The sequence below is a fragment of the Schistocerca serialis genome, chromosome 2 (genome assembly GCF_023864345.2).
Source record: "Schistocerca serialis cubense isolate TAMUIC-IGC-003099 chromosome 2, iqSchSeri2.2, whole genome shotgun sequence".
Lineage (NCBI taxonomy): Eukaryota > Metazoa > Arthropoda > Insecta > Orthoptera > Acrididae > Schistocerca > Schistocerca serialis.
In genome coordinates, this window is record NC_064639.1 from 297,561,029 (window position 1) to 297,849,386 (window position 288,358).

At 41.0% G+C, this 288,358-nt stretch overlaps 1 protein-coding gene and 3 non-coding genes across 4 annotated transcripts; 2 read left to right on the forward strand and 2 right to left on the reverse strand.

Moving 5' to 3' along the window:
• Positions 1–16,072: 16,072 nt before the first annotated feature.
• LOC126457065 (ATP-dependent RNA helicase DDX54) lies at positions 16,073–145,314 on the forward strand. The gene is made up of 14 exons (XM_050093064.1): positions 16,073–16,225; positions 42,591–42,798; positions 63,749–63,916; positions 72,306–72,514; positions 74,121–74,267; positions 74,492–74,660; positions 74,780–74,990; positions 94,191–94,387; positions 101,141–101,341; positions 116,574–116,703; positions 117,202–117,400; positions 120,452–120,590; positions 144,791–144,950; positions 145,055–145,314. Exons 1-14 carry the CDS (start codon positions 16,194–16,196, stop codon positions 145,219–145,221), a joined length of 2,337 nt encoding a protein of 778 aa, XP_049949021.1. The 5' UTR covers positions 16,073–16,193; the 3' UTR covers positions 145,222–145,314.
• On the reverse strand, positions 37,137–37,211 carry Trnav-uac (transfer RNA valine (anticodon UAC)). Its single transcript has one exon. It is a non-coding gene; the product is annotated as a tRNA-Val (tRNA).
• Positions 145,315–166,902: 21,588 nt separating the features above from the next.
• Trnas-uga (transfer RNA serine (anticodon UGA)) lies at positions 166,903–166,977 on the forward strand. The gene has a single exon. It is a non-coding gene; the product is annotated as a tRNA-Ser (tRNA).
• Positions 166,978–238,121: 71,144 nt separating this feature from the next.
• On the reverse strand, positions 238,122–238,205 carry Trnas-gga (transfer RNA serine (anticodon GGA)). Its single transcript is given in 2 exon segments — positions 238,122–238,156; positions 238,166–238,205. It is a non-coding gene; the product is annotated as a tRNA-Ser (tRNA).
• Positions 238,206–288,358: the final 50,153 nt, after the last annotated feature.

The window sequence follows — 288,358 nt, forward strand, 5'->3', positions numbered from 1 at the left end:
TTAGTTCGTGGACAGTAGATGCATTTGCGTAGTATTTCCGCTTACGTTATATTTAGGTTAATTGCACATTACATCTCTATTTTTGTTGCACCTTCAGCGTCTGTCGCGCATGCGTAAAGGCAGTGTCTCCTCTCCTTCTACTGATGTCAGCGCGTATTGGTGAGCGTGAATTGTTGAGCCATAAGCTAACTTTGTTTATACTTTCGCTTTGGATGAAGTGATGTGTTACTTCTTATTGCTGATAATGTTTATGCCTACGTGTACAAATCAAGGAATTACTTATATTTATTCACATTACTTTATCCTAAAATACACTCCAGAAGAAAAATTAGACTTAGAACTATATACACTATATACAATTGTCTTGTAATAGAAAAAATGTCGCCTAACTTCATCACTCTATAAAGGCTTTTATATCTTTGTGACAGTATAGACCCTAGTCTCTTCCTGTTTTCTTATGGGCTAATTTGTACGTCCTGGGTTGGTAAAAATGGTTCAAATGGCTCCCAGCACTATGCGACTTATCTTCTGAGGTCATCAGTCTCCTAGAACTTAGAACTCATTAAATCTAACTAACCTAAGGACATCACACACATCCATGCCTGAGCAGGATTCGAACCTGCGACCGTAGCGGTCGCTCGGTTCCAGACTGTAGTGCCTAGAACTGCAAGGCCACTCCAGCCGGCCCCTGGGTTGGTAACTTCAAAATTACATATTGTCCTGAATAGAGTAATTGCCACTTCTTATTTAGTTTGTCAAATTTTGTCGATTTAGGGTGCGTCCGGAAGAGGAGTCCTTGCCCTTCAAAGAATTTTGTAACACGTTTCAGTTTCTTGTTAGGGGAAGGTGGGGGAATTACACGCATGTGGGTAAACCCACGCAGGCTGATTTACGCAGTTTGAATGGCGCAAGCTGTTCCCAGTTGGTGCTACACCCTGCCGGCAGGAGTAACAAATACTGTGAAGCTTACGCCAGCCATTTTCCAGTGGCATTGTTGGAGCAGTGAAGTATTGTTTATTTTCGGCGTGTCTCATGTAATTTTGGTCAACTGTATTTTGCAAGGTAAGTGCTACTATAAGTTGCTTTAATGTAATTCTTGCACATCAACTACTAACCCTAGATGAAACCTTTAATTTAAATGTAGATTTGTCCCGCTATTTGAATTAGGTGCCGAGTTATGCTTAGGTCAGTCATCGAACTTACAGTGGGGTGATGCCATGCAGGTGTTGTTGTGCGTGGTATTCCCCCTTGCAGGTTATATTTTCGATACTAACGAGGTTTTTTTTTATTTCAGATGGGTAGATATTATAAAAGAAAAACCCAGAAAGCAAAATGGACGCAAGAGGAACTTTGTAAGGCTCTTGATGCCATCAATTCTGGAAGAAAAATAAGAGAAGTATCAAGAGCTTTCAGGATTCATGAAGCTACTCTGCGAACAAGAATGAACGTTAAAAATACCGAGGGTCCAAAACTTGGAAGATACCCAACATTTTCGACAGAACAGGAAAATGAGATTGTGGATCATGTTATTACAATGTCCAAGCTGTTCTATCGCATTACATGCATCCAGCTGCGAAGGATTGTATTTGATTATGCAGAGGCTAACAACACTGCAAACAATTTTGACAAGTCATGTAGGTTAGCTGGAAAGCATTGGCTGACTCTATTTTTAAAAAGAAACCCAAGTATTACCATGAGAAAACCTGAAGCAATTAGCATTTAACAGAATACAGGCATTTAATGAAGAAGAGGTTAATGCATATTTTAAAAACTTAGAACATGTCTTTGAAAAATATAAATTTAAAGAGGGGCGAGTGTTCAACGTCGATGAAAGGGGCATGAATACTGTACAAAAGTCCGAGAGAATTTTGGCTCCTAAAGGTGTTAAACAAGTAGGTGGGGCCACGTCTTGGGAAAGGGGGAAAAACGTGACTGTGTAATGTTGTTTCGGTGTTGCTGGTACCTACATCCCCCCTATGTTTATCCTCCCCGGGAAGAGGATGTCAAATCTCTTAAGTAAAGATGGATCAGTTGGAGCAATATATGGTTGTTCCGTCAGTGGCTGGTCCAATGAGTCATTATTTTTCAAATGAATCGAACATTTTCAGAACAATGTAAAATCAACTATTGATTACCCTGCGTTGCTGATTTGAGATAATCACAGCAGCCACATTTCACTTGAAATTTTTGAATTTTGTAAAAAAACACTCTATTGTCATGGTAACCATACCTCCACACACTTCTCACAAGCTTCAACCAATGGATGTTACATTCTTTTCTTCTTTGAAATCAGCCTTCAATCATGAATGTGACATGTATATGAAGTCAAAGGTGTATCAAAAAATTACACCATATGAGTTAGGAGAACTTTTTAATAAGGCATATATTAAGGTCGCTATCATGGACAAAGGGCAGTCAGGGTTTAAGGCAGGTGGGATTTGCTCTTTCAATCCAAACAAATTTCAGCATGACGACTTACAACAATGTGAGATCTTCAGAAATGTTGTCCTTGAAGATGAAGACGTTCCGAATGCAACAAATGGAAATGAAGTGGTTGCATCTACAAACGAGCCACATATCTGCAAAAGGAGTCAAGAACAGATTCCTGGATCTCCAGCAGAAGATATTCCACTTCTAGTAGGCCTAGAAGAGGTCACAACATCAACTAAGAGGGCATGTGTTAAGCACGTTAGTGCATTTGACATATCTCTTGTTCCTAAACAAAAACAACTTCTTCCTAAGACGAAACAAGCCAACGGAAAGCCTAAGGGAAAGTCAGTGCTCCTTACAGGAACTCCAGAGAAGAATAAACTGCTAACAAAGTTATCAATAAAGAAACAAAAAGAAGCCATGAAAAAGAAAGCTGAAGGAAACAAGAAAAGAAATATTAAGAATAAAGCAGATAAGAGCAGGAATCTGCAACTTAAAAAAGTCTCGAAGAAGAAACAGACATTATATAAGAAGGGAGACCACCAAGAAACTGAAAGTAGCAGCGTGGATGACCTACTAAATGTGTGTGTCTTATAAATTCGTCGATATAATCTTCAGGAATACACACACCATTGATCAGATTTTTCATTTTTCCTATGAAGCAAAACGCCCTTGTACTCCTGATACCATTTACTTACCTTTCCACCTTCATCTTACTTAAGGTTTTGCATTACTTTACTCCATCTGCGATCTTGCTGTCGAATAATTTTCATCTGCTTACAAAACTTATTGTAATCAGACTGTTGTGTTGTCCCTTGCATTAATAACGTTTTGGTTTCTGCATCTTGCTCTGTTAATTCACTAAATTCCTCTAAACCTAGTGGTAGCCTAGACAAGGCATCTGCAATAATGTTCTGACTTCCCTTGGTATAAATGATATCAAAACTGAACTCTTGTAAATATAGACATTACCTAGATAATCTACAGTGCAATAGCTTACATGTTAAATGAGAGTGACTGGTGTCACAGTACACTTTGGTATTCTTGGCCAATAAAAAAAATTAAACTTATAAATGCACATGTTACTGCTAAATTTTCCAATTCTGACACAGAGTAAGGTGGTTCAAATGGCTCTAAACACCATGGATCTTAACATCTGAGGGCATCAGATGACTTAGACTTAGAACTACATAAACCTAACTAACCAAAAGACATCACACACATCCATATCCAAGGTCGGATTCGAACCTGCAACCGTAGCACCTAGAACCGATCGGCCACAACGGCCAGAACAGAGTAATACCTTTCTGCTTCTGATTACGTGTGACTAGCAAAACTAACGACTTCGGGTACTTCCTTACCTTCTTCATCTCGCATCTGAAATAAACATGCCCCAAGCCCTTGGGATGAGGCATCTGTGCATAGACAAAAATCGTTGGACATGTTAGGGTGGCTAAGAATGTTTGCATTTACCAATGCCTGCTTAATGTTATTAAAATCTTCTTGACACTTATCATCCCATAACCAAAGCCTATTTTTTCGTAACAAGTTGAGCAATGCATCACTGTTCATCAGTTGTTGTGGTACAAATTTACGGAAAAATAAAGCTAGTTCTAAAAAGGCTTCCAGTTTTTTTTTATTTCTTGGAGCTGGACAATTGCGTATGGCATCACGTTTTTTCGGATCAAGTAATATATCTTGTTCTGACACAATATGACATAAAAATTTGACTTGTTCCTTACCAAAACTAGACATTTTTAAGTTTGCTCTTACTCCGTAATTTGCAAATCGTTGAAGCACCAGTTCAATGAGCCTGATATGTTCTAATCAAGTAGTTGTGGTTATTAGCAGATCGTCTACATAGGCAGTGACTTTGATAAGCAATTCTGGTCCTAAAACCTTGTCCAATGCAGATATAAACATTCCTATGCTAATGTTCAGTCCAAAAGGTGGAACACAAAATTCGTAACTTCTGCCCCCACAAACAAATGCAGTATATTTTCGACTTTCTTCGTGGAGCTTTATTTGCCAGTAGGACATTTTGAGATGGAGTATACTGTAATATTTTGTACTGTAAAACTTTAGAAGCTGTTCATCCAAATTGTCTGGTCTTACACATACTCGTACTATAATCTTATTGATTCCTCTAGCACCGAGGACTAGTGTTACAGAGCCATCTGGTTTGCTTACTAGTAATATTGGACTACTACAGGGTGAAAATGAAGGTTGTGTAATCCTTCATTTAATCATACGCTTGAACTCTTCCTTGACTGCCTCTCGTTTTGCCCATGGAATATATGACATTACACAAAATGTTTCATGTGGAAAGACTTCAAATTTACATTCATAGCCTTTGATAACTCCTGGCTCCGTACTTAAATAAAAAGTTAGAAAGTTCTTGTCTTTGCATATCATTTAGTACCTGTGATTCACTTAGTTTACCGCTAAAATTTCCAATTCTGACACAGAGTAAGGTGGTTCAAATGGCTCTAAACACTATGGGACTTAACATCTGAGGTCATCAGTCCCCTCGATTTAGAACTACTTAAACCTAACTAACCTCAGTGTTCGCTTCTTGTTCAGTATCAAATTTGTTTGTGAAATACACAGCTGGAAAGGAATATTGTACTACGACATTTGACTCTGGTTTGTTTTTGTTAATTTCATCAGGTGTTTTGACTAAATCAATAGAAAAATCTGATCTTGTACATAAAAATGGTATTTACCATTACCTATGTCAATCTGTGTTTTGTACGTTCTAAACGTGTCCATGCCAATAAGACAATTAACAGTAAGTTTTTCAACTCCAAGAAAGTTGCACTTAACTGTGAAATGTTCAATTTGCACTTGAATAAGTGCTTGATGCTTAACCAATTTAGTCTTACTGCCTGCAGCAGTTTCAGCCTTGCAGTTTTGTACATGAAATGTTGGGAACTTACCTCTCTTCTTCAGTTCACAAAAGAATGCATTTGACATCAGGTTGGTAGTTGAACCTGTATCTAAAATTAATTGTGTGTCAGTGTTAAATATTTTCATCTTAATGATTGCTTGTACTTGTTCTTCCTTGACTTTATCTACTACATTTAGCTCATGCAGATCCAAATCATTCTTGATGTCACCTCGTTTGTCAAATCATATGAAACATGTTTGTAGTTCAGCCTCGCCCCCACCCCACGAGGGATCAATAGCCTGGAGCCTTACTACGACCAGTTGGAGTTTTCAGACAGCGCAGTGTGATTTAGTTCATTACCTGGAGAAATTTCAGTGAGTTGCACTGTGTGTGTACTTCACCAATTTCTGTCGATAGCTGCTGTGCAGTTATTTTGGTGCCCAAAATTTGGATGCGGTACAGTGTAAGGCATGGCATTGTTGCTGCGCGTCGGCCACTGCTGCGGCCGACTGTATCTGTTTATGTTTGGCATACGGCCTTGTGAAGGTGAATCGTAATTCGCTCGTGCATTGTAATTACCACTGTAAGTTTGGAAATTTCTTTTAAATCGTTTGTTTTTTTCCGTTCCTGTTACCGTACTCATTACCTCTAGGTATGTAACTTTGCTGTTGTGTGTACCAACCTTGTTGTGTGTTTAAATCACATTTTACTGACTGATTTACGTAATCATGTTGTTGTTGTGCCTGATTTTCTGTTGCTGTATGGGGTACAGGTCATTCCTCATAGATTAAGTCGATAGAAGCGAGCACTGACTGAAAATATTCAGTGTCGTGATCTAGCGTTGTTACTAATTTTTCTCTAACGTGCGATGGTAAACGACTTTTCAAAGTTTTAACACGTCTGCCTGCGTTATTGGGTTCGTCCAGTTGCGTGTCTGGTTCAGGTTTTCAAAGTAACCACGCAGACTACCGTATTTGCTTTTGAATGTTGAGGGGTTGAAAACCTTGCATCTGAGTCTTTCTTGCACTGCCTCAGACCAGTATTTGTCGAGGAAACCTCGTTCAAATTGGATATAAGTGCTGCAACGTTCGGCCACTTCGATTGCCCGTACGAGCACATCACCTTGCGTATATTCCACGACAAATATGATTTTCTGTGCTTCCGTCCATTTGCGTGGAAATACATGACGAAAAGCACTGATAAATACAACGGGATTCATTCTTTTATCTTCGGTAGTGAATGTAGGAAACTGTCGATGTCTCAGCAAACCTTCGTCTGCAAAAAATGGTTGATAAACTCGTGGCATTTTCTATCGTATTTATGTAGTTAATATAGTAACTAGTAATTCCAGCTGGTAATTGTTTAGGTATTGGTGTTGTGGGTATGTTTACATTTTGCAATCAACAACTTTCACTGGTACGTGCTGTGGGACTTGTTATAATTTGTGAATAAATACCAACAGGTTGTGCTTTGTTCACTGTAGCCTGTGTATTATTTGCCTTCATATTTCCAGATCCGGTAATGTTTTCTTCTAAAAGATTGCGGATCATATTTTCCGCCGCTTGTAGGTTAATGTTTACCTTGTTCACGATTTCATTTTCCTTTTACTGAATAGCCTTATTTACTACATCCGTGTATAACTTGCAATCAGTTACTAGCTTCTCTGCGATGGTGTGACCCTTGTCCAGCGTACTTGCTTCAGCTTGACTAATGATGTCACTCAGATTTTCATTAATCTTCTCCCTCTCCTTCTTGGCACATGATGAGTCAACTTCTAAGGTTGCTACCCTTAAAGTAAGCTCCCCTACAGCTAGACGTACACTTTCATATTCTTTATTTACTTTGTTAACGACAGTGGTTACCTTTTTTACGGTCGAAACCAACTGGTTTTGTGTAGCTTCAATGTTTGTGTTTGATTCTGCAGTTTTCTTTATCTGTTGTTCTATGAGATCGTGAAGGTCGTTAAAAGAATCTACCTTGTGTTTTAACTCCGCAATGTTACCGTTAACTTCAGGAGTACTTTAGCTTTACCTGAGTTTTCATATCACTCAATTTTTCGTCTATACCAGCGCGAAAATTTTTGGCTAAGTCATCGAATTTTTGTGAGACCATGTCTTGTAAGTCCCTGAATACTTGTTTTTGTTCTTGCTTCATTGCATTTAGATCTTGTGTAACAATGGTTTGTTGTTGTTTTACCATGTTCATGTCTTGTGTCAAATTACTGTTATTTGTTGTTTTGCTGCTGTCTTACGAAGTTCATATCTTGCGTAACAGTGTTTTGCTGCTGTTTTTTTATCATCTAAATTCGCATTTGTGTTAGATAGTAGCTGCCATAGCAGTGCTGCAGTTGCACTACTGTGGCTGCTGTCAGCTGTACTTCCCAAGTTAAATGTTGGTGCTGTGACCAAGTGGTGTTTGTAACATGTTGTCAGCATTCATATTTTGATCACTCTCCGATGTTTCATTCATGAGCGGCATGTCGCTCTGGGAGAGGCATGACATCGTCTCGTCAGTCGTAAACATTGTGTCGTCAAGGTCATTCTGTGGTGGAGCGTCACCACAGTCTAACATAACAGTCGCGACACTCACTGCTGTGAAAGTTCTTGCCGTTTGACAGATGGAGCGAAACTAGCGCTCCAAGCGGCAGGTAAGGTGAACGTCAGACGCGTCGTAAGCATAATGTTTGTTTGCGTCCATTTCTTACGTAATTTCCGAATTATTCGAGTTATTTTCTTGCCTCCAAGAGTTGTGTAGTATCAGAAGGCATATATGTTTCTAAAAATGATTCTAGAATAAGCGCAAGTATGGACAAAAACCATGAATAGAGTGGCAAGCTACAACACATTCGTGAAGAAACACTTGTGACATTGGACAGAATTGCAGCTAACCATGTTGATATCAAAAGAATATAAACGCACAGATTCACATGTAAGAAGCACAGATATGTACCTCTACATGCAAAAGCGATCGACAGCTCGTTTAACGTTCTGTAGGCCTACTGTGTTTGTCATTGTCGCCTGTCGCCACAAGTACGACCTTCATCTTTATATTATTCTAAGTGGGACAAGCAACTGCCAAATAGTGGGAGAAATATACTGAAAACATTATAATGAGCTGATTACATTACATTTCACGAAAAACCAAATATTTGAATAATTTTCAAACAACCTGTCTGTAGGCATTTTCCTTGTCCCATAATAGTTTCGCTCGAAGTCTAGCGATCTGCACATTCTGACACTTCACACGCTTTTGTAAGACAGGAACAGCTGCACTTAATCTAACTACTTCACCGTCAAAGCAGGTCTGTGTTGATGATTCACACGAATCTGGCACTGATACATTTAGAGTGGAACTGGCTGCTTCTGAGTCATAGGACTGTTTTACAGCTTTAGATTGACTGTCGAATCTTTTTGGCAGTTTCCTCTTCATCGTCAGCTGAGGTGGCTTATTTGGAATGTCAAACTGTGTGGGTACTGCATTCCACACGAGTTTGTTATTGTCTGCGTTCATGAGCTGGTTTTGTTCGAAATGTAGCGAACAAAACCTAATATTATTATACAGGTAAACTGGGTCTTTCTTCATAAGGTCTTCTCGTCTGCTATTGACTAGCCATTTTCTGCTCCTAAAACGAAACAGTCACAATTTATACACATACAGTTTGCAAGTGAATCCTGACGATACAGTTTAGTAACATGATGGTATTTACCTCTGAGGATCCTTAGGAAACCTAAAAAAGACAGCTGCGGTGTCTTCTTCCTGTTGCTGCTGCAATTTATTGTGCTACAAACGCTTCCGATGGTAAAAACTATTGTATAAATCAAAATAAACAATCACTATTCGCTTTCACGATCGCGCTGAACTCACAGTTCAACCTACAGGCCGCTTGGGGCGCTGCTGGCGCTGAAGGCAACAAAATCGAGGCGAAGTGTCGCGACTGTTATGTTAGACTGTGGCGTCACTATGATTTGTTGCTCCTGCGACATTCATCTCTGATCTACTTAAACTTTCTGCAGTAGTTATGCATGGCGCCTGAACTTTCATTGTTCGATCTCACATTCTATGCCATCTTGGCTGATTGCGTTTCCGCTGTTGTCATCAACAATAGTCATATATTTATCGGCCATGTTATATTAATTTGTAAGAAATAAAAGTTTCACAAAATGTTAAAAATTTCCTACAGTAATTATTACTCTTGATAAATGCAAATTACGAAATGTCTAAGCCTGTTTTTTCGTCTACTATGATGCTCAAACTATTGTGTCACTATTCTTTGTTTTGTTGACAATGCGAATCACATTGAAAAATTTCTGTAAATTTTTCGCCAATGAAATTCAAGGAAGGAGATAATGAGGAAAAGGTTTCTATCTACATCAAAAGAGGCGCTACCAAGCGTAACCATGCAAGCAACTTGCGTAGCGGTCCTATCTTTACGTGACTTGCGTCCAATTCTTATTCATTTCAAAATTTTTCTCCTCAATTTTTGCCTTTTTGTAATACTTGTTTCCCTTTGTGATTCTTGCAAACAGAAAATACAGATAATTAATTTTTATAATTCATAACAATGTCATAGAAATTTCTAACTATAGCAATAGTTAACAACACTATTAACGGCCTGTGCCCAGAAGTCCTGCCACAGGTCGCCAATTGTAACATATTTTGAAAATGTAAATGGTAAATATAACTATACCGAATATGAAAAATGTAATTGCTTGCGTAAATATCTGTCTTGTGCTTAACTTTGTTTCGTTTAACGATCGGACTTCGGTGGAATGCTTGAAGCTGCAGGCAGTGAAGGACTCCTTCAGCACTGGCACTTCTCGTAATTACAAAACAATTCACTTCACTTACTTAAATAAAAATGCTTAATACTGCTCTTTAACCCTGTATTATTCACTCATACAATAGAATACATCACTATCACAGTATGCCGCCCTGCTACATACTCGAAAGTCTGATTCTCTCTCTCAAAAACAAAAAAGAACTGTACATAAAACTGAATGATAAAATGTTTTCTTCTGTCTGCGTCTTACCGCACATTCCAAATTAAAGTCTTTGCTAATGTGTCTGTTCGATCGGTATTTCTTTTTTGCTTTGCTGTTAAATAAATATTAAGTTAGCGCCATCCAGGGGGCTCTTTCGTCATGTTCCTTTACAGCTGTTATAAAACGCTTGGGATTTTATACAAATTTGACATGAAAAGTTAACAGAACTTTTTAGCCAATTGAGTAAAGTTATTGTGTAATACCGATAGCTCAGCATCTTACAAAAATCTCTTCGGCGTCCTTGCGAGTCTTACACTTACATGTCAATATATTTACTCCTTATAGTATTTGTAGTTAATAACAGGGTTAATTTTACTACATTCAGTAAATGAACTTGCAAAATACTGGAAGTAAAAATTAAAAAATACAAAGTAAAAAATTATTTTATTAGCCTCTCCTTCTATAAATAATTATAATTAAGCATAATGTTTCAACTCATGGATGCATATGCTGGTTAACACCAAGATTCATATTAAACAGAATTTTAATGTTACAGTTATATGTAAGGGTGACAGTACTCTATGTAACATTATGAAATCCTTCGAATGAAGTATGAAAGAAAAACAATACTTTAATAAAAAAAACTATTTGTAGCTTCCAAAACCATTAGTCCCTTCCTCTGGGAAGATGGATATGTTTTGCAAGATTGTGAATGAGGGGAAGATCACTTAGACCATCCATGTAGAACATTTGTGTGATGCAATCGTGAGTACTGTTCCAGTGTTTGAGATCCCCAACAGGTCAGATTAAACCAACACACTGAAATGACTCAGAGTCAGGGTGCTAGATAGGTTACCAGTAGATTCAAACAATGTGCAAGTATTATGAAGCTGCTTGGAAAACTCATGTGAATCCCTGGAGGGAAGACAATGTTCTTTTTGTAGAACACTATTGAGAAAATTTAGAAGATGTGAGAGACCAGGGCTCATATGGAGGCATGTAGATAGTCTTTCTTCTTTCACTCCATTTGTGAGAAGAACAGGAAAGAAAATGATTTGTAGTGATACAAGGTACCCTGCACCATGCACCATTTGATTGCTTGAGTAGTACATATTTATTTTTATTTATATCCGTTACAGCCATCTATGGGCTAGGTTTACACAACTTCCCTCACTTTCGAAAGTTCTCTTCCTTCCTCTTTCGCCAGTACTCCTTCATCCATTGGCTCACTCATGCTCGTTCTTCTGCTGAGAATACTCTGTTCTTCCTTGTTTTCTCCTCGAAGAATTCCTTCACCTCCGCAACCTTTTTCATAAAGATCTGCCTGTTCACCATTTCTTTTGCCGTGATCTCGCGTTTTTCTAGGCCCCAGAGCACTTCTTTCACCCATGGATTTTGTGTCTTCCTGTTCTCCTGGAAGAGTAGAATCTTGTTCTTGAATTGCTGCCTTTTCATTGTTGTTTAGAGTCAAAATCTCTCCTAGGTACTTGAACCTCTGAACTCTTATGATGTGTCCATACTTGGTCCTCATTGTACAGACTGGATCAGTGGGATTTATGTTCATATATTGTGTATTCTCAAAAGATATTTGCAGTCCTGTCTTCACTGCTGTTTCCTTGAGGACTTTAATCTGTTTAGTTGCAATTTGCAGATTCTCTGCAAAAAAACACTATATAGTCTGCAAATGCGAGGCATTCAAATGTAAGCCCAGACTGTTTGCGGCCTAGCCTGATTCCATTTGGAAAGCTGAACTGACTCACTTTTTTCGTCATTCCCTGATACCTTTTTCCAAAACACAGTTGAACAAGATCGGAGAGAGACTGTCTCCTTGTACTATGCACACATATTAAAATTCAGAAAAAAACTGTGACTGCGTACTACATTAAAAAATGTTTGTTGAAAATAACCAAAAGCTTCGTGATTTATTTCAAATGTTTGTTCCACATTTATCTGTACCTGATACACTCTGACAATCAGTGACTTGCATCTATAACAGGCTTACAATTTGGAGATCTCAGTATTGCTTAAATCTGTTAATTACCCCTCATACAGCTCTTTTTATCAAAAGATCACATGAAAAACTGTATTTTTCAGAAGGTACATATAGGAAGATTTGATTGGCATATGGCTGTTTGTTTACAGAACAACGGTCAAAATTTAAGCATATCAGTAACACCGATTGGGCAAGAGCACATATCTATCTGGGCTGGAGTACTATATTGGATATCCCCCCCCCCAACACACACAGTTGTGAAACTCGGAGAATGAGAAATGAAGGTTGTGGTAACAGACGGCATGTGGATTTGCCCAATATTTTGTTTGCAGGATATTTAAATAAGCGTTCCCATATTTAACGCATTTTTCATAACAAAAAATAAAACTACTAGGGCATACCTAAAAACATATATTAAAAATGAACAAACATAACCTAACGTCCGGTTCCCGCATACTTTAGATGTGCGTTTACATACAAATTTAAGACATTTCTTTAAGTATTAACAGAAGAATTTAGGTTGTTTTCATTACACACACATTTAGCAGTGCCGCATCTACTCGGGGGAATTAGAGGTTTTAAGTTCTATCTATTATTTCCTTTCAAAACACGTAAAGTATTATTGCGCATACACGATCTCATGCTTAATTTTTCAGGTATACAGGTTTTGATTTTTAACATTAGTTTAACTGCTTTACGTTACTATGTTAGTAGTACATACGTATATTAGTGTTCCACATAATGTTAGTGACTCTTGTGATCTGAAGTTAATAGAATATTTCTGTTATTGCCTAGATAGATTTTGTAAAGATATTGTAAATAACCATGAGTGAGACGTGTTTGAGCTGCCGTAGGAAAATCAGTTCTGGGGTTCTGTGCAGCTGTTGTGGCAGATGGTTACATTGGGGTCCATGTAGTGGAATGGGAATCGGGAAGTAAATGGGTCTCTTCCATGGTATTGCAGATTATGTTCGAGGGATAGGAAAATAGTGGAACAGGAAGGGAAGATAGAGCCCTTCAGGCTGAACTGGATAGTGCTAGGGAGGAACTGATAAGGTTAAGGGGGGAGAAGGGTGAAGACAGGTGAGAAGTGGCGGCAAGGAACAGGGGCCACAGAAAGAGAACAGTATCTGACAGTTTCATCATTGGCACAAACAATAGATTTGCCTTGCTACCTCAGTCAACTAAGGAAGAGGCTCAAGTAGACGTAAGTGTAGTCAGCCCTCAACAGACTCCCACTTGCAAACCAACTGTTGTAAAGAGAGTAGAAAGTAGGAGGAAAGTTCTAAGTTCTGTTGTTAGGCAGTAGCGATGGAAGAGGTGTGGGCCAGATCTTGTAGGAAAAATTGGGTGGCAGGTACCAGGTCACAAGTATTTTCAAGCCTAGTGCATGTCTTAGCCAAGTGATAGTGGATGTGGATTCATTGTGCAAGGGTTTTACAAAGCTGGATCATATTGTGGTAGTGGGTGGAGTGGGGAACAGTACTGATAGGGATCAGGGCTACAATATTGGTGTGACCTGGTAAAAATAGCACCTGCAACAAACCATACAAATGTTGGCTTGGTTCCCGCTTTCATGCCATATGATCGGCCACAATTGCACAGATCTGTCAGGAGGGTCAATATGGAGCTACAGGAGCTGCTTTGAGTGGCTGCTTTGTCAGGCATAGGTTTGATTCCTGTTGATGGTATTGGTAGGTGGGACTTCACAAACATGGCCTCTATCTCAATAGGAAAGGGAAGGGTAAACTGGCTGGGATGATAGCAAAATCTTTAAGGGAGTACTCTTTTAGGCTAAGATCAAAGTCCAGTCATCCTACATTGATTGAAATTAAGCTAATGAGAAGTTCAGACAGGCAGGTACTAGAGAATTTAAAATATCACAAGAGTCTCATAACAGTACATTGAAAAATAATGTTAATATATTGCATCAGAATGTCATAGAAAATAAAAAAAACAAGGTAGATGAGCTTATTGTTTGTTTAGAAGATTTAGAAACTGAGGGTGGAATAAATGTACTAAGCTTATCTGAACATCATATAGTCACAAGTACAGAAATGGTAAATGTAGGTGGATATAAGCCTTCAGCATATGTAAGTAGAGTCACTATGGAGAGAGGACGAGTTGCCATATATATTAAAATCTATCACAATGTGAAAAATTTGGAAACAAAAAGATTTTGCATAGAGAAAAATATAGAGGGATGTGTGTGTGAGCTTAACCTAAATAATGGCAATTTTATAATTGTAGCCATGTATAGGTCCACATTTGGAAATATTCAACTTTTTTGAAAAACTTGGGTTCTGGATTATTTGTTGTGCTATCTGTCAGACAGTGAAAGCAAATTATTGTTTGTGAGGATTTCAATGTAGATTTTCTGAAAGAGTCTGATTGGAAGCTTGACCTCGAAGTATTACCTGGTTCTTTCAATTTGACATCAGTTATTGATTTTCCTACACGGGTGGTACAGGAAAGCAGCACACTGATAGATAATGTTTTTGTAGACACAGATAAATTTAATGAAATAAAACCTTTTGTTGTTAAGAATGGTCTGTCTGATCTTGATGCACAACTAGCTGCAGTATATGATATAGCTCCATAGAGTAATGCAAAACAGTCCTCCAAAATAGTGTGTTCAATTAACGATTTAACAGTTCAAAATTTTAGGGAAAGCTTGCAACAGTTGGACTGGGATGAGGTGTACAGGGAACATGACGCTAATTTATAATTTAACCTATTTCATGATACCTTAATGAGTATATTTGAATACAGTTTCACTAAGAAAACAGTGAATTTTAATTGGTTCAAATGGTTCTGAGCACTATGCGACTTAACTTCTGAGGTCATCAGTCGCCTAGAACTTAGAACTAATTAAACCTAACTAACCTAAGGACATCACACACATCTATGCCCGAGGCAGGATTCGAACCTGCGACCATAGCGGTCACGCGGTTCCAGACTGAAGCGCCTATAACCGCACGGCCACACTGGCCGGCTGAATTTTAATTGTAAGAAACCATGTACAAAGTCTTGGCTTAGTAAGGGGATAAAAATATCTTGTAAACAGAAAAGGGAAATGTATATTATAGCTAGGAGGAGTAATGGTCCCAAAACAGTGAAACATTATAAAAACTACTGCATTGTATTAAGAAAAGTTATTAAAAAGTCCAGAAGTATGTGCATTATATCTGAGATTAGCACATCTGATAATAAAATTAAAACAATTTGGAATATTGTTAAAAGGGAAAAAAGTCATCCGCGAACACAGAAGGCTGTATTTCTATCAAACACAATGAAAATTTGTTAACAAGAAATCAGATGTAGGAAACATTTTTAATAATCATTTTTAATTGTTGTAGAGAAAACAGGATCCAGCTATTCATTAGAAAATGCAAGGCACTGTATGGAAGACGCAGTACCTATGCAATTGGATAAAACTGAAATTCAACCCACCTCTCCAACTGAAATTAGAAAAATAATATATTCACTCAAAAGTAAAAGCTCACATGGAATTGATGGCATTTCCAACAGAGTACTAACGGAAGCTTCTTTCAAACCATCTGGATTAACTTGACGTTCCAAAACGATAGCTGAAGGCAAGTTTACAAACGCTGCGGCCAACAGGTGACGACGTCACTTATGTCAACAGAGCTGCTTACTGGTCACCGGACAACGCTGTCACGCTTTCGGCCTTTCTGATGACGCCATGAAGTGCTCCCTTGGGTTCCGCGAGACGCACGTGGTCCACGAGCCGCTTGTGCCATAAATGTCTGTGACAATTAACATCCTTGGTTACAATGAATGTTGTTCGAACTTCTTTGACTTTGTAGTGCGACGTATAAACAAAACAAAATAACACATGTTGCTTGCTGTTAAGTTGCAGTGATCGTGGGTGTGGATGAGTAAAGAAGAAATCCGTGGACTGGAAAAGTGAGTTATAGTGCCCCGGTAACCTGTACGTTTTAGTTTTGAGAGTGCATTTATTGTACACCAAATCAAGCCTGGTGTAACGTTACATCGTTTAGTAATTTGGATAGCATTTTGCTGGATTGTTTGTATTTTATATGTCGTTATGATGATCGATAAATGACGTTGCCAGCGGAAACTTTTTTTTTTACTTATTTGTTTGTTTACAAGTGTTTGTATGTAGTAGCAGGTCAGAAAAACTAAACATCCCAATTACACCCTAAAGACTACCCATATTTTTTATCTTGTGTAGTTTACTTTGAGCCAAGATAAATTAATTTACACTCCAAAATATTGTAGTAGCAGATACTGACTAGGATTTGTCCTTATGCTTACTAGCATTTATTGTGAAGGTATATGCTCCACAGCACTGGGACTTACTGTTTACTCTCTGAAGTGATGCCTTGTGTGTACATGTTTGGTTCGACTCTTGCATCCACTACCTTCGATAAGTCAGTTTCTGCCTTGTTGTCAAATAGTAGATTGAGACGATACTTTTTGGGGTTCGGATCTGTTTCACTTTGAAGCCATTGAGCCTGCCGAGTTCTTGTACTGTATACGTAACTTCGTTACCACACAAACGCTTTCGTTTCTTCTCAGTTATTGTGATATTTTGATATCAGTAGTCGATCAGTGACGATGCAGCAGCTGAAAAACACACAGCAAGACGTGTCTCCATTTTGTGAATCGAAAAAGAACATATAGTAAAATTATAAATAAATAAAATTCTTTTCTTCGAAAATAAGTAAAGACTGATAGATATAATTCTTTATTCTAGTGGCCTGGATATATTTTGTATCATGTTGAAAGTAAACTGGCATTCTAGGGATCAGAGCATCGAATGTCAGATCTGTTAATAGGGCAGGTAGGTTAGAAAATTTAAGAAGGGAAATGGATAGGTTAAAGTTAGATATAGTGGGAACTAGTGAAGTTCCATGGCAGGAGGAACAAGACTTCTGGTCAGGTGTATACAGGGTTATAAATGCAAAATCAAATAGGGGCAATGCAGGAGTAGGTTTAATAGTGAATAAAAAAAATAGGAGTGTGAATAAGCTACTATGCACAGGATAGTGAACGCATTATTGTAGCCAAGAGAGACACGAAGCCCACACCTACCACATTAGTACAAGTTTATATTCCAAGTTGCTCCAAAAATGGCGAAGAGATGGAAGAAATGTATGATGAGATAAAAGAAATTACACGCGTAGTGAAGGGAGACGAAAATTTAATAGTCATGGGGGACTGGAATTCGACAGTAGGAAAAGGAAGAGAAGGATAAGTAGTAGGTGATTTTGGAATGAGGGTACGGAATGAAAGAGGAACCCACCTGGTAGAACTTTGCACAGAGCATAACTTAATCATGGCTAACACTTGGTTTAAAAATCATGGAAGAAGGTTATAAACGTGGAAGAGGCCTGGAGACACTGGAAGGTTTCAGATAGATTATATAATGGTAAGGCAGATTTAGGAACCAGGTATTAAATTGTAAGACATTTCCAGGCACAGATGTGGACTCTGACCACAATCTGTTGGTTATGAACTGTAGATTAAAACTGAAGAAACTGCAAAAAGGTGGGAATTTAAGGAGATGGGACCTGGATAAACTGAAAGAATCAGAGGTTGTAGAGAGTTTCAGAGAGAGCATAAGGGAATGATTGACAAGAGCTGGGGAAAGAAAAACAGTAGAATAAGAATGGGTAGATTTAAGATATGAAATAGTGAAGGCATCAGAGTGTCAAGTAGGTAAAAAGATGAGGGCTAGTAGAAACCCTTGGGCAAAAGGAGAGATACTGAATTTAATTGATGAAGGAAGAAAAATGTAGTGAATGAAGCAGGTGAAAAGGAATACAAATGCCTCAAAAATGAGATAGACAGGAAGTCCAAAATGGCTAAGCAGGGATGGCTACAGGAAAATTAAAGGGGACCTTTGGTGAAATTAAGAGCTCAGATGGAAAACCAGTCCTAAGCAAAGAAGGGAAAACTGAAATGTGGAAGGAGTATGTATAGGGTCTATACAAGGGCAATGTTCTTGAGGGAAATATTATGGAAATGGAAGAGTACATAGATGAAGATGAAATGGGAGGTACGATAGCCTTGGGAGAGTCAGTCATGACAGACTCTGCCATATATTAGACTATGCAATCTGTTGAGCACAATGTATGAGACAGGCGAAATACCGTCATACTTTAAGAAGAATGTAGTAATTTCAATCCCAAAGGAAGCAGGTGTTGACAAGTGTGAAAATTAACGAACTATCAGTTTAATAAGTCAAGGCTGCAAAATACTAACACAAATTATTTACAGATGAATGGAAAAACTGGTAGAAGCCGACCTTGGGGATGATGAGTTTGGATTTCGTAGAAATGTTGGAACATACAAGGCAATACTGATCCTATGACTTAGCTTAGAAGGTAGATTAAGGAAAGGCAAACCTACATTTCTAGCATTTGTAGACTTAGGACTGTCCCAACAAAACTGATAAATCTGGTCAGCCTACATATATTACATTGAATTTGTAGATAAGGCTTCTCTTAATTGTTTCTGACAGTTCCAGGATATTACTGCTCCTTAAGATTTAAACAGGTATCCAGTTGTCAATTTTCTGTCCTCAGAAAGCCCATTTTGCTTTACAGTTACCCATTATCATGAGGTCCTCTGCTTTAGAGAGTAGTAGTTTCATATTCTTAGTACCTTTCAGATGTCTAAAGATACTTTTGACTACCTGCTTGTGAAATAACACTGGATTATTACAAAAAGATGCTGACAATTCCTGCTGACTTAGCTAGGTTTGGACTTATTCCTTATTGAACGTACATGAATATTCCTGTTGCTTCATGATAAGGTATGTTCTTCACAGCTTCTTTCTTGTTCTGTTTTTGGACTCATATCATGAGTGATCACAAAAGTCCAGTGGTGTAGATTAAGGGTTACACACTTATATGTTGAATCTGTTAGGAATGCGCTCCACAAAGTATCTCAGACTAGCCACAACCAACATTATTTGTTGCTAGTAATGTGCATTTATAAACAGATAGTAGCTTTACCAAGAACTCTCAGCTTGAATTTTTCTCGTTGTTTGTTTTCGAATACAGCTTTCTCTGTTGGAGTGTTAATGAAAATCAGCATATCATCCATATAAACAACTACTGTTAGTATCACTGGAACTTGCTTTTTTATAGGCACATGAGTCAACTCTTGATCTTATGAAGTTTATGTTCAAGAGTGTAGGGCTACTGTCTAATTTCAATTTCCAGAACTGGCCACCGTGCTTTAACCTGTATAATGCCTTTTTTTAATCTTGTAACTAGATCTATTTCGGGAACTTTTACAAAGATCGCTAAATGTAAGTTGTCTTGCAAGAAAGCTGTGGCAACATCTAGATGATCAGTGTTAAGACCATGTTTAACAAACCTAGAAAATAAATACCTAAAAATCAGTACATATGTTTCATTGTAGTCCTGGTCTTGTTTGTGATCACATCCTTTTCTTACTAGGTGTGCTTCATAATGTACAATGTAGCCTTTTGGTTCTTCCTTTGTTTTGAAGATCCATACAGCATTTATTGGTTTTTTGTCTGAAGGTAAACTGGCTGGTTCCCATGTGTGTTTGTCTTTCTGCACTTTTCTTGTATTGCTCATTGCCAGTTTTCTGCATTTTCTGATATTATTGCTTTTTCAGTGAGAAAGATTGAGATTTAGACTTTAGATTGACAGATCATGAAACCATGCGGTTTCTTTGGGTTTGAAATTCTTTCTATTGACTCCTGTTACTGTGATTGTTCATTATCATTAATTGCATTTTATGAACTTGATTCCTCATTGCAGCTAGTACTTTTTGAACCACTGCTTGTTGTGATAGTTTCAGGCTCAGAATCAATTTCTTCTAGTTCATTATTTCATTCTGCTTCTGTTACATGAACAGAACAAACATTCCACTTGGTTCCTATGTCTCAGTTACTTCTTTATAGCTACTGTTTACAAGTACCTTCATTAAAAATAATGTCTGTCATATTTATGATTCTTTGGCTATTTGGTTCAATAACCCTGATGTACCCTACCAAGATATGATCAGTACTCTTTCTGTTCCAATTTCGTTGGCTGGCTCCTGGAATGTAAACATAGGTATTACTATCCAATAATCTCACTTGTTTTCCTTGTCAGTTCAACACCATTCAACATGACCCACACAGATTTCTTTCACACTTGCATTCAGTGATACAGATAAGAGATGAAAACTACCAGTTTGCAGAAGTGTATGACAACTGTGAAGGAAGTTATAGGTCTACCGAGCTACGAAATTTTATGAAATTTATATGTGTCTTTTTAATATAAATTACTATAATTTTGGTTCTAATGCATATTCAGCAGTGATATGTATATCATTGAAAAGCTAATGAATAGAGCTTTACATTGAATTGCAACAAAGGTGGTTCCTAAGAATTTTCACATGCAAGGTGATTGATGTTTGACTTTCAATATGTCGGACCATACAATTCACAATATAAAAAAATTGTATTGCTCCAGTACATTACTATAAACACGGTAGATATCAAGATACAACACCAAAGACAATAGATCCAAAAAAATTATTACACTTAAAAAAGTTCAGTAAGCAATTATGTATCCAGTTTCACAGTCCTTCGTATTATATTTCGCTAAATGCTATTATTTGTAGATAATCACTTGGGGGTCAAGGCATTTCTGTTAATTATTACTTTTATTATTAATTGTTGTTATGAATATTGTTCCTGAACTGTTTGTCTTGTGTTCCATTTTACATCCTCGCCAGATGAATGCCATACAAGCCGAAATTTGTGTAAAATTTCTTGCAACTAGCTATGATCTTGAGATGATTGTTAGACCCAATTCAGAAACATGCTGGAACTGACTCTTGAATGGCACAGTCAGATAGTTGCTTAAAAGAAAAATTTCATGCAGATGTGTGAGAAATATACAGAGAGACTGATGGACTGGGCAGTGCTTACCTTAGCTCAGTACAGCCTACGTCACACAAAACCGAAGAACTGATTAATGTCACACAGTGATTAGCACACTGTATCCACATTCAGGTGGACGACGTTTCAAACTGGCCATCCTGATTTAGATTTTCCATGATTTCCCTAAATCCCTTCAGGCAAAAGCTGGGATGGTTCCTTTGAAAGGGCATGGCTGGTTTCCTTCCGTAATCTGAGCTTGTGCTCCATCCCTGATGACCTTGTTGTCGATGGGACGTTAAACTCAAATCTCTTTCTCCTCCTCCTCCTCCCTACCCCCCTAAACTAACAAAATAAATAAATAAAACCTAGATGTTAGAAACTTGCTCCTACATTAGAGAGGAGGCAGGGATGAAAGGAAAAGTGGACGCAGGTTGCTCAGAACCATGGTTATGAGGTGACAAGAAGAAGGTGAGCAAAGATGGAGTAAAGGGTGTCAAAAAGAAGTTGAACATAGCACATCATGTGTATGCCAACTTCCAAGCAAAGAAGATAGATTGAGTAGTGAAGAGGTATATGAGCAGTGAATAAGGTGAATGATACTAAGTAAGAAGAGAAATATAATATAATAAAAAATTAAAGAGATGTTTAAAAGGAGTAAAGGGCCAAAGGAGAGACCAGAGCCAAAGTTAACATAGGTTGAGCCCATGATGTATTGGAGTGCAAGTTCCCTGTGCAGTTTTGAGGGACTGGTGTTGAGTGGAAGAATCCAAATGACTTGTATGGTGTAGCAGGTGCCTAGTACTCTAGAATTAAGGTGGAGGGCCTGCTGCACCACTGGGTATTGGACACCCTCCAGGCAGGCAGTTTATCAGTGTCCATTCGTGCTCTCAGCCAGTCTGGTGGTTGCCGTATCAATGTAGAAGGCTGTGCAGTGAACACATGTCAGCTGACAAATGCAGTATGTTGTTTCACACGTGACCCTGCCTTGGTGGTTGTACATTTTATCGTTGGTGATGCTGGAGTAAGTGGTTTGGGGGGGGGGGGGGGGATGCATGGGGCAGGTTTTGCAGCAGGGTCAGTTTACAGGGATAGGGGAGGTTGGTATGTGAATGTTCAGGGATTTTACAAGGATGTTGTTGAGGGTAGGAGGACGATGAAAGGCCACTGTAGGTGGTGTGGGGAGGATATTGTGGAGGCATGATCTCATTTCAGGGCTCCACTTGATAAAACTGCAGCCCTGGTGGAGTAATCTGTTGAGGCATTCAAGGCCAGAATAATGTTGGGTAACAAATAGGGTGCTTCTGTGTTGCCTGGAGGTAGGAATAGTGTTGTTGGAAGGGAAGGAATGGACTACTTGGGAGATAGTACCATTTGGCCTTGAATGCCTCAATGGATTACTACACCAGGGCTACGACTTTTTCAAGTAGAGTTCTGAAATTAGCTCATTCCTCCGCAGTATCCTCCACACACTGCCCAGAGGGCTTTTCATCGTCCTAACCTCCACGTCATCTTTGTCAAACCCTTTGACATTACCAAACTACCTTCCCATACCTTAAAGTTTGTACCCATATAACCAACCCTGCTGCTAAATCTGCCCCATTCATCTGCTCACAACAACCTACTCCACCCCCATCATTGGCAAAATGTACATCATTCAAGACAGGGCCACAAGTGAAACAACATTTTTCATTTATCAGCTGACATGTTTTCAATGCATGGCCTTCTATATTGGTTCGACAACCGTCATACTGGCTGAGTGCATGAATGAGCACAGACAAACCTTCCACGCATGGGATGCCCAATATCCAGTGGTGGAGCGTGTCCTCTAGCATAATTCTAAAGATCTAGGTGCCTGCTACACCATCCTAGCCATTTGGATGCTCCCACCCACCACCAGTTCCTCAGAACTGCGCAGATAGGAACTTGCACTCCAACACAACATTGTATCCTGCCAACCTGCTGTATTCAACCTACGTTAACCTCAGGTCCAGTCTCAACTTTGGTGCTTTACTCATGCATTTATTTTTACACATAATTTTTTTACTTTGCTAAGTTTTATTTATTTTTTTCATTAGTTTTGTATGGCTGTCCGCTATACTGTGTTAAGGTAAGTATTGGCCAGCCTATCGGTCTCTTTTTATGTTTTTCACAGAGCAATATTTGGCATTCTTGTCAAGTTTGATTATTGCGTACTCAAACAAATGTCAAGAACAGCAACTAATTGCAGTCATTATTATTATTACGATTAATCGGTGAACGTTTCTTACTGTGAACAGCCAATCAGAGATACTTTTATTTCAGCCAATCATTATTAATTAGTTTCATGAAAGTGGCTTGTTTACTCAAACTGCAGAGTATGTGTTCCGTGAAGTAGTATGTAGAAATAGATTGTAAAAAGTGAATTACAAGTCGAGATTGCATTATTACAACCCATAAGGAGGGTAATTTCCAAAATTACTTGTGAATGACATGTACTGAGCACATGAATGTCATAGCGTCAGACACTGATTTTGTTTAAATCTTTGACAACAAAAATGACAAAAAGATGTACCATAGAAACAGTCAGTTATCTGATTAACCTTACTTGTGATCCAGATCTTCATCGTCAACAATTCCGCAATTTGTGTACGCAGCTGGGAGCAATCCTGTTTTGACATAGACAAGGTACACTCCAGCTGTATTGTTTACCAAGCTTGACACACATCTCCCCATGATTGTCCACACAATTCCTAAAATCGTGATCTGGGAATAAATGAAGTGTAAACCACTTTTCACAGTATACAGTCTCAGAATTACCTCAGGCTAGGCAGAAGTAGTGAAAGTTGACACGGCACTGGCTTCACTCATCTCTAGAATGCTGCTGACAAGGTTCACCACTGTGACATTCTGTAGTCAACAAAGCTGTAAACAAAGTTGATATCTCGTGCCATGACAGATGCACACTCGATATATGTTGTTCGCTAGTGATCCTGGAAATTACCAAGAAGGTCATGCAGAGTGTCCAGTGGATGGTAAACAAGTGTCCTGAAACATTGATTGGCAGAAAAATTTGCGGCAAATGTAGTAACAAAGCATCACAAAACTCATCAACCTCTTGAGGTGTAGCCTGAGCTCTGCCAGGCACTTCCACAGAAGATGTTAGTGAATATCAAATAGCATCTGATGTGGCACTGGAGTCTATAAACACACTGTACAATCACATTAGTGTGAGCACCTGTCAAAAGCTTGAATAACCACCTTTTGCAGTGCAGATTACTGCGAGACATGTAGGAAGAACGTCAGTGAGATTCTGGGAGGTACTAATGGGGATGTGGAGCCATGCTGACTCCAGTGCTGTGACCTGCTGCACTATGTTTTTTGTTTGAGGATCCATGAAGCAAACAGCGCGATCAAGGTGGTCCCATAAATTCTCTATTAGGTTTAAATTGGGTGAATTTGGTGCACAGGGGAGTATGGTAAACTCATTTTGGTACTCTTTGAACTACGCATGTACACTTGAGCTGTGTGTGGCATTTCATTGTCCTCTTGGGTAGGTTCCATCAGGCTGAGGGTAAGTGCACTGCATGTAAGGATAGTCATGGTCCCCAAGGATAGATACATACTTGTGTTGACCCCTTGTGGCTTCTATAATGACAAGATCACCCAGGCAATGCCACGAAAATGGCCCCCAGGCCATGACACTCCCTCCCTCAAAATGGGCCTTTCCCACAGTTGTTGCAGGGTGTTTGCCGAGTGTCCGATGAAGTGTAAAATGTGTCATCTGAAAAGGCCACTTGTTGCTGCTAAGTGGATGTCCAGTTGCGGTGTTAGCATGCAAATTCCAGCCTTTGTTGGTGATTAACAGCAATTCGCATGAACTAGGTTGCATGAACCAGGTGTCTGCAGCAAAGGCCCATATGCAGCAGTGTTCTCTGAATGGTCGTTGAGGTGTCACTGTATGTAGCACCTTGGTTCATCTAGGCGGTCATTTGCTCAACAGTTGCACATCGATTCACCCCTGTCACCTACGGCTCATGGTGCGCCACAGTTGCCTCAATACTGGGTTTGGATAGTGTCTTTTTTCCATGTGTTGTATACTTTAACCACAGCAGTACGTGAACAGTTTACAAACTTAGCCGTTTCGGAAGTGCTTCCACCCTTGGCCCAGAATCCAATAATCATGCACAAATTGCACGATTTCCGGATTATAACAGCTGCCCTGTTTTCTGCGTCCCCCCAGACACTTTTTGTATACCCTCCATTGCTAGTGCTGTCACCTATTGTCTGTGAGTGGTTATTGCATGTCAACATCGAACATAGGTGGTGGACACATTAATGTGACTGGGCCATGTAGTAGCTGCTAAAACTACAGAGCAAGAACCAACTCATTTCCCAACTTATTTGTTAAGGAAACTACAATAAACCACCAACCATAACACACTCTTCAAAACCAACAAAACAATAAGGATCCCTTCTGTGGATCAAGCAAAAAACAACTAATCCCTTCAATCAGAGTTCCCTTCAACCCAATACCCGTACAACTGTTCCATGTCGAATTCGCTTAGCAGCTGGTAGCTAGCGTGACATGACGGAAGCGACATATCGTAATCGTTGTGGAAGAGAGGACGGTCGAGGTGGCACGCCACAGAACCGGCTGATCTTCTCCACACTCAGCAAGTCGAGAACTACCCACTGAGCAGCCGGGCGCCGGCTTATCTAGCCCAGGGTGGAAGGATATTTCGGGGACTATTTGCACACGCGTGACTGCCAGGTAATAGTTTGTTGCGCCCTCTTCCTCTGCTGTCGGCTGATGCCCTCTGATGGACAGTGGCCACATCTACGTCTTTGTTGTCAACTGTGGTACTTGCTGGTAAACACTCTTGCGTTCACCAGCCTTTGCAACTGGCCCGGCAACCCACATTGCTGGTCTGCCTGTGGTGTTGCCGCTGCAGTAGGCGTCTGTGGTGACTGCAGCAGTAGCCTTCAGTGTTGTTTTTGTTGTCGCTATTGATTACTGCAACCTACCTCCTTTCATCCTTTTGAACATGTTTACTGTATTCATCTCTGGGCCTCGCTCTACAGTTTTTGACCCCTCCCCCCCACCCCACACACACACACAACTTCCCTCTTCCGCTGCGAGTCTGAGGGTAAGAATAGGCCTGAGGTATTCCTGCCTGTCGTAAGAGCCGACTAAAAGGAGTTTCATATGTTTCAACCTTTATGTGATGGTCCCCTGTAAGGTTTGACCTCCATTCTTCAAAATTTTCCCGAAGAGTGAGCCAATTGGGGAAGGGCGCCTTACATGGTGCATTGTGTCCATTGTGCATTGAGATCTTTAGCCCACTTTTTTGTCGTCGGATTGCAGTCCCACCCATTCTTCATCTCTTGGGTGTGGACATCTTCCTGGGTGTGTTTTCCACCACGCACTATACAGTGTCGCTTTCTGCATCGACAATGACCATGGACATATTTGCGCGTGATATTGAGCGCAATAGCCAGTCCATTGTGGTGGGACGGCCACGTAACCTGTTGGCTGTATCCCCCTGACCACACAGGGATGGCTCTGCTGATGCATGTACCAAAGGGTAGATGCCCATCCCCCTGGGGCATCGGGACTCCCGGCAATGGCCTTTGCTGCAGATGGGTGGTGCCCGTGAGGAGGGCTCTCGGTTGGAGTGGGTGGCATCAGGGCCCGTGACACATGATGATCATCTCTTGCTGGTGGTGAAACACCAGCAGTCTCTAAGTGTTCACGAGCTCAATTCAGTATGCAAAAGTATGACCCCAAATCATTCCTCTCCCTGGCAACACCCTGGGAGGAATGTCAGGCTAAGGATGGCAGCTGACCTTATTCACCCTGGTACCCTGTGTGTTCGAGAGCTGATGGGGAATCTTTCATGACGATGAAGCCTCAGTTTTTTGTTGAGCATTCAGAGGACAAGTTTGGGGAGGTGGGGGGCTTTTACAAAATGAGATGTAGGTCGGTCTTGATCAAAACAGCATCCTCTGCCCTGCCATGGGCGTTACTCGCTTGTGACAAGCTGGGGGATGTATCTGTAACCATCACACCTCTTAACAGCTTAAATATGGTCCATGGTATCATATTTCACAGGGACCTTCTTTTGCAGTCTGACGATGAGCTGCGCTCCATTTTAGAGCGGTGAGGTGTACATTTTGTCCGGCGTGTTCACTGGGGTCCGAGGGATAATCAGGTTGCCACTGGTGCCTTCATCTTGGCCTTCGAGAGTGATACTTTGCCTGAGAATGTCGAGGTGATGGTCTACCGCTGTGATGTGAAGACCTATATCCCTCCCCTGATGCGGTACTTTAACTGCTGGAGGTTTGGCTATATGTCTTTCCACTGTACTTCCAGCATCACATGTCGAAATTTTGGATGCCCATCACATCCCAATACTCCATGTGCCCCGCCTCCCATCTGTGTCAACTGCGGAGAGCACCATTCGCCTTGTTTGCCAGACTGGAGGATTCTCCAGAAAGAAAGGAAAATCGTGGAGTACAAGACCCTGGACCGACTGACCTACACTGAGGCTAAGAGAAAATTTGAACGCCTGCATCCTGTGCGTATGACGTCACCTTATGCCACCGTTACAACAGTTCTGGCACTATCAGCTCTGTCAACCCCATTCACCTCTCAGAGATGGAAGACTACACCTGCCCCCTTGTTGGGGGGGGGGGGGCATTTCCCTCCCTATTGCTCCTGCAGCACCTACTTCTAGAGCAACCCCCCCCCCCCCCCCCCAATCATCGGGGACGTCTGTCCCCACTTCTAAGCCGGAGAAGCATAAGTCTTCTTCGGCTTCTCTCGCTAGGAAGGGGTCCCTTGGGTCACTCCCTTCCCAGGTTTCTGCTAGTGGGAAAGATGACACCTGCCAGTGGCTAAAGAGCGCAAAAACAGCTGGTCATAGGGCTTCACGCTCATCCTCAGTCCCAGAGACTGAGTCAGTGAAGTCCTCCCAGCCAGGGAAACCCAAGGAGCAGCGAGAGATACCAGGGAAATTGTGGTGGCACCCACACCATGGCTATCTACAAGCTCTGCGTTTGAGGATGGGTTGGAGATTTTGGCGTCTGCTGAGGACCTAGATTTCTCCAGACCCTCAGACATAATGGTTGTAGACTGCTCAGGCAATAAGTCGGTGGCAGCAGTCAACTCTGAGGCGTAAACTACCTCATTGAGTGTTCCATGCCTTCCCAGTCTCACGATGACTTCTTCCTCCAGCAGAATTGTGGCAGTTTTTTCCACTGCCTGGCTGAGCTACGGCAACTGTTAAGCTTCACACAGCTTCAGATAGCAGGTGTAACAGCTATCTGCTTTGTCCTCCAGGAAACCTGGTTACTGGCAATGCGGACTCCTGCCCTCCGCAGCTATAAGGGATATTACAGGAACCGTAGCGACTATAATCGAGTGTCAGGTGGAGTTTACGTTTATGTCCTAAACGCAGTCTGTAGTGAACCTGTGCCCCTTCAGACCCCTCTTGAAGCTGTGGCTGTCAGAATAAGGACGATTCAGGAAATAACTGTCTGCAATGTATATCTTCCACCAGATGGTGCACTACCCCTGAATGTATTAGCTGCACTAATTGATCAACTCCCTAAACCTTTCCTACTTTTGGGAGACTTTAATGCCAATAGCCCCTCGTGTGGTTGCACTGTGCTTACTGGCAGAGGCAGAGATGTCGAAACTTTACTGTCTCAGTTCGACCTCTGCGCCTCTTAAGTACTGGGACTGCCACACATTTCACTGTGGCTCATGGTAGTTACTCAGCTACTGATTTATCAGTTTGTAGCCCAGGACTTCTCCCATCTATCCACTGGAGAGCACATGATGACCTGTGTGGTAGTGACCACTTTCCCATCTTCCTGTCACTGCCCCAGCATCAGGCCCACGGACGCCTGCCCAAACAGGCATTAAACAAGACGGACTGGGAAACTTTCACGTCTGCCGTCACCTTTGAATCTCCCCCACACGGTAACATCAATGTGATGGTTGAGCAGATGACTACAACAATTGTTCCTGTGGCAGAAAATGCGATCCCTCGCTCTTTAGGATGCGAGGCGTAAGGCAGTCCCTTGGTGGTCACCGGAAGTTGCTAAAGCAATTAAGGAGCATCGGCGAGCTCTACAGCGGCATAAGCAGCACCCTTCCCTGGATCACTCATAACCTTTAAACCAGGGCCGGCCAAACGCTGCACAGTGTGCAGACGTGCGGAAGTGCTGCACGTGTGCGACAGCGACATCTGTTATTAGACATGTGTCCTAAATGAACGGCGGCGGCTCCATTTCCCTGTTTATGTGGTACAAGCAAGAGCGCAACATACCCAGTCTCGTTTACCCCTGGTAACCGTAACCTTAACAGAGAAGTACTGAGAAATGGTAGGTACTATGAAAAAGCAAAGGATGGGAGATCTATGTTCTCAGTCGTTTAAAAATGACTGGGAACTGCAATTCTTTTTTGTAGCCGTTGGTGAAAACTCACAGTGTTTGCTATGCTGCCGAATAATAGGCGGCCAGCGTAAGTTTTCAATTGAAAGACACTACAATACGTATCACAAAGATGAGTGTAGTGTATTCAAGAGTGAAGAACAGCAAGCAAAATTAAATGTCCTTAAGAAAATGGATGAGACACATCAACTCGAATATCATTTCTCATGACCAGTGATAAACGTGTTTGGATTTATTCCTTTCATAATTAAAAATTATTGTTTACTAACTGTGCATTAGTGCCTCATTCTGCTCCATGTTGCATTATTATCAGGAAAGTTGGTCATTAAACCGATTGTTCCAATGTATAGTCGGTTATTATGCAGATTTCAGACGGAGATGATGAAAGATGTAGCAATAATGGTATTGAAATAACAGGTGATCATCGAGAGGTCTGTGGTTATCATTTTGTTCAGAAATCAGTGAGACAGAAATTATGTGGGTGTAACCGAGGGCACCGAGAATTAGTTATAGGAAACTTTGCATTAGTTTAATGTTATTTGAAATCATGAATAAGGTTCGTTGGAAGTCGATAAGTGCTCTCTTTCTTAAATACTAGATCAAAAACATTACTTGTATTTACGTGCCGTCAGTCAAGCTGCCTTAATAAAAACCCATGGTTGTTAACTGTATTACTTGTCTTACTGGGTTAAACTGTTAACATAAAAGTAGACGTCTCAATGAATAGACTGTGACAGTATTTTAAATGTTTAATACGTGAAATACCTTCCCATGGTTGGCTTGCAAGCTGTGGAAAGAGCACTAGAATGCGCCGGTACAGAGTATCCCAGCAAGTGGATAAAGCGACATCTGTGCGTAGAAACATGCACTACATGAACGCTGACGGCTGCGGCGTGCACGCTGTGACCTGGAAGTTGCACATGTGCAGGAGCACCGCACGCGTGCAGAATTTCTGGCCGGCCCTGCTTTAAACGGTTCCGTGCCTGCATTCATCAACTTATCAAACAACGGAAGCAGGAGTGTTGGGAGAGAGACGTCACCTTCCCAAGTCTGGGGAAAGATCAAACGTCTTTTCGGGTACCAGATCCCAACAGGTGTTACTGACGCAAATGTGATTGCTGAGCACTTTGCTCGAGCCTGTGTGACGGAGAATTACCCCTAGTCTTTTGCACTCTCAAACGGCGGCTGGAAGGGAACGTCCTCTCATTCACTACATGCCACAGTGAATCCTATAACACCCCATTTACAGAGTGCGAGCTCCTCAGTGCCCTTGCACATTGCCCCAACACAGCTCCTGAGCCAGATTGGATCCACAGCCAGATGATTAAATGTCTCTCATCTGACTACAAGCAACATCTCCATGTCATCTTCAAGTGGATCAGGTGCGATTCGCAATGGCAGGAGAGCACCATCATTCCGGTGCTCAAACCCGGTAAGAACCCTCTTGATGTGGATAGCTATCAGCCCATCAGCCTCACCAACATTCTTTGTAAGGTGCTGGAATGTATGATATGTCGGCAGTTGGCTTGGGTCCTTGAGCCACATGGCCTACTGGCTCCATGTCAGGGCGGCTTCCACCAGGGTCACTCTACCACTTATAATCTTGTGTCCCTTGAGTCTGCCATCCAAACAGCCTTTTCCAGGTGGCAACACCTGGTTGCTGTCTTTTCTTACTTACGTAACGCCTACAACATGACCTGGTGACATCATATACTTGCCACATTGTAAGAGTGTGGTCTCCGGGACCTGCTCCCAATTTTTAAACAAAACTTCCTGTCGCTCCTACTTTCCTTGTCCAAGTTGATGCCTCCCGTAGTTCCATCCATATCCAGGAGAATGGTGTCCTGCAGGGCTCTGTATTGAGTGTCTCTCTATTTTTAGTTGCCATTAACGATCTAGCAGCAGCTGTCAGGCCCTCTGTCTCACCTTCTCTGTAGGTAGATGACTTCTGCATTTCGTACTGATGCTCCAGTACTGGTGTTGCTGAGCGTCGCCTACAGGGAGCCATCCACAAGGCGCAGTCATTGGCTCTAGCCCACGGCTTCCAGTTTTCAGCCGCAAAGTCGTGTGTCATGCACTGCTGTCAGCATTGTAACGTTCATCCGGACCCAGAACTTTACCTTCATGACTATGCATTCACTGTAGTGGAGACATACCAATTCTTAGGACTGGTTTTTGACGCTCGACTGACTTGGCTTCCTCATCCTCGTCAGCTTGAGCAGAAGTGCTGGCAGCACCTCAATGCCTCCGTTGCCTGAGCAACACCATTTGGGGTGCAGATCGCTCTATGCTGCTGTGGCTCTACAGAGCCCTTGTCCAATCCTGAATTGACTGTGGGAGTGTGGTTTATGGAGGCTGGGGTCCCTCCATTGCAGATCAGATGTGCACAACTGCTCGCCAGTTACGCAGCTCACATTCGCAGTTCTCCTGAGCATCCGAATTACCGTCTCCTTTTACTGCCCGCAGCAGTCCATCTCCCGCATCGGTTGCCCAGGTCAGGGTTAACGATTGCAGTTCGCGTGCGGTCCCTTCTCTCCGAACTGGAGTCCTTCCCTTTACCACCTCTACTTCCAGTCCATTTGCGTACACCTCCATGGTGTACGCCTTGGCCGCAACTTCGTCTGGACCTTTCATGTGGCCCTGAGGACTCCATTAACCCTGCGGTCCTCCACTGTCACTTCATCTCGATTCTTGACGTGTTCCAGGGCTCTGAAGTGGTTTACACCGACGGATCGATGGCTGATGGTCGCATTGGCTTTGCCTACGTTCACGGCAGCCACATTGAACAGCATTCCTCACCCGATAGCTGCAGTGTATTCATTGCAGAGCTGGTGCCATTTCTCGTGCACTTCAGTATATCTGTCCGTGCCCTGGGGAGTCTTTTCTTTTATGTACGGACTCCTTGAGCAGCCTGAAAACTATTGACCTGTGCTGCTCTCGTCATCCTTTGGTAGCGTCCATCCAGGAGTCCATCTATGCCCCGGGAACAGTCCAGTCGTTCAGTGGTGTTCGTCTGGTCACCTGGTCACGTCAGAATCCCAGGAAATGAACTTGCTGACAGACTGGCCAAACAGGCTACATGGAAACCACTTCTGGAGATCAGCATCCCTGCAACTGACCTGCATTCATTATTACGTTGCAAGGTTTTTCAGCTTTAGGAGACGGAATGGGAAACTCACGGTACGCACAACAAACTGCAGGCCATTGAGGGGACAACGAATGTTTGGAAGTCCTCGATGAGGGCCTCTCGCAGGGACTCCGTGGCTCTCTGCCAGCTCCCCATTGTCCGTGCCTGGGCGACCCACGGCTACCTCATGTGCCGTGAAGACCCACCTCAGTGTCAGTGCGGCACCCGGTTGACAGTGGCCCATATTCTTCTGCTCTGTCCTTCTTCGGCTGTCCTGCGGCTTCATCTTTGGTTGCCGGACTCGTTACCATTGATTTTAGCAGACAACACCTCATTGGCTGATTTGGTTTTACATTGTATCCATGAGGGTGGATTTTATCATTCGATCTGAGGTTTAGCACGTGTCCTTTGTCCCTCTTGTGTCCTTCACCCTAGTGCTTTTAGCGTGGAGGTTTTAATGTGTTGCATGGTGGCTGGCTTTTCCTTTTTATTTTCATGGTCGGCCAACCACAGTAATATGCTTCCTTGTTTTACTCTCTTCTAACTGTTTCTTGCAAATCTCTGTTGTTTTCTTATCCTCTTTCGTTCCTTTTGGTGTTCATTGCCTTTCCTTCATTCTTGTGGTCTTTCATTTCTTCCCATTCTGTGTTATATGTCTCGTCTGTTTTATTCTCACAGTTGTGGCATTGTTTTATTAGGAACAAGGGACCGATGACCTCGTAATTTGGTCCATTTCCCCCTCTTTTAAACCAAGCAACCAACCAACAACTTCCCTCCGATACCAAATTGGTGATCCCTTGGTGTCTTAGAATGTGCTCTATCGATCAGTCCCGCCTGTTAGTCAAGTTGCACCACAAATTTCCTTTCTTCCCAGTTCTGTTCAACACCTCCTCATTAGTTACATGATCTACCCATCTAATCTTCGGCATTCTTCTGTAGCACCACATTTTAAAAACTTCTCTTCTTATTTGAACTGTTACTTATCCCTGTTTCACTTCCACACAAGACTACAACACAGACAAATACATTCAGAAAAAAACTTAATAACATTTAAATCAATATTTGGTGTTAACACATTACTCTCCATCGGAAATGCATTTCTTGCCATTGCCAGTCTTCATTTTGTATCCACTCTACCTCAGCCATCATCAGTTATTTTACTGCACAAATAGCAAAGATCATCCACTACTTTCAGTGTCTCATTTCCTAATCTGATTCCCTAGCACCACCTAATTTAATTTGAACACATTCCATTACCCTTGTTTTGTTTTTGATGCTGTTCATCTTATATGATCCTTTCAAGACACTCTCCATTGTGTTCAACTACTCTTCCTAATCATTTTCTGTCTTTGACAGAATTATAATGTCTTTGCAAAACTCCTTTTTTGCAGAAGGGAAGAAAATGTAGTAGATTAGAGCGACACAATGTCTCTCATACTCTTGATACAAAAATATTTTTAAGACCTCATAGCCAGACACTTGCATGCGGTCTTTTGCCTCATTGTTGAAACAGCCCATGTGGAAAATTAGTGTTGGCATCCATATCTTGGCAGCTGATATGGCCACCACCAACTGTAGGTGTAAATGCATCTACAAGCCTGCATCACTAGTCCAACAGCCAAGCCCTCTCACCACGAGAGAAATGGTGGCAGAACCTAACTATTAAGGTAGCTTCCATACTGCAGTGGAATGTGAATGACTTCAGGACACAGTTGGAGGAACAGCATGTGTTAAATCAGGGTAGATCAATGTGTATCTGAATGCATGTTGTCTTTTCCTCCGAAAGAACAGGTACCATGCAGATCCAGCAGCTGCGAAATACTATATGTAAATTGAAGGGGAAATGACTGCCATCAGCTGCAGCAGGACATAAAGCAGAATGAGTGGCGACAAGCGAAAATGTGTACCAGACTGTACACATTTTCACTCGTCACCACTAATTCTGCTTAATGTCCCACTGCAGCTGATAGCTGTCATCCCCCTTCAATTTACAATGTGTATCTGTTTTAAAGAGACACATTTGAAATTTTCTGACATCCCTGAGCTACAAGGTTACATCCTCCACAAAAAAAAACCTTAGTGGAGAGAGAGCTAAAGAGGGCATGGCTATTTTTTATAAACAACTCCTACCACTCCTTGCTTCTCCCTCAAAACCTTCCTGTAAGCAGTTACTGTATTGAAGCAAGTGCATCATCAGTTGATGATATGTTCAGTCCACCTGCCACCAAGCGAGATTCTAGACAAAGCTAGGCTCTCTGTGATCTACTTATTCAGCTCCAGAACCCCTTCATTCTGTGTGGTGATTTTAATGTTCATTATGTGCTTTGTGGCTCTGCAACCATCTGCCCTAGGGTAGATGTCCTCATGTACATGTTTCTTGAACATGGGGAGGAGCACAATTTTTTTATATGCTCTCCACCCCCCCCCCCCCCCTCTCTCTCTCTCTCTCTCTCTCTCTCTCTCTCTCTCTCTCTCTCTCTCTCTCTCTCTCTCTCTCTCTCTCTCTTTCTTTCACTTGCATACACCCACACACACTCTTCTTTCTGCTCACTGGGAAGTAATCGATGACTTGTATTCATGTGACCACTTTCCAGTCTCGATTCACCTACTAGACAAATGATGTCCAAACAACAGCTGCCATGATGGATGCTTTGATTGACAGACTGGACAATTTACAGCCAACCTGCTGTGTTTGAACACTTTTACAGCATCCAGTAACAGGTGGATCACATTATTCAAGTGAGGAGTAACTCTCTGTAGTGTCGGCAAACTGGAGAGAATCTCGCAGCCTTTCAGTTAGTGAGGGTGAAATTTCACCAAATTCTTATGAAGAGCAAGAAGAGATGTATGGGAGGCCACTCGAAGGATTTCCAATGGAGACTTTGCCACCACCGCTAGTCAGGATTCAGGTTTTGGCATTGCAGTGTGGCTACTGAGGTAGGCATTTAGGAGACTTCAGTTCCGCCAGTGATGATGAATACAACTGCCCCTTCTCCATGGGGGAGCTGAATTTTGTTTTGGCTGCAGTTTGTGATACATCACCTGGCTGTGAAAGTGTCCATTATAGTATGTTTGGCACCTCAAAGGGTGGAGCCAAGAAATTTCCTCACCCATTTTAATCTCACTTTTTGTCAGATCACTTTCCTGACTCTTTGCAAGAGGCTGTTTTAACTGTACTTTTACACTGAAGCATCAAAGAAACTGGTGTAGGCATGCATATTCAAATAAAGAGATATGTAAACAGGCAGAATACGGCGCTGTGGTTGGCAACACCTACATAAGACAAGTGTCTGGTGCAGTTGTTAGATTGGTTACTGGTGCTACAGTGGCAGGTTATCAAGATTTAAGTGAGTTTGAACGTATTGTTATAGTTGGCGCATGAGCGGGAGACACAGCATCTCCGAGGTACCGATGAAATGGGGGATTTTCCTGTATGACCATTTCACGAGTGTACTGTGAATATAAGGAATCAGGTAAAACATTTAATCTCTGACATCACTGTGACGAGAAAAAGATCCTGCCAGAACGCAACCAATGATGACTGAAGAGAATTGTTCAACAAGACAGAAGTGCAACTCTTCCTCAGATTGCTGCAGATTTCAGTGCTGGGCAATCAACAAGTGTCAGCGTGCGAACCATTCAATGAAACATCATCAATATGGGTTTTCAAAGCTGAAGGTCCACTTGTGTACCTTGATGACTGCATGACACAAAGCTTTACGCCTCACCTGGGCCCATCAACACCAACATTCGGCTGTTGATAACTGGAAACATGTTGCCTGGTCAGACGAGTCTCGTTTCATATTGTATGTAGTGGACGGACATGTGCGTATATGGAGACAACTTCATGAATCCGTGACCCTGCATGTCAGTAGGGGATTGTTGAAGCTGTTGGAGGCTCTGTAATGGTGTGGGGCGTGTGCAGCTGGAGTGATATGGGCCCCCTGATACATCTAGATATGACTCTTGACAGATGACATGTACTTACGCTTCCTGTCTGGTTATCTGCATCCATTCATGTCCTTTATGCATTCTGATACACTTGGGCAATTCCAGCAGGACAATGCGACATCCCACACATCCAGAATTGCTACAGAGTGGCTCCAGGAACACTCTTCTGAGTTTAAACTCTTCTGCTGGCTACCAAACTCCCCGGACGAGTACATTATTGAGCATATCTGGAATACATTGCAACATGCTGTTCAGAAGATATCTTCACCCCCTCGTACTTGTACGGATTTATTGACAGCCCTGCAGGATTCGTGGTGTCAATTCCCTCTGTCACTGCTTCAGACATTGAAATAACAATGAAATCCAGACCATTAGCTGCTTACAAGTGTTGGTAAATATCAACAGGGACAGATGAAAATGTGTGCCCTGACCGGGACTTGAACCCGGCATCTCCTGCTTGTATGGCAGATGCTCTATCCAACTGAGCCATCGAGGACACGGAGGATAGTGTGACAGCAGGGACTTATCTGTGGCATGCTCCCTGTGAGACGCACATTTCCAACTTACTATCCACACACTACATTTGTAGTTCCCCCGACCACTACACTCATTACTCGCGGCAGTCAATCTACAGATTGAGTAATGTGAGTGCATCCGCACTGAAGAAGATCATTGGCTGATAAGCCTCATCTATATGAAGGTGGTATCTGTTCTTTTGGACATGTAATTTCATTCTTCGAGGGCTGTAATTTTATTCTTCGAGGGCTGCAAGGTCAACAATGGTATATGTTCTTTTGGGTATGTCCGAAAGAACAGATACCATCTTCATATATTCATACTTCAGTCGAATCCATGCCACATCGTGTTGTGGCACTTCTGCGTGCTCACGGGGTCCTACACAATATAAGACAGGTGTACCATTTTCTGTGACTCTTCAGTGTAAAACTTGGGAAGGTCCGAACATGACCACGTGGGTATCATACTCTTAGTATTGCCGTCTTTAGTTGTGTACAAAAGACCTTGAAGGATGCTCAACCACTGTATTGTCTGGGTCTTGGAATCCAGAGAGCTTCATAGTTGCTTTCAGTGTGCATTTAGGAGGTGTCGCTTCACCTTTGATAATCTGGTCCTCCTAGAAGCAGCTGTAAAACAGGCTGTCCTGCACCAGCATCCCCTCTTGAGTATATTTTTTGGCACTGAGAAGGCCTACATTATTACTTGGTGGCATATTATTGCAGCTCCATGAATGGGGATTTCAAGAATATCTTCCCATCTGTAAGCAGTCCTTCCTCTCACCCCACTGTTATTTATTTGTTGATGACTTCTCTCTCTTTCATTCCTCTTCAAGCCTTGCAACAACAGCTCGTGAGTTGCAACTGAGTCTTCGACTCAATTGGATGGATGGACAGGGAAAGAGGGGGTTTTGAATTCTCAACCGAGGAGTATTTTTAATTGTTTTCATTCTGTTTTAAACTTTCCTGAGTTGAGGATGAGAGACACTATTCTTAGTTTTAGAGATGTGATGAGATTTCTGGCCTCACATTTGACTCAATACTTACATGGTTGCCAAACCTTAGGGACCTCATAAGGTGCACCTAGTATTTTAAAGTGTCTTAGCTACAATTCATGGGGAGCAGTCTGGACTTATCTGCTCCTGCTGTACAAGGCTTTTGTGTGATCTCTGCTTGTTTATGGGTGCACAGCGTATGGATATGCACGAACATCTTATTTAAAGTGGCTGGTTGTGGTGCACCATGAAGGACTTAGGCTGACCACTGTGGCTTTTTGAACTAACCCCATACTGAGCTGCTATGTTGACGCAGGTCGAGCTGCTGCTTCACATCAGGTGATGACTTCTCATGGTGGAACAGGCCTACAAAACCCTGTCCACGCCCTAGACACTTGCATACCATACTGTTACTTGGCTACCAATGAAAAAGCTCTTTGATACTTGACATCTAGCAACTAGGCCATATAGGATACACAAGAAGGATTGTGCTTTAGAGATGGGTGTGGCTGGTTTCAAGTTATATACTGAGGTTGGAGGAGATCTACAGAGGCCCAGAATTCTTTTAGACTTAACAAAATTTCCATGTCTGTTTTGTACCATTTTACATTGGCATAATGGTTTTACTGTTGTGTACACAGATGACTTACAACAAGCAGACTCCCTTGGCTATTCAGTTGTATTCCCCAACAGTGCCTTCACGATTTGTCTTCTCCATATCTATACACTGTGTTTTCTGCAGAACTCCATGTGATCCTGAAGGCATCGGAGCAGATGAGGTGTCTCCAGGGCAAACAATTTCTCACCTACCCTGATTCCCATAGTGCCTTACAGTGATTGCAGCACATGTACCCAGCAGAGAAATTGGTACAGCTCATTTCTGACCAACTGTATTGCCTACACCAGTGGGGGAAGACGGTGTCATTCTGTTGAGTACCAGGGAACATGGAAATTTGGGGAAATGACCAGCTCGACAAAGCCGACAAGGACCATAATATTATAGAATGTGCCATTCCCTGCTGGCTGTCTTTCCCGTGGTGGGATGCAGATGTTTGCAGTTACGAGAGGAGGAGTGGTTGAGTGATGGAAAAAAATCTATGGATGGTGAAGCCAACAATCTGGCTACGGCAATCCTCATGCTGGTTGCTCCAGCGAGATGAAGTGGCTCTGATCTTCCTCTGCATTTGATGCCGTCCCCTAGGACATGGCTTTTTATTCAAGCAAGAGGACACCCCTGTCTGTGAAGCCTGTGGTGTGCAAGTCAGTGTGTGCCACATTTTAACTGAGTGCATTGTACTTGATGACAAGTGAGCAGAACTCTTAAAATTGTATGACATGTCTGGGCTCTAGCCTAAGCTTTCAGTCTGGAGATTTTAGTGTGTTGCAAAGTGACTGGCTCATCCCCTTTTATTTCAGTGATCAGCCAATCAGTTTATTGATTTTACACTCTTCCTTGACACTAGTCTCATTACATTTTAGTACAGGTACTGAAGATCCGCTGTCCTGTGCCCAAGAAACCTTAACATCATCACAATATTTTGTTTTTAAACTGTAATCAGTATTCTTGTTCATCAACACATCTTCCATATCAGACTTTTGTCTGAGCTTTGCTTGAGCTTCTGTTTTTCAGAATCTTCAAGCCCATCCACCATGACTTAAAATGGTCCACTATGCTACTTTCCCAAAATATTTCTCCTCCAGTTTTCTCATGGCTGTTATCAGGAAGGAGTGTCTGTGCAGGATATAAAGTTCAGCTTTGTGGTTCTTGTTTACCTGTTAGTCTTTAGCCTTTCTTACAAGTGAAGAATCAGCTGGGTAAGCACCAAAAAATCTGCACAGGCCTACATCCTGAAAAGTACTACAGGTGATAGCACTATAGCTTCTAACCAACTGCCCCAAGTGGTAGTGAGGGAAGGTGGGAAAGAAACTCCTGTGATTTGTAGATATTTTAGATTTTGGCAAGAGCTTTTTTCAAGATTTCTATAATGCAAGATACAAATTTATTTTGGTAGAGTATTCCTCACAAACTCCATGAATAGTGTCTATAATGCAGGTCACTTGTTTTAAGTTGCAGATCAGAAAATGCAAATAACATATAAGCAGCTTTGTCTGTAAGAACTTATCATACTTAAATCATATTTTACTCATTCAGGCCCCAACACAAAAGATGAATTGTTAAATCTTTGCATAATGATGGCATTGTAGGTTTTCTCAAGAAATCAAAGTAATTACAATGTGGAGTTCCACTGTTTTCCATTCAAGAGTTGCATTGAAATATTCAGGACATATCCATTCTGCCTGTCTGTCGATAGTTTCATCTAGACTTGTCTTTTGTCTGATATATATGGATATATAGTAAATGCGTGCCTTTTTTTCAAGTACTCTCATTGCTAATAGTATTTTCAGAATACTTTTCCTGGTACAGTTTTATAATGAGATTGTTAACTTTGGAAAGAGGAATAATACACGCTGGAAATGTCACCACTGTGTTGTAAAAAAAAAAAAAAAAAAAAAAAAAAAAAAAAAAAAAAATCATTTCTACCCTTTGAAGAAGTTAAGTGTCACCAGTAAATGTTGTCCTACTCTACTGTTGGCACAGTGTAGTCCTTATTGTTGGCATGCTTTGCCACATACTGTTGAACATAATTTCATTTGTGCTTTTCATCAGTTTTGGTTGAGACATTACAGATGCTGCATGTTACAACAGATTTGTTATACTAGATACCATCACTAAGAAACTATTTCAATGTGTCATACATTTTATTAGCACTAATTTTGGATTTCTGCATCTTGGATGCAACGAACAAGGATGATTAAACAAGCAGAAAAGCACCATGAGTTGCACAAGCTACTCTTGCCACTGTGAGAGAGATAGCTTACTGACCCTCAAACTGCTTTTACCTGTAGAGTGGTCACTACACACGCACACTCTTAAAATTAGTGTAGCGGTCTTTATTAGAACTGATCTACTTACATCTTTTACTCTGCCAGGAACTTTTGAAATTTATTAATGTAAACAGTAAAGATAGGTTGTTTCACTCGGTGTTTTAGTGTTGCAGCAGTTGTCACTTGCAGACCAATTCCATTTTAATTTTAGCTTATTGTGTACAATGGTGCAACAATAGTGTCTTGCATTACTAAATTACATTTCTTTCTTGATTGTCAGTAGAGTGTCAAAACATTTCCACAGACAGCATTATGCCATCTTTTCTACTTCTGTTGGGTCATCAGCCAATGTGAAACTATATGTTTTCCAACAGAAATAAAGCACTTGGAAGAAAAATACATCCTCAGGTATCTTTTCTCTCTTTCTGGGAATTAACATGAGTTAGAAGAGGAGAGGTCAATAAGGGGATAGCATATATATGCTTTTAGGATTACAAATGCTAAAGAGGGCTTCCAGTGTGGCTGAAGATTCTCAGTAGATATATGGAGCTAAGGAGTTGTAATCTTAATCACATGAGAAATTTTTCAGAGTTCTAGGGGCTTGGTGTAACTTTCTTTGAAGAAATATCACCAAGAAGAAAGGCTCTCAGTTTGAAAGCAACTGTAAGGGATAAGTGTACTTCTTACAGTATTCTGCCAAGTAAGGATCGCTAAAGCGTGAAAGCCAGTGGAATATCACTGGTATTTGCAATCCATTATCAATGATTAAAAATATTTATTTCAGTTAGATAACCCAGATTTTCAGAATAATTCTGCATAACAGCCCACTAGAGCTCCACTACTTCTCAGAAACTGAAATTCTGGGCAAGCTTTTGAATACAAATCTTCCATTAGAAGCTCTTTCAGGCCAAAATAGGACAGACAAAATGTGCTGTGCAAGAGTTAAGAGTGTAGAAGGGAGGAGGACATTGCTGCAAATGGTGCAGATGCTGAAAAATATGTGACAAAATCACATTTTGGGAGTATTTATATGTTTTTTTTGTGTAATAACTCATACACAAGCTTTAAAAAAAAATAATAAAAAAAAAATTAAGGTGCAAAATTAACAGAGGTGCCCTAATATCCAAGATATCTGTTAGTCTCATGGCACACAATATTTTTTCCACAGTGTATGAGATATTTGATGGATGTAAGGGTAATCAGTCTTATCATTTATATCTTTATATTTATAGTTTTTTCCTGTTTTATTCCTTGTTCACTTTATTTAACAATTAGTCTTTCTCATGTTTCCTTTTACACGCTGCATGCCTCTGATTAAATGAGAAATGCCACTTCGCTGGTTTCGGAGTACAGCTATGTGTTATTCAGACAATACCCATTTCAGTTATCTTTTTCTTGTTCTGTTTGTACACAGTTCCGAAGTTCTCAGTATTATTAGAGTTGAGTCTCTATATTGCTATAATGTATATGCTTTCTTTTGCAGGTATACAAACAGCAATATGGCTACTGATGTTCTGGGATTTGTTGATCCTGAAGCAGCTAATACTGATGATGAAAGTGAAGCAACATTTAAAAAAAAGGGAGGAGGGTCCAAAAAGTCAGGAGGCTTCCAGTCCATGGGATTGTCGTACACAGTTTTAAAAGGAATAAAAAAACGAGGATACAAGATTCCGACACCAATTCAGAGAAAGGTTGCGTTGCACTCAATAATACATCATTGACACAAGATTAATTATATCACCAATAGTAACATTAATGTTTGCAGGCATTGTGTGCCGAAGGACTAATGGTTATTTTTAATGTCTGCTACAAATTGCTATAAGTAATTTATTATATTATTGATCCCTTTATGATAGACATTTGAGCAAGTTGAGCAGTTAAATTTTGTTTCATAATAGAAAATAAACATCAGGAGGAAGGAGTGAGGGGCAGATGCAGGAGTCCTCCATTGTGGTTTCTGAGCAAGGTCCTAGAGATGATAATTTGTCATTGCCTTCCTATGGCTTATGAAGTGACAGGTGCATTTCTGTATCATATATTGAAGAGTACATGTTACTGTGTGATGTTGTGTTTGTGCTGTTGAGAATGAAAGGGAGAGGTGCAAGCACATAACTTGGAATGTAATTTTCACAGATATAACTTTTTTTTTTGCATGTTAACACTGACAATGGAAATTAATTTGAGTTTGCCTTAATTTTATCAACATGCAATCTTTATTTCCAGAACTTGTGATTCGTCAGTGCTAAGTTACTACAAAACTACACCAAACATTTTAGGTGCAAATTGTGTTATATGATTTTTGGTAAATAGTACTATGATATTGGCCTGAACATTTATTTTATAGTAATCTGATAATTTTGTCCATAATAACAAAAAGCATCTTTGAAATCTACGTGCTTGTTGTATAATTTTATGATAAAAGATGATGTTTTTTATGGATGATGTTTCAATTATTGTTTCAAGCAGTTTGTATTGGTGCTGCAAATGGACTTCTGTGGCATGTCCTTCTTAGGCAGTAGTTTATAATACTGATTCATTATTTTTTATGTCCCTCTAATAGATTGTGTTCCAATCAAACCACTGTACACAAACCATTGCCAAACGATCAAATTTTAAATTTGTTCTTGCACACTCTGTGACATAAAGCTTACAACAGAGGAAAGAGCAGTGTTAGTAATCCAGAGTCTCCACATTTTTGTAAAAATGTATGTGTTTGTACTATAATGGGCCACGGTGCGGTTGGGAAGTCTTACAGAAATATCTGATCAGCATTGCAAACGGAGAGGAAGAAAAAAAAAAAAATGTTGTGGAAATTATGGGTGATCTCATTGACGTAACCACATAGATGCTTTGGCAAAGGTGAAAAATGATGATGACAAGCAAAAAAAAAAAAAGGCCAGTAACCTCCATGTTTGGTGTTTTGCCACTCATCAGCTTTGTGCATCAAAACATATGATTCAGCATCGACAACCAGTCTTTTTCAAGTTGATGGAAAGCTGCAAGATCAGTAACAAAAATGGGGTTTACATTTTAATGGCTCCTACAGAAGCTTTTAGGTTTTGTACTGAAAACGTGACAGTAAGTGGTACATCTTTCCAAAGCTCCTGAAAAAAACTTAGAACCCTGAACATAACAGGTAGCAATGAACTGCCTGATGATGTCTGCTGTATCCTATTTGATTTCTTGATCACCACCTTTCCACATAGAAGCACCAATGGAATGATTATTTTGAAGTTGAGTTAACTAGAGGCCTTCTGGAGACCAGGAGGACATGCTAGATGAGCGACAAATGTATTTGCATAGTCAAAATAAACCTCTTTCGAAGTTAATTCCAGTTATGTCATGGGAGAGAAGAAATCTATGTGAAGTACATTTATTTCTTGTGCTTATGTTTGCACAAGCCTAGCTTCTGTCATAAGAATCAATGAAAGCACCTTATCATGATTTATTATAGAGGACTGCAGCACCATTCCCCCTTTCAATTATTGAACAAATGAAAGGATGACTGAGATAGTGTTTGGTGTATCTGGGATTGTAAAACAGTTAAGATTCTTAGCCGCCAGGAAGTCATCTGGCCCAGAAGGTATCCCCGTAAGATTTTGCGTTGACTATGCTACAAATATAGCACCATTCTTATCCGTCATCTATCAGAGATCATTGGAACGGTGTAAAGTTCCATGGGAATGGAAGAAGGCCCAGGTCATAGCAATCTATAAAAAGGATAGAAAATTGGATGCACATAATTACCGACCAATTTCACTAACATCGATTTGTTGTAGAATAATGGAACATATTTTGTGTTCAGGCATAATGACCTTTCTAGACTCTGAGAAGCTCATCTGCAGAAACCAGCACGGTTTTAGGAAACAGTGGTCATGCGAGACACAGCTGGCCCTCTTTGTGCATGATAAACAACAGGCTCTAGATACCGGCTCCCAGGTCGATGCCATATTTATCGACTTTTGAAAGCTTTTCGACTCAGTTCCGCACTGTCTCTTGCTACAAAAAGTGCACACTTATGGTCTATCTGATGACATATGCAGTTGGATAGAAAGTTTTCTAACAGACAGGGAGCAGTATGTCGTCTTAAACGGGGTGACTTCAACAGAAACAAGCATAACTTCAGGTGTGCCCCAGGGCAGCGTAATAGGTCCTCTGCTTTTTACAATTTACATAAACAGTCAGGTTGATGGTATTGACAGCGGTCTTAGACTGTTTGCCGATGATGCTGTAGTCTACAGGAAAGTAGTATCACATGAAAGTTGTGAACAAATCAATGAGGATTTGCAGAAAATAAATGCGTGGTGTAAAGACTGGCAACTATCTCTCAATATTAGTAAGTGTAACCTACTGTGTATAACAAGGCGAAAGTGCCCCATTAATGTACGAGTACAAAATAAATGCCCAATCTTTGGAAGCGGTAACATCCGTCAAGTATCTGGTTGTGACTATTCGAAATGATCTCAAATGGAATGATCAGATTACAAAAGTAACGGGTAAGGTGAACTCTATATTGCGGTTTATTGGTAGAATCCTGAAACGATGCAGTCCTTCAACAAAGGAAATAGCTTACAATACGTTAGTTCGTCCAGTCTTGGAGTATTGTTCGTCTGTATGGGACTCTTAGCAGTTGGGTCTGATTCAAGAGATTGAGAAGGTCCAAAGAAGAGCTGTAAGATTCTTGACTGGTACATTTAGCCATCATGAGAGTGTTACAAATCTCATAGAAAGCTTGAAGTGGGACACACTTGCAGATAGACGGTTCGCTAAACAGAAGGGGCTGCTCACTAAATTCTGAAATCCGATCTTCACCGAGGATGTAGAGCATATATTATTACCACCAACTTTCAGATCGCACAATAATCACGATTCAAAGATAAGGGAAGTAAGAGCTTGTATTAAGGCGTTCAGACGTTGTTTTTCCCTCGCACGATCCGCGAGTGGAACAGAGGGGAGGAAATATGACTTTGGCCCGAATTGTGCCCTCCGCCAAACACCACTTGGTGGCTAGTGTAGTATATATGTAGATGTAGATTTTCTAAACATGAATCAAATGAAAAATTATCAGAATATTGCTCTAGAACTCCATAAGGCAACAATAAAAAAATTTTACAATGATTTCTAGTACTTAGTTCTTGAAACTGTGGCTCTGTCATTTGATGACAATGTTCCAAGCACGTTTAAGCAAAATGTAGTGAAAGTCATGCAAACAGACCAAAGTGACAAAGATGAAGAAATTAAAGGGATATAATGTGCTTCAAGCAGATTTTTCTTCCTTTGCGTATGTTGATTTCTCAACTTCTGTAACTCTTGGATCAAAAACTTTCATCAGGAGATTTTATTTCGGCACCAACTTCCTCAAGAAAGACCTGCCAACGTGTAAGGATGACCTTGGCTAAAAAAGTGGAATTGAAAATAATTTAGGAAACAGTTGTTGTGTGCAAAAGAAGTATCAAGCACATCCACAATTTCAGTAGCATTTTAACAAAAAATTAAACTGAGTCATAAGTTATTTTCAGAAATGTTTTATATCCTGAGTTGATCAACGAAATTATATCCTGAGTTGATTATCGAAATGCCCATACAATTCTCGTAGTGTTTCCTATCTTATTACATAAATACAGCTGTTACTTTGACCAATTTCAGGCTGTATGGAACTTCTTTCCTTGTACAGCATTTTTTTTTTTTTTTTTTTTTTTTTTTTTAATGAAGAAAAGAAACCTAGATTTCATGTGATAACTCATATTAAATCAGTTTGGTGTTTATATTGCCACTTCCTGTTGTCTTCCGGTTTTTTATTTTTTGTAGCACATCCTATTATGGTTAATTTCTATTCTGTCTGCACACGTTTTTCTAAGTTTGCTTGGGTTTTGTGCCACCAATTTGTAAATCTACATCAACATCCATACTCCGCAAGCCACCCGACGGTGTGTGGCGGAGGGTACCTTGAGTACCTCTATTGGTTCTCCCTTCTATTCCAGTCTTGTATTGTTCGTGGAAAGGAGGATTGTCGGTATGCCTCTGTGTGGGCTCTAACCTCTCTGATTTTATCCTCATGGTCTCTTCGCGAGATATACATAGGAGGGAGCAATATACTGCTTGACTCTTCGGCGAAGGTATGTTCTCGAAACTTCAACAAAAGCCCATACCGAGCTACTGAGCGTCTCTCCTGTAGTCTTCCACTGGAGTTTATCTATCATCTCCGTAATGCTTTTGCGATTACTAAATGATCCTGTAACGAAGTGCGCTGCTCTACATCTACATCTACATCTACATTGATACTCCGCAAGCCACCCAACGGTGTGTGGCGGAGGGCACTTTACGTGCCACTGTCATTACCTCCCTTTCCTGTTCCAGTCGCGTATGGTTCGCGGGAAGAACGACTGTCTGAAAGCCTCCGTGCGTGCTCTAATCTCTCTAATTTTACATTCGTGATCTCCTCGGGAGGTATAAGTAGGGGGAAGCAATATATTCGATGCCTCATCCAGAAACGCACCCTCTTGAAACCTGGCGAGCAAGTTACACCGCGATGCAGAGCGCCTCTCTTGCAGAGTCTGCCACTTGAGTTTATTAAACATCTCCGTAACGCTATCACGGTTACCAAATAACCCGGTAACGAAACGCGCCGCTCTTCTTTGGATCTTCTCTATCTCTTCCGTCAACCCGGTCTGGTACGGATCCCACACTGATGAGCAATACTCAAGTATAGGTCGAACGAGTGTTTTGTAAGCCACCTCCTTTGTTGATGGACTACATTTTCTAAGCACTCTCCCAATGAATCTCAACCTGGTACCCGCCTTACCAACAATTAATTTTATATGATCATTCCACTTCAAATCATTCCGCACGCATACTCCCAGATATTTTACAGACGTAACTGCTACCAGTGTTTGTTCCGCTATCATATAATCATACAATAAAGGATCTTTCTCTCCGTTGGATCTTCTCAATCTCTTCTATCAATCCTATCTGGTACGGATCCCACACTGCTGAGCAGTATTCAAGCAGTGGGCGATCAAGTGTACTGTAACCTACTTCCTTTGTTTTCGGATTGCATTTCCTTAGGATTCTTCCAATGAATCTCAGTCTGGCATCTGCTTTACCGACGATCAACTTTATATGATCATTCCATTTTAAATCACTCCTAATGCGTACTCCCAGATAATTTATGGAATTAAATGCTTCCAGTTGCTGACCTGCTATATTGTAGCTAAATGATAAGGGATCTTTCTTTCTTTGTATTCGCAGCACACATTACACTTGTCTACATTGAGATTCAATTGCCATTCCCTGCACCATGCGTCAATTCGCTGCAGATCCTCCTGCATTTCAATACAATTTTCCATTGTTAAAACCTCTCGATATACCACAGCATCATCCACAAAAAGCCTCAGTGAACTTTCAATGTCATCCACAAGGTCATTTATGTAGATTGTGAATAGCAACAGTCCTACAACACTCCCCTGCGGCACACCTGAAATCACTCTTACTTCGGAAGACTTCTCTCCATTGAGAATGACATGCTGCGTTCTGTTATCTGGAAACTCTTCAATCCAATCACACAATTGGTCTGATAGTCCATATGCTCTTACTTTGTTCATTAAACGACTGTGGGGAACTGTATTGAACGCCTTGCGGAAGTCAAGGAACACGGCATCTACCTGGGAACCCGCGTCTATGGTCCTCTGAGTCTCGTGGATGAATAGTGCAAGCTGGGTTTCACACGATCATCTTTTTCGAAACCCATGCTGATTTCTACAGAGTAGATTTCTAGTCTCCAGAAAAGTCATTATACTCGAACATAATACGTGTTCCAAAATTCTACAACTGATAGACGTTAGAGATATAGGTCTATAGTTCTGCACACCTGTTCGACGTCCCTTCTTGAAAACGGGGATGACCCGTGCCCTTTTACAATCCTTTGGAATGCTACGCTCTTATATAGAGACGTACGGTACACCGCTGCAAGAAGGGGGGGCAAGTTCCTTTTCAATTTTAATTGTTTCTCTATCCCTCTGTTGTATACTTCGATATCTACCATTTTGTCATCTGTGTGACAATCTAGAGAAGGAAGTACAGTGCAGTCTTCCTCTGTGAAACAGCTTTGGAGAAAGACATTTAGTACTTCGGCCTTTAGTCTGTCGTCCTCTGTTTCAGTACCATTTTGGTCACAGAGTGTCTGGACATTTTGTTTTGATCCACCTACTGCTTTGACATAAGACCAAAATTTCTTAGGATTTTCTGCCAAGTCAGTACATAGAACTTTACTTTCGAATTTATTGAACACCTCTTGCATAGCCCTACTCACACTACATTTCTCTTCGCGTAATTTTTGTTTGTCTGCAAGGCTTTGGCTATGTTTATGTTTGCTGTGAAGTACCCTTTGCTTCCGCAGCAATATGTCAAAATAAGACACTCAGTCAGTGGTAGAAAGCTATGCTGGTAACCATGTATGCCTGTGCATAACAGATCAAAAAATGAAGACTATAATTTCTGAAATATGAAGTCTAATCAATCAGAGGGGATAAGGGTACAAGAAGTTATTGGATTTGATAATTTTCACCATAAAAACAAAAAGCATAGGTAGAAAGTTGGATGAAATGGTGTAATTAAACACAACTTTGATGGGAAAAGGATACATCTAACAATTTGGGTAAGTGAAGAAAACCCAAATAACTGCAAATAATATGGCTACCAGTCCAGTAGGAGAACACTTTGATAAACTAATCAGTTTTGGGAATTATATTTGTACATAAGTTTACTGAACTCCATGTAATTTGTGAGACATAAATAATGGACAATTTTATTAATGATAAAAAAAAGTCACTGTGACACAAAATACTTAAATTCGATGTAAAAAAAGAGTAAGTAACAGTGCTGAAGTATGTGCTTCCATGGTAGCAATAGATAAATTAAGTGCATTGCATCACAGTAACATTTACTTATATTCAAACTCTGACTAATAGCACAAATCAATATTGTTCACATTACTTCTATGTACACAATCAAGAACGCATACGTAACTAAAAGTAATATAATGACATTCCCAAGTAGACAAAGTACGTATCGTAAAACTGAATCAAACGTGGGGTAAATTAAATAAAATATGCCAGTTTGAAGTAGCTTATTCATTTCTTAAAAGCAATATTAGATGTTGAATATTCCGTTGCCTGATCAGAAGTGTAGTAAAGACTAATGTTTATTCAAACTTTCTGACTAAACTGAATGGCATATCCCATAACATAACCAACCAATACATGCTATGTGATATTTACTAAAAAGGAAGTTTTGGTACTCAAATGAGGAGGATACCCTAATCAGCATGACATATCATGGCATATTAGTGCAGTAATGCTGTAAATTATACACTGGATATGCCTTTTACCTGCTGAAGTTCCTACATTGCTCCTTTTTATGGTGACTAGTGGTCCTATAGGGACGGGCATCCATGTTTTTCTGTTGGCTCCTGAACTACACGGCCTTTTTAGTATGATGTGAACAGTCACTGGATTTGATTTTTGACAAGGAAACTTCCCTTAACAGCCCTAGCTCAAAACAACACCACAGGTTTTCCACGTGAGTGAATGAACTGCAGTGAGTGAGGCCGTGCAGTGATTAAGGGGCTCCGGAACGCCCTATACTTGCAATGTTAAAATAACGCTTATAAATTACATCTTTCCTCACAAAGTATTTGAGGTAGGAAGTTGAACTTTTTACAGATTATTTATTGGAATATGGGCTACAACTTAACACAGGGATTTTACAAAATTTTAGTTCAGTTATTAAAGATGATTTTTTTTCAATTGTAATGAAAATTCACAACATTTTTTTGCAATTTTTTATTTATATATTCAAAAATATACAGTTTTTTGGAAAAAGGCTGTGTTAAATTATGCAGAAGGTACTGTGTAACATTTACTGAAAGTTTGAAACAAATATGTTTGGAAGATCCTTAGAAAACATGTAATTAGTATGAGAAAATAAAAGTTTTGGGAATCGAGCGATAAAGATTGGATTAACTTTTTAGTGCATTCCAGGTCCATAGGATGGATTATCTTCATCCTCTGCAAACTCCTCCTCCAGCTTCCTCTTGTTCCTCCTCCTGTTTACTCTTGCTTGTATTTCTAGACTCTTTACAGCCCTGTTTGCAGCTCGAAGGCGTTCCTTGTCTAAAGCAAGCATCGCTCGTACCATGTTAGAACATATCTTCATTCCCATATTTCTAAATACCTTGCACCTTACAATGTTGCCATCATTGAAAGTCGCAACAGCATCATACTCACCAAAGTGAAGTGTTTCTATTCCAACAAATACAGTCTTGGGGATTCTCGACCATATAACACTATTTACACTTTCATTGGGGTTTTGAGTTTTTCCGTGAATACACTTTTTCAACAATTCAGGTGCTGCTAAGTCTCTGAAAATAGGTTTTATCACCTCCATTATTGCATGAGGCAGACTATGCTTATGAGTGTACACTTCACCAGTTAGCAATCCTTTGTTATATTTACACCAACTGTCTTCTTCTTTGGGACACAAGCTATGTTGGGGATTTTCATCGGTTGAAGAAGTATGAAAAAAAAAAAAGAGCCCAAACAGCCTTCTTCATTTCGTCAACACTTTGTGTATTTTGCCTAATAGCCATTCCATAATAGTTCTGTATTTTGTCAATTACACTGTCAGTTAACCTTCCCTTCCCATCCAACCCTTTACCATCACTGAGTTTTTGTTTTTTGTACGGAGCTTTCAGTCGCCGAAGTCTTGTTCCCATTCGCTTCTGTACGTGTCCAATACACTCAAATTTCTGCACTACTACATCATCACCATAGGGCTTCAGTCCTTGAACATGTTTGAAACTTTTAGAGTCACCGTCACCAAGGTAATTAACATATCGCACTTTATCACACACCTCAGAACGCTGGAATATACTGGCAACACCAGCCACTTCCATTCCTCCACTACTGCCACTATAGTTAGCTTTGCAATTATTTTCATGTGTACCTTTATATTTTTGTGGACATCTACAATACTTTGATATTACTGCTACATCTAAAACTTTCCCTGTATGCATACTGGTGGCAGATACTACACCATGAAGAGATGTGTGTCCCCGTTTATGTCAGGTACCATCAAACGCTGCAGTCAAATCTCTGTTACCATTATTTTCCATTACTGCCTCTTCCACAGCGTTCTTCATAGATTCTATACAGACATCTTCTCCTTTAGACCCTATTAATTTATTATAGGTTGTAAACTTGGTTGGGGGATTTGGAAGATTCATGATGCCACAGAAAATTGCACCTGCAGTAGCACCCTTACCAACTGAACGCAAGGAATAAACAAATCTAATGTTGTGTTTGTAGATTTTGCTACCATTTTCTTCAGTTGCAGTTACTGCAACACTGTTCCAAAAGGTGGTCATGTATGAACACTTATCACATTTCAGTTGTATTTCACTAGCAAGTCCTACGTGTTTTATTATGGAGAGTTCGAGACCAACTTCACTACAATGAATACATCTTACACAGTTTGAAAAAATTCCTTTGAGAACCGACATATCAAATATTTCATTCACATCCGATTCGCCCATAAAACATTCATAGTTTTCACTCATTGAACCAAGCTTCTTCTGTGAAGTATTTTCTTTCCCACTTTGACTGCTATGGGCAGGTGTACTTGAGAGGTTAGGTTCACTCACTTGGTTATCGTCTTTATTGTTTACAGTAATAACACATACCTTTGGCTTTCCAACATTTCTCCTTTTCTTAAAAGCCTTCAGAGGATTTCTAATAACTTTACTTTTACTCATTATTATACTTCAACAAAACAGAGACTCAAGAAACAGAATTAATTACGAATATTTTCGAGATAACGACAGAGTAAATAAACATGAAACAATCGACAATCACACCAGCGATATATATTGAACCATCACAGATTAGCCACAACACATACTTTATCTCACATCACTAAAATGTACCTGATGAACACGGACGTTAATAATAACACCATTTGACAGCAGTTTAACAGTGCCACAGTGGGTCACGCCCATGTAGAACACATTTCAAAAAAAATTTAAAAATAGTTGTAGTCTTCGGAATTGAATAAATTATATATCTATTAAAAGGTAATAGTCTGCAGATTCAGAAAACACAAAAAAGTAAAAATTGAACTTTTCATGATTTTGAGCCTTTCCGGAGCCCCTTAAGGTACTGAGCTTGCATTCAGCAGGACGACTGGTCAACTCCCTGTCCGATCATTTGTATTTAAGTTTTTCTTGGCACCTCCAGATTCTTTAAGGATGTGAGATTGTTAATGTTCCCAACTATTTAAAAATCCATATATGAGATGCAAACGCCAAATATTTCCTTATTGCTGGCTTCCTTGCAGTGAACAGTTTCTTCCTTAGGAAGGAGTTGCACTGGGGTATGGTGCCATAAGACATTACTACCTGAAAACAGGAAAAATAAGTCAGATTTTTTACATTCCAATTGTACAGTTTTTTGCTAAATTTTGTTACAAGGGTGTGAGTATGTTAGATATATTTATTGCGTACACACCACTGTTGATTTCCAGCATAGCTTACCATTGTTTTGATTGTCTCATCCCATCTACATCATACTCCACAAGCCACCTGATGCTGTGTGGTGGAGGGTACTTTCCGTACCACTGTCTGATCCCTCCAATCCTGTTCCACTCACGAATAGTGCATGGGAAGACTGATTGTCAGTAAGCCTCTGTATTGGCTCTAATTTCTCGAATTTTCTCCTCATGGTCAATACGCAAGATATGTGGGGGGGGGGGGGGGGGGGAGGGTGTAATGTTGTCGGACTCCTCCTGAAAAGTGTTCTGTTAGAATGAATTGTTGGTGAGAATTACTTTATTTACCTGACTATATGATGATCCCCTTTTTCTAAGTGGCTCCTCGAGAAATTTTTAACATATTCTGACTAATCAAAATTAAAAACTGTATATCAATAAAAAAGTGTCTGCCTAGAAAAGTTAATGTTACACCTATTCAAAATTTATGCCACTTATTGGTTGTTAACATTTTGATAATACTTAATTGTTATCTTCAGTTCCTTTTTCAGCCTACTGTCTAAGTCAGTCTTTTATGCTATCACTATTTTTCTCACTACCACTACCACCACTGGTACCATCATCTTCATTTGTAAGCCTGCTGCCATTTCTTCCATCTTGACACTCCTTCCATATCATCTTTTGAGCCTTCTATAGTATTCGATATGTAGCACTTTTCGAAACTTTTTGTAATCGAGTTCACTGTATATTCTGCCTCAGTCAGTAAGGATCTACTGGCTAAGCATATATATTGATGAGTTCTTTAACTTGAAGAAGCCACTTACTGTAAAGCTGTTGCAGGTGAGGTTTAAAAGATCTGTTCACAACAGCATCCATTACTGAAAGTTCTGAGGTAATGCTGCCAGGAATTATTATCAAGCCTTTGTTTCTCTTTGCTAACTTCCTGGTTGAGGGTCCCCTGAAAAACACCAGCACAAATAATTTCTTGTATTCTGTTCCAAACAAACTTCAACCAGTGTAGCATCAGGTTATTTGTCATCCACCCCTTTTCTTGGCATCTAAAGATAAGACCTGCAGGCAGTTTTTCTTTCTCTATTATTTTCCTATAAAGAATCACACGTGGGAGAGATCCCAACTGTAGGCACACCCAGCATTACCTTTATTCTGGTGTTCTCATTGCCAGAACTTCTTATAAGAACACTTTAAAATGCTCTTCATATCGACAGTAACATTTAACGACATTCAAAGTAAGCAGGCTTCTGATTGGTGTCGCCCATGTGGCCTAGCAAATAGTTGAGCTGTTTCCTTAGATTGATTATGTAACACTGATAAAAAACTAGTTTTTCGTCAAATATCATGTTAAGTCTCTGAGATATGTTGTTCTGTTTATCTCCATTGCTTGCATTCAGATGATTTCTTGAGTAATCAGGAAGCCATTATAGTGTTTTCTCTAGAACATACAGAATAATCTGCTGTTCCAGTTCATGAAATCTTCCTTGCTTTGGTCCACTGAAAGTTTGACATGTAGAACTGGCTTTCTTTAATTTATTCTTTATCTGATGCCACCTACAAACATTTGCTTCTGTGGTGATGCAAAATTTCCTTCCTGCCGCACAGTTATTCGTGGCCTCTGCTTCATGAATAACTGTTAACTTCTATTCACATTGTCTGTGCAAACCAGATATGAACCACAAAATTGGAGATCCTTGTTTCTCAACAGAAGTCAGGGCTGTATTTATATCTATTATCGATTGCTACAATTTACAGTTCTTACAGCACTGACAATATGAGCAAACTGAATGACAGTGTTTTGGTGTCCTCTTGGCTCCCAGCGGCTGAATCGACGGAACTTTTACCCCTTCAGATTAACACTGTAGCCACCGCTGCAAGCCTGTAGAACAGTAGCAGCTTTAACACCATTGTTGAAGCCCATGTTTCATTTGTTGTGTCACATTTCAAGTGTTCTTTGTGGACATAATTTTGTCTCTTATAGAAACGTATTCTATTGTTGAGTATTTGTTCAATTTTAAAGTAAAGTCAGTTCAGTTTTGACTACAAACGTATCAAGGGTGGTCCGTCGGGTAGACCGTTCACCTGGTGCAAGTCTTTCGATTTGATGCCACTTCAGTGTCAGATGAGATTATCTCAAAAACTATACATCAGTTAAAAATAGTGGGTAAGACAAGTTCGTAAGCTCAAAGGGGGACATCAAATGATACTACACGTGACCTCCAGCCCACGCCCCCTTGGGTGGGGTAGGGGGCAACTTTTATATCTTAAATGGAAACACCCATTTTTTATTGCAGATTCAGATTCTCCATAAAAAAGTAATGAAGTTTTGTCTAATGAAGTTTTGTCTGGAACATGTTTTCAAACCATTGACAGATGGCTCTGAAATTGAGGAAAAAGTAAAATTGGGAAAGAACCCTGATTTATTTAGAATTATCTGAGACAGACTCATCAAATTGATAAAAAATGTGCACCAATTCTTTCGTTACACCAAATTAAGCTATTTTTGAACAAAATGTACTGTATCCTACTTTTAGCGTTACCCAGGAACGACATGGACATAGTAGAATGATGTTCCCATGGGGTGCTTCATTAGTGTGAGTCCCCTTGCCTCTCACAATTTGGGGTGCTTAATTAATGAAATTAGCCACGAAGAAATTGTTCAAAATTATCCCCATTTGCTTCAATGCATAAAGTCAATTGTCTGCAAAAGTTGTCCACAGTTTTGAGCAGCACATCCCATGGTATGGCTGCACACGCTCTTTGAATGGATTGCCCCATATAGTTTCTGATTGTGGGCTGTCTTTCATAAACAGTATTTTTTAAATAACTGCGCAAGAAAAAATCCGGAGATGTTAGTAGGTCTGGTGAACGTGGAGGCCACTGAATTGGTTCACTGCGTCGTATCCATCGACCAGGGTACCGTAATTTTAAAACGTTCCGCACATTTTTAGCATAATGGGGAGCTGCTCCATCCTGTTGGAACCACATTTGTTGCCTAGTTTCTAAATCAACATCTTCCATTAGCTCTAACAAATCATCGTGGAGAAGTTGTAAATAAGATTCCCCAGTAAAATTTTGGTCAAAAAACACAGTCCTATCAAGTAACCGTTTAAAATTCCACACAATTTGTGTTGATTGTCAATGGATCTATGCCCGTGTGGATTGACAGGGGACTAATAATGATGATCATGACGATTTAATTCGCCATTGTTTTTAATGTGGCTTCATCAGTGAACATAACATATCTAAAAAAAATTATTGTCACCTCTTATCATTTCCAAGGCCCATTCGCAGAAATGCACGTGTATTTGCTTATCTATCGGCATTAATGCCTGTGTCAGTGTGATATGATACACATGATATTTATGTGCCTTCAGAATCCCCAAAACAGTTGATTTCGGTATTCTAGTTTGTCTCTGAATCGCATGACTACTAATTTCGGGATCCAGTTAAACGCAGGCGAGAACAGTAAGGGTACGAGCGTCACTTTCATTGTAATCGCGAGGATGAGGTGGACGTTGCATGTATCCATTTCGAGCTCGTTGAGTGCAATTTTAAATAATGTTTTCTCTTGGATGTCCTTTGTTTGGGAAACGATCCGCATACAACTGCCCAGCTGCAGCGTAATTGTGGCATTCACCTAAAATTAAGATCATATCAACAGTCTCTGTAGGAGGATAGTGAGCCATGTTTCGCTAAAGAATAATTTACTTTAGTCAGTTGATGTTTACAGTACGCAATCTGAAAGTGAAGTGACGTCTGATCGCATTGCACCAACTTTTATACTGAGCCATAGTTCACAGTTTGGCCACGGTAGCACCACAGTCCAGTGATTAATGCAATTGTGAAGAGTTTACTAATGATATTTTAATATTACTCCACCTCTGTCCATCGAAAGCTTGTACAAATATAGCTTAGTTTGGCGTAATGAAAGAATTGGTGCACATTTTGTATTAATTTGATGTGTCCTTTTCGGACCATTCTAAATAAATCGGAGTTCTTCCCCAATTTTAATTTTTCTCGATTTCAGCGCCATCTGTCAATGGTTTAAAAAAATGTTTCAGACAATACTTGATTACTTTTTTATGGAGAATCTGAATCTTCAATAAAAAATGGGGGCTACCATTTAAGATTTAAAAGTTGCCCCCACCCCACCCAAGGGGGCGTGGGCTTGGGGTCACGTATAGTATCATTTGATGTCCCCCTTTGAGCTTACGAACTTGTCTTACCCACTATTTTTACCCAATGTATAGTTTTCAAGATAATCTCATCCGAAACTTCCAATGGACCATCCTGTATAATCATGCTAGATGTTCATAAAATGTCAAGATGCATAGTGAACATTCCCATGATTGACACCACCGTCCTCCTCACATTTGTCCTTTGTCGTCCTAGTGCTCAGCCAAGCTGGTATCATGTTCCCCCTCCAACCCTTCTGAATTCTTCAAATTAAATTTGAGCATTACTTCAATTGCCAGTTTACTCAGTGTAAAAACATAGATCTCAGCAGCAATAGTTTAACCTGCAAATGCAAGATGACCCTGTATGTTTTGAATGATGAATTTCAGATAAAACCACATCTTATAGTTGGTTAAATATGATACTTAAGTTCAGTTCGCGAAATATGCAACTTCTTCTAAAGTCATTCATTGAGTCATTCATTCATTGTGTACTGTAGGTCCCCACATGAAAAGGAAGCTTCAAGGATTTGGAACGTATCAAGATATACATAAAAAATGTGAAGCTGCATTCAGGAACTGTGTTGATAATTAACTATCATCAGATTTCTGTAAACAATGTTTGAGTATCCACGGTAAATTTAACAATATAAAATTAAGAGAAATGCCAAAACTTAGAAAGATCTACTGTATCCTCAGGTGCTGCTGTTTATTGTCATATTACCATTTATAATTTTTCTTTACATCAGATGAGAATTTGTTGAAGCCTTTTGCACCAGAATAAAGAACCCCATTTCTTTACATCGGATGAGAATTTGTTGAAGCCCTTTGCACCAGAATAAAGAACCCCATTGTCTCAAGGCTGTACGTGGAAATTATTTTTCTGTCTTGTTCTTCTAAATCACCGTTCACCAGAAACTAGCTTCTGTTATTACCAGCAAATACCATTAAGGAGCTAACATACTGAGAAATGAGTACATAATAAGTACAAAGTTTCTGAAAAGGCCTCTACAAGTCGTTTCATTATATTTTGGCTGAATAGTTGTATTACTCCAGAAGATAATTTCATAAAATGGGCAGTGAAAGGCTCCAAAATAAGATAGCACCATGGCTATCTTCAATTTACTGCAGTGCGAGTTATTCTAAGTGCAAAACATGCCAATCTGCACTGCTTGATTAGATTTTGTTTTATTTGTTGACTTCATTTTTCTTGTTATCCAGCTGGAGCAAAGAAATTTTACACACTGTTTCCATTTGGACCTATTGTATAAAACAGTTGATTTTAGACTAGCACAAAAATGACCGTAAATAAACTTGAATCTGGAAACTTTCTTTGTATAGACATTAATATCAAATTGTTTTGCCTTGAACTAGGGTCAGATTAGACGCAAAATTTCAGTTTTCAAGTATAGTTCAGTTGTAGTTGTCAGGTTACAACCAAGTAACACAATAAAATAACAGACTTAGTTTAGAGCAAGTACACACTGAAAAGAAGTAACTAATGAAGAAGTTGTTGTTAATACTCCCACACTTCTGGAGATTGAAACAGTGTTTTTGATCTATAAATTTAGGTGAAGCAGAACATTGGTGATGTCAGTAATGAATGCAGATAGCAGTTGCTCTCACAAGAATTCTTGGGAGGCAGTTCATAAGTAATGTAAAAAGAGTTTAGAAAGGCATTTCGTAGACACTTAGCAGATTAGTAGAGAGAGAAATTCGAACTACCTTATTTACTCGGATCTAAGCCGCACTCGAATCTAAGCCGCACCTGAAAAATGAGACTCGAAATCAAGGAAAAAAAAAGTTTCCCGAATCTAAGCCGCACCTGAAATTTGAGACTCGAAATTCAAGGGGAGAGAAAAGTTTTAGGTCGCACCTCCAAATCGAAACAAAGTTCGTCTAGTTGTAATATGAGACACATTTTAGGTCGAGTGAATGACGATACAGCTGCAGTAGTTTGGTTCGAGTCGTAAGCTTAGCAGTTATGGTTTACCAGGTAGCCATTGCTACGCGGCACGCGCTCCGTCCGTATTTATACGGATATCCTTCCTTTTTCATGTGTTTCGTCTGGTTTGAATTGATTGCTTATTTTTCTTTGATCTGATAAGTGCCGTTCTCTTTATTATAGGTGTTTACGTCACTCCAAGCTGAAAATGCATTACTGCACTGTGTCATGCATTGTTTGTCGCATTCTGATAGTGCATGTTCACGGCCTGTCGCCGCTCGCGGCGTGGCTTGCTTTTGTGCGCGCTGCCGCCGCTTGCAAATAAAAAATAGAGAGGAGTCGTCTCATTAGCGAAACATTTGTTGTTACTTACACTTCTACTTTCTTTGATAATGATCAACAAAAACCAAATAACAGACTGCGTATGATAGATGATGTTCTGAACGAAATTTTAGCGAAAATTTTTCTCCGTTCCAAAATCTTTGCAGGCGCCCTTTTAGTTCATTACATTATGCACAGAAAAGAGACATCTTAGATTTAAAAATCTAGTCAGTTGCCGTGCTTCATTTCTGACTGTATCACTATCAGGCATAAGAATAATACGAATATAAACATGACATGATATGTATATTCTTCCCCGTTTGCTGTTGTCTCACTCTAGTTTCGTAGTTTATTAGGCAGACAGGATTTAAATGAGATAGTAGCAAACACGAAACAATACATGGCAAAATGTTTATATTCATATTAATCTTATGGTGAAGAGAATACTACATGTGATTCACAATTCATAAAAGCTCCTATTAGCAACCATCTCTTCTCACAGGTAGGAAAAAATTCAGAACGTAGAGTTGGCCATATTGACAAACATCCAAACAGTCTTGCCAGTCGGATTTTCGTAGTACATTGAAATGCTGCTACATTCGAAGATCAACAATACAGAATTTGTATTTACTTTGTTGGATAATGTACCAAAATGCAGTGGTCGAAACTCTGGGCGGAGGAAAAAGGCTCGTCTTCCACTTTTTTTTTTAATTTATTTACTGACGCAGAGATTTTGGTGCCAGTATGTATCTTTGTGCCTACAAAGCATGCCTGTGTGGCGCTACATATATTCGACGGCAGAAGTTAGTTGTGGCGGCACCCACCAACATTTTTCAGAACTCCCGCTTGCTTTGCACTCGATTCTAAGCCGCAGGCGGTTTTTTGGATTACAAAAACCGGAAAAAAAGTGCGGCTTAGATTCGAGTAAATACAGTATTTGCAGTGAACAGTTAAGTGCATGGAGATACACACCAGTCAGTAGTGATTGAACATCTCTTACATAAAATTCTAACACAGTTCATATTACATTTTTAACTGCTGAACAAAGGCTTAAACTGCTATGGCAACTGGACACGTATTGATGAGCAAAAATAGTAAGCAGATAAAAGTCAATTAGTCAATTTATAGGCCTATTGTTAAATGAAATTGTGTGTTAGTGACTAAATGTAAACTTGCTGGTCTGTAATTTAAAAGGTCTGGGGTTCAGTCCCATTCAGTTTTAGTTTTTTAATTTTTTGCACTTACCTCTACTTTTGTCTCTACCATTGTTTGTTAATGTGCAAACTGCCAAGTTGCACCATGGATCAGAGCGCACATTAAACTGTAGGGCTCTGCACATTAGGATGGTGCGTCTGTTTAGATGTCTCAGGACGGTAAGGCTATACTACCCTTAAAATGGCAATGTCCTGTATAACAATGTGCTAAGAAGACAGTGCAAATGTATACTTCTGCCACCCTCTGTGTCATCCGTTGTGTTGAACGATGTCTTAAAACATGCAAACTGTTGTTACTTTTGTCAATATAGAAAGCATCCCAAATCCATCGCCAGTGATCTGTAAATATTCATCATGCTCAGACAACTTCTGAAACCCTGAAGTGGTGCCACATTTGTCTACAGCTTGTGTTCTCCATCAATCGGTTGTGCCACATTTCAGCCTACAGCTAGTGGCCATGAATTATCAGTTGCCGAATGATGTTTTCCCTACGATTGCCTGGAAATGGCACTTGCTTTTTTCCTAGTGTTCCAGGCCACTGTAGTGGGCAGCATTTGTGTTCAAGAGCATTAAGCACTGTGAATTACACTGTGCCATGCAATATTTTCTTGCAGTGGAGAAGTTTGTTGAAGACCTTCGAGAAATCCCTTCTCCTTGTTTTTCTTCATTTTTACAATGCAAAATTTTAGTAATAAGTACTGCATATCTATGACTTAGAATTACATCTGAGTTCAAAGCATGATAATCATTTTGGCAGCTGATTCAGTGATGTTGCCTAGTGTGTGTTGTGTTAATTAACTCTGAACCTCATAAATTTGATCCAAGTTAGTGTTGTGAATTTGTGACGTGGGTGCATTTTCTGAAATAAGATAAAGATTGATCTCCAGTCAACAACATTTAATCAATCGACCCATAGTGTATGACCTTTTAAATCTATTTAAATATAACAACAAAAATAATCAATATAATGTAACTGGATAGAAAAAAATCAGCTCTGCACTGAATGATAAGGAAAGAGTAAGTAAGTCTCCACTGACGTACGGTTCTGCGTGACTTATCCGAAATAAACCCCTTTTCCTAAACCTCTCCAGTCCTTTTCCTTCACCCTGCTACCTTCCCCTTCAGCCCTTCTGCTGGAAGGAGCCACTGGGTCCAAAAGCTTGCATGAATGTAACGTCCTTTTACGTGCGCGTTCTGCCGCTTGGTAAGTAGATTTTTTTCTAAGTCTATTTAAAGTTATTAACAAGTTGATTTTGTTCTTTAAGACAGCATAATATGAGTCTTTGAGATTAAGACTCACATCGTATGCTGTGAAGCATTTACAAATCTGTTCATTATCATTTTGCACTATTACCAGTTTCGCTGAGTTTGTGGCTGTGATTAGTATACTTGTCAGCAGCCAACATTACAGTTTTTGAACAGTCCTCCAACTTTTCTGGGAGGTTATTTATGTAGATTTACTATAGGAGTGCACCCAGTCCAAATCCTTTGGGATTCTATACTCTGCCTTCCCCCATTCTGTCACAATTTTTGTCTAGTAATTCAGTTTGTCAGTGTGGGCCTCTCTCCTATTTTATGAAGGGAACACTCCATCCATTCCAGAGGGACACCATCCGTACGATGGCTTTGTAGTTTCCCTTGTAAAAATTAATATTTTACACAAGTAAAGGCCTTCTTGATGTTCAAAATATGTTAACAGAAAAATCAGAAATTGTGACACAGAAGAAACTATCAAATGTTTGTGACAACCAAGATTATAAATGTAATTCTTGTTCATTTCACTTGCATCAATATAAGCTGTGCTATTAGGCTCTAACCTAACCAAAAGCTTGCACTTTGTAATATATCCAGGAAAAACATCAAATATTTGTGTCAACAGTGAAGGAGAGAACGATTTCAATTTCAGTACTAGAAATTCATTTCGTCTTTCCTTGCTTCTCATTGGTTATGTGAAACTATCATCTCACTGGCTGTGTGGAACTGACGTGTTACCAATGTATGAGCAGTAGAGAAACGTTGCTGTGGCTAGCACTGACCCTGATCTAGACTTCAGTCGAGGTTTCTCTTTCTAGCACTTGGATGCTTTAATCTTACATTTCATCAAATTTTATTTATTACATTGAGAGAACTCAAATGAATGGAGAACTTATATAGGAATAACTTTAGTAGCAATTGTATAGGGGAGCTTATAAAATGTTGCACTCATAGAAATGGTAAAGGGAGAATTTTTTTCTTGTTGGGATTTGATGCTGTCATCAGTAAGCAGTCAGAGTTGGATGTTGTGTTAAACATGATGTTTATTGTATCAGTGCCTTTGTATGTTTTGTTCAGATATGACTAGCTCCTTTATGCCCTATGGTATACGAACTTTGTTGCTGTGTAGAATATAAATTTTATGACTATGTTGCACTTACAAATCTTCCACTTGCAGACAATACCATTGGTTCTAGAAGGTAGAGATGTCGTTGCAATGGCTAGAACAGGTAGCGGTAAAACAGCTTGTTTCCTTATACCATTGTTTGAGAAACTCAAAATGAGAACTGCAAAGACTGGGGCGAGAGCTTTAATTCTTTCTCCAACACGAGAATTGGCTCTGCAGGTATGTATATGTTTCTTATGTAACTTGTTATCTTAGTCTCTATAAGTCATTTTAATAAACTTTCAAACATTGCATCTATATCCATACTTTGCAAACCACTGGGAAGTGCATCAGGGGCTACCAGTTATTAGGGCTCATCGCTTACAGGTGGTACTTGAAACTTCGTATGCACGCTTTCATGGGATATTTTGCTTTTATCACAAAGTGTCTACCAGTTAAGTTTTTTCCCCGTGACCCAGAGCACAAGCACACCTGTTGATGTTGGTGCTGCCCTTCTTTTTATACAAGTAAAAACTCCTATTAGTCCTATTTGGTATGAATCCCACCCACTTGCGCAATATTCTAGGATGAGTCACATGAGTGTTCTGTAAGCAATCTCCATGTTTGTCTATTTAATCCTATAATTGGCAGAGTAATCTTGCATCTGCAAAGAGGATAATAGTTCCATTTATCACTTCTCCCTGTGGCAGATGATATCGCTAACGACAGATAAATATGATTCTTTTAGCGAAAGCATAAAGTTATTCCATGTTGTGAGGGCCATGTAGTTGGAAATAGATTGGAACTCAGTGTGGAGCTACAGCTGGAATGTTTGGATGGTGGCAATTCTTCCATGGCAGGTGGAGGGGACTGATGAAGCTGGCTAGTGTAAATATAACAATTTTTTACATTTTTAAGTTGTTATGCGTAGTACACACTTCTTACATTTAACACTGAACCCTTAAACTTATTTGTTTTATGGATGTTAGGCTTTTTGTATTGACTGTACATTATTCAGTTTCTGCACCTGTTGTACAATTTATGAGAAGATTTCTTGATGTGTGCTTTTGTACTGTACATGCTGTCTGATGATTCAAATTCTTTTGTAATAATTTATTACTGTGGCATTTAATGTATTACACCTGTATGGTTTCTCTTTAGTTCCAACTTCATGTAAAAGTTAATCGATACATCGCTTTAGTTTTTTCGTAGTGATTAAATTCTATGACATTCAGTTATTTTATTCTCTGTGTGACTTAACACCATCTTGCATCTGTAATGTTACCAATGCATAGAAAATTTGTCACTTGACGTCGTAGATATGACAATCTAATTTTCAGTGACTTGTGTGCTCACTTTTGTGAACTTTTCTATGTAATTTATTGCAAGTATGAGTAGAAATTGCTTATTATGGATGGAAAAAAATTGTTAATTACCATTATTTCTTGTTCTCACTACAGCTGTCTTCTGATGATGATGTACCAAAACACAAAATAATGCATAAATTAATTTGCAACCAAGACATTTCAAAAATTATATCCTGTGCCAAATCTCAATGGCCGCTTGCCTCAAATACGGAAGAATTTCTCAGTCAAGTGATGAAAATCTGTAAATAAGCCTCCTTGACCTCAAGTTTTTCGAAGTAACCAGTGCCAGCCAATTTTGACATCAGTCTTTCCGGTTTAAGAATCAGATAAGAATCCATGATGTATTGTGCATTGACTGTTGCTTTGAAGTCTCCACAGATTCCGAATGTACCATGCAGTTTCTGTACTACCATGATTAGTGTACCTCACTGGCTACTGGTTATGGATTTTATGATACCATTTTGTTCCAGGTGGTCAAGTTCCTGTTTGACTTTTCCCTTTTTACACAGCAGCAGTGTTGCCTGCTTTATAAAATTTAAGCACTGCATATAGCTTCAGTGTGATGTGTGGCTTGTAATTCTTAATGCTACCTGAAGAAAAAAAAAATAATTACAATTTTGCATCAGTTTTTGTAGTGTTTCTGTTGGAATGTCAGTCTGGATCTGATTCACTCCTTATTAAATTATGACACTTACAGTATTAAAAAGATCAGATCCCAGCAAATTTGTTGCTTACTAAGAACTGACAACTAAGAATCTTGCCTGTTCGGTAAATCTCCTGTATGGTTGCATGTACCTTAACCTTTTACTGGAATCTGCTGGCTGCTGTAACTAAATAGTGAACTCTGAAATTATATTAATTTTAACAATCCTGATCTGTGGTGTGAGCCTGTGTCGACTTTTTTAACTCTAAGTGTTATAGTTAAAAACTTTGCCATTCACTGAAAAGATTGTATTATGTTAAGTTCTGTCCATGAAAGTTTGTTGATTTGATTGTGTTCATTGTCAGGTAGCAATTTTTCTGGAAAACCTGGAATTCTTAGGGAATTAAATTTTACCTGGGAAAATTGTGGATATCTTGAGGAATTTCAGGGATTTCATAACATCTCAGGGAATTCTTTGTTTTTAACATTAAAATTTAATTTCAATTGAGTTTTATGAATCACAAATTTTAAAATACTTAATATTTCAAAGTGTGTTAATTAAACTAATATTATCCTATGAAAATTATCGATGTTTAAAAACTGCGGTTAAACTACTACGTATGGTTAGCGTAACTCAGCTGAGAGGAAAGGAAAGTCATTATTGTTCTTTCTCAGGCTTTTTTTTTTTTCCCCCCCCTCTCTCTCTCTCCACAGTTGAATAGTGATCCTGGTTGTGAACATCACTCAAATTTTTCTATGTAATCACTTTTATGCTCCTGAGTGTTTGATTTCATTGCTTTATATGCTTCTTATTGCAGACTTCTGCTGTGTGCCCTGTCTTGCGACAATAGTTGCTTTGAGAGTTTCAAAAGAAACAATTTTCTTACTTTTGGTTAACTCCACAATATGCACAAGATTTTAATTTTGCATTACTAGATCTGTTTATGGACACTTGTGTTTGTATGTCTGTTTTCTGCATATGGCTGCGCTTATCGTGGACAGTGACGATTGTTGATGCATTGTAAACATATCAGCATTGTCACACTGTATTGTGACAACTGATACTTGCATTTGTTTGTGTACCACAATTATTGGCAGATCATCTTGCAGAGATGGGTTTGTTAGCTAAGCAAATCTTTCTTTAATTTATTGTCTAGTGCATGACTTTTTACATTGATTACTTTAACACTGGAATTTACACTCGCTTTTGGTCCTGTAAGTGAGCTATCCACTATTTGTAGGCTTGATTCTGTTTCTTGAAACATTGAAAAAATTTGTGTCTGCCTGTGGCAACATGCACCCGCGACTTGAAATAATTTCAATTTCATTTTTAATTTCAGAATAGGGTAGAGTCACTGGGCCAGTCCCAGGAAATAATTTCTGAATTAATTTATGAACCTCAGGTCCAGAATTGACAATAAGAAAAGCTTGGCCTTCTGCCTCACCTGATGATTGGTGTGAGACAAGATGTTGTTCCATTCTTGATATGTAATATTGCCAGCCCTCTAGTTTCCAGCCTTAAAGGGTGGTGGAAGCTTAATTAGTCATTGACCAGTTCCCTTATTCTCTTCCAATGTGGCCAGATGTGCCAATAGGATTGTCTGCATGGCTGAGTTGCTGTACTGATATGATGGTTGGCTGCAATACATCTTGAGGTTGTGCCAAGTCTGAAAAATACCACTTGGAACAATATAAAATTCTTCAAGTGAATTGAGTTAGATTGTCAGTTTAGATATTTTCAAAACAAGTGTCAAAGAGCCATGTAATGAAAATGTTGTGGCACAATGAATTCAGTGAAGCACTTGCCAAATGCATTAGAAACCAGTTTGTTCCTTTGAAACACCTAAATTTTACCACAATGCCATCATCAATGAAAGGATTTAACTTGGGTTTGTACAACCTTGTCTCCAATCATGATGTGTTTATCCGACATCACAAATAGCAGGAAGTGAACTTCGAGTTACAAGTACTGAGTTGCTGTGCAAGGTGGCTGACCTGCACACTATGCAACTTTATGTAAATACAGAGCTCTAAAACATACAAAAGTTGTGCAATACAAAATGAGAACAGTAATAAACATTTCTGAAGTTTATATACAAAAGGTAACGCTCAGGTTTGACAGATGTACGGCTTCATATTCAAAGTCTAATAGGCTGATTACCCTAACACATTAAGAATGACTTGTTGTTGTTGTTGTTGTCTTCAGTCCTGAGACTGGTTTGATGCAGCTCTCCATACTACTCTATCCTGTGCAAGCTTCTTCACCTCCCAGTACCTACTGCAATGTAAATTCTTCTGAATCTGCTTACTGTATTCATCTCTTGGTCTCCCTCTACGATTTTTACCCTCCACGCTCCCCTCCAGTACTAAACTGGTGAACCCTCAGTGCCTCAGAACTTGTCCTACCAACCGATCCCTTCTTCTAGTCAAGTTATGCCACAAACTCCTCCTATCCCCAATTCTATTCAATACCTCCTCATTAGTTATGTGATCTACCCATCTAATCTTCAGCATTCTTCTGTAGCACCACATTTCGAAAGCTTCTATTTTCTTCCTGTCCAAACTATTTATCGTCCACGTTTCACTTCCATACATGGCTACACTCCATACAAATACTTTCAGAAACGATTTCCTGACACTTAAATCTATATTTGAGGTTAACAAATTTCTCTTCTTCAGAAACGCTTTTCTTGCCATTGCCAGTCTACATTTTATATCCTCTCTACTTCGACCATCATCAGTTATTTTGCTCCCCAAATAGCAAAACTCCTTTACTACTTTAAGTGTCTCATTTCCTAATCTTAATTCCCTCAGCATCACCCAACTAAATTCGACTACATTCCATTATCCTCGTTTTGCTTTTGTTGATGTCCATCTTATATCCTCCTTTCAAGACACTGTCCATTCCGTTCAACTGCTCTTCCAAGTCCTTTGCTGTCTCTGACAGAATTACAATGTCATTGGCAAACCTCAAAGTTTTTATTTCTTCTCCATGAATTTTAATACCTTCTCTGAATTTTTCTTTTGTTTCCTTTACTGCTTGCTCAATATACAGATTGAATAACATCGGGGAGAGGCTACAACCCTGTCTCACTCCCTTCTCAACCACTGCTTCCCTTTCATGTCCCTCGACTCTTATAACTACCATCTGGTTCCTGTACAAATTGTAAATGGCCTTTCGCTCCCTGTATTTTACCCCTGCCACCTTCAGAATTTGAAAGAGAGAATTCCAGTCAACATTGTCAAGTGCAAAATGACTAAGCAGGGATGGCTAGAGGACAAATGTAAGGACGTAGAGGCTTATCTCACTAGGGGTAAGATAGATACTGCCTACAGGAAAATTAAAGAGACCTTTGGAGAAAAGAAAACCACTTGTATGAATATCAAGAGCTCTACAAAGTCTACAAGTCTACAAATGCTAGAAACATAGGTTTCACCTGTGTCATACATCTTGCTCACCAGATGGTAGAGTTTTGTCAGGACTGGCTCTCCCAAGGCTATCAGTAGTTCTAATGGAATGTTGTCTACTCCTGGGTCCTTGTTTCGACTCAGGTCTTTCAGTGCTCTGTCAAACTCTTCACGCAGTATCATATCTCCCATTTCATCTTCATCTACATCCCCTTCCATTTCCATAATATTGTCCTCAAGTACATTGCCCTTGTATAGACCCTCTATATACTCCTTCCACCGTTCTGCTTTCCCTTCTTTGCTTAGAACTGGGTTTCCATCAGAGCTCTTGATATTCATACAAGTGGTTTTCTTTTCTCCAAAGGTCTCTTTAATTTTCCTGTAGGCAGTATCTATCTTACCCCTAGTGAGATAAGCCTCTACATCCTTACATTTGTCCTCTAGCCATCCCTGCTTAGTCATTTTGCACTTCCTGTCGATCTCATTTTTGAGATGTTTGTATTCCTTTTTGCCTGCTTCATTTACTGCATTTTTATATTTTCTCCTTTCATCAATTAAATTCAATATTTCTTCTGTTACCCAAGGATTTCTACTGGCCCTAATCTTTTTACCTACTTGATCCTCTGCTGCCTTCACTACTTCATCCCTCAAAGCTACTCCTTCTTCTTCTACTGTATTTATTTCCCCCATCCCTGTCGATTGTTCCTTTATGCTCTTCCTGAAGAATAACTATCTGATCTAAAATGTTTAAGTGGTCTGCGTATTTAAGAGTACTGCGTTGTCTTTGATGTATTGTAACAGTTGTGATACTAAATGTAACACTTCTGTCTCTAAATGTAACTGGGTTTTCTCTTTTGATGCTGTCAATTGTCAGGATGAGCATTCTAAAGCATTCTGTCAGGGTGAAAATATTAAATAAATTAACTTTTCTCTCTTAACAACATGTGGGCAGGGTGAGTTCTTCCTTGGCTCGGGTATGAGGTAGAATGAAACAGCATTTTTACATAAGAGAACTTTTATTGAAAGTTTCGTACAACTGTATCTTACTGGATGTTCTGGTTCGGAGAACGGCAGCTGTGTCGTTTGCGTAGCCTTCTGCTGCTGCGGCGGCGGCGGCGTCTGATTACGCGTAGCGGTGTGTATCTCGTGTCGCCGTCTCGCCCAGCTGACCGGAGACGCGCAGCGCGGGGTGGCCCGTTTAATTATTGTGAGCGAAGTCGTGCATCGGATGGTGATACCTTGGATGTGGCGTCCCAGTGTTTCTCTTCTCTAAGTGGCCGCGTGTGTTGTGCGTCGGCCAGCGGAGCAGCGCGGCGGGGGAAGGCCAGTGTCCCGGACTCGAACCACGGACTCCCGCTTGCCAGTCTTCGGCTGTCAGGTCTTCATCCCATCTCACAGGTGACTGCTGATGTGAGGCCGTCTCCTTCCCGTCCTCACGAGTCACCCGGGTACGTAAAGATCAGTGTTCAAATACCTTTTAACTTCTGTCTTCTGGCGCCGAGGCTGGTGCTTGCTATTCCATTACAGCGGCGGACTTGGTGCGTCTGTGCATGATGCAGTCTCCTCTTGCATGACGGTCTTCAGCACTGAAACTAACTGAAAACAACTGCTACGCTTCTTCACTTCTTCGTCTCTCGTCTCCGTCTCCGTCTTCGCCTTCGTCTCCATCTGTCGGGCCCACTGCGTCTCGCGTATTTATTTACTTCAGTTTACTGGAGGTGAACGACTTCACGGTCATTGCCTCTTCTGTCACGTTGAAAAGCTTCTTGAAGAATCTTCTTAATGTCGGTCATTGGCTCTTGGAATGTAGGCGAGGGCCTTTGATCACACGTTACGACTGAGAAACACGTGAGCTGGTCCTTGCCTCTTCTGTCACGTTGAAAAGCTTCTCGAAGAATCTTCTTAACGCCGGTCATTGGCTCTTGGGATGTAGGCGAGGGCCTTTGCTCACATGCGACAACTGAGAAACACGTGAGCCGGTCGGGCGATGCCCTGACCGCTGAATTGACAGCGCCCGCTTATGTGGAACTTGCTGACTTCACAGTCATTGTCTCTTCTGTTCTGCTGTTCTTCCCCTCTGAATGCCAGTATGTAACTCTCTAAACTAAACCAAGTTTTTCATTTATATTCTAATTTCTACTTCACTTTGATTTCACTAATTTATTTACTTAAGTACCACTCAACAGTGTATATTCACTGGACATTTGTTGTTGAACAGCCCGATGAATACTTGTTAGCAGTGGGTAGCTACTTGTTACCTGTGGCTAGCTACTATGGTGGCAGTTAGGATAGCATCAGCTGATGTGGATTGGAACTTTAAGAACTGTAGTTACTCTGGTGTGAACTCAGCATGAACTGTGCTGATTGTGAACTAGATATGATCTGAAACTGAACTTTCTGTGAACATGATGAGAGTAGCCATGCAAAGAGGAAAACAATTCCAGTTATCAGCGCCCTTGTAGCAGCTGACTTAGCTAGTGGTGGATGAATCTGAAGGTCCTACAGTCTTTTAGAGGAAGCATAAATTTGTTCCAAATTTCTATGCGGAAATAGATTGGAACTCAGTGCAGTGCCGTGGCTGGACTGTCTGGATTGTGGTGTCATCTTGTGCAAGTTGCTTGGTACTTGCGGCTAAGTGTACAGTAATCAGACAGTAAGTACTTACCTGGGGCAAAGAGTTTTAAGAGTTCAAACACTGTGTCAAATTTGAAATATTAAGTGTATGTTGCTACTGAACGTTATTGTTTCCATGTTTTCAGTGCATATTTTTATCTATTTGCGTGCAGTAGCGTCAAGATTTCTTGGAAGAATGTGATTTGATGACCCATCTGGTCTTTAGTTGCACACACACTGTCAGGTTGCATACCATCACACTCCAGAAGTAGCTGTAAAATATAGTTGCTGAAATTACAGTTGTCGTGGAGAAGCATAAGGAACTTGGGAAAAAATGTTAATAGTTATTATTGTTGTAGAAACATTGAAATAGTAGTTGTCAGTCTGATATTTGTGAACAGATATCAGACTGACAACTACTATTTCAGTGTTTCTACAACAATAATAACTATTAACGTTTTTTCCAAGTTCCTTATGCTTCTCCACGACAACTGTAATTTCGATTTAGAGACTCTCCAAAATTTTGAAAGTACAACAACATAGTTGCTACAGTAATTTGTTTGAAACCCAGTCTCATCCTTGTTAACCTTGCTTTCAGACCCTGAAATTCATTAAAGAACTTGGCCGTTTCACTGGTCTGCAGGCAGCTGTTATTTTAGGTGGTGACTCAATGGAAAGTCAATTTAGTGCAATTCATGGTAACCCTGATATAATAGTCGCTACTCCTGGGCGACTGCTGCATATTTGTGTTGAAATGGAACTGAAATTAAACAGTGTCGAGTATGTTGTGTTTGATGAAGCTGACAGGTAATGTGTTATTAATGAACACTAATTTTTTGTTTTGTGGTAGTTATTGCATTTTTTAAATCTCATGTAGTGAAATGGTGAGGAACAGGGGTGGAAAACAAAACTTTATTAGTCATCATGTAGTCTCTCCCTCCCCCTCAACAGCAGCATGGTTGCAATCTCCATCCAGCCACCATGCTTTAGCGTGTATGTGATTTCTATGTATGGTTAAGGTGAATGTTGAGGTAGTTCGTATGAAAACCATACAGATGATTTCCTTCCACATTCTTGCTCTGTCTGAGCTTGTACTTTGTCTCTAATCGACATTGAATGGACATGAAACCATGATGTTCCATTTCCTTTTTTTTCTCTTGGCACAATTCACATAATGTTCTCTATTTATGAAGCAAGAGAGATAGAAAAATTATGGCAGACTTATTCATTTCTGAATTTATTTTGTTTGCTTTCAATAAAATCCTTTTGGGTATGTGACCACATCTGTTGTGATCAACTACCATTTCAGCTGCCGTGTGCAACAGCTGAAACATTAGTAGTTTATCACATATGACATGGTCACACACCCAGAAGGTCTTAACAGAAATGGACTAGGGCTGCAATTGTTAACACTCGTGTATTATTTTGCTTATACATAGAAATGCAATACATTTGTTATGGCATTTAAATCACACTGAAAAGCAGCTGATGCTCTAAATTTAGCACATTCACAGCTGTAAACAGAAATCAGTTTTTATAACATAAGTGAACTGTGTGATTATTTTTCAAACCTTATTTCGTTATTCCAGAGGACGACAGTTCAATTCCGCGTCCGGCCACCTTAATTTAGGTTTTCCTTGATTTCCCTAAATCGCCCCAGGCAAATGCTGGGATGGTTCCTTTCAAAGGGCACGGCTGACTTTGTTCCCCATCCTCCTCTAATCTGATGAGAACGATGACCTCACTGTCTGGTCTACTCCCCCAAAACAACCCAGCCCTTCCATGACTGGCAGGCATAACCTAATTTCATCAACTTAATAAATGTAAAAACATATTGGATAGTTGTTTGTGTGTGTTTTATGGAATAAGCAGTAATTCTAGCAGTAGAGTAATGATAATAAAAGTAAACACAAAATGTGATACACAGTTACATTTAAAAAATCTAGATGTAATTGTTGTGCTGTTTTTATCTAGGTTCCATTTATTCATTCTTCTATAATGCTTAGACATTGAATCTCTAACTTTGACAGTCCATCAGTTACTGCCAGAGGAATATGGAAGAGTATACAATGTTTGTGGCTAGTTTTTTGTCAGTTTTGAATTGTCATTTTTTGTGCATGCTTGCAATGGCATTTAAAGCAAATACAAGATTTTTGACGAGGTGCATTAATCAGCAACCAACTTGCACCACATTGTTTATTTTTATAGTAGTGCCACTATGGACTTGCATAAATTAATAAGAATGTTGCTAATCTGAAAGCTGAACCAGTTCTTCATGGAAGTAAATTTTTCATGTAGTATAATAGCAAACTACATTATTTAAAAATGATTTACTATTACTTCTCCCATTTACTACTTCTTCCATGCCTTTTTTTGCCTGAATAACCAGTAAATCTTGTCTGTTTAACTGAAGATTATTTGAAATGGGATTTGGCGAGCAACTCAGAGAAATTGTGAATCGCCTTCCAGAGTCTCGTCAGACGCTTCTGTTCTCAGCGACTCTTCCAAAAGTGCTAGTTGAGTTTGCTAAAGCTGGTCTTTCAGACCCAGTTCTCTTACGGTATGTGCAAGTAAACGTATGTATGACAACTTGTATATTTTAATTTGCTGCCTTTTATTCCAATTCTACTCAGTAATATACGTTTCCAAAAATTACATTTATTTGTAGACTGAAAAAAACTGAACACTAGAATACTTTGTGTGTATGTGAAACTTTAAAATTGATGTAAATGTGAAATGTTGACCATTGTTATTTATTGGTACTGTATTCCCTTTGTGAAACAGATTAGATGTTGAATCTAAGTTACCGGATAGTCTGACGCTTGAATTTATTTGTTGTCGTTCAGATGACAAATCTGCAGCCTTGCTTTGCCTGCTGAAGCACGTAATTAAATTAGAATCACAAACTGTACTATTTGCTGCAACAAAACACCATGTGGAATATTTACATATGGTAAGTTATGCCAGTGTTAAGGTACACTACAAACGAATCTTGTAAATAAGCATACACAGTACTGAATTTGTGACCATGTTGAAAAAACTGAAGTGATGCTGGTTTATGTATATTTACAGTTACTTGATAAGGCAGGAATATCAAACACTTACATATACTCCAATCTTGATCCATCTGCTCGGAAGATAAATGCAGCAAAATTTCAGTGTGGTAAAGTATCAGTCCTTATTGTGACTGATGTAGCTGCAAGAGGCATTGACATACCACAGTTGGACAATGTAATCAATTACAACTTCCCAGCAAAATCAAAATTGTTCATCCATAGAGTGGGTAAGGCACTTAGTGTTAACATTCTTTTTGATACTATAAGTTTTTCTCGGTATGTTAAAATACTAAAATATCAAGTTTGTGTCAGTAATCAATCCAGTGCTATTAAGAAATACATTTTGAAGTGTCAATCTGCACAGATAATTCAAGCAATAAGCAAAAAAGTTGAGAGGTCAAGTAGTCGATTTTTACAAGTACATTCGTAGGAAGTGGAACTAGTGGCAAGGCTCTTATACTTGTGTTCTTTTATGGGGTGGGTATGCATGTGTACACACTGGTACATACTGCCAGGGAAGACTCTTGCACCAGTGCTGACTGTAGGTCATACACGTCTAATCTGCAACATGTATGGCAAATGTCTTGATTACAGGAGAAAAATCCACCTGTGCTGGGATTTAGATGAGATTCTTAGTATGATATGTTTCATAGATCTTTTGCTGGAGTGCAGGACCCCAATGCACTGAAATATGGAAATGACTTTGGCGTCTTAAATGAATACAGTTTTGTTATTGTGGCTCAGAATTATTGACTCACTATAATTGTACAAAACATTTGCTACCACAAGGGTCATTCAGTAATTAAACAGAAAAATAGATTCACATTAAAAATGGTTTATTAAATCAGTACTGCTTAGTATCTGTTTTTCCATCCACGACCAACTTCTATGAACTTAGCTCATCATCTTGAGTGTCGTCTTAGCCTCTCAGTCTCTCAGTGAAGAATTCCTTGCCTTAATCATGAATCTAGTTTTGTATTTCGTTCTTTTGCTCTTCATTGTCATTAAACTTGATGCTACGCAAAGTTCTTTTCATTGGACCAAACAGGTAAAAATCCAAACGGGCAAGGTCAGAATTGTAAGATGGATGAGCTAGGAGCTCCCAACCCACTTTTTGAAGTTACCTGCATCATTTGTGCGGTAGTAGGTCTGGTATTGTCCGGAAGAAGCAGCATACCTTTCCTTTGCTATCTCACATGTTTCCTTTTAAGTGCGGGCTTGACTTTGTTCGCAGTCATGCGTGATTGGTATAAGCTGTTGACAGTGTGTTGTTCCTCCAAAGAATCATAGGAAATTGGATCATAGACACTCCTAAAGACAGTTAACATGATCTTACCAGCTGATGATTGTGTTTTCAATCTCTTATGGAAAGCTTATCCATTGTGTTTCCACTGAATGTTTTCGTGCTTACATAAACTTAACTAATGAAATTATGTATCCAAGTTTCATTGTGTGTTACAATCCTGTTCAAAAAAGCGTCCCCTTTGGACTTGAAACGATTTTTGAGCTTGGTGCAAAAGCCCAAGTCTAATGGTAGTTTGTTTTGAATGGGGGAATGAGTTGTGCCAACACCTACTTGACATTTTCCAGCAATTTGTTCAACGGTAAGTCATAGGTTATCTTCAATAAATGAACAATATTGGTCTGCAACACCAAAGTTGAAAGTGCTGCTGGATGCCTAGAGCGACTCTCATTGCTATGTTTTTACTGCTACTTTTAAACGTTGACAATATTATGAAAAGAATAGATTGCTACTAACCATATATTGGAGATGTGGAGTCGCAGACAGGCACAACAAAAAGACTTTAAAGAAGTATAAGCTTTTGGCCAAAAGACCTTCTTCTGAAGTAGACAGAGTGCGTGTGCACACACATGTCCACGACTGCCAGTCAGAGACAGTGCTCGTGTGTGTGTGTGTGTGTGTGTGTGTGTGTGTGTGTGTGTGTGTGTGTTGTCTACTTCAGAAGAATGCCTTTTGGCCAGAAGTGTGCTTGTTTAGCAGTCTTTTTGTTGTGCTTGTCTGTGACTCAGCATCTCCACTATATGGGGGATAGTGATCAGTCCTTTTCATAACGACAATGTTTGATCCTGGATTTTGCATTGTTTACTTTAAAACTTTATGTTCACATTTTAAAATTGATATGCTCATTGCAACCACTTGTTCATCCAAGAAATTTCTGATGGTTGAACTCCTTCCAAAAGTGAAAATATGATTTCGGAACACTGTTCTTCAAAAGCATGCGTGGAAGAGGCATTGCTTCGTAAATAAGAACTTGGACACTATCTTTACCTAACCGTTAACTGGGCAAATGACTTAACATTCTTTGCAAGGTTGCCAATTAAGATTTATAAAAGTTTCCATTCCCTGTCAAGTTTGTGATTGAAATTGTTCGTTTTGCTAATTATATATTTTGTACATTTTATATTTTTTGACAAGTCCTTAATGCTACTGCAATTTTGTTGTCCAGCAACTCGCACTTAACATAGCAAACACTGTCTGAGATAAATCACGTGCAGTCAAGTGTTGTATAAATTAATTGCATCATATCGGTGTTTCAACTTCCTCTAAGAAAAGGCTAGATGTGGCTGTCTTTCTTTGCATAAAAATGAACAAATTCATGCCCTAAAATCCATTCCAAGAAGGTGCAGCATTTTTTGTGCAAATGGAGTAAACCTCAATTATCTATAGATATGTCGCAGTAGTGAGTGAATGGAGAGAATCTGTGGAAGTTCTCAAGTTTGAATCCCATATCTACATGTTTACTCAACAAGCCATTGTATGTTGCATAGCAGATGGTACTTCATGCCAATATTAGTGCAATTTTGTCCTGTTCAATTCACATATGAATCGGATAATATTGTCTTTTCTTATGAACCGTACAGCACATATGTGATGGAGGTAACAGGATTGTTTTGTAGACTTTCTGAAATGCTGGTTTTGTGAGAAAAATTGTCACTTCTCATTCAAAGATTTCCGCTTAAGTTTTCTAAGTGTCTCGTTACATTGCAGCATGGGTTTTACAGAACTGTAATTGCTGCAGTGTTCAGTCCAAATAATCTTTTCTGCAGCTCCCCATGCTAGTCTGTTCTTTGCAGACACTATTAGTTGATATCTGCTGTCATGCCTACTAGGTAAGGACTCTAAATACTGGACAAGTACTCAGAATTTAGAGTGGAGTGCAGCTACGGAGGCTGTACAAGGTCCGATGCGCAGAAACGTGTGGGTGTGTGCCAAGTGACTCACAGCCAGTCGTGCCTCAGGACATTTTGTCTACATTTCTTGTGCATCATGCTGTATTCATAAAGTTTAGTGGTGTTTTCCGTCATAGTGTTCTGTACTTGGTGATTATTTTGCCGTCATAATGTTAATTATGAGTGATGGTAAGCAATCATGCCAAGTGCTGCCTAAAGCAAGAGGAATAGTGTTTTGTGTCTTTACTTTAAAAGACAGTCTTCTGCTGAAGGCACACAAGCCCAAGACATGTGTCACTCGGTTGCCAAATTCCAGGAGCAACTAGCTGAAATGTGCGGTACTGGATTGTGAAGACCATTCAGAGGATATCCAGTGAAGTTACGGCATCTATGCAAGCCTATGGCTCACCTGTTTTGATGTCATCAGGCAAGCAACGCAACCGAAAAAAAGAAGTGGGTAAGCTAGTAGATATTGCAAAACACTTTTTGCGGCCCATAGTATTCAGCATGTATGCTAAAGGGGAATATCTAACAGCAGAAAAATTAGCTTCGCACATTAAGGAAGCTGAAATTTTTAATGGAAGCGAATGGACCATATTGAGGATACAGAAAGACATAGGGTTCAGATATCAGAAAATGAATGACAGGAGGAAATTACTAATCAGTGCAGGAGATCAGACAATTTAGCATGTCTCAGATTTATTATGTAGATGATACTTCCGTCAGTCAAAAGCATGCTAGGGCTGTCTGCTGGAAGATAAGCAATTGGGACGTTGGATAAAAAGTTCCAGTTGGTGCAGATTATAGAATTACAGTTCTTCACCTGGGAACAGCAGAAACTGAATGTTGATTTTTAAGGCATCAGAGTCTAAGAATTCTCAAGATTACCATTCTGAAATGATGCAAAGTTCTTGAAACTGTGGTTTAAAGAACAATTGTTGCCGTATATCCCTGCATGTTCGGTTATTGTCATGGATATTGCAAGCATATACTCAGTGCAAGTGAATGAAGCTCCAGCCATGCATTCAGTATTGTGTGGATATCATCTAATGGAATACTTTAAGTTTTGTCACATACCATAGCAGAATTGCTGGTTCTTGTCAGTGCCCACAAGCCTGCATACAGACTTTATGGGATAGACAAAATTGCAAAGCAGTGTTGACACCGTATTGTTAGATTGACCCCATATTATTGTTATTACTGTCCAGTCATGCTGGTATGGGTTTACATGAACACACGTATTATGGAAAAGAACAATATGTTTAAAACAGCAGATGTTGAGAGACTTAAACACGAGGTAATAGACAGAATTTAAACATCCACTTGGGCAGCTGTGTAAGACACACAGAGAAACTTCAGAATGAAGATTACCACAGACAAATTGGCAGGGACAGTATTATGGAACCTTCTGTTATAAATCTTGCTCAAAGATAGTCATCTACATCTGTACTCTGCAAATCATCATGAGGTACATGACAGAGGGTACGTCCCATTGCACCAGTCATTAGAGTTTCTTCCCCCTTCATTTCGAATGGAGTGCAGAAGAATGATTAAATGTCTCTCTGCATGCAGTTATTATTCTAGTCTTGTTCTCATGATTCCCATTTGAGATATATGTAGGAGGTTGTAGTATATGCCTAGAGTCATCATTGAAAGCCGGTTCGTGAAACTTGAATAGACTTTCTGAGGATAGTTTATGTCTATCTTCGAGAGTCTTCCAGTTCTGTTATTTCAGTATCTCTGAGACTCTCTCGCACGGATTAAACAAACCCGTGACCATTCAAGCTGCCCTACACTCTACATGTTCAATATCCCCTGTTAGTCCTATTTGGTATGTGTCCCACACACTTGAGCAATATTGTAGGATGGGTCACACGTGTGATTTGTAAGCAATCTTCTTTGTAGACTGATTGCACTTCCCCAGTATTCCACCAATGAACCAAAGCCTACCGCCTGCTTTACCCTTGACTGAACCTATGTGGTCATTCCATTTCATATTCCTACAAAATGTTACAACCAGGTATTTGTATGAGTTGGTTGATTCCAGCAGTGACTCATTGATATTATAGTCATAGGATACTATGTTTTTTCATTTTGTGAAGTGCAAAATTTGACATTTCTGAACATTTAAAGCAAGTTGCTAATCTCTGCAGCACTTTGAGAGCTTATCAAGATCTGACTGAATATTTATGCAGCTTCTTTCAGATAATACTTCATTATAGACAACTGCATCATCTGCAAAGAGCCTTACATTACTATTAATATTGTCTGCAAGGTAATTAATATAAAACATGAACAGCAAGGGACCCAACCCACTTCTCTGGGGTACACTCGAAGTTACTTCTACATCTGACGATATCTCTCCATCCAAGATAACATGCTGCGTCCTCCCTGCCAAAAAGTCCTCAGTCTAGCCACAAATTTCACTTGATACCCCTTATGATTGCGCTCTTGACAGTAAGCGTAAGTGTGGTACTTAGTCAAGTGCTTTTCTGAAATCAAGAAATACTGCATCTACCTGATTGCCTTGATCCAAAGCTTTCAGTATGTCTTGTAAGAAAAGTGCGATTTAGGTTTCACATGATCGATGTTTCCGGAATACATGCTGGATGGCATTGAGGAAGTCATTCTGTTACCTCGTTATGTTTGAGCTCAGAAAATGTTCCAAGATTCTACAACAAATCGATGTAAAGGATACTGGACTGTAGTTTTGTTTATCACTTCTATCCTTCTTGTAGATGGGTATGACTTGTGCTATTTTTCCATGCACTGGGCACGGTTTTTTGTTAGAGGGTTTTACAATAGACGATATTTAGAAGAGGGGCTAATTCAGCCACAAGTTCATTATAGAATCCGATAGGAGTTTCATCAGACCCTGGAGCTTTGTTCAGGTGTAATGATTTAAACTGTTTCTCAACACCACTGACACTAATATTTGTTTCATTCATCTTTTCAGTGTTACAGTTATTAAATTGGGCAGTTGTCCTGGGTTTTCCTTTGTAAAGGAACATTTGAAAATGAATTAAGCATTTCAGCTTTTGCTTTGCTGTCCTCAATTTCAGTTCCTGTCTCATTTCCTAGGGACTGGATGCTAACAGCCTTTACATACAACCAGAATTTCTTTGAGTTCTGTGAAAGATTATTTGAAAATATTCAGCTATGGCAGTCATTGAAGGCATCATGTTGCTCTCTTGGCAGCCAAATGTTTCATTCAGCATCTCTCTGTTTGTGGCCCTATGCTTTATTTTACACCCGTTACATGGTAATCTTTGTTTCTTTAGAAATTTTTTTATAGTGACCGTAGACCATGGAGGTTCCCTCCCATTACAGATTGTTCTACTGGGTAAATATCTATCCAGGGCATCATCAACTATTCTTTTAAACTTGGGCCATAGTTCCCTATATGCTCCTGACCTGTGCTGAAAGTTTCAAGTTCCTCATTGAGGTATGACACTACTGATATTTGTTCTAGTTTACCGAACGTTTGTATCTTTTCAGTTGGCCTTTGTACTTTTCTAATCATTGTTGTCACAACTGCGTCATGGTCACTGATACTAATTTTGATGTGGACATCCTCAAAAGAGGTCAGGTCTATTTGTTGCCATTAGATCCAATATATTTCTATCCTGAGTGGGGTTCTGAGCTATCTGTACTAGGTAGTTTTCAGAGAAGGCATTTAGTAATGTTTCACAGGTTGTCTTATGACACCCACCACTAACAAAATAGTTATTTTCCCAATTAATTGTTGGATGATTGAAGTCGCCACTAATGATTACAATATGACTGGAAAACTTATGTACAAATGAACTGAGGTTTTCTGTAAAGTTTTCGGTTACATCAGGAGGTCAATCTGGTGGGCAATAGAAGGATCAATTATTTTATGCCCACCCATGATACTGTAGGCACCCTGGTGGTCCCGGTCGCCTACGGTGGACTGGATGGCCGAGTGGTGACCTCTCCAGTTGTCAGGATGCTAGGAAATGGCTGTAGAAGTGTCAGAAACACCAAAGAAACATTATTAAGTCGTAACAACTTTTTTCCTGCCGAGTACAATGTGGCTTGGTGATATCAACGACCCTCCCCGAGTCCTCGCTGATTCGTAGCGATGACACCAGATCCGGGCTGCACCAGTCTTGCTAGTGCAGCGCCACATGCTGTGGCATAGCGGAGGAATGCCCTTACTTCGGCCACGCGTGGCTGACGGCGCCCGGCTCGGCGGCGGACAGCAAGCAGCTGTGCGTGATGGCTCCAGGTTGGAGTCCTGGTTCTGTTGGCACGAGAAGCGTTCTCGTAGTGCGGAGTGTACTCTATCCCACCCCGTCTTCTTCCCTTCTGCTCCTCCTGGTGGCTTGTCCGCGGTGGACGGGCGGAACAGGCTGCAGTCCCCCAGCGTCATCGGCTCACCCGGTTGTGACGGCGGATTCACAGGGCCTAGGCCCCGCACGGTCTCGACGACGGCTCTCTGATGTGGTCAGCATTGGTGGCGAGCGAGTCTGCCGCTATGTCTGCTAATCCTGGGTTGATGATTGACAGCGGCAGCAGAGAGGACCAGAGCTGGTACTGTCCCCTCACGTCTGCTGCTGGATGGGCCGCCCTTACTGCAACATCTCCTTAATAAAGATTAACATCTCTATCACCGAGCTGAGCACTACGCAGCGACCCAATACACATCTAACTGCAAGTCTTAACTGCGAGTGCGAGTGTGAGTGCCTTGTTGCTATCAAAGCTGGCATATTTAAAGGAAGCACGAGCGACGTCCTGACGTCATGGTCGTTTGTAATGACCGCATTCGTTCCACTTATACTGCTGATTCATCTGTCGTACTCGCCCCTTAGGTGTTCTTGCGACAGAGTTACGTGTTGTTGCAGCAGACTTACGCGAAGTTGTGAAATGCAGTACAGCTGATGCTATACCTCTGTCATGCACTCTAAAAAAGTCCGTCCAACACAAACCCGTGTGTTAAGCAGTTCTCTCTCGCCTGTTGTGCGTGACCAGGCCATTGCCCCTGCGTGACGACACATTCCGATATATGCGCAATCCTCTGGCTCTCGGCATAGACAACAAAACTTTGACAATATTCCATGTTTCCAACTCTTTACTATTCCGCGACACTACACATCCCCCATCCTTTAAGAAAATTCGTCCTGAATTTTATGATTCTGGACTTACTGGTTGTGCACGCCATACTTCCTTACACTCTACAGGTATCTTACAACTACTCCTTCAACACTGTCAAACTTTTCTTATCCGCTAATAATCTGTTTACACTTAATACTGATTCCAATCTTGTCATTGGTTATCTATTTATATTACGTTCCACTAATCCCGATCCATCCCATAGGTATTTGATGTACGGTTGTTATTTCAGGACGAGACATATTTTTCCGTATACAAAAGTAAGTTGCACAAACAAACACTAGAACCAAGATTATGCTAGTCGTTGACACACCAAATATAATTGTGTTTTGCTTACGTTTCTCCCGATATTGCTGCATGTGCTGCAGTAGTTGATTAACTGAGATCTGCTCTTTTTCTGTGATAATCAGGCTATTTAAAGATTGTAGCAATGTGGGATCCAAGGACTCGTTAATAAACGTTAGGTTCTGGCGAGGCAATATATGTGGTGGTTCCTCTGGATAATACAAGATAGGGTGTGTCACGTTAATCATTGTTGTACCTGTGAAAGTAGCTGGTAGGTGAAAATGCTTCCCCATTATTTCACATTAGTGCCATTAATCAATAACACACTGCCCTGCAATTCAAGCTTTGATATATCTATCAGTGTACCATTTCTGTAACAAGTGGCCACTACGGTCTATAGTTCGAACACAGTGTAAATCCAATGTTCCCCAACTTTCTGAAATTTCGGTCTCGGAAGTAGCACCTTCTTTTCGCATTCTAAGGTTCCCATATTCCCCAAGAACAACTGCACCTCACACGAATGATTGTGGGTTGCCACCTCCTTTGCTGGACAAATAAAAACACTTTCCCTGAAACAGTCTGTCAAATCTTCTGTAGACATTACCACATGAGCACTCCTGCATCTTGACACTAACAACAATTCCCGAGTTTGCACTTGCACCCCCTTCCCAACTTTCTGCAACAGTGTAGCAGTACCAGACTGACCAAAAGTTTCCCGGGCCACAACCTGGCATGGCACCTGAAGGAATAGGAAGCCATGTCAATCGCTCCCTTCCTTACCACGTCTAAAACACACAAATGACAAGTAAAAACTACACATACCCTATTACCTAATAACAATAAATACATGTTCCTCCCCGAGGACACTTAATCTACTTATCCCTAGACCTAAGTGCGTAAGGAACATTCCTCTGCTGTTCTTTTAGCTTCGGTACCCTCACACCCTTTGTTACTGCTGGAGGAATCTGCGGTAACGCATCCACTGCACCCTTAAACGGCTTAATCCTACTTACATGAACTACTGACGACTTGGTTGGTAACCGAAACCTCACGTTCACTGGAGACACTATTTCATTTACCTGATACGGTCCAGAATATTTCGTCAGAAACTTCTTCGTTTTACCCTTTGGAACATAAGGATTAGCCAACAATACCCATTGACCAATTCTGTATCGCAGCAGTTTACCTGTTCTTTGCCCAATAGTCTCTTGTTTCTCCAAAGCTTTAGTATCAGCACGCTGTACCCTTTGCCAAATCTCTCTCAATATCTTGGCGAAATTCTTCACTGACTCATCCTGTGAACCTACCTGAGGTTTGGGCACATCAAATGGTGATGGCATTTTCCGACCATAAATTACCTCATACGGAGAGAGCCCCGTTCCTGTATGAACTTTCGCGTTATATGCGCTTGTCAACAGATTTAAATACACGTCCCAATCCGTGTGTTCTGAATTTACATAATGACTAATCATCTTAACTAACACCAAGCGAGGTGGCGCAGTGGTTAGCACACTGGACTCGCATTCAGGAGGACAACGGTTCAATCCCGTCTCCAGCCATCCTGATTTAGGTTTTCCGTGATTTCCCTAAATCGTTTCACGCAAATGCCAGGATGGTTCCTTTGAAAGGGCACGCCGATTTCCTTCCCAATCCTTCCCTAACCCAAGCTTGCGCTCCGTCTCTAATGACCTCGTTGTCGACAGGACGTTAAACAATAACCACCGCCACCACCACCACCACCACCACCATCACCATCTTAACTAACATCCTATGAACCTGTTCTGTTCGTCCATTCGACTGAGGATGAAATGGGCTTGTCCACAATTTCTTAACTTTCAATAAACGGCATAACTGCTTCATCAGCTCCGATAAAATTACTACCCTGATCTGTAATTGTAGTATCAGGCACACCATACTTCAGCAACCAGTTATTTACTAAGGCTTGCGCAACAGTGCTTGCCTTCTGATCTGGAATAGCTACCATTACCAGGTATTGGGAAAAATGATCTAATATTGTTAATACGTATCGGTTACCCACTTGGGTCTTGTTAAAAGCCCCGATTACGTCTAATCCTATGAAAGCGAGCGGACGATCCGCTTCAGGTAGTCTCTGTAACTGAATTTTCTGATGACTTACATCTGCTCTCTGTGCACACGGTATACAATTTTGCACATACTGCTCTACATCATTGCGACATATCTTCCACCAAAACCTTTCAGCTACCCATCTATCAGTCGTTCTTTTACCACCATGATCCGACAACACATGGTCGTGCGCTAGTTTCAACACTTTTTCTCTCAGCGACTCCGGTACTAAGACGCGTAGTCCGCACTTCATCTTCCTGCAAAGCAACCCATCCTGCATTTCAAACTGCGATTGCGTTCGGAACAATTGACACTCTCTGTCTGTGGCTTGTGCCTTTATCCACTCCTTCTCACTTACGCCCACAACTTGTACAGCTGCTATTTTTCTACTAAGCGCATCTGCATTCATATGTTTTACCCCTGGTTTGTGAATTACCTCGTAGTCAAATTCACTTAGTTTCAGTGCCCATCTCGTTAAACGACTCGAAGAATCTTTCAACCCCAACAACCACTTCAATGCTGCGTGATCTGTAATCACCTTGAACTCACGCCCATATAAATAACAGCGAAAATACGAGATACTGTAAATCACTGCTAACATTTCTTTCTCTGTAGTTCAATAATTCTTCTCTGCCTTATTTAGTTGCCTGGAAGCATAAGCCACTGGATGTTCCTGTCCATTAACCCTCTGAGAAAGAATACAACCTACAGCAATATTACTAGCATCACAAGATAGTATGAACTCTTGTTCGAAATCAGGAAGTATCAACACTGGGTCTGATGTTAGTATCTGTTTGAGCTTCTCGAATGCCTCCTGACACTGTGCTGTCCATTTCAGCGAACCCCTTTACGTATCGTCTGTAGTAATTACATAAACCAACATATTGCTAAACTTGTTTAGTGGTCTGTGGTACTGGAAAATCACGCACAGCCGACGTTAGACGAGGATTAGTTCTTACACCATCCTGACTGATAATATGCCCAAGATAAGTCACTTGCATCTGAGCAAAGTGACATTTCTCGGCATTAAGCATAAGATTTGCCGCTCTTAGCCTACTAAATACTTTGTTCAATCGCTCCACATGCTCTTATATATTACGCGTAAAAGTAACAATATCATCGAGGTATACCATAGCAGTCTTCGGTTTCAGTCCCTGAAGCACACCATCTAACAGACGCTAGAAAGTAGCAGGAGAGTTTTTCAACCCAAATGGCATTCTGCAATACTGAAAGTGACCAAGACTTGTTGTAAAGGCCATCTTCGGTCTATCCTTGGGACTTACTTCTATCTGATGGTATCCACTCTTGCGATCTAATGTTGAAAAATATTTACACCGACCTAGGTTGTCCAATGATTCCGTGATGTTCGATATTGGATACGCATGTGTTACAGTTCGTGCGTTCAAAAAACGATAGTCACAACAAGACCTATACTTTTTAGTACTGTCCAATGACTTCTTAGGAACTACCACTATGTTGCAGACCACAGGCTTTCACTGTTCTCTATAATACTGTCCCTTAGCTGTTGATTAATAAATTCTTCCACTAGTGGTTGTAGGTGTTTCGCTATCCTGTATGGTTTTCTATAGACCGATGGACTATCGCCAGTCGGTATACGGTGCTGTGTAATAGGAGTTGCTGGTAATGGACCTTCTGAATTAAACAAATCTAAATGCTCTAATAACAAAGCTTCCATAGCTTTCCGATCACCATTCTCCAAATGACGAATCTTATCACGTAGTACAGATGCCTTGACGGTTTGCTTGACGTTATAATCACCTTGGAATTCACCTATATCCTCATCGTCGAGTATTTCCAAACTCGCTACCACTAAACCCTTTGGGAGATCCACTTCATCTGCCCCAAAATTATCTACACTGACCGGAATCATCAGTTCCCCATTTATATCCGTTACGTGCGCAACGCTCCTCCTAATAAAACAATACATTTCATCCAATGCTTCATTGCTCTGCAGTGGCTCCACCACACATAGTTTCTGCTGTGGTACATCGGTACCTACTGACAACCAAACTAACTTCCCTGTACCCGAAGGCACTTTGACATGCGTAATAATCTTTAATGCCCTTGTACGCAGTTCAATTGGTGACATCTTAGCAACGGATGCACCTCGCGACGTAGCTGTTGTACCCATTGAAAACAAGTCCCCACTAAGTTCAACTGTACGCTGTGAAAGATTAATTTTGGCATGGTGTATATTGAGAAAGTCCAGTCCTAGAATCACAGAATACCCTTGTCCCACAGTTGGCAACACTTCCATTTCCTCTCCAAACCCTACTGTTCCAATCTTAAAAATGAGCTGTGTTGTACCCAATGATTGCAACTCATTATTCCCTACTCCACGTAATCTATACCTAGGAGTACCTAGTCTTCTTCTACCCACAAGGTCTAGACTAGCAACAGATACATGTGCCCCTGTATCAATCAAAAACTTACATCTGTTATTCCTTACAACACCCATCAAGCAACAATCCGTCTCTGTACTAGTTTTCAGCGTACTTCTGCTTACCGGGAATGTTTTCCGACAGACGAAACACTCCCGTTCCCGTTTAACGCTTTTTCCTGCTTATTCCCGTTACCATTCTGCTTGCTATAACACTCATTCACCTTGTGACCGTAGTATTTACAAGCATATCACTGCGGCTGTCTGCATTGAGCCTTCCCGTGGCCTTTCCTCCCACAACGGTAACAATTCCTCTCTATAGGCGGAGGGCGCGACCACTTCTGACACCAAATCTGTAGGCACCCCGGTGGTCCCAGTCACCTATGGTGGACTGGATGGCCGAGTGGCGACCTCTCCAGTTGTCAGGATGCTAGGAAATGGCTGTAGAAGCGTCAGAAACGCCAAAGTGGCGTGTAGTGGTTATTAAGTCATAACAACTTTATTCCTGCTGAGTACAATGTGGCTTGGTGATATCAACGACCTTCCCCGAGTCCTCGCTGACTCGTAGCGATGACACCAGATCCGGGCCGCACCAGTCTTGCTAGCGCAGCGCCACGTGCTGTGACGTAGCGGAGGAATGCCCTTACTTCAGCCGCCCGTGGTTGGCGGCGGCCGGCTCGGCGGCAGACAGCAAGCAGCTGCACGTGAAGGCTCCGGGTTGGAGTCCTGGTGCTGTCGGCACGAGAAGCGTTCTTGTAGTGCAGAGTGTACTCTATCCCACCCCGTCTTCTTCCCTTCTGCTCCTCCTGGTGGCTCGTCCACGGTGGACGGGCAGAACAGGCTGCAGTCCCCCAGCGCCACATCGGCTCACTCGGTTGTGATGGCGGATGCACAGGGCCTAGGCCCCGCACGATCTCGACAACGGCTCTCTGATGTGGTCAGCATTGGCGGCGAGCGAGTCTGCCGCTATGTCTGCTAATCCTGGGTTGATGATTGACAGCGGCAGCAGAGAGGACCAGAGCTGGTACTGTCCCCTCACGTCTGCTGCTGGATGGGCCGCTCTTACTGCAACACCTCCTTAATAAAGATTAACATCTCTATCACTGAGATGAGCGCTTTGTTGCTATCAAAGCTGGCATATTTAAAGGAAGCACGAGCGACGTCCTGATGTCATGGTCGTTTGTAATGACCACATTCGTTCCACTTATACTGCTGATTCATCTGTCGTACTCATCCCTTAGGTGTTCTTGCAACAGAGTTACGTGTTGTCGTGGCAGACTTACGCGAAGTTGTGAAATGCAGTACAGCTGACGCTATACCTCTGTCGTGCACTCTACGAAAGTCTCCGTCTAACACAAACCCGTGTGTTAAGCAGTTCTCTCTCGCCTGTTGTGCGTTACCAGGGTATTGCCCCTGCATGATGACACATTCTGATACATGTGCAATCCTCTGGCTCTCAGCATAGGCAAAGAAACTTTGACAATATTCCACGTTTCCAACTCTTTACTATTCCGCGACACTACAATACTGAGTCTTGCCCAAACCTGCAGCTTCAATTTCTGTCTCTGTGGAGTTAAGTTTCTTGTCTACTGTGACAAATACACCACTTCATCTATGTCAGACAGCGAAGATGAAGGCATGGATTTCTGACTATGTAATATCAATATTGCTACTTGCCATATAGCGGAGATGCTGAGTCACAGATAGGCTTAACAGAAAGACTGTCACAAATAAGCTTTCAGCCAGCAAGGCCTTCATCAAAAGTAGAGGACACACATACAATTGCAACCTACACACGCATGAAAGCAGTCTCTGGCAACTGAAGCCAGTCTGTGAGCAGCAGCACCAGCGCATGATGGGAGTGGCGACTGGGTGGGGGTAAGGAGGCTTGGGCGGGGAAGGAGAGGGCTAATATTGTTACATTCCATCCTGGATTTTCCATTGTTTGGTTACTATGTAGTGTGTAAGTTTTAATTACAGCCACTTATGAAATCATTTGTATGACTGTCTGCAGCTGCATTAAAAATTGTTAATAGCTCAAGTCTCCATCTTTGGTTTTGTCATAATGCATATTTTGTCATAAAACATATTTCATTCAATTTAATGGCTATATCTTAATGCTTTAGCAGGTTGCACAGTGAAAGAAAATGTAACTTTTAGTAGCCCATTAAATGATTTATTTCCGATATCCTATTAAGGTCACACAATTTTAAAGCCTGAAAATGCTTTAAATATAATTATTCAGTTTCTGTGGAAGGCTGAAGATGTAAGCACTGCAAAAATTTGTTTGATTTTCAAACCATAATGTTCAAAAGACCAAATGTTAAACATTGTGTGTGTGTGTGTGTGTGTGTGTGTGTGTGCGTGTGTGCGTGCGTGCTCGTGTGCGTGTGTGTTTTACTGAGAAAGCAGTTCACTATGGACCGATGTGTATGCTAGCGCCCAGTCAGCTGTCACGGCACAAGAACTGATGGAAGAATATTTACAGCAATACAACAAATTTTTTGCCCCCCCTCTGTCTCTGTGCAAAATGCACAGTGCACCCATTTTTATAGTTGCTCTCCACAATACAAGGAATAGCATCTTGTTTCTCCCCACAAACTATGGACCTTGCCAAGATGATGTGGCTTGTGTGCTCATATGATAGAGATAACATTTGTGTCACAACTAGACTAAAAGGAGGACATGTCCTGAGGCATTAAGAGCTTGCAGCCCAGTCAACAAAGACCAAAAAATGGCACTTGGGGGAAAAAATTTGTGTAGTCGCAAATTTTTTCATAGTAGTTTGGGGAGGGAGTGTCATGAAGAACATACTAAAAATCCTGACCTGTAGGGTGTGAGCGTTGGGATGGGGGAGTGGCCTTTAAAGGTATAACTCAAAGACCGTGGCTTCTAGCGAAAATGTTTTCCAGTACAAAATTAAAGTACGCTGAATTTCCTACAAAAAAGATCCTATTCATTTTTTCTCTAGGACTAGTAGTTTCGGTGTTACAAGGGGTGGAAAAATAGCAAATTTATAAAAACAGTGTTTAATGGTATAAAATTAATGTTTACTGTTAAATGAAGTTGATTAGGGCTAAATATTAAATGGCTGTAACTCATGCATGTACGTGCAGTAGAACAGTACTGAGGGAAAAATTTTGTTCTGAGGATGTGACAGCTGGCACCGGGCGAGGGTGGGGGTGGAGGCAGTGGAGGGTAGAAGATGATGGAATGCACGATGCAGAACGATGTTAAGCACTTCCCTTACTTGTGTGTCTGCAAAATGAAAAGTGAGTTAGTGAGTCCTCACTCCATCTACCCCTTTATGTCGCAAGAAGCAACTACAGGATGTTTCACCAAGTTATACTGACCATTACACAGCACACCTCATAAATCATTAGTGACGTAGTGTGCAGACACACCTGGAGAGTTTTGATATTTTACAAAATGCATCGTATGAGGACACACGTTAGAATTGTGAATTTTTCACAAATGCATTAACACTAAATGGAATACAAGTATTAGTTATTAATAGAACTACAGATACAAACAGAATCTACGTACATCTCTGTGCACTGGTAGGCGGAAACTGATTGCTGGGCACACTGTACATTTGTTGCGACTTTTTCCTGCTCATTCTTCAATTTACACACAGCATTTTCTGTCCAGTTCTGTTATGAGTGGACTAAACATCTTCACTGTTGAGTGAGTTCAGTGGTTCCCTCTACCTTAATAACGTATGTTTGTACCTTGCACTTTTTGTTTATTCTGCTATTTGATGGTTTAGATAGGTTCACGAATCAAGAGTTTCATGTTATAATTACTTCATTACTTGTTGCGGTTTATATGATGGTGCTCTAAGAGCATGAAACAGATTATTGATTATTAAATACTGCAGCAGAGATTGTCTTATATATGGAATTCATTTTATTAAGTTATTAGTTATTTGCAGTGATTTAACGGGAGTCGGTACAAGAAATATGTTCCTGTAAACACTGGCAGAAAAGTGTTTGATCTGCGAGTATGATGTTGTCAGTGACATATGCAATGTTGGTAGAAAAGGAATACATGGATTCCTAAATACCAGTTATTTGAGAAAAGATGGGAAAGCTGAAGGTTGCAGAAACAAAAGACGTGGTGTTGTTCATGAATCTTCCAGGAAAGAGTACACTAGAGGTGATTCAATTAAAAGATTTTTAAGAGAATCTCTTTCAGAGGAACAACCTTCAACATCAGCTAGAGTCAAACCATTGCGTTCAGCTGAAGCGAAATTTGATTTTGAAACTAACGTGTTTTGTGCAAAAGTAATTGATAATGAATTTTTTGATAAACAGAGGAAAAAGCCCAAAAAAGGGTGGCGAAAGGTTTACAGTGTTCGATTCTTCAGTTACGATAATAAATTTTAGTTAGTGCACAAGAGAAGAAGAATGAGTGGGGAGATATCATTTAAAGACAAATCTGTTCTGTTAGTGATCTACATGATGCAGATGCAAGGTGTCACGAGGATTGCTACAAATCGTTCTTCATAGCATAAACATTAATTTTACACCATTAAAACACTGTTTTTTAAAAAATGGTGGCTTTTACACCCCTTGTTATATGGAAACTATTAGTCCTAGAGGAAAAAATTAATAGGAGCTCTTTTGTAGGAATTTCTACGTACTTTAATTTTGCACTGGAAAACAGTTCATGAGAAGTCATGGTTTTCAAGTTACTCAAGAAAAACATGAAAAACTGCCCTACAAACGCTCTCCCCACCTCCACCCCACCCCCCACCCCAATGCTGACATCCTAAAGGTCAGGTTTTTAGTATGTTGTGCATGACACTCCTCCCTAGCATTTGTGACTACACAAATTTTTTCCACTAATTTTCCTTCTTTGATTGGTCTCTTGTCAGTTTGGAAATGGAGGGAAGGATGGGGGTATAACTTTTAGATGGAGACCACAGCTTGAGTGCAATAAACAGATTCAAGTGGATGTAGGCTGCGATAGTTATGCAGAGATGAAGAGACTTTCATAGGATAGACTAACAAGGAGAGCTTAGCACTGAAGACCACAACTAAATTATCATGTTGTTTGTAGTCTCCTTTACAAATGTCTGCATTTTCCTTTCCAAAAAATCCATGTCTTTGATTTGTCTTCCCTGCTATTAATTTTATGTCTTTGTCTTATTTTACATTGCTTCTTAGTATTACTCCTATATGTTGAGAACAAGTTCACTGTTAACTTTCCTTAGAGCACACCTGATGTGACTTTAGTTTCTGTTGGACATTATCCTTCTATTATAACATACTGTCAGTAAACATCCTTGGAGCCAGTTACAAATGTGTGAATATATTCTGTGTGATCATGTTTGGTTAGCAGCTGAACTTGTGATACAGGTTTGAATTCCTTTCAGAAATCTAGCGAAAGTAAATCTACTGACTGTCTCCATCCATTAATTACAGATTATCAGGAGTGAATAAAGTGAACTGTTTCCCACAACTCATTTTCTGAACTCATGTTGATTCTTATTTAAAAGTTCCTTTTTCTCCAGAAATCCCATAATGTTCAGAAGTGTGTTTCAACCTCCCCCCCCCCCCTTTGCCCCCCCCCCCCCCCCCAGTAGCCTTATAGCCTTATTTGATTCTCTTGAAGTAGAGGTCCTGCTAATCAGTGCCTCTGAAATCCCATGTACCCGAGGAAAGGCTTGACTTCTTCACATTCTGCAGTTGTTATTGGAGCAAAAGAAGATAACTTCTATTCATGTCATGAAAAAGTACATCCACTACTTTCTTGCCTTTTGTTTTCATTCTTGGCGAGTGCTGTTGCTGCTTGACAGTCAAGCCACCGCCAAGCTGCAACGCCAAAACATAAAAGGCCCCACCTTCACCAGGTGAAGCTGTTCACTTATCATCACACCTTTCCCATATTCCACATCTCCTGTTTAATATGATGTGTCAAATGTACTGCACTAACAATACTTTACATTATCAGTAACTTTGTGTGCAATCTGCGTTTTATGCTTTGTTCCAAGGCCTACTTTGAGCAACAATACGACACACTTTTTGCAGAAAAACTACATGAAAATCAATGTTTAAGGTAGTGATAACGTCAATGAAAACTTCAAATGTGGGAAATGTTGTAACATGGAGTAGTTAAAAATGGGAAAGCATTGTATTCAGAGAATAGGACTTATGTTGGAACCGACGAAAATGAAAGCAAAATGCCGGATCGTAAAAATGCAGTGTTGCTGTATATGTATGAATGAATGTCTTAATTAACAACTAATCATTTACAGTTATTTTGTTAGTCTTATCTGCAAAATAATAATAATAATAATGATAAATACTTATGTTACTAACAGGACGTTGTGCAAGAGCTGGTCGCAGTGGAACAGCTTACTCCTTGGTTGCTGCAGATGAATATGCGTATTTAATGGACCTTCATCTCTTTCTTGGAAAGCCACTTCAGGAAGATTTTCACATTGGACGCATTCCGCAAGATCTTTTGGAGGAAGAGCAAACCAATTTACTTAGCTGGCATGAAAATTCAGTTGATCTGGTGAGGCCATTAAATGACTTACTCAACTAATTTCTGTATTTCAACTAATAATAATTTACAAAATGAAAGGAGGCTCTGGTGGAAGTAAAACTGTGAGGGCAGATAAAGAACTAGGCATGTATAGTTCAGTCAGGGAGCACTTTCCCACTAAAAGCAGAGAGCCCAGGTTCGAGACCTGTACTGGCACACCATTTTAATGTATGAGGGAGCTTCAATAATAATTTAGTTTTATAGTTTATATTCGGTAATATAAGTTTCATGGTGTTTGTAAGTACAAAACATAAATGTGAGCATTTAGTTAAAAGTCTAAAATAAAGAGCTGTAACCTACGTTGGAGAAATAAGCACATTTCACATTACATCACAACTGAATGTGTCTTCAGTCTACAATGATTAAATTATTAATTCACGTCTATAGTTATTTACTGTATGTGCCTTACACATAATTGTATTGGAACACAGGTTGGTGAAAGTTCTGTATGTTCATATATCAACAGAAATCTGGTATAACTTGACGACAACAACAAGAAATATGATGTCAGATATTGTGCACATATGTGGTAATTCGCTAATATTTTTATTTTCTCATTGCAGAGATATAATATCTGCACTGATGATACCTTCACAATATACTGCGTAACTGTAGAAAGCTTCTTATTATTGTAACTTTCACAATATACTGCGTAACTGCAGAAAGCTTCTTATTATTGTAACATTGCTCAACACAATGTCAGAGTTCCCACCGACCAACTTTAAATTCGCTTCCATACAAAGGAGAATACAGAAAACCTGAAGCATGTTGTGATATGAACAAGCACGTGAATCGTGGTTTACATTAATGCACAGTCAAGTGTTCCTTAGTGATGAAAACGTTAGAGCAGCTGGGGTTCACTGCACCAGCTTATATACCACTCTTTGCACCTGGAAAAATGCTTGCTGTGGTGTCTGCGCTGAGTGAGACAGCCTCTAAAAGGTTGGCCGTGGAGGCACACGCTCTTTAAATATGTGCGCTCACTTTGTAGGGGTATTACACTCCTTCCCCCGGGGAGGGGGAAACTGTTCACTGTGGAAATGTCCATGTCTTCATCAAAAGGGGATGACTGATGGAGCAGTTGTCGTGTCGTCACAGGAGAATACGGTTTGAAATGGCTTGTAAATGAACATGCACAGCACCCACTCCCCATGAGCCACCGTAAGGAAGCATTTGTGATGGAGATGCCATATCCATGTCCACAAACGGGCAGGCACTCAGCAACGGAGGCAGCAGCTGCGAAAGAGGCTGCGAGGTGGAAGTGGCCCATTGCCAATGACTCTGCCCGGTGGTGGTGACACTCAGAAAGATGGCAGAGGGGCCGAAGGGGGTGTGGACCGTGCTGCAGGGGCACGAAAGGCAGAGTTCGCTGCGGAGGCATGGGATCTCCTGTGTGCGCTTGGTCACGCGTAGGAGGAGCTGGTCATATTTTCAGGACATCAAGACACTAGAGATGATCATGACACAGAGGCTGGCCTCTGTAGTGTTGAACGACTGCTGGTATACACTTAGAGCACTAGCTAAACCCTAGTGCCCAGACGGCAGAGCCTGGATGGAAACATTGCTAGTGTGGCTCCGGTGAGTGGCCAGGAATCGCGTGGAGTAGATGAACCAATGTACGGGGCTGGCAGCCGTGAAGCAGTGCTGTTGGGCTACAGTTGCCAACTGGAGTGACCCTGTAGGAACTCGAGAACCTTTTGGGGGTTTCCTCAGGAGAAGAGTGCATGACATATGTTTTCATCTGAATTTTGAAAGTACGGACCAGCCGCTCCACCTCACCATTTGACTGAGGGTGAAATGCCACCCTTTCTACAGAAATCTTCAGAATCCTGAGACACAAATTGCGGGCTATTGTCTGTCACAAATCTTTGCGAGGTCTGTGACCGTGGCCACCGTGGAAGTGGACAGGCAACAAACCACATAAGGAAATTTTGAAAAAGCTCACCTACAAGAATTCAAAAGGAGTTAAGGTGGGGGGCTTACAAAAACAGCATGAATTTGCTCCCAGGGGTGCTGGGGGCAGGCTACAGGGAAAGAGGGGCCCATAGTGGCGCCTGATGGATGGTACACTGCAGGGAGACCAAATCAACTGACACGTGTACATGAACATGCACAGCACCCACTCCCCATGAGAAACCATAAGGAAGCATTTGTGATGGAGATGCCATATCCATGTCCACAAACGGGCAGGCACTCACCAACGGAGGCAGCAGCTGCAAAAGAGGCTGCGAGGTGGAAGTGGCTGTTTTGGGAAAAAAATATTGGCTTCCGGAAAGCAGTGCTAAGAGTTCATCTTGATAAGGTATGGGATAGATGTCAATAATATATTGTAAATTGACAGACTTTTTAAAACTACCACAGAGCCTAAGGTAGTCATTTGATTCCATTTTCAGTACCTGGTCAAAACAAGTGTTGGTGTGCTGGCAGATTTATACTAGAAATACCCCAATGGTCCAGATAGAGAAAGCGCATGACAGTGCATCACAACGCAGACTAGTTCACTATCCTGGGTGTCGACTCTTCAGTAGCCAACAATAACACGCCATCAAGAACTGAGAAGCATTGGTGGAGAGCATAATAATTACACAGAGAATCCGATGCTCGGCTGGTGGTTTGATAGCCAGGTGGTAGACAAATTGAACAACCCGATACAAGACAGGATTGGCTATGATGGCTAATGTGAAAACCATCCACAGTGTTTTGGGCTTAGATGGCTAAATGGAAACACAACAGTTCATCTTAATCAAATGCAGGATTGGGGCCAGTCGGCAACCGAGAAAGAGCATCTGCATTAATGTGTCGTGCTGTGGGGCAGAAGTGACTCTCATAGTTGTAGCACGACAAAAACAGAGCCATGCATTGCAGGCAGAGGGTCACTTTGTCCGGAAGAGATGCCGGGGGATGGAAAAGAGCAACCAGAGGTTTATTATTAGTAATCTTATGACATTTAGAACTGTAGAAGAAAACATAATAATTTTTGAGTGTGCTGTTACGTCTGATTCAGGATTTTGGAAGCGTACGTAATAGGACGTTCAGAACTGTCCATGTATTTGTGTGCGAGAACATCCCCAAGACCGTACTACAAGGCGTCCGTGACCAAAACAAAATGTTGGCCTGTTTGGATGATAGCTAAGCAAGGTATTGAGTGAATTTTGACTTCATCAGGGTAAAAGCATGCTTGCAGGTGGGCAAGCAGTGAAAAGTAACACATTTATGTAAGAGAGAAGGAAGGGGGTGAGCCATTGTAGTTAGGAAGAAATTTATGGTAATATGCAATCTTTCCCAGTAGGCTGCAATTCTTTGACATCAGTAGGACACGGAAAAGCTGCAGTGGCATTGACGTGTTGGCATAAAGGCTTGAACCCAGCATGCAAGACTTTGAAACCAAGATAGTTGATACTTGAAAAAATCGCAATTTGTCCAAGTTATATTTCAAACTGGGGGCCTGCAGCACCGTGAAGAAGGCAAGACGATTCTGCAAGTGTTCACCTATATAGGAACTGGAGACCACAGTATCATCCAAGTAGTTAATGGACGCCAGCGCAGAGGCCATGAGTTGCTCCAAAAATCTTTGGAAAATAGCAGGGATGCTAGCTGTGTTGAATGGCAGGCACTGGTACTGGTATAACCCAAAGGGGGGATTAATTATGTTTGGAACCACCATCCAGAGGCAGTTGCAGGTAGGCTTCAGACAAGTCTGTTTTGGGAAAAAATATTGGCTTCCAGAAAGCAGAGCTAAGAGTTCATCTTGATAAGGTATGGGATAGATGTCAATAATATATTGTAAATTGACAGACTTTTTAAAACCACCACAGAGCCTAAGGTAGTCGTTTGATTTTTGTAACAATTACCAGCAGAGTAGACCATTTGCTAGAGGAGACAGATGTGACAACACCCAAGGACATACGTTGATAGAGTTCTGCTTTGACTTGCTCCTGCACCATTGGATTTATTGTGATGTGAGCATTGAAATTAGAAGCACACTAATCTGTCCGAAAACGGTAGGGAAAATTTCTTGTGTAGTATGTCCAGTTGTTGATATGGAACTTGATCCGATACCAGATGCACTTAATCAGAAATAATATAAAAATCTTGAAGATGTGTAACCCAAATAAGTTTCCAGTGTTGGCATCACCTTTCATGAGCAAGGTCAAAGGCCGAACAACTGCTTTATACACTAGGGGAGTAGAAAACTGTCAGTATGTGTATCTGTTGTAACTCGGCCACCAATGAGAGACATGAGACAACGCCGGTGTCCTGAGATCCACATGGGTTTGAGAATTTAACAAAGTCACTGCTGCACCTGTGTCTACTTACATGTTTAACATCTTGCCCATAACATGTATTTGTTTAGGGCTACTGTGACTTGAGAAATGCTGTTCACATCCAGGTTAATGTGTGATGAATAAGATATAGAATTGCACACTGACACAATATGTCATTTATTTTTTTACAATGATTGCACAACACCTGTCGCTGTGGGCACATGGCCCGCTCATGTTGAACAAAACAATACAGGCACAATGGGAGAGGAGCACATGACTGCTGTTGTGAAGCTGGCTGCTGCTGCTGCTTAGCACGGCACTGCCTCATGCAATGTGGAGACTGTGATTGCACAGCCGTGACACCATATTCCTTCCATAAGCTAAAAGACAGCAGCTGAGGAGAACATGGTACAGCAGCTACTTCACACCAAGCTTCTATCTGATTCCTGCTTCCCTAGTTACTTTATGAGAATGAGCAGTGTCCAGAATGTCTGTGAGAGAGGGATTTTCGCATTGTAAAGTGCATCTATGGACTTAACGTATCGGGGACTGAGTGTATTATAGCATCACAAACCATTGAATAAGCTTGTGAGTCCTTGTGAGCCTCAGTAACAAACTGCCAATGACAGCTGAACACATGAAGTTCCACTGCCCAAGCTCTGTACGACTGTAAACAATGGTAGAACTCAATAGGAGCTGCAATAACATTAGTGTGTTTGCGATGATAATTATGGAGTACCTGTACTGTCACATTTCATCAAAAGAGAGACTAACAGGTTCCTGCTGAAAAGATAGCTGACACAAAAGATGATAAACAAGAGGAAAAATCCATGACAGAAAGAAAGCCTTACACACGTTGAGGTACATGACACCAAAAGCTTGGAAATGTTGCTGAAGGCATTTTTCATATGCATCCCAATCCTCCATATTATCATCATGTGGAGGAAATGGTGGGGACACATCAACACCTGTGAACCATGGCATGTCAATGAAGCCATGGATGGAGCCTGCTGCTCTCTGGTGAGAGCTTGCTGCTGTTCAACATATTGAAAAATGTTTTCCTCTGACTTGTTGGCCATATTGAACCGCGAAACGAAACACGTAGAATAGAATCCCATACTCGTCACTAAAAATTTTAATGTTGCAAACACAATATTAGAATTCGCACCAATTAATTTTTAATTTGCTTCCATATAAAGAAAAATACTGACACACTGTAGGACATTGTAACAATAAGAAACACACAAAATCATTGGTTGCATTAATGCACGGTCTAACAGTGAAGTGTCTCTTACACATGAAAACATTAGAGTGGCTGAGGGCCTGGCATGCTGGCTTGTATACAGCTGTTTGCACACGGTACAGCACTTGCTGCGCAGTCTGTGTTGAGTGAGGTGGCCTCTTTAGGCTGGCCATGGAGGAGCATGCTATTTAATTACGTGTGCTAACTGTATAGGGTTACAGCACTTACCCTCTAGCCACATAGATTGATTTTAATGTATCTGTTTGTATCGTCAGCATTTTGCGGTATTGTACATAGCAAAGTTCTGTAATGGGGTAAGATGATACCTCGATTTAATTCTCTCAGACACCTCCTCTTCAGTCTTTGTTTCCTCTCATATGTGGGTCTCTACCTACCCCTGTTTATTTCCTGAGGAAAGAACTACTAGTTCCCAAAGGTAGCGCAGTGTCTTGTACTTTTATGTGTGTCTATGGGCAGTATTGGAATTTCACCACCTGGGGTAAGTACTGAGTGGATATTCTGTCTGTAATTTTATTGGCTACTCAAGTGAATATTTCTTTTAATAAATAGATGTAATGAGACTGCTGTTTGCTCATTTTAAGTATATATATATATATATATATATATATATATATATATATATATATATATATATATATATATATAAAAAAACAAAGATGATGTGACTTACCAAATGAAAGTGCTGGCAGGTTGACAGACACACAAACATACACACAAAATTCAAGCTTTCGCAACAAACTGTTGCCTCATCAGGAAAGAGGGAAGGAGAGGGAAAGACGAAAGGAAGTGGGTTTTAAGGGAGAGGGTAAGGAGTCATTCCAATCCCGGGAGCGGAAAGACTTACCTTAGGGGGAAAAAGGACGGGTATACACTCACACACACACACACACACACACACACACACACACACACACACATATCCATCCACACATATACAGACACAAGCAGACATATCATCCTTTCGTCTTTCCCTCTCCTTCCCTCTTTCCTGACGAAGCAACCGTTGGTTGCGAAAGCTAGAATTTTGTGTGTATGTTTGTGTTTGTTTGTGTGTCTATCGACGTGCCAGCGCTTTCGTTTGGTAAGCCACATCATCTTTGTTTTTAGATGTATTTTTCCCATGTGAAATGTTTCCCTCTATAATATACATATATATTCGAGGTACTTGGTTTGATACTACTTTTCTTCTCTCAGTCTAACATGAAGCGGGTGTGCAGTAACGCGTACAAGCAGTATCTTCGTTCACGTCCTGGCGCATCAACAGAGAGTATGAAGAGAATAAAAGAAATTAATTGGGACACATTTCATTATCATCCTTCATTTTCATTTGGAGACAAAACAGAGGCTGAGAAAATATCTTTCCTAACTGAAATGAAAAAGTACAGGCCAAATGGGGTAAGTTTTGAATGTACAGTTTTTTTTAAAACAGCTCTCACTCCAAATCATTGTTGAACAGCTATCTTGCTGTAAACAGTTATTTCCCTGTTCATGTTAACACTTTTTTGTTGAAAGTAGGAAGTAAAAACAATTATATGTCAACAGAACTGCATTGCTGAAAACTATAACAGAAAGGAGTGGTGGAAGGAATGAATTGTGATGCAAATCTAGTTACGAATATGGGATTCAGATTATTGATTTAGGACACAGCAGTTGGTATTCATTCTTATCTCTGTATTTTAACAACATTTGTTTCTACTGGTAATGTGTGTGTGATTTATCATCCTTTGTATGCTTATATTCATTCTTCCAATTTTCTACATTTGAATAACAAACTGCTCATCTCTTTAGATTTTATGCACCAATCATTGTCAGCAATAAAATTCATCTAAATTGCATATTTAGTTTCTGGTACTCTCCTGCCAACAGGAACAATTTGTTTTGCTTGGCATTACAGTTGTGAGTAGTGGTCGCATTAGACACATGCTACGTTCGTATTCTTTTATACTATAATAACTTGAAATGTCACTAGTTTGTCACTAACAACTTACTGACAGCTTATATGTCACTGTTTTCACTTGGTATGGCTGTACAGATCAGTTTGAACATTAAGGCACCACACTTCTACCATGGAGTGAGCAAAAACATGTTACGTTGACAGCATGTGACACAGTGGAAAAAGTGCAGTTGGGGATATATTATAAATGATCTGTGGTCTTGTCTAGGCCCCAGGTTGATAATGTTTATTGTACAGTTTAGGATTTGTCTAGCAGCTCCTTTTTTCATGCAAAGCTATTGGCATGCAACATCTCTGACAAAGCGGAAGCTGATGGTTAATGTCTAAGGGGCTTTTAGATGCTAGTGCTCAATTGGATTATACTGATTTAAGTTACTTGGACTATGTGAATATCTGTGGTTGCACAATTGATAGACGAGTTCATTGTTTTGTAATGTTAACAGTGATTTTGGCTTCCAAAAACGAGATATAAACCAGACCAAATTTGATGTGATTGTGGCACGTTTTACGTGAGAGAGGCCATAATATCAGCAGAGGAGAGTAGCAAGAAACATTAGTGACACACCTGTCTAAACCAGCTGGGGATATTGGATGTCATGAAGCAATGCCTGGAATATAATCACAAAGTGAAATAAGACTAGTGTTGTGTTGTTGACACAGAAGTCTCAGACAGTGTAATTAAGGAGTATTAAAGATGTCAGGACACCTCATACATAGAGACTCACATTTCATTTCAAACAAGACTTGTGATTCAGCATACAGTTCTTGAAGACTGTGCCAGGCAGTCAACTGTTTGAGCCAGAAAACACTACTTGTGTGCACATTTCATGAAATAACATCTCTGGTACTGGAAAACAAGTATGCATTAAAGGGGTGACAAGTGCTGGGAGTATTATAGCAGTAGATATGGCTGCAATAACAATAATCCCTTACTTGTGGTTTGAAGCCCAGGGTAGATGAACAGAAGAAGGGTATTAAATGTATCATCATAATATTACATGCAAAACAGAATTACCACCTCAGTTATAAATTCTTAAACAAACCATAAATCTCTTAGTTCAGGTTCAGTCACTTATATGGTCTCAGGATGAATAGGAATCTGGTTCTTGCAATAACAGGAGAGATCATTTAGATACAGGCCATATACTGAATAAAGTTAACCGGTATAGATACCGTAAAGGAGAAATATGTGGCTGTTCATAAGCATGAAAGGCACTAGAAATGTACTCCACAGAAAATAATAATTTAGGGTTAAGTAGTGCAATGACAGACAAATTGAAATGATAGTACCATCTCACGCAACTTACTCTGAGGCACAGTTGTTAACAAGGGCCAGTGATGGTGCTGATGGCCTAGGATGGTGTCATTTCCAAAGCTGTGTTATAAATGTGATTATGTGATTAAGTGTAGTACTATTAAATAGGCAACGAGCACAGACTGTTACAGTACATTGCTTATGGTGTTTGCAGTCATAGAAGATGCTGTATGTAGTGACATTACTTGTATCAAAAAGTGCTGCTTGAAGACAGCTCACTATATGTGTTGATAAAAACATTGGTGTATCCATGTGCATTCTCCATTAGAACCTCCAGATCTAAAGTTTACTGTGCATGGAGTTAAAATAGTAGCTTTCCTGGAGCATCAGTATTTCAGGTAATAAAGAAGCAAGACATTATTGCTATTTTGCAAAGTCACAGGTGACAGTACAAATAAAGAGGATGTGAAATACAGACTGGCAATAACAAGCAAACTTTACTGAAAAAGAGATATCAACATTCAATTGAAATTTATTATGTTAGGATGTGTCTTATAAAAGTATTTGTCAGGAATGTTGCTTTATATGGAAGTGAAATGTGGGCAGTTTGGTAGCACAGATGAATTCTGTAGATCAGATTAGTGGAGAGGATAACAATGAGGATATGTATTATGGAATCAGACAAGAAAGATCTTAATTGCATAACTTGACTAAAAGAAAAGTTAGGTTCACAGGTCACATTCTAAACAATCGAGGAATAGTGATTTGGTGACGGAGCAAAATATGAGGGATCAAAATTGTAGAGGGAGATTAAATGATTAATTAGCATGGAGAGCTGTATCAGACAAGTCTTTGGACCGAAGAGCACAATAACAATAATTCTCAAAGTAAGAAGGAATAACAAGATATGTCATTTGAGTTATTACTCAGAAAGGGGTATAAATCTGTGTGGGGGATACAGAGATATCATTGGATTAACTCAGTGTCCAGATAGTGAAAACAACATGTTTTAAGCAGTTATGAGCAAGAATGGGCTGTGAGTGTGACAGCTGAGAATGAGTTTCACAAGCATCGTGTTGTTCATCGAATTTATACATGATGCTGTAATTAGTATGTATCAGATGTATGTAGAAATCATTGACTCGTCTACCCTTCAAAGCAGAATAAACCATTCAATTGGAAGTTGATAGCAGAGTGCAATACTGGGAAGAAAGAGCTGCTTTGTAGCACACCATTCGTTGCATGTTGTTGCAACTGGAAGTCTACAACAGATGTAGCATGTGTTTCATTGTTGATGCAACAGAGGTTGCCCATATTGCCTTAATATAGGCTGCATGACATCATCTCAGTGAGTACCGAGTACACTTGAATAGACTTAATGTAAAATGTACTGCCTCACACACTTCCACAAAAAGAGATGCTTCATCATTGACAGGTGATTTTGAACCAATGGGATTGGTATAATTCAAGGAAGAAAGTTCCCTGTATTTCAAATCATTTTAGTGTGGATGTCAATGAATTAATCAACTGCTACCATCTACTGACAAGGATAATGTGTATTAGGTACACTAACGTTCTCACACTGAAGTTTGCAGGAGTGAAATAATGCATGAATCTCTTCACCGACTGTTAGTGAATGCTGATTAGATGTAACCGTTGTATAACTGGGAACCTACTGATAGTTTACTCAGTGCCTGGTAGAACGAACAGAAGGTGCTACAGATGCTCATGAAACTGTTATAAAGTATGTTTTAATCAGTCGCAAATGGTGAGTGCTTTTGACTTGTATACAGTGAATGACCGTCTACTGACCTCAACTTTGTTTTACACTGTTATATTCTTTTGTGTGATAATGAAACATTGATAATGAAGGAAGAGAGAAACTATAAGGGGTAATTTGCAAACTATCAAGTTTTAAATGTTACATTGTATATTTACTGATGAGTTATCAGCCATTATGAATGGCCAAAGGCAAATTGATTATCCTGTTCTGAATGTGCCATGACGTGTAACAGCAAGGAATTTGGTGTATGTTTAATGACCTAGATCATTTTTCTTTCCTCTTCCCTCATTACCTGTGGTCTAAAAAACAACATATATGTAGAATCTCAAACATATTCATGCTTCTTTCCATCCATCTGGTTTTAATTTATGGGTTTCCTAATGTGCATTAACTCCTAACATCTTGGGTTAGCGTAAGACGTAGCTTGAAATTTAATGGAATAATGCTTGTTGCATCACATTTAAAACGCACATTCATCTTTCTGGAACTCAGACTGGAGAAACTGCTACGAAAGTCTTTCTTTGGGTGTCAGGGTAAAAGTTATTGTATTATTATGGTAAATTTGAAGAGACCATGGAATTCTCAATAATTGTTCCATCACTAATGACATTTATATGATGTAAGTGCTTTTTTTTGTAGATGGGTACTAGTTTCATACTGTGCTCAGAGTGGAATGCAATAGCTTGTAGCAGTAGGATCCACTGCATTCTGCTGGAGTACCTCAAATGATCAAAGGAATTGTACATTTTGGTAAAATATATCTGATAGATTGCTTCCTAGTTTTAAAGGAGAGAACTTCCACAGTTTAGGATGATTAATTAATAAAGAGTGCACTGTAGTGTTGCTGTCATTCCATTCCTGTGTGGCATATAGCTCTATGAGAAACTGTCTTACAGAGCGAGGTCTGCTCAGAAAGAAATGTGACCAAATTTGGAAAAAATGGAGGGGGGGGGATTCAATTAATCAGTGCAAGTGATTAAAATTCTTCAAAGTAGGATCCTTAAGTGCTGACACACCTTAGCCTCTGCAGTTACATAGCTTGAATGGTATCCTGGAAGACCTTTTTTGAAATGGCATGTAGAGTTCTCACCAACATTTCTTTCATATTGTATACAGTTCTGAAAGAGGCATTATTTCAGTGCTCATTTTATTAAGGAAAACTGAAAGGAATCTTTAGGTCAGTCATGACTTCCCATTATTTCAGACAGTCTTGCCATATTGGTGAGTCACTTGTGGCTGGGTGTGTTGTAGTGCAACAAGCATTCAGTGTCTTTGATGAAGAAATTGACACCCTGTTTGTCTCTTAAGCTCTTGCATGTTAAAAGCACCAGTGACGTCTTGTCCCCCAGATACAAGTTCACAAGAGACCGCACTACCTTTCTATCAAAGAACGTGGTAAGTATGCTTTTTGCTTTGTACTCATTCAAGCATTCATTTTTGGTGAAATAGGAGACTGACAGGTACCACTCTGAATGTTGCTATTTTATCTCCAGATCGTTCTTAAAAAAATAGTTCTCATCACTGGTAGTCACAAATATTCACAAAAGTTATTGAGGAATGAGCACGTGATTCTCTTTCATAGCGTTTGTTAACAGTTTGGGGACCAGTATGGCAGTCATGCTTTCCTCATCCAAAAATCCTTGGTAATGAGTTTGTACACCATACCTACACTCTCTACTATAAACTGAACAATTAATTGATAGTTGGCATTGAAAAGTACATTTACACTATTCGCAGTATCTTCAGTTTTAGTTGTTGATGGAATTAACAGAGAGGAATTAACCTTCTGCCTTCTTCTGAGTGTGCCCTAACATCTTTTGCCATCTCAAAAGTTGTGATTTTGAGGGACACTCATCCCCAGAAAACGGTTATAATATCGATAATGTCTTCATTGCAGATTCACTTAATAGAAGTCCATTACTGAAGTACAACCGTCAAAGTGCTGTTCAGTGTAGTAGCCATGTACATCTATGGCCTGGTATTTCATGGAATGAAGTGCCACTTCCTGTGTGTAGAGCCACACCCCCTTTGCTCGTATTATGCCTACAGTAATGTGATACTAACTTGCATTCATGTAGGTGCACCTCCACAATACCTTTATCTTCCATATTGTGTTCTGCTGTGGGACACATCTGTTAGAATACCATTAGAGTTGTCAGTTTTGTACAGTAATGTGTGAGCTCATTTTAATGATTTAATAAGTGTCATGTGCTATGATGGAAAAGTCCAAATGTGCTGCTCACGCTCCCACTTTTCTTTTCTCTACTGATTGTTGCAACTGTGCCTATGCTTATCTGGTAGCTCCATCACTTGGAAAAATTTACTCTAAAAAGACTAAGTAAAAACATTGGAAATCAGAGATTGGACAGACAGTGCTCTGATTACACTGAATGTTTCTGAAAGCTAGTTGTACAACTAATCTCTTACCAGAAATATTCAGATGTAGACAATGGTGTGTGTGTGTGTGTGTGTGTGTGTGTGTGTGTGTGTACACATTTGACAGAATATGTCATTCCAGTCTTACCCATATTGCTGAGGCAACACAGTATTCTCATTAGTGTGAGGAGGATTCCCAACATTGCATTTGATGTCAACCTAAATTATATAATTGAGATTGCAGTTCAAAATTTTCCTGGTGCCCCCAATAGTCACTACATGATCTTCTTTACCAAACTCTTTTCCCAGAGTGTCTAAATTGTGTATCACATCACTGAGCCACACACTTGGCTTAAAAGTACTATTTACTTATTTCCTCCCTACCCAGGGAGTCTGTACTAATACTATTTGGTCCTTAACATGTACTTTGCGTCTGTCTTGTTGAAGTGTTCCTGAACTACTCAGGTTGTTTTCACACTTCTAACTACAGTCTACAGAGCAGAGAAGCTGTTGGAGACATCTAGACTAAAGATAGCAGACTTGAGCTCTCCTAAACATCTTGCTTGGTTTAACAGGTTTGACTGTAGTCCAGTTATCTACCTATTCGTAACCTTTGTGTTACCAAGTGCAGCTGTTTAATGCTCTAATTCTGCCTTTAGTAATGCCAGATCAGCTTTAAGTTTCAAATCAACTGTTCCTTGATGACTGCATATAGTGAATATACACAGCTACTGCAATGTCATAGGTTATTAAAATCTCCATCTCCATTCAATCTGGTGGCTTCACTGCACCCAACTTGAAAAAACTGTAGACTGTCTTCGCCTATTGACCAATTCTCCTTACTGTGTGGCACTTTCCATACTTGTTCACTGTGATTTTTTATATATATATATATATATATATATATATATATATATATATATATATATATATATATATAAAAAATGTGTCTGCTTGTGTCTGTATATGTGCGGATGTATATGTGTGTGTGTGGGAGTGTATACCCGTGCCTTTTTCCCACTAAGGTAAGTCTTTCCGCTCCCGGGATTGGAATGACTCCTTACCCTCTCCCTTAAAACCCACATCCTTTCGTCTTTCCCTCTCCTTCCCTCTTTCCTGATGAGGCAACAGTTTGTTGCGAAAGCTTGAATTTTGTGTGTATGTTTGTGTTTGTTTGTGTGTCTGTTGACCTGCCAGCACTTTCATTTGGTAAGTCACATCATCTTTATATGAGAAAGTATGTAGCAGTAGTTGTTTATCAAAAATTGTTATAATGTGACTCATATATTTACTCAAAAGAAAACTGACTTAGATGACATGGAGTCTTACCTTTTGGTTAGCCATATTCTCATACCAGTAGTGGTTTCCACGTGTTACTTGCTAGTACATGACCTCTCCAATTAGCAGTGTCTTACTCTCACATTACAAACATGTGAGACAATTATTAAGCAAAATTCATTAGTGAAAATGATTCATTGTCACTCAGCAGCAGGATTTGATTCTAATGTATCACTTTACACACTGCTGTTCGTGATGGATGGTTAACATTGACAGCATGATATGGTGACTCATAACTGTTATAAGACCAGTATTACACTATCATATTTCTTTGATGAAGAAATATGATCAAATATTTGTCAAATTTCTTTCGCAAAGATGTTTGACTTGGCGCTAAAAACGGGTATTACATTGTTGTCTATTTTTTGTCAAAGTTCAAGATGGCTGACAACAACTTGTAATTATGCACAGCAGTTTCTTAGTTGCTTGTACCACTGTTGCACTGTGTGCACGCTTGGGAGAGAAGGGAGGGGGGGGGGGGGTGAAGCTTTGGGTTTATGACGAGATGATAAAAGCACTCAACAAAATTTGTTACTTGAACTGCAAGTGGAGGGTGTCAAGTTGTACATAAATTACTTAAGAATGGATGAGAATACATTTCAGTATTTGCTCAGTGAAGTGTCTCCTCACATCACAAAGCACAATATTCTCTCAAGAATTGCTATATCTGCAGAAGACAGGCTCACAGTAACACTCTGATTTCTTGCTACAGGGGAGAGTCAGTCTTGCTTACAGTAAAGCACTCGAATACCACAGCACACATTGACTGAAATAATACCTGAAATGTGTGAGGCAATTTATAAAGCATTAAAGGACCAATATCTGAGTGTAAATAGATGTTTAACACACTTTTTTATTGTAGATCAAAGTAATAAATACATAATGTGCCCCAACAGCTACAAAATTACTGGAAATGTATGAAGCTGATGAGGTGCTCTACAACATGAAGCGTTCTAAGTACAAAAATAGGTTATGAAAACTGGAGAGCTCAGAAAATTTATATATATTATGGAATATCTTCCTCCTGTATACCACCAGCCTGCTGGAAAGCTTTCTGGATGTATCCAGAGGTGGATGGCTATGGCTGTGACTGTGGAACTGTCACCTGCAGCATATCCTACCTGTCCATCAGAAAACGATTTAATCCGTGCATAATATTCATTGTGATTACTTTACCACCCACATTTTCCATCTTCTGCAATTCAGCTGTGATGTGGGTGGCAAAGGCACTGAACTGATCTTCCCGGGCAGGCTGGGGCTAGTTTCTGCTCATATCAGCCACAGCCTTCAAGGTTTTAGTGGCCTCCACAAGAACGTCTGTTGTCACTTTTCTTCTCTTTTTGGGAGGCCTCTCATGTTGCTGTGGTTGTGGCTCACTACAGGTGACATTTGTCCCTTCTTGAGACGAATACTGAGCATCTACCTCATGCTATAAATTTAGAAGTGAAAGCACCATTAGTTACACATAATCTTACACATACATAAATTTTATTTACAGGCACCCACAAGCAGAGAAGAGTGGGAGCAAATTGCAAATGATTTTGAGGAAAAGTGGAATTGTTATAACATTATAGGAGCAATGCATGGAAAGCATATTTGCGTCAAATGTCCACAAACTAGTGGATCTCACTTTTTCAATTATAAATCCTTTAACAGTATAATTTGATTTGCCAGGTAGAGAAGAGTGATTTCAAGGAAAGTGGAAATGTTATAACACTATAGGAGCAATGCATGGAAAGCATATTCGCATCAAATGTCCACAAACTAGTGGATCTCACTTTTTCAGTTATAAATCCTTTAACAGTATAATTTTATTTGCAAGGTAGATAGTACCTAGAAATTCTTTATGTTGATGTAGGAACTAATGGGCATGTTGGTGATGCTGGAGTGTTCTCAAAAAGCAAATGACGGGAGTGTCTCATTGACCCATCTATTCATAGCATTCCTGACATTCCTGAGGGCAGAAAGCGGGGGAACACAAAATTACAAATCCATTGGTTATGCTGGCAGATTATGCTTTTCCTCTGTGTTACAGCATTATGAAGCCGTATCCTTTATAGGGAATCACTAAGGAAGAAAAGATTTTCAATTTCAGGTTGTCACGGGGAAGGAGACTAGTGGAAAGCAGCTTTGGCATTCTTACCAGTCATTTCAGGATTTTTCTTGATACCATTAATCAACCTCCAGAAACAGTTACTACAATTACACCGGCTGCCTTCACACTGCATAACTTGTTAACCAAGAGGAGAAAACACATGTACACTCGTCAGGAAACAGTGTCTGCAATAGTAGGAAACTGCACTTACCTTGAGTCTCAAAGCACTGAGGACCTACAGCATATGAAACCAATAGTTTGCCAAGCTGTTTCTGGACATCCAGTACATGAGAGAGCAGTTAGAGAAGACTTTAAAACATTCTACAGTTGTGCTGGGAAAGTGTGCTGGCAAGACAATCACATTTCGTAATGTAAAATGTAAACAAATATACGTACCTCAAAAATTTCTTCGAATGTGGCTGTTCCACATTCACTGCCACTTTCTGTGCATTCTAAATTAGAACAATTTAATCTGTCGTCACTGTGGCCAGGAACTTCAGCAAGTGGAACCAGTACACCTGTGGACTATAAACAGCCAGTACACTGGCTCCACTTATAAGCATCTGCAATAATAATAATAATAATAATAATAATAATAATTTAAACTACTTGTATGTTATATAAACATTATTGTGTGCTTTCAAGTACCTGCAGTGGACAAAATTGTGTAAAACATTTGTGTGTCATGTAAATATTATTTGCATAAATAAAATGAAATACGTATGTTCATACGTACTTGTGCTTCTCATAAGAGTAGCTTAAGCGGAGGCCATTAATTATCTTTTTTGTGTTATCTGCCATACACCTGGGCCGTTTCTCATGGCTAAATAGCTTCCGCAATGTTTTTGTAGCTCTCCAGTCTTCTTAATCTATTTTTGTACTCAGGGTGCCTTATGTTGTAAAGCAATATATCCCTATTGATTTTGTTGCTTATGGTACACACCAACTAAACTTTGCAGCCATGTTTACGAACACACTACTGGTGACAGATGGCTGCAGCAATGCTGGTGGTAACATTTCACATTGCAGTGAACAGAAGAGAAGCGACTTTTATGATCAAATCTACGGTGAGGCCCTAGTTTTGTTCATATTTATTTGATGACAGGAGAGATTTGAAAAGTTCCCTATTACACCATCAAATTTCTTTGACATAAATATTTGGTGTATCGGCTTTGTCAAATATGTATGATAGTGTAGTACCGGCCTAACTGGTGCTGGTTCCAGTATAAAAGATTCACATCCAGGTAGATGAACCAGAACAAGTTTATTAATAATAATGTAAATGTACACTTCTAGGTTCTGAAGCAATAAGGATTGAACACAAAAGTAATCTTTGTAATGTATCTCTTGATGGAACACTTCTAATTGTGATAACCAAAATACAAATAGTTGAGCTTGCGATATCACCAGTTCACGGAAAAGTAACAGAAAGTAAAGTCCAGTCCAAAGCACCAAACTGTTGAATGACAAACTTGGAATCCAAATACTCTAGTTGTCAAGCAGTGGCAGAGCACACACACAAATGACTGCTGTGATTGGCAAGGTTTTGGAGCCAGTGGCTCCTTCCTCAGGCAGAAGGGTTGAAGGATTGAATAATTTTATCAATAATTGATTGTTTTCATTGTTATAAATACACTAGTTGGCCATGCAGGGCGTATACGCTCCCAGACGACCAGGAAATCTGGGAAAAACTTTTGAAATTAGCGTCCAGGAGAAAACCGGGAAAGCTCGGGAATTTTTTAGAATTCCAGGAATTTTTCGTTGTTTTAGTTTTCACTTAAATTTTTGTAATTTCGTCTGGTAAGAACTGATACTTTAGCAAAGAATTCTACTGTATTCCACTACTGTATCAATAAAACATAAACGAGAGAAAGAAACCAAAATAAAACTCTAAAGCTCCAAAGGAAATGTGCCATTAACAACAACAAAACAGAGTGCACTCACAAGTCTCAGCCAACAGTAAAATGTGTCAAAGGCTTTAGGACAAAGACTATGAATACTTCATAACAAAAAACTACTTCTAATCAGCGTGACATCACAACTGTTCATGTTAGCTTCCTTTAGCCAGTTGCCAGTAGTCTCCTGCATGTGTGCAATTGAGTCTTATATGAGCAGTACCTTCACACTTCTGGCTATATGAAGTGTGGCTGTTAGCTGTATTGGCAGTAGCAACAAAGCAACCCCATGCTACCCTGAAAAATTTTCCTGCCACACCCAAGTTGTCAGATTCACATATGCGCAGAGCAGTCTGAATTGTAGTGGGGTTAGGGTAGTAGTCTCCATATGATCCATGTTTATGTTTAGTGATTTTGCTGTTTCCTCTTTGTTCAGAGCTCTCACTTCAAATGAAAACAAAATAGATTTCTGTGTTCGGGAGCTATCAAGCGAATTAAAGTACATAATTATGAAAGATTAAAATTTTATTAGTTTCAGTTTCCTGATTTTATTTTACTTTCAAGTTTTTGGCAGTAGCATTAATCGTCTTACAGAACAATGAAGTTACTTTTTCGGTTTGCTAAAGAAATTTGGCTTTCGTTAATCTTTTCCGCAGAGGCAGTCAATTTACTTGAAGTGAACTGTTTCATCCCACACTGCTGTCTATTTCAAATGTTTGCTGAATTTCGAGTACACTTTTTCATCTTCTGGCACATTGCGTTATGCTATAATAAAGAACCAAATATGAAATCATACAGGACAGGTACCCTATGAAAATTTGCATCCTGAAAACCACACTGAAAAGCTTAATATCAGTTTGAGGCCTACTTTATTGTGAATCTGAACATATAAATGTGCACTTTGGGATGAATGACGTGTCTTAGTTTGGTTTACGAAATTCCGATGCTGTGGTATCCTGTGATGTCCTGTTTCTTTTATGACGTAATGTAAGATCTCTTTAAGCCATATCAGTATGAATGTATGGGCTTCATATGTCACAGTAGCTGTGTCCGCACAGTAATGTCTGTTCTGTGGTGCTGTCTGTCAACCAGTGAAATGAACCTGTTTCTAACAGGTCGCAGGAAAATATTGCGAATGGTGGTTTGAAAAGCATTACTTTTAAAGTAAATTTCTTTTTACACAATATGAATTATGTTATGTGTGAGAATGTGCAGTGAGTTTCTTAAATCAAAGAGCATTGACACATGTTTAAAACTTAACACTTTGAGGACCAACCACTTAGAACAATTTCGAGCCCAGAAGACCAGATGTTTGTGTCATTATTTGAAATGTTACTGGTGCATTTCTGTGATATATCGTAAAATGTAACATAAGCATAAAAGACCAATATGATATGTGAAAGCTTGCGGTTTCTTGTAGCTACACTATGTATATTAATTTAAACCATTAGCTTCTCCTATTTATGTATTCACACTACTTAACAGTGATGACTGATTACGTCATGTGTCCTGTGCTCCGAATATCTGCTGTCATCAGCTGGTGAGATCACGTGACATGATCTATGATTGGCTTACAAAAATGCATCGTTATCTTGATTTCCATGCTTTAGAAAGTAACATGCTGTGTTTGGTGCAATTTTAATTTATACTTCCATAATACGAAAATATGCAGCATATATATTGCTGCGCATCAAAGATCTTTCGAAAATGCTTTCTTTTCTTTAAGGGGGGGGGGGGGGGGGGGGAATAAAAGGTGCTGGGTAGTTCTGCACTAGTGTATAAAACCTTTCCCATTCTAAAGATAAGTTTTACAGTTCTGAGGGAAGTATACTATCACTTAACACGGAAAAAGTGTATTTTCATTCAGGAAAAAGTGTTCTTTTAATCAGGAAATGTGGGAAGTTTTTTCCCTTGTCGGTGTATAAACCCTGCCATGGTAATATGTCCGGGATTCCTGAGTGTGGTGGTCAGTTCTGCATGACTAAGATGAGAAGGCTTGCTCCAAGTCACTATGTAGGAGGCAGTCCCAGTTTGGTATTCTGGCTGGAACTTGGTCCAAAGTAGTCACTGGAACTACAGGATGCTTCACAGAGAGACTCTGAGGAGCCGTGATAGTGGTCAGCATAATTGGGCAGAGAGCTCCTGATGTGAACTGGCATTCCACGAGGTGTGGACTGGCATAAATACTGCCGCAGTGCAAGGATACGGTCTGACTTGCTAGCTGGCATCTGACATCAAAGAGGCAAAATAGTGTCTGCTGTTGCAAAATCATGGTTGTGAGTGCAGCGCTCTGGTGGCAATGAACCAGGCCCATCTTGTGGTGGCTACCATAGATTCCGAGGACCAAAAGTTCGCCTGTGTGGTGGTTGTCCGGAAAGTTTACTAACATTGCAAGGTGACTGCAGATGGGTGTTTGGCTTCAGGTGGTTGTACTGGTTGTGGCAGACAACACCTGAAGCTAGGCCACCTGCTGGATGCTGGTTTATGTCTGGTTGGTTGCTGAGGATCCGAGACACTACAGTAACTTTGTTTCTGCCAGTTGTTGATTTGTGGTGTGAATATTGGTGTGGGAAGTTGTAGAGAATTATTCATTGTTCATGTTAGGTGGATGGACTGCGTTGTGATGTGTTATGTACTGTGTGCTGGACATATTCGGATCTAATTATATGATTATTAGTTCTGAGCAGTTCAGGGACTATCAGTAGTTCATTTTCTTTCAACTATTAACTCTTATGCATCGTTATTAGGTGGGAGTGTTAAAGATTTGTCCTCAGATTTAGTGGTAAAATGTTCTAGTCGATAGCTTGCCAAAAACTGAACACAGAAACAACACGAAAACAGGAATATCGTGTACTGAACCATGAGAAAAGAAGGAAAATAGAAACTGTGATGGTCAAAGTTCAAGACGTGCAATATCAAGCAAATTGCAAGAACCACAGTGTCGTGGTTATGTGGTGTTGGATTGCAAAGCAGGAAATCTGTGTGTTGTTCCCCCCCCCCCCCCCCCCCCAAAAAAAAAAAACAAACTCTCCCTCATGCGCATCCCACCCCCCCACCCCCCACCCCCCCCCCAAAAAAAAAAAAAAAAATCCTCCGTCCAGTCGTTGATGTGTTTCTTCTTCTTCTGTATTCTTGGCAACTGTCATACTACATACATTGGTTGTAGAATATGAGTCATGTGGTAAGAATATATTACTATTGCAAGTAAATGTGATAGGAGGCAAGATGCCACATAGACTTCTCACAGATATGAAAACAGCAAATGAATGGGTGTGAACTGTTTTAGAACAAAGGAATTGAAGAGTCAAAACTTCCAAAACGGGATGCAAGAGTCATAACATTTGATTCTTATGTAGAATAAATAGATGGCACATATGTCTGGAGTTCCCTTCCGTACACATCGCTGTTTCAAATGTGCGTTACACCATGACACAGACACAAGTTTTAATACAGTGAATTGACATCTCAGTGATCGGACCGCAGTTCACAGTTTTGTTCTCCCTTTGCAGTCCAACACTGTGACCACATAACCACGATGCTGTGGCTATTTAAATTGCTCAATGTTGCATATCTTGAGCTTGGACCTTCACTGTTTCTGTTTTACTTCTCTTTTCATAATTCAGTACACGTTCTTCCTCTTTTTGTGCTTGATCTGTGTTCAGTTTTTAACAAACTATCCACTGGGCCATCTTGCCACTAAATCTGAGGAGGGATGCAATGGGGAGTTACCCTTGTCAGATGTTACCATTGGTGACAAGTTAATAGAAAAAATTAGATGAAACTTGTTACTCACATGGAAGTTATTTGTATGTTCCTCACCATTGTTAGCCAGTTTTTTTTTTTTGTAACAAATACATACTTGCATTATTTTTTTCTTGGAAGACTGTTTGTAGCCATTTTAATGAAGTATTTGTTTTCATCACTCTTTCAGACTGTGTTTGAGATAGGACACAATTCAACTTCCATTGTTTATAAAGTCATGAAAACAGCACGCATGAAGCATCGTGAAGCAATAGAAAACTATAAAAGGAAACATTCAGAAACAGAACAGGAGAATTCAGGTAGAGAAATCTTTATTTTAGCATGTCTACCCAACTGTTAGATTAAATTTGTGTATGCAAAATTACATGCAAAATTTTATAAACTGTATTATCTGGTAAATTTAAAGAAAAAATATTGATGATGCTTATTATTACAGGTGTTAATCTTTCACAAAAGCAAATGAATGTAAGTTACATAGAAATATATTCTAAAATTATATAAAATTTGTTTGTTACAAGTAGTACTCTGCATATTCTGTTTATGTGAAAATGCAGTCTTTCTTGGCCAATTTCACAGATAAAATCTTATCAGGTTATCAACCAAGTGACAGGGTCATCTTAAAGCAACATTTCAACGAGTTCCAAGTGAAGCGAAGATTACCAGTAGGAAACCTATTAAAACATTGCTTCAAGATGGTACCCCTCTGTTTGATAACCTGACAAGTTTTAATTCTTATTATGTTATTTTTATGCATGTAACAAATTGTTAAATTTGTTGTTCCTCCCTCCTCCTTCCAGAAAATTTATCTAAGGTACCAGTAACTTCATTGCCATCTAGTAATGCTGAAGACATCAAGGATACCTTCCACGATGTAATAGGCCCAAGGAAATTTTCGTTGCAATCGTTGTATGAACCCAAGAAAAAGAAAAGAAAAGTGGCAGTTGATAAAGATAACTACATTCCTTATTTTGCACCAGATCAGCACACTGAAAAGGGGTAAGATGATATTCTTTTCCACAATTCTTAATTCAGAGAGACACATTTTGATACTGATGTATGTCAGCATGTTAATCTGTACACTGCATCAAAACTTGATGTAGATGCCTTTTTCTTTTGTATAATTTTCCAATATCCTGCCACACCTCCCTTCTTGGCACAAAGGATTAGTGTCTGTGATTGTCTGTTAGGAGCTCGCCATGGGTGGTACATGACAAGAGTGCAGGTGGAGAGAGAGAGATAGATAGAGAGAGAGAGAGAGAGAGAGAGAGAGAGAGAGAGAGAGAGAGAAAATAAAAATTTGGTCACTTTTTTTACAAATGAACTGTTAAGGCACATTAACACATTGTACTTTTGGAAATTCAATAATTTGTAGGCAAGTGTGATAGTTGCTTTTGGATAATGTGCCTTGGACTAACATAAAAGTGTGTGGGGTAGCTTAATCCAACTAGTTCAAACTTCACAAATGTTTAGAACTGTTTTACAGACTGCATAAAATGTTCTACAGTAATTGCAGCATAGCTGAATATAACATGGTGCTTTCACTTGTAGCCTTCATCTGTAGGAATGATGATATGGTCTGAATCGATTATCTGGTTACAGATGGCTATATGTTAAATAGGAGTTATGATGGACCCAGTGAAGAAGGATTTAGGAAAGGAAGGTGAGGTTAGGTTAGAAATGAGGAATTGCTGAAAGATAACTTGGGGGGGGGGGGGGGGGGACTTATAGGCCTTTTGTTGCATAGGAGACATCTATGGTGAGTAGTATGAGTATATGGGACAGATCTTGCACCTCAATGACCACAAGGGAATGACCTAGGGGTGCAGAATTAGGAGCAGGATTGGAGTAGGGCTGAAGAAGAATATTCTGTAGGCTGTCTGGGCAGCAGAACACTACTTTGGGTGATGTGGGTAGTATTTGTGTTGGACATCCCTCATGTTAGGGAATGGCAAGAGGTAGTCGTAGCTCTGGTGAAGGATGTAGTCGAGCTTTTCAAGGCCAGGGTGATACTGGGCGGTCAGAGGATGCTTGTCGGTGGCTGGTTAACAAATTTACTGGTGTCAGAGGTGGAGATGGCATGGGAGATCTGTTTGTGGATGAGCTAAATAGGATATTGTTTGTCAATAAAGGCTCTGGTAAGTGATATATTTTGACAATTGCGCTATCCACTAAAGGTGCTGTGCCCACAGGTGGTGAGGCTGTAAGAAAGAAACTCTTTGACGTAGAAAAGGTGACAGTTCGCAAAGTTTAGGTACTGTTGATCGTTGGTGCACTTGATATGAACAGATGTATTTATGGAGCCATTTGAGAGGTGGAGACAGGCATCTAAGAAGCTGGCTTGTTGAGTTGATAACGTCCAGATAAAGTGGATTTGAGGTTATGGAGGAAAGAGCAAAGTTATCATTCTTGGCATGACTACAGATCATGAAAATGTTATTAATGAACATGGACCAGACAAGTGGTTTTAGGTGTTGACTCAGTAGGAAGGATTCCTGCAGATGACCCATAAATACGTTGGCATAGGATGTTACCATGTGAGTACCCATGTCATTACCAAGTATTTGTTTATAGATTCAGCCTTTGAAAGTGAAATAATTGTGGGTCAGGATGTGGTTGGTGAGGAGTACTAGGAAAGAGGTGGTGGGTTTTGTATCAGGTGGATGTTGATAAATACTGTATTCCATATCTACAAGGCCATGGACATGGCAGATGTTGGTGTGTAGGGATGTCGCATCCACAGTAACCTGCAAGGAGTCTGGTGATATTCTGTGGATAGGTGGTGAAGGAAGGAATATTAGGTTGAAGTGAAGGAAGTGAATAGTATCGTGAACGTAGGATGGGAGGTTATGGACAATAATTTGGAGATGTTGATCAACAAAGGTAGAAGTTAGTTCTGTGGGAGCATGGTACCTTGCCACAGTGGGATGACCAGTGGGAGACATGATGCTTTGGGCTTGTGAACTTTGGGTTCTAGGTAAAAGGTAGGAGTGTAGGGGTTTGCCGGTTTGAGAAAGCAGATGGATTTAGGTGTCAGATTTTGGGGTGAACCTATGGTCTTGAGAAGCTGCCGGACTTATGGGATCATGTTGTAATGTTTCTATGCAGAGATGTTGGAAAGTCTGTTCCAGTTGTCGAAGGGCAAGACTTCCTACTGCAGTGATAGCACCAGGAAAGCTATTGTCCAGAATAAAAGGATCTTGTGAAAGGAGTAGAGGCCACAGTGTGTGGTTTGAGTGCTTAGATTGTATGATTTAGAAGGACCAGATTAGTTAGGGTAAGGGAGGGCCACCAGGCCAGGCAAACTGCTCTCAATAATCGATAATCGGTCTCGCTGCAACTGCAGGAGTGCACATTTGGGTGTCTGTGTGATTGTGTGTACTTTTACTAGAAAAATATCAAGAGCTCAAAAGATATTGTGAATACTTCCTTCTGTTACAAGTTTCTATGCGCCAATCATCGGTAACTACAATCACATGAACAGAATTGATGTAAAGTATCACACACTGCACTACATTTCTGCACAGGAAACAAGCAACTAAGTTTTGGTGTGTGTGTGTGTGTGAGGTTTTGCAAGGTTCTTCTGGGAAAGTCCGTTTCCTCCCACAAAGAGCTCTACTCACTTCTGAGATTACCTACAGAACAGATCAAACACACTGTGATAAAAGTGTACTTATTTCATCCGAAGGTTGTTGCATTACTCTGTTTTTTGTTGTAAACTTTGATGATTGCATACTACAGGCATTTCCATTTTTGTAGCTGTATTTTCACTGAAACATTGGTAATTGCAGTAACAAACCAAGTAAATTGTAGTATGTCATTACTCCATAGTGAACCACCAGGTATCATGGGTCTCTCGTAACAGAATGCCCAGAAAATTTCCCTGAACAATCTCCAAAAATTTTTTACTGCATCTCAGGTTCACTCGACACGTACTATTCTTATGCCAGTGCAGTAATGCACGTCTGGTTTACTGGCAACTCTTAATGATGAATGCCGTTGTGCTTTTCATAACTAGTTAATTTTTAATTGTTTATTTTTTTATTACAGTCTTTCTGTAAATAACTTTCAGTCAGAAGCGTCAAAATTTCAGCTGGATTTGACAGCAGACAATGAAGATTCCCTGAAATTGCAGAAAAAACTGATGCGTTGGGATCGAAAGAAGAAGAAAATGGTTGGTGTGGATCAGGTAAGAAATCATACATTAAAAAAAGAAAAATCCAGTCTCTGCTATTACATAATGAAACTCAAAAATTTGTGAAATCCAGTCTCTGCTATTACGTAATGAAGCTCAAAAATTTGTGATATACTTGAAATGATAACCTTTGTACACACGCACACACACACACACACACACACACACACACACACACAGTCTCTGGCAGCTGAAGCCAGACTGTGGGCAGCAGTGCATGATGAGAGAGGCAACTGGGTGGAGGTAAGGAGTAGTCTGGGGCGGGGAGGGGAAGGGATAGCAGGGTAGCAATGGGGGACAGTAAAGTGCTGCTAGTGTGAGCATGGAGGGATAAGGTGGAGAGAGGGTAGGGCAGCAAGGTGCAGTTGGGAGGTTAGACAGGAGACGGGGGAAAGAGAGTGTAGCGGTAAAGCAGAGAAGTCAAATGAACAGGTGTGTTGGTGGAATAGAGGGCTGCATAGTGCTGGAGTGGGAACAGGGAAGAGTCTAGATGGGTAAGGACAAAGACTAATGAAGATTGAGGCAAGGGGGATTACAGGAATGTAGGATATATTGCAGGAAGAGTTCCCACCTGTGCAATTCAGAAAAACTGCTGTTGGTGGGAAGGATCCAGATGGCACAGGCTGTGAACCAGCCACTGAAATGAAGAATGTCGTGTTGGGTGGCATGCTCAGCAACTGGGTGGTGCAGTTGTTTCATGTCCACATAGAATGCAGCACAGTGGTTGCAGCTTAGCTTGTAGATCACATGACTGGTTTCGCAGTTGGCCCTACCTTTGACGGGATAGATGATGTTTGTGACTGGACTGGAGTAGGTGGTGGTAGGAAGATGTATGGGACAGGGGCCCTATGCTGTATCTTTCTGCCATTTTGCCGATCGGTTCGGTACGCGAGTGCACTAAACAGTCTTGTTTTCGAAACAGAGCCCCAACATTATTCAGTACGCATTTCAAAAGTGATGTCGAATGGTCCTAGGGAACTGAAATGCTGTTCTCCTCGCGCCAACCAATCAAAAGCAATCTGCCTCAGATCCACGCATGCACGCTGCAGCACCAGAGCGGCACGAACTTGAAGAGGCTAGCAGCCGACACAGGCATGCCATTGTTCACAGTACTGAAAAGTGTGGTTAGAGTACGCAATACTGTTCAAATTTCACTGACCATGGGCTTCCACGAATGGATGATATCGATAGAATATTCACGGTGTTCCGGAAACCGTCGTAAATGTCACATTATGTCATTTTATTCTTATTCACATTGACGTCTTGTTTTGGAGTTTACATTTCGGAATATGAGTTATTAATGGAGTGTAGTACTACATTGTACAAATACATCTATAGAAACACCCAAAAAATTCATCATTTTTTTGTTTTACGTCATTCCTGAGTTGCTTTAAAATTCACCGTTTACGCATCTAGTTGAAGGCAGTTTGTTTATTGCCATAAGCATTTCGCTTCCTTTATTCATGATGATGCTTCACAAGTAAAAGAAGTGAAATGCATATGGGAATAAACTGCCTTCAATCAGTTGCATAGACAGAACACATCTCCAAGAACCCAAAAAATTGTTTAAGAGAGTGTCAAAGAATAAGAAGATGCATAGAATGTGGTTGTAGCTCGCTCCTAGAAATCCAAATGATGAAGTAGCCTACTTCCCTATATGATACATCAACAATTTGGTTCATAAAAACAAAATTTAAAAAATCACCGTTTTGAGAGCATGTGGTGAGTGCAGCTATAGAAGTTCGTTGTAGTTTATAATATGCACATGTTGAATCAAAATGTTTCATATATGGTGATATAGTCTGAAAATATTGTGGCGGAAACCTTTCATCTCTGTCTACTGTTGTTAATGATTCAACCACAGATAAATACTTGTGACAAGCTAAAGTATAAAGATGATTGCTACTAGTCTCATTCGCAGTAATTTACGTTGTGATGTTAGATTCCTGTCTGACTACACTCTTTGACGAATAACGAAGTCTCAGAATGTGTTGCAAACACGAAGAGGAAAAAAATATTTTTGCATTAAGTAGAATACTGTAACGATTCATGTTGAATATTACTTAAGTTTCTTCTTCCTGGTCCATTGATGAATGAATGTGAAATTTTCATGCTTCACAAAATGTATTCACATTAATTGACATCCGAACTGCACACTCGTTGTGTAAACAAAACACGGACATACTTCACTGATCTCTTAGACTTCCAAAAGAACTTCAAAACTGACTTGTCGGAGCATCGTTTTGTATAGAATTATAAGAATAACTTCCAAAATAAAGCATTATTAATTTTGTACAATTTTGATGCTACAGTTAAAATTTACGAAACTTAAAGAAACTGATGTTACAGCCGAATAAGGTATAAAATACAGTATTGAATGACAAATCTTTTTAGTAATATCTTTAGTTTTCCATAAGAAAATCCTTCTGAACTTTAACTACAATAATGTCTCTTGTATTATTTTAGTTATGTAATTAATTACAGTTTGGGTTTGGTTACTAACATACGATGGTAGTACAGAGCTCGGGCTTTATCTGATTACATACATAAAATGCACCAATAAAGCCTCACATTCTGAAATTGGAAAACTGTTAGATGTAAACAATTGGAGAGTTAATTAGAAATGTAATTACAAAGAATATTAATTGCAGAGGAAGACATAAAAATAAATAACAAATGAAAATAAATTGCTTTGTAGTAACTTTTAAGTGGTTTCTCAAGATAGTGAGGTCTTCTGTTACAGGATTTTTGGATTACCATTTTGTTAATTAGAAGCATTGATTTTTCATGCTAACATCTCTGCAGTCTCTAGTTATTTATTGCTCAGGACTTATTACTTCAATTTCTTGATTAGTTACTTAACATGTACATAATTTTATCAATGACAACAATCCACCAATAATTAAGACAATGCACATCCTTCCAAAACAGTCCACGTGCCTTCACAATGAATATCAAGTTTTTTTTAATCAAATAGGACAGAATGATACATATAAAGACACACATATGACGCCTTAGGAAGCACTGAATTGTCCGATAACTATCTCAATGCATATATAAAAAAAAAAGGTGGTATCGGACATTTCGTATGAGTTCTGGGGGAGGCTGTACCGTTATAATACGAATGTAAGTCTGTTGCCGTGTCAGTTCGCCACCTTACCCACTTTGCTACTACAGCTTACATGCTACTGCCGCTTTATTTTATGTAATTCCGAGCGAGAGAGACCCAGGCTGGCTTCGTTGGTGAATGATGTGGGCATAAGCAGTAATTGCATGAAATTTTGGATGGTTTCCTCTGTCAGGCTTCACAAAATTCCTTTACATTGTTACTTAAAAGTTTTGAACACGTTTCGATAATTAATAAGTAAACCATTTGCAGAAAAGAGCAGGCGAAGTCACTAGTAATTTCAGCTAACACTTACAATGTAATATAGATAAGCAGAGCCGATGTCTTGATATTTAATTATCTTTAAACTCTTTAATTGCGTAAAATAACAGGTATTTTGAGAGAATATTGAATGAATTTTTTTATGTTGTATCATTCACAGTAACAATCTTACCTAAACATATTTCTAACAAAGGAAAATAGTCTATTATGAACTCACTTTCCAACTGGATGCGTCCTGTGGTGATTCTTTAGTGACACAATCACTAATTCCGAAACTAAAACCACTCGGTATGTTTAAAATAACAAATTATAGCCGGCGGCGGTGGTCTCGCGGTTCTAGGCGCTCAGTCCGGAACCGTGCGACTGCTACGGTCGCAGGTTCGAATCCTGCCTCGGGCATGGATGTGTGTGATGTCCTTAGGTTAGTTAGGTTTAAGTAGTTCTGAGTTCTGGGGGACTGATGACCACAGATGTTAAGTCCCATAGTGCTCAGAGCCATTTGAACCTTTTTTTTTAAATAAATTATAGGTGTAAATAAACCACAGCTAACAGAACGACAGAGCATACTGAAATCCAAAACCTCTCGGCACAGTTGTCGAAAAATTGGTAGGAGGACCGTTTGGTAACAGGTCTCAGAAGCTTACTGAACAGGAAATTCAGATAAAGAACTGAATGACGTCACTACTGAGACAACCTACTGCACAGATCGGTATGAACGATATAGAATAGGTCCCAGGTCTTGCAGCTAGGTCTGTTACGGGGATGTGAGCCATGGGGCAACGTATTGGGAGCAGGGATTGTGTAGGGATGGACAAGTAATGTTACTTTAAATCTGTCTTGATTGCAAATTTTTTTTTATTATTCATATGACCGGTTTCGGTTCATTCAGAACCATCTTCAGATCTGATATTAAAGTTACAGGAGTAACCCGTCCAATGCAGCAACTTTCACATGCTACGTCACATAGCATGTGAAAGTTGCTGCATTGGACGGGTTACTCCTGTTACTTAAATATCAGATCTGAAGATGGTTCTGAATGAACCGAAACCGGTCATATGAATAATAAAAAAAAAATTTGCAATCAAGACGGATTTAAAGTAACATTATAAAATCACTGATTGCTGTTATCCCATAAGACATTATGTCTGTTTTTGCAAAGGGATGGACAAGGATATTGTGTAGGTTTGCTGGGTGGTGGACTACCACTTTGGAAAGGATATTGGGTAGGACATTTCTTATTTCAGTGCATGATGAGAGGTAGTAGAAATTCCGGCGGATAATGTAATTCAGTTGCTTCAGTCCTGGGTGGTATGGAGTCATGAGGGGAATGATCCTCTGTGGCTGGACTGTGGGAGTTTAGGAGGTGGTGAGTGCCTGGAAAGATAAGGCATGGGAAATCTGTTTTGTACAAGGTTGGGAGGGAAATTACTCTATGTAAAGGCATCAGTGGGACACTCGGTGTATTTTGAGAGGGATCACTCGTCACTACAGATGTGAAGGCCATGCATGAGTGGCTAGGCTGTATGGAAGGGACTTCATGGTGTGGAGTGGGTGGTGGCTGTCAAAGTGGAGGTATTGCTGGAGGTTGGTAGGTTTGATGTGGACAGAGGTACTGCTGTAGCTGTCTTTGAGGTGGAGGTCAACATCGAGGAAGGTGGCTTGTTGGGTTGAGTGGTACCAGGTGAAGTGAATGGAGTAGAAGGTGTTGAGGTTCTGGAGGTATGTGGATGGGGTGTCCTCACCCTCGATCCAGATCGCGGAGATGACATCAGTGAATCTGAACCAGGTGAGGGGTTTGGGATTCTGGGTAGTTAGGAAGAATTCCCCTAAATGTTCAATGAATATGCTGACATAGGATGGTGCCATATGGGTGTCCATAGCTGTATCCCGGATTTGTTTCTAGGTAATGCCTTCAAAGGAGAAGTAAATGTGGATGAGAATACAGCTGGTCATAACGACTAGTAAGCAGGTTGTTGATCTGGAATCCCTTGTGCATTGGGAAAGGTAGTGGTCAATAGTGGAAAGACCATGGGCATTAGGGGTGTTAGTGTGAAGGTAGGTGGCATCAATAGTGACAAGCCAGTAACCGTGTGGCAAAGGAACAGGAACTGAAGAATCGGTGGAGGAAATTGTTGTTATCTTTTATATAGGAGGTTCAGTGGAACGTACTGGGTGGTTTGATTTATGGGCTTTAGGAAGCATGTAGAAGGTGTGAGTATGGGAAATGGCAGGGGTGAGGGGAGAGATAGACTCCAGGGAGAGATTCTGGGATAGGCCTTAGGATTTGAGGAGAGACTGGAGATTCTGCTTGATTTCTGGAATGGGGTCACTGTGGCATGGTTTGTAGGTAGATGAATCTGACAGCTGGCAGAGTTCTTCTGCCAGGTAATCCTTGCAATTCAAAACAACAGTGGTGGAGCCTTTGTCAGGATGACTCAGCAGCTCTGCCATATGGTTAGTAGCAACTATCCTTTTCATAATATTGTCATGTTACTGAATTGTTAATATACAGTACATTGATTATGAAATATGTACATAACACTATATTAAGAAATAACTGCTGTAAGCTATGAAAGAACTATCTTTACCCATTGAGCATTATTTTAATTACACCTGCAGACAACAAATTGAGTTGATTATAAACTGTTAAAAAAAAAAGAAAATTTTGTGTCATCCGCATGACTTGAATAGTGGAACTGGAAGAGCTGTATCAACACAGACAGTACACAGTTGTCACCATAGGAACCATTTAGCTTCTAAGCATATATTAAAAACAGCTGCACAAACCTGTCAGCAAAATAATGTACCAAGAAATTGGGCAAGGAAGCACCTGGACTGGAATGTGGATTAATGATGTTTGATTCTCTGCACTGGCAAGAGGAGAATTAGTCTGCTAACTTACAGTGTCATAGGTAGTGTGGGGGTTGCCAGGTAGGAATGCTCATTCAGGCATGCAGGCCCACAGATTGAGCAAGGAGGTGAATCAGTAACATTTTGAGTCAGTGTCATGTACAGATGTTAGATGGGTCTCGTCACCATTGAGTGTAATTTGAATGTTGTGATTCACTAAAATATTGTACTGTCCTTGTCTGACAAGGTTATCATGCTTGGGCACAGTATGCCCACCTCATGAACAACTTCCTCCTGGAAGCAAGAATCAACTGACTGATAAGGCCTGTGATATCTCCTGGCATGAACCAAATTGAGAATTTTGGGAACCAGTTGAAACTTGCTGTGTGGCATTGCAGGAATGCCCCTCCCTAACTGGAAAATCTCATGAGGGCCAAAGCATCTCGTGGATATCATACCAAGGAGGATTCAAGTGTGACACAGTACATGGGTTGGAACAACACTGTATTGTTGCATGTTTTAATTTTGTAGATGTGCAAAAATGTGCACTAATGAGCAGATTGCCTTAGTTATTTATTTTTGCAGCAAAGGCTTGATCTTTCATTCTCTGCTTCATTAGTATTTATGTACAGAGATATTTGCATAGGTGTGCAAAACTTTTTTTGAGCATTTTATATTAAGGTACGAGGTGTGTTCAGAGATATTGAACCTTCTTCTTTCCTGTGTATACAAATGAAGTGCTAGACACTATTTGGTTTAGATGAGGTGGGGACATTCTTGCACTATTGTGAATTTGGCTTTTGGCTTTCTGTTGGCACAGAAACAATCGGTGACTGGCAGCTATCCAATGAGTAAGGACGTGTAGTGACTGGTAGTTAGCCAGTGAGTGAAGACATTAGTGAGTGCTTGTCAGATACCAGTAAGGTATAAAATCATGGAACAAATTGAACAGCAATGATACTGCACCAGATTTTTGCAAAAGCTCAGCAATACCCAGCTGGAAACTATGCACAAGATTCAGCTGGCTTTTGGGAACAATCCATGAGGAACTTGTGAATAAATTAGGTGTACAACTTATTCAAAGATGATAGCACGTTATTGGACAGTGAACTGCAATCAGTCGGACTCTCAGCAAGCCAAAATAGTAATGTCATTGAGCAGGTGCGGACTTTAGCATTGAAAGACTGATGTATCACTGTACAAGAACTTGCAAACAAGGTAGGTATAATTGTTGGATTGGTACATTCAGTTTTGACCAACAACAAACAGATATTTCATTCAGAACCAACAAAGAATCCTTTGTAGATAGATACCAATAAGGAGGAAAGATGATTTATCACTCAAAATTGCCGTGGAGGATCACAAATTGTATGTAGATTTGTTATGTTGAGCTTACCATTACCTTTATATGTCTGGTCACTCAGCTTCTATGAGCACAATCCCATTTGACATCTTCCTACACAAAGATCAGAGATAACGTATTAGAACAAGCCAACATTGTGGTATAATGTGACAACTCCTCTTTAACTACCTGCTGAACCTTTGCGACATCTGCAGGTCCTTTTAGCTGCCATTGTGCCCATTCTCATTTTAAAAACCATCTTGCCTAATTCAGCCTCTCACTACCAACTAATATTTTGGAGGGAGATAACTGCTAAAAGGATACTTTATTTTATGTATGAAATTTTGTGCTGCAGTAGCTCGACTTTGACAGTGCTAAGAATTTAATTATTCCGTACATAAGATTCTAACACTCGGTGTACCTTCAGGAAGACACTGTGAACTACATCTCAGTATTCATTTTATGTGCATGCATCACCTTTATACTATCTTCACATCTTAAAACGTATTCTGCAGAAAAATACATCTTATCTCATTTCTGCCTCTGCAACCCCTATCAACCCCCTCCCTCCCCAAAACCATTCTAATGAGCTTCTTATCATCATTGTTATGAAAACAGACTTCTGATACACCAATGTTTTTTTCCCTTGCGGATAGATTCTAAATTATTTCCATTTCTTTTACAATCTATATGAAAAAAATGTAAATGTTCGTTTGTTCAAAATCGTGCATCTCTGAAAGTTTTTGACTGATTGCTTTGAAATTTTGACCCATTGTTGACTTCTAATACAGGCATGTTTCTAGGTACCCGATTCTGTAATACTTGTATATATAGGGAAAACTTTGTTACCAAAAATCTCAAAATGTGCCTCTGATTTACTTCAAATTTTTACACATTACTATAATCAATGTATAGATACATATAGACTACATACTTCATAAAATACACACACACAAATGCACAAAATAATGAAATGTTGTGCTTATGGCTTATTGGTTTGTGATTAGAAACTGGGTGGGGGGGGGGGGAGGGGGGAGAGGAGAGGAGAGGAGATGGACATAGAAAACAGAAGGAGTATATACACAGAGAGAGGGGCAGGAGAAGGTGAGGAGAAGGTGGACGGAGGAGGAGGAAGAGGAGATGGACAAAGAAAGGGGGTGATGGATAGAGATGGGGGAGAGGAGGAGACAAGGAGCGAAGGAGGCAGTGGTGTTGTGAGAGAAACATAGGGACACACTGGCAGTGGAACATTGTTGACAGTGACAGTATAGTGCTAGGAAGAGAGTCAAGGAGACAATGCCAGAGGGTGCGCGGAATAAAGAGAAAGAGCAGGTGAAAGTGGGTGAGAGTGTATATCCAATTATCATGCATGTTAGAAATGTGTGCTTTCTATTTACTTTCTTTTTGATCTAAGCAAACTGAGCCACAGCAAAGTGTGGCTATGTGAGCTAGTTTCACATATTTTTTATTTACTCTTCACTATTTTACATTAGGTGTCAGAAAGGCACAGCTTGTCAAATTATTACTCATGGAAATTTTCTGTCAGTTATTTCTCAACAATTAAAAGTAATGATGCCTTCTAACTAGTATCATACCTTCTTTGAACCCTTTTTTGTTCTTGTGTATCAGAGCAACTACCCTGCTGTGGAGATATATATGATGATTGCTCAATTTAATACACTGTATCCATTCACATTTCATTACAACAGACATCAATTAGGTTATTAACATAACATGTATCCTGTGGTCTGGTTCTCAGTGGCCCACCTTTCCTTTATAATGGCCTATCCTTGTCGCCTTACTGAGAACCTCAATTCCACCAAGATGGGAAAGGTGCAGTATCAAGGGCAGGTATAAACTTGTAATTGGCTTATTCTATTGACCACCAGACTCACCTTCAGATACAACTGAAATCTACCTCAAATCTAAATTCACTAGTTCATAAGTTCCTCAATCATACTGTCATCATTGATTATCCAGTGGTCAGAAAGGAAAAATGCAATTTTGTGAGTGGTGGGCGTGACAGGATGTCCAGTGAAACTTTTCTAAATGCGTTCTCTGTTAGCTACCAAGAACAGATTGTTCAGAACTGCTCTCATTATGGAAATACAGGATTATTCTAAATGATTGACCTATTTTCAAAAATTCATGTGTATTCAAGTACAAATCCAAAATGAACAAGCTTTATACCAATGAAAAGAGGAAGTTTCAAAGTTTTTGGTGGGCGGCAGTGAGCAGGTGGTGATGGTCTCAGAAGCGGCCGGCATTCAATAACCAACTTGCAAAACCATTAGCTATTGGTTTAGGCAATTTAAACAGACTGGGAATGTGTGCAAAGGAAAAAGCACAGGCCGACCGCGTGTGTCAGAGTATGATGTTCAATGGATTCAAGAAAGTTTTGTGCACAGTCCCAGCAAGTCTACCAATAGAGCCAATCACGAACTTGAAATACTCCAACCAACTGTATGGAGAGTTCTGAGACGGCATTTGCTGTACAGGCTCTACCGATTACAGCTTGTGGAGGCTCTCAACCCCAATGCCAAAGAGAAGCATCTCGCATTTTTTGGTTATGTGCTAGCAAAGATGGAGGATGACACATTTCTACAGCGTGTAACTTTCAGCGGTGAAGCAATGTTCTGCCTTAGTGGAAAAGTTGATAGACACAATGTTTGCATATGGGGTCTGAAAAATCCACATTCACCATTGCAACACGAAAGAGACTCACTGTAGATCAACGTGTTCTGCGCCGTATCCCGTACAAAGGTTTATGGACCATTTTTCTTTGCAGAAAGAACTGTAATAGGAATCATGTACCTGGACATGTTGGAACAGTGGCTGTTCACTCAAGTTATGGAAGATTCCCAGGACTTTTATTTTCCAACAGGATGGAGCTCCGCCTCATTGGCACCATGATGTTCGAGGCCTTCTGAATGACCCTTCTTCAGTGCTGGGTTGGTTGCAGTGGACTTAAGGACTTGGCTCTGGATTTCTGGCCACTGAGATCTCCTGATCTCACACCCTGCAACTATTTCTTGTTGGGTTATGTGAAGGAAGCTGTTTACATCCCGCCTGTACAAACCACTCTGAACGATCTGCGGAACCAGATGACTGCTGCCATACACTCAGTAACAGCAGATACACTTTCGCATTTGTGGGACGAGTTTGGCTACTGCATTGATGTTTGTCGTGCAGCCAACGATGGCCACATTGAAAATTTGTGACACGTATCACATTTTTAATTATTCAATAATTATTAAAAATTAATTAATTACAAATTATTAAATTTATTAAGTTGAAATCAAACATTATGGGAAAAAAAATTGGAACTTCCTCATTTCATTGGTACAAAGCTTGTTCATTGTGGATTTGTGTGTGAATAAATACGAAGTTTCGAAAATGTGTCCAACATTTAGAATAACTCTGTATCTTGGATCTAATAATGCGTAATGTTTCTGAGCATGTTCACTTTGAAACTGGCGTCAGTGACCATGAGGCAGTTGTAACAAAAATGATTGCCAAAGTACAAAGGGCTATTAAAACAAGTAGAAGGATTTATTAAATGTTCAGCAAACTAGATAATGGGCCAGTAGTGTGATATCTCATTAAGGAACTCGAAACATTTTGCTCTTGAGAGAAGCATGTAGAAGAACTGTGGCTCACACTTAGAACAACAGTTGGCCATAGAGTGGCTATATACGTACTTAATACAACAGTTTGTGATGAGAGAGATCTTCCATGGTATATAATCACTGTAAAGGAACTTCTAAAGAAACAGTTATTACTGCATAATAAGTGTAAAATGAAGCATAGTGCTATAGATAGGGAATTGACGGTAGCAAAACGAAACAAACCAAAGAAAAGAAAAGCAGGAATGCTGAACTCTGTTTCCAGATGTTTCTTTACAAATAAAAATCCAGGGTTAGTACTTTTATTTAATAGTTGCACCACTGCAAAGACGAGTGATATGGATATTAGTATCAGTGATGTTGAGAAACAGGTGCAATTTCTAAAATTGAGCAAATCTCCAGGGCCCACTGGAACACCTAGTAGATTGTATACTGAATTTGTGACTGGGTAGCAGAAGATATCTGCAAAACAGTGTCCATTATGCTTGACATCCATTTCTTGTAGAACCTTAGAATGTATTCTGAGCTCAAATATAATGAGGTATCTCAAACAAACTGTCCTCCTCCGTGCCAGCCAGCATGGATTCCAAAACCCAACTTGCACTTTTCTCACATGATAACCTGAAAGCTTGGGTCAAGGCAGTCAGAAAGATGCAGTATTTCTCAATTTCTGAAAAGCATTTGACTCAGTAGCACACTTGTGCTTATTTTCAAAAGTACGATCACAGGGGTTACCAAACAAAATTTGTGACTGAATTGAGGATTTCTTGGTAGGGGAGACACAATATGTTACCTTGGATGGAGAGTCATTGACTGATGTATATGTAACTTCAGTCGTGCAACAGGTAAGTGTGTTGGCACCATTGCTGCTCCTGTTGCATGCTAATGATCTTGCAGACAATATTAATAGTAATTTCTGGCTTTCCATGGGTGTTGCAGTTATATTTGATGAAGTACTGTCTGAAAATAGCTGCAAAAATATGCAGGTGGATCTTGATAAGATTTAAAAGTGGTGGTAAGATTGAGACTTGCTTGAAATGTTCAGAAACTGTAAATTGTAAATATTACATCCTATGGCTACAGTATCAGTTAGTCACAACTGGAACAAATCAGCACATACAAATACATGGGTGTAACACTTTGTAGAAATATGAAATGAACACACAGGATCAATCATAGGTAAAACAGCTGACAGACCTCAGTTCGCTGGTGGAATACTAGGAAAATGTAATCAGTTTGCAAAGGAAATTACTTACAAAATACTTGTGTGACCCATCCTAGAATATTACTCAAGTATGTGGGATCCATACTATGCAGGACTAATGGGGGATATTGAATGTGTAGAGAATGGCAGAAGGAATGGTCACAGGCTCGTTTCACTCGAGGGACTGTGTCGGAGAGATGCTGAAGAAATTTCACTCGCAAACTACTGAACATTGTATATATCCTGAGGAATTCTATTTATAAAGTTTTAAGAGTGGCTTTATATGATGAATCTAGGAATATACAAAAATTCTGTATGTATCATAAGGAAAACGTTAGATTAATTACAGCTGTCACTGAGTGAGGTGGTACAGTCGTTATCACACTGGACTTGCATTCAGGAGGATGGTGGTTCAAACCTGCGTCCAGCTGTCCTGATTTAGGTGTTCTGTGATTCCCTAAATCACTTTAGGCAAGCACTGAGATGATTCCTTGGAAAAGGCATGGCTGACTTCCTTCTCCACCCTTCCCTAACCTGATGGGATTGATGACATAACTGTTTGGTCGCTCCCCCAAATCAACCAACTAACCAACCAGTCAACCAGATGCAGTCAAACATTCATTCTTCTCGTGCCCCATGTGTGAATGGAATGGAAAAAAGTCCTAATAACTTGTACAGTGGGAAGTATCCCCTGCCATGCACTTCACAGTTGTTTGTAGAATACGCATTTAGATGTAGACTGAACTATTAGTTCTGAAAGATAGGTAATGTGTCACTTTATGTGTCTATCGGCACTACGACTCGTCACCTCCTGAAAGTAAGTACCGGCTAGAAATTCTTTCTCAAGTTTCTTAGTTTTCATGATTGAATTTACCTTTGATACAAAATACACTCTTGGAATTTTAACGGTAATCCTCGTTTTTAGCTTCTACCATTGGAGCTTGATAACCATTTTAACGCTCCTGCAGTCAACAAACATGTAACAAAATGCAACACTCTTTTTTGGATATTATCTCTCCCCTCTGATAGCCAGCCCTACTTGGTAAGTGTACCAGACCAGTGGGCAATACTTTATAAGTGGCCAAAAAAAGTCGTTTGTAAGCTGCTTATTTTATGTGTGAGATACATTTCCATAGTATTCTTCTGTTGGAACTCCACCTATTATTTACTTTTTCTGCAACTAGCATTTTATTGACATCTTGAGGTGTTGGGTATTATGCCAGGTATCAAAGTTGTTGTTGCACGATATTTTGACAGTGTGACTCATTATCAGATGCTACCTGAGATTGCTTGTTGAGTGGAACGGATCCAGTAGTTACACGTATGGCCATTGTTGGTCCTGGGTGTTCCATCTGCCATCCACTCCTGCTAGTGGCATCCTTAGGGATTCCCATTTTGGTCTGGTGAATGAGGCTGAGCTCTGGTGTTATGTCTTCAGAACAGTGCACCAGCCTGTGCACTAGCATTCCATTTTCGGTCCAGTGTGGTTCTAGATATTCCCATTGCAATCCACTCTCACTAAAAGTGTCCTGCGATGTTCCATCTTTGGTTTGGTGCAATTGGTGCTCTGTCTGGGGTTCGTTCCCCATGTCCACACCCACAGTTTTCTTTTTGTGGAGTTCTGCTGCTCGCCTTGTCTAGTTGCTTAGCCACTGTATGACATACCCAATTGCCAGGGTATATTATAAATTCCTGATTTTCATAGTCCCAAGTCATCTTTTACATTTCCTAGTAGTCCACTTATTCTGATAGGTGGACAGAACATGCACATTATATTATGCTTCCTGAGAATCCTGCTGATATTGGCAGAAATAGATACCACATGGGGCAAGTCTTTGCCCCATCTTGCTCTTCTTTATCGTGTGTCAGAGTGGCTGGTTGAAGGTTCTTCTGAATATGTGAGGCTGTGTATCCATTTTTGCGAACACTGATCATAGATGCTCTGTTTCTACTATCAAGCTGTGTACATCTGAGAAGTTGTGTGCCCTGTATACCAATGTTTTAGAACTCCATGCTTCTACAGTGCATGGTGACAGCTGGTGGCTTGCAGGCATTAATCAGTGTGTGTAGGTTTGCAGTACACACTGTGGTCAAATTACCCACCTGCTCTCACTTTGGCTAGAATATCCAGAAATGGTAGCTGCCCACCTTTCCCAGTTCAATGGTGAACTTAATATTTGAGTGGCATTAGTCAAGGTGTTCAAGAAACTCATTGAGTCTATCCCTACCAAGAGGCCAGATCAAAAAGGTATCATCCTCATACCTGAAAAAGCATGTGGGTTTATATCTAGCAGTCTCAAATGCTTCCTCTTTTAATCTCTCCATGAACATATTGGTGACCACTGCCCATGGCTACACCTTCTATCTGCTCGTAATATTGGCTCCCATACAGAAAATAAGTTGAGGCCCAATATGTGCACAAACAGGTCCAACAGAGCATCATCAGAATTCTCCTCAGTTACTTCCAATGAGTCTTCCAGTGGCATTCTAGTGAACAAGGATACCACATCAAAACTTAACGTCATCTACTTCATGACAATCAATGCTGATGTTAATTTTCTTGCTGTTCTCATTTTTGCTACTTCTTATTACTTTTGTCTTTCTTCGATTTTCTCTCAGTCCATATTCTGTACTCATTAGGCTTTTCATTCTATTCAGCAGATCATGTAATTCTTCTTCACTTATACTCAGGATAGCAATACTATCAGTGAATCATATCATTGATATACTTTCACCTCAAATCTTAATTCCACTCCTGAACCTTTCTTTTATTTCCATCATTGCTGCTTCAATGTATAGATTGAACAGTATGGGTGAAAGACTACATCATTGCCTTACACTGTTTTTAATGTGAGCACTTTGTTTTTGGTCATCCACTCTTATTGTTCCCTCTTGGCTCTGGTACATATTGTATATTACCCGTTGCTCCGTACACCTTACCCCTATTTTTCTCATGACTTCAAACATCTCGCACCATTTTACATTGTCAAACCCTTTTTCCAGGTCAACAAATCCTATGAAAGTGTCTTGATTTTTCTTTAGTCTTGCTTCCATTATCAACAGCAAGGTCAGAATTGCCTCTCTGGTGCCCTTACCTTTCCTAAAGCCAAACTGATTGTCATGTAACACATCCTCAATTTTCTTTTCCATTCTTCTGCATATTATTTTGCTCAGCAACTTGGGTACATGAGCTATTATGCTGATTGTGCAGTAATTCTCACATTTGTTAGCTCTTGCAGTCTTTGATATTGCGTGGAAGATGTTTCTCTGAAACTCAGATGGTATGTTGCCAGACTCGTACATTTTACATACCAGTGTGAATAGTCATTTTGTTGCAACTTCCCACAATGGTTTTAGAAATTCTGATGAAATGTTATCTATCCCTTCTGACTTAATAGATGTTAATTCCTCCAAAGCTCTCATAAATTCTGATTCTAACACTGGATCCGCTATCTCTTCTAAATCCACTCCTGTCTCCTCTTCTGTCACATCAGACAAATCTTCACCGTCATAGAGGCTATCAATGTACACTTTCCACCTATCAACTCTCCCCTCTGCATTTAGTGATGGAATTCCCATTGCATTCTTTATGTTACCACCCTTGCTTTTAATTTCATCGAAGGTCATTTTGACTTTCCTATATGCTGAGTCAGTCCTTCTGACAATCATTTCTTTTTTTAATTCTTCTCATTTTTCATGCAGCATTTTGTCTTAGCTTCCCTGCACCTCCTATTTATTTCATTCTTCAGTGATTTGTATTTCTGTATTCCTGCCTTCCCCTGAACATTTTTGTACTTTCTTCTTTCATTGATCAATGGAAGTATTTCTTCTGTTACCCATGGTTTCTTCACAGTTACTTTCCTTGTACCTTGGTTTTTCTTTCCAACTTCTGTGATTACCCATTTTAGAAATGTCCATTCCTCTTCCAACTGTACTGCCTACTGAGCTATTCCTTATTGATTTATCTACAGCTTTAGAGAACTTCAGACATGTCTCATCATTCCTTGGTACTTCCGTATCCCACTTCTTTGCATATTGATTCTTCCGGACTAATCTCTTAAACTTCAACCTACTCTTCATTGCTACTAAATTGTGATCTGAGTCTATACATGCTTCTGGGTAAGCCTTACAAACCAGTATCTGATTTCGGAATCTCTGTCTGACCCTGGTGCAATCTAACTGAAATCTTCCCGTATCATCAGGCCTTTTCCAAGTGTACCACCACCTCTTGTGATTCTGGAACATAGTATTCGCTATTACTAGCTAAAATTTATTACAGGACTCAATTAAGCTTTCTATTCTCTCATTCCTGTCCCAAGCCCATACTCTTCTGTAACCTTTTCTTCTTCTCCTTCGCCTTCAACTGCATTCCAGTCCCCCATGGCTTTAGACTTTCATCTCTATTTGTGTATTGTATTACTCTTCAGTGTGCTCACATACTTTCTCTATCACATCAGGTTGCGATGTCGGCATGTATACCTGACCCATCGTTGTCAGTGTTGGTTTTCTGTCATTTCTGATAAGAATAGATCTATCAGTGACTTGTTCACAGTAACACTCTCTCTGCCCTGTCTTCAGATTCATAATGAATCCTACTCTCGTTTAACATTTTCTACTGCTGTTGATATTATTCTATACTCATCTGACCAGAAATCCTTGTCGTCTTTCCATTCCACTTCACTTACCCCTACTATAACTAGATTGAGCCTTTGCATTCCCATTTTCAGATTTTGTAGCCTCCCTATCATGCTCAAGCTTCAGGCATTCCACCCTCTGACTCATAGAATGTTATCTTTAAATTAATTATTCAGTCTTTTTTCTCATGGTAACCTCCCACTTGGCAGTCCCCTCCCAGAAATCTAAATGGGGGACTATTGTAAAATCTTTTGCCAATGGAGAAATCATTATGACACTTTTTCGTTACAGGCCACATGTCCTGTTGATACACAATATGGGTCCTTAATGCAGTGGTTTCCATTGACTTTTGCAGCCTTATGCCGTTGATCATTGCTGATTCTTCTGCCTTTAGGGGCAGTTTCCCATCCAAAGGACAAGAGTGTGCCCTGAACCTCTATCTGATCCTCTGCCCTCTTTGATAAGGCCGTTGGCAGAATGAGGGTGAAGAGCTGCATACTAATTTGGCACGGCATGAAGTCTGTTTCATTCGCCACACCCAGAAGGCACCCAAGGATAACAGAGTGAACATTGGAGCTTTTATCCTAGCCTTCGACAGCAGCATTTTGCCTGAGAAGGTTAAGGCCTTGGTTTATAGGAGTGATGTCGGGCCTTATTTTCCTCTTCCGATGATGATGTTTTTGGTGCTAAAGGCTTGGGCATGTGTCTTCCTGCTGTTCTAATGAGGATATCTGTAGGGTATGTGGAAGTGTGTCCCATGAGGGCAGCCCTTGTGACCAGCCCCTCAACGTGTCGAATGTCTGGAACTGCACCCTCCTCATTCACCACAGTTCACAGTATTCAAGAGGGAGAAGTAAATACAAGAATATAAGATGCTTGACCGCCAGTCTTATCAAGATGCGAAAAAACGATTGAAAGACTTCATCTGAATGATATGGTGTCAAATTTTGTGACTTGTATCACAGTCCATACATCACACGATGACAAGGCCTCGCTTGTGCCCCTGGTTGTATCCCAGGGCCTGCCGTACAGTTGGGGGGAGGGGGGGGGGGATGTTAGCTCCCTTGCCTCCTACACCTATAGCACCGGTGGTTTCCACACCATTGGTGCAGCCAGAGATAGCTAGTCTCCTCTGGCCTTAGGGATAAGGACACCTGTCAAGATGCCCCCCTCTCAAGACAAGGACCAGCAGCCACAGGCTGTGGGCCAAAGAAAACTACTGTCCTCTTTGCTCCCAGTAGATAAAGTGGGAGAAATCTTCACAGAAATCAAAGTCTCACAAGGATAAGAAGGATAAGCAGGAAGGTAAACAACTTTCTGAGGCTTTGGATGATCTGCTTCCCATCCCTGTAGTGGTCGAGCCTACGCACACTTGTGACAGATCACAGAATCAGGTGGATTATGACCTGGTAGCGAAGTAATGACACCCATGTTTATCATTTGCCACTTTCTTACACCTGACTCCATCGCTTCTTGAATGGAACTGTATTGGCTTCCTTCGCCATCTGCCCAAACTCTGTCATGGCTATGTACTCCATAATTGGTGTAGTACTTCAGGAAACAACAACACACCTCCCTGCTCTGAAAAACTACAATCCCTACTGTCCCAATCATGTTAATGCCGAGAGAGTGCGGTAGGGTTTGTACCCTCATATGCTCTGATACTTCCTGGGAGCGGTTGCCCCACCCACTACACTAGAGGCTGTGCCCATTGGTGTCTAGTGTCAGTTTGGATGACAATAGGTAATGTTCATCGACACTCAGACAGACCTTTCCAATATCATGAGATGTTAAGAGTTAGTGGCACAGCTACCTCCCCTCTTACTCTTATTGAGGGACTTCAATGCCCATAATCCTCTGTGTGGTGATGATACTATGTCTCGAACACCTTTCGGAATTGGATGTCTGCCTACTAAACACTGGAGCTGCAACACATTTCAGTGCAGCCCTCAGAACATACTCAACTATTGATCTTACAGTTTACAGCCCGCGTATCTTACCCCTGATTCAGTTGCGCATCCATGGCAATATTTGTGACGACTACTATTTTCCTATCGTTCTCTCCCTCTCCACCCACAGACATCTGGAACAGGCTCCACTTTGGTCGCCACAGAAAGCTGACTGGCAGGCTTTCTCATCTACTGCCACTTCTGCAGCCAGTCTTGAGACTGATATCAATGAAGCAGTGTGGGATACTACTGATACTATTATTCATGCTGCAGCAGTAGTGATACTGTACTCCTCTGGCTCATCCTGACGATCGCTGGTTCCATGGTGGTCTGAAGATATAACCACAGCTATCAGGGAATGCCACAGGGTGCTGTAACAGCACAAGCGCCAACCCTCTATTGATAATTTAATAGTATTCAAGAGACTCCTGGTGAAAGAGTGGTTTTTAATAAAGCAAAGGAAGCAGGCATGTTGGGAGCAATATGGATCATTTATGTGATCCTGCACCCCATCGTCCCAAGTATGGACTACAGTCCACAGCATTTGTGGCCATCCACCACCCACAGCGATTCCTGGCATCCTTTTCAAAGGTAAAATTTGCATTGATTCCTTGGTACTTACTGAACGTTTTGTGGTACACTTTGCTCAAGTGTTAGCATGCAGTAATTACCGTCCTCATTTCCTGACCTGGAAACACCTTATTGAGTGCTGCCCATTATCCTGCCATGCACATGGCCTTCTGTCATACAACATCCCTTTTTGTGAATCAGCACTTTGCAGTGAGTCGAGATACAGCCCCTGGACTCATCAAAGTCCACAACCAAATTCTCAAACATCTTTGTGCTGACAGCGTGCAAAGTATCCTCGGGCTTTTTAATCATGTTTGGTGGGAAGGAGAATTCCCCTCCCATTGGCAGGAAGGTATAATAATAATAATAATAATAATAATAACTTCAGTCATTACACAGAAATTAATGACACATACAACACAGAACAAAATTATAAATGAAGAACAAAAAGGCTGTTGCAAAGGAGCACGAGGATGTAAAGAGCAACTGATAATAGATACAGAGGTGACATATCAAGCTAAAACTAAGCAAAGGTCACTACACTATGCATACATTGATTACCAAAAAGCTTTTGATAGTGTACCCCACTCATGGTTACTACAAATATTGGAAATATACAAAGTAGATCCTAAATTGATACAGTTCCTAAACATAGTCATGAAAAATTGGAAAACCACACTTAATATCCAAACAAATTCAAATAATATCACATCACAGCCAATACAGATTAAGCGTGGAATATACCAAGGAGACTCATTAAGTCCTTTCTGGTTCTGCCTTGCTCTGAACCCACTATCCAACATGCTAAATAATACAAATTATGGATACAATATTACTGGAACATACCCACACAAAATCACACATTTGCTATACATGGATGATCTAAAACTACTGGCAGCAACAAATCAACAACTCAACCAATTACTAAAGATAACAGAAGTATTCAGCAATGATATAAATATGGCTTTTGGAACAGACAAATGTAAGAAAAATAGCATAGTCAAGGGAAAACACTCTAAACAAGAAGATTACATACTGGATAACCACAGCGACTGCATAGAAGCGATGGAAAAAACAGATGCCTATAAATATCTAGGATACAGACAAAAAATAGGTATAGATAATACAAATATTAAAGAAGAACTAAAAGAAAAATATAGACAAAGACTAACAAAAATACTGAAAACAGAATTGACAGCAAGAAACAAGACAAAAGCTATAAATACTTATGCTATACCAATATTGACCTACTCATTTGGAGTAGTGAAATGGAGTAACACAGACCTAGAAGCGCTCAATACACTTACACGATCACAATGCCACAAATATAGAATACATCACATACATTCAGCAACAGAAAGATTCACATTAAGCAGAAAGGAAGGAGGAAGGGGATTTATCGACATAAAAAAACCTGCATTATGGACAGGTAGACAATTCAAGAAAATTCTTTATAGAACGAGCAGAAACTAGCAAAATACACAAAGCAATCACTCATATAAATACATCGGCTACACCATTGCAATTTCATAACCACTTCTACAACCCCTTAGATCACATAACATCAACAGACACGAAGAAAATAAATTGGAAAAAGAAAACACTACATGGCAAGCACCCGTATCATTTAACACAGCCACACATCGATCAAGACGCATCCAACACATGGCTAAGAAAAGGCAATATATACAGTGAGACGGAAGGATTCATGATTGCAATACAGGATCAAACAATAAACACCAGATATCACAGCAAGCATATTATTAAAGATCCCAATACCACAACGGATAAATGCAGACTTTGCAAACAACAGATAGAAACAGTAGATCACATCACAAGCGGATGTACAATACTAGCAAATACAGAATACCCCAGAAGACATGACAATGTAGCAAAAATGATACATCAACAGCTTGCCTTACAACATAAACTTATAAAACAACATGTTCCCACATACAAGTATGCACCAAAAGACCATACCTCTTCGTCTGAGGTTTTACAAAGCTCTGATTTTATCCCATTTGGACTATGGATGTTTTGCCTATAGGTCAGCAGCACCGAACTTGCTGAACGCAGTTCACCACACTGGTGTGCGCTTGGCAACAGCAGCCTGTTGACAGCCTCGTGGCAGAAGCTGGTGTCACATTCCTGCAGGTTAGATGACAACAGCTTCTGGCAAATTATGCAGTCAGAATCAGTCAGATGCATACTCACCCTTGCCACTTGACTCTGTTCCACAACTAACAGCACAGACTGTTGGCGTGTTGCCCAAAACTGGGTAGACCAACTGGATATGACTCGGTACTCCACTGAAGGACCTCCAACAGCCTCTTTTATTCTGTGTTCCTAGAGCTCCCCTTGAAACCCTCCCTCTCCACCACCACCACCACCACCACCACCACCACCACCACCACCTGTGGTTTGTGCCCTGTCCTGTGATACAGATGGACCTCTTTTGTGGCCCCAAGAAGGTTGCTGATTCTACCCTTCTCCTCCACAATTCTTCTAATTCATTACGCATCTACACAGATGGATTCAAAGTCATCAATAGGGTTGGTTACACTTTTGCCCATGCAAGGGGACCCTATAGTTTATTCTGCTATAGTTTATTCTGATATACAGTGTACTATTAGCAATTTGAGATACTTGAATAAATTCTAAAGGAAGTGACCAACAATGGATACCGCAACTTTTTTCCTAATAGTGGTGGGTTCTCAGTTTCTTCTGTCCTTTGCTAGTTGAAAGTTTGATATATGAAATTGTTTTGCTTTATAGATTTCAGTTCTACATATTTAGGAAGTTAATTTCTGTGAAGATGCTTTTTAATGTTTGTGTTGTATTGACACATTCACATGTACATCAGCAGCATCAGCATCAGTGATTGAAATCTTACCAGGGGCACTCATGACCCTAGCTGTGATGTTGCAAAGATAGAGCCTTTTTTGTGGGATAAATTTAATTGCTGCTTGAGATTGCCATGATTAATATTTCAGCAATTATAATTCTACAAGAACCAGTAAGATTTTTCAGTTGGCTCACTTGAACCTCCATGCACTTGATCTAGTGTTCATGCAATCGTTTGACTCCTGTGATAAGACATGGTGGCTTTGTGTAAGTGTCAAGAGGACAAATCCAGAGGCCAATGGCTGAATCACAGTGATAAAAGCAATGTTAAATTTGATAAGTTACACAAATATGTCTGTAAATATAATTCAGTAGAACTACTGCTGCTGTCTTTGGTGGCACATCAATATTCCAAAGATGACTTCTGAGCTTGGGAAACGGGTAGCCAGGATGAGCGAATTTATTTGGGCTGTGGATAAACTGCTAACAGTGTACACTCCAGAAATGGACACAGATGATGTGTTCACTAGAGTGTTCTGTATTTGGATTTTAGTAGGTACCACTTTTCTTCATCTTCAGCAGCAGCAGCAGCACCACCACCACCACCACCACCACCACCACCACCACCACCTCCATCACCAGCCCCCCACCATGACGATGACTACTACTATTACAAGTACAGCTACCTTTACTACCCGCTCCTTTTCAAGAAATAGTTTGTACAGTTGTTCTGGGAACTGTGTTGTCCTCACAGATCCTGCACATCTATGACCACAGGACTTACAATTTACAGTGTTTCGCAGCAGGCAGGTTTATTATATTCTTCCTATATGATTCGATCATTGGACTTTGTATTCTGTGCCCCCCACTGCCTCTCCACACACACACACACACACACACACACACACACACACACACACACACACACACACACTGCTGTTGCCTAGTAGGATGAGCAGTGAATAGTGATTCTGGAAGAGCGGATGATACAGCATGGTGAGGGTTGTGGAATGGTAAGAGGGAGAAATGGACAGGTGGAAGCTAGAAAAAGATCATGCTGAGAGGTACAGAGAAGTCAAGAATGGGGGGAGAAGACCAAGGGAAGTTTACAGATAGAATGAAGAGACGGGGGAAGGTTCCAAGGAGATAGCTGATATGTTGTAGAAGAGAGAAGAAATGGGGGATGTGAGAAACAGTGCAGATTGGAGGTGTGGAATACTGAGGGAAGAAGAAGGGTCAGGTAAACGGGAAGGGGGGGGGGGGTGACGGCAATTGTGATCTTTGAATAAGGACAGGAAGTCTGTTCTCAACAGACAAATCTTACGGTTTGTGAGATGGAACTGCTGCCCAGTTTTTCCCATCATGAGGTGAAAGTGTCAACACTACCCACTACCCTAGCTTTTATAGCTATTGGTTCCTTCTTCAGGGAGGAAAGAGGATTGGGGGAGGTTAAAAAATGGAAGGACAGATCACTTGGACACAATGATGTATTAGGAATCCTAATTAAATCGTACTGATACTTGTTAAAGCTTTAGTAGTAAGATCCATTGTGTAAAAAAAAAAAATCTGCTCAGATGTAGTTTGCACCTTCCAAATCTCAATTAATATAACAACTTTACTGTGCTATAAAATATGATAATCAGTTCTTTATGATATGTAAATTCATCATTTTACACTGGGAATTTCATCCAGCTTTTCATTATAATGATTTAATTCCCTAATACACGTTTTTCACAGGCACTTTCTAGCTAATTTCACTACCTTTCTCCGTTTTTGTTTTAATCAGGGAACAAAAGCTGGCAAGATACGCACCGAATCTGGAGCCTGGATACCCGCAACTTATAAAAGCAACAGGTACTCGCAGTGGAAAGAGAGAAGCAAAATATCTCAGCAGGATGAACAAGATGATGACACAGATGAAGATTCCAAAAACAGGCCTACTAAAGGTGTGTGGAATGACACTTGATATGCTTTGTGGACTTATTTATATAAATTGAGTATGTAAATTTACATATGTTTCGTATCACCATGAGCATTCCTTTTTTTCCAGGACTGAAAGCTGTTCCGAGCACTCACTGGGGTCGTCACAATATGAAGGTACAAGAAAAAATGAGACGATCAGAACTCAAGAAACCTGAACAGATCTTGAAAGCCAGAATGTTGCAAGAGAAAAAGAAAAAGAAATATCGTAAGAAGAAATCTAAGAGGCGTCATTAATATCTTGTATCACATGTATATAAGAGATTCGTTTGCAATCTGTAAAATGGATATCGATTCAGTAAAAGATGTTTAAGGTTATTAAAGTTAAAATTGTGTTTTGATAATCTCTATCCTGGCTCATACAAAACACCTTAGTTATTTAGAAAACAAGTTATTAGGGAAAAGCAATTAAAGTGTTACAAGCATTTGGACACACTTGTTTGGTTTTTTTGTGTCAATGTATACAGCTATTATTACTTAAACAAGACAGTATAGGTTAAAATGCACAAAACCTGAACAATTAGGGTCAGTGTGAGCTAGCAAGCTTGATGGTGGAATAAAAATACCAGAAACTCTGTAAGTCTTTGCAAAGTTATTTTAATCATGACAATTAATAGTCCGCATAGCAACCTGTAGTCTAATCCAATAGAGGACAGGCAGGTTCCAGCAATGCACCATGAGAATGGTCTGCCTCCATAGCTGAGTGGTCAGCGCAGTGGAATGCCATGCGAGGGGCCTAGGTTTTGATTCCTGGCTGGATCGGAGATTTTCTCCACTTGTGGACTGGGCGTTGTGTTGTCTTCGACTTAATTTCATCCCCATTTACATGCAAGTCGCTGAACTAAAAAAAGTTGCACCAGGCGGCCGTGCTCCCTGCAAGTGGGGCTCCCAGCCTAGCCACATGCATCATCATCATCATCATCATCATTTCAAGGATGATCACATTGTGAAAGATGTGACAGTGGAGCTATCTGATGGTGCTTAGAAATGCATTCTGGCCCCTAGGTGGCGGGACAAGGTGAGTAGTTGGGAACACCACCTATCCTGAGGTACTTCTTTGATTCTGTGATGCTGATATCTTTTATGGTGGAATTGATGTTTTTATCTGGGCGATACGCGTCATCCTCGCCCCCTCACCCATAGTTGGTCAGAACAATGAAAAATGTCTGATATAGTGATTGAGATGATGAACTAGATGCAGGGGAATTGTAGATGGGTGTCTTGCCTAATAGTTTGCCTGGATGTGTAGGCACATGGCAAAAGACCCCCAGGGTATTGTAAAGTTAAAATTTATTTAAAAAAAAAAAAAGAAAAAGAAGAAGAAGAAAGAAAGAAACAGCGTCGCCAAAGACATTAATTATGAGTACACAGTAAGGTGCAGACAAATGGAAAAATAAATCATCATTCATGTTTCTTTACACATGATTTTGTTTCTCTCTTTCTTGTATGTAGAAATTTCTGTTAAGATGTGTGATTTTGAGTATGGTGAACTAGGAGTGTTTTTTTATCGTATATGTTGCGAAATAAGAGAAGATTTGATAGCAGCATTAAGTATTTTTTATTGAAGTGAAGTGGATCCAAGTAAGGACTTTTGACATGCACTGGTGTCCTTGAAGTCTGCTGCTTGCACCTACAATTGAAATGTAAGAGAGGAAGTGTGATTAGCCAAAAATTGTACAAGCACATTTCCAATAATGCAATTGTAATATATTTTAAATTATTTTTTTTTCATTCACCTATAAACGCAACTGGCGACCTGAATGCCAGGACTTCACAGCACCTGTTGTGACTAGTGTTTGTTAACTATTGTTACAGTAAGAAATTTCTATGACATAGTTATGAGTGATAAGAACTAATAGTCAGTATTTTCTGTTTACATGAATCAGCAAAAAGGCAAAAATTGAGGAGAAAATTTTGGAAAGCAATAAGAATTGGACGTAGGTTACATAAAATTTTGCATAGTAAGCTGTTTTGTTCAGCGCAGCAATGGTAGGACTGCTGCGCAACTTGTTTGCATGGTTACGCTTGGTAGCACCTCTTTTGATGTAGTTGGAAACCTTTTCCTCGTTATTCTCTTCCTTGATTTGGTGGAAAATGTACAGGAACTTTTCAGTGTGATACGTGTTGTCAGTAAAACATAAAGAATTGTGACCAATAGTTTGTGCATCATAGTAGATGTAAAACAGGCTTTGACATCACGTAAATTGCAAGTAGCATATGAAATTTGAACGTTTTTTTTGTGAAATTTTTATTTTTGAATATTCATACAACATGGCCGAAAAATTGTTGATAGCAATGGTGAAGGCACAATCAGCCAAGATGGTGTGGAGTTGCGCCATTGAGCAGTTGAGGTTCGGGCGCCATGCATGCCTACTGCAGAAAGTTTTTGCTATAACGTCAAGTTGAACACACATATTTCAGAACGACACAACACATATAAGTCACTGAGCATGTTGACAAAGCAAGACATGTGAACAAGGTAACATTCAAATGAACACTGAGTCCAAGTCTACCAGCCGCTGCCTGGCTGGCCGCTGAGGTGGCGCGGCTGCTGCATGGCTGGCAGACAGCGCTGCATGTAGAGGACGTGCGTGATTGCGCAGCGGCACTTTGAATGATCGGCAAGTCACAACACTTTTCCCCCCTTTGAAATTTTTGCACTGGTCTTGATGGAGGTGGCCTGGAGATTGCTAACGTCCATAGGCGTTTTTTGACTGGCCGTAAAGTCTCGAGGAGGCGGCTTCCCATATGGACGGAAGTGTCCCCGATGATAACGGGTCGAGATGACAGGAGATGTAGAATCTGCTGGGGCCCTGTGCACCAATCTGCCTGTTGCGGCAAGTCCAGTTGATATAACAGGAAACATGGGCTATGTGTCGGCGTCCGTAGGAGGAGGAGGCGAGTAGATTGGCTCCGACAGATGATGGTCATCCGGTTCCTGCACAGGCATGTCTCCTGGTGGCGTCTGTTCTTGTGCTGGCACCGAGATGACGGTGAGAGGGTTGTGTTGTGAGTATTGAGAGACTCCAAGATCCCGAGCGTCGGGTAGATCCAAAGGTGGTGTAGCGGCATTCGGAACAGGCGTTGCTGGCACACGAGGCCGAAGCTGGTCCGAATGACGCACTGCAACACCCGTGTCTTCTGGATTTCATATAGGCGTCGGCCACGGTGTCGTAAGATGCGGCCCGGACTCCATTTTGGCCGTCTGCCATATCCCTGTACCCAGAAGAGGTCGTCAGCGGTGAACCGGTCAAGTGAAGGCACTTGCGGCCGTGACGTGGAAGGCCGCAGAAGATGAAGTAGTGTGCGGGGCTGTCGGCCATGTAAGAGCTCAGCCGGGCTGTGGTCGCCCGTGGGGGTGAAACGGTAAGAAGCCAGAAACTGGAGAAGTGCATCATCAGCAGCAGAAGAAGTCAGAAGTTTCCACACCTGAGCCTTAAATGTGTGGCCAGTCGTTCAGCCTCACCGTTTGATTGTGCATGGAATGGCAGGGCCGTGACATGCATAACGCCGTGACGAGCACAAAAATCCGCAAATTTGGAAGAGGCAAATCGCGGACCATTATCAGTAACAAGAGTAGAGGGAAGGCCTTCCAAAGAAAAAATGCGGGCGAGAGCACTTGTGGTTGCCGCAGTGGTAGGCGACCGGACAGTGAAAGGAAAGTTAGAGTAGGCGTCAATTACGATGAGCCAATAAGTACCTAAAAAGGGTCCTGCGAAGTTAGCATGAATGCGCTCCCAAAGCGTCTCAGGCGAAGGCCACGGTGACAAAGATGACTTTGGGGCGGCGGCCTGTGACGCACAAGGGCTGCAGGCTGCGACCATGTGTGCTATTTCAGAGTTGATGCCGGGCCGGTACACATGACGGCGCGCCAGAGATTTCGTGTGAGAGACACCCCAGTGCCCTTGGTGAAGGAGGCGCAAGACCGAAGCATGCAAAGACACAGGTACCACATCATGCTGCGAAGCATTGTCGGCGGAAAGGAGGATAACACCATCCCTAGCCGTGAGGCAGTAGTGCAAAGTGTAGTAGTTCCGCAATGGATCAGAAGTCTTAGCGGACGGACGATCTGGCCAACCCTTCTGAATACAGTGTAAAACCCGGGAGAGGGTAGGGTCAGAACCCGTAGCAGCCGCCAGCCGGTCCTCGGTGATGGGGAACCCGTCCACAACCAGCTGCTCGGCAACATCCAGGTGGAAACACAGAAGTTCGTCCCTATCGAATGCCAGATCAGGACCCATGGGTAGGCGAGACAGTGCATCAGCATTTGCATGTTGAGCCGTTGGCCGGAAATGAATCTCATAATTGAAACGAGACAAGTAAAGAACCCAACGCTGGAGGCGGTGTGCAGCCTTGTCGGGAAGGGGTGATGATGGATGAAACAAGGAAACAAGTGGTTTGTGATCCGTAACAAGATGAAATTTGGAGCCATAGAGAAAAACACCAAACTTATGAAGAGCATAAATAATGGCCAAAGCTTCTTTTTCAGTTTGAGAATACTTTTGTTGGGCATCCATGAGCGTTTTGGAGGCATAAGCAATGGGTTGTTCAGAGCCGTCCGAAAAATGGTGCGCAAGGACTGCACCGACCACGTATTGAGAGGCGTCCGTGGCAAGAACAAGACGTTGGCCAGGTCGATAAGTAGCCAGGCACGGGGCCTGTTTCAGCATAGCCTTCAATTTGTGGAAAGCCACATCACATGACGCGGACCAGTGAAAAGGCACATTTTTTTGCAAAAGGCGATGCAACAGCTGAGCTACCGACGCAGCAGACGGTAAAAACTTGTGATAGTATGCTATTTTCCCCAAGAAGGCCTGCAGTTCCTCAACAGATGTAGGGCGAGGAAGGGCATCGATCACAGCGACAGTTTGCTGAAGAGGACGAATACCATCCCGAGAGAGTTGAAACCCCAAGTACGTGATAGATACCTGAAAAAATTGTGATTTCTGAAGATTACCCTTAAGACTGGCAGTCTGTAAGACATGAAAAAGTGTGCGGAGGTTCTGAAGATGTTCTTCAGTGGTGGAGCCAGTGACAACAATGTCGTCCAGGAACAGGGAGCAATAATTGTTTCAAGAACCGTTGAAAGAGAGCAGTGGCGCTGGCAACTCCGAATCGTTGTTATTGATTGAGGCTGAAAGGCGTGTTAAGGACCAGAAACTGCCGGGAAGCAGCGTCGAGAGGAAGTTGATGATAAGCTTCTGACAGGTCAATTTTAGAAAAATACTGGCCACCCGCAAGTTTAGTGAAAAATTCTTCAGGTCGGGGCATAGGATAAGTGTTGATGAGGCATTGTGCATTTACAGTGGCTTTAAAATAGCCACATACACGAATATCACCATTGGGCTTAGCAACGACAGGAGAGGACCACTCACTGGAAGTGACAGGAAGCAAGACCCCTGAAGTAGTGAGAAATTCAGCTCCCGTTTTACCCGATCACGAAGGGCCACAGGAATGGGCTGAGCCCGAAAAAACTTAAGCCGAGCAGTGGGTTTGAGCATGATATGAGCTTCAAAGTCGTTTGCACAGCCTAACCCAGGAGAAAAAAGGGACGAAAATGTGGTCTACAAGGAATCCAATTGAGAATAAGGAATAGCATCAGAGACGATATTGACAGAGTCATCTATGGAGAAACCAAAAACGCGAAAGGCATCAAAACCAAAAAGATTTTCTGCATTGCTCTGGTCGACCACAAATATGGGAACAGTGCAAACTACGGATTTGTAAGATACCTCAGCATTAAATTGTCCCAAGAGAAAAATCTTCTGTTTATTGTACGTCCGTAATTGCTGAGTGGCAGGTGATACGAGTGGAGAACCCAACTGAAGATACGTCTGAGAATTAATTATAGTGGCAGCAGAACCGGTATCCACCTGCATGCGAATATCCCGACCAAGGATTTGGACAGTGAGGAATAACTTCCCTGAAACGGTAGAAGTGCAATTGACAGACAACACAGAAGCAGAATCAGCATCACGGTCATGAACATCATGTATGCGGTCGGATTTCCAAACGGCAGACACATGACCCTTCTTTTTGCAATTGTGACACATGGCCCAATGTTGGGGACAGTCCTCCCCTGAATGTTTCGTAAAACGCCGCGGACATGAAGGAAGTTGCCGTGGGTTTTGCAGCAGTTTCTTAGAGGGTTGTTTGCGGTTAGGCCGAGGGTGCGCGTTGGGAGCGGACTGCGGCCACGCCGGCCGGTGGGGACGCATCGCACGCGTCGTCAACAGTGCACAGTGGTTGTATTTCCCCGACGTCACCCCACGCCTCTATTTGCACGCCAGCGGCGTGAGAAATTTCAATAGACTGCGTGATGGATAGGACTTCATCTAGAGTCGGATTTCCCAACTGAAGGGCACGTTGCCGAACTTCTTTGTCGGGTGCCGACCGGATAATAGCATCGCGTACCATGGAATCGGCATAGGATTCTTTGTGAACGTCAGTAACAAATTGACACTTTCGGCTGAGACCGTGAAGTTCAGCAGCCCAAGCGTGATAGGATTGATGCGGTTGTTTTTGACAATGATAAAAGGCAACACGAGAGGCTACCACATGCGTTTGCTTTTGAAAATAGACAGACAGAAGTGAGCACATTTCAGCAAAGGACAAAGACGCAGGATCTTTCAAAGGAGCCAATTGCGACAACAACCGATACATTTGAGGTGAAATCCATGAAAGGAACAGAGACTTACATGTTTGTTCGTCCGCGACATGAAATGCCAAGAAGTGCTGTCGAAGACGTTTTTCGTAATCAGACCAGTCTTCCGCCGTCTCGTCGTAAGGAGGAAAAGGAGGTATGGACAACAACAAGAAACGCCCCGCATTTGATGCCGCGACGAAATCGCGAATCGCCAATGTTAGAAGCTTTTGCTGTTCAATGAGACCATGCAATTGTTGCTCGACAGTAGTCATGGAAACCTGTGGGTCAATGATGAAAAGGAAAAATCCACTACCTCGTCGCCAATTGTTATAACGTCAAGTTGAACACGTATATTTCAGAATGGCACAACACATATAAGTCACTGAGCAAGTTGACAAAGCAAGACGTGTGAACAAGGTAATATTTGAATGAACACTGAGTCCAAGTCTAGCGGCTGCTGTCTGGCTGGCCGCTTAGGTGGCGCAGCTGCTGCACGGCTGGCAGACAGCACCGCATGTAGAGGATGCCCGTAATTGCGCGGCGGCACTTTGAATGATCGGCGAGTCACAACAGTTTTAAGTAGATCAGAGATGGGTGTTGCATTTGTGGCAAATGATAGCTATGCTCCACAGCAGAATAACCTTGATGACACAATGTTTACAATCGCCGAGCCAATGTCGCACATCTCCCAGAGTGACATACCACTCAAGAATGAAACATTGGAGAGCGATTCCAATATGAATCTTGACAACAAGTTGCAAACACCACTTGGTCACGACACGGACAATAACTTGGAAATTACAGCTGACAGCAACCACATTAGTACAACTGACGCACTACTATGGCAGTTATTATCTAACATTAACACGAAATTAGATAATATGAACACCAATTTCAGTGATATGAAACAAGATATGAGTACCAAAATTGATAATTGGACACAGAATCTGAACACCATCACACAAGATATGAACACAGTAAAACAGCAACAAAACACTGTTACACAAGATCTGAATACAATGAAGCAAGAACAAAAGCAAGTATTCAAGAATTTGCAAGACACGGTCTTACAAAAATTCAATGACGTAATTAAAAATTTTCGCACTGAAATCGCCGAAAAATTGAATGATATGGAAGGAAAAAAAAAAAAAAAAAAAAAAAACACCACAAGTAAAGCATGAAGTACTTTCTGAAGTTAACAGTAACATTATGGAGCTAAAACAGGAGGTAGATTGTTTTAAGGACCGTAATGATCCAGTAGAGCAGCAGATAAAGAAAATCACATGTGTAAACTTAAATATTAAAGCCACACAAAAGCAGGTGTATTAGACAGTAAAAAAGATAACCATTGTTGTTAACAAACTAAATAAAGATCATGAAGGTGTACCACTAGCTGAAGGTGTACCTCTAGCTGTAGAAGAGCTTACTTTAAGGGTAGCAACATTAGAAGTCCACTCAGCATGTGCTAAGAAGGAGAGAGGGAAGATCAATGAAAATCTAAGTGATATCATTAGTCAAGCTGAAGGTGGTATGTTAGAAAAGGGTAATACCATTGCAAAGAAGTTACTTACAGATTGTAAACTACACTCAGATGTATTAGAAAAGGCTATTCAGAAAAAAGAAAGTGAAATAGAGAACAAAGTAAACATTAAACTACAGGCCACGGAAGATCAGATCCACGATATTTTAGAAGAAAATATTACCGGACCTCGAAATATGCATGTAAATAATACACAGGCTACAGTGAACAAACCACAACCTGTCGGTATTTATCCACAAATTGTGACAAGTCCCACAGCAAGTATCAGTTACAGTTGTGGAGTGCAAAATGTAAACATACCCATAACTCCGATACCTGAACAATTACCAATCAGATTTACAGGTAACTACAATAACCAGATGAATATGACCAAAAATGCCATGTGTCTTTTAACTATTTTTGCTGAAGAAGGTTTGTTGAGACGTCAACAGTTTCGTACATTCACCACCGAAGGTAAAAGAATGAATCCAGTAGTATTTATCAGTGCTTTTCATTGTGTATTTCCACCCAACTGGATGGAAGCACAGAAAATCAGGTGTGTCATGGAATATACGCAAGGTGATGTTCTTTTATGGGCAACTGAAGTGGCCGAACGTTGCATCACTTATATCCAATTTGAACGAGCTTTCATCGACAAATACTGGTCTGAGGCAGTGAAAGAAAGATTCAGATGCAAGGTTTTCAACCCCTCAACATTCAGTGAGAAATATGGTAGTCTACATTGATACTTTGAAAAATACCTGAACAAGACATGCTACTGGACGAACCGAATATCACAGGTAGACATGTTAAAAATTTACCATCACACATTAGAGAAAAATTAGTCACAACGCCAGAGCACGACACTGAATATTTTCTGTCAGTACTTGAATCTATCGCCTTAATCTATGAGGAAAGACCTGTACCCAATAGAGCAACAGAAAATAAGGAACAACAACAACAACATAGTTATGTACAAAAGTCAGTAAAACATGATCTAAACACACAGCAAGGATGGTATGTAGAACAACAAAATTACATACCCAGAGGTAATGAGTACGGTAATGGGAATGGAAAAAACAAGTGACTTTAAAAGAAATTTTCAAAACAATATGAGTAATTTCAATGTTGTTGTTGTTGTTGTGGTCTTCAGTCCTGAGCCTGGTTTGATGCAGCTCTCCATGCTACTCTATCCTGTGCAAGCTTCTTCATCTCCCAGTACCTACTGCAACCTACATCCTTCTGAATCTGCTTAGTGTATTCATCTCTTGGTCTCCCCCTACGATTTTCACCCTCCACGCTGCCCTCCAATACTAAATTGGTGATCCCTTGATGCCTCAGAACATGTCCTACCAACCGATCCCTTCTTCTGGTCAAGTTGTGCCACAAACTTTTCTTCTCCCCAATCCTATTCAATACTTCCTCATTAGTTATGTGATCTACCCATCTAATCTTCAGCATTCTTCTGTAGCACCACATTTCGAAAGCTTCTATTCTCTTCTTGTCCAAACTATTTACCGTCCATGTTTCACTTCCATACATGGCTACACTCCATACAAATACTTTCAGAAATGACTTCCTGACACTTAAATCTATACTCGATGTTAACAAATTTCTCTTCTTCAGAAACGCTTTCCTTGCCATTGCCAGTCTACATTTTATATCCTCTCTACTTCGACCATCATCAGTTATTTTGCTCCCCAAATAGCAAAACTCCTTTACTACTTTAAGTGTCTCATTTCCTAATCTAATACCCTCAACATCACCCAACTTAATTAGACTACATTCCATTATCCTCATTTTGCTTTTGTTGATGTTCATCTTATATCCCCCCTTCAAGACACCATCCATTCCGTTCAACTGCTCTTCCAAGTCCTTTGCTGTCTCTGACAGAATTACAATGTCATCGGCGAACCTCAAAGTTTTTATTTCTTCTCCATGAATTTTAATACCTACTTCGAACTTTTCTTTTGTTTCCTTTACTGCTTGCTCAATATACAGATCGAATAACATCGGGGAGAGGCTACAACCCTGTCTTACTCCCTTCCCAACCACTGCTTCCCTTTCATGTCCATCGACTCCTATAACTGCCATCTGGTTTCTGTACAAATTGTAAATAGCCTTTCGCTCCCTGTATTTTACCCCTGCTACCTTTAGAATCGGAAAGAGAGTATTCCAGTCAACATTGTCAAAAGCTTTCTCTAAGTCTACAAATGCTAGAAATGTAGGTTTGCCTTTCCTTAATCTTTCTTCTAAGATAAGTCGTAAGGTCAGTATTGCCTCACGTGTTCCAGTATTTCTACGGAATCCAAACTGATCTTCCCCGAGGTCGGCTTCTACTAGTTTTTCCATTCGTCTGTAAAGAATACGTGTTAGTATTTTGCAGCTGTGGCTTATTAAACTGATTGTTCGGTAATTTTCACAGCTGTCAACACCTGCTTTCTTTGGGATTGGAATTATTATATTCTTCTTGAAGTCTGAGGGTATTTCGCCTGTTTCATACATCTTTCTCACCAGATGGTAGAGTTTTGTCAGGACTGGCTCTCCCAAGGCTGTCAGTAGTTCCAACGGAATGTTGTCTACTCTGGGGGCCTTGTTTCGACTCAGGTCTTTCAGTGCTCTATCAAACCCTTCACGCAGTATCATATCTCCCATTTCATCTTCATCTACATCCTCTTCCATTTCCATAATATTGTCCTCAAGTACATCGCCCTTGTATAGACCCTCTATATACTCCTTCCACCTTTCTGCTTTCCCTTCTTTGCTTAGAACTGGGTTTCCATCTGAGCTCTTGATGTTCATACAAGTGGTTCTCTTATCTCCAAAGGTCTCTTTAATTTTCCTGTAGGCAGTATCGATCTTACCCCTAGTGAGATAAGCCTCTACATCCTTACATTTGTCCTCTAGCCATCCCTGCTTAGCCATTTTGCACTTCCTGCCGATCTCATTTTTGAGACGTTTGTATTCCTTTTTGCCTGCTTCAATAACTGCATTTTTATATTTTCTCCTTTCATCAATTAAATTCAATATTTCTTCTGTTACCCAAGGATTTCTACTAGCCCTCGTCTTTTTACCTACTTGATCCTCTGCTGCCTTCACTACTTCATCCCTCAAAGCTACCCATTCTTCTTCTACTGTATTTCTTTCCCCCATTCCTGTCAATTGTTCCCTTATGCTCTCCCTGAAACTCTGTACAACCTCTGGTTCTTTCAGTTTATCCAGGTCCCATCTCCTTAAATTCCCACCTTTTTGCAGTTTCTTCAGTTTTAATCTACAGGTCATAACCAATAGATTGTGGTCAGAGTCCACATCTGCCCCTGGAAATGTCTTACAATTTAAAACCTGGTTCCTAAATCTCCGTCTTACCATTATATAATCTATCTGATACCTTTTAGTATCTCCAGGGTTCTTCCATGTATACAACCTTCTATCATGATTCTTAAACCAAGTGTTAGCTATGATTAAGTTGTGCTCTGTGCAAAATTCTACCAGGCGACTTCCTCTTTCATTTCTTAGCCCCAATCCATATTCACCTACTACGTTTCCTTCTCTCCCTTTTCCTACACTCGAATTCCAGTCACCCATGACTATTAAATTTTCGTCTTCCTTCACTATCTGAATAATTTCTTTTATTTCATCATACATTTCTTCAATTTCTTCGTCATCTGCAGAGCTAGTTGGCATATAAACTTGTACTACTGTAGTAGGTGTGGGCTTCGTATCTATCTTGGCCACAATAATGCGTTCACTATGCTGTTTGTAGTAGCTTACCCGCATTCCTATTTTCCTATTCATTATTAAACCTACTGCTGCATTACCCCAATTAGACTTTGTGTTTATAACCCTGTAGTCACCTGACCAGAAGTCTTGTTCCTCCTGCCACCGAACTTCACTAATTCCCACTATATCTAACTTTAACCTATCCATTTCCCTTTTTAAATTTTCTAACCTACCTGCCCGATTAAGGGATCCGACATTCCACGCTCCGATCCGTATAACGCCAGTTTTCTTTCTCCTGATAACGACATCCTCTTGAGTAGTGCACAAGCGAATTACAGTCCACCATCACAAGGCCCTATGCCGAACGTAAACAGAAATAGTCAGCCATATCAGTGGCTGATACGCGGCAACAATGCTATGCCTTGCACTGTACCGCAGCCAACCTTTGGGCAGCAGAATAATAGCAAAGCAGCCAATGACACAAAGTGGCAAAGTACCCACACAGTGCAACTAACTGAAATCACTCCAGGTAATGAATTCAGTCACGCTATGCCACTGGAAAACACCAACCAATCATAGTTAAGCCCCAGGCTACTGACCTCTCTGGGAGTTGGGGTAAAGCAAAACTACAAACATGTTTCATAATGTTTGACAAAAAAGGTGACATTAAGGATGATCTGTATCAGCATAAGTTAGATACAACAAATAAAATCCAGGAAGAACAAATACAGGAAATCATTAAGGTAAAAATATTTAATATTGACATTCAGTTGATTTTAGATACAGGCTCAACTACCAACCTAATGTCAAATGCATTTTTCTGTGAAATGAAGAAGAGAGGCAAATTTCCAACATTTCCTGTCCAAAATTGCAAGGTGCAAACTGTTACAGGCAGTAAGACTAAATTGGTTAAACAAGGTACTTACTCCATTACAAATTGAACATTTTACAGTGAAGTACAATTTTCTTATAATTGACAAACTTATAGTTAATTTTCTTATTGGCATGGACACTTTTAGAACATACAAAACGTACACTGACACAGGTAATCGTAAATGCCACTTTTATGAAAAGGATCAGATTATTTCTATTGATTTAGTCAAAACACCTGATGAAAGTAACAAAAACAAACCAGAGTCAAATGTAATAGTACAATATTCCTTTCCAACTGTATATTTCACAAACAAATTTGATACTGATCAAGAAGCAAACACTGAGGTTAGTTACAAAATGGTAGAGCAGAAACTAAGTGAATCACAGATACTAAATGATATGCAACGACAAGAACTTCCTAACTTGTTATGTAGGTATGCAAATTATTCAGTAAGGAGCCAGGTGTAATCAAAGACTACGAATATAAATCTGAAGTCTATCCATACGAAACATTTTGTGTAATGTCATATCCTATTCCATGGGCAAAACGAGAGGCAGTAAGGGAAGAGATCAATCATATTGTCACATAGAGGAAGGTGTAAGTAGATGAATGACGAACACTAACTTCACTTAACGAAGGTTTATTCAGCACTTGCACATACAAGAGCGCGGAGCGAACTGCCTCTGGCCACAACACATACGGTATATATACAGCTGCATAATTCCAGTACAATGATTCTTGCCATTTGTGGATACTTCTAGAATGTACTCGAACCGAATATATAAATTAAAATTGTACAGTCCAGGTGAGTTTTGAAGGCAGGACTCTCAAAGCAACAGTTTAGTATCATCTCCACTACACCACGGTGCTACTCAGCTCCTTCTGTGACATCACTCCCTTCGTAAGAAAAGAACGTCTCGGTGTTACGTCGTCCTAGTCCGGGAACGAGTCATCGGTCCTGCATACTCCAACTCCTGATGACTGATGTTCGCTCTGGCGGTGATTGTCTTTGAATTTCCCTTGCCTCTATGTTCTTTGTTACCTTTCCACTTGTTGCCTGTCACTGGAGCTTCGAATTTACCCTGGGTTGCAGGATCCTTATAGGGCTTCATTTGAAGGACGTAGACCATATCTCTGCTCTTTTATCGTCTTGTGTTGGGGTCGAAATCTTCAACTTCATAAGTAACATCAGACTACTGTCTTAAAACCTTATAAGATCCAAAGTAGTGCCTGAGGAGCTTCTCAGAGAGACCAACCTTCCGAACAGGAGTGAAGATCCAGACGAGGTCACTAGGCTGGTAGACAACAGGGCGGTGGCTCGCGTCATACCTTTGGCGATCGTTTTCTGGAGCGTGCAGAGTCGAGCTAACTGCATCGTGCAGAGTCGAGCTAATGGCCAGCTTCCTCAGCTCTGGTTAACACATGGCCGATGTAGTTGTCATCCACGTGATTAGGATGTAACGGAAACACAGTGTCCATCGTTGCAGTCGCCTTACACCCATGCACTAGGAAAAATGGCATAAATCCTGTGGTGTCTTGTTTGGCGGTGCTGTAGGCAAACATCACAGAAGGTAGCATCTCATCCCAGTTGCTCTGCTCAACATTGACAAACATTGATAGCATGTCGGCCAAGGTCTTATTAAGGCGTTCAGTAAGCCTGTTAGTTTGCGGATGGTAGGCAGTCGTCGTGTGATGAGTAATGTTGCACCGACAGTTTATCTCTGTCACAAGACTCGATTGAAAAACTTTCCCTCGATCCGTAATCAACTACCTTGGGGCACTGTGTTTTAATAAGATGTCTTCTACGATGAATTTGGCTACCTCGAATGCTTCAGCTGTTCCCACGACTTTTGTAATGGCATAGCTCATCGGATAATCAGTGCAAACAATAATCCATCTATTTCCACTAGCAGACATTGGAAATCCTCTGAGAAGGGCAATCCCAGCTTGCTGAAAGGGGTTTCGGCTGGTGGAATTAGTATGAGTCGGCCAGGTGGTTTCTGTGGAACTGCCTTTCTCCTCTGGCACTCTTAACAGTGCGACACATAGTGACTGACACTCCTAAGTAAACCTGGCCAGAAAAATCTCTTTCGGATCCTATCATATGCCTTAATAAATCCTAAATGTCCGGCCTCAGGTGTGTCATGGAATTTCTGTGGAACATCTAAGTGCATTTGTTTAGGAATCATTGGTAGCCACTTCTTTCCAAACCGATCAATGTTTTTCTTGCAAAATAATCCATTAACTACCTTAAATTGTCCTTTCACATCCTCTGACCGATTTAAGGCAAGCATAATTTAAGATATCTTGGCGTCCTTCTTCTGCTCAGCAGAGAGATCCTGGAGTGCAGCGAGGCAGTCACTATCTTCATCAAAGTCTTGATGGTCTTGCACATGGTTTCTTGAGAGACAGTCGGCATCTTGGTATTTTCTTCCACTCTTGTACACTATGGTAATGTCATACTCTTGAAGATGTAGCGCCCACCTGGCGAGTCGTCCTGTTGGATCCTTAAGACCTGTCAGTCAACAAAGTGAATGATGGTCTGTAACAACTGTGAATGGCCTTCCATAGAGATACTGTCAAAGTTTGTACATGGCCCAGATCACAGCAAGACATTCTCGTTCTGTAGTTGAGTAGTTTTTCTTGGTTTTTGTAAGTGTCCTAGAAGCATAGGCTGTAACCATCTCTTTTCCATCCGAAATCTGCACCAGAAGAGCACCGATCCCATACACACTGGCATTTGTGTGTAGTTCTATAGGTGCTCTCTCATCATATAGACCAAGTACAGGGTCAGTCATCAGACCTTTTCGCAGCACATCGATAGAATCTTGTTGAGCACAACCCCAGATAAATTTAGCATTGGCTTTTAACAACTCTTGGAGTGGCCTGGCTTTGATACAAAAGTCTTTGATAAAAAGACAGCTTTTCTGAATCTGGCTGCACACCTTCATTTGACACAAGGTGCCCAAGTATTTTGATTTTTTTTGCTCCAAACAGACACTTTCTTGGATTAAGTTTCTGTCCGGCTTGTTGGAGACACTTAAGAATGGCCCTCAGTCTTTTTATGTGTTCATCAAATATTTCTGAGAACACTATAATGTCATCTAAATAGCAAAGATACATCATCCATTTCAGGTGCCTAAGAAGATTATCCATCATTCGTTCAAAAGTTGCTGGTGCATCACACAAACCAAACGGCATTACCTTAAACTCATACAGGCCCTCGGGGTAATGAATGCAGTTTTCTCCACAATCAGCCTCATCTACTTTGATTTGCTAGTATCCCGAGTACATGTCCATGGTTGAGAAAAACTTAGCCCCCTTCAGACAATCTAGTGTATTGTCAATTCGTGGAAGGGGGTAAACGTCCTTTTTAGTTATCTTATTAAGCTTCCTGTAATCAACACAAAAGTGAAAACTGCCATCCTTCTTCCTGACGAGAACCACTGGTGACGACCATAGGCTCTGTGAAGGCTGAATGATGTCATTCTTCATCATTTTCTCTACCTCATCACGAATTATTCGACTTTCCATTGCTGACACACGGTATGCTCTCTGGGCTATTGGCTGATGGTCTCCAGTGCTAATCTGCTGCTTCACGATCGATTTGTCTAATTTGCTCTTCACCTGTGGATTGAAGCATTCAGAGAACTCTTAAAGAATGGCAAGTAGCTTCTTCTGTTGTTCCTTAGTGAGATCTGGTGATAGTCGAGCTAGAAGATCTTGTCTCATAGTGGTAGCGCTAATTTCGCCCTCAGACTCGGCATGGGAGATTTCTATTATGCTCAGCTGTTCTGCAATTAACAGCTCAGCATTTGCTACGCACATGCGTCTTGGAAGGATATGTGGTTCTTGGCAACAGTTAACTATCCACAGTTCACAGAATCCGTTCTTAAACAAGACAACAGAGGCTGGGATGACCAAGTTATTCTTCAGTGGTAAGCTTCTCTTACATTCCACTACAAGATCCAAGGGTTGATGCATGGCATGACACATGACAGCCACCTTTCTAGTGCTGACTGCAGGAATGATCACTTCATCCAGCACACATAGTCTCCACACACTTGGATGCGCATCTTCCTGTCCATAGTATTTCATCTCGTCTAGCATAATCTTCGAGCGACCACAATCTATAATTGCTTGAGAAGCTTTCAAAAAGTTCCATCCAAGAATGACGTCATGACTACGCTCTTGTAAGACGATGAATTCTTAAGGGCTGTATATGGCCACTTACACCCACACGAATGACACATCTTCCTGTAGGTTTTACATATTTCCCATTAGCCACCTTCAGCAGAGATGTTTTGCTGTTGATGAATATGGTTTTCTACAATTGGTGATGGTACTTCTCTGAAATGACTGAATATGATGCTCCGGACGCCACAAGAGCTTGGGCTGGTCGGCCACCCATGAGGATATCAACGTAGTTTCGTATCACTTTTGTAGTGATTGACAGCGGAGGATTTTTCTCTTCAGCAGCCTCACCTCCAACATAGGTTGCACCCTTTAGTTTTCCAGGTTGCGGCGGCTAGGTGATCAGCTGGAGTTTCTAAACGGTGATGGAGACCTTGATCGGCGTGTTAGGGAGCATCCTCTTCAGCGGCTAGCTTGTGGTGATGGTGACCTACATCGTCCTGCACTCACAACTTCTTGTTCATCTTTGTCGTCCCGGAGTTGGCGTCGGCTAAGATCGGTCTGCTGTCTCCTGGCACGGGTGTCATCAAATATCCGATGCCTTTATTGACAATAGCACACCACATGTCCCAGTCGTCCGCAGTGGAAACATGCTGGTTGGTTATCCTGGGTCCTCCAGACATTCGTCTTCCTTGGTGTCCAAACAAGCTCGTCATGCGGCTTTGTAGGAACGTAACTTCGCCTGGGATCCAACTTTTTTGCCGTTTTAAAGGGAAATGAAGGACGGGAGATTGGGTTCAATGTCTGTTCCTCTTCCTCCCTTATAACCTCTTGAAATGTCTCGGTTTTTTGCTCGCTGTGCAATCCAAGTGCCTTCTGAACTTCCTCTCTCACTATCTGATGAAGAACACTAGTGAAATCAGTTTTTTCTCCATCACAGACATCGATACGACGTTTGGAAGCCGTTCAAACTTCTTGCGTGTAATTCTTTTATGATGCATTGTCTTGATATACTGGCACCATTTTATGAAGTCGTCTGCTGTCGAAACCTCCTGCAGGAGCAGGGCTCGATACATGTCCTCAGCAACACCCTTCATGAGATGTGCAACCTTATCTTCCTTCTTCATTCGAGGATCCACTATTTTACACAGCTCCAAGACATCTTGAATGTAGGATGCTGTCGTTTCTCCTGGATGCTGTGCCCTTCACTTTAATTTATCTTCAGCCTTGCACTTCTGTCATTGTGTGTCACCGAAATATTTGTGCAATTCCACCTGGAATACTTACCAGCTTGTGCACTTCTCCTCATTGTTCTCATACCATAGCTTGTGCAGTGCCCTCCAAGTAGAAAAATACGTTAGCCAGACACACGGTGTTATCCCATTTGTTAAATTTGGCTATATGCTCATATACCTTCAGTCACTTGTTTGGGTCGTGTCCATCGTCACCAGAGAACCTGGAAGGATGTTTCATGTGGTGGCGCACAGTTGCTGTTATCATGACGTCTTCTTCTTCTGTCTCTGATAGATTGCAATCTGTTGAATATGACTCGATCTCAGGTTTCTCGCCAAGTAAACGGCAGCTCTGTCGTTGCCTGATGGGAGCCACTGTGTCATCGATAATGTGCAGTATCACAAGTTCCAATATCCAGTGCCTCCACCAGAATAATGTCACGTAGAGGAAGATGTAAGTAGATGAATGACAAACACTAGCTTCACTTAACGAAGGCTTATTCAGCACTTACACATACAAGAGTGCGGAGCGAACTGCCTCCGGCCAGAACACATACAGTATATATACAGTTACAGAACGTTCCAGTACAATGATTCTTGTCATTTGTGGATACTTCTAGAATATACTCAAACCGAATATAGAAATTAAAATTGTACAGTCCAGGTGAGTTTTGAACTGAGGACCTTCAATGCAACAGTTTAGTATCATATCCACTACACCACGGAGCTACTCAGCTCCTTCTGTGACAATGTGATGAAATGGGGAATTGTACAACCTTCATTTTCACCCTATTGTAGTCCTCTATTACCAGTAAGTAAACCGGACAGTTCTGTAAGATTAGTTCTCGATGCTAGACGTATCAATAAGATTACATATACGACCAGACTACTTGGACAAACAGCTTCTAAAGTTTTACAATACAAAATATCTCAGTATACTCAATCTCATGATGTCCTACTGGCAAGCAAAGCTCCTCGTAGGAAATCGAAAATATAAAGCATTTGTTTGTGGTGGCAGAAGTTACGAATTCTGTGTTCTACCTTTTAGACTGAACATTAGTGCAGGCATGTTTATATCGTCATTGGACAAGGTTTTAAGACCATAATTGCTTAGCAAAGTCACTGTCTGTGTAGACGATCTGCTACTAGCCATACCTACTTGGTTAGAACATATCAGGCTCATTGAACAGGTGCTTCAACGATTTGCAGATTACAGAGTAACAGCCAATTTAAAAAAGTCTAGTTTTGGTAGGCAGCAAGTCAGATTTTTAGGATATGTTCTGTCAGAGCAAGGTGTATTACCTGACCCGAAAAAACTTAATGCCATACGCAATTGTCCAGCTCCAAGGAATAAAAAACAACTAAAAGCTTTTTTAGGACTAGCATCTTTTTTTCGTAAATATGTACCACAGCAACTGACGAACAGTGATGCATTGCTCAACTTGTGAAAAAATAGGCCTTGATTATGGGATGATGAGTATCGGAAGGTCTTTAATAACATCAAGCAGGCATTAGTCAATACAAACATTCTTAGCCACCCTGACATGTCCGAGGATTTTTGTCTGTGCACAGATGCCTCATCTCAAGGGCTGGGGGCATGCTTGCTCCAGATGTGGGAAGAAGAAGGTAAACAAGTAGCCAAGGTCATCAGTTTTGATAGTCATACATTATCAGAAATGTAAAGATCTTACTCTGTGTCAGAATTGGAAAGTTTAACTGTAATATGGGCATATAAAAAGTATGAATATTTTTTGTGGGGCAAGAATACCAAAGTTTACTGTGACTGTCAGTCACTGTCATTTCTTTTAACATGTAAACTGTTGCGTGGTAAATTAGCTAGGTGGTGTCTATATTTACAAGAATTCAATTTCGAGATCATTTATATTAAACGAAGTCAGAATGTTATTTTAGATGCCTTGTCTAGGTTACCTCAAGATTTAGAGGAATTTAGTGAATTAACAGAGCAAGATGTAGAAAGCAAAATGTTATTAATGCAGGCTACAACACAACAGTCTGATTACCATAAGTTCTGTGAGCAAATGGAAATTATACAACAGCAAGATCACAGATGGAGTAAAGTCATGCAAAACCTGAAGCAAGATGAAGGTGGAAAGGTAAGTAAATGGTATAAGGAGTATAAGGGTTTTTTGTTTCATAGGAAACACGAAAAATCTGATCAATGGTGTGTGAAAAATCAAAACAGTCCAATGTGTCAAAATATACTGAGCTATACCCAATACTCTCAAAAAACCCCAGTAGATATAGTATCCCTGGACATAGCTGGTCCATATCCAAGAAGTAAAGCAGGAGTAAGGTACGTAGTAGCACTCTACGATATTTTCTCAAAACATGTCAAAATGCATGCCATTAAGAATGCAACAGCCACAAATATAAGAAAAAGAATTGAGGGAGACTATTTGAGAAGAGTAGGTAAACCAAAGGTGCTACTAACTGATAATGCTTAATATTTCGTAGGGCAAAAGTGGAAACGATTTGTCCTCACAGGGCATAAAGCACATATTAGTAAGCTTTTTTCACCCAGAAGCAAGCCCAGTAGAACAAGTCTTTAAAGAATTTAACCAGTTTATTAGGACTTACACCCCTCACAAACACACCCGATGGGTGGAATATGTAACTCCTTTCATGCAAGTTGTCAATAACCTTCCACATTCTTCAACAGGTTTCACACCTAACAAATTGATGTTCCGGACAAAACAAACAAATGAGTGGGGGTTGCCCATACCAAAGCTGCCCACTACAGTGATGACACTACAAGACAAAATCAAACAAGCCATGGTTACACTAGAAAACATGGCCGATTACAGAAAGAAGAGTTATGATAAGAAACTGAAACGAGTTATGCAATTTTTTGAAGGGCAACGAGTCCTCTTAAGGACGCACCCTAAACTGACAAAATTTGGCAAACTGAATAAGAAGTGGCAATTACTCTGTTCAGGATGATATGCAATTTCCAAAATACCATACCTTGGGACGTACAGATTAGTCTATGAGAAAACAAGGAGAGACAATGCTCTCCACCCTCACAAAGATATAAAAGCTTTTATAGAATGATGAAGCTAGGTAACATTTTTTCTCTCTATCACAAGAGAATTGTATATGGTGTGTATAAATCTAAGTGTAATTTTTCTTCTGGAGTGTATTTTAAGATAAAGTTATGTGTAAAGGCATAAGTAATTCTTTTGATTTGTACACATAGGTATAAAATTAACAGCAATGAGAAGTAATACACTGCTAAATGCCAAGCAAAAGTATAAACAAATTAGTGTATGGCTCTGCTGTCCGCGCTCAACAATACGTGCTGTCAGTAGAAGGAGAGGTGGTATTGACCTGTGTGCATATGCGGCAGACTCGCAGAAGGTGCAACCAAACAGGAATACGAAATGTACTGGTACATAACTTAAATACAAAGTAAATGGAAATACTATGTAATTACATCTACTATCTAAGAACTACAGAACCTATTGATATGTGTAAACAGAGATTTAATTAAATACTAAGCTATACACAACATGAAACTTCCTGACAGATTAAAACTGTGTGCCCGACCGAGACTCGAACTCGGGACCTTTGCCTTTCGCGGGCAAGTGCTCTACCAACTGAGCTACCGAAGCACGACTCACGCCCGGTACTCACAGCTTTACTTCTGCCAGTACCTCGTCTCCTACCTTCCAAACTTTACAGAAGCTCCTTCGCAGGAGAGCTTCTGTAAAGTTTGGAAGGTAGGAGATGAGGTACTGGCAGAAGTAAAGCTGTGAGTACCGGGCGTGAGTCGTGCTTCGGTAGCTCAGTTGGTAGAGCACTTGCCCGTGAAAGGCAAAGGTCCCGAGTTCGAGTCTCGGTCGGGCACACAGTTTTAATCTGCCAGGAAGTTTCATATCAGCGCACACTCCGCTGCAGAGTGAAAATCTCATTCTGGAAACATCCCCCAGGCTGTGGATAAGCCATGTCTCCGCAATATCCTTTCTTTCAGGAGTGCTAGTTCTGCAAGGTTCGCAGGAGAGCTTCTGTAAAGTTTGGAAGGTAGGAGACGAGGTACTGGCAGAAGTAAAGCTGTGAGTACCGGGCGTGAGTCGTGCTTCGGTAGCTCAGTTGGTAGAGCACTTGCCCGCGAAAGGCAAAGGTCCCAAGTTCGAGTCTCGGTCGGGCACACAGTTTTAATCTGCCAGGAAGTTTCATATCAGCGCACACTCCGCTGCAGAGTGAAAATCTCATTCTGGAAACATCCCCCAGGCTGTGGCTAAGCCATGTCTCCGCAATATCCTTTCTTTCAGGAGTGCTAGTTCTGCAAGGTTTCGCAGGAGAGCTTCTGTAAAGTTTGGAAGGTAGGAGACGAGGTACTGGCAGAAGTAAAGCTGTGAGTACCGGGCGTGAGTCGTGCTTCGGTAGCTCAGTTGGTAGAGCACTTGCCCGCGAAAGGCAAAGGTCCCGAGTTCGAGTCTCGGTCGGGCACACAGTTTTAATCTGCCAGGAAGTTTCATATCAGCGCACACTCCGCTGCAGAGTGAAAATCTCATTCTATATACAACATATTTACAAAGCAAAAGAAAGCTATATCTAAGGTAAGAAGAAACTACAAAATACCGTAAGGAATGTCAACTAATTTTCTTTGCAGAGTAAATGATCATAAAGGGTAACAGAATAAACGAATGTCTATGAATGTAAACAAAGTATAGAAATATCTGCGGCTGAGTGTAATGACCAAATGTATCGAATGTACCAAGCTACGTAATGCAATTAGTTTTAAGTTAGTTTTAAATTTTTTTCTTTCAGCGACCAGTGCATTGTCACGGCGCAGAAGAATAGAATGAAGTCGGAAGTAACGAGTACCAAATGAAGAAAAGGACCGCACCTCAAGTAAACAATTTAGTCATAAGGATATTTATACAAAGGTCATAGGGCAAATGAAAAAAGGAAAATATGCATTGTCGCAGTATATCTCCATGACATTTATCAGTACCTATTTGGTGCAGAATACACATAAACCTTTAAGCATGTGATTTTACAAGAACCAATTAATTTTTATCGTGTCACATGAAAGACTGAATAACGACATTTTCAAGTACTCATGAAAGATAAATCTATGATGGTTAAAACTTCATATTTCACACTAAGCTACATGTGAACTGAAGAAAACGGCACTAATGCATTAAGAAACATGATACTACGTGAATGATTAGTCAGTACGCATTATTTGCGTGAAATAAAAGTTCCTTGGCAACTAGTCCATGATTGTTCAAGCAACATTTCCTCATAAATCCTTGCGCCAGTAGATGAATATTTCCTTTCTTCCCTCCCAACCATAGGAGGTGGTGCCAAGAGTAGTTAGGCCAGCAATGCATAATGTTTTAGTCCTATTTCCATTGTTTTTTTCTCTCCTCTACCTAAGGAAGAAATGAGCTCCCATAAGTGATAAAAGACTATCTATAAAATGAAGTATAAATGTATCATATGCTTGTATTGTATCATAACAATGTGTTATGTAAATAAATTGTAGCCATGCAGGGTAGCCGAGCGGTCTGAGGCACTTTTTACGGTCCACGCGGCTCCCCCTATCGGGGGTTCGAGACCTCCCGTGGTCATGGGTATGTGTGTTGTCCTTAGCATAAGTCAATTTAAGTTGGATTAAGTAGTGTGTAATCTTATGGACCAATGACATCAGCAGTTTGGTCCCAAAAGGTTTTACTGTACCGCAAATTTCCAATTAAATTGTATATGCGATGTGAACGAAGTTAAGTTGAAACTAACAAACAAACTGTAGTAACAGAACCCAGTCAATGAAAAATTTATGACGTTTTAAAACTTAAGAAATGTACATTCATTATATAAGCGATGGATTTAATATCAGCCAAAGGTATAAGCGATCATGTTATGTATACTGTTGTAACTCAATACTTGTATGAATATTCATTGGAAACCAAACCCTGCATGAAGGAATTAACTTTAAAGACAAGCAATTTATACAATGTTCTGGATGACTATATGCATCTTTCAACAAGTGGACAGTCAAGTGCGGTGACATTAACATGCGTGTACAACGAAATAATATCTGAGTGTCATGACTCACCACATTTGATGCATTACTAAGTGAACTAGAGCTGTTCGAGCCAGTACTTACCTAATTGACAGATGCTGTTGGCCAGGGTTCTCTCCACTGAAAATGTGAGTATGACAGGTAATAATGACACCCAGGCCATAAAAATGGAGATCTTTTGCCACAGTGTTGGATTTTGAATAATAAGAACACAACCCAATGCATCCAGAATGAAGAACAATGCTATGGAAATTCTTCAATATGTGGTACTCAGGTGAAAATGTGACACTCGGTGTGAAATCAACACTAAGAAAATGAGTGCATGCATGTGTGATGGTAGCAGCTAACGTGTTGACTGTTAGCGACTAGCTCTTAGCCACCAAATCTGCCAGTGCGCAAGCACAAAACCCGGCAGCGAGATTGAAGCAAACTGAACATAATTGTCAGCATGCTAAATTCAAATATGTAATGGACTATCATATTATCTATATAATTTTTTTAATTTCTTGTAGGACTCTAACATACATAGGATAAGCTGAATAGCCATTTCATTAAATAAAAGAGAAGCAACAAATAAAGGGCCCTATCGGCAAATGTAAACATGTACAAGCAAAAAACACTGTACGTCTCCATACCATATCAACTTGCAGTGTGGGGGCAATTGTGTAGGTACATGGTGATAGACTCCCAGGATATCGTAAAGTTAAAATTTATTAACAAAAAAATAAAGATAGAAAGAAACAGTGACCAAAGATAAGCGTCCGCAAAGACATTAATTATGAATGCGCAGTAAGGTGCAGAAAAATGAAAAAAGTCATAATTGAAGTTTGTTTATACATGATTTTGTTTCTCACTCTCTTGTATGTAGAGGTATGTAGAAATTTCTGTTAAAATGTGCAGGTTGGAGTATTATGAGCTATGAGTGTTTTGCATCATATATGTTGCGAAGTAAGAGAAGATTTGATAACAGTATTAAGTATTTTTTATTGAAGTGAAGTGGATCCAAGTAAGGAGGATTTTCTTATTTTTGACACGCACTGGTGTCCTTGAAGTCTGCTGCCTGCATCTACAATTGAACTGTAAGAGAGGAAGTCCGGTTAACCAAAAATCATATAAGCACATTTCCAATAATGCAATTGTAATATACTTTAAATTAGTTTTTTACATTTTTTTATTATAACACATGAAGAAGGTTGCATCTCCACATTCAGTGGAGACAGAGAGGTCAATGGTGCCTCATACATCTCCATCTCCAAAAGTGGTGGGATATCCATGGTGTCAAATGCCTGTTTGCAGAAAAAGTGGATAATCTGTGGGATGCCATGCTGTTGCATACTTCTGCTGGCATCGTTCTCGTAGGGTGATGGTGAAGCAAAAGCACCAGAAGTGTCACCAGGCTGGGGCCGGTATTAGAGGAGGGTGAACTGTTGCCAACTTAGTAGATGGCAGTGCGGGCAGAGCTGAATGAATGCCACTGTAGTCCTGTTTGCTTCTATGCTAAACATGATGTGGCTCTGACTGCCTGTGACAACACTGGGATCCAGCCATATGTGCTGATCCACACAGTGGTGCCTACTTGATATCTGGTGCAGCTGCTGGATGTCTTGATGTTGTGGCACCAGCTGCAGGAGGTCCAATATTGTGCACTTCTGATGATTGTGCAGGATGGTGATTAGTCCTGGACTGAGGTGTTCCTGTAAGTTGATAAAAAGCATGCAGCGCATCTTCCTTATTGGCAGTAGTTATTACTTTTGTCATTTGTTTTCAGCATGTCCATGAAGTGCTCGGGTTCGCTATTAGAGTGGTATGAAAAGGGGCAGTAAACATCTTGGATTCTGTTGTTTTTGCAAAAGTTCATGAACTGAATGGATCTAAATTGTGGTCTATTGTCTGAGATCAGGTGATTAATTTTTTTAGGGTGTGGATTGTTGCAGTTGAGAACATGGTATTTGAGCAACCTACATAGGGTTCTTTGAGAGCATGTCAATGACCACTAACCACATGTCACTGAGGAAGAGGCCAGCATAGTCAATGTGGACGTGCTCCAATGAGAGTTGTGGCATCAGCCAGGGAAACACAAGCTGCAGGCTGCCTGCATGCCAGCACAGGTAGCACAGCCATGGACAGTGTTTCTGTCCTAGGACACAACTGGGCAATAGACGTGCCACCTAGCAAGCCCTCTTGATGCAGTTTTTTCTCCAAGGCTTGCCTAGAGAAGCTATGTGATGTTGAGGCTGAGCCATGTAGGCATGATGGCCCAATACTCTCCCTCAGCCTCTGAACAGAGCAGGGCACATCTGATGGCTTGCTGCTGATGTAGTGAGAGCATTGTCCAAAGCTCTTAGGCAGGTTTGGTGGACAGGTGTTCAGGTCAGCTCTTGGTAATGAAGCAGAAGAGCTTGAGGCTTGTGTCTGCTGCTGTGGCTTGAGCGATCTGTTGTACACTGATGTGGAGTCCATCATTAACATCCTATAGCTCTCCATTAATAGCAAAACACATTTACTCTTGTTTATCGAACTGTGGATTGGGACCCGATGGGGAGCCAGTAGAGCACATCTGCAATGAAGCACTGAGAGGTAGATCTCTAGTGAATTTGATATTGGTACTTGCTTAGGAATAGGGCACACCATTGTATTTGATGAGTTGTTTTCTCTAGTACACGGCTGTGGGGACCAAAGATGGCAGCCAGAGGTTTATGGTCAGTAATCACATGGAATTTTGCTACATAGAGAAAGTTATAAATTTTTTGGATGCCAAAAATAGTGATAGGGTATCTTTTTCTATTTTTCTACTTTTGAGTTGCATATTATTTAACATATTCAAGACATGTACAGTGGGAATTTCTGAACTAACACAATTTATTGTGCAATAAAATGCACTTGCTCTATGTTAGCAGGCATTGGTGGAGAGGACCAATGGCTAGGCATAGTAAAGGCTGTGCTTTAAGCTATTGAAAGCCAGTTAACAGTCATTAGTCAACTGAAATTTGGCATCTTTTTTTCTTGGGAGATTGAGAGGTTTTTTGTATTTATGATTGCAAGGGGATAAATTTCCCATAATGATTTGCTTTGTCCGGGGAGGTTTGTAATTCCTGAAGATTAGGCAGCGGAGGGAATTTAATGATGACTTTGACAATTTTCTTTGTTGGGCATAAGCCATCCACACTAAGGATGAGTACCATGTAGTTTCCTTAACGTCTTCAGACCCAAGCAGAATTTTTCTATTATTTAAAATATTTTTTGATAAGGGTATGGCATATGGATGTCGTAAATGAGCATTGAAGTTTTTTGTTACTGCTCATCAGGGTGGAGATTTACCTATGTCCAACTGGTTGGACACTGGGTCTCATTGTGAATATTCATGATATATGGCCATGAAACTGATAACACAAAATTGTGTTTTTTAATTTTTGTTTAACGTTTAGATACAGTATTTACAGAGTATTACAACAGTTACAGTCATCAATAATCCTGAAATTGTAGTGGCATATCACAATCAGTTTTCAGTTGTGGAAGTCAAAGAAACATTGGTGATACACATATATATACTTGTATTCAAAGCATATGAACTTGGTTTTAGCTTTGCAGCCCTTGTTTCGGTACCTCACCCATTTATCTTGTCTGTAACTGGGAACAGAGGCAAATGTCTGCTCTTACTTTTCCTTAGATCTCTGTCTGGAATTTGAATTACATTTGTGCATTTCCTAGGAGCTACTTCATGAGATTCAGACTCAGAGTCAGAAGATAAATGTCCTCTCACGCTGCAGTTGCAGCTGAACTCAGGGATTCACCAATACAAGTCTTCAAATCCAATAGATTCATGATTGATTTCTTGCTAGCGCCTAGTGCCTGCTGATACTTTCTGTACTCAATCCATGAGTTCACAATCACCAAGTCAATGAAATGGAAGAAGACTCTTACAGACCACTTCTTTGTGTGGGTGGATATTTACTAGTAAGAAATCCTTCTGTCACATAGATCCACACCCCCCACTGATTTTTTGTAATCACAGATACATTTGAGTAGAGGCACTCCAATGAATTCCTTTGCTTTTCTGCACCATCTTTTTACTATGCTAGTGGGAGAAGCACCAGAGAACCTAGATGCTACTGTAACAGAACGATTATCAATCCACTGCAAAACAGTATTGTTCCCATCTTCTCTGACGAACTCATCAAAGGAACCTCTACTTCTCTTCATCAGTTCCTTGTGTCCAGTGGGTTTTGATCTGAGACCAGATAGAATGGTCCCTACTGCATACATTTGTCTTTCCAGCAGGTATTGTGGTAGTTGAATGGATGTGAAGTATCGATCAAAATACAAACAATGCTCACTGGGAACCTTGCTCTTTACCAGCTTCTTCACAACAGAACCCTCTCAAACTGAGCTCTGGCTCTGGTTGCCCAGATGGCCAAGTGCTAGCTCCCTGGTAAATAAAGAAGTCAAGTACCAGTCCATCAGCAGTTATCAGCACAAAATTCTTCAAACCAACTAGATTTGTCTTATTCTTTGTTCCGCCATGGAAAGGAATCATTTGCTCATCTATTAAAAGGTATGTAGAAGCTGGCAGTGACAAACATTTTCCCCTAACACTGTCAATGACTGGTTGCACTTTCCATAATTTATTATTTGCCTTGATTTCATCCAAGACACTCATATTATTTACAAAGTTCAAGTAGTTCCTCAATTTGAACATACAATTCCTTGGAATTACAGGTGATGCGGAGGCCCTCAATCTACTGTGAAAATACATTCTCAGTCTTTTTAGTTTCATACAGCCTGTTACTATGTGTGCACCCACAAGCTTCTTAATTTCATTAGCTGTTGCATTTAGAGGAACTTGGTTATCCTAAAAAGCCTACCGGTATATGTTTGTCAGTTCAACAATGAGATGTCGTATGTCGCTTCCAAAATACTGCTCAAAATATCTTAGTGGTATCCACAGTTCCTCGTGCCCCATTGGCTGTTCGATCAATGACAGATCCTTTTTTCCAAAGCATTTGCTTAGGTATGACTTTTGTTTTAGCAACAGTCCCTTTTCTCATAGCTGATGTGTTTGGACATGGATTCCTGTCTTCATTTTTAACCTGTAAGAATAAAATTGAATTTTTTTTTAAGAAAAGAAAAAAAAATTATGAAACATTATAAATTCAATATGATGTAAAGTTTAGCAGTTCAGATAAATGTCATTTCCTGCTTCAGGTGCACACAAGTCTGTATTTGCAGTAATGTCAAGGTCTTCCTCAGAGAAGTCCACTATGTCACTCAAATCACTGCTCTCTTCTATTACTCTTAGCAGTTCTCTTTCAATTTCTGTTCTCATTCTGTGACTGGCTCATTCATTCCTGAGTTAGGTGGAAGAATAAAAAAGTTGTGAGCTTCTAAAGCTAATTACAAATTAATATTTATGGGAAAATTACTGTGATTCCCAATGCACAGCTAATTTCATACATCTCACAAACTAATATGAGGCACAGACATATTTTACAGTAGATACTGTGTTGGAGAAATTAGTCAGTGATAAAAAATGGACAAAGCTGTGACCTTCTGTTCAGCCGGCTGGAGTTTATTGTTTACTCTTGTAAATAATGGGGCCGGCCGGAGTGGCCGTGCGGTTCTGGGCGCTACAGTCTGGAGCTGAGCGACCGCTCTGGTCGCAGGTTCGAATCCTGCCTTGGGCATGGATGTGTGTGATGTCCTTAGGTTAGTTAGGTTTAATTAGTTCTAAGTTCTAGGCGACTGATAACCTCAGAAGTTAAGTCGCATAGTGCTCAGAGCCATTTTTTGTAAATAATGAAGTAGTAAAGGTGTTAGTTTACTACATAGACTGTAACATTATTTGTTGATATGTTTACAACAACATCAATAAATAATAACAGAAATCTGAGTATGACTTTCGTACTTAGGTTTCTTTCTGGAAGACATTGCAGAGAGATCGCCAGCAACAGCTGCCATGATGCAGTGAGTGGAACATCTCAGTGTAACCAACAGCAGAAACCAAATATCAACAACATAAAAATTCAGAGACAGCTAAAATGTCCAGCGTACTGGACACACGGTGTTTAAAAAACTGTAATTTCACTTAAAGCAAAATAGAGAAGTAATGTCCAGCTGACTGGATGCCGGGACAGAAGATTTTATGTTGACATTGGTTTATAAGGTGTGGAAAAGAAGATGAAGATTACTAGATGTGCTCCCCTCATTTTGTCAGTTATGAGGATGTCATCCAGCTAGTTAGGGCAACACCTGACTTTGCGCGTATAGTGTGCTAAACAGACTATGTCACACATAGTGTACACTTTATTTCACACACACAGTATGACATCTGCACTCAAATGCATATGCACACTCATATACATTTACAGACGCTTAAATATATACTCCTAGATACATGTTATGATAAGATGGTTATACAATACCACATACATAACACATTTTCACTACATACACAACACATACAAGGTCTGTTCAAAAAATTCTGGAACTTGTGTCCACAAAATTTTTCTACACTTACCTTTTACTTATTGTGCCTGATGTCCTCCAAAATACTCCCTTCCACACCACTCCCAACATCTTTTCCACTTCTGGAAGTAGTCTTGGTTCACCTCTTGTTGGATTGTATGAAGCACTGTGTGCAAATTTTCTTTTATCTCATCTGTCGTAGCAAATCTTTCGCCTTTCAATGCGGTTTTCAACTTTGTCCTTACAAATGTCTCCCTTTTGTCATGGTCTGGAGAGTACAGGGATGAGGCAGCAAAGTGATTTCGTTTTTTGTACAATAGTCATGCACCAACAAGGATGAATGTGCAGGTGCATTATCGTGACACAAGAGCCGTGAATTGTCTCGCCACATTTCAGGCCATTTCCTTCTCACATTTTTTCACAGGCATCACAACACATTGCGATAATACCATTGATTAACAATTTGTCCCTGTCGCAAGAATTCATGATGAACTAATCCTTCAAAGTCGAATGTATCAGCATGGCTTTGACATTTGACCCAACCTGACAAGCTTTTTTTTTTGGTATTGGAGAACCTTTCCCCGCCTGCTATGAAGAGGGAACTTTAGTCAAGGATCATAATTGTAGACCCACACTTCATCACCAGTTATGATTCTCTTAAAGAACATCTTGTTGTCATTTGACGCGATCCAAAAGCTCTTCACAGATTGCGAGGTGAAGGTCTTTCTAGTCTTAACTGATGAGTTGTGGGATGAACTTGGTGGCAGCATGATGCATTCCTAGGTGCTACGTTAGGATTTCATGACATGATCCAACTGAAATGTCTTCTGCAATGTCTTGGACAGTCTGTCTTCAATTGGCATGCACAATTTCGTTGACATTCCTGACATTGCGGCATCGGTAAATGTCGAAGGGTGTCCTGAACAAGGGTCATCTTTAACTTCCGTCTCGCCATTTTGAAACCTTGTTTACCATTTGTAACACCAAGTATAGCTTAATCACTCATCACTGTTGGTTTCCTGCATCATTTGGTGTGGGTCTGTAAAAATTTTCTTGAGTTTCACGCAAAATTGACTGCAGATGCCTTCTCTTCCATTTCTGCCATCTCGAAATTCACAAACTGTGCAACACGATGCTCTACTCAGTACTGAACAATAACTAATAGACATGCGACAATGAAACTTCTGGTAGTTACACATTAAACACAGGCATATGCGGGAATGCTAACCACATTTCGCTCCAACACACTATTGGTGCGAAATTATGGAGTTTTTGAAATTTTTTGAACAGACGTCATACGTACATACATATATTCTATCACTCAAGTAAATGTGATGGAGTTCCAATCCCATCCACACAAATGATATACTTATCATCAGGTCATGGCAGACTGAGTCTTAACTGTGATACAGTAGGCATGTCATGTCTTTGCTACTGAATACTGGCTTTATGCACCATATGTGAAGGGAGAGAAGGGGAGCACCGCCAGTGCCTTTGTGCAAGTGCCATTGGATAACCTGTTCCACCGAAGATCTGCAGGGGCAGTAACCATGACAAAAGGGAGGAATTAGTAAGGGCAAAGGGAGAATTTATGATCATGAGCTGATGGGAAGTCTCATCCAGTGGTAGCTCTTTTGCTAGATGAGTTTCAGAAAAATGTTTTCCTGCTCCTAGTTTTGATGTAAGTTCCTCGGGGTGAAGATGGAGTAAGTCTCAACAATAGACTTATCACAGGCTGCATACGTAGCACTCAAACTGCATGGCACCCAGTTTTAAGTAACATCCAATCTCCATCTCTACGAAGATCAGATGCTCTCCTGAAGACCTGGAGAAACATTCAGAAGAACCCCCCAGATACCTGTAAACAGCGATATATTAATAGCAGAACATCAGCGTTTGAAGTCAAGAAAACCACCTTGATGAACTGCACAACATCTTGAAGCCTCCGACTTTAACATCAACGAAGTATGGGGAAGTCAGTGGGAAGAATCATCAGTGTTCAATGGTCATCTGGTTGAAAAGCCTTCCATGCGAGTTCCAGGTTTCACACTCCACAGACACCAGTGGAGAACCATCAACCACATCTGAACAGGACAAGGGAATTGTGGATATCTAAAACACAAATGGGGCTGGGCAACATCTCCAGATTGTGACTGTGGAGCTGCCCTGCAAACAATTAATCACATTGTTGGTGAATGCCTGAAACGATCCTTTGGGGGATCAATAAATGACATCTACCATGCATCGCCTGAAGGGCCTAACTGGATCAACAGATTGAACTTAGAAATCTAAGAACTTGTGAAATGTGTAGATAATTTAGCATAATACTTTGAATATTTGATTCTGTACATGTATTTTGCTTGTCATTTCTTACACTGTATACTCTTAAAATTATGTATTTGATCTAAGCTCCATCATCATATCATAAATAAATAATTGTGGCAGGATCTTGTCACAAAATTCCAATCACCAACTTTCTCCTCTGACTGCGAAAATATTTTGTTGATACAGATTTATATAGAGAGAAATGATCACTGTGATAAAATAAGGGAAACAGAGCTCATATGGGAAGATATAGGTGTTCATTCTTTCCACGTGCTGTTCGAGAATGGAATAATAGAGAATTGTGAAGGTGGTTTGATGAACCCTGTGCCAGGCACTTAAATGTGATTTGCAGATTATCGATGTAGATGTAGATTCCCTTCTATGGGTTGGATGTGTGGATGGGATGTGTAAACACGTGGTCTGGTCTGGAGTCAACCAAATGATTAGATCTTGCACAAGAGAATCTGCATACAATTGATTGCAACTCGAGTTAGTACATGTAAAATGGGATTTGCAACACTGAAAAAGATTCTAATCAGCTGCAGCTGCATAATACAGGGTGTACATAAAGTCTGGGAACACTTTCAATTATTTATTGCACAAGAACCAAACATTGTACAGATATCATACATATGTCATTCTGAAGAGAAACCTTGAAAGTTTTTTTTCCTGTATACCACCACAGCGTAGTTTGGTAATTTGCCGATAGTCAGCACTAGTCACAAACATGGCGAGTTCAGGTGGGGAGTGAGTTTCTGTGTGTTGGAGTTTGACAAAAACAAGTGTGCTACAGCTGTTCAACGGATGTTTAGAACCAGGTACGGTAGGAAGCCACCAACAAGAAGGGCTATTTACCAGTAGCACAACAAATTCATTATGATGGGTTGCTTGTGCCTGGCAAAGATAAGCGGATGTCCCAGTGTAGGTGAAGTGAATGTGGAACACGTACGAGAGCACAGTCACTGGATATTCCTACTTGGACATGTTGCAGCAATGGCTGATGCCTCAAATTCAATTGAACTCTCTGTGCATCTTTCAGCAGGATGGGGATCCACCCCAGTTTCATTGTGAAGTTTGTGGGTACCTGAACATGGAGCTTCTGCATTGATGGATCGGCTGTGCTACAGAAGGGGACAGCTGTTTTATGAAATGGCCTCACTGATCACCAGAGCTCACTCCATGTGACTTTTTTCTGTGGGGACACAGTAAAGATCTGGTGAATGTACCACCTCTACCACGTGTTGCAGCAGAGCTCCGGGGGAGAACATGGGAAGCAACTGCCCCAGTTGACGATGCCATGCTGGGGCAGGTATGGGAAGAACTCGATTACCATATTGACGTCTGCTGGGTCACTCATTGTTCGCATATCGAATGTTTGTAAAAGAAACTTCCAGAGTTTCTCTTCAAAATGCAATATGTATGACATCTATACAATGTTTAGTTCTTGTGCAATAAATAATTGAAAGTGTTCCCGGACTTTATGTACACCCTGTATGAAGAAAGTAATGTACAAATTTCTGAAAATTCAAGGGTCCCTGCGTCTACTAAGAACCTACGTTTCCAAATCAAATTCAATAATTTACGATTACTGGACAGAAGATATAAGGGATGTTACTCTGGTGTCGGGTGCCACAGAGGTTGACTGCCTACTAGAGGAGATAGCCAAGCCATTAGAGGCACCACAACCACACTGTGCTGTGCTCACATGGCAAAAGCACCGCTATTGTGCCGCATGAGTACAGTGACCAATAGCACCCCATGCAGCCAATGTATAAGCAGCCACCCAGGGCACAGCAGGTCAGTTCATTACTTGTGCTTGATACTTTAGGATCTTATCTTCACTGTACCAGGACTGTTTGATAACTAACTTGCTTGTCACATAATTACTCTCTTTGGTAATCTTGGATTTGTGTCTCCACTTGTCTCAGCCTTGTTGTCATTGTTGTGGCTACAGATTTGTGTAGCGCCTCATTGTCATCTGGGTTGTTTATCCTTGGTCTTTTGTCTTGTCCACAGGCTGCATGTTGTATTTCATTAGTTTTGGCACTACACAAATAGGTTATCGATGGCCTTAGCATGAGTGTCTGTAGCATGTGGTTTTATTTGCTGTAATGGTATGGGCCAGTGGGGTCATCCTGTGTTACTGTGCATGTGGGATAAGGACTATAGATATTTAAAAAAGGTCTTATGAAGTCTGTAACGTGTTGGTGTGACTTGTCATGGCTAATTGATTCCGCTTTTGTAAGTCATTTAAATGAGTTCTGCCAGATTGCTTAGGCCATATGTATTATGTAATCTAGGTAAATTAGTGTTGATAATCTTATATTTCTTTATATGAATGGCTATAACAGGAGAGGATGTGTTAGCATTTGTGGACAACCTGTCGACAGCTATGAAGCTGAGTTGTTGGTCAGAGGACAGTTGTTACATATGCCTATGTTACATGTAGTAGGAGATGTGAAAATGTATGTAATGTATCATGAGGAGTTAACAAATGCTAAAATGTTCAAAGTCCTGAGAAAAGGCTTATTGCAGTAATACGGGAGATAAAATGATTGTAGGTATTATCAGGAGCAGTTAAACTGTGTTTCACAAAGACAGTGCGAATCCGTCGACAATTTCATGGATAGAATAAGGAAACTCAGTGTCAGTATACAATGTGTGATCAAAAAGTAATGGGATTTTTTTTTAATTTAATGGCTTTTATATATCCTGTTTCAACGAGGGCCAAGAAGACATCGAAGAGGACGACTGCCCTAGCCCATCAATTACTGATGACAATGTGGAAGAAGTAAAGAAAATGATTTGGGAAAATCATGGAACCACCATCAGAGATGTTGTTGATGATGTCAACAAATCATTTGGCTCATGCCATTTAATCTTTTGGATATTTTGGGCATGAAATGTTTAGCAGAAAAGTTTGTTCCGAAACTGTTGGATTTCGACTACAAACGACATCACATAGACATCATTCAGTAATTGCAGAATGAAGTCAAATATGATTCAGAACTTTTTTAGAATCTTATAACAGATGACAAAACATGGGTACACTGGTAAGACATCGAAACCAAAGCCTAATCATCCTAATGGAAACTGCCAGAAGAGCCAAGACTGAAAAAAATTTGACAAATTTGATCACATGTGAAGGTTATTTTCACTGTTCTCTGTGATTACAATGGGGTACTGCATCATGAGTTCCTGGCTTAAGGTTGTACAGTCAACAACAAATACCACCTAGAAGTTAAGCACCATTTGTGTGGAGCAGTCCGAAGAAAAAAAGCAGAATTGTGGTGAAACCACTCGTGGAAACTGCATCATGATTATGCTCCCACTCACACCTCAATGCTTGTTCATGATTTTTTGGCAAAAAACAGAACTGTAATGCGAGCTCAGCCATCGCATTTGCCGGACATGGCCCCCTGCCTCTTCTTTCTACTCCTGACGCTGAAGAGAATCATGAAAGAATGTTGTTCTGCCACCACTGATGAGATGAAAACAAAATTTCTGAAGGAGCTGAACACCATAACGAAAAATGGCTTCTGGAAGTGCTTCTAAGATGGGAAAAACACTGGCGCAAGTGTATTATATATGATGGGGATTACTTTGAGGGGGACAAAGCTGATGTTGATTAAAAGGTAAAGATTCTTTAGGAAAAACAAAAATTCCCATTACTTTTTGATGACAACTTGTATATGAGTTGACAGGGAGTGATATCATGGATAATGCTGTTCTGCAAGAAGCAGAGCAAAGGACATTAGACACATTTATGTGGGAATTACCACTGACATGACAAGGAAGGTAAGGAGGTAAGGACACAATTTCCTAAAGATTTGATTGGGGCCATAGAAACAGCAACAGCTTTAGTAAGAGATAGACATAGTGACCCAAGTCCATGATAAAAAGAATATTTTTTTCCATTGTCATCTGGTGTTAGGTAAGAGATTGCCATCAGCCTCAGTGTAGGAAATTCGACATTAGGAATGGGAATATAGGCAGAATAGGGGTTGGGATAGCAAAGTATTGAATGGGAGTAACAAACCATTAAACAGCATTTGCATAGCAGCTGACAACTGCTAGAAGTGGTACTGGAGGACCAGCCAAAAATGCCTTTCACAGTTTGTTTGGGATATTACCAGTGGTCATCATATGCTGTTGGGGTTGAAAAAGTGCCAGCCACTTTTCAGTATTTATAGGAGAGTGTTTTGTGAGCGTTAAAACCAAGGCAATTATTATATAACTGCGTTCGTGAAGGGTATGGAAAATGAGCATATGCCGTGGTTAAGGGAAGTATTTAAGAGGTCATGTGCAGTACACTTGACACTGTGTATAGAGAAATTTCACTTCATATTACAAGAAGTGCAACATTAAAGACACGTAATCAGTCATTGTGGAGTATGGACAAATCCCAGATTAGTAAAACACATGCACCATATAAACAGGCCTCTTAAGGCCCAACAATACTAACGAACTGCTGTGTCATCCTCTGCCAATAGGCATCACTGGATGTGGATGTGGAGGGGCATGTGGTCAGCACACCTCTCTCCCTGCCATTGTCAGTTTTTGTGACTCAGAGCCACTACTTCTCAATCAAGTAACTCCTCAGTTAGCCTCATAAGGGTTGAAGGCAGTGCATTTGCCAACAGTGCTTGGCAGACCCGGACGGTGACCCACCCAACTGCTAGCCAAGTCCACAGCGCTTAACTTTGATGGTCTGATGGGAACTGGTTTTACCTGAGTGGAAAGGCCATTGGCTAGGTTGGTAAAGGATGTACAATATTCTCCAACATTTCACACAGAGATGGAGCTCCAGCCAATCTTAGGGTTAGCAAATTATTATAAGAAATTCATCCCAAAATTTGCATAAATAGTGTATCCTCTCACTCACTTGTTGAAAAAAGGTTTAAAATTCCAATGGACATCAGAGTGGGAAGAGGCATTCAAAAAACTTGCAGAATTGTTATCGACTAGTTAGGTGCTGGTTGTTCCCAGTTATGAAGACATCATATTGTCTTGTGATACTGATAATCACGCCCTTGACATGTGTCAAGGAGTAGATGGGGTGGAAAATCTAGTTGCCTGTGTCTCACATCAAATGAATAAATCAGAGATAAATTATTCTACGATGGAGAAGGAAATGTTAAGCGTCTTTTATGGCTTGACATCTGAAGTTATTTGTATGGTAAGAAATTTAGTAAAGTGATAATGATCACAAGATATTGAAGAGGTTATTGGAGTTGAAGGATCCAACTAGTAGATTTATGCATTGGACACTGAAGCAAGCAAATTCGATTTTGAAGTAATTCGTAAACTGGCAAGAGTCTTGGAAGTGCAGAGGACCTCAGTAGAGAGACTGATGTATTACAGAAAATGGGTTACACTATTATAGAGTGCCAGGCAGTGGAGGATGCTGGTGGGGACTGCAAACTGTCTGCAACACAACCACAGTTCACTGTGAAAGATGCATGTTCTCCAAGAAGACAAAACTTGGACCATGTTTTGTAGTTTCAGCCATGATACATGAGGAAGTGTTGAGACAAGCACATGATCATGTGTTATCAGGACATGGTGGTCAAAGAGCCATGGGATGGCAATTAGCCTAACAATACCAGTTGCATACTCACAAACAGGATGTGGAACAGTATGTTAAGAACTGTATACCTTGCACACAGCGGGCTGAATTGGACCATCAGCATATGTCATTGCGAAGATTACCAGAGACTAATAAACTGCTTGAAATGATTGTTATGGATATTCTAAGCCCACTTGCAAACATCAACATGGAATCACTATTTGCTGACAATAACAGACCATTTTTTGCACCGTTTGGGGATGGTAGGTGTTCCAAATCAGCAGGCTGAAACATTGGCACTGGTAACTGTAAATAATTGGTTGCTGAAGTGTGATGTTCTATAAATTTTACTTACAGAGCAGGGCACAAATTTTATGCCAAAATTGATGAAACAGCTTTGATCTGTTGCGTATTTGTAAGTTAAGGTCATGTCTACTGCGTCCGCAGGGGAATGGAAGAACAGGACAAGTGCATCAGATGGCGGGAAAGATGTTGAGTCAGTATCTAAATAGTCATAATAATGACTGGGCTACACTGTTGCCACACATTGTAGCAGCTTAGAATTGTAAGGTCCATGAGGTACAGGCCTATTGCTGTATAAAGTAGTGTATGGCTGGAAAATGCCATCACTGTTCAAGTTAATTAAACGTAAATTGTGGAGAAAGAGACAGCTGTGCAAACTCTTGCAATAACATTAGGGGAGGCATGGAAGCAGGTACAGAACTCCACCATAAAGGCTCTCAATTGTGTGGAATGGATGGGGCAACAGAATGCAAAGCTACCTGAATACTGAGTAGGACAGTGAGTAATGTTCACGCTCTCATACACTCTGAAATGGATGACAAAGAAATTCTTCTTGTGGTATCAGAGTCGTATTGACTAATTGAAATGACCAATGAACTTAAAGCTACAGCTTCCTATGTGTATTGTGATCATCCATGTTGGACGCATCCATCCCCTTTAAGAGTGCGGCGGACTCTTTTCCACTAGTACCAGCTCCAGAACCAAAAAAATGGGGGGGGGGGGGGCAAGGAGGAGGTCGTAAGAAGAAGGCAACACAGCAAATAGAAGAAGCTGCCCCCACACAAACTATGAGCACATTACCATACACCCTAAGACAAAATGTTATATCAATGTATAAAAGGTGTTTTGCCATGTCATTTCTTTTATCAAGGTGCTTTTTTTTTTTTTTTTTTTTTTTTTTTTTTTTTTTTTTTTTTTTTTTTTTTTTTTTTTTAAAAAGACTGTACCAAATCTTGGAGCAGGGGATGTGTGTAGCGTATGATGTATGGATGATGAAGAGGTCTTTGCATATTTTTTGGATGAAATATTGTTTATTTGCTTGGTTAGCATAGTGATTTAGGAGTTTGTTTCGTTTGAGGAGTAGAAAATGATTTGAATTTATTTTTGTGTAGTGTAAGTGAAGTATAGTGTTGAGTATTTTCAGACAGTAGATTTAGGTAAAACAGTAGGCTGGCTAGTGCAAAGAGGAAAAACTGGGACATGTATGTTTGTACTTAATACTTACCTTCATTACTACACTTATGCTTATCTTTCTTGTCAGTTATCATGATAGTTTGAAATCAATAATAGGCTTATGATGGCAGCAGCTGAAAAATTCAGAGCAAGAATGTATCTTCATTTTGTGAATTGGAAAGGAACATGTTGGTACAATACACATTAATAAAATTCTTTTCTTCAGAAATAAAAAAGACTAATATGTACTTTTTTATTATAATAGCCTGACAAAACTCTTCTATCTCGTGAGCAGGATGCTTGAGACAGGCGAAATACCCTCAGACTTCAAGAAGAATTCAAGAATAATTCCAGTTCCAAGGAAAGCAGGTGCTGACAGGTGTGAATATTACTGAACTATAAGTTTGATAATAAGTCATGGTTGCAAAATACTAACATGAATTCGTTACAGAACAATGGAAAAACTGGTAGAAGTTGACCTTGGGGAAGATCAGTTTGGATTATGGAGAAATGTAGGAACATGCAAAGCAATACTGACCCTATGACTTCCCATAGAAGATAGGTTAAGGGAAGGCAAAGCTATGTTTAAAGCTTTTGTAGACTTAGAGAAAGCTTTTGAAAATGTTGACTGGAATATTCTCTTTGAAATTCTAAAGGTAGCAGGGGTAAAATACAGTGAGCAAAGGGCTTTTTACAATTTGCGCAAAAACTAGATGCCAGTTATAAGAGTCGGATGGGGGGCTGAAAGGGAAGGAGTAGTTGAAAAGGGAGTGAAACAGGATTATAGCCTATCCCCAATGTTATTCAATCTGTACATTGTGCAGCCAGTAAAGGAAACAAAAAGAAAATTTGTAGGAATTATAGTCCAGGGAGAATAAATAAAAACTTTGAGGTTTGTTGATGACATTGTAATTCTGTCAGAGATAGCAAAGGACTTGGAAGAGCAGTTGAATTGAATGAACAGCATCTTGGAAGGAGGATATAATATGAATACCAACAAAAGTAAAAGGAGGATAGTGGAATGTAGTCTAATTAAATCTGTTGATGCTAAGGTAATTAGATTAGGAAATGGGACACATAAAGTAGTAGATGAGTTTTGCTATTTGGGCAGCAAAATAACTGATGATGGCTGAAGTAGAGAGAATATAAAATGTAGATGGGAATGGCAAGAAAATCATTTCTGAAGAAAAAAATTTGTTAACATCGAGTGTATATTTAAGTATCAGGAAATCTTTTCTGAAAGTATTGGTATGGAGTGTTGGCATGTATGTAAATGAAAAATGGGCGATAAGCAGTTTAGACAATAAGAAAATATAAGCTATTGAAATGTGCTACAGAATAAGGCTGAAGATTAGGTGGATAGATCACGTAACTAATGAGGAGGTACAGAATAGAATTGGAGAGCAAAGAAATTTGTGGCACAACCTGAGTAGAAGAAGGGGTCAGTTTGCAGGACACCTTCTGAGAGATGTAGGGATCATTAATTTAGTACTAGAGAGAAGTGTGGGGATAAAAATCATAGAGGGAACCAAGAGATGAATACAGTAAGGAAATTTAGGTTGCAGTACTTACTCAGAGGCAGAGAAGCTTGTACAGGATAGGGAAACATGGAGAGCTGCATCAAACCAGTCTTTGGACCGAAGACCACCACCACCACAACAACAACAAGAGCAAAAGCATATTTTCTGCAATATTAAGTCACTTAGTAATTTAAATACATAAAATCTATTGATTCTAAAAACTGTGAAATATTACTAATCAGTAATCAGATACAAATTATACATTTCATCCTAAGATTTACTTTTTGCTGTGTTTTCCAGAAGAATGAAATGATTCTAGCATTTCATTTTTAGAAAGGTGATAATCATAAAATTCTGTGCAAAATAGACTTAAATGAGTTTTCACAATAACTATAGCTGTCATTCTATCAAAACCAGCACAACCTTTTTCACCATGCCAGCACATGTTAATAAGATTGAAAAACCCTCTTCTGCAGCATTTGTACCTGGCAGACACAATGCAAAATTAATAATTTTGTCTATGTTTTGCAAGGAAACATGACGAATTTCACATTTTTTAAATTTTGCAGTCATCTTTCTTCAAGAGGCACTTTCTTTGTTACCCAGCCTTTGATATGCTATTCCATTATATTTTTAACATGTTCACACTCATCAAATAATGAATTCTCATTGAAAGTAGCCACAGGAGTACCAAATTGACACACAAACCTAAGAGAATCCTGAAAATGATCCAGTGAGGTAGAGTGCCGCAACGAATCTAAGATAGATCCTGAACGTCTGAATACTGACCTGAGGTCCACTTTTTTATGTGATACACACAGTCATCAAAAAATACTTCAGATATTTTGAAGAATTCTTTTTCTGCAGTAAATCCTTCATCTACAAGATTTTCAATATTTCTTTAACTGCAATTCACACAGTCATAAAAAAATACTTCAGATGATTTATAGAACTCTTTGTCTGCAATAAATCCTTCTTTCACAAAATTTTTTCAGTATTCCTTTATCTGCTGTTGTTGTGAATCTGTTGACCTTCCTAGAAATTAACTTTTGTATGAGACTGTCAATCAAATCAGAAGTTTCAATGATGGAGGAATTCTGACACTCAATTTGTTTAATGGTAGCGACAAACACTTCTAACTGATCTACTAAAAATCTCAATCATAGTGGAGAAGAGCTATTAGAGATTAAATTTAACGAAATTTGAGGGCGATTGTCAAGAGACAAAAAGTATGGCTTATATCCTTTAGAAATATCCAGAAACCTCTGCAAGGCAGGAAGAAGAGACAGCCGAAGTATTTTGCTGTTACTTAACATCGACTTTTGTTAACTCACAGATTTCTTTTAAGTCTTGCAATGTAATGGTACAAATTTTAAAATATTTAATAAATTTTGGGCAGAATTACCTCAACATCAATTGGCACCATGTCTGCTGCTGATTTAACACTATTGTTGGAAAAATGTGAGCTACATAGCCATCATCAACAAGCGATTTATTTAATTTTGCTTGAAGTTTCTTGTAAATATTCTGTGCTCCACTAAGGATGGCTCCTTCAAAAGTCCTATTTGCATTGTCTGCAGAAAATGTATTTATTTTGTCCAGTAAACCATAAGTTTGTCATAATTTTCTCAATAAATTGAATTTGTGTGTCACCTGTTTCATTTGAAGTCCCTAATATTCAAAATTTTTACTTCTGTGCCAAAACCAGGAATGTAATATCAAAACACTAATGGAATCATTTTCATTCCTTTGTGATTTAATGAATGAGTCATTATGTAAACATATTTTGCTTTTTGTAATTAATTATCTGTTTTTGTAAGAGCAAGGGAGGCAAACATATTAACAATAACTGCTTCACTTTTAGTTGCAGTACAACAATGTTAGGTCTGTTAAAAAGCTTAAGGGTCAAAGAAGTCACTTTATTGAAAGCTATGATTCTGATAGATGGTATAATATGCAAATTTACCTTCTTTGGCAGCCAGTTTTAAATCAAGAATTTTTGGAGTGTTCCTCTTAAAAATAAATAAATAAATAAATTCATCTTCTTACTACTTGCAGATGCTGATGGTGCTTACTTGTGCTTCTTCTTTTGGAGATGACCTTTTATGTCATTTCTCCCACCGTGACCTATTGGAAACACCAATCTGTGTACTGTACACTCAGCTTTATCATTTCTGTCACTTTCTTTAAAAATGGGAATTCTTTCTTTAAAATTTCATTAAGTGAACACTTTTGCTTGCACATTTTCACCATGCACTGCACCTTCTGAGTTCAGTTTTCACATTCTACCTACTAACAATAGTAGGTAGTAGCTTTTTCACGCAGTTCATCATCTGCCAACTTTCATTTCTAAGTCAGAGTTGTTTTCAGCTGTTCCAAAAACTGATAGTCTTGAAGCTTTGTCATTGAGCGAGTGAAATCTGCCAACAATGTACTGCCTTGCATTTGACTGCTGACTCTCAGGGCAAGCATACATACATACTACACAATATTCACAAAATTAACTTCCATATGGCTGCAGGCCTCTTAAGAGAAATGGTTTAAATGGTGGTTATTTATATCTCCTTTGATTTTGATTTTACTTGTCTTGAGAGCCATAAAGGGGAAGATCAGCAAGTTGGAGGTGGAGGATAGGTAATAACTGCTTTTGTTTTCAACATATCTCTTACTCTTTCTTGAACATAAGACAAGTTAAACCAAATGCAGTATATATTGAAAAAATACTTTTTTATAATATCTTATTTCTGTGAAACTGGTATTACACAAATATTTAATTATTTGAGAACTATTATTGCACATATTTTGATTCTCAATTACAAACCAGGACAATTATGTGTCCCGAATGATTTTCTCAGTACACTAGGACATTTATGTGAAAACCAGGACTGTCCTCACTAAACAAGGATATCTTGTCAGCCTATCCATCAGCATTGGCTGCAAGGAACATTAAAACACTTCACTCTTCACCCCACAAGAGCATGCTGCATTGATGGTTCATCTGTGAACATTGAAAGTGATGTAAGGTTAAGGAGTGAAGCTTTTGTGGGGTCACACAATGAAGCCAAGGTGAACAGGTTACTAAGCAAAATACAAGGGAATACCAGTTACCATGAGTCTCTTATGATCATCTTTGGGAGCAGGTGCAGCAGGAAAGACAGAAACGGGGAGGGGGGGGGGGTAGGTTGTTGAAAACAGTATTCAGAAGAGCAGATGCCAATGATGTAATTGTATGGTTCGGGTGCGGGAAGAGTTGACCAACCTGGAGCATGGGGTGATAAATAATATCAGATTGTTGCAAGAGTTAACAGTGGAGTTGACTAGCTACACAGTGAGTTTGATGAATAGTGATCTAGCTTTGGTGCAGGTGCAGCTAGATCAACTTCTTACTTGGTTGGCTTGGCCAGGCTGTTGTGCACTCTTGGTTATAGTGTATGCTATAAAGACTCCTTTGAAAAAAAAGAAAAATATTTTTTGTATGTTCACTGTTGAGGGTAAATACATACAGCGTACACATGGTGATGTGTGAAACTGATAGTGATAACGTGCTTCCACTGTTGTAGAAATCTGCTCCAGATGCTGCAGATACCGTGTTGAGCTGAAAGTGGTAACCAAAGTACGGAGAAATATTCTTCGGGGCTCTGTTGCATAGCAACCAGATTGCTTTCAGTTCTGAGAAATGTCCAGGTACTATTGTGGATTTGAATGATCCATGAAGTGACTTCTTTTCCGAAGAAAACATCGAACTATTTCACTAGAACTGAACGCTCCCATCGGAACTGTTCTCAAGCTGGTGTTTATTAGTAAATCACAATAGAAGTATATCGCTGGGTGTATAATAACACGTACCTTCTTGAAATGAACAATATTTTATTGTTCTATTAACTGATTTCCTTCCATACACACTTATATTTTACAATGTGAATCAAAAACTCGCAATGGCGTCGATTTTTACATCACCAGAACGGCTCTCCTCTCCTAATTTTTTTTTACTCTTAAGAAGAACAAAAGTTCTATCTCCTAAGAATAATTATGTGAGCGCTGACCACCACAGAGTAATAAACAACATCTTTGTCTCTCTCTCTCTGTCTCTTGCACTGTCACAGCAAGTTACGCTGCATGATACATAATAATGCTCACATAGAATGAGCTGAGTTACAAGGGTCCATACACTATGTGGTGTGTGGACAGGTAATTCCTACCCTTCTGTTACCACGTCAATTCCTAGCTGGCCTGTGGCAGGCACAGTTATACTAGAATCTGGTGCATCTTTGGAAGGAAAAGTCTTGTCTCTATACTACTATCTCAGGCCAAGGGGGTTAGTGCTGACTGCAACTGTCTCCATGTGTCAGTACATATAGCAGTAGTGAGTACCAACACCAGAAATGAACCCCACAAGATGGGGCAATCTGGAAAGTTTCTGGAAGTTAGGATGACAGAAATTTTGCTAGTTACTCAGATGGAAAAGGTCATGCATTAATGTTAGTGGGCGAAATGTGGTGGTGTCAGAAGGAGAAAATTACTGTATGCTCATCCCGCCGATACAAACTGTCACAGAGGTAAAAACATGTAAGATGAAACTATTTCTAGGAGGGACAAGTACAAAGGGATGTCCAAGGGACATCCTCATGACACAATCTTATTTTTAGTGAGTAGGACCTTGATGGGTATGCTCTGTATACGAACCAATTATAGTTACTCCAAATTGCAGGCGAATGAAATATAAGAGAACAACATTTAGAGCTACAGGATGATGGGCTACTACTAATCGGTACAGAATGTGACTTCTTGAGACCAACTTCTCAACTTTTGGCAACAACAACAGATGCTACATCTCTGACTCTACTGTACCCACTTCTGTATCTGCCCAACAAATCTTTCAAAGTACTACCTGTTGAGAGCCTTACCTCCTGAACAAGATCTTGGATCCCATCTTACTCAGCTCTGGTGAAGACAGAAGGGGCACATTAGTGCAGAATAAATGTTTCACCATATTTAGTAGTGTCACAGCAGAAATTAACTCCAACTCATAGTGATAGGAATCTCATCTTTGGGTACCATTGTAATCCTGGTCCTTCATTGTAGAGCCTTTGTCTATCTATGTTAGGAAACTGTCCACTCTCCTGAAGTCCCTCTTCACGATATACTTACTGAGTGCGTCACTCCTAGAATTTAAGAAGTACACCAGTCTCCACACTACAGATAAGAAATAGAGTGATTACGAATCTCATGTTGTGGGTTGAGTAGAATCAAGGTGCCGCTGTTACATTAGTGCTATAATGCCTTGCTTCCTGCCCACTGTAGTTCACCAAGTATGACGAATCTGAGAATTGTGGTGCTGCCGTCACTCATACTCATTGACTTGTTCTCACTTATTGAAGTGTACAGGAATGTAAAGCTAGGCATGACTTATCATGAAGCTGAGTGCACAATATTGCTGTTGTAAAGTAGCCTTGATAAGGTGAAATGACTGACTGTCAGGATCAGATGGCTGTGTTTTCTGAGACTGTGGAGGTTGTAAGATGAAAATTAAATGATGCTGTGTGTACAGTTGCAGATATATTCCATTACAGAGTGAGTGATGTCTGGAATAAGTTCCATGCATTAGTCCACACTTCAGATGAAAAACGTACAAATTTTGTCCAGTGCAAACGAAGTAGGTTGTATTCTTGTTTGTTTCCCCTCTACCATGAGAAAAATATGTGCTACCTCAAAGAAAAATGGGTTCAGAACAGTGCCACTGTTATAACTCTGCAACCAAAAAGTGTGCTGTTTCTGTATTCCTTTGGTCATGGTTATGGGATAACAGTGAGGTGTGTAGCTTACCACTCATTTCTGTAAATATTTTGAAGACTGTTGTACATTTATTTTAAAACTTGATTATCATTGGGAGAATGCACTTCACCAATGTTCATGTCTTCTTGTACTGTCACCACAGACTGAATAATGCCTTGAAAGTGAATGTTGTATGTCAACATAATTGTCAGACATTCTCTGAATAGATAATAAATATTAAAATAAATCTACAGCAGCCTTCAAAAAGTTTTACACACACACACACACACACACACACACACACACACACACACACACACACACACACACAGAGGAGAGAGAGAGAGAGAGAGAGAGAGAGAGAGAGAGAGAGAGAGAGAGAGAGAACAATAATGTTCACTGTATACTAATCATCAGTCTTTTTATTGGTATATAACGATGGTCAGGCCCAACTGATGCATACGTAGCACCAATACCACTAGTCCATGGTTGTACTTGTGTACTTGCTCTCCTTTCTACACAGGTTGAGTTCACTTGTACCTCACAACAGACTTAAGCGAAGAGTTTCCAGTTAAGTGGGTAGTGGTGGGGACTCGTGAGTTGATTCTCTGAGCACATGGAACAGTGATTTTGGGGCTGATGTGACAGGACTTGCCAACAAGTTTGAAGCAAATATACAGAGCTCATCTGTGATCTCTACTCTGCACACTGTGAGTTAATTTGGTCTAAGAGGAGAAACAGACAGTTTGGAGAATGTAAATAAGTATTAAAAAATATAAAATGTACTACATAATGTTTAAGTAATTCACAGGTGTAGCAGCAGCCTGAGATTCAATGGTCCAAATCCTCTGAAGGGATGAGGTGTGTTGTTCCAACACTTCTCCACCCAGACTTCACAGCCTGTGACAAGGCAGGGCAGTTAACTGCTTGCAGAATCATACTGCCCAGTTTGGAATAATGTCAAAGCAGCACAGTGTGAGTGTCAGGACACCACAATGGCTCCATGGTCTATGTGACTAGACACAACATTCTGTCATAACAAAACCAGGCCGAAAGACTATAAGTAGGCATAGCTCAGGCCTGGCAATGTCTTATGTTGTACTCAGCCCATACAAACATCAAGACATAGAACATTACAGCCAACAGCCTCATCTACATCCAGCTGCCACCTTTGCTAGCTGCTGATCTACGGGCTGCTCTTATGCCTGATGCTGCGATGGCTCAAACTAGCCGGTGCCTCCAGGGTGACTAACCTGTACCTCACTCCTCGCCTACTGCTGCACCACCACACAGTGTACATGTGCTCAGCAGCCACAGACTTGTGTCTGAAGCCTACTGAAGCTGCTTCCTTTGCTGGGGTTCCAGGTTCTAGCCCTGTGTCAACTCACCTTTACATTGCTACCCAGTGCTGCGAGCATCCCCTGTTGGCAACTGACACTGCCAGCTAGTGTGTCTGGTACTTGGCCGGCTGTGTTACATCAGCATTTGATGCAATGCCACTGAGGAATGATTACAACACAAGGCTGTGCATTGTTGAGCTAAACAGCTGCTGCCATACTCCAGCATGCTCACCCATTGCCGAGGGTCTCGTGGTCGCTGCTTGACTATGACTTTGAGTCACTACAAGCTGCCATTGTATGAGCATCTCAATGAATAAGGGTTGTAATTGCTACAGGAGCATGACTACTGAGGAACTGGTAGTGTGCACCCTACATCCTGCATGGCATTCTGAAATGACTGCCCTGGCATGAGCTAGAGTCTCATTTCAGGTCTTGAACGTATTAAATTGATACTGTGTGGCATATATTTAAATGCATGTGGTGAGTGGAGCTATTGAAGATTGACTTAGTCAATGTCAGATGCAAATTTTTTGTTGAAGCCCTCTTGGGTGGTGTAATGATGTTCTAATACCTGTTTTTCCAGGTCACAACAGTGCGTTGGATGTAACTTGTTTCATGGTCTTTAAACAATACAAAAGGTAAGGCTATTCCCACTCGGCAATGAACGAGTGACTTCACCACTTTTTTGACAAGTGTGTAGACGGTGTAGTATTCCTAATGCAGAACGTAAATCTCTGCTGATGAAAAAAAAAAAAAATCGCAGCACCAAGGAGTTGTACAACATAAATGAAAGTTGCTACGAGTGTTTCAACATTTGCGAGACGATGCCTGTTAAAATTTCGCGCCAGCCACATAAGAGTGGCACTAATAACGCCACTATGAGGATGCAAATCAGGTTTGCTTTACATACACACTGTAACGGTCGTGAGCGTTAGTTACCTTTGGTATTCGACATAGTGAGTTGATATTAGAATGCCTCTAAGGCGACAAAGACGCAATTATCAACATCTCACTGAGTCTGAACGAGATCATGTAATGGGGCTATGAGGAGTTGGATGTTCCTTCCGCGATACTGCAGAAAGACTTGGCAGGAATGTAGCCGCTGAACATGATTTCTGGCAGCGGTAGTCACAAGAATGTACAGGCACAAGAAGACTATGCTCTCAACGGCCACCTGGCACTACCAGGAGGGAAGACCACCGTGTTCAGCGTATGGCTCTGGTGCATTGTACTGCATCAACAGCAGCAATTTGAGCAACAGTTGGCACTACAGTGACGTAATGAAACGTTACAAATCAGTTACTTCAAGGGCAGCTCCAAGCCAAAAGCCCTTTAGCGTGCATTCCACTGACACCAAATCACCGCCATTTGCGACTTCAGCGGTGTCATGCGAGAGCTCGTTGGACTGCAGGTCTGTTGTGTTTCCTGCTGAAAGCTGGTTCTGCTTCAGTGCCGGTGATGGCCGTGTGTTGGTTAGAAGGAGGCTGGTTCAGGGTCTTCAACCAACTTGTCTGAGTGCTAGACACACTGGACCTACACTTGGAGTTGTTGTCTGGGGTGCGATTTCGTATGCCAGCAGAAGCACACTCATGGTAATTCCAGGTACCCTGACAGCACAATTGTACATCAATCTGCTGATTCGACTCGCTGTGGTGTCATTCACGAACAGCATTCCAGGGGTGTTTTCCAACAGGATAATGCTCGCCCACATACCGCTGACCAAACATGCTCTACAGAGTGTTGAAATGTTGCCTTGGTCTGCTTGATCACCAGATCTGTCTCCAATCAGCGCGTATGGGACATCGTCGGACTACAACTCCAGCGTCACCCAAAACCCCTGTACTTACATTCTGGAAATTGTACCAGTTATTAATTTAACAGCATTTCACATTTGTAATAACTTACCTCGCGCTTACTTTAACTTCAGATCTTGCATTGTTAATCATTTAAACATGTTGTTGTTGTTGTTGTTGTGGTCTTCAGTCCTGAGACTGGTTTGATGCAGCTCTCCATGCTACTCTATCCTGTGCAAGCTTCTTCATCTCCCAGTACTTACTGCAACCTACATCCTTCTCAATCTGCTTAGTGTATTCATCTCTTGGTCTCCCTCTACGATTTTTATCCTCCACAATGCCCTCCAATCCTAAATTTGTGATCCACTGATGCCTCAGAACATGTCCTACCAACCGGTCCCTTCTTCTTGTCAAGTTGTGCCACAAAATCCTCTTCTCCCCAATACTATTCAATACCTCCTCATTAGTTATGTGATCTACCCATCTAATCTTCAGCATTCTTCTGTAGCACCACATTTCGAAAGCTTCTATTCTCTTCGTGCCCAAACTATTTATCGTCCATGTTTCACTTCCATACATGGCTACACTCCATACAAATACTTTCAGAAATGACTTCCTGGCACTTAAATCCATACTCGATGTTAACAAATTTCTCTTCTTCAGAAACGCTTTCCTTGCCATTACCAGTCTACATTTTATATCCTCTCTACTTCGACCATCATCAGTTATTTTGCTTCCCAAATAGCAAAACTCCTTTACTACTTGAAGTGTCTCATTTCCTAATCTAATTCCCTCAGCATCACCCGACTTAATTCGACTACATTCCATTATCCTTGTTTTGCTTTTGTTGATGTTCATCTTATATCCTCCTTTCAAGACACTGTCCATTCCGCTCAACTGCTCTTCCAAGACCTTTGCTGTCTCTGACAGAATTATAATGTCATCTGTGAACCTCAAAGTTTTTATTTCTTCTTCATGGATTTTAATATCTACTCCGAATTTTTCATTTGTTTCCTTTACTGCTTGCTCAATATACAGATTGCATAACATTGGGGTGAGGTTACAACCCTGTTTCACTCCCTTCCCAACCACTACTTCCCTTTCGTACCCCTCGACTCTTATAACTGCCATCTGGTTTCTGTACAAATTGTAAATAGCCTTTCGCTCCCTGTATTTTACCCCTGCCACCTTTAGAATTTGAAAGAGAGTATTCCAGTCAACATTGTCAAATGCTTTTTCTAAGTCTACAAATGCTAGAAACGTAGTTTTGCCCTTCCTTAATCTAGCTTCTAAGATAAGTCGTAGGGTCAGTATTGCCTCACGTGCTCCAACATTTCTACGGAATCCAAACCGATCTTGCCCGAGGTCGGCTTCTACCAGTTTCTCCATTCGTCTGTAAAGAATTCACGTTAGTATTTTGCAGCTGTGACTTATTAAACTGATAGTTCGGTAATTTTCACATCTGTCAACGCCTGCTTTCTTTGGGATTGGAATTATTATATTCTTATTGAAGTCTGAGGGTATTTCGCCTGTCTCATGCACCTTGCTCACCAGATGGTAGAGTTTTGTCAGGACTGGCTCTCCCAAGGCCGTCAGTAGTTCTAATTGAATTTTGTCTACTCCCGGGGCCTTGTTTCGACTCAGGTCTTTCAGTGCTCTGTCAAACTCTTCACGCAGTATCGTATCTCCCATTTCATCTTCCATTTCCATAATATTGTCCTCAAGTACATCGCCCTTGTATAGACCCTCTATATATTCCTTCCACCTTTCCGCACTCCCTTCTTTGCTTAGAACTGGGTTTCCATCTGAGCTCTTGATATTCATACAAGTGGCTCTCTTTTCTCCAAAGATCTCTTTAATTTTCCTGTAGGCGGTATCTATGTTGCCCCTAGTGAGATAAGCCTCTACATCCTTACATCCTTAAACATGTTACCCAGACAAATGTATTCACGAAATATCATTACTTTACATTATTTATTTTTTGATGTTGCGATTTTTCTTCGTCATTGTAACATAATGCAAGTAGTGCTGTCGCCAAAGTGCTTGGCGTCTGGCAAAGCAACTGTCCAGCTCTAATAGTGTTGTATATCTTCATCTTTGTGGTGACTGACAAGTCTTTACTTTTGAGTGGGTTGCTTAGTGAGTACAGACATCTTGACCCTGAGGCTATTCTTTCATTTATATCCATTGTTGTGATATTTTCACTGTTGAAACGTAATCCAAGATATTTAAACGGGAGAACTTTTCTGAATTTAGAATGTTGGTCAATTTCAAAGTAAGGATTTGGGTTTATGACTCGACCTATTTCCATATACTCGGTTTTCTCTTGGTTAATCAAAAGCCCGATTTTGCTGGCACTGTGCCTGAGAGATCTGTACATGTCTTTCCGTTCTTCTTCAGTTTCACTCAGCAACACTATATCATCTGCACATATAGACGTAAATTACTCTCCCGAACCACTTTCTTTAATGCAAGGTTGAAGAGGACACATGAAAGAGCGTCTCCCAGTCGTAAGCCTGTTTTAATTGGAAAGGTGGGGGATATGGATCCTCTGAACTTCACTGCTGCCTGGGAGCCATCCATGCACAGTTGTATCATCCTAATGATTTTACTGGGTAAACAATAATTCAAACTATTCTTACGTACCTCTACTTCTTCTACTGGCTATTGATGGCGGAGACTTGCCATGAGTCCGTAAAAGTGATAATTTGCGCAATAGATATTTTAACGCTACGGAAGTCGCCTTGACACTTATACGTCCCCCAGTAGGAATACGTTATTCTCATTAATTATATAAATTGTCATGTGATGACCTACCCGTTTCCTAATCTTATCCTGTGGGTACGATAGAATGTCAGGATAAGCCGACAAAATCCAGTCCCCCTTTTAAGGAATAAGTTATAAATGCATAAAATGTACACAAGAGACAAGCTCCATTGGTACAGGAAAATACTATCTATTAAAGGATAAATGCCGTGATTTTAACACATTTATTCATCATAAAAACAATTTAAAGACACTAAACAATTATTACAAATCTCAGGTTCTTCCTGTATTAATACTGACCCTTAAACCGTCTGGCTCTGCCCTATAATGTACTCGCGATTTGTGATTAGGCGTGGAGTAGCTGATATCCCCCGTTGTACTAAGTAGCAAGAGGGAACTACTATCCCAACGAGCAGTGTGAAACCTCAGTGCAGAACGGAGTAGACACATGATTCACCAATGTAAATTCACTTTCCTACACGTCGGTGCATAAGCAAGAACGCCGTAATGATCAGAAGCTGTAACCGCAGAATTTCTAGCCTCAGCGAGATAATAGCGAAATTGTACGTCACCAAAATTACTGCCGAAGACGTCCGTCGAGTGCCGTGGGCCTCCAAGAAGACTCTCCTGCTCCACGATCACGGAACGACTCTCTTCTTCTTCTCTCCTCTTTTCACTGCTCAAAGTCTTTTCTCCCCCTTAAATTAGATGGCAGTTATAAGAGTCGAGGGACATGAAAGGGAAGCAGTGGTTGGGATTGGAGTGAGACAGGGTTGTAGCCTCTCCCCGATGTTATTCAATCTGTATATTGAGCAAGCGGTAAAGGAAACAAAAGAAAAATTCGGGGTAGGTATTAAAATCCATGGAGAAGAAATAAAAACTTTTAGGTTCGCCGATGACATCGTAATTCTGTCAGAGACAGCAAAGGACTTGGAAGAGCAGTTGAACGGAATAGACAATGTCTTGAAAGGAGGATATAAGATGAACATCAACAAAAGCAAAACGAGGATAATGAGATGTAGTCGAATTAAGTCGAGTGATGCTGAGGGAATTAGATTAGGAAATGAGACACTTCAAGTAGTAAAGGAGTTTTGCTATTTGGGGAGCAAAATAACTGATGATGGTCGAAGTAGAGAGGACATAAAATGTAGACTGGCAATGGCAAGGAAAGCGTTTCTGAAGAAGAGAAATTTGTTAACTTGAGTATAGATGTAACCGTCAGGAAGTCGTTTCTGAAAGTGTTTGTATGGAGTGTAGCCATGTATGGAAGTGAAACATGGACGATAAATAGTTTGGACAAGAAGAGAATAGAAGCTTTCGAAATGTGGCGCTACAGAAGAATGCTGAAGATTAGATGGGTAGATCACATAACTATTGAGGAAGTATTGAATAAAATTGGGGAGATGAGGAGTTTGTGGCACAACTTGACTAGAAGAAGGGATCGGTTGGCAGGACATGTTCTGAGGCATCAAGGGATCAACAATTTAGTACTGGAGGGCAGCGTGGAGGGTAAAAATCGTACAGGGAGACCAAGAGATGAATACACTAAGCAGATTCAGAAGGATGTAGGTTGCAGTAGGTACTGGGAGATGAAGAAGCTTGCACAGGATAGAGTAGCATGGAGAGCTGCATCAAACCAGTCTCAGGACTGAAGACCACAACAACAACAACAAATTTGGGTGGCGAATCATCTTTCCGGAAGGCGCACGTTTCTGAACCCCGACCAATCGCAGTTTAGAATCCAGACCGAAGTTTCTGGAAGTTCTTATTACGTCCGTAGGAAAGTACGCGAATACCCGCTGCCACGTGATTTTGGCCGACCAGGCCGCTTCTCACGCTTGCCCGCCGGACACGCGTTCTCGTTTTGCAGGTGGTCCAGCTCACGAGCAGGTAGCGGGATTAGCAACGGAAGCGGCTGTGCCGTCCTATTGTCCGAAGGAATGTGTGAGCTTCCTGTGTCCTTATGTTCCACCACGAGTTTCACAGCGCTGCTTGTTCCCCAGTCACCCCACATGCAAACATTACACAATAAATTAAGTGTACTAGACGATGTCAATCACATACATGTTTTTAATGAACGAGCACAAACCTGTCTTTTCTAACGTCGAAGGGTCTTACTTATGATCGTATTGGATGTAAACGCCGTTAGTAAGTTGCAAGATAACGCCACCTTACAATATTATTGTTTCACCCTCGCAAGGATTTAAGTGGGACTGTGAGCAGCAATTTTCAGTGTGCTACCAACACTTTTTGTCCCTATCGCTGTTTCATCAGCCTTGCGCTACATGGGTGAGGATGTGAAGTGGGAGCGGATGGCGATAAAACATCTGCTGTTTAGCCAGAGACTTAAAGATGGATTTGAAATTTATTTAGAAACATTAAAAGATTATAAATTATATGAATTTCATATGTTAAAATAGTGATGACTTTCTTGAGAGTTTGTTAAAAGACAAAAAGGACAACTTTTTGATGGTTAGTGGTCGGTTTTTTTCCCGGTGTTTCACGAAAAATGTAAAGGGAAGAAAATGGGGGTGATCAAAATTTTGTTTCTTGTCGGGTGAGGATGATCTGGCAGTTGCTGCTTTTCAGTGTAGAGCATAGTATAGCTTAATGCGCAGCATGCAAACTTGTGCCGGCTGGAGTGGCCGTGCGGTTCTAGGCGCTACAGTCTGGAACCGCGTGACCGCTATGGTCGCAGGTTCGAATCCTGCCTCGGGCATGGATGTGTGTGATGTCCATAGGTTAGTTAGGTTTAAGTAGTTCTAAGTTCTAGGGGACTGATGACCACAGCAGTTAAATCCCATAGTGCTCAGAGCCATTTGAACCATTTTTTTTGCAAACTTGTGAGGCAGAAACGTGACAGAGGCTCAGATGGTCTGGTACACTGGCCAGTCTAAGTGTAGCTTTTAAGAGATTTTTCACGTTCGTTTAAACAAATTCTGGGTTGGTCCCCAGCATCCACAACAGTAAATACGATTCACAAACAGTTATGATACAACAGACACAGCAAAGTTGACACTTCACTCACGGATGACACGGCACGCTCGACTCCCCTCCCTTAGGTCAACATAGAACTATAGTGACAGGAAGAGCATCTGGCCACAAAGCAAAAATGAAAGAAATTTGCCAAATCATGAAAAACTGCGGACCATATACGACGGTATAAACGCTAGAAAATAGATCCGACAATAGCTAAAATAAAATATAACTTATATTATAAATTCTTCTTCTAGATTTGAAAGGTACAGTTATACATCAGAGATGTTAAATACGATATTGTGGTCTTTTGAAATACAGTAAAAACGAAGTACTTTACTTGGCCACATTGAGTTGCAGGAGCGAGCAGCATGAAGGAAGGGTATCTCTAGAAGGTGTTTTGGAAATTATGTGAGATGGAAAAGGACCCTGAATACCCTGCTGTAAAGGAAGTGAGGGTAGCGGGAAACAGAGGAACCCAGACACGGAGAGGTAATTAGACACAGATCCAGCGCACGTTAACTGCTGTTTGTGATCGCAATGTGACTTTATCATCTTTACCTGAACTTGCCACTATTTTTAAGGGGGAATGGCATAAGCTTCCCTCGAAAACGATACAGGGCCTGTCATTGTCTATTCCAAAACCATAGGAAGCTGTTTTGAATGCCAAGGGTTTTCCTACTCTGTATTAGGCTTGGTAATGTGTTATGCTTTTGATGCTTCCAATTTTTGTTCAAATGGTTCAAATGGCTCTGAGCACTATGGTACTCAACTCCTGAGGTCATCAGTCCCCTAGAACCTAGAACTACTTAAACCTAACTAACCTAAGGACATCACACACACCCATGCCTGAGGCAGGATTCGAACCTGCGACCGTAGCGGTCGCGCGGTTCCAGACTGTAGCGCCTAGAATCGCTCGGTCACCTCGGCCGGCTCCAATTTTTGTCCAACCCCTGTATTTCTCCTTACTAAGTGTAGCAAGAAACATATTTCAGATTACCTGTGCAGGAAATACCATATAATCATATATCAGGCTGAAAACGATGAGCATTAATGATCAATTTTGAATAATATTGCACAATATGCCTTAGACAGGGACATGTCGGTGAAAGTTCTGAGGGCAAGCGTTCAGTGAATTCGAAAGTAAAATTTTATCTAGCGATGTGACAGAAAATCTTAAGAAGTTTAGGTCTTATGTTAAGTCAGTCAACGGATCGAAGCCATTCGTCCAAACACTCATTAACAATAATGGCACGAAACAGAGAATGACAGGGAGAGATCGAAATATTAAATTGTTTTTACTGAGGAATATTGTATTGTGGTTCCTCCTTTCAGTCGTCGCACGAACCTCAAAATGACGTATATCGAAATAAGTGGCTGTCGTACAGAAGGTCAACTAAAATCACAAAAAAGAAGAAAGGCAACTAAGTCTCATGGCGTACCTATACCACTCTACATGGAGTATGCAAATGAACTTTCTTCTCTTCTAGTAGCCTTCTATCGTAGATCACTGAAGGAACAAGTCGTTCCAAGTGATTGCATTAATGGACAGATAACACGCATTTCTAAGAAAGATCGTCTAATAGAGGCACAAAATTATATCCCTCCTTTACTGACGGCAGGCTGCTGTATAATTTTGTAACGCGTTTTACACTTGTGTATTATGACATTTCTGAAGAAAAAAATATCGCCTGTATAAAAATCTTCATTACTTCCGCTCTGAAATATCATGTGAAACCCAGATCCCTCTGTTTGTTTACGAGACCGTACATACCACTGTCCAGGTGGATGCTGTGTCAATTGATTTCTGCATCGTGTTCGATACAGTCTCTTACTGTCGCTTAATGAACAAAATATGTATGTATGGGACATCAGATCTGCTCTGCGATTTAACTGAAGAGTTTCTTGCATACAAAACGCAGATTGTCATTCTTAACGGAGTGAAATCTTCAGATATAAAAGTAGCCTGAGGTATATCCGAGGAAGTATTATAGAACCATTACTTTTCGCTTTATGTGCGACCTCTGACAATAAATTTCGGTGAATAGTCCTGCAACATTAACGTAAATGAACCATGAACTGCAGTTACTGTCCTTCGAAATAGTCGCCTCTCATAACTAAGCACCGCTGAGCTCTGCGATACTTGTCCTGGGAACTTTGCACGAAGTCTTCCTTTGGAATGGTGTTTAAAAGCCGCATCACATTTCGTTAGATGTCAGGAATATCGTCAAATCTCTCTCCTTTCAAAGCGAGTTTAAGTCGAGGGAATAGGAAGAAGTCTGGAGGATTGAGATCCGGCGAGTATGGTGGATGTTCAAGTTGCACCACTCCCTTGTTTGCCAGGAACTGTCTGACGATACTGGCTGTGTGTGGGCGAGCGTTGTCGCGAACAAGAAACCAGGAGCCTTGTTGTGCAAAAGTGCGGTCGTACCCTGCGTAGATGTTGCATGAAACGGGTCAAAATTTCAACGTGCTGTGCAGCGTTCAACGTCGTTCGCTCGGGTAGAAATTCCTTGTGCCTAATGCCTTGACTATTGAGAAAGGTAATGAGCATCGTTTTGATGCGTGATTTTTCGGCTCTGACCTTTTTCTGACGAGGTGATGTCGGAGAACGTCATTCCATGCTTTGCCGTTTCGCTTCAGGGTCGTACCGGAGACACCAGGTTTCATCCTCAGTGACAATACGGTTCGAGAAATTGGGTGTCGCAACCACCATTTCGACAAAATTCTGTGTAGCCTCTAAACGTGCCTGCTTATGATCGTCAGTCAAGTGATGTGGCACAAGACGACAACACGTTTTTCTCTTCCCTAACTCCTGGGTAAGGATTTGTCACACGGATTCACAGTTCATCCGCTACCATGGGCACATTTAATCGACGTTCGTTCGTAATTAATGTCCTCACTTTCTCAATGTTTTCGTCACTAACGGCAGTCGCCGGTCGTGCGCTACGGGGATTGCCAGAAACACTTTCCCGGCCTCCTCGAAAACAGGCGAACCATTCGTACACATACTTCATGAACAGTGCTTGATCTCCATAAACACGTATCAGCATTTCATGCATTTCTTTCGGTGTCTTACCATGCTTAAAACAAAACTTAAAATTGATCCTTTGCTTGTTAATTGTCCTGTTCTCAGTTCAGAACCAGCGCACTAATCAAGCACTTCGTGCAACAGGTCAACACAGAACACACACCGATGCTCAACTGAACTACAGTGGGGGTAGGTTGTCAACACCGGCCACCACGCAAGTGCAGCGTTTTGAGTCGTCAGTGTTGCCAGATCGACCTTTCTGACTTCATTCACCGGACTTTATTGTCAGAGGTTGTATAAATGACCTAATGATTAACATCTGAAGTTTCATGACGGTTTTCGTGGATAATGCTATTATGAGGGAATATCGAAGTAACGCACAATAACTTTACTACAAAAAGGTTTAATAGGTAACTACACAAAAAAAATCACAAATGAGCTTACATCGTTTTCCTACTTTTCTACATAGTCACGAATATTCTCAATACGTTTATCCCATCATGGCACCAGTTTCAATGTGCTCTGTTCTCAGAAGTCAGTTTGGTTCGAGTATAGCCACCTGTGGACTGCTGATTTCCCTTCTGCGTCTGGGACAAGTGTTGGCCAGCCAGCAATTTCTCCGTGGGACCAAACAGATGAAAGTCCGATGGTGCAAGTTCGGACTGTATGGTGGATGCTGGAGTACTTCCCATCCAAATTTGGCGATTTTTCCACAAACTGGAGCAGCAAATTGGGGGCGAGCGTTGTCATGAAGAAGTTTTGACACCGTCAGTATTAATATTGTGGCGTTTGTCACAAAGTCCACGACTAAACATTACCAGAGTTTTAACATAGGCTGCAGAGTTCACAGTGGTTCTGTGTTCAGAAAAGTTCACAAATAACACACCATGCATATCCCAGTACACTGTCACAAGCACTTTCCTAGCAGACTGAGTCACTGCGAATTTTGTTCATATTGGGGAACCAGCATGTTTCCACTTCATAGAGGCTTGCTTGGTTTCGGGCGTGTGACGATTCCACTCAGAGAGTCATGCCTTCCTGCGGCGTTGGCGACAGTAGCATGCGCGCCAGTTTTGTTTCGTAGTTCAGGTTTCCCTCGCTAGAGCTGCACTTGAAAACAAAATAACCTCTGTATCCCAAACCTCGAACTATATCGTCGTGAAATTTCATGATTCCAGCTGCAATACCAGGGGAGAACAATATTATTGTGCATTAGTTCCCAATCCTCCCTCGTATATACAGAGAAACAGTTACGCAAGAAAACTGTAGCGAAATACAGAAGGACCTGCTGATATTCGACGTATTCCGAAGGGATTGGCAGTTTGCCCTCGGCATTAACAGACGTAACGTATTACACACGCATATACGGAAAAACCGTTATTATACAATTACAAGATTCGTTTTACTATGGTTTGAAGCTCCTCTTGATGTTTTCCCGTGTTTGCGATTCCAAAATTGGGTTGTTTTGAAAATCAGTCTTGTGCAAACACGATTAGATTATTTTTTATTTTTATATTTACCCTGTTCTGTGGATCAAAGTTTTTATTTCTGTAAAGTACAAATATCAAATTTATAATAATTTATCCATTGTAGGCCTAAGAATTACAATATGTGCATTTTACTTTGTTTTATTTAGACACCTTAAAATTACATCCCTAAATGAATTGCATGATTCTACATCGGTTTTTCTGCACTTTTTCGTCATTTTTTGAAAGCGTGTCGATCGCAAACGAGCCATGATGAACATTATTGTGTATTTTTGAGGAACCGTTTCGTGGGTATAGGTTACGTGCGTTTCTGTTCTTACATTTTTCGTCCTGTTGCGTGTCTCTGGTTGATGTCTCTATCAGCTGCTACGTAGTGCACTGTTTCCACGCAGTTTTTTTGCAAAATCTTCGCTCACTATACACGAAACAGTTCCTCACAAATACACTTCTCCCCATTAAAAATGCTACACCAAGAAGAAATGCAGATGATAAGCGGGTATTCATTGGACAAATATATTATACTAGAACTGACATGTGATTACATTTTCACGCAATTTGGGTGCATAGATCCTGAGAAATCAGTACCCAGAACAACCACCTCTGGCCGTAATAACGGCCTTGATACGCCGGGGCATTGATTCAAACAGAGCTTGGATGGCGTGTACAGGTACAGCTGCCCATGCAGCTTCAACACGATACCACAGTTCATCAAGAGTAGTGACTGGCGTATTGTGACGAGCCAGTTGCTCGGCCACCATTACCAGACGTTTTCAATTGGTGAGAGATGTGGAGAATGTGCTGGCCAGGGCAGCAGTCGAACATTTTCTGTATCCAGAAAGGCCCATACAGGACCTGCAACATGCGGTCGTGCATTATCCTGCTGAAATGTAGGGTTTCACAGGGATGGAATGAAGGGTAGAGCCGCGGGTCGTATCACATCTGTAATGTAACGTCCACTGTTCCAAGTGCTGTCAATGCGAACAAGAGGTGGCCGAGACGAGTAACCAATGGCACCCCATACCATCACGCTGGGTGATACGCCAATATGGCGATGACGAATACACGCTTCCAATGTGCGTTCACCGCGATGTTGCAAACACGGATGCGACCATCATGATGCTGTAAACAGAACCTGAATTCCACCGAAAAAATTACGTTTTGTCATTCGTGCACCCAGGTTCGTCGTTGAGTACACCATCGCAGGCGCTCCTGTCTGTGATGCAGCGTCAAGGGTAACCGCAGCCATGGTCTCCGAGCTGATAGTTCATGCTGCTGCAAACATCGTCGAACTGTTCGTGCAGATGGTTGTTGTCTTGCAAACGTCCCCATCTGTTGATTCAGAGATCGTGACGTGGCTGCACGATCCGTTCCAGCCATGCGGATAAGATGCCTGTCATCTCGACGGCTAGTGATACGAGGCCGTTGGGATCCAGCACGGCGTTCCGTATTACCCTCCTGAACCCACCGATTCCATACTCTGCTAACAGTCATTGGATCTCGACCAACGCGAGCAGCAATGTCGCGATACGATAAACCGCAATCGCGATAGGCTACAATCCGACCTTTATCAAAGTCGGAAACGTGATGGTACGCATTTCTCCTCCTTACACGAGGCATCACAACAACGTTGAGGCAACGCCGATCAACTGCTGTTTGTGTATGAGAAATCGATTGGAAACTTTCCTCATGTCAGCACGTTGTAGGTGTCGCCACCGGCGCCAACCTTATGTGTATGCTCTGGAAACCTAATCATTTGCATATCACAGCATCTTCTTCCTGTCTGTTAAATTTCGCGTCTGTAGAACGTCATCTTCGTGGTATAGCAATTTTAATGGCCAGTAGTGTAGTGGCAGCTAGACGCATTTGACATTCCGTTTCGGTAATTGTTAGATAATTCGGTATTCCGAGATCCACAGCGTCAAAAGTCAGGCATTACCTCTCACCAGAGACAACTCAGTGGCCGACGACCTCACTTAACGATCGATCGCAGCGGCGTTTGTTAACAGCACGACATCGCACGCAGCACCTCTCGTGGGCTCGTGACCACATCGGTTGGTCCCTAACCGACTGGAAAACCGTGGTCTGTCAGATGAGTCCCGATTTCAGCTGGTAAGAGCTGGTGCTAGGCTTCGAGTGTGGCGCAGAGCCCACGAAGCCATGGACCCAAGATGTCAACAAGGCAGTGTGCAAGCTGGTGATGGCTCCATAATAGTGTGGGCTGTGTTTCCAAGGAATGGACTGGCTCCTCCGGTCCTACTGAACTGACCATCGATTGGAAATGGTTATGTTCGGCAACTTGGGGGCTATCTGCAGCCATTCAAGGACTTCATGTTCCCAAACAATGATGGAATGTTTTTGGATGACAATGCGCCACGTCACCAGGCCGCAATTGTTCGCAATTGGTTTGAAGAACATTCTGGAAAATTTGAACGAATGATTTGGTCACCCAGATCGACCGACATGAATCCTATCGAACATTTATGGAACATAATCGAGAGGTCAGTTCGTGCACAAAATCCTGAACCAGCAATACTCTCGGAATTGTGGACGGCTGTAGAGGCAGCATGGCGCAGTATTTCTGCAGGTGGATTCCAGCGACTTGTGGAGTCCATGCCACGTCGGGCTGCTGCACTACGCCGGACAAAAGCAGTTCCGACACGATATTAGGACGTATCATCTCAGTGTACAGTGGAATTAAAGGGGGGGGGGGGGTGCTGTATCCACGTGTCACATAGGAGACGTGCTTCGCACAACGTGTTGCCAGTGGACTGACGACACTGCTTAGTTTTCCGTGGGAAAATTAACCGTTACTAAGTCAACTACTAAAAAGGTTGAAGACTGTATCTGTAACTGAATGGTAGCCAACGCGGTAGCTCAGTGTGTGTGTACGGTCAGAGGGCTCGTTGCCCTCTGTAATAAAACGAGTAAAGGAATCAACGATCAGACGGATGTCTTGTGACGTCCGCCCACACCAAACGCAACGAACAATACCGAGAAAAAGAAAACTTAGCGTTAATGTTTTCGATGCGGAGAGACACGGGTTCGGTTCCCGGTACCTCCGAAGATTTTTTTTCTGACGTAGGAATGTCTGGTACGGAGTGCACCAAGACCTTTTGAGGCAAAATGAGGAGCTGCTTGAGTAACGCAGCAGTAGCATCATCAGGAGTCATCTACTGGCAATAACTGCTGGCGGGGTCAGCAACGTGCTGATCACATATTCCACGATCGTAGACGGCTCCTCGTACTGCCTTGTCGGTCAGTGGAAACAGGCTTAAGGCCTAATCCGTGAGTGGTGTTCACGTTTTTACAAGTTTGAAGTGAAAATAAAAACATAATTTAGGATTATGTGCGCATGGTTATAAAGTATATTTTGAAGCACAGGAAATAGATCACTGACCTAAAACGGTGTGAATTTTCGGACGTAGGACAGTAAAATGGAAGTAATTCTGCTTTCACCGAATCACGATTTACATATTATAAATAAGAGTTTTATTTACCAGCTACGTTCCAGTGTTGTGCGTTACTATGAACTTTACGAGACAATAGTTTACAAAAATGGTTCAAATAGCTCTAAGCACTATGGGACCTAACATCTGAGGTCATCAGTCCCCTATACTTAGAACTACTTAAACCTAACTAACCTAAGGACATCACACACATCCATGCCAGAGGCAGGACTCCAACCTGCGACCGTAGCAGCAGCGCGGTTCCGGACAATAGTTAAGATGCTCGCCAGAAGTCTTTTGTTGATTTTATATAGTCGGGCTACTAGAATACTTCAAAAATTTGACAGCTATCCATTTAAATTTATCTCATTTGTTGTTGTCTTTGCAATTCTTCACTAATTTTGAGTTCAGTTACAGTGACAGTGCAGTATTTTTAAATCGCAGTATTTTCGCATTGGACTGCCTTACTTATTATAACTTCCACGGTTGAAATTTTCACTTCTAAGTCATGTTCAGTGATTAAGGTGTTGAAAGCTCTGCAGCTGTCAGTACTAGTAAAGCAATTAAAAGTATGTAAGCTTGTATGGCTCATGTCAGCAATATAAGCTCACATCCATTTTCTTATTTTAATAATGTTCACTACTGCTGTGTTTTCAGCATTTTGAACACTTGAAAATGATTGAATGTCGAAATTGCAGTTGTGGAAATTATAATACATAGTGCTGACTATGGCGTTGTCATTATAAATATTTAACGAAACAGTGAACTCAAGACAGATACAAATGTACAGTGTGAACCAAAAGTCTTTTAACATTTGGAAATGCACTAATTCACGGAATAATTTAGCTGGAGAGAGAAAAATTAACACACATGCCAGAAATGACATGGAATTTTACTCAAATCGGGAACGAGTGCAAAAATCGAGCAACAGATGGCACTGCGCAGCAACACATCAGTGACGCCGCGTGAAAATCGTGTATAAAATGAGAGAGGGATTCACTACTTTTTTTCTCCCACCCCCGCCCGCTGCCGCGCCTGTATTCCAACGTCCCACCCGGTCTCCGTCTCTCCACCCTCCACACCCTCTCCCAAGGTGGCTTCCGCCAGCTCCCCCTCCCTGATGATGTCCTCCTCCCCTCCATCTACCCCTCCTATCAACTTTGATCCTCCCCCCCCCCCCCCCACCTCTTCCTGTGTCCTTTCCTTTAGGCACCCTCCCTCCTTTCTCTTTCCTTTTCTCCAATCCCCTCCCTCCTTCCCTCTTCCCCCGGGCTTCCCCTCCACCTTCCACCCTTCCCCCTATCTCCCCTGCCCGTGGCATCTGCTCTCCCCTCTCCCTCTCCCACCCCCCCCCCCCTCCTCCTCTCTTGGCAGGTCCCCGGACTCGTACACGGTTAGTGAACATTAGCGCGCCGGAGATCAACGCCTCGTGTTCTGTGTGTGCCGTCGTTTTGTGCTTAAGTGCTTCAGTGTTATTCGTTTTGTGCACCTACGTTCACGTGTGACAATTTTCGTCTCTGTCTGTGTCCAAGTGTATGCACAATTTTATCTTGGATTCTACGTCCGTGAACGGCACCTTGTATTTTAAAAAGTGTTTGTCTCTGTTTATATGTCCACCCTGTTTATTCTCGAAACGTCTTCATTTGTCTATTTGTGTTTCTCTGCGGCCCAAGAGCAGCGTAGTGTGCTGCTGCAGGCCTGCCTGTAATACAGGTTTCAAAATGACAATAAAGGAAAAAAACACTACTTTTTTAGGCTTTTATATCCATTTTACAATCGCCCCTTTTTTGTCTCCTCTCTTCGATACTGTTCCCTCTTTTTATATCTATGTACCGCCATATATTCTCCCTTATGTTCTTTTAAATGTCTTCTATTGTACAATTCATGTCTCTCGGCTGAAGCAGCCCGCCCCAGACGGGGAATTGAAGTACAATTAAAAAAAAAAAAAAGAAAAAAAAAACGGGAGGGACCACCACTGTAACTACCAGTGTAGTTGTGTCACCTCTTACGTGTAATCTTGAAATTATACCGTCGGAGTGTGGCACTGGACTTGCAAGTCCCACCGCCACACCTTCAAAATGCAATACAATCATATCATTGCAGTGATGTCTTTGTAAGATAGGAAAATTTTACCCCTATACCAAGATAGTTAGACTGTTCTACACAGTGACACTGTAACGGAACCTAGCCTGGCTGATAAACACCTGCTGGAAGGTATGACTTTCATGCTGGACAGCGCTCCACCCCACATTCCTACATGTGTGAAGGATTTGTTGCACACTGCGCACTCTGTTTGGTGAGGTTTGCGTGCTGAGCCGCCACGACCGTCATGCCTGCCTCCCAGATCCCCAGACCACAATTCTCATGATTGTTGGCTGTGGGGTTACCTTGTAACACCCCACTCGTCACTTATATGGTTTTGGTGTGTGTTCATCCCAGGTAATTGACTAACAGAACAACAGAGAGTGCAAAACTGCCGCAATGTTGGATAATGCAAAGAAAGTAATAAGGCCCTTTGACTTCTGATTGAACTGCGGTGACAGTGTTGACATAAATTGATTCAGAATTGATCCCTTTTAATTAAAAAGGGGTGCACATTGATGTTATATTCAGCTATTGAACACCAGATGAAAATGTTGAACATAAAATTAATTAAGAAAGTGACTTGGGATTTCAATTACTTGATTGAAAACAAATTCAGTCGATTAGCACAGATTTATTTTTACTCACGACCTTCAATCATCACATTACATGACTCTCCTAACAGGCAGTGGTAATAAATTGCGTTTGTGTGGAAACTTTGCCGACGTGATCCAACAAATTAATCAGCGGCTGGAACGGGCCCAATATCACTGAATTCAGTGTGGCGGGGTGTTGTCATTATGCGGACGTCGGCCGACCTCATGGTGTTGCAAGGCTGCGCTCGTCTATTCACTTCTAGCTATCTTGCTCAGTACATAGCTGAACGCAAACTTTCTATCTCCAAGCTCAATTGTTCCGTTTGATAAGTCCTAAACTGCAGAGATGCTCACTCTCTCTCATGCAAGCTGAGTGAAGAATGCCACGTCCTCACTCTAGGCAAGCTGGGAACAGAAGACCACTATGGAGACTTCTCCCAGTCTGCTGTTCGCCTCGGTTTCCCCTCCAGCAAAATCACTAGACGGAAGATGTTTTACATATATGGGGAACAGTAGTGGACCTAAGATTGAACCTTGGGGAACCCCATACATGATTTCTCCCCAGTCAGAATCATGTCCTCGGACCACATTGCTTGAATTACTAAGTACAATTTTCTAAACTCTTTTGGTTGGATATGACAGCCATTGGTTGGCTATACCATCAATCCTATTTAAACGTCAAGTTATCTAGGAGAATACTGTGATTCACACAGTCAAATGCCTCAGAAAGGTCGCATAAAATACCAACCGAGGCTATTTTATTATTTAATGCCTGTAAAATCTGATGAGTGAGCGTATGAATGACATTCTCAGTAGAGAAACTCTTCTGAAACCTGTGATTTGCTGAGGATACTATTCTAGAATACATCACCTTCTCAAAAATTTCGGAGAATGATGTCAGCAGTGAAACAGGTCGATAGTTATTGACATCTCTCTCGTCACATTTCTTAAAGAGCGGCTTTTTAACGACAGCATATTGCAGTCTCTCTGGGACAATACCTTGAGTTAGCGATGCATTACATATTTTGGATAAGGCTGAGCTTATTACGTGAGAACAAATCTTTAATTCTGTATTGGAAACACCATCAAAACCAGATGAGCTTATAGTTTTGAGAGAATGTGTAATTTTCTTAATTTCAGAAGGAGAAATTGTTGATACATTCATATGACTGAATTTTATGAAGGTTATGTTTTCAGCATGCTGCTTTGGTTTTGCTCTTGAACTATTTGTCCCTATGCTTTCATTTTATCGTGGGATAAATAAGATGGGCAGTCGAAAATTTTTTAGCCTGATGTAGTTACTGTAATGTCTCGCACAAACTCCGCACCTATTTTTATGGTGACACTTTGTGGGTATGCAACTCAAATTTCGCGGCTCCAGCTTCGTTAGTTTTGCCGCTGGGATGCGTTGTATACCGTAATGTAAGCAAAATGGCGAATATCGAGAGAATCAAGAACCATGCTGTGACTGAATATTTTCATTTGAAGGGAATGACGCCTAAGGACATTGCGGAGGAGATGTGGAATACCCTTAAGGACAGTGCTCCGTCTTATACAACAGTGAAAAACTGGGTGTCCGACTTGAAACGTGGAAGAACGAGTGTAGAAGATGCGCCAAGAAGCGGAAGACCTGTCACCGATGCCACTGATGAAACAGTGACTGCAATTCACGTCACGATTTTGCAGGGTCGTCGAACAACGCTGCAGCACATTGAAACCACATTTGGAATCTCCCATGGGCGTGCTCATGACATTGTTGTGGATATTTTGGGAATACAGAAAGTTTCATCTCGGAAGATCCCGAAAGACTTGAATGCAGGTCAGAGATGGGAGCGTGTGCATTGTTGTGAAGAAATCGTCCGCCAGTGTGAAGTGTATGAAGACGGCTTTCTTGCAAGGTATGTGGCAATGGACGAAACGTGGGTTCACCACATTGATACTGAGACAAAACAACAGTCTCAGCAATGGAAACATCCTTCATACCCTATCACAAAAAAATTCCGGGTGCAAAAATCAGCAGGTAAGGTGATAGCATTGGTCTTCTGGGATGCAGAAGGTGTAATTATGGTAGATTACTTGCAAAATGGCGTAGCTATCAGTGCATCATACTATTGCACCTTCCTGCGCCATTAGAGAGAAGAGATAAAGGAAAAAAGGCGCTGAAAATTGGAAAGCCGAGTTCTTTTGCATTAGGACAATGCACCGGCTCACAAAGCCCTCGCAACATTGGAAACTCGGCGTGACTGCGGGTTCGAATTATTACATCATTCGCCATATTCTCCAGGTTTGCCTCCATCAGATTTTTTTATTTTCCCCAACCTAAAAAAATATATCAAAGGATGACGATTTGACAATGGCGATGCAGTGATTGATGCTGTGCACGTTTGGTTGGACCCGAAATGGAAGACATTTTATTTGAATGGTTTGCAGAAGTTATCTGAGTGTGCCCGGAAGTGTATTAGTGCACACAGGTACTGTATTGAAAAATAAATTGGTATTATGAAATTTATGTGTTGTATACATAGTTCCGCGTAGTTAGCGCGTACACAACTTTCCCAATAGAGCGCGCCCCGCTAAGCACAACTGTGCGGGCACAGCGCTCGTCCGTCTCCGCACTACGAGATGGCGCTGTCTTAGAGACGGACCAAATTCTGCTTCCGCCGATCCGCGTATTAATATGTAACGCAGCCAGTGACATTGCTGCTAACGTAGAACCTTTTCTCCTCGCGGATCACACTCGCGCAGTGATACCTGAACGCTCGAGGTATTATAACGAGTGTACAGACCTCTGATTAGTCAGTCCGCATCAGTCTGCATTTGTCTGTACCAGTCTATAGTCAAGTTTCAGTCTGCACCTAATCAGATTATCATATTCCTGTACATAGCCATGAAGATAAATGAAATGACACTTTGTCAAGTATCAGAGATATGTGAGAATAAGATTAACGAACCAAGACCAAAGGAACTTCAGATTGTCAATTGTAAATAGCATCCAGAATCAAGTTACATAATGTATGATTTTTATTATTTTAATAAATGTGTGTGAAAATTAATCAAGTTCTGTTTAAAGTTGGTCACCGTCAATCTACTACTCCAAGCGTGCAAGTGGCATTTATATCGTCTGACATAACGGCACAAGATAAACACGCCTCGATAAGACCATGAGACATATTGCTGACACTCGCCTACTTCGTTAGAGCGACAAGTCAAATAATCTGATGCTATGTGTACCAAAGGTCTTACAGTACACACACCACATTCTGTCATTCTTTATTTATTAGGCTAGAAACTTTTCGACGCCCCTTCGTATATCCCGTCGTTAGTCAAAGGACTAAACTAGCGATATTATCAACATTTGCGTAGATCTAGTCTTTGTCTTACACCATCATAAAATACTTGGCTATGTTATTAGCTAAGAAGGAGGAGGTTCAAGTACTCTCGCGTCCCCACCCCAAATCCGGTCGCCATTACGGGAGTCATTGCCATATTATTTCACTATTCACGTTATTCTGTCGAATCCCTGGACTGTTGACACGTTTCGGCAGTTGGGAAACGACATCTTCAGTGGTGCAGTGTCCGTCTCTGGACCCAGGCCGGTGCTATTCCTGTGCCTTGCCACTTAGGGACGCCGTCCCCTGCTCCTGCTGCGTTAAATTGCTCGCTGATGAGGCTATTCCTGCTTCCAAATTAAGCCGTCTTCCCCTTGCGGCTCCGCTCCCGAGGGCTCAGCAAAGACGATCCATCCGCTCTCTCTCTCTCTCTTTCTCTCTTTCTCTTCTCTCCCTCTCTCTCCCCTTTCTGAACTCACCCTGCTACGACTTTAATAACGGCATACGAACGCCGTTCGAAAGTTAAGTCAAGAATGTGAGGCGACAAATTGGGCTCTGACAAATTAGGCTCTTATAGAAAGTGGAAGCGGCGCTACGGGATTTGGTGCGAGTGTTAGGGCCCTCTAGTCTGATATAGCAATAACGTGATACTGTTGGGGCAGGCTCGTGCAATGTTCTGCGGAATCTTTAAGGCGGATATCAACAGATGGCAAACGAGAGTTAAGCAACAGGCTTCAACTTGCGAAGCTTGCACTCCGCAAAGTATCAAAAATAATGCTGGCGATATGATGAAGTAAGTCTGCCTTCTAGCAAAACACAGTTACAAGATTGTGTTTGTCCAAACACGGTTTACCTCAGTTGTGTCATCTTCAAAGGACATTAATTTACTTTCTCTGAAGGTATGAATGATATAAGTCTTATGTATTTGGAATATGTGAGCACCAAATTGTTTGCACTGTTTACACAATCTTTAACCTTGTTGTATATTGTGCAAGAAAACTCAAGGTCACTTTTTTGAAAACCAATCACTTTCTCCCATTGCGACGCAGACTTCGAAATTTGTCTCTAAGGTGCCTATAACTCTTCTCTGAAATGGTGCAAAAGCGTGACGCCCTGCGACGTCAACCTCGGGTTCGGTGCCGCTTCGAACACCTCGAACATCAAGTTGTGTCGACATGTGAAAAAAAGGTAAGAACACAGAAATTCATGTGAGGTGTAAGGTGGATTAATGATGCCATATTGCCACCACGTTTCACCACGATTCTGCCCAATGGGATGTGTCAATCATGGGCAGGTCGTCACATCTCTCCTTAACCGCATCTTACTCCTTCTCTTCGCACGTGTGTGATGGGGGTCAGAACAGCGAAACCAAGTGTTGAAAGCACGCGGTTTTCTGGTGTGTGGCCAAGGTAAACATTTCGGACACGCCACTCCTCAGAATCGACAACGAAAAGGCCTCAGTTGGCGCAGGAAATGGCGTGAATGAAACCACCCCTTTCTTTTGGACATTCAATTTCACGCATTTCGCTGTCGAAAACGACGGTTTGCAGTGCCATGTACAACGGAACGAACTATTTGAGGTGATTTGACATTGCTGAGTCCCTCTGGACGATTCAACCTTGTTCTAACATCATCACAGGGCTGCAACATCAATGAATGCGATCTCATCTCTTTGGAGTGTAGCATGACTGCAGTTTTTGGTTGACTAGGGATGTTTAAAACCGTTCGACAAAATTTGAAGTGATTCGAGGCAGAAAAGCGTGTTTATACTTTTTCATCTCTCGTTTTTCGCGCCTTCCTGTATATGAGAGGTTGAGTACAACATTGACTGACTCGTTAATAAAATGGCAGAGGGACCCCTAAGAGCCCCAGTTCGGCCACACCCTCAGTGTCAACTGCGCAATTTATCTAGGCACTTTAAAAATGTCTCTGTATAGGGACACAAACACACCGAACCCTGCCTGCCATCAGGATAGTCAACCCTTTATACTCCCCTCGGATTTAGCTTATGACCAGCAGCTGCTATTGTGGAGAGGGTTACGCATCTCACTGGCAGCTAGGGATAAGAGGATGGGTGTCTCCGCACAGGGACGATTTCAAAGTGTCCAACGGAGGTGCATGGGTAACACCATGGTCTAACCAAACTCGAGGGTGTTAGAGGGACCCTTTGCCACTTATTCACGTGCGTGTCAATGTTGCACCTCACTCTCTATGTACACGCCACAGGGGAATGTGAAAAAGTAGGGATGAAAAAGCATAAACACGCTTTTCTGCTTTGGATCACATTCAGATTTCCTCGAATTGTTTTAAACAGTCCCTTGTGGTTCCAGCCTGCATACCAGACCAAAAATTGCAGTTTTACTGTACTCCAAATGGATGAGATCACATTCAGTGGGGATACAGTTCCGCGATCTCGTTTGAGAAGGGTTGAATCGTCCAGAGGGTGTCAGGAGTGTCGAAGTCTGTCAATAATGTCGTCCTGTTGTACATCATGCAACAAACCTACGTTTTCGACCCCAAAATGTGTGAAAATGAACGTCCCAAGGGATGGGAAGGTTTCATTTACGCCCTTTATGACACCTCCCGAGGCCCTCTCGTGTCGATTCTGAGCAGCGGTCTGCTCGATACATTTCTCTCGGCCATTCATAATAAATCCATTTGCTTCCAACGCTGCAGAGACGTCAAAAGAAGACGTAAAATGTGGGTAAGCAGAGATGTGATGACTTTCCCCACGTGCGACACGTCGACAGTGGCGTTAGGTAGAGCTGCGGCGAAATGTGGTGCCGATGTGGCATCGTTATCCCACCTTACACCTCACAAGACCTTCTGAGTTCTGGTCTTTTCTTTGCACTCTCGACGACGTGCTGTTTGAATTGTCGCCGAGCCCGAAGGTGACTTCACTGGGCACCACGCTGTTACACCATTCAGCGGGTATTACACGACGATCCGCCTCGAACGGTACTGGTCTAGCACGACAGCCATCTAGCGGTAGAACGGGTAAAACTATGAAAATTAGCAGACACATTATCCGCGCGCCAGAACAGACAGCAGTTCTAAATTGCTGACAATCCGCTTATGCGCAGAAGGGGGTACCTCAGTGCTTTCTGCTTGTTTTGTGCTTATTGTTCGGTGGCTAATAGCTGATTTCAGTTTTCGTGTTGGGGATTTTCCGCGTTTTTTTCAGTAAGTAGGTTTTCATAAATGCAGAAAAAAACTTCTTTCGCCAGTTGACTTTCTTTTATACTAGCTGTGAAAGCATTTTTTTCTTTTGATTACTTCGTATTACAGAAATGAAATGGAGCAAAGAGGCGTTAATCGCCATAATTCAGACATACAGCAAGGAAAGGTGTCTATATGACCCATTGTTTCATAATATGGTACGTTGGCAATCGTTTCTTTCTGAGTAATTTGCGTAGAACGTTACATGGTGACTTTCGATTTGCGTCGTAATGCCTTAGATTGCGAAAGTTCATGTTTGATTTGATTGCAGGAAAATAGAAACTTTCGGTGATGGCGAGAGAATCCGTGCAGTTTCGCTCAGTGTGACAAACTATGACTGCAAAACTCTGAGTAGCACATTGCACATTGCATTCCATTCTCCAAACTTGGAAAAACAACACAAGTGCACCTTTAAGTATTAGTCCTGTGGTATGCGTACTGTAAGACCTTCGGTACACACACCATCAGATTAATTGACTTGTCGCCCTAACGAAGTAGGCGAGTGTCAGCAATATGTCTCGTGGTCTTATTGTGGCGTGTTTATCTTCTGCCGTTAGGTCAGACGATAGAAATGCCACTTGCATGCTTAGAGTAGCAGATTGATGGTGACCAGCTTTAAACAGAACTTGATTAATTTTCACACACATTTATTAAAATAATAAAAATCATACATTATGTAACTTGATTCTGGATGCTATTTACAATTGACAATCTGAAGTTCCTTTGCTCTTGGTACGTTAATCTTATTCTCACATATCTCTGATACTTGACAAAGTGTCTATTCATTTATCTTCATGGCTATGTACAGGAATATGATAATCTTCTTAGGTGCAGACTAAAACTTGACTATAGACTGGTACAGACTAACGCAGACTGATGCGGACTGACTAATCGAAGGTCTGTACACTCGTTATAATACCTCGAGCGTTCAGGTATCACTGCGCGAGTGTGATCCGTGAGGAGAAAAGGTTCTATGTTAGCAGCAATCTCATTGGCTGTGTTTCATATTAATACTTAGATCGGCGGAAGCAGAATTTGGTCTGTCTCTAAGGCAGCGCCATCTCGTAGTGCGGAGATGGACGAGCGCTGTGCCTGCGCTGTTGTGCTTAGCGGGGCGCGCTCTAGTGGGAAAGTTGTGTACACGCTGACTACGCGGAACTATGTACACAAAGTGTTGCAAATTGCAGTGCATACACTTACAACAACTTTTGAAATGGTTGGCTGTGCTATTCTGTGGCTAAAAGCCAGACTCTTAAAAGATTCCCCAGTCGCCATGAAACGTAATGTTACAACCAGCCTGCAACATAACAGAGCATGTACAGGTATTTTATGAGTGATCTAGGTTGGTATGAACACAAAACATATGACTTAATTCTTACTTTCGAGAAGGTGAGATAGCATCCCTCATGACTGTGTCACACATGCTAATTCCATCTTATAACATAGACAGCAGCTTCTCAAAACAGGCCACGTCCATCCTCACGAAGTTCCGAAATTCTTGCAGATCTTCGGGCCTCAGTTGTTTCATAAGTAACATAATCCCCTGCCTTCCTTCCTTCTTTCCAGCTGGGGTCGAACTCAACAATGCCTGGCTTTCCGTTTTCGTCGTCGTTCTGCCCTAATCCGAAGATTTACTGTCACTGCCAGGGCAATAGCTCCAAAGACAAGTGCGTCCCCCATGTGCAAAATGTAAATTTAGAAATACAAGTACCTGTGTAACCAATTGTCGCAATATAAAACTATCTGTTGCGTCAGTAATTCAGACCAGCAGTAACCTACGTAATAGAATAACAATTACTTAATAAATAATGATAAAAAAACAATTTCTTATTATTGAGCTGACATAAATAATTTGAACGAATGACGTTCCAATATGTCACGCGGTCCCCCTTGTGTTAGAACGAACGACTTTACAAGAGATCAGACGGTTCTATTCGCGTCTCGTGCGTTATCACAGTCTATTGCGCATAAGCGCTAGGTATATCCCGCGTGGATGGTGTAACAGGTCTAGGTGAACCAGCCTGTAGTAACAGATATTCACGCTTGGGGCGCTGATGCATAGGTGTACGGTTTACGCACATCGTGTAATAGGGGCTTTAAATAGGATGGTTGTAGGCATCTTCGAGCCAAATTTCGAACTTCTGCGTCGCAATAGGAAAAATGATGAGGTATCAAAAAAGTGACCCCTTAATTTTGTTACACAGTATCTATTACCTTTAGATTACGCTTCGTTTTCTGCGACTATATGCCCATTTCAAACTCCATAGTTACACCAGCATGCCATCGGCAACAAAGATGTGGATAGATAATACCTCTATCAGGAAATGGGGCCTAAAATTGTGAGACTGTGAAGACACATTTTGGGACAACAAACATTAGCATATGCTAGATGGCGTTTCCCATCAGGATAATACAAAGCCCGACACTGTAGCTCATTACATAATGAAGGGCTTGTAGCAACTAAATCCTGCATGGTTTGCAAAACTGACTTCGCTGCAGAAAACGCCAGAGATACATCAGGTTAATTCTCGGCTGTCACGAAGAGTACATTTTTCTGGACTACATGCAAAACTGTTGAACAAGCACATGGGGTGACCTGTGGGCTTCCCCTCACATATTCAAAAAGTTTCTTGAAAATGTTGGTGCCATCGTCGAAAGCTTTCAGGGGTAGAAGGTGCACTGTCGCCCTCTCGACGAAAACCACGCCTCGCACTTGTAACTAAATTCCACCGGTTTAAAAGGACAAAGCAAAACGCCCTTTGTTGCTGTGTTGTCGCCAAGTGATTCGACGCACTGCGTTAGGTAATGAACCGAGCGGGCGAGCTAGCTGCCGCATGGAGACCCTTATTGGCAACCTCATGAATTGGCAACTTACAACTAGCACCAAGATAATTTTTAGTTTCGATGCATGTGCTGAAATGCACCCTTAGATTCTTTCTTAATTCATGTAGAAGCTATACTCTTGTGAGATCAGATGAATCTTTTTGAAACAAGCTGCACTGATTTGTATAAAACACGAGAAGTAGTTGTTTATGCACGTCATTTCCCAGCGTTGCAGATGGGGTCAAAGATTTTCAGAAGGCTTTTGAAACTGTCCTCACAAGTGGCTTGTAATTAAATTGCATGCTTATGGAATATCGTCTCAGTTGAGCGACTGGATTCGTGATTTCCTGTCAGAGAGGTCAAAAAAACAAAAGTAATTTGTGGCGTACCCCGAGGTAGAATTATAGGCCCTCTGCTGTTCCTTATCTATATAAACGATTTAGGAGACAATCTGAGCAGCTGTATAGGTGGTTTGCAGATGATGATGTAGTTTTCCGTCCTGCAAAGTCATCAGAAGGTCAAAAAAAATTGCAAAAGATTTAGAAAAGATATGTGTATGGTGCGAAAATCGTCAATTGACACTAACTAAAGAGAAGTGTGCTGTCAGCCATACGGGGGCTAAAAGCAATCCGTTAAACTTCGGTAACGCGATATATCAGTCAAATCTAAAGGACGTAAATTCAACTAAATACCTAGGAATTAAAATTGCGAACAACTTAAATTGGAAAGACAAATAGAAAATGTTATGGGGAAGGCGTTTCATTGGCAGAACACTTAGAAGACGCAACTGATATACTAAAGAGACTGCCTACAATAAGCTTGTCCGTCCTCTTTTGGAGTACTGCTGCGCGGTCTGGGATCCTTACCAGACAGGATTAACGGAGTATATCGAGGAAATTCAAAGAACAGCAGCACGTTTTGTGTCATCGAGAAATAGGGGAGAAAGTCTCACGGACATGATACAGCATTTGGGGTGGATATCGTTAAAACAAAGGCGTTTCTCGTTGCGGCGGGACTTATCACGAAATTTCAATCACCAACTTTCTTCTGCGACTGAGAAGACATTTTGTTGACGCCGGCTTACATAGGGAGAAACGATCATAATAAAATAAGGGAAATTAGAGATCGCACGAAAACATGTAAGTGTTCATTTTTTCTGTGAGCTGTTCGAGAGTGGAATAACAGAAAAGTATTGTGAAGGTGCAGACTCTTGAGAGTGATTTGCACAGTATCCATGTAGATGTAAATGTGAATGTACCACAAGAAACTCCGCCTATGCCTAAATACGTACTCTGAAAACCCCTGTGAAGTGCATGGCACGAGGTGCTTACCATTGTACCAAACATTAGATTTTAAGCATGAAGCTTTTCGCCGCGGTATTGTTGTAGTAAATATTCTCGGTGAACTTGTCGCATTAATTCTGTATGACTAATTGTCTATAACTCACAGAGAATTAACGCGACAAGTGTACCGAGAACATTTATTCTGATACTAATATTAGGATTTATAACCGTTCCATTCGCTTTGGAAGCATGGGAAGAATGACCGTTTAAAAGCTTCTGTGCATGCTCTAACTAGTCTAATCTTGTCTTTGTGGCCTCTATGAGAGCGATAGAGGGCTTTAGTATTCTTCTAGGTTCTTCACTTAATATGTTTATTGAAACATTGTAAGTAAACTTTCGCAAAGTTGGTGGTGTCTTTCTTCAAGGGTTTATCTTCAAGGTCTGTCAATTCAGGTTTTTCAGCAACTCCGTGGTGCTCTTCGTTGGGCCGAATGAACATATGACCATTCGTGCTGCTCACCTTTGTTACGTCAAATCTTATTTCGTATGGGGTACACATCTCTAAAGAGTATTCTAGGGATTGGTCTCACGAGTGTTGGCTAAGCACTCTTGTTTGTATACTCTACGCGTTTTCCCAGTATGTTCTCAATGTACCGATGTACCGTAGTCTGCTTCCTGCTTTACCTACCGTTAAGCCTACGGGACCATCCCATTCCACATCCCCACAAATCTTTATACCAAGGAATTTGTTTGACTCAAACTGTGACTCACTGATACTGAATCATAGGATACTGCGCTTCTGCTTTTTCTAAAGTGAGTAATTTGAGATATCAGATTGGCCGGCCGAAGTGGCCGTGCGGTTAAAGGCGCTGCAGTCTGGAACCGCAAGACCGCTACGGTCGCAGGTTCGAATCCTGCCTCGGGCATGGACGTTTGTGATGTCCTTAGGTTAGTTAGGTTTAACTAGTTCTAAGTTCTAGGGGACTAATGACCTCAGCAGTTGAGTCCCATAGTGCTCAGAGCCATTTTTAGATATCAGATTATTTAAATTAAGTCATAAATCTTGGCACCACAACTTGGCACCACAGTCGAGATGACAGGCATCTTATCCGCATGGCTATTACGGATCCTGCAGCCACGTCTCGATCCCTGAGTCAACAGATGGGGACGTATGCAAGACAACAACCATCTGCACGAACAGTTCGACAACGTTTGCAGCAGCATGGACTATCAGCTCGGAGACCATTGCTGCGGTTACCCTTGACGCTACATCACAGACAGGAGCGCCTACAATGGTGTACTCAACGACGAACCTGGGTGCACGAATGGCAAAACGTAATTTTTTCGGTGGAATCCAGGTTCTGTTTACAGCATCATGATGGTCGCATCCGTGTTTGGCGACATCGCGGTGAACGCACGTTGGAAGCATGTATTCGTCGTCGCCATATTGGCGTATCACCCGGCGTGATGATATGGGGTGCCATTGGTTACACGTCTCGGTCACCTCTTGTTCACATTGACGGCACTTTGAACAGTTGACGTTACATTTCAGATGTGTTACGACTCGTGGCTGTAACCTTCATTCGATCCCTGCCAAACGCTACATTTCAGCAGGACAATGCACGACCGCATGTTGTAGGTCCTGTACGGGCCTTTCTGGATACAGAAAATGTTTGACTGCTGCCCTGGCCAGCACATTCTCCGGAGCTCTCACCAATTGAAAACGTCTGGTCAATGGTGGTCGAGCAACTGGCTCGTCACAATACGCCAGTCACTACTCTTGATGAACTGTGGTATCGTGTTGAAGCTGCATGGGCAGCTGTACCTGTACACGCCATCCAAGCTCTGACTCAATGCCCAGGCGTATGAAGGCCGTTATTATAGCCAGAGGTGGTTGTTCTGGGTACTGATTTCTCAGGACCTATGGACTCAAATCGCGTGAAAATGTAATCACATGTCATTTCTAGTATAATATATTTCTCCAATGAATACCCGTTTATCATCTACATTTCTTCTTGGTGTAGCAATTTTAATGGCCAGTAGTGTAATTATCGTAGCCAAGATAAATATGAATCCAACACCCGCCACAATAGTAAAAGTTTGTCCACTAGCTTCACAGATGATGAAAAGATTGGCAGAATGTACGACGGCCGGCCGGGTTGGCCTTGCGGTTCTAGGCGTTTCAGTCAGGAACCACGTGACCGCTACGGTCGCAGGTTCGAAACCTGCTTCGGGCATGGATGTGTGATGCCCTTAGGTAAGTTAGGTTTAAGTAGTTCTAAGTTCTAGGGGACTGATGACCACAGATGTTAAGTCCCATAGTGCTCAGAGCCATTTGAACCATTTAGAATGTATGGCGAGATAAAAGAAATTATTCAGATAATGCAGGCAGATAGATGACTGGAATCTGGTAGTAGGTAAAGGAAGAAAACGAAAAATAGTAATAGGCTCTGACTGGGGGAAAAGAATGAAAGAAAAAGTCACCTGGTAGATTTTTGCACGGATCATAAGATAATCATGCCTAACACTTGGTTTAAACATCAGGAAAGAAGGTTTTATACGTGCAAGAGACCTGTGCGCACTGCCTTGAATATAATTATGAAATGAAATATGGTGATGCTAGTATTGTGGTGCAAATGCCAAGTTTCATGGACAGCATGATTGAGGCCTCTACTGAAATAAATATGTCGGAAAACTAATAAACAGGGATACATGTTTTAATTTAAACAGTATTTGGAGTCTGGTACACAATTTATTAAGGAACGACCACCTATCTCTGGGTCCGGAGCTGCTGTTCCACTGTCATGCAAAGTATGTCGCCAACAAGGGGCAAAAGCTGACTAGGGCCTTGTGCCCCCTCTTCCGCAGTGGGGAATTTAACCTGCCTACCAAACTCCGTATCTAGCGGGCCGTTATCCTGCGTGCCCTCACGTATGGTGCCACTGCATGGGCCACGATTAGTGTCACCAGGATGCGGACGTTGCAGCGCCTGCAGAACAAGGTTCTCAGGTGGAGCCTGCACGTCCCGCCACTCACGCGGATTGTGACTCTCCATGAGGAAGCAGATATCGCCCCCCTCAACGAGACCACAGACAACAACGAGCGACGGCTGTATGAGAAAGTTGCTGCCCTACGGGACACTCTCCGTGGTCTACGCCACGTTGGGACTACAAATCCACGTCGCTGGCATCGCCATCCAGTTCCGCTGACCATCCTCGAGGAATCGGCTTCCGAACAGGACTAGCGCTGGACCTGGCACGCCCACCACGGCTGCCTCCTTTGCCAGGACTAGCCCTCCATTCCACGTCCACGACTTTCCAATCTTACCTGCCCGTGTCGGACCACGTTTTGATGCCGGACTGAAGAGCACTGTCACCGTTGCAGGGTGGTGTGGGACTCTAAGCCCCGCCGCCACACCTCCAAAGTGTATTGCAGTGACGCAATGTCACTGCCCTATGGTTTATATGTACTGGCTCACCAACACAGTTAGAGCGCGGAAGGCTGGTGATGCTGTAGTGTACCGTATCACTAAATTAAAAAAAAAAGCCTCGGCCGGACATGAGTGGACGGTATTAGCGCTGCCTAGCAGATCGTGCTACGATATCAGATTGTAGTGATCCATATCCATTGCTTGATTGAAGATTGTGTATAGCCAGGACTCGGATTTATGTTGCATGTCGCCCATCGTTTGCGACACCTTTGTACATCAAAGTTAAGTATTGTCAATCTGCTTTATAGAAATAAAACTACTTATTGTATAGCATTTCGAGAACGCAGCATCCCTTATGCACCCTGTACGAGACGAGTGGGCAAGACCCAATATTATGTATATGTCTTGAGGTAACGCAGATTACCCTAACTATACAGGATGACTCATCTAAAACTTGCATTGTAAATATTAGAGGAATTGGAATTGCTATTGACGTTCGGTTTTAACAGAATAGGTTTGTAGTCAAGGGTTCGTATTGGTCGCTAGTAAATAGATGACAATGTTACTTATAAAATGTATTTTGTGTGCAAACCTACGCTTTTTTAAATGGAGCAGTGCATTTTTACATTAACATACTGTAAGTGGGGTAAATTAAAATGTCAATACTATTTGTTGAAGTGTTCTAGTACGAGTCGTTTGAAAAGTTTCCACACCCACACTTGTTTGTGCCATCCAGCCTGCGTAGTTGCTAGGTACGATGTTGCTGTATTTGTTTACAATGTGGATGTGTGTTCCATGAGTGCACTGTGACTTGCTAGTCAGTTGGTGTGTGACAGCCCAAGCAATAGAGCGTAAGTGGAGGATGTGATATACTAATGCAGAAAAAGCCGACATGCTCAACGTTTATGGAGCGTGTAGGAAGAACGCAATTCATTTTTGTACGGTATATGCGGCAAGACATCCCAATAGACGTCAACCATCTCGGCAATTATTTATCAACCTCTAACTAGTTACTTGAAAGTGATAGTGTGACACGTAGACAACATAACACTAAATATTATTATAATGTGTTGACTGTTTAACAATACGAACCCTCTGAAAACCGCTCTTCAGTAGCACTTTCCATTTCCGCAATATTTGCGGTGCAAGTTTTAGGTGTTTCACATTGTATGCATGCTGTATTACAGTATGAGAAAATGAACCGACTTCCAACAATCTTCTCACATAATTTCAAATTTTCTCGAAATTTCCTTACTGACACCCTCCACAAAATAGTAAAAGAAAAAAAAGATTATCGCTTACGGCGTTTTCGCTATTCACGCAGTGAAACTTCAGCATCATGTGTGACAGTTTAATTTATCAGTTATTTACTACCAACTCTATTGCAACACTGTTTGCAGTAACATCCTATTGTGTACTTATCCACTGAATGTACTTTCAAAATTATATCACCATGTGACACATAGCTCCAAGCTGTGATGTTATAGGCATAGAGACGCGTAAAAAAATTAAACTCTCACTTGCTTTATACATGGGTATTCGATTCTTTGAAGTACCGGTGTGGAGTGTAACAAGTAAATAATAAGCTACAATTTCCAAGAGTTGCTCCATCTTTCTATGCACATTATATCTGCTCTGGTTGATGTATTTAAAGTGGAAGGTCATTTAACTGCATGAGGAATAACAGTCTATCGAAAATTGAAAGCACCAGTGGGTATCTAAATTCTCTCTAGTCACGGACATTTTCCATCCTTTCAGCACGGTTTGAATAATCGAGCTCAACTTTTAGCAAATTTTTTGTTAGGAATATTATTCAAACCATTTGTTTGTAACACGATAATTACATAAAACTCAGTCTTATTTAAAAGAGTGACATGATCTACGCAGTGAGGTAAATTGTCAGATCACAGAAATAACAATCTCGATCGTGCAGTAACAGAGCGCCTAGGGAGCAAGCAATTCAGAAGGGCGCGGCCCCTCCCGCCGGAGGTTCGAGTCCTCCATCGGGCATGGGTGTGTGTGTGTGTGGTTCTTAGCATAAGTTAGTTTAAATAGTGTGTAAGTCAAGGGACCGATGACCTCAGCAGTTTGGTCCCTCAGGATGTCTCCAGCTCCAGCCGAGACGTTTCGCGATACGAACTGAACTTCTTGTACTTTGTGAGGCAACCGCAGAGTTCATGCAAACAGACTTGATATTTGGCGCTCTGAATGGCTCTGAGCACTATGGGACTCAACTGCTGAGCTCATTAGTCCCCGAGAACTTAGAACTACTTAAACCTAACCAACCTAAGGACATCACACACATCCATGCCCGAGGCAGGATTCGAACCTGCGACCGTGGCGGTCGTGCGGTTCCAGACTGTAGCGCCTAGAACCGCTAGGTCACTCCGGCCGGCTATTTGGCGCTGTTCGACTTTTCTCACCACAGCTGGTATACCGTTGCAATAGCATATCGTCCGATAGTGCTGATGTCTAGCCTCCCACTGTAACTTTTGTGCGGTGCCGTTTTTCTCTTTTTCGAATGAGGCGAGTTATTTAGAGACTGTCCTCTAAAATTTATTTTTATTTCCTTTTCATACCTTTTTTACAATCTTCTTTGTACTATTTTCTCCACACAAGAATACTAATAGTGCAGGTTATAACTTTCCTATTTTGAGTTTTAAGTTAAATGTTGATCGAGCGTCTGACGCCCGCCTTTGATTTGCATTTTGTGAACATGCGAGGCTCAGCAGCAATGAAATAAATCCATTGGTGTTACGCATATTATTATGAAGCGGAGATGGTAAGCGGGATGTTTTCAATTGTAACAGCACATGCGTGATGGCTCAAGTTAAAAAAAAAATGGTTCAAATGGCTCTGAGCACTATGGGACTCAACTGCTGTGGTCATAAGTCCCCTAGAACTTAGACCTACTTAAACCTAACTAACCTAAGGACATCACACACATCCATGCCCGAGACAGGATTCGAACCTGCGACCGTAGCGGTCGTGAGGTTGCAGACTGTAGCGCCTTTAACCGCTCGTCCACTCCGGCCGGCCGGGTCAAGTTCCGATGTGTATTTACACTGATGTGAAAAAGAGATGGGATGTCTCCTAATGTCGTGTAGGACCTCCTTTTGCCCGGAATATTGCAGCAAGTTAACGGGACACGGACTCAACAAGTCCGCTGCAGAAATATTGAGCCAAGCTGCTTCTGTAGTCGTCCATAACCGCGAAAGTATTGCAGTATGTTGTGCACGAACTGATCTCTCGATTACGTTCCATAAATGTTCGATGGAATTCATGTCGGGCGATCTAGATGGCACAATCGATCGCTCGAATTGTCCAGAATGTTCTTCAAACCAGTCGCGAACAATTGTGGCCCCGTGACATGGGGCATTGTCATAGGAATATGAAGATCATGAATTACTACAAACGGTCTCCGAGTAAGCGAACATAATCATTCATAACCAATTATTGGTTCAATTTAGACTAGAGGATCCAACCCATTCCATGTAAATACGGCCCACAGACCATTATGGAGCCACCACCAGCTTGCTCAGTGCCTTGTTGACAACTTGGGTCTGTGGCTTCGTGGGGTCTGTGTCACACACGAACTTATCATCACTCCGCCTCCAGGCCACGAGTGGCCTACCGGGACCATCGGACCGCCCTGTCATCCTCAGCGGAGAATTTGAATGTCTTTCTAGAACATCTGAACTCGATCCACCCGAACATTCGTTTTACGATGGAGGTGGAAAAGGATGGTTGCCTTCCCTTTCTCGACGTGTTGGTTAGGAGGAAGGATGATGGATCATTGGGACATGCAGTTTACAGGAAACGTACTCACACCGACTTGTACTTACAAGCTAATAGTTGTCACCATTCGGCTCAGCGTGAAGGGGTACTTCGTACCTTGGTACACAGGGCACATATCGTTTCTGACGCTGAGACTTTGCCAGCTGAGCTGTCCCATCTTGAAGTTACATTTCGTCAAAATGGTTACAGTGATAGACAGATTGAACGTGCGTTGCGCTATCGACCAACTGTACATCAGGTGATTGATGATAATTCTGAGTCAACACCTAAGTCTACTGCCTTCTTGCCTTACGTAGGAAACACGTCCAATAAGATCGGTCGTATTTTACGGAAATACGATGTGAAATGTGTTTTCCGACCTCCATCTAAAATTAGAGCACTTTTGAGTTCCGTTAAGGATGATCTTGGACTGCGTAAGGCGGGTGTATATCGTGTCCCTTGTAGCTGCGGCATGGCATATATTGGTCAAACTATCAGGACCGTGGAGGACAGATGTACTGAGCATAAACGGCACACACGATTACAGCAGCCAAATAGATCTGCTATTGCCGAACATTGCTTGGATACTGGTCACTCCATGTTATTTAATAACACCGAGATATTGGCATGCACGTCCAGCTATTGGGACAGTGTGATTCGGGAGGCAGTTGAGATTAAATTAGCGAGCAACCTTGTTAACAGGGATGGAGGTTTCTGTTTAAACTCTGTTTGGAATCCGGCTCTCTCCCTTGTCAAGAAACAGAGGGACAGACTCAATGCTACCTCACCTGCGAATTCATAGTCTCACTATCGATAGCTCTGACTTTGGCCATCTTTGGTGGCACAAGTGTTCAGTGTGTGTGTGTGTTATCTTTCCTGCTTGGGTCCGAGAACCGAGGTATTAAATTTGCATGTACGTCGCCTGTCCGTTGCAGTTTGCCTTGAAAATGGCGGGGTGTTCTCCCGCCGAAATATCGGCGGTCGCTGAAAGTGTTACCTGGCTGAATTCCCGGAAGTTATTTGAAAATGCAGATCGATTGTACTTATCTTGAAAGAAATTTTGAGAGCGAACAGTCTGCATTGGAACTTTATGTTTCAGAATTATGATATTAAACGTAAGAGTTACGGTAATAATTCGTAAGAATATTGCTGTTCTGAATGCATTAGTCACAGTGCACACATGTTGCTAAGAGAGGCCATGGCAGAGTAATGAGGTTACTGGAAGCTGGTTATCAGACTGAAAGTGTCATAGCTAATATTTTTATTGTTATTTGGGTGCATCTGACAGTTTGTACAGCGACTCTACGCTTTTCTAATGTCATTGAATCTTGCATTTTAGGTACTACTGATTCTGAGTTCCGCTCGAAGTGCAGCTGGGAGCTAATCAGTACAAAGAAAGAGTATAGTCAATCAGTTCTAGAGGGAGGGACATAGCCACGAATATTCTGATTTCTGTTTGAAAAATTGAATCGCGAATTACTACAATTAATATTACACCAGTTCATTGTCCATTACACGGAGGGGTACTCAAAATTTACAACTTACAGTACTATAAGTGTTTTGGATATTTAATATATAATATCCTGAAGATCGTCACAATGTTTTTTGAACTCTAGTTTTGAATTTTCTCAGTGGTAACACATGCACTCAACTCATTGCAAATGTCTGTATTTCTAATTAGATTCTTTCCTGTGTTACGCTTGCGAGCTTGACTCTGCTCCTGAATCTCAGCTCTGCTGCTTCTATTTTCCTGTCAGCCTTCATTTTATTTATACAGCTCCCACTTACATACAACAGTATGGGCGACGCTATGGGTTTATAAAATGTAATTTTTATATCTTTTCGGAGTTTGTAATTAATTGTTCTGTATATTGTGCAAGATACTGTGTGTGTGTGTGTGTGTGTGTGTGTGTGTGTGTGTGTGTGTGTATGTGTGGTCTTCACTCCAGAGACTGGTTTGATGCAGCTCTCCACGCTACTCTATCCTGTGCAAGCTTCTTCATCTCCCAGTACCTACTGCAACCTACATCCTTCTGAATCTGCTTAGTGTATTCATCTCTTGGTCTCCCTCTACGATTTTTACCCTCCACGCTGCCCTGCAGTACTAAATTGGTGATCCCTTGATACCTCAGAATATGTCCTACCAACCGATCCCTTCTTCTAGTCAAGTAGTCCCACAAATTTCTCTTCTCTCCAATTCTATTCAATACCTCCTCATTAGTTATGTGATCTACCCATCTAATCTTCAGCATTCTTTTGTAGCACCACATTTCGAAAGCTTCTATTCTCTTCTTGTCCAAACTCTTTATCGTCCATGTTTCACTTCCATACATGGATACACTCCATACAAACACTTTCAGAAACGACTTCCTGACACTTAAATCTATACTCGATGTTAACAAATTTCTCCTCTTCAGAAACGCTTTCCTTGCCATTGCCAGTCTACATTTTATATCCTCTCTACTTCGACCATCATCAATTATTTTGCTCCCCAAACAGCTAAACTCCTTTACTACTTTAAGTGTCTCATTTCCTAATTTAATTCCCTCAGCATCACCGACTTAATTCGACTACATTCCATTATCCTCGTTTTGCTTTTGTTGGTGTTCGTTTTATATCTTCCTTACAAGACACTGTCCATTCCGTTCAGCTGATCTTCTAAGTCTTTTGCTGTCTCTGACAGGATTACAATGTCATCGGCGAACCTCAAAGTTTTTATTTCTTCTCCATGGATTTTAATTTCTACTCAGAATTTTTTTTGTTTCCTTTACTACTTGCTCAATATACAGATTGAATAACATCGGGGAGAGGCTACAACCCTGTCTCACTCCCTTCCCAACCACTGCTTCCCTTTCATGCCCCTCGACTCTTATAACTACCATCTGGTTTCTGCACAAATTGTAAATAGTCTCTCGCTCCCTGTATTTTACCCCTGCCACCTTCAGAATTTGAAAGAAGGTATTCCAGTTAACATTGTCAAAAGCTTTTTCTATGTCTACAAATGCTGACCATTAAAATTGCTACACCAAGAACAAGTGCAGATGATAAACGGCTATTCATTGGGGAGATGTATTATACTAGAACTGACATGTGATTACATTTTCGCGCAATTTGGGTGCATAGATCCTGAGAAATCAGTCCCCCAGAACAACCACCTCTGGCCGTAATAACGGCCTTCATACGCCTGGGCATTGAGTCAAACAGAGCTTGGATGGCGTGTACAGGTACAGCTGCCCATGCAGCTTCAACACGATACCACAGTTCATCAATAGTAGTGACTGGCGTAACGTGACGAGCCAGTTGCTCGGCCACCATTGACCAGACGTTTTCAATTGGTGAGAGCTCTAGAGAATGTGCTGGCCAGGGTAGCAGTCGAACATTTTCTGTATCTAGAAAGGTCCGTACAGGACCTACAACATTCGGTCGTGCATTATCCTGCTGAAATGTAGGGTTTCGCAGGGATCGAATGAGGGGTAGAGCCACGGGTCATAACACATCTGAATTGTAACGTCCACTGTTCAAAGTGCCGTCAATGCGATCTGGAGCTGACCGAGAAGTCTAATCAATGGCACCCCATACCATCACGCCGGGTCACACACCAGTATGGCGATGACGAATACACGCTTCCAATGTGCGTTCACAACGATGTCGCCAAACACGGATGCGACCATCATGATGCTGTAAACAGAACCTGGATTCCTCCGAAAAAATTACGTTTTACCATTCGTGCACCCAGGTTCGTCCTTGAGTACACCTTTGCAGGCGCTCCTGTCTGTGATGCAGCGTCAAGGGTAACCGCAGCCATGGTCTCCGAGCTGATAGTCCATGCTGCTGCAAAGGGCCAATAGTGTATATCTTGAATTTTCTAAAGATTTCCATCTATACCAATATCATTATCGTAAGAGATACCGCAGCACAAAGATGTTGTATGTGTGAACTGTTCAGTTATTTCGTCGGTAATTATTATTTCTGCCATACTGAGTATCTTTACCTTCAAATGCCCTAACTATCGTCTTCCCTTACGAGATTTTAAAAATGTATTCAATACAGACTTGCTTTAGCTGGCGTACTGCTAGATGGAGTTCATCTCAATAGTGTTACTTAATTATTATTTACAAATAGTAGCGAACTTTCCAATCAAATTCACGGACAGTTTTCTGATTTTTTAAGAATATCGTGAATAAGAATGCCAAGAAGAACGAATGAAAGCGAACATAATTGTTTCATTCCCTGATCGATTTTCATCTCACCTTTTCTGCCCTTTACTTATTACCAGTTTTTTGAGGATACGAGCTTTTGATTGCCCTTGTGAGATGTGGTTGGTAACTACTGTCGCCCATTATTGCCCAAATTTTACTCTGGTAATATCAATCGAAAGTTTCTCAGAAGCTGTAAAAGTTGTATGGGATTCTAGATGACATTCCATTCCTTAATCTACAAGTTGTTTACGCTTAAATGGAAGACCATTTACATCTGCTTGGTAATGATATCTATTGTTAGCGTCAGACAATTCAATGGTTTTATCACAAGAAGTGTGTTAGTAAAATGTTTGCATTTCCAGACGAACTTTCAAAGTGAAACGCAATACTATAGTAATGGGATGACGGAGGTGCTGATGCAATTTTGACATCAAATTGATATGCAAATTAAGTTATTGATTAATTAATTACCCCCACTCCCAGCCATCCCCTCATGACGTCAAGGGTTTTCCTCAGCCAACCAAAGGATCCCCGCCTTCTCTCCATCCCTTCCTCTCCCCATCCCCCAACTACCCTGTTGGTGGGAATTCCGCGTTTTGGCGGGAAATTCAAAAATTGAAGGAATTTCATTGTCGCATGGCTATGCTGACGTCCCACCCACCCCTCCCACCGAAATAGGTGCGAAATTCAAATTTGGGCGGGAATTCTTTTTTCTCCTCTCACATAACCAGAATTGGCGGGAGAGGTATGCTGAGCTGTCGTTGTGGAAGCATCACGACGTGTTTGATCAACAAGATGAATCTGAAGGATAGAGCAGCTTTCAGTACCTGCATTACTGCATTAAGAACACATAACGTGTATCCACATGTGGCCTGTTACTGAAAAAGTTTCATCATGATCCCTCCATTGTGAAAAGATTCCGGAATAGTCTCCCATTCGGATCTACGGGAGGAGACTGCCAAAGGGGAGGTGACCATGAGGAAAATATTGAATAACCAACGAAAGGATAACGTTCTACGAATCGGGGCGTGGAATGTCAAAAGCTTGAATGTGGTAGGGAAGCTATAAAATATGAAAAGGGAAATGCAAAGCTTAATCTAGATATAATAGGAGTCAGTGATGTGAAATGGAAAGAAGACAAGGGTTTCTGGTCAGATGAGTATAGGGTAATATCAACAGCAGCAGAAAATGGCATAACAGAAGTAGGATTCGTAATGAATAGGAAGGTAGGGCAAAGAGTGAGTTACTGTGAACGTTTCAGTGATAGGGATGTTCTTATCAAAAGCGACAGCAGACCAACAGCGACAACGATGGTTCAGGTATACATACAGAGGTCGCAAGCTGGCGAAGAGATAAAGTACACGAGGATGTTGAAAGGGTAATACAGTGTGCAAAGAGAAAAAAATTAGAGTCATGGGGAACTGGAATGCATTTTTAGGGGAAGGAGTAGAAGAAATGGTTACAGGAGACTATTGGCTTGGGACAAGGAATAAGAGGGGAGTTCTGCAATAAATTTCAGATAGTAATAGCGAATACTCTGTTCAAGAATCACAAGAGGAGGAGGTATACTTTCAAAAGGTTGGGTGATACACAAAGATCTCAATTATATTACATCATGGTCAGGCAGAGATTCCGAAGTCTGATATTGGATTGTAAGGGGTATCCAGGAGCAGATAGAGGTTCAGATCACAATTTAGTAGCGACGAAGAGTGGGCTGATGTTTAAGAGATTAGTCAAGAAGAATCAACACGCAAAGAAATGGGGTACGGAAGTACTAAGGAATGACAAGATACGATGGAAATTCTCTAAGGATATAGACATAGCAACAAGGAATAGCTCAGTAGGCAGTACAGTTCAAGACGAATGGACGTCACTAAAAAGGGCAATCACAGAAGTTGGAAAGAAAAACAAAGTTACAAAGACGGTAACTGCGAAGAAACCATGGATAACAGAAGAAATACTTCAGCTGATCGATGAAAGAAGGAAGTACAAAAATGTTTAGGGACATCTGTAATATAGAAATACAAGTTACTTAGGAATGAAATAAATAGGAAGCGCAGGGAAACTACGACGAAATGACTGCAGGAAAAACGCGAAATCGAAAAAGAAATGATTGTCGGAAGGACTGACTCAGCATATAGGAAAATCAAAACAACCTTCGCTGAAATTGAAAGCAAGGATGGTAACATTAAGATGCAACGGGAATTCCGCAGTTAAATGCAGAGAAGAGAGCAGATAGGTGGAAAGAGTACACTGAAAGCCTCTATGATGGATAAGATTTGTCTGATGTGATAGAAGAAGAAACAGGAGTCGATTTAGACGACATAGGGGATCCACTATTAGAATCGGAATTTAAAAGAGCTTTGGAGGACTTAAAATCAAAAAAGTCAGAAGGGATTGATAACATTCCTTCAGAATTTCTAAAATCATTGGGCGAAGTGGCAACAAAACAACTATTAATGTTGGTGTGTAGAATGTATGAGTCTGGCGATGTACCATCTGACTTTCAGAAAAGCATCATCCATGGGATTTCAAAGATGGTAAGAGTCGGCAAGAGCGATAATTATCGCGCAGTCAGCTTAACAGTTCATGTACCAAAGTTGCTGGCAGGAATACTATACAGAAGAATAGAAAAGAAAGTTGAGGACCGGTTAGGTGATCAGTTTGGCTTTAGGAAAGGTAAAGGCAAGGGAGAAGCTGTTCTGCCGTTGTGGTTGATGATGAAGGCAGAACTAAAGAAAAATCAAGACACATTCATAGCATTTGTCGGCCTGGAAAAAGCGTTAGACAATGTTAACTGGAGCAAGATGTTCGAAGTTCTGAGAAAAATGGGAGTAAGCTGTAGGGAGCCCGCCCGGCTAGCCGCGTGGTCTAACGCGCTTCTTCCCGAGCGGGAAGGCGTGCCGGTCCCCTGCACGAATCCGCCCAGCTTATTACTGTCGAGGTCCGGTGTGCTGGCCAGCCTATGGATGGTTTTTAAGGCGGTTTTCCATCTGCCTCGGCGAATGCGGCCTGGTTCCCCTTATTTCGCCTCAGTTACACTATGTCGGCGATTGATGCGCAAACACTGTCTCCACGTGCGCGTACACCATAATTACTCTACTACGCAAACATTTGGGGTACACTCGTCTGATATGAGACGTTCCCGGCGGGGTAGGGAGGGGGGTAGGTGGGAGGGGGGAAGGGGGAAGTCCACGGGGGACCGAACCGCACAATAATCCTGGGTTTGGTGTGGGGCGGCAGTGAGGTGGGTGCACTGCTGTGGCTTGTTGTGGGGTTGTGAACCACTGAGGGCTGTGGTGGGACAAAGTTTCTAGATACCTGGCTCAATACACAATACAAGACATAGGGAGAATGGTAATATACAATATGTACAAGAAAATGGAAATGCCGTGTGGCTAGCGCCTCCCATCGGGTAGACTGTTCGCCTGGTGCAAGTCTTTCGAGTTGACGCCACGTCGACGACTTGCGTGTCGATGGGGATGAAATGATGATGATAAGACCCACACAACACCCAGTCTCTGAGCAGAGAAATTCTCTGACCCAGCCGGGAATCGAACCCAGGCCGCTAGGGATGACATTCCGTCGTGCTGACCACTCATGTACCAGGGGGGAACATATGTACAAGAGCCAAGAGGGAATAAGGGTGGACGACCAAGAACGAAGTGCTGGGACTGAAAAGGGTGTAAGACATGTATGTAGTCTATCGTCCCTACTATTCAGTCGATACATCGAAGAAGCAACGACAGAAATAAAAGAAAGGTTCAGGAATGGAATTAAAATTCAAGGTGAAAGGTTATCAGTGATACGATTCGCTGATGACATTGCTATCTTGAATGAAAGTGAAGAATTACTTTATCTGCTGAATGGAATGAAAGAATATGGATTGAGAGTAAATCGAAGGAAGACGAAAGTAATGAGATGCAGCAGAAATGAGAACAACGAGAAACTTAACATCAGGAATGACGGTCACAAAGCAGATGAAGTTAAGGAATTTTACTACTGGGGCAGCAAAATAACCAGTGACAGGAGGAGCAAGGACATCAACAGCAGACTAGCACTGGCAAAAAGGCTATTCCTGGCCAAGAGAAGTCTACTACTATCAAGTATAGACATTAATTTGAGGAAAAAATTTTTGAGAATATACTTTTGATTCAAAATGGCTCTGAGCACTATGCGACTTAACTTCTAAGGTCATCAGTCCCCTAGAACTTAGAACTACTTAAACCTAACTGACCTAAGGACATCACACACATCCATGCCCGAGGCAGGATTCGAACCTGCGACCGCAGTGGTTGCACGGTTCCAGACTGTAGCGCCTAGAACCTCTCGGCCACCCAGGCCGGCTATATTTTTGATACGCAGCGTTCTATGGTAGTGAAACATGGACTGTGGGCAAACCAAAACAGAAGAGAATCGACGCATTTGAGATGTGGTGCTACAGTCGAACGTTAAAATTAGATGGACTGTGGAGTGGTAGGACAAGGAATGAGAAGGTTCTGCGCTGAATTGGAGAGGAAAGGATTATGTGGAAAACACTGACAAGGAGACGGGATGGGATGATAGGACATCTGTTAAGACATCAGGGAATGACTTCCATGATGCTAGAGGGAGCTGCAGAGGGCAAAAACTGTAGAGGAAGACAGAGATTGGAATACATTCAGCAAATAATTGATGACTTATGTTGCAAGTGCTACTCTGAGCTGAAGAGGTTGGCTGGCACAAGAGAGCAATTCGTGGCGGGCCGCATCAAACCAGTCAGAAGACTGGTGGGAAAAAAAATTACATGTACGGATTCGAGGTAGGACTGCAGACACTGTTCACTACATGGGGTATCGGACACTATGATAGTGGAAGAGTGTAGGAGAAAGAATCAGGACTCGGTTCAGCAGACAGTGCAGATGGATAGAGCCAAAATGGACGTCGCAACCGCTACATGCTCATGCGCATGCTCCAACTGCCGAGATATTCGACATGAAGCATTCATTCTTCCACAACGGAAGAGGCGGGCAGTTGATGCTAATTCGCTTAAGTGAAAGCATATTCGTATATTTGATATACTGGGTGTTAGGAATAGGTACGGCCAAACTTTCAGGAAACATTCCTCACACACAAATAAAGAAAAGATGTTATGTGGACATGTGTCCGGAAACGCTTAATTTCCATGTTAGAGCTCATTTGAGTTTCGTCAGTATGTTCTTCAACCTACGCTCAATGGAGCACGTTATCATGATTTCATACGGAATACTCTACCTGTGCTGCTAGAACATGTGCCTTTACAAGTACGACACAACATGTGGTTCATGCACGATGGAGCTCCTGCACATTTCAGTCGAAGTGTTCGTACGCTTCTCAACAACAGATTCGGTGACCGATGGATTGGTAGAGGCGGACCAATTCCATGGCCTCCACGCTCTCCTGGCCTCAACCCTCTTGACTTTCATTTATGGGGGCATTTGAAAGCTCTTGTCTACGCAACCTCGGTACCAAATGTAGAGACTCTTCGTGCGCATCAGGGATTCCATGCGACGGGGGGTGGATGCATGTATCCTCGCTAACGGAGGACATTTTGAACATTTCCTGCAACAAAGTGTTTGAAGTCAGACTGGTACGTTCTGTTGCTGTGTGTTTCAATTCCTTGATTAACGTGATTTGAAGAGAAGTAATAAAATGAGCTCTAACATGAAAAATAACCGTTTCCGGACACATGTCCACATAACATATTTTCTTTCTTTGTGTATGAGGAATGTTTCCTGAAAGTTTGACCGTACCTTTTTGTAACACCCTGTACACTATTGGTGAGTTTCAACTGCTGCTTCATGTGCTGAAAAGTAATTCCTCCGTATTTTTTATTCTGTTCTTAATATCGGTTGAAGTATTACATGCCATACATATTACAATGTCGACATTCCCGCTCTGCTGACAAAAGTCGCAATCCTCTCTCGCTACACGACTCCGAATTGTAACGTGTAACATGGCGGCAAGTAATGTAATTATGTCGGCAAGTGACAAACAGCGCGCTGTAATCGAGTTTCGAACCGTCCACATATGGGACACCCTCTCCTTCAAAAAATGGTTCAAATGGCTCTGAGCACTATGGGTCTTAACTTCTGAGGTCATCAGTCCCCTAGAACTTAGAACTACTTAAACCTAACTAACCTAAGGACATCAAACACATCCATGCCCGAGGCAGGATTCGAACCTGCGACTGTAGCGGTCGTGCGACTCTGGACTGTAGCCCCTAGAACCGCTCGGCCACTCCGGCCGGCCCCTCTCCTTCAACATGACAATACCAGACCACACACGAGCGCCTCATTAATTCGATGCCCTGGGTTCACTGTCATCGGTCGTCCTCCATACAGTACGGACTTGGTCCCATGCGATTTTCATTTTCTTCTGTTTCCAAACCTTGAAGAACACTTCCGAGGACTTCACTTTGGTAGTGATGAAGCGGTGCAAGCAGAGGTAAAGTTGTGGCTCCGTCAACAAAGCCAGACATTCTTCAGTGACAGTATCAACAAATTGGCCTCTCGTTGGGAGGACACGCCCTCCTGCGTTCTGAATATTTTCTTGCATAAGTGACTGATTTAAAGAAGTGTTGCCTGATAGGGCTCCGGGCGTGTTAATATGCCCAGTGAATGTTCGACGAAGCCCTATAAGCTGCTACAGAGTCGCTAATTTTCTAACTCTACATAAAAAGTTTGTCAGATTGCGTTAGCACAATGTCCGCTTCTTCACTAGGGACGATACAGAAATTATAGTCGGTAGTGATAGTAAAGAAACGCAGAGCAATTTAGACACAAGTTCTGTTCCAATTTTTACAAGAGTGCTTCTGCCGGCCGGGGTGGCCGAGCGGTTCTAGACGCTACAGTCTGGAACCGCGCCACCGCTACGGTCGCAGGTTCGAATCCTGCCTCGGGCATGGATGTGTGTGATGTCCTTAGGTTAGTTAGGTTTAAGTAGTTCTGAGTTCTAGGGGACTGATGACCTCAGAAGTTAAGTCCCATATTACTCAGAGCCATTTGAACCAAGAGTGCTTCTGGTGAACTAATCGGCAACAGATTTGGTTCTGACTCTCCCGAAAAGTACTTTTTATTTAGCGAAGAGTTTTGTGGACAATTTGACAGTGTAACCAAGAGGAGTTTCTCCTGGTGCCCAACCTTTTGATGGAAGATTTTGAAAAGAGGGCACTGGAATCAGCAATTTTAAAAGTGACGGTATGTTGGCGATACATTGATGATACTCTTATAATTTGGCCTCATGGCTTGGGCAGCCTCCGAGAGTTCCTTTAACATCTAAACTCCGTACATAAAAATATCAAATGTATTATGCAGACGGAGAAAATGGTTCAAATGGCTCTGAGCACTATGGGACTTAACTTCTGAGGTCATCAGTCCCCTAGAACTTAGAACTACTTAAATCTAACTAACCTAAGGACATCACACACATCCATGCCCGAGGCAGGATTCGAACCTGCGACCGTAGCGGTCGCGCAGCTCCAGACTGCAGCGCCTAGAACCGCTCGGCCACTCTGGCCGGCGCAAACGGAGAAAGAAGATTGTTTGCCGTTTTTAGATGCGTAGTGCGACATAAGAACGATGTTACATTTTGATATTCGGTATTTGGGAAGCCCACTCATAGCAGTCTGTCCTTGCAGACTACTAGTTACCACGTTCTGAATACCTTGATTCACCTAGTCGGTATCATCTCATATGCCGGTAACTTGCAAACAGAACCTTCGAACTATGCTCCTGGAAAATTGATATTCACCTCAGCAGTTACAGAGAGGGCTAGAATCATACAAATAGGACAACAAGGAAGAGGATGAGGCCCTCGAGACGACAACGCACTTGCCATATATTGGATATGTTTCCGCGAAAATGGACAGTGTATTAAGAAAACGTAAGTTTGAAGTGATCTTTCGTCCTCCAGCGAAAATCTCAACGCTTCTGGGATCAGTCAAAAACGATTTAGGGCTGTTGAAGGCAGGTGTTTAAAAGATTCCATGTGAGTGTGGCAAACACTACCGGCATCCTCGCCTCCTCCGAGACAGCAAATCCGATTCGCAGTGCACTGTAATTCTGCTAGTCATTCGATGAAATACTATGAAACAAATTTTCTGGACCAAACTTTTGGAACTCCTATCAATCAATGGAATACGACCGTCTTTGGCCCTTGGGACAGCGGATTCCAGTTAGGTAACGCATGAAATACTGTTATAGAAAAAATTCGTGCTCTGCGTTTTCAGTATCGTTCTGCAACTTTACCATGTGAAGATGATTTATCTGATCTCGAAGAGGACGATACGAGCAGAGCAATGATCTGCAGCCTATCCGCATGTGCGAAAGCAACGCATGCACAGTGACAAAAGATATACCACGCTACCTTCGCCAGTACACACCTGAAGATGGCCAGAAGACTCTCCACCAAAATCTTATGGCACCTAGTTACTGATATTCAGCAGTTCGCCCGAATTGTATAGAATAACCTATACGCCAGTAAAGTTTTAATCTTCTGAACCCAGTTGTTTTTGGCTAAACTACAATTTTATTCATTTTGTTTTGAAGTACCAGCGGTGGTTTATGCTAAAGGCATCAGTACTTCAAAACAAAAGTAAGATAACGATATGAGGCAGAAACAGCTGAGGCTCAAAAGCTAAAATGTCGCAATCCAGAAATGGTTTCAAATTTATGTCGTGTTGAGTGACAGCTTCCTTTAATTATGAATAAATGCAATGTAATGTCCATTGAGCTCCAGCAAACCATGTTAACAGGAATTCCTGGAAGGGCTAGGCCGTAGGTTATAACATTTATTATTTGCCGAGTGATTCACATTTATTAACTATTTTTTAGACACAAGCAACAATAGTAAAACACAAATAATGTTTTGAAATCAGCAGTTTTTAAAACGGTGAGTGGAATGCTTTAAATTCAAAGGAGCACAGTGAATTAACCAGTTTAACGACGATAGCAAAATGTTTAAAAAAATATTATACCTTAAACGCCCCAGGCTAACAAAGGCTGTAAATTACAATCCCAAGATTTAACACGGTCCTTTAAGAGACCTCCTGACAAATTTAAAGCAAGATTTTTAAAAGTCAAATGTATCAACGAGTGGAAAAAACTTAGTAAAATGCACAAAAAATTTAAATGTTTTAAGTTAACAGGATGATTTTAAACTACACAGTAATACTTGAAACAGTCCTTTGAGAGAGCTGACAAATTTAAGCAAATACAAGGGCCAGAAAACGATCAGGATAACTACGGAAAGCTTGATATAGTCAGGTCGTGGCACTGTGGCGTTCGCTGTGTTATTCAGTGGTTCGGCATTTAACTAATTTGTAAATTATTTCATTACATTGAGTAATTACTAAATAATTTTTTTCCTCCCGGCTAAAGATTTGGTCAAGTTGCTAAGGAAATCCAAGTTAACGTTGTGTTAAAGTGTTGTCTGTAAGCTGTGTACGTGTCACTAAATCACAGTTCATACAACAGATTCTATACAACTATTGATTATGATGGAAACAGTTATCTTCAGCAAAATGATCATTAAAACCACCGAATATTAGCCGCGCACAACACTGACGTATGTTACCTGAAACAATATTCTTCGCAACTCGTGCGTAATCAATTTCGGCTCCATACACCAGCAAGAAAAGTTTGTTATATGGATCGTGCTATGAGCACTGTTTTTAATGAACCAATTTGATTCGAATTATTTTCATTAAAATGAGTTCGGGACCACCGGTGCACATTTATCTTTACACGATATCATTACCTTCGGCATTTATGTCTGCAGAGTTGCGTAATTTGAATTTGCCGCTGAGATAATTGTTAAGATGGCGGCAGACAGTTGATAGAGACTTTCTATTGTTAGAGTAAATTTTCTTTTTAATAGGATAAGTATTTGAAATGCTTATTAAACTTTACTTTCATATTGTGCACTATTTAGACTAATTTTCATCAAGCAAACCTTTGATATTTTTCTCAAGGAAAACACAGATAAAAACGCGATATAAACCGCTATCATCAATGGCTGCGCTCCTTGCAGCGGAAAGAAATAATGAACACAGATAATTCTTATTGAGAGAGGAATTAAAGTTACAAATAATTATTCACTCATATTTATAATAATAATGAACTCTATTTTCAAGTAATAATTAACAAATAATTACAATTTCTTAACAGACCTCAGTTTGATATGAGTCTTGCGTCCGCAACCTACAAAAGCCAACCAACAAAAGGTAAAAACAAAAGAAGACAAACGCAGATCATAAAAGGAATTTACAATTATCATTGTCTTTGTATGATACACATCGATATGTCCAATTACATCATAAAATATTATATAAATAATTAACATTTATTTCACTGTTTTTTTCATATGTCGGATATTAATGTTTATAACTGTTAGAGGCATAATTTCCTCTTGTCGCACTGTAGCTAAAATTTATCTCGTGGATGTTACAGCACCAAAAGAGATCCAAGCCAAAAACCAAGAAATTTGCGAACTCTGAAAAGATTTGGGCCCACGCGAACCAATGAAGAGAAGACAACCAGCAGTCACCATGCCTCAGGGCAGCTTCACACAACCTAACGGCAGCGGCGAAACCCAAATGCTGGTCAGTAAAATCGTGCCGCCCGTACGCCCACTCTTGTCAGGACGGGTCAATTGCATGCTTAGGCTGCAGAAACAGTAGTTGACCCATCAGGGAACAACGGAACGCTCTCAAAATAAGCGTCATGCGATAAGAAGATGCCTAGAAACGCCAACGAGTCAATTAGTACGGTTACACACTTTCAGCAAATAGCTGCCAGAACAAGCAATCCAGAATGAGGTACAACAGCCGGCAAACGGCAGTTAATAGACTAAGAATTTCAAGAACAGTACAATTTAAACACTACCGAGAACCAAGAATAACATTAACAGAACCAAGCTACAAACATAGTTCAAGTAGATTTTAAATAACAATATTGAACTTCCCTTCAGGTTTGAAAAATGGTTCAAACGGCTCTGAGCACTATGGGACTCAACTGCTGAGGTCATTAGTCCCCTAGAACTTAGAACTAGTTAAACCTAACTAACCTAAGGACATCACAAACATCCATGCCCGAGGCAGGATTCGAACCTGCGACCGTAGCGGTCTTGCGGTTCCAGACTGCAGCGCCTTTAACCGCACGGCCACTTCGGCCGGCCTTCAGGTTTGAAATTCTGCTTGTGTTACAAATATGACGGTCAGATACCAGAACAAGATGCCCCTCAGACCCAATCAGTCCCCAAGAACCAGGCAAGGAATCTCGCCTTACAACACCCAAGGGTGCCAAAACAGAAAATTTCACAGCTCTCCAGCAGTGCACCCTGTACACTAACAGATCTGGCCAGATCATAATCTAAAACATAAAAGAGAACATTAATCACAACAAATGTTCGTGACAGCATGAGTAGCGCCTGCGGCCGCCGTCACATTCTCACCGCTTGCACACACCATGCCTAATAATGTTAGGCATCATTTAGCAAGGAGAAACACTATTAAGGGAGAAGGTTCGCCACGGCGAAAATAACTGCGCTAGCGGATGTATCTTAAAACCAAGCAGTAAAAACTAACACCACAATTGTCACACCTGGGGATCACAAGTAAGCTATTTTTTAGGAAAGCAACAGAGGGCGCTCAGCGAACGCTAAGGTGGAGAGGGTCAAACAATTTCTGTAAGTGATACAAGACCACACAAACGGCGGATCCAAACTTTCCGGAAAGCTCAAATTCACAACTCAAGGAAGACTCGCATAGGGCAGGGCAGGGCAGTAACAACAGACCCTGCTAAGGCTGTCAAATTGGATCACAGAGCACAGGTCGACAACAGGAAAGAGGTGCCCTTTGAGCGCACCTGAATCAACTAATCATAATCAAAGTCGTTCCCATTGCAACGATTCCCTCAGAGCGCATTGGTCAACACACCGACCACAATGACAGCATATGTTTCCTCCAACCGACGTTCTTACTTCTTGTCCCCAGTGACTGTCCATTGTGCACTCGCCTACCTTGCAAACATTTCAGGTTTCTAAGACTTGGTGCAAGAGCACCGTCTAGTGACCAGGGGGAAAGCGAACCAGAGATTCCATATACAGACTACAATCGATACGGGCTGCCATGGCTCAACGTCCACCACTAAAGCCAGAACATTCCATTTTTATTCCCAACAACAAGGAGGGTAAGGGAAAACAAGAAGCTCTACCTTGCTTCCTTGACGTGGCTGATGTGCACCCTCAAGGTTTTACTGGTGGCAGGATTGCGGACTCAAAGGTTAACTGGGCTCAGCCCCCAAGAATTCAGCAAGGCTCCACAAAACGTGGAGCTTCCTAGAAATATCTGCAACCGTTACACCATCAGCACTGAAGTTATGAACAAAAACTTTGTCCTCGGCTTTAACATGAAATAGCTGCCTCCCCTGGTTGTAACGCCTCCTTTGGCAGCAATGAGCAAGTTCTGTATTGCGCTTAGCCTTATCCCAATTCCGTCTGATCATCTCGGGAGTTATTTCCTTAGGAAAAAGATAACTGATGATCCGCAATTTGACTAGAGGGGAATTAAGAGGGTAGGCAAAGATTAAGGCGGCTGGGGTAGTCTCCACCGCTTCGAGTTGAGCAGAATTAAAAGCTAAATTAATTCAAGGGAGCGAGGCATCCCATTTAGTTCGAGATGTGGCATGGTAGATGATGGCAGCGTCCTTGAGGTTTCTCTTCATCCTTTCGGTGAAAGAAGACTGAGGATAATAGGGTGTAGTAGTGACATGCTTGATGGCGCTACTGAAGCAAAAACGCTTAAATTCCTTTGACACAAAGGTCAGCGCGTTGTCACTCATCAGGGCGTTAGGCAGCCCGAATATGGAGAATATCTTGGAGAGAGGTGAATGGTAAGTGCCACTATAACCCATCTACGAGGGCAGCTCAATAAGTAATGCAACACATTTTTTTTCTCGGCCAATTTTGGTTGAAAAAACCGGGAATTTCTTGTGGAATATTTTCAAACATTCCCGCTTCGTCTCGTATAGTTTCATTGACTTCCGACAGGTGGCAGCGCTGTACGGAGCTGTTAAAATGGCGTCTGTAACGGATGTGCGTTGCAAACAATGGGCAGTGATCGAGTTTCTTTTGGCGGAAAACCAGGACATCTCAGATATTCATAGGCGCTTGCAGAATGTCTACGGTGATCTGGCAGTGGACGAAAGCACGGTGAGTCGTTGGGCAAAGCGTGTGTCATCATCGCGCAAGGTCAAGCAAGACTGTCTGATCTCCTGCGTGTGGGCCGGCCGTGCACAGCTGTGACTCCTGCAATGGCGGAGCGTGTGAACACACTCGTTCGAGATGATCGACGGATCACCATCAAACAACTCAGTGCTCAACTTGACATCTCTGTTGGTAGTCCTGTCACAATTGTTCACCAGTTGGGATATTCAAAGGTTTGTTCCCGCTGGGTCCCTCGTTGTCTAACCGAACACCATAAAGAGCAAAGGAGAACCATCTGTGCGGAATTGCTTCCTCGTCATGTGGCTGAGGATGACAATTTCTTGTCAAAGATTGTTACAGGCGATGAAACATGGGTTCATCACTTCGAACCTGAAACAAAACGGCAATCAATGGAGTGGCGCCACACCCACTCCCCTACCAAGAAAAAGTTTAAAGCCATACCCTCAACCGGTAAAGTCATGGTTACAGTCTTCTGGGACGCAGAAGGGGTTATTCTGTTCGATGTCCTTCCCCATGGTCAAATGATCAACTCTGAAGTGTATTGTGCTACTCTTCAGAAATTGAAGAAACGACTTCAGCGTGTTCGTAAGCACAAAAATCTGAACGAACTTCTCCTTCTTCATGACAACGCAAGACCTCACACAAGTCTTCGCACCCGAGAGGAGCTCACAAAACTTCAGTGGACTGTTCTTCCTCATGCACCCTACAGCCCCGATCTCGCACCGTCGGATTTCCGTATGTTTGGCCCAATGAAGGACGCAATCCGTGGGAGGCAGTACGATGCAGCACGACGTTGGCTCCGACATCGACCAGTGGAATGGTACTGTGCAGGCATACAGGCCCTCATTTCAAGGTGGCGTAAGGCCGTAGCATTGAATGGAGATTACGTTGAAAAATAGTGTTGTGTAGCTAAAAGATTGGGGAATAACCTGGTGTATTTCAATGCTGAATAAAACAACCCCTGTTTCAAAAAAAAAAAAAAAATGTGTTGCATTACTTATTGAACTGCCCTCGTACTAGGGACAAGCGAAACGAAATGGGATAGGGTATCTGCCACAACAAACACATAACACACAACGATTCCGCCCCCCTTCCCCCCCCCCCCCCACCTCCCCTCCCACTGCGCGAGGAAGAGGCCCCACATAATATCTATCTGTGGGATGTTGCTCTCTCTCAGACTGCAAAAGTCTCTCGTGTGAGTTGTGATTATGTTTTCCTATCCTACATAGCTCACACCCCCCCCAGTAGTCGGCGGATATCCTTTTATAATGATGTCAGGTCACGTACAGCTGCACCTTAGCGATGATACTGGGAAGCCCCAAATGCCCCCCAAGCAAAATGGGACAAGCTCCACAGGCAAACAAATTCGAACATAAGTGAATCTCCTGGCCTCCCAACGAACTAGGCCCTTGAGCAGATAACCAGGTACCCATTCCCCAGCCAATAAACGTTCTCTAATGGGCCCCAAAAGGAGGTCCTGGCTCTGTTTAGACTTAAGGTAGGTAAAAAGCTCCGGTACCTCGGCCAAGACACCACAAACAAGATTCACAGCTGAGGAGCGACACCCTACTACTCCCTCAGCACCTTCCTCAAACACGCAACTATGTGTTTCGGCTAACTGTTTTTAAGACTCCTTCTTGTGCCAAATTCCGAAGTGGAATGCGGATGTCTGTACCGCCCATCTGGTGATCCTACCGGTCTTCCAGGTCGCGCTAAGACCCAGCTTAGCACCTGGTTCTCCATGAAGAGCAAAGAGAACGGCCAAGGTCTCACACTAGTAAACGGAATACTTTAATTCAGCAGCAGTTAAACTCCTGGAGGCGTAAGCGACGGAACACCTTTCCCAAGAACATTCCTGGAAGAACACTGCCGCGACGCCAGCATTAGACATGTCAGTCTGGATAATGAAGCTTTTCTCGAAGTCTGGTATGGCCAAAACTGGGGAATACTTAAGGTGGTTTTAACAGCCTCAAAAGCAACCTGCTGACTCTCGCCTCAAACATAGGTCTCCCCCTTTTTCAAGCAAACTATTAAGAAGGGCGGCGAGCTGAGCAAGATTTGGAACAAACTTCCTATACTAAGTGGCCATGGTGATAAATCTATCTTCTTATTCCTTCGGGGTACGATCCTTATCAGTTCTAATCCCATTACTCGACACCAGATGAGCCAAGAAAGAAATTTGCCGCATAGCCAGTGTAACCTTAGACGGGTTAATGGTTAATCCAGCTGCCTGGGACATAACAGTACTTCCTCGAGGTGACACAAATTATGGTCAAACGAACGGTTATATACAAGATCATCATCAAGGTAATTAAAGACGCAATTGGACTTAAAGGCGGCCCATAACATGTTCAAGCAGGCGAGACAGCACAGCGTCCCCGGTAGATAAGCCAAACAGCACCCAACTGGACTAATGTAGGTTCCAATTGATGCAAAATGCAGTAACCTGCTTAGAATCCTCGCTCAACGGTATCTGGTAGTAGGGCTGGTTGAGATCAATCACTGTGTAGCAACAACCCCAAAAACCAAATAAAACAATTGTGCAGGTCAGGAAGCGGAACAGATTCCAGAATGAGTGCCCTGTAATCAACAGCTGGCCTGTAATTCTTGCCTTATCCGTTAGGGACCAGAAATATGGGAGAAGTGAAAGGTGAAATGAATGGCCTAATAACCTCGTTCCTAAGAATGTGATTGTCCTTTTGTCGCAATATCCTCATCTTCGGGGGGGGGGGGGGGGGGGGGAGAGGGGGGCGGCATCGTAACATCAGTTACTGAATTTTGTCCGTTACCACCAAATGATTAGTGAGGACGTCAGGGAGTTCCCTAAGATGTTCAGTAGCTGCCAAGCCTCAACCTCCCCCAAATGATTAACGTTAAACTCGGAATGAAACGAGTTAAGCGAACTGACATTGCTAACAGTATGGCAAAACAAAATGCTACTTTCTCTGAAGGACAAAACTTAAAAATGAAGATCTTGCTGCCAAAATCCGACAACAAACCAGTCCGCTGATTAAAGTCACAACCGAGAAGCAAGGTGAGAAATTATTTACAACGATTAACTCAATAGGCCAAGAAAAGTTACAAATAGATGTTTTCCCCTCCCACATCAACTACCAGATGCAACCCCTGCCCATTCAACGTCCGACGTCTTTGAGAAGTAGCGCACAAGGGAGGCATTTTACATAAACCACCATATTCCAAATACCAATCATAGCCCAATAAGGAAACGAAACTACCTAACGCAAAAGACTGCAAACAGGTTTTTGATGGAGCTGAACATATATGTACGGAAGGGAAGAACTGTTAAGAACGAGAATGCGAGAACAGCAACCAGAAGGCTTACCAGGAATGGGCTTTGCTCTCCCCAGTGACGCCATTTATTAGTTCTTGGACCTCGCTCAACGGGGCACTCATGCACAAAATGATTTCCCCCCCCCCCCCCCCCCCCCCAAGTTGGAAGCAGCCTCGGCGACCCGAAGAATTAGGGGGCAGATAATGCGTCTTCTTGACTCGGAACTGAGACGCGGGTTCTAGCCCTTAGCGCCGGTCACGTTGCTCTTCGGCGAACCTAAACGCCTCCTTGGAGGAAACCAATGGGCTCAGCTCAAGATAGGTAGTGGGTTTTTGCACGAAGATAATCCACGAAACGATCTGCCAGCCTCATTCCTGACAGAATATTTAAAACACTATCATGTTCCGTGGCTACCATCGGTAAAGCAGCAACTGTTATACATGTGCACGCGATGTACTCGACCAAGGTCTCGGTAGGTGGTGCCGCGCGGGGTAGCCGCTGGTGAAGTGAAGTGATTCTAGGGGGGGGGGGGAGGGGGGTTGGGTTGTTTGTGTAAGGAGACCAGACAGCGAGGTCATCGGTCTCATCGAATTAGGGAAGGATGGGGAAGGAAGTCGGCCGTGCCCTTTCAAAGGAACCATCCCAGCATTTGCCTGGAGCGATTTAGGGAAATCACGGAAAACCTAAATCAGGATGGCCGGTCGCGGGATTGAACCGTCGTCCTCCCGAATGCGAGTCCAGTGTCTAACCACTGCGCCACCTCGCTCGGTGCCGCGCTGGTCTTAGGCGCCTTGCCACGGTTCGGACAGCCCCCCCCCCCCTCCCCCCGTCGGAGGTTCGAGTACTACCTCGGGCATGGGTGTGTGTGTTGTCCTTCGCGTAAGTTGGTTTAAGTTAGATTAAGTATTATGTAAGCCTAGGGACCGATGACCTCAGCAGTTTGATACCACCACCACCACCACCGGTTCATACCGAATATGGGCCAAAAACTTCAGTTGTATTATGTGACTGTCATATCACTCAAGATACCCTGGCTCTGAAGTATTTCGGGAAACATGCCGCTCAACTATCCTCGAGTCAAGGGCTACAGTAAACGAAGTAGAACAGAATGTGAAATTTGTAAGGCGTCGGTATAGAGTTCCAAAAGAACAATCAACTACATCATAATCTCAACATGGGCCAACTGATCACCTGATAGTTCTGAAATACCCTGAAGCAAATGTGTAATAGAATTTGGTAACTTAGCAAACAAATCGGGGACTGACATAGTCAAAACTTTGAACATTTGTCTCCTCGATTGCCTGATGTAACCGACTTGCAGTGTGACTGCCATCCTTCATACCACTCGCCTCCCGACCTAAACCCAATGTGCAACTTCTTCACCTGACCAAGCAATTGATTAATGTCATGTTCCGGCTCCCTACTAAGCTGAAAACGCTTCAGATCGGCGAGACGTTTGCCCAAAGAAAGAGTTGGGCCTAAGCCCTACATATCTGTTTACGGGTAAGTTGACTACCCTTGAGATACTGAATATTGCGTTGCAATTCCACCACCGCAAACGACCAAGTAGAAATACCATCACCTCCCTCATCAATGCTGTCAGGGGAAATATGAACAGGACTACCCAACGATGGATACAACCTTGCCGCCAATTCTGCAGCGTGAGCTCATACTGAAGTTGCTCCCGTTTTAAATTGGCGAGGCCTGGGCAACCTCAGTGCTCCATCCCCTGTGTTTCCCTGTAACAAATCTGATAAAATTTAGAAACAAGAAAAATAACGACCAAGGCAATTGAGATATCAAACAATGAATAATGTCGACAGGGAAAGACAACTCTCTCCTCTTCCACCACACCCCTCCCCTCAGCCGATAAGAAATAACCATGCTCTGCTTCCAATTGAGCTCCAGCAAGCTGGGTTAACAGGAATTCATGGACGGGCTAGGACCCAGGTTATGACATTCACTATTTGTCAAGTGATTCACATTCATTAAACAATTTTTTTTTTAAAAAGCAATAAGAGTAAAACACACATAAACTTGTAGACAGCAGTTGGTGAGGAATGTTTTAAATTCAAAGAAGCTTAATGGACTAACCAGTTTCTCAACAATAGCAAAATGTTTAAAGAAGTATCACACCTTAAATGTCCCATGCTAACAGCATGGTTTTACATTAAAGATCTAAGATTTCACACGATCCTTCAAGAGACCAGAAAAATTCGAAGCAAAATTTTTTAAGGTCGAATGTAACAACAACTAGCACAGATTTAGTAACAGGTAAAAGGTTTAAACAAATTTAAATGTCCTAAGCTAATAAAATGGTTGTAAAATACAGGCCAAAATTTTTGAACGTCGAATTTAACAATGACTAGCACAAATTTAGTAACGGGTAAAACGTTTAAACAAATTTAACTGTTCAAGCTAACAGAATGGTTTCAAATTACAGACCCAAAATTTATCACACTCCTTTAAGAGACGGGACAAATTCAAAGCAAAATTTTTGAAAGTCAGATGTAGCATCGACTAGCACAAACATAGTAAAAAATGTTTAAAGAAATTAAAATATCCTAAGTTAACAGAATGATTTTAAATTACAGGCCAATTTTTCAAACAGTCCTTTGAGAGAACTGAAATTTAAGCAAACACAATGGTCAAAAAATGGTCTGGCTGACTAGGAAAAGCTTGAAACAGAAAGGGCACGGTACCAACAGAGATCCAAGCCAAAAGACAAAAAATACGCTAACTCTGAAAGGATTTAGGCCCACGCGAAGCAGTGAAAAAAAGACTTAAGTAGCAGTCACCATGCCGTTCCACAGCTTCACACAAGCTAAAGGCAGCGGCGAATCCCAAATGCCGGCCAGTAAAATCGTGCCGCTGGTACGCTCATCCTTGTCAGGACGGGCCAACTACATGCGTAGACTGCAAAAACGGTTGCTGACCCATCAGGCAGCAGCAGGGCGCTCGTAAAATAAGCGTCATGCGATAAGAATATGCCCAGAAACACCAACAGGTCAGTTAGTACGATAACACTTTCAGCAAATAGCTGCCTGAAAAAAACAATCCAGGAAAGATACACCAACAGCCGTCACACGGTAATTATCAGACTAACATAACAAAGCTACAAACATAGTTCAGGTAGATTTTAAATAACAATATTGAACTTCCCTTCCGGGTTGAAATTCTGATTGTGTTACAGATATGACGGCCAGATAAAAGATGGCTCTCAGACACAATCCGACTCCAAGACCCAGGTAAGGAATCTCGCCATACAACACCCGAACGTGCCAACACAGAAAATTTCACAGCTCTCCAGCAGTGCACCCGGTATACTAATAGATCTGGCCAGATCAGGATCTAAAACGTAAAATGGCACATTAATCATAAATGTTCGTGAAGTACCAGTAGTACCTGCGACAGCCATGACATTCCCACCGCTTGCACAGACCATGACAGTAATACTGTTGGGCTCCATTTGTCAAGGAGAAACACTATTAAGAGAGAAGATTCGCCATGGTGAAAGGAAATCTGCTACCAGATTATCTTAAAACCGAACAGTAAAAAACTATCACAATAGTCGCCATGCCTAGGGATCAAAACAAAGTTATATTCAAGAAAGCAACGCAGGGCGCTCTGCGAACTTTGAGGTGGGCAGGTTCAAACAGTTTCTGTAAGTGATACGAGACCACACTAACGGCGGTCCAAACTTTCTGGAAAGCATAAACTCACAACTCAGAGAGGTATCACATAGGGCAGGTCAGTAACAGAGCGTGCTAACGCCACCAGACTAGATCACGCAACATCGCTCGACCACTGGGAAAAAGTGTCCATTCAGCACAACTGAATCAGCTGATAATAATCAAAGTGATTCCCACTGAAGGATCCATCAGAGCAAATCGGTCAAGACGCCGACCACAGGCGCATGACAACACACGTTTCCTCCAACCAGCTTCCTTCCTCCTCATCTCCGGCGAATGTCCATTCTGCGATCGCCTGCCTTGCAAACATTTCACACCCGAAGACGTGGCGCAAGAGCGTTGTCCAGCGACCAGAGGAAAAACGAGCGAGAGGTTCAAGCTAAAGACTGCAATCGATGTAAGCCAACGTGGCTCATCCATAAAATAATTAAAGAAAGCGTTAGTTTCCGACTACAACATTACACGTAAATATCTGTAGCCGATAACATCATTTATAGATCTGGGGATAAGCAATATGAAATGTAACGAACACATGAAACCACCAGCAATGATGGCGAATGGAATGTATAGATTTATTGTCTGTTAGCTGCAGCTGAACTTGCATATCAGTTGTTTTGTTATACTGAGTAATTGTAAATAAGCTGTTGTATGTGCATTAACGTCAGCTGCCCTCACAGGTCTGCCTGTTCGGGTAACCATAGCTTGTGATGTACGCCTCCCTCCCCTCTCCCTACCCAACTCACTCAATTTACAAAAGGCGTGGCACGTGCAGCGCTGCTGCAGTCGACCGGTGTGGGTGGATGGGCACGGGCAACAGTGCACATTCATACGTTCTGCAACTGAAGCAGCTATACTTCATACAACATACACATTATGCAACAAATTTAATAATTTTATGACTTGCTTTCTGTTGACTGACGTAAAAAAAAAGATGTCCGATTCCTTACTCCACCGTCTTAGGGCTCCATTTTCCTTTTTTATTTTTTATTTTTAATTCCTAAAGTAGCCTATTGTTCTTGAAAGTCTCTTCGGGTTTGCTGCCGGATCCTATAATCAACTTGACTCGGTATTTCGGCGATCCAACTGGTCGCCATCTTCATGGAGAATGCTGCATTGATTTTAGGATCCGGCAGCAAACCCGAAGAGACTTTCAAGACTTATTACGCCAGCAAAGCCTACGAAGTCACAGTCTGTGTTCTTCCTCAGTATTTAAGCTATCGCCATAGCAAACTTCAGCGCAATCGGTTCTGCAGTTACGCTGAGAAAATATAACAGACAGAAATACTTTCACATTTAATAAAATTAGCGCGGAAGTGTGGACTACGCACATAGATGATTGTATAAGCATTGTACTCATTAAGTTGAATAATATTACGTAGAACATACCAACTAATAAAAGCATTTTCATAAATATGAAAAAGTCCGAAAGTCAAAGAGTAATTAGCTATTTCAAAGAGTAACTACTTTTCCCTATTCGTGTAATATGCTCCAAATCAATAAAGCATACGTGCTTCCTCAGGGATCAACCTATCTCCATATCAAATTTCATCGAAATCGATTCAACAGCTTAATCGTGGAAACTTAACAAAGTCACTATTATATATTAGTCTTAGTATATTAGTAGTATTATGAGTAATTAGTGTGATGAAGAGCAGGCTGAAGTTTAAGAGACTAGTAAGGAAGAAACAGTCCGCAAAGAAGTGGTACATGGAAGTACTAAGGATTGAAGGGATACACTTGAAGTTCTCTGATACTGTGATCAGGAATAGCTCAGTAGGCAGTTCAGCTAAAGAGGAATGCACATACCTAAAAAGGGAATTCACAGAAGATGGAAAGAAAAACATAGGTACAAAGGAGGTAACTGTGAAGAAACCACGGGTAACAGAAGAAACACTTCAGTTGATCGATAAAAAAACGAAGTAAATAATGTTCAAATAAATTCTGGAATACAGAACAAAATGAATAGGAAATGCAGGGAAGCGAAGGCGAAAGGGCTGCATGAAAAATGTGAAGAAATCGGAAAATTAGTCAGGACAGAGAAAAGTCAAAGTAACCTGCTGTGAAATAAAAAGCAAGCGTAGCTTCAACAGTGCAACGTGAATTCTGTGTTAAATGCAGAGGAGAGAGCGGAGAGGTGGAAAAAGTGCCCTGAAAGCTCCTATGAGAGGTAAGACTTGTCTGATGAAGTGATGCGAGAAGAAGCAGAAGAGACGGGAATTCAATATTAGAATCAGAATTTTAAAAAGCTTTGGAAGACTTCGGATTGAATAAGGCGCAAGGGGTTGATAACATTTCTAAAATCGTTGGGAGAAGTGGCACTAAAACGACGGTTCACTTTGGTGTGTAGGACGTATGAGTGTGGCGATGTACCATCTGTCTTTCGGAGAAACATCATCCACGGGATTCCGAAGATTGAAAGGGGGATATCAGCTGAACAGCTCATGCACGAAAGTTGCTGTCAAGAATAAAATATAGAAGAATGGAAAAGAAAATTGGGGATCGGTTAGCTGACGATCGGTTTGGTTTTAGGACAGGTAAAGGCACCGGAGAGGCAGTCCTGATGCTGCAGCTGATAATGGAAGCAAGACTAAAGAAAAATCAGGACACATTCATAGAATTTGTCGATCTGGAAAAGACATTCGTTAATGTCAAATGGTGCAAGACGTTCGAAATTCTGAGGAAAATAGGGGTAAGCTATAGGGAAAGTCGGGTAATATACAACATGCACAAGAGCGAAGAGGGACCAATAAGAGTGGAAGAGCAAGAATGAAGTGCTCCGATTAAAAAGGATATAAGACAGGGATGTAATCTGTCGCCCCTACTGTTCAATCTGTACATCGAAAAAGCAATGACGGAAATAAAAGAAAAGCTCAAGAGTGGAATTAAAATTCAAGGTAAAAATATATCAATGATAAGATTCGCTGATGGTATTGCTATCCTCAGTGAAGGTGAAGAAGAAACTGTTGAACGGAATGAACGATCTAATGAGTACAGAACACGGATTAAGAGTAAATCGAAGAAAGGGAAAAGTAATGAGAAGTAGCGGAAATGAAAACATCGAGAAACTTAAGATCAGGATTGGTGATTTCAAAATAGATGAAGTTAAGGAATTCTGCTACATAGGCAGCAAAATAACCCATGACAGACGGAGCAAGGAGGACATAAAAAGCAGCCTAGCACTGGGAAATTCGTGCCCAAGAGAAGTCTACACGTATCAAACATAGGCCTCAATTTGAAGAAGACATTTCTGAGAACGTGCGTTTGGAGCACAGCATTGTATGCCGTGAAACATGAGCTGTGGGAAAACCGGAAAAAGAAGAGAATCGAAGCATTTGAGATGTGGTGCTACAGACAAACGTTCAAAATTAGGTGGACTGGTTAGGCAAGCAATGGAGATGTTCTCCGGAGTATCGGCGAGGAAAGAAATGTGTGGAAAACACTGACAAGAACAAGGGATGAGATAGTAGAACATCTGTTAAGACATCAGGGAATAACTTCCATGGTACAAGAGGGAGCTTAGAGGTTAAAAACTGTAGAGGAAAACAGAGATTGGAATACATCCAGCAAATAATTGAGGACTTAGGTTGCTACTCTGAGATGAAGAGATTGGCACAGGAGCGGAATCGGTGGCGGGGCGCATCAAACTGATGACTCAAAAATAAAAATAAAATAAAATAAAATAAAAATAAAAAATAAAATAAAAATAAAAAAAATAAAATAAAAATAAAATAATAAAAATGCTAATACTAGACAGTAATGAATCCTATTCTAGAGTTCTGTTTCAGTATTTTGGATCACTATCAGTGAGACCAATTCTGGAATACGGTGCTCGAACAGTAACAATCAGTACAGTTCATATGAGAGTTAATAGTGATTCCTAGGAACCTAAACTATCTTGAAGACATGTCATCTTAATGTACCTATATACAACGACTTAAGCTACTCAATAGAGTGCCTTTTTTGTTTTTCTATTTTACTGCTGGACTAATATCGATCCCAAGCCAAAGTTCAGAGACATGTGCTTCCCAGAAGATAAAATACAGTGTACAATATGTTTATCTCTACCGTATAGTTTTATGAATGAGCCAAAGCAACAGGTCGGAACTTTATTCACTTTAATGGCATCGGTTTTCTAGCGCTAGTGCCAAAAGACATTTGTTGAGAACATTGATGTGATTCTCCAGTTATATGGCTGTGGTATCCAAAACGCAAATATCTGATACTGTTCAGCTAACAAGGACTATGTGCTTTACATCCGTATATTATGACTGATTTGTTGATACTATAAAGTAGGTATATCAATGGAATTAGCATTCTGATTCGCAGAACAGAATTTTTGTCGTCAGCATACATTGCCTCCAGACGTCCGCCCCCGGTAGCTGAGTGGTCAGCGCGACAGAATGTCAAACCTAAGGGCCGGGGTTCGATTCCCGGCTGGATCGGAGATTTTCTCCACTCAAGGACTGGGTGTTGTGTTGTCCTAATCATCCCCATCGACGTGCAAGTCGCCGAAGTGGCGTCAAATCGAAGGACTTGCACCCTGCGAACAGTCTACCCGACGGGAGGCCCTAGTTACACGACATTCATTCATTCATTGCCTACAGACTCCCTTAAGGTATACCGTTAAGAACTCTGCAGAATCTGAATGTCGTCATATAACTTGTACAAAAGCATCTCGGTCCAAAGTACCATCGCTTTTGTATAAGCATTTCATAGGCGTTTTAACAGTTATTTCTACAATGATCTCATACTGTCGCACACTATCTGACCAAAAGTATCCAGTCACATATTAGCGGACATTAATATGGGGTGTGTCTACCCTTCGCCATCATGCCAACTTAATCCCTGCTGGGGATATATTCAGTGAGGTGTTTGAATGTCTGTAGAGGAATGGCAGCCCATTCTTACTGAAGAACCGAAAGCATATCTTCGGGGACTGGAGCGAAGTCGACGTTCTGACTTGCCCCCAATATAGTCAGTTGGATTAAGGTCGGATCACAACAGGCCAGTGTATTTCAGGAATTTTATGGTCCATAAACCATTGCCTCGCAGATGCTGTTTTATGACATGGTATACTGTCACAATGACACATACAATCATTGTCTCTGAAGTGCTCCCCACAGCACGCAGTAAACGACGCTGTTCATATCCTTGGGCTTTAGCGTGGGAGAGGGGTGGGGGACCACATCCTAACCATTAGAAATTCCCCCATACCATAACACCACCTCCTGTGTACTTCATTATAGGTATTACGCATGATGGCAGGTGATGTTCTTCAGGCATCGGCCAAACCCAGACCCTTTCATGAGTTTGCCACATGGTACAACGTGAGACATCACTCTTTTCCAGTCATCCACTGTCCAGTGGAGTCCCTCTTTGCACTATCTGAAGGGTCACTTGGCACTGACTACAGAAATGTGTGGCTTATGAGGGGCTGCTCGGCCTTTGTACACCATTATTTTTTACCTCCGAACGTAAAGTCATTGTGCTAGCAGGACTGTTGCAATGGGTCCATTGATGTCATTTTATCTTGAGTGGATGATCGTTAAACTTGTAACTTCGTGGTGTTTGAGGTAATGTAAAGTGGGGGATAGTACTATCAAGGTATTTCCACGTACCCACCACACACCTATCGGAGTGTATCTGTTGGATTTTTCCTATTTTTAATGCGGGTTCCTTTGTGAGTGGAAGACTGTATTCTGGCCATCAACCAACGACGTAGCTGTCAATTCCAGATTTTCAACTTATGGCAATTTTAAAGCATTATATCTTATTCTCCTGTGTTCACTGAGTAACCATATATGCTTTGTAATTCAGAATTATTTAACGCATTCTGAATTTATACAAGACAGGCTGCACTTTGGTCGTCAACTAGCCATGGGATTCACATTCGAAGAATATCAATCCTTGGATATGTTACAACGTTAAATCTCAGTTTCCTGAGTTTAATGAGTCTCCACATGCATGTATAATTTTGAAATATTCTGCATTTTCTAAATTTATTAAAAGTGTACTGCATGTTTTTAGCAGAGCGGTCTAAGGCGCTGCAGTCATGGACTGTGTGGCTGGTCCCAGCGGAGGTCCGAGTCCTCCCTCGGGCATGGGTGTGTGTGTTTGTCCTTAGGATAATTTAGGTTAAGTAGTGTGTAAGCTTAGGGACTGATGACCTTAGCAGTTAAGTCCCATAAGATTTCACACACATTTGAACATTTGAACTGCATGTTTTCTATCATCAGCTAACCACATGGTCTGATTACGAGAACTACCATAATGAAACACGAATAGTCCCTTGTACTAATTGCAGAGCATACGATACAGTCACATACATTTGTGGGAAGTTCCTTCTGCATAATGATCTTTATAAATGTTGCTTGTTGTCTCCATTAGTTCAACTAAACATGGCCCTCTGGTACTCTGCTGTGCACTCTGGGTTTTAGCGAGTATTTAGCCAGTTAGGTTACAGCTGGTGAGTACCTGCATACATTAGTATACGAGTGACTCGAATGTGCACCTCTTCTGACTCCTACTTGATCCTCTGACACCCGCGTAATGGACTTTACCTGACTATTTTACCTTTTGTATTTCAATAGTGTAACCTCCCCACAAAAATTTTTAAAGGACAGTATTTAATAGAAATGGGACCAAAGCGTAACCTCTCTAGCAATTAAATATAATGACAATGAAAATGAGAATCGCAATCTGACCCAAGTATAAGTTCCTCACAAAAATAATGAAAAACAATTCAGTGCTAATGAAACTTCAGTGACAATGAAAATTCAATTAAACCGAAATATCGGTCTTTGGCCCTTGTGTAAAAATCAGAATTAATTTCTTACCTCATTGAAACTGCTTGTCAAATTTCTGCTCTTATTGTTGTGCACGGCTTGGAGGAACTGCATTGCAAATAATATATTTTATTTTTATTTTTAAATTTAACTGAAACTTTTCTTTAAGGGAAATAAAGGAAATCGTAATTAAATGATTTTTTTTTTGTGTTAAAAATTGCTTTGAAATCAAAATTATTATAGGGGCATTTGTTGGAAATTAATTACAATAAATAAACTTTACATTATCTGATGATTACCTTAATTAACAATATACCTCATTCAGCATCTTGACCAGAATGCCATGTCGACGCTCGCCGACTGCGTCCCGCTCGCGACCGTGACAGGACTAAACCACTACTGCCGACAGACTACATCACACAACCGCACTGGGCTGTTACTACTGATCGACTGCTCTGCATGACGACTACTAGCGTACTACTCGCAACACTCGCGCGGTCAAGCGCAGACTAACCACGATAATAGGCTCTCTGGTCAAAGATTTTAACGTGCCTCACCATCGCTGCTACGTTACATACGTGTTTCATAACCCTCCACTGGGGGGGCAAAAATTTGGCAGCGATGGTGAGTCATTTGGACTTGCCATGCGCGGCAAAATTTTTTCTTTAATTAATGAACTTTTACAATTTACAGAATATTTAAATACATGAATTAAATGTTGTGCACATGCACCGAGTACAAAACATTTCAGACAAAGACAAGATATGAGTACAAAACATAGTAGCAAATCAGAAAAATGTATATAAAAATTATTTGACAGATAAAGTGCACAGGCACTGAAAAAATTCTTTAGCATTTTCAGAACAAATAAACAGAATGTCAGAAAATCATGTTGATAAGTGACATGAGTGTACTCGCACTGGAGTTGAGAACATATCAGCAAGTGACGAAATGTATATACAATGAGTAACAAATGACATAAGTGCATACGCACTGAAGTATTGAATATACAGAATGAGTACAAATCATATTGAAAAATGAGAAAAGTGCACAGGGACTGAAGTTCAGTAGAAAACATATTAACACATAACATAAGTGCACATGCACTGTAGTTCAGAACATATCATCAAAATAAAAATGTATATACAATATAAAAGACAAGAGTGCACATATACTGTACTTCAGAACAAATCGAAAAAATGTCTTTAGCATTTTCGCAATAAATAAACATAATGGCAAAAAAAAACATGTCGACAAGTGCCATAAGTGTACTCGCACTGGAGTTCAGCGAATCGAAAAAAATGTATGACCCATGAACATAAATGATGTTAGCAAAAAAATGATTTTCACTATGTGACAAGAATTAGGATAGGAAAGGGAAGGATTGCATCATGGTTGTAGCACATTAGATTGCACACAGCTGTTCTGAAAGTCCATATCTTTCCACAGAAGTACAACACCAAGTGACACAATTTGAAGTTCTTTTCCCATCAGAATTTATCAGTGTAGCCAAGACACTGAACTGTCGTAGTAATGTTCCATGTTCTCATTTTGGCAGTACACTAGGTACACCAAACAGTGGGACCATAATAACGTCTTCATCGCTCACGGTGGTGGACAGCATGTCGTGTCAACACCACGCTCTTACAAGGCACACCAACGTAGAATTAGTGCAAAAACCAAATATAGTGCTCCATGATCATTAGGATAAACAGGACAAATGGACATTGCAGTAATTCAGGGTAGTTGTCTCATAAGGTGAAGGACATTAAGTCACATACCATTCTTCATTAGTAGTTTGCGGCATTCATAGCCCAGTTATTGAACATTTCTGTACCATGTATGTAGTATTACAGAAAAATGTTCATTAATTGTTTTACATAGAATCAGTAGCCTTCTTTTCCTAGTTACAAAGCATTATTAAATAATCGCATTCTTTTCCAGTTACAAAGTATAGCATAGTTAATTAATCATTTGTCATTCCAATATAGTATTAATCATTAGCCTTCTCCTAACTACAAAGCATTAGTAAACAATCGCATTCTTTTCCAGTTACAAAGTATGGCATAGTTAATTAATTATGTGTCATTCCAATATGGTATTAATCATTAGCCTTCTCCTAATTACAAAGCATTAGTAAACAATCGCATTCTTTTTCAGTTACAAAGTATGGCATAGTTAATTAATCATTTGTCATTCCAATACAGTAAGAATCATTAGCCTTCTCCTAATTACAAAGTATTATTAAACAATCGCATTCTTTTCCAGTTACAAAGCGTAATTAATCATTTGTCATTTGAATATAGTAAGAATTATTAGTCTTCTCCTAATTACAAAGCATTTTCATTTCCAATTACAAAGCATAGTATAATTAATTAATCATTTGTCATTCCAATAGTAATAATCATTAGCTTTTTCCTAATTACAAAGCATTATTAAATAATCGCATTCATTTCCAATTACAAAGCATAGCATAATTAATTAATCATTTGTCATTCCAATAGTAATAATCATTAGCTTTTTCCTAGTTACAAAGCATTATTAAACAATCACATTCTTTTCCAGTTACAAAGCATAATTAATCATTTGTCATTTGAATATAGTAAGAATTATTAGCCTTCTCCTAATTACAAAGCATTATGAAACAATCACATTCCTTTCTAATTACAAAGCATAGCATAATTAATCAATCATTTTCCAAGTGACATATTATTCATTGCCGTTCAGCATTACTCAGAACTTTCTCAAACTGGTATCACTATTTGGGACTGGTAATACATTTTTTTGTTAGCAATGCATTGCGTTGGGATCGATAATTAATTGCTGAGGCATAACACTATTTGCTTTTGACCTATTGCTGCAAATGAGGATAGTTAACGTCATTCGTCATGAGTCAGCTGTAGCAAGGTTATGTAACAAGGCAGTATATGTGATCACATTTATAAATGATAAACACAAATGGGTAAAAAAAATAAAAAATGCAAGTACTAGAACAGGTATAATAAGTAACAGGTTTAGTAAGTATCATGAAAAACTTCTCCTGAAAAAAAATACAAAATGGATTATTGACCTGAAAGAAGAAACGCATACTATGCTGAAAAGTAGTGAACTTCGAATTAACAGGTAGTGAAATGTGTATAAAAATGTGTTCCATAGCTGTCCTTTCCAAAACTTTCCGTCATCGTACTATGCAATATAACACCTGCTGTCAAAACAAACTGCAACAAATACTTAAATAACTACATAGCATAAATACATAACTTCAACACTATCCTTATCTGTAAAGAAAAAACTTCATTATCAATCACTTCATTATCCATATTATCATAACTTCATTATTATCATCACCTTTAAAGAAAAAACTTCATTATTCATAATAGCATATTCTTCATCATTATTCATCAGCATTCATTATCATCTACAAAAAAAAATCACTTCATTACTCATTATACAACTATTCCTTATCTCTAGCATATTTCATCACTAAAACTAAAATGTGTAGTTCTGTCTGACAGCCTGCATCAATCACCTTATATTCTGAAAGAAAAAATTAGTTAAGACTGCTATTCTACGATGAGTATAGTATATTCTTGTTAATGCTTGTTAATCCTGATCCATTTACTCTTCCTCATAAAGTTATTGCATCTTCTTTCGTTTATTCCGTAGGTGAAATTCCCATTTCTGTTGAATTTATATCTTACACGCATCATTTCTTTCTGAAATTGATGGACAGAGATTAATGTCTTGCATTTAAATCATATACCCACTAAATAATGACTGGTTTATGGTAACATAATTAAGTATACAGCGTAACATGACAGAAAACGTAATATGTCAAAGACATTGACAGTGTTCAGATGCAAAAATGTACACAGAATAATACAATGCAGCAGCAAAAAATGTAAAACAGTCACGATCTTGAGATGTCATAGGGCAAAAAGAATGTCAAAATCAACTGGTGTGTTATACCTTAACTATTTCACAGTGCATATAAACAAAACATGAAAACAATCGTACATAAAAAGACAAAATGTGACGTTCGTTGTGTTCAGCTTGTATGTAGTGTAGTTAATCGAGGCGAGAATTAAAGACTTTAATAGAGAGAGAATTTGATCAAATTACTACGTCATTACATAGAATTGCATAATTATTCATAAAATACGTAAGTTCATCTGGAAAAATATGCACGGTCTGATGTGTAACGACAAGAAAAGCGACCTGCTAACCTTACCTTGCCGGGCACTTGCCAAGAAAAAATACTATAATCATCAGTAATTAGTCAGGTGAAATAATTGCATTAGTAAATGACATCATAGTGTGTTGAATCATACAGTGTCTTCATTCAATAAAGGGTTTAATATTTGACCAATGGTGGTTGCCTTTCGATTTTCTGGTTCTCAAAGTTTCGACGTGTACAACATTGGGGTGAGGGATGCTGCGAATCCGATATGGACCTGCGTATAGAAGTTCAAATTTACTGCACTTACCTTTTAATTTACTGGATAAATAGTGTGTACGTACTAATATTTTCTGTCCAACGTGAAAGTCGCGGCGTGTACAAACCTGTTTTTGTTGTCTTCTCCGGCGCTCTGCGGCACGTTTGATGTTGTTCAGCGCAATGTCAATTATTTCATGGTGTCGTAGGCGACGACATTTAGGGAAGTTTACTAATTCTTTAATTTTGTTTGGTGGTTCAACGTTTTTCAATATAACAGATGGGGATAGCATAGTGGATTCATTTGGAATGGAATTAATTACATCTTGGAATGAGAGTATGTGTGTATCCCGATCAATATGTCTTTTGTGGCAGTATATTCGGCACAGCTTACCAATTTCTTTCATTAATCTTTCACAGGGGTTCGAAGAAGCATGGTACTTGGATATATAAATCGGAGAAATGTTTCTAGCTCGTAACATACGTGTCCATATGCCAGAACGAAATTGAGATCCATTGTCAGAAATTACTCTCATCACATGCCCTACATGAAATAGAAAATGTTTTACAAATGCTTTCGAAACAGTTTTAGCAGTAGCTTTGCGTAACGGAGTGAAAGTAACAAATTTTGAAGTGAGCTCAACAGCGACAAAGATGTAGCAGAAACCTCTGTTAGTTCTCGGAATAGGACCAAAAATATCTACAGCGGCCATATGTCTTAATTTAACAGGTATAATGGGATATAATGGAGGAATACGTGAAGTGGTGTCTGATTTAGCTTTCTGGCAAATTTTACAAGACGCTAAAACTCGTCGTATACGTTTCTCCATGTTGGTAAAATAACAGTTCTGTCTCAGTATAAGAAAACATTTTCTTGCTCCGTAATGTGCGTAACTTAAATGAGTGTACCAGATTAATTTGTTAACCAGTTCGTCAGGAATGCATAATAACCAATTGTTGCTGTCAGGATGAGAGCGGCGAAACTGAATGTCATTGCGTACAGTGTAATGGTTTCTAATCGTAACATTATTCTTATCTTGCCAAAGGTGTTTAATTTCTTTCCACACGTTGTCTTTGTTTTGTTCTTGTGCTATGTCCTGTAATGACGATGAAATAAAATTTTCAAATGCAACTTGCTGAATGTACATGACACTGAAATTTGTTTTGCAGAAGTTGGTTGCTACGTCTTGCTGATTGTTGCCGAGAGAACGCGATAGTGCGTCTGCTATAACATTTTGTGTGCCGGGAATGTGAACTATTGTAAAATTAAATTCCTGTAAAGTTTCCATCTGCTTAATCTGTCATGAGTGAATTTGGCCGAAAGTAAAAATTGTATTGCTCTGTGGTCTGTGTAGACGGTGGTATGTCTGCCATAAAGAAAGTGCCTAAATCTCGTGAAAGCCCATACAACACATAATGTTTCCAGTTCTGTAACGGAATAATTTCGCTCAGCAGGTGACAGAATGCGGCTTGCAAATGCGATGTTTTTAATTACTGTAGAACCATCTTCTTCAATTTCCTGGAAAATGTGTATGCCTAAAGCGGTGTTAGAACTGTCGGTGGCAATGGAAAAATTTCTGGTAAGATCTGGGTGCGATAACAGTGGAGCATTCAACAAAGCATGCTTCAGGTTCATGAACTGAGAATGTGCTTGCTTATCCCAAGACCAAATACTGTTTTTACCTGTTAATTGACATAATCTGGGTGTGTCTAAAGCAGAGTGATGAATAAATTTACGAAAAAAGTTAATTAAGCCCAAAAAACTGCGTAGTTGTTTCTTCGTCGTGGGAATAGTAATGTCACGTAGAGCTTGAAGTTTTTCCGGATCAGGTGCAATGCCTTCTGCTGAAATTACGTGTCCAAGAAATTTTATGGATGTTTTGCCAAAATGCGATTTACTGAGGTTAACTGTGAGTCCTTGTGCATGAAAAATTTGTAACAGTTGTTCAAGAATCAGATTGTGTTCGGACCAGTTAGCTTCTGCGATAAGAATGTCGTCTACATACGTCGTAATTCTGTCCTTAAGTTCTATCGGAAGTATTGTGTTCAAACCGCGAATAAAAGCTGCAGAAGAAATAGTTAAGCCGAACGGTAATTTGCGAAATTGATAACAGTCGCCAAAACAGAGAAAAGCTGTATATTTTCTGCAATTCGGATGAAGTTGAATTTGCCAAAATCCCGATTTCAAATCTAGTGTAGAATAAATAGCAGTACCATGAAATTTCTGTAAAAGTTCCTTAAAAGTTCCTCTAGTGTCTGTGGTCGATCTGTTTCATTAATAATAATGTCATTAATGTGACGTGAATCAAGTACGAGGCGAAGTGAGCCATCTTTTTTCTTAACAATATGTAGCGGGTTTATGTACGGACTAACTGCTGGTTCTATAATTCCTTGGTCAAGCATATCCTGCAATTCCTTTTTAACCTGTTCTCTGTGGATATATGGAATGGGATAATGCTTTGCTTTAAATGTGTCGTGCTGTTTGACTTGAAATTCATACATAAATCCGGACATAGTACCAGGAATGTTGTCGAAAACTGGAGCTTGCTGTGAAAGAATTTTGTGTAATTGCGTTCGTTCGTCGTCTGTAGTTGCACTGCTCTCTTTAACCTTATCAGAAATCAATTGCATTACGTCGTAGTCACCTTCGTCTGGAGTATTATAGTTATGTACGTACGTATCCGTGAACAATGTGGGATTACAGTCTATGTTACGTGTTGCGGAAATGACCTCTGTGCGGTTAATTGTTTGTTCTTCCGCAGATAAAGAGTGCTGAAATTCTAAAGCCAATTGTACATTTTCATCCTTTAACATTAAATAAGAATTTTGAAAATCGATAACTGCGTCGTGTTGTACCAGAAAATTCGTACCTAAAATAACGTCTGTTGTCAATAAAGGAACAATCCAAAAATTAGAGTGAAAAGTGTGACCTGCGACACAAAATGATAAATGCGTCTGTAATTTGACGTCTACTCCTTTACTCGGTACTGCTCCTTTCACTTTTGTTTTGCCTAATGGTAATGTCGGATACGTATTCTCTTTGTTGCACTCGTTGAAAGTCTCCTCATTTATTACTGATATAGGTGATCCGGAATCGATTACTGCTGAGAATTTCGATGAACCAATTTTAATTTCGATAACAGGATGTGAAATAGTTTTCTGAACAAATGGTCTTTCCTGCAAGAGAGTGTCTCTGATATCGTCAAAAGTAATTACATTTTCGTGAATAACATTCTGTATGTCTAAAGTAGTACTTGTATAATTGGAAGATGCGATCTGTACAGTATCTAGTCAGATTCTATCTGACGTGTTATTATTATTAGGAGGATTCTGTGGCATTTCGACAATTTGAACTGTCCTATTACTTCTTCCAGACGTGTTACGCTCTGGATGATACCTACTGTCCGGTTCATTCATGAGAATAGGTTCTTGCGGATAATTTTGCTGTTGGTGAGACCGACTGTTATTATATGTACGCTGATAATTGTGCTCATCGTTTTTACGTCTGTCGTAATAGTCATTCCTATACGGTGCATTACGATAGGAATTGAAATACTGCCTTCTTTGTACGTAGTTGTTTCCTTGCTGCCGTACGTTACTATTTCTTGTATCATGGACTATACGTGCACGCGGCGAAACATAAAAGCCTGGTTGACCTTGTGCATTCCATTGTTGGTTAGGTATGCTAACCGGCTGGTTTTGATGTTGTTGTTGTGAAATACCTCTATTGTTACTAAAGTGTGGTTCCTGTTGCTGAAAATTTTGACGATATTGATAATTAGAATTTTGGCTGTTATTAGAGTTTTGGTAGTTGTCGTTCTTAAAGCGTCTGTTATCTTTCCTATTGAAATTACGTGTCTGATCATAATTGCTGTACTTTTGTTGACCTTGGTTATTATAAGAAAAATTTTTGTTTACAAAAGAATAATCAGATTGCTGTACTTCTAAAAGCTGTAAAAGGTCTCTGAATGCTGAAATGTTTTCCTTTTGCTGCCCCGTTACAAGTGACACTCGTAATGACCGTGGTAATTTGGATATGCATAATTGTATAAGTGCAGATTCACTGTACGGTTCACTTAGGTACTGATTTTGTTGGACCATATGCTCAAAAAATTGCGTGACACTCGGAAAATTGGAGTTCTCATAATTTGGCAAACTAATTAGTTGATCTTTAATTCCGCGCTGTGTCGTTTTCGACCAGTACGCTGACAGAAAAGCATTCTGAAATTCCTCTACCGAGTAACACCGTCTCGCGATCGGTCTCATACGAGTTGCCGGTTCGCCTTCCAAAAAACTGCAAATAAATTCAAGTTTATGTGTTACAGGCCAAGTCGGTGGAAGAGCAAAGCTAAATTGTTGAATCCAATCCAGTGGGTGAATCTGCGTTCTATCGTTTTTAAAAACTTTAAACTTTCTCACTGACAGAAAATGTTTGTAATCGAAATTATCATCTCTGTGTGATGGAACATGTTCAGGATCGTAAGAGAATCTATTGAACTGTGGTTGATCGGAATCTAAGTCCCGTACTCTCTGTAGATTACCCAAATTATACGCGCTGCGTGAGTCTGACAAATGTTCATAAAGTGGCGTCTGTTGTGGTATGTTATTATTAACTGAAATGTTTTTCATCTCTGTTACTTCTTGTTGTAAACTCGACAATTTTCTACGCAACGTGTTATTAGACGAATCGATCTCATTAATTGTCTGCTGTAAATTTTGAGATTCAGGTGTTTGGTTAAATGAAATCGGTGCAGTATCGTCTGATTTATTATCATTATTACTTTCAATAGCATCAATACGACTGGCTAATTCATCATATTTTTCAGTCAGTATTTTTGCCTGATCATCGGTTTTAGAATCGGACGCATTAATCTGTTTTTGCAACTTACGTGTAGTTTCGCTCAGTTTTTTAACATCAGCTTTGATGACATCGCAATCCTGTGTTAGTTCTAATTGTTCGAATCTGTCTGTCACTGTTTGAATATTTACTGTGTGTGTATCTGTTTTTGATTTAAGATCAGAAATTTCATCACGTAATTCCGCGTTCAACTGTTCGATGGTGTTAATTTTGTCGGACACTGTAGTAGTATTATTGTCTACATACGTTTTTGCCTTCGCAAACATTTTACGTTTGTCTTCCTGTCTCTGTGCTGTGATTGTTTCCATTACTTGTCGTTTTACTTTGTTTTGATCCTGAATAAATTTACGGAAACGCGTATCACTGTTTTGTATGTGAAGATTAAAGCGTTCGTCAATTTGAGAGTTCTGTTGGTCGAATGTCGCGTCTATCTTTTCATCCATTGTGCGCGAAAGTTCTGCTGTCATTGCTTTAAACTCGTCGCGTAATTGTGTAGCTTTTTCAGAGCATTGTTTAGCGACTGTACTAATTTCCACTCTAAGTGTTTCTGTTGCGACTGTCTGCATTTCCCTTAATTCTTGCGCAACAGACCTAATTTCTTCGCTACTTTTCTTTGAGCTAGCCTCAATTTCCTCGCGTAACTGTTCCTTAGTGTTATGACACTGCGCGGCAACGGCTCTAATTTGTTCACTAAGCTGTCTGGAATTGTCGTCTAATTTTTCATTTAAGTATTGTTTGAGTTTTTCATTATCTTGTTTGTTAACTACACTCTGTTGTTTGACCTGTTCACTAAGTTGTTTGAAATTTTCATCAATTTTATTAAATTTTTTGTCCCGTTCACTAAGTTGTTGTTTGAGATTGTTAACTATTTTCTCACTTTGCTGTTGTAGCAAACTTGTCATAATTCGTACCAAGTCAAAATTAGCGTTTATATTCTCTGTGCTGTTTAGTGGTGGATCTGGAATTGTCTCGTTTTCTGTAACCATTTGGTTATTCTGAGATTTACAAAAAGGTTTGCCAGTTAAACATACACTGTCAGTCCCTATTTCGGAATTAAATAAATCCGTCGTACTTTCACTACACTGACCATTTTCATTCGAAAAGTTTGTCTGTATGTTACTTGAATTTTCCAAACCGGTTGTGTTAAGCTGGGTAGCCCTCATTATAATAGAGCGTCCCGCGTCATCAATTGTCGTCAAATTAACAGAAGAGACAATTGAGTTCGTTTGTTCATCATTAAGATAAAAGTCATCATTAATGGTTGGAATGCACTGATTGTTAGTGAACGCAGGATTGTCATCATTACACTGCGTGTCACAATTACTATCGGTCACGTTGTTTAAGTCGGTAATTTCATTCACAATACTTCGCGATACACTATTCACAGTCTCTCGCGGCATTTTTACAATAGTCACAATTATTCACAAAACAAATAAGCACAAATGCAAAAGGCAACAAACAAAAATACAACAGAGCAACGAATTGCCGTTGACCTGTAGAAAGAAAGTCACAAGATTAGTGAAAGCGTTGCGCCAAATCCTAATTATATCTAAGCAAATAAGAGCAGATATCTGACTGTTTTTCAAAAGACTCTCAACGAAATTCGATCCTGGACTGGGTGTCGCCAAGTGTAACCTCCCCACAAAAATTTTTAAAAGGACAGTATTTAATAGAAATGGGACCAAAGCGTAACCTCTCTAGCAATTAAATATAATGACAATGAAAATGAGAATCGCAATCTGACCCAAGTATAAGTTCCTCACAAAAATAATGAAAAACAATTCAGTGCTAATGAAACTTCAGTGACAATGAAAATTCAATTAAACCGAAATATCGGTCTTTGGCCCTTGTGTAAAAATCAGAATTAATTTCTTACCTCATTGAAACTGCTTGTCAAATTTCTGCTCTTATTGTTGCGCACGGCTTGGAGGAACTGCATTGCAAATAATATATTTTATTTTTATTTTTAAATTTAACTGAAACTTTTCTTTAAGGGAAATAAAGGAAATCGTAATTAAATGATTTTTTTTTGTGTTAAAAATTGCTTTGAAATCAAAATTATTATAGGGGCATTTGTTGGAAATTAATTACAATAAATAAACTTTACATTATCTGATGATTACCTTAATTAACAATATACCTCATTCAGCATCTTGACCAGAATGCCATGTCGACGCTCGCCGACTGCGTCCCGCTCGCGACCGTGACAGGACTAAACCACTACTGCCGACAGACTACATCACACAACCGCACTGGGCTGCTACTACTGACCGACTGCTCTGCATGACGACTACTAGCGTACTACTCGCAACACTCGCGCGGTCAAGCGCAGACTAACCACGATAATAGGCTCTCTGGTCAAAGATTTTAACGTGCCTCACCATCGCTGCTACGTTACATATGTGTTTCAATAGCTTACATTAATTTTGTTTGTAATGGATCATTCATAATGGAATTTTTTGTACTGATTTCATTAGTCTTAGCATGGAATTGTGCCCAGTAAAGATTTCATTTCTGATGTTAACAAACAAATTAATTTCTTCTTCTTCTTCTGTAGTGGTCAATTCAAGGATTGGTTTGCAACAGCTACAATGGCAGCTTGTCTCCATTCTGTGCGTCTTTCAGCTTTTTTCTTCATTCCTTTATAGGTGTTACATCCCACATCTTTCACGATTTTATCGATGTACCTCAGCTGTGGTCTTCCTCTTGGTCTTTTTCCCTTGACATATCCCTCTATGATTGTGTTCAGGAGTCCTTTATGTCTTAATAGATGGCCTGTAATTGCACTCTTCTTTTAACTGTGAAACTCCAGAAGCTTCTCTTCGCACCTGCTCTTTCCAGAACCACTTCGTTTGTGACCTTGTCGATACATTTTATTTTGAGCATGCGTCTATAGCACCACATTTCAAAAGAATTTAGCTTCTGGTCTACCTCTGTCCCGAGAGTCCATGTTTCACACCAATAGCATGCCACTCTCCGCACATATAATTTCAAAGGCTGATGCTCTTAGATGTTAAGATGTTTTTCTTCTTGTTAAAAGCAGCCTTTGCTTGAGCAATTCTACTCCTCACTTCTGCCTTGCTCCTTCCATCCCTGGTAATATTACTGCCCAGATAAGTAAATTTATCAACTTGTTCAAGCAATTCATTGCCTACATAAACTTGGGCTTTCACTTGATCTTTTCTGTCGCATGGCATTACTTCCGTTTTTGCTTTATTAATTCTCATATTATATTCTTCACCCATAACTTTATCAATTGTATTCAGTAGGACTACAAGATCTTCTTCACTTTCAGCTAGGACAGCTATATCATCGGCATATCCTATCATATCTATTCGTTGGCCATGAATTACTACACCTGTCTGTGAATTTTCACTTACTTTTTTCAGCGCCTCTTCAATGTATAGGTTAAAGATAACAGGGGATAGTGCGCAACCTTGTTCGACACCTTTCCGTATCTGCACCTCTTCTTGTTTTGTCCGTCAGCGGATAACTGCTGTCTCGTTTTTGTACAGGTTCCATACCGTTATTATATCTTTATAGTCTATTCCTACTTTTTTGAGTACCTCAAACATCTAATCCCTTTTAACATTATCAAAGGCTTTCTCTACATCTACGAAAACTATGTATGTTGTCAGGGTCTTATCTAGTCGTTTCTCTATTATTAGTTTTAGAGCAAATATTGCTTCTCTGATTCCTCTATCTTTCCGGAATCCAAACTGGTCTTCGGAGAGTGTAGCTTCGACTTTTTGTTCTATGCGTTTTAGGATAACTGAGGTTACTATTTTAGAGGCGTGAGTAACTAGGCTGAGCGTCCTATAACTTTCACATCTTGTAGCATTTGCCTTCTTTGGAATGTCGTGACGATCAGTCAGGGTCCCATGGTTCATAATCACCTTCCCACCCAACCACTATGAACCCTCCAAGAGTTTTGAGTATACCCTCTATTAAAACGTAGCTGGGCCTTGTGCGAATTAAATTAATGAAATGACAGAGAGTACTGCGCTACTGGCAACGTTATCTTCCCCATCTCTTATATGCCCATCCAATAATCAGAAAATTCCTTTCGTCATTACCTGTTGTGCATCAGAAATAGATGTGTTATTAATTGTTTCATTGAGCTAATTACTTGACGTTTTCCCTAATTCATCTCATTGACATACAGAGAGACTAACATGACGCGCGTGAGCAAGACCTGACTTCGAGAGACAGACGTAGGATGCCAAAATAAATTTCAAGGAGTATAGAGTCAGCTTTCATGTGGCGACCCTGCTCAGCAATAGCGCGGGGCCACTTCCGTCTGTCCGTCCGTAGGTGAGATATGCCTGGCCTTGGTTTATCTGCGGTTGTTCCTTCATGGTTCCCCTACACAATCACACACCCCTAATAGTCGACTGGGATTGCTTTAGAACAATTGAAATATACGTGACGGATTTGTTACTCAGGTGACATCCGGAGACTAGTCCAATTTCGAAGTAACTGAGCACTTCTGATCAAACCATTCTGTTGTTGCTGCTTCTCCACTGATAATAAAATACTCTCCACCTCTTTTTCTATTTAAGGTTCCCCTCTCGTGATATCTAGTGACCAATTCTGCGTTACGTGTGGTGTCTGGATACTTTTGATCAGATGGTGTATACAGGGTGTTACAAAAAGGTATGGCCAAACTATCAGGAAACATTCCTCACACACAAAGAAAGAAAATATGTTATGAGGACATGCGTCCGGAAACGCTTACTTTCCATGTTAGAGCTCATTTTATTACTTCTCTTCAAATCACATTAATCATGGAATGGAAACTCACAGAAACAGAACGTACCAGCGTGACTTCAAACACTTTGTTACAGGAAATGTTCAAAATGTCCTCCGTTAGCGAGGATACATGCATACACTCTCCGTCGCATGGAATCCCTGATGCGCTGATGCAGCCCTGGAGAATGGCGTGTTGTATCACAGCCGTCCAGGATACGGGCACGAAGAGTCTCTACATTCGGTACCGGGGTTGCGTAGACAAGAGCTTTCAAATGCCCCCATAAATGAAAGTCAAGAGGGTTGAGGTCAGGAGAGCGTGGAGGCCATGGAATTGGTCCGCCTCTACCAATCCATCGGTCAGCAAATCTGTTGTTGAGAAGCGTACGAACACTTCGACTGAAATGTGCAGGAGCTCCATCGTGCATGAACCACATGTTGTATCGTACTTGTAAAGGCACATGTTCTAGCATCACAGGTAGAGTAACCCGTATGAAATCATGATAACGTGCTCCATTGAGCGTAGGTGGAAGAACATGGGGCCCAATCAAGACATCACCAACAATGCCTGGCCAAACGTTCACATAAAATCTGTGTTGATGACGTGATTGCACAATTGCGTGCGGATTCTCGTCAGCCCACACATGTTGATTGTGAAAATTTACAATTTGATCACGTTGGAATGAAGCCTCATCCGTAAAGAGAACATTTGCACTGAAATGAGGATTGACACATTGTTGGATGAACCATTCACAGAAGTGTACCCGTTGAGGCCAATCAGCTGCTGACAGTGCCTGCACACACTGTGCATGGTACGGAAACAACTGGATCTCCCGTAGCACTCTCCATACAGTGACGTGGTCAACGTTACCTTGTACGGCAGCAACTTCTCTGACGCTGACATTAGGGTTATCGTCAACTGCACGAAGAATTGCCTCGTCCATTGCAGGTGTCCTAGTCGTTCTAGGTCTTCCCCAGTCGCGAGTCATAGGCTGGAATGTTCCGTGCTCCCTAAGAAGATGATCAATTGCTTCGCACGTCTTCCTGTCGGGACACCTTCGTTCTGGAAATCTATCTCGATAAAACCGCTAACACTAACCTGTTGATCCTACGTTCTGATGTGCTTGATGCTAGTACTGTAGAGCAATGAGTCGCATGTCAACACAAGCACCGAAGTCAACATTACCTTCCTTCAATTGGGCCAACTGGCGGTGAATCGAGGAAGTACAGTACATACTGACGAAACTAAAATGAACTCTAACATGGAAATTAAGCATTTCCGGACACATCTCCACATAACATCTTTTCTTTATTTGTGTGTGAGGAATGTTTCCTGAAAGTCTGGCCGTACCTTTTTGTAACACCCTGTATAAATGTTATCTGCAGATGAACGTTGCGCGGAGTATGTGTACGAGGGTCACTCCAAAAGAAATGCACACTATTTTTGTAAAAATACAGTTCTCATCCCGCATGTGTGAAAGTTTTACAGTGTGTAGATACATCCCTCCCGCTTGTTTTCAAACTTTGTTCAACCTGTTCCCGTGAGTGGCGCTGTCACAGCATGTCTTCAAGATGGCTGCTACACTTGACGTTCGTCAGAAGCAACGTGCTGTCATAGAATTCGTGTGCTGTGAAAACGAGACAGTGGGAAACAACCACAAGAGGTTGAAAAAGGTGTCTGGAGATACTGCTGTCGATCGCAGTACAGTTAGTCGTTGGGCAAGCAGGTTACGTAATGAAAGCGGGCAGGGCAATATTGAGAATTGTCCTCGGAGCGGCAGGCCTCGTACTGCACACACTCCAGTCAATGTGCTGAGAGTTACCGAATTGGTGACTGCTGACAGACGCATCACAGTGAACGAATTGTCACGCTACGTTAGGATAGGGCAAGGAAGTGTTTGCAGAATACTGAAAGTGTTGGTGTTAAAAAAGGTTTGTGCCATGTCAGTCAAAAAACTATGGAAGCGATCACAAAACTCGGATGGACAACTCTGAAACACCCGCCTTACAGTCCTGTCCTGGCTCCATATGACTATCGTCTTGGGAAACTGAAAGACTCTCTTCGTGGAATAAGATTTGAAGATGATGACTCCCTTGTGCACGCTGCCAACAGTGGCTCCAACAGTTTGGTCCAGAATTTTACTGTGCGGGTATACAGGCGCTGGTTCCAAGATGGCATAAGGCAGTTGAGAGGAATGGAAATTATGTGGAGAAATGAAAATATTGTTCCTAAAGGATGTATCTACACACTGTAAAACTTTCAAACATGTAGAATAAAAGATGGATTTAAAAAAAATAGTGTGCATTTCTTTTGGAGTGACTCTCGTACTTTTAACAGGTTGGCTTCCAGAACACTCCCTCAATACCGAATTTATTTTACACTTTTCTCGTAAAAGTACACTGAGGCGACAAAAGTCGTGGGATAGCGATATGCACATACAAAAATGGTGGTGGTATCGCGTGCACAATGTATAAAAGGGCAGTGCATTGGCGGAGCTGTCATTTGTATTCGGCTGAATCATGTGAAAAGGTTTCCGATGTGATTACGGCCGCACCACGGGAATTAACAGACTTTGAACGCGGAATGGTAGTTTGAGCTAGATGCGTGGGATATTAATTTTCCGAAACCGTCAGGGAATTCAATATTCCGAGATCCACAGTGTCAAGAGTATACCGAGAATACCAAATTACAGGCACTACCTCACACCACGGACAATGCAGTGCCCGACAGCCTTCGCTTAGCGATCAAGAGCAGTGGCGTTTGAGTAGAATTGTCAGTGCTAATAGACAAGTAATACCGCATGAAATAACTGCAGAAATCAATGTGTGACGTACGACGAGCGTATCCGTTAGAACAGTGTAGCAAAATTTGCCATTAATGGTATATGGCAGCAGACGACCTACCCGAGTGCCTTTGCTAACAGAACACCTCCTGCAGCGCCTATCCTGGGCTCGTGACCATGTCGGTTGGACCCTAAACGACTGGAAAATCGTGGTCTGGTCAAATGAGTCCCGATCTCAGTTGGTAAGAGCCGATGGTAGGGTTCGAGTGTGGCGCAGACTCCACGAAATCAAGGCCTCGAATTATCTAGACGGCGCCGTAAAACTGGTGGTGGCTCCACAATGCGCTATGCTTCCACGGAATGGGTTGGGTCCTCTGGTGCAACTGAACCGATCATTGCCTGGAAGTCACTATATTCTTTTACATCGAGACCATCTGCAGCCATTCATGGACTTCATGTTCCCAAATAATGGCGCACAATGTCACCAAGCCACAATTGTTTACGACTGATTTGAAGAACATTCTAGACAATTCGACAAATGATTTGGCCACCCAGATTGCGCGTCACGAATCCCATTGAACATTTATGGGACATGATCGAGAGGTCATTTCGTGTTCAAAATGCATCACTGGCAACACTTCCGGAATTATGATGGCTATAGAAACAGCATGGCTCAATATTTCAGTTGGAGACTTCCAGCGATTTGTTGAGTCCATGCCACATCGAGTTGCTGCGCTAGACTGGGCAGAAGAAGGTGCGACCCAACTTTAGGAGGTGAGCCGTGGTAAAAATTGCTGTTTTGAAGAGTGTGCCACAGCGTGTAGCTTGAAGCAGTCGCCCTCCGTTTCTGGCGGTGGCGCCGTTGTGGCAATCGCAGCTTTGGTGTCTCCCTCTGGTGGGAAAGGGGAAAGGTTGCCTGTTCACGTGCATTTAAGCGGCGTGATGAGCTCTCCAGTCGGTCAGTCTGGGTCAGTCTCTCGTCCCCAGCTGGCTAGCCTGTCTCTCGTCCGCATTTGTTAGGCAGTTAGTGTCTGTCTGTCGTTTGGAGTGCTAGTATGTCTGTCGTTCGGATCAACCTTTATAGCCGACAAAATGAGAGTCTTTCCACTCCGCCAGTAAGAGAACTCAGCGAGTGGTCACCCGGTCAGGGCTTAGTTCCTGCATCTGAGTCTGTGCGTTAGGCCGCCAGTCTGCTCGAGTTTGCTCAGGCAATGGTCATTGGCGGTTGGATCGATCGGTTGGTCCGTCGCGCACTGAGACAAAAAATGGTTCAAATGGCTCTGAGCACTATGGGACTCAACTGCTGAGGTCATTAGTCCCCTAGAACTTAGAACTAGTTAAACCTAACTAACCTAAGGACATCACAAACATCCATGCCCGAGGCAGGATTCGAACCTGCGACCGTAGCGGTCTTGCGGTTCCAGACTGCAGCGCCTTTAACCGCACGGCCACTTCGGCCGGCTGCACTGAGACACAAGATGACTTGTCTGTCTTGAGCATCGGCGTATGTGAGGTCGCCAAGTGAGTCCAGTGGGCCGCGGCATATAGCGAAGGGTAGTGACTTCGTGGTCGACACGAGAGCAACAGAAGTCAACCCACGACATCAGTCTGGCCGGTGCGAGCTGCGACACCGTGAGACGGGAGATCAGCGCGCCTTCCTGCGTCCGTTGAAGCGGCTGGCAGCGGACTGTTCGGGAGAGCGATTTGGGGGTGCTGCGCCATTCTTCTCGAGAAATCGCAGTTTATTAGAAGTTAAGTGATTGGTGATATGTTGTTTGATTTACTCTTGTTAAATTCTACTTGTTTTCTTGGTCAGGTCACCAGCCGTTTTGCTTTGGGGTCGTTCCACCATTCTTCTCTGTTTGCCCACCCGCGGGAAAGTGGCTGTTTATAAATTGGGTGGTCTGTTTTTCCCTTGTGGAGTAGGGGCGGGTTAGAGCAACCTGCGGTACGGGTTGATCGGTAATCTCCCTATCAATCTACCGTACGTTAGTAGCTGCCTCGGTCATGTTTGTCGGATTTGATGTGTTAACGAATTTATTGCTTGGAGTGTAACGGCCTAATACCTGAAATATGTTTTGATCTTTGGAAACTTTGATATTATTGCCTATGATCTTGAGAGGCGGTATCTGTGTACTGTAGAGCATCTTAACTATTGTTTGGCCAACCTTGTAGAATTTTATATAAGGTTGCATTTCATGGGCTTTTATTTAAATGATCATTGACATAAAGTTGCCACCCTTAATTCTTAGTGTTTGTACCATTTCCATTCCTCCTACGTGGGGTGCATAGTGTGTGCTTGTGTAAATTGTTAAAACTCTTAGTTTAAAGTTATCTGGTGTGTTGCTGATTTGCACCTGTGTAGTCTTTCAGAGGCTGTTGTGAACGGTCGTAACTACGGCCATGTCAGAAGGGAGTGGCAAGGTTCTCTGGCCGAAAGCTCATACAGTCAAAACTTCTTTCTTTCTGCCTCTGAATAAATTGTAGCTTTGATATTTAGAGGGTGCTTTCTGATTATAGTTTTAAATCTGTTTTTTCATATTTTTTTATAAATGCTTTAGTCACTATTAAAGCGAATAAAATTCCCATTTGTTAAAAGGAATTTGGTTATGATTTCATCAATTACTCCCTGGCAACTACTTCCATGCTTACATAGTGTGATTAAATGTGTTAATGTTCTTGATGAATCGCTAGCAAATAAAATAAATTCTTAAGAATATTCTCTGAAAATAAATCGCGGTTCACGAGGCATCCCATGACTTTTGTCACCTCAGTTGTTGTGCTTATGTTCACACAAATTATCCCTACAGGATTACCGCTTTACTACACTGTTTGTTTTTTGACGGGCATGGAAATGGATGACACCAGACCAGGAAATATTATCTGGACGGATGAGGCATATTTTACTCTGCACAATGCCGGGAATGCCCAGAATTGTCGCAAATGGAGTTCTAATCGTCACATGTTGAGCAGGAACATGCACTGTACTAAGCTTATGTGACTGTGTGATCCGTCCGTTTTTCTTTGAAGAAATGACATCTTTCAGTGACTTATGCATGTCATAAGCACCTCCTTGTGCAATGCATGATTCCAGCTCTGCAAGAATGCAACTGTATCCACACAACTATCTTGATGCAATACGGGGAGACATGTTGCTTGCTAGATGAAACGACCGCTGCGTCATGTCTGTGTAATTTAAAGATGTGACCCTCCAGATACCCCCCTCCCCAACAAAACCCTTGTGACTTCTGCTTGTGGGGACATCTGAAAGATTGTGTCTATTAGGGATGTATCCAGACTCTTGCTGATATGAAGGATAGCATACAACGACATGTCACTCTGATTACAGTGGGTACGCTGGGAGCATCTGTCTCCCATGCTGTGTTACGGATGCAGCATTTTCCTGAGTCAGGAGACCATACTGAACACGTGTTGTAACTTATGAGTATATCCTAATAAACGTGCCAGAGCCACCATTATCATATGTTTAACAGTCCTTCCCCTTTTCCTGCACCTATACCACGTTCTGGCTGCTTATAGCGCTATACTTTCGCCTTATGGAAAAAAAGTGAAACTATTATTATTTACAGGGTACTCCTTGAGCGCACCGATTAATGAACACACCTACAATGTTTCAGCATCCTGCAATGTATACAGCCCACACTGCAGTACTTGGACCATCAATTGTTTAATTATAACCACCTAGTATCTTTACTACTCTGAATACATATGACTTGCAACTCGCATGTATTAGGAGAGGATACCACAGCATTCAGAACAAAATAACATTACCGTCTCCTCAGACATACAGAACTAATAGGATTATGACAATATCATCTTGTCACCATAGATCTCTCTCCCTCTCTCTCTCTCTCTCTCTCTCTCTCTCTCTCTCTCTCTCTAGAATGCACTATCTTTTCCACTATTAAAGCATATATGGTGTCATATCCTCCCTTATATCTAGTTATTATATCCTCCCTGTACCGAATATTACATCTGTATAACGATTTTTTTATTTCTAAGTTGTGGGGGTAGAGTGTTGAAATTATTCTGTTATAAACATACAAACACACACACACACACAAACACAAACACATAAACACACACAAATATCTCAATTACACTATTTTTTGTGTCAGTTTTCCACAAGGGGCCCCCACTCCCTCTTCCACCACACCAGAGGCTGATGCAGTATGCAGGAGGTGGTGGCGGTGGCGGCAGTGGTGGATGTAGCAGTGGCATCCCAGATGGGGTGGGTCGGACATAGTGCCCAAAAAGTGGATCCACCCAAGCTACATCCAGAAACTTTGTTCAGGGTGGATCCAGCAAGTGTTACATCCAGGAATATTATTTGGATAAGATCCACCATGTGCCATATCCAGAAATATTGCTTGAGGTAGGTTCACCTGCAAAGAAGTCCTTGATAATGATTTAGGTTGATAAGTCAGCGCAAATTCTGCGATAGTCGTCAGAACTGATTCATCTGTGCATATTCCATTACGATGTTCAATATGGATACACCCATATATGATCCGGCAGGAGCAATCAGAAATGGATCCACCCGTGATAGGTCTGGCACCACCGCCAACGCTACTGCAGATGCTGCCACTGTCCTTCACTTCCCCATTGCCAATGCTGCCTCCGACGTAGGGCAGGCAGTGAGGTACCTGTGGAAAACCAACACCAAAAATAGCGGTAACGAACAATCTATCTATCCCTCCCTCCCTCTCTTTTTCTTTCTCTCTTTGTATATATATATATATATATATATACAATGAAATTTTCACTTTGATACGGAGTGTGCACCGATATGAAACTTACTGGCAGATTAAAACTGTGTGATGATGGGTCATGAGTCGTGCTTGGGTAGTTCACCCAGTAGAGCACTTGTTCGTGAATGGCAATCGTCTTGAATTCGAATCTCGGTCTGGCATACAGTTTTAGTCTACCAGGAAGTTTCATAACAGTGCACATCCCACTGCAGAGAGAAAATTCCATTCTGGAAACATATCCTAGACTGTGGCTAAGCCATGTCTCGACAATATCCTATCTTCGAGGAGTGCTGGTGTTGCGAGATTCGCAGGAGAGCTTCTGCGAAACTGGGAAGGTAGGAAACGAGGTACTGGCAGAAATAAAGCTGTGAGGAAGGGTCGTGGTCTATGCTTGGGTAGCTCAGTCAGTAGAGCTCTTGCCTATGAGAGGCAAAGGTCCTGATTTCGAGTCTCAGTCCACTCCATACACAGTTTTAATCTGCCAGGAAGTTATATGTGTGTGTGTGTGTGTGTGTTCAGCAGAATAATGTCAACACACTACCCCCACAGCAATCCACACACATGCATGTGTTTTTTCCATTGTCTTCGGCAGTTAGTGTTAATACTTGTTGTAAGAATAAATATAGTCTATAGATACCTTGGTTGGGATGGAACTCTGTATCTCAGTTGGATGGTAAAAATAATAGTAACCCACACCTGGTAATGTAAAAGGTAAGAGTGCTTACACACTTGTAAATTTACATATGCAATAAGGAAAAACACTGCACAAATTGAGAGATATTGGAAATGATAAAAATGTAAATAATTTTGGTCATGCATGGTATCTGTGTTTATGTGTTGGAACTATCCAAAACTTTTTGTAACATAAGCACTAGATCAAAGTGTCTGGATTTCTCTTAGATACTTTCCTAGAAATCTAGAAAGAAGAGAGGGCTGTTAGATTCACAGCACCATCTTCTTCCAAACTGACTGAGAGATCCTTACTGAAGGTTAAGACTAAGCTTGCAGCCCTCTAGCAAAATATATGGATTTTGTTATTTATGCAGAGGGAGGAGGTTGATACACGATGTTGTAAGGTGGCAGAATAAATGGTCAGATTCGTACCTTACATGAGCCCTCTACAAATCGCAATGAGAAGGTGAAGATGACACCTAACGTAAATCGACAGTTACCAGAACATTTGCCCATCAATATGTAATGCAAAAAGGGATGACAGTCAATCGACGGTAATTAATACACCATTGCTATACGAGCAGAAGGTAGAACAGGGAACACGAGTCGAGTCGCTTTTAGTTTTGAAAAGCCAGCTCCACAACGGCGTAGCGAAACCGCACTGCGGGAGTTATGCCGGCGACCACTTAAGGGGGTGGCAGGAAAGAGGACAGCAACCCCGAACCAGATGATTCAAGCTGGACGGCCGCGTGTAGCGAGGGCAGAGAAGAAGCTTCAGAAAACTGCGTTTCGAAATTCCAACGGGAGACGATCAAAAGCAAGTGACGCGTTTTCGTCCACCGAGTGTGACACACGGAAAGGTCAATGTACATAAGGCGTCTAGAACGGGCACAAAACGTCTCATTAGCGGAAACTCACTAGGAAGGAGAAAACTACTGAAGTTTCGACGCAGTTTGATAGAAGGGACATTGCGATTAGTAGAGGGTGTTTCTACAAAATGAGTGGAACGCTCCTATTGGTCGAAAAAAAGCCGTGACGTGAAAAAGGAACCCAAGTGGAGGGAGGCAGTTCTGCCATGGGCAGGACAAGAGCGTCAAGTGCAGAATGGAGCGCTTAACGCTCCGTACGACACAGAGAAGAATTTGGTGTGTACACTGCGTTCACAGCGGCTGCACTCCCGCTAAAATTAGCTGTAGCAACATTTTGCTCCGACTGTGGAGAAACGGACCAGCCAAATTAGTTAATTGTTCTTGCGAGAACTGAAAGGGCACTATCATATGCACGCTGCTCCAACCATGCGCGTGTATATCGCCACATAATAAGATTAGGGCTGAGTACAAGTTTTCTCGCATAACGAGAAACACAGGGAAAGCTTCTGCTGGAAAGTTCAGCAAAGGCCAGATTAGTTTTGTAGGAATTTCAGTGGGATAGAGCGGCCAGCAGCACGTCGTTGCTTAAGGTAAATACCACGTACAGACGCGTAGACTTTGTTGGTTCACCAGCTTGCGTCCACTGTAAACTCGAGCGGCCTTGGGTAATCTTGCGCTCGAATTTGTCACTTGACTAACCATCCACTGGAGACTTGATTGTCATCCTAAATAGTACCGAAGTTTGAACCGGAATCGGACGATTTTCGTAGTACTGACCAGCATCATAACGTATGTGTAGGAGCAATTTTGTAAAGAAACGTACAATTAAACTTTCATATTATTGTGCTTAGGGTTAATGTAAAGAAACTTCCAATTAAACTTTCATAATATTGTGCTTAAGATTAATTTTCTTTCAGAGAGTTAATATTTAACATTGCAGTGTATAAATTTATTTCACTTTTTGATGTTGGCAAGATGCGATATCCATTGCGCTGTTTTTATGTTGGTGAGTTGAAAACTGTGTGAAAAGCTGTAATTAAGTGAGAAATATTGCGACATTAAACTTGTTATTTCACCTCACACAGTTGTTCTCAATTCAAGAATAATAATAATAATAATAAAAACACACAACCTTACAACGTCACACATACACCTACAAATAAAAATCGTTATACAGATTGAGCAATCGGTAGAGAAGGAATCTAATGACTACATATAAGAGAGGGTATGACACCACGTATGCTTTAATAGCGGGAAAGACGGTGCATTCGAGAGGGAGAGAGATGATGACACAAGTACATTGTCAGACTCCCACTAGTCCTATGTGTGTGTGGAACGGTAGTGTTATTTTATTCTGAATGCTGTGGTATTCTCTCCAAACACATGTCAGTTGCAAGTCATATGTACTTGGAATGGTAAAAATATTTGGATGCAGTGTAAAGTGGTACGATTCGAGAACTATAAAGTGATACACAGGGATCAAGTATTGTAGATGAAATCACGAGAATTTTGCTGATGGAGGGTAAACAGGACTCTGTGCATAACATGGATAGTATACATTGTTATCAACGTGACTTACATAAGCACCTAATATTATTGTTCGTCGTTTGTTTAATTTTTAAAACCATTTATCCTACGTTTAACCATTTTTTCCATTGTTCTCTCTGGCAGCATCAGTTGCGGGAAATTTTACTGCTTTCGACACATATGCAGTTGTGTGTTTTGGAGGAGAGTGAAGACATGCTGGAGAGCGAGAGATGGTCGAAAATGCAGTCAGCGCAAGTACTGCTGACATTTCGTCATCATTGTGTAGAAGGCAATCCAATCTGTCCTTGACGTTGCGTTATCCACATTGCAGCACACAGAAACTAGTGTAATTGGATTGCAAGTCCAACCATATAAAGAGGGTGTTACCAGAACATCACGTCTCTGAAACTATTGTCAAACATGATCTTTACCCACAAGTTTTTGCTACTACTATTAATAATCACCATCAGGATAAGAAAAGCGTATGCTGTTAATATTCACTGTCATAGTATTGGTATGCCAAGAGGCATTCCAGTGTCCGTCCTATACGTTTAGGATTACCAAGACAGATTGACATGGACCTAAACCAGTATCTTCCAGAGAATTAAAGTAAATAACATTGACTTGTGTGGATGTACAAACATTACCGATAATCAGGACCGATAATTGGTTGCAAAAGTATTCTCTGTATGCCTATGGTTATATTTAATCTGGAAATGGATTATATAAGCTGGAATGAAATTTTCATTCTGCAACGGCTGTGGCTAGGCCATGTCTCCGTAGTATCCTTACTTCCAGGAGTGCTAGTCTTGCAAGTTTCGCAGGAGAGCTTCTATGGAGTTTGGGAGGTATGAGACGAGGTACTGACGGAAGTAAAGCTCTGAGGACAGGTTATGAATCGTCCTTGGGTAGCTCATTTGGTAGAGCATTTGCCTGGGACAGGAAAAGTTCACGAGTTCCATTCTTGTTTTAATCTGCCAGAAGTTCCTTGTCAGCGTATGCTCCACTGCAAAGGGAAATATCATTCTGGAAACATCCTCGAGGCTGTGGCTAAGCCATGGCTCCGCAAAATCGTTTCTTCAAGACGTGCTAATCTTTCATGTTTCCCAGGAGAACTTCTGTGAAATAAGGAAGGTGGGTGGCGAGGTACTGGCGGAAGTAAAGCTGTAACGACAGGTTGTGCTTGGGTCACTCAGTTGGCAGAACACTTTCCCGTGAAAGGCAAAGGTGTCGAATTCGAGTCTCGATCCAGCAGGCAGTTTTAATCTGCCAGGAAGATTCATTAGCTGCCAAACAGCAATGCTGACAGTTCTCCTGTGGACTACTTCTTGGTGGATAACTGTTCATTGTATCCAAATCAGTATGGGATACGATGCCTTCGCAGAGACCATTTTACTAGTGTTCAGAATATGAAAATTCTTGTGAGAGTAAATCTGAGAATGAAAAGAACATCTTCACATCTCTAGGGTGTCTGCCTGTCTTGCTGGCAGAGATATAGAACAAATTATTCCTCCCTGATACGTAAATGAGGCAATGTGTCGAGCAAACTTAGACTATTACCTGTCAAAATTTTTATATGTACAGTCCTTAGGTCCTTCTGCAATTTTGCCTACTGGGATATATGTTGATAATGTGATCATGACGTCCTTTGTGGTTAAGACTCCTAACATTAGAATACATAGGTGTCATATTTTTACTTGGATGTGTACATGTTGTGGAAGACTGTAGTTTCAGTGGAGTATTCGGTAATGGCAGGATGCAATATCATACTTCGATACTCTACTTAGAAAAGACAATCAGGATATATAATGAGTTACAAAATTGTACACTGTATCTTTATAGTTTTAATAACTTACCGCAGAAATTGATTATACAAACAATAATATTGCAATCGTATTACGGATCCTAAGTTGGTGCATAGTATGTCATTCTGCAGAATGTCTGTCTATTCGTTGTAAGCAAATCGGTACGGCGTGCATATGCATTACAAGAATGCTGTTTCAACGGAGTATTTACTAATGGCGGAAGATTGTAGATGTCTATTCATCTAATCGTTTTGTCAGCCAAGTTATTGGGGTCGGATACATGCTACAAGATCAAGACTGCGAAACATCTTTGACATGGCTTTCAAATGCAACAAATTCGTTAGAGATTTTTGCTAGCGTGTTAAGAATATGGAAAATGGTAAATCTGAGAATGCAAAAAACAGCTGTACACCTCTAGATTGTCAGACTGTCTTGCTGGTAACGATATAGAACAAATTACATCTTCCTGATACATAAAGGAGGCAATGTGTGTCGAGCATACTTAGATCGTTACCTATTAAAGCTTTCGTATATGTAGCCCTAAGGCCGTTCAGCACTTATGTCTGCTGGGGTGTAATACTAGCTGATATGTTGATCACATGATCATGATGTCTTTCTGGTTAAGACTCCTAAAATTAGAATAAATACGTGTTATATTTTTAGCTGGATCTGTATGTGTTGAGGAATACAGTAGTTTTAATGAATTATTCGGTAAGTGCAGGATGCAATACTGTACGTCCATACTTTACTTGAGTTATAAAACTATGCACTGCGTGTCTATAGTTTTAACGTGGAAATCGATTAAACAAAACAACGATACTGTTTTATAGACGATCTAATGATGAAATTCAAAGTTACTCGGCCGGATGACTGAACTCAGTTCATCAGCCACATTACTTCCTGTAGAACAAGAACTTGGAACTATGCTTTATTAAGCAGTTGCAATTACGGCTGGCAGAAACATCACATCCTCAGATGTGTTACGGTTCCACCATGCAGCGCTGATATTGGT

Bases quoted from the DNA above. Each gene is read 5' to 3' on its own strand.
- LOC126457065 (XM_050093064.1), top strand. From the start codon at position 16,194: ATGAGTAAAGAAGAAATCCGTGGACTGGAAAA. The intron at 74,661-74,779 runs GTAAGTTATGCC...GTATATTTACAG, and splicing joins ATGTGGAATATTTACATATG to TTACTTGATAAGGCAGGAAT. The intron at 116,704-117,201 runs GTAGAGAAATCT...TCCTCCTTCCAG, and splicing joins AACAGAACAGGAGAATTCAG to AAAATTTATCTAAGGTACCA.